At 39.6% G+C, this 261,960-nt stretch overlaps 24 protein-coding genes and 2 long non-coding RNA genes across 46 annotated transcripts; 9 read left to right on the top strand and 17 right to left on the bottom strand.

Annotated features, from left to right (window-relative positions):
* Positions 1-10,426: 10,426 nt before the first annotated feature.
* On the bottom strand, positions 10,427-59,570 carry LOC136116978 (uncharacterized). Its single transcript, XR_010654130.2, has 2 exons — positions 59,343-59,570; positions 10,427-11,359 (listed from the first exon to the last, which is right to left on the bottom strand). It is a non-coding gene; the product is annotated as an uncharacterized lncRNA (long non-coding RNA).
* On the top strand, positions 20,137-85,985 carry Pvf3 (PDGF- and VEGF-related factor 3). Of its 4 annotated transcripts, none has more exons than XM_065865035.2 (6): positions 20,137-21,614; positions 62,975-63,013; positions 75,455-75,587; positions 75,654-75,865; positions 83,547-83,824; positions 83,902-85,985. In XM_065865035.2, the coding sequence occupies exons 1-6, from the start codon at positions 20,388-20,390 to the stop codon at positions 84,014-84,016; spliced, it is 2,004 nt and encodes a 667-aa protein (XP_065721107.2). In that variant the 5' UTR covers positions 20,137-20,387; the 3' UTR covers positions 84,017-85,985. The 4 variants fall into 4 exon arrangements, with proteins under 4 accessions (XP_065721107.2, XP_016945258.3, XP_016945259.3 ...); XM_017089770.4 differs by lacking the exon at positions 20,137-21,614 and adding an exon at positions 47,127-48,501; XM_017089769.4 differs by lacking the exon at positions 62,975-63,013 and having other exon boundaries at positions 20,143-21,614.
* A 17,068-nt stretch (positions 85,986-103,053) lies between these two features.
* Positions 103,054-120,207, top strand: Pvf2 (PDGF- and VEGF-related factor 2). Its single transcript, XM_017071212.4, has 5 exons — positions 103,054-103,212; positions 104,030-104,520; positions 114,449-114,554; positions 118,883-119,405; positions 119,520-120,207. Exons 2-5 carry the CDS (start codon positions 104,134-104,136, stop codon positions 119,668-119,670), a joined length of 1,167 nt encoding a protein of 388 aa, XP_016926701.1. The 5' UTR covers positions 103,054-103,212; positions 104,030-104,133; the 3' UTR covers positions 119,671-120,207.
* Positions 120,193-121,810, bottom strand: Ugt307A1 (UDP-glycosyltransferase family 307 member A1). The gene is made up of 2 exons (XM_017071201.4): positions 121,120-121,810; positions 120,193-121,051 (listed from the first exon to the last, which is right to left on the bottom strand). Exons 1-2 carry the CDS (start codon positions 121,782-121,784, stop codon positions 120,199-120,201), a joined length of 1,518 nt encoding a protein of 505 aa, XP_016926690.3. The 5' UTR covers positions 121,785-121,810; the 3' UTR covers positions 120,193-120,198.
* Positions 121,811-122,422: 612 nt separating this feature from the next.
* On the bottom strand, positions 122,423-127,640 carry LOC108012831 (uncharacterized). The gene is made up of 6 exons (XM_017078295.4): positions 127,095-127,640; positions 126,343-127,041; positions 125,727-126,066; positions 124,153-125,671; positions 123,185-123,866; positions 122,423-122,830 (listed from the first exon to the last, which is right to left on the bottom strand). The coding sequence occupies exons 1-6, from the start codon at positions 127,156-127,158 to the stop codon at positions 122,451-122,453; spliced, it is 3,684 nt and encodes a 1,227-aa protein (XP_016933784.3). The 5' UTR covers positions 127,159-127,640; the 3' UTR covers positions 122,423-122,450.
* Positions 127,639-129,637, top strand: Nuf2. The gene is made up of 3 exons (XM_017071457.4): positions 127,639-127,996; positions 128,256-128,628; positions 128,689-129,637. The coding sequence occupies exons 1-3, from the start codon at positions 127,696-127,698 to the stop codon at positions 129,200-129,202; spliced, it is 1,188 nt and encodes a 395-aa protein (XP_016926946.3). The 5' UTR covers positions 127,639-127,695; the 3' UTR covers positions 129,203-129,637.
* Sem1 (Suppressor of exocyst mutations 1) lies at positions 129,193-129,647 on the bottom strand. Its single transcript, XM_017071469.4, has 2 exons — positions 129,462-129,647; positions 129,193-129,408 (listed from the first exon to the last, which is right to left on the bottom strand). The coding sequence occupies exons 1-2, from the start codon at positions 129,571-129,573 to the stop codon at positions 129,281-129,283; spliced, it is 240 nt and encodes a 79-aa protein (XP_016926958.1). The 5' UTR covers positions 129,574-129,647; the 3' UTR covers positions 129,193-129,280.
* Positions 129,648-130,088: 441 nt separating this feature from the next.
* Mnn1 (menin 1) lies at positions 130,089-137,446 on the bottom strand. Its single transcript, XM_070997106.1, has 5 exons — positions 137,337-137,446; positions 136,773-137,100; positions 135,933-136,391; positions 135,065-135,870; positions 130,089-132,664 (listed from the first exon to the last, which is right to left on the bottom strand). The coding sequence occupies exons 2-5, from the start codon at positions 137,038-137,040 to the stop codon at positions 131,906-131,908; spliced, it is 2,292 nt and encodes a 763-aa protein (XP_070853207.1). The 5' UTR covers positions 137,041-137,100; positions 137,337-137,446; the 3' UTR covers positions 130,089-131,905.
* Positions 132,741-135,053, top strand: Mst27D (Male specific transcript 27D). 2 transcript variants are annotated; one of them, XM_017088362.4, is made up of 2 exons: positions 132,741-132,877; positions 132,975-135,053. In XM_017088362.4, exon 2 carries the CDS (start codon positions 133,025-133,027, stop codon positions 134,798-134,800), a length of 1,776 nt encoding a protein of 591 aa, XP_016943851.3. In that variant the 5' UTR covers positions 132,741-132,877; positions 132,975-133,024; the 3' UTR covers positions 134,801-135,053. The 2 variants fall into 2 exon arrangements, with proteins under 2 accessions (XP_016943851.3, XP_016943860.3); XM_017088371.4 differs by having other exon boundaries at positions 132,825-132,877; positions 132,964-135,053.
* A 697-nt stretch (positions 137,447-138,143) lies between the features above and the next one.
* LOC108015328 (zinc finger protein Paris) lies at positions 138,144-140,814 on the bottom strand. Of its 2 annotated transcripts, XM_036822804.3 has the most exons (6): positions 140,670-140,813; positions 139,913-140,433; positions 139,822-139,857; positions 139,403-139,614; positions 139,153-139,306; positions 138,144-139,092 (listed from the first exon to the last, which is right to left on the bottom strand). In XM_036822804.3, the coding sequence occupies exons 2-6, from the start codon at positions 140,427-140,429 to the stop codon at positions 138,965-138,967; spliced, it is 1,047 nt and encodes a 348-aa protein (XP_036678699.3). In that variant the 5' UTR covers positions 140,430-140,433; positions 140,670-140,813; the 3' UTR covers positions 138,144-138,964. The 2 variants fall into 2 exon arrangements, with proteins under 2 accessions (XP_036678699.3, XP_036678701.3); XM_036822806.3 differs by lacking the exons at positions 138,144-139,092; positions 139,403-139,614 and having other exon boundaries at positions 139,181-139,306; positions 140,670-140,814.
* A 304-nt stretch (positions 140,815-141,118) lies between these two features.
* Positions 141,119-163,587, bottom strand: milt (trafficking kinesin-binding protein milt). Of its 5 annotated transcripts, XM_017084263.4 has the most exons (6): positions 163,327-163,587; positions 158,889-159,191; positions 158,117-158,326; positions 145,638-145,916; positions 143,888-145,493; positions 141,119-143,642 (listed from the first exon to the last, which is right to left on the bottom strand). In XM_017084263.4, the coding sequence occupies exons 2-6, from the start codon at positions 159,061-159,063 to the stop codon at positions 142,559-142,561; spliced, it is 3,354 nt and encodes a 1,117-aa protein (XP_016939752.2). In that variant the 5' UTR covers positions 159,064-159,191; positions 163,327-163,587; the 3' UTR covers positions 141,119-142,558. The 5 variants fall into 5 exon arrangements, with proteins under 5 accessions (XP_016939752.2, XP_016939735.3, XP_016939777.2 ...); XM_017084246.4 differs by lacking the exons at positions 158,117-158,326; positions 158,889-159,191; positions 163,327-163,587 and adding exons at positions 151,185-152,174; positions 156,104-156,248; XM_017084288.4 differs by lacking the exons at positions 158,117-158,326; positions 158,889-159,191; positions 163,327-163,587 and adding an exon at positions 148,105-148,246.
* On the top strand, positions 145,822-148,281 carry LOC139353307 (uncharacterized). Its single transcript, XR_011604510.1, has 2 exons — positions 145,822-145,946; positions 147,519-148,281. It is a non-coding gene; the product is annotated as an uncharacterized lncRNA (long non-coding RNA).
* An 875-nt stretch (positions 163,588-164,462) lies between the features above and the next one.
* On the bottom strand, positions 164,463-170,065 carry Caper (RNA-binding protein 39-like protein Caper). 3 transcript variants are annotated; one of them, XM_017089373.4, is made up of 6 exons: positions 169,907-170,065; positions 169,728-169,842; positions 167,137-167,279; positions 166,335-166,760; positions 165,361-165,898; positions 164,463-165,256 (listed from the first exon to the last, which is right to left on the bottom strand). In XM_017089373.4, exons 2-6 carry the CDS (start codon positions 169,779-169,781, stop codon positions 164,618-164,620), a joined length of 1,800 nt encoding a protein of 599 aa, XP_016944862.3. In that variant the 5' UTR covers positions 169,782-169,842; positions 169,907-170,065; the 3' UTR covers positions 164,463-164,617. The 3 variants fall into 3 exon arrangements, with proteins under 3 accessions (XP_016944862.3, XP_016944861.3, XP_065719402.2); XM_017089372.4 differs by having other exon boundaries at positions 165,361-165,901; positions 169,907-170,064; XM_065863330.2 differs by having other exon boundaries at positions 165,361-165,901; positions 169,728-170,016.
* Positions 170,066-170,683: 618 nt separating this feature from the next.
* Rab30 (RAS oncogene family member Rab30) lies at positions 170,684-172,954 on the top strand. Of its 4 annotated transcripts, none has more exons than XM_065864352.2 (2): positions 170,684-170,983; positions 171,153-172,954. In XM_065864352.2, the coding sequence occupies exon 2, from the start codon at positions 171,228-171,230 to the stop codon at positions 171,906-171,908; it is 681 nt and encodes a 226-aa protein (XP_065720424.1). In that variant the 5' UTR covers positions 170,684-170,983; positions 171,153-171,227; the 3' UTR covers positions 171,909-172,954. The 4 variants fall into 4 exon arrangements, with proteins under 4 accessions (XP_065720424.1, XP_016945880.2, XP_016945881.2 ...); XM_017090391.4 differs by having other exon boundaries at positions 170,684-171,007; XM_017090392.4 differs by having other exon boundaries at positions 170,684-171,018.
* LOC118877915 (uncharacterized) lies at positions 172,946-175,672 on the bottom strand. Its single transcript, XM_070997101.1, has 2 exons — positions 174,471-175,672; positions 172,946-174,411 (listed from the first exon to the last, which is right to left on the bottom strand). The coding sequence occupies exons 1-2, from the start codon at positions 175,311-175,313 to the stop codon at positions 174,346-174,348; spliced, it is 909 nt and encodes a 302-aa protein (XP_070853202.1). The 5' UTR covers positions 175,314-175,672; the 3' UTR covers positions 172,946-174,345.
* Positions 175,673-176,677: 1,005 nt separating this feature from the next.
* On the bottom strand, positions 176,678-178,097 carry MME1 (Mitochondrial Magnesium Exporter 1). The gene is made up of 4 exons (XM_017072127.4): positions 177,723-178,097; positions 177,214-177,646; positions 176,976-177,152; positions 176,678-176,919 (listed from the first exon to the last, which is right to left on the bottom strand). Exons 1-4 carry the CDS (start codon positions 177,837-177,839, stop codon positions 176,747-176,749), a joined length of 900 nt encoding a protein of 299 aa, XP_016927616.3. The 5' UTR covers positions 177,840-178,097; the 3' UTR covers positions 176,678-176,746.
* Positions 178,098-178,478: 381 nt separating this feature from the next.
* Positions 178,479-180,855, top strand: LOC108021643 (nuclear transcription factor Y subunit beta). The gene is made up of 3 exons (XM_017090457.4): positions 178,479-179,031; positions 179,099-179,559; positions 179,921-180,855. The coding sequence occupies exons 1-3, from the start codon at positions 178,978-178,980 to the stop codon at positions 180,522-180,524; spliced, it is 1,119 nt and encodes a 372-aa protein (XP_016945946.3). The 5' UTR covers positions 178,479-178,977; the 3' UTR covers positions 180,525-180,855.
* Positions 180,856-181,956: 1,101 nt separating this feature from the next.
* Gart (trifunctional purine biosynthetic protein adenosine-3 Gart) lies at positions 181,957-191,780 on the top strand. The gene is made up of 7 exons (XM_017089366.4): positions 181,957-182,338; positions 186,829-187,076; positions 187,136-187,785; positions 187,842-188,067; positions 188,647-189,068; positions 189,127-190,176; positions 190,267-191,780. The coding sequence occupies exons 1-7, from the start codon at positions 182,162-182,164 to the stop codon at positions 191,550-191,552; spliced, it is 4,059 nt and encodes a 1,352-aa protein (XP_016944855.3). The 5' UTR covers positions 181,957-182,161; the 3' UTR covers positions 191,553-191,780.
* Pcp (Pupal cuticle protein) lies at positions 183,541-184,538 on the bottom strand. The gene is made up of 2 exons (XM_017089368.4): positions 184,390-184,538; positions 183,541-184,312 (listed from the first exon to the last, which is right to left on the bottom strand). The coding sequence occupies exons 1-2, from the start codon at positions 184,399-184,401 to the stop codon at positions 183,770-183,772; spliced, it is 555 nt and encodes a 184-aa protein (XP_016944857.3). The 5' UTR covers positions 184,402-184,538; the 3' UTR covers positions 183,541-183,769.
* Positions 190,266-193,290, bottom strand: LOC108009092 (dnaJ homolog subfamily C member 28). Its single transcript, XM_017073155.4, has 2 exons — positions 193,103-193,290; positions 190,266-193,032 (listed from the first exon to the last, which is right to left on the bottom strand). The coding sequence occupies exons 1-2, from the start codon at positions 193,187-193,189 to the stop codon at positions 192,040-192,042; spliced, it is 1,080 nt and encodes a 359-aa protein (XP_016928644.3). The 5' UTR covers positions 193,190-193,290; the 3' UTR covers positions 190,266-192,039.
* A 961-nt stretch (positions 193,291-194,251) lies between these two features.
* LOC108012789 (essential MCU regulator, mitochondrial) lies at positions 194,252-194,782 on the bottom strand. Its single transcript, XM_017078226.3, has one exon. It carries the CDS (start codon positions 194,696-194,698, stop codon positions 194,498-194,500), a length of 201 nt encoding a protein of 66 aa, XP_016933715.3. The 5' UTR covers positions 194,699-194,782; the 3' UTR covers positions 194,252-194,497.
* Positions 194,783-196,886: 2,104 nt separating this feature from the next.
* uif (sushi, von Willebrand factor type A, EGF and pentraxin domain-containing protein uif) lies at positions 196,887-231,068 on the top strand. 4 transcript variants are annotated; one of them, XM_065864029.2, is made up of 14 exons: positions 196,899-197,036; positions 198,639-198,890; positions 208,211-208,372; positions 214,939-215,020; positions 218,054-219,484; positions 219,571-219,773; positions 219,843-221,333; positions 221,718-227,036; positions 227,101-227,476; positions 227,544-227,669; positions 227,795-227,890; positions 228,444-229,831; positions 230,193-230,303; positions 230,367-231,068. In XM_065864029.2, the coding sequence occupies exons 3-14, from the start codon at positions 208,258-208,260 to the stop codon at positions 230,396-230,398; spliced, it is 10,770 nt and encodes a 3,589-aa protein (XP_065720101.2). In that variant the 5' UTR covers positions 196,899-197,036; positions 198,639-198,890; positions 208,211-208,257; the 3' UTR covers positions 230,399-231,068. The 4 variants fall into 4 exon arrangements, with proteins under 4 accessions (XP_016941842.3, XP_065720101.2, XP_016941834.3 ...); XM_017086345.4 differs by lacking the exon at positions 196,899-197,036 and adding an exon at positions 197,281-197,432; XM_017086353.4 differs by lacking the exon at positions 198,639-198,890 and having other exon boundaries at positions 196,887-197,036.
* Positions 230,963-231,851, bottom strand: LOC108018784 (uncharacterized). The gene has a single exon (XM_017086372.4). The coding sequence runs from the start codon at positions 231,723-231,725 to the stop codon at positions 231,087-231,089; it is 639 nt and encodes a 212-aa protein (XP_016941861.3). The 5' UTR covers positions 231,726-231,851; the 3' UTR covers positions 230,963-231,086.
* Positions 231,852-232,336: 485 nt separating this feature from the next.
* LOC108008722 (probable inactive protein kinase DDB_G0270444) lies at positions 232,337-234,244 on the bottom strand. 2 transcript variants are annotated; one of them, XM_065864681.2, is made up of 2 exons: positions 234,080-234,244; positions 232,337-234,003 (listed from the first exon to the last, which is right to left on the bottom strand). In XM_065864681.2, exon 2 carries the CDS (start codon positions 233,996-233,998, stop codon positions 232,538-232,540), a length of 1,461 nt encoding a protein of 486 aa, XP_065720753.2. In that variant the 5' UTR covers positions 233,999-234,003; positions 234,080-234,244; the 3' UTR covers positions 232,337-232,537. The 2 variants fall into 2 exon arrangements, with proteins under 2 accessions (XP_065720753.2, XP_016928112.3); XM_017072623.4 differs by having other exon boundaries at positions 232,339-234,007; positions 234,080-234,243.
* A 69-nt stretch (positions 234,245-234,313) lies between these two features.
* Tsp (Thrombospondin) lies at positions 234,314-252,591 on the bottom strand. Of its 2 annotated transcripts, XM_036819981.3 has the most exons (12): positions 252,429-252,591; positions 250,690-250,756; positions 250,308-250,623; positions 250,113-250,242; positions 249,235-249,372; positions 246,450-246,641; positions 245,703-245,820; positions 238,894-239,015; positions 236,758-237,080; positions 234,763-236,246; positions 234,573-234,706; positions 234,314-234,503 (listed from the first exon to the last, which is right to left on the bottom strand). In XM_036819981.3, exons 1-12 carry the CDS (start codon positions 252,511-252,513, stop codon positions 234,433-234,435), a joined length of 3,180 nt encoding a protein of 1,059 aa, XP_036675876.3. In that variant the 5' UTR covers positions 252,514-252,591; the 3' UTR covers positions 234,314-234,432. The 2 variants fall into 2 exon arrangements, with proteins under 2 accessions (XP_036675876.3, XP_016945562.2); XM_017090073.4 differs by lacking the exons at positions 234,314-234,503; positions 234,573-234,706; positions 234,763-236,246; positions 236,758-237,080 and adding an exon at positions 237,545-238,056.
* Positions 252,592-259,269: 6,678 nt separating this feature from the next.
* LOC139352316 (uncharacterized) lies at positions 259,270-260,262 on the bottom strand. 2 transcript variants are annotated; one of them, XR_011603643.1, is made up of 2 exons: positions 259,937-260,048; positions 259,270-259,548 (listed from the first exon to the last, which is right to left on the bottom strand). XR_011603643.1 is itself a non-coding variant. In XM_070994418.1 (2 exons), exons 1-2 carry the CDS (start codon positions 260,245-260,247, stop codon positions 259,444-259,446), a joined length of 318 nt encoding a protein of 105 aa, XP_070850519.1. In that variant the 5' UTR covers positions 260,248-260,262; the 3' UTR covers positions 259,270-259,443. The 2 variants fall into 2 exon arrangements, 1 of the variants encoding a protein (XP_070850519.1); XM_070994418.1 differs by having other exon boundaries at positions 260,035-260,262.
* Between the last annotated feature and the right edge of the window lie 1,698 nt (positions 260,263-261,960).

The raw sequence follows: 261,960 nt of genomic DNA, 5'->3' as shown, positions 1-261,960 counted from the left end.
GTTTTAAATTAAAACGAATTTATTTATATCTACTGTTTAAATTTGTCAAAACTAAGTGGAAAATGTAGCTTATGGGTCATAACTATATTCGAGTTTATAAGCAACCAGAGTACTGTTCTTTTTCCAGTTAAATATTTAAATTTGTTCATTTAAAACGCTGCAAAGTTCTCAAAAGATTTAAAAAGCTCAGCAATTCGGTTTTTCTAAGTACCCAAAGTTCTACTACAAATAGTTTTTGGGAATCATAAAGTAGAAAGTATTTACAAATTTGTTTGTGGGAGAACATTCAGCATTCCTCATTAACTCGGTGCTTGACCACAATGAACTCAACAACTATTTGCACAACTCTCATTGAAGGCAAATTGAGTGACCTTCTTGCCCAAAACAATTCAATTCAATCTGTGAACATTGTGGTGAAAAAGTCAACTTAGTCCATAACTATTATACAAATGATTAGTTTTTCTGGTCGAGAGCAGGATCCTCCGCCCACTGAAAATATTTCGACTAAATGAGTGAAACTAAAAATCTATTATAACTTTTGCGCACACAAAACGTCAAAGTTTTCGCCCCCGTTTTTAGGGCTCATCCCCGGCGAGGCTGGGTGGAAAAGTTGGCTGGATTTTCCATGGGCCAACGCGGCGTATGCGGAATGTGCTGCCAATTAGAAGTTTATGTGCGAGTTAGAGCGGCGGGAAAAAGGGGCGCCAAATTAATTTTCCACCGACCCTTATCCCCTCGGCCAAAACAAAAAAGTTTTAACTCAATTTTTTGGGCATGTCTGTGTGTGCGTGTTAATTAAATAGACAGACCAGCGGGTTTTCAGCCTGTGCTCCAAAAATTTGTTACCTTAGCAGTTTTGTCAGTTTATAATAATTGACTGCGTGACCTGCTCTTCGCCGAAGGGACCGTAAAGGGTTGGGTCAAGAGGTTAAACAAGCTAAAGTAAATCTCAGACACGACCGTAGAAATGCTGCATACTTTGGGGCGCCTTGAGGGCAAATAACTCTCGCGTTGGAATTAAGGGGAATTCCGTTAAGATTTATGAGTATTTACAGAAAAGCTTAAGTAATTAAACCAGCAAGACAAATTAGAGTTATTGTATATCAAAATATATTTTTAAATACTCATATTTGAATAAAAAAGGTTGTTTACTTGGAAAAAGTTTTGAATATATAAATCAAAATTTGTTTTCTATGTAAAAATATTCTACAAAAATATCCTTTTATACGACATATCTTAAGTTTGCTCGGGCTTAAAAAAGTTTGTTTCAAAGAAGCTCGACCTTGTTATATTGTCTAACTTGTCCAGATTTGTAGCTTCCTGTTTTCTTCCCTATTTTCTCTAACCCATAACAAGTTTCCAGCGCAACCAAAGTTGGCAATGAATTATGCGACTGCATTTCCATCCATGAGTAAGCCCCATTAAATGCCACTTACCATCCTTAATAGTTTGCTTAGGCAACAATACGTTGCCCGCTGCTGGTAACTCCTTTTTAGCCCCCATTTTACACCCCGCCTCCCATGAATCAGATGTCTAGCCGGCTTTTACCACATTAACCTCGTGTTTTACGACATGCCCAGCCGCATGAGAAATTTATTTACATTTCATGGCAGTGGCAACATGTTGGACTGACTTGTGTTCATATTGCAGTTACACAGATACAACACATCGCTGGGGCTATATGTATTTCGGATTGTGTAGGTATATATGTTTGACACGAGGCCAAAGGGCCAAATCGGTCGACAATGCATAACTCAAAGTGCAGGCAAACAGCTGCTGGATGATGGCAAACACCAGGAGACCAAGTCGGAGGATGAAAGACGGCGGCTGGGTTTCGAAATCGGAGGAGGAGTCGACAAGCTCAAGTGAAGCGAGGGGAGCTATGGTTGTTGCTTAGTAAGTGTTACTCCTTGCTAATGTAAAATGTATTGTTGAGGATCTTAAATTGTTCTGAAATGTGAAGCCAATAACACATTACTAAAATATGGATTTATACAGGGGTATCACAGAAACCATAGACGGTTTTGGGGACGGTTGATTTAGAAACCAACCAACCAAATTCGTCGGTGTCTCCGATTCTATAAAGCTTCGGAGTATGATTGGTCTGATTATAGGTTTTGGTTGGTATAAATTCATCTAATTACCGGATTCTGTGATACCGAGAATAACTTTTCGTGAGAAATTATACATTTTAAAAAGACATATGTATATTTATCTCTTTTTTATAAGTTGAAATCATACGGTCATAGGATTAAGTCTGACTTATAAGATATTTCTCTGATCGCCACTTGACAGGACACATGATAAATTAAAACATAATTGGTAATGTGATTTCTAATCAATTACAAATAAATCCCTTTAATATTAAGCATCTGAATGATATATCTAAGTAAATAAAAATAATTTGATAACGTTTAATACTTTCTTTAGTCATAGCAAATACCTTAATTATCCCTCTTCTTTGAAAATAATCGCTACAACAAATGTATTTAATATTTTTATTTATTTTACCAAAATATTTTTATGACCTTGAGTAACTTTGAAGTAATATCTCAAGATCCCCTCGCCCCAAAAAAAACTGCAAAACCATTTTGACGGTCTAGCTTAGTGGGATTTAGCATCTCGGTTCTCTTTTCCGCTTTGCTCCTTACCGTTTGTCACTTTTAAGCAAGCGGAAATTCTATTTAAATTTTCGTGTTTCCCCTTTTTTGATCGCTACTTTTAGCCAATAAATTTGTTGCCATAAATTTGGCTTCGCTTCGATGCTGCCGCTGGCAAGGATTGGGGAAAGAAGGACGTGTGAGCCGGCCACGCCTTAAATGTTCATCCTTTCACCCCGAAAAACACCCGCCCACTTTTCATCTGGGGCAGTTTTTAATTGCGCCATAAATCAAATCTACGATAAATGGAGAGCAGTTAAAGGGCTGCTAACCAAATGGGAGCCATAAGCTGATAACAGACTGTGTGAAGAGGGGGTGGCCAGAAGGGGGTAGATGGGTGGGTGGAAAACGGGCGGTGCTTTGTAGGTGCTGCGATAAGAGCCACGCCGTCTGGCGGCGGCTTTAAAATGTCAAAGGTCTGCCACCGTATCCGGATTCTGTCTCCGGATATCCGCCTCCGTCTCCGGTCCTCCTTTTGGCCCTTTTCCCATTCCCAGCGCGCTTCATTTTAATGCCCGTGGAGATGGACGACAGTCATCGTAATCAAGCCTCTAATTAAGTTGATAAACTTTGTGCCGCCCAGTGGCAAAAAAGCAGCGTGGGCTTTACAGCAAATCCATGGCTTAGTTCCAGGTTTCAATTAGTACTTTTTCGATTTTAAATTAAATTAAAATCGAACAACTTAAATGGCTTGAAAAAAGTTAAAAACACAAAATAACTTGAACAAAGTTTTACAATATAAAATCATTCGAATTTTAACTATTAAAATTAAGTACATTTAATAGGCTTAACATTATAACTAACCTAGTGGTTTAAATAATTTTAATTTGTACATTTATATTTATATCTTGTTTTCATTGGGTTTAAAAAAAACCGTTACATATTATATACATAAATTATATAATGTATTTAGCTTAGTAAAAAGTTTATAATTGTAACTTTTTTTTTAGATCTTAAAATAAAGCTTAAAATTTAATACTTTTAATAGGTTTCAAATTAAAATAAATTTTTTAAATATATAATTTTTTTTCATTAGGACTTAAATTAGAAGAGACAAATCTTATATTTTAAGAAATAAGAGAATAAGAGATATGATAAATATAAGTTGATTTTGAAAATGAACCTATTCTTTTAAAGCAATCTTAAAAATTAAAAAAAAATTTAAGTTAAATATTTAGTTCCATACATTTAATTGATAACATTTTAATCAGATTATTTAAAAAAGCTACAACTTACAGTCAAAATAAATCGAAAACATAAAGTCTCCGGAAGTGAAAACCAGAACTGATCCCACGAACTAAATTCCGCTTGGCAGATGAAAGTTGTCGGCCATTTCACGGCACAGTGAGTTTGGTGACGCGCCACGCCCACTCGACTTGCACGCCCACCGAAGGCAGCCGTCGCCCACTGAACACCCACAACCCAACGCCCACTTACCCACCCACCTCCCTTCTACGGGGAAAACCTTTTACTCATTCCCGAAAAAAACTTTCCGCATTAGTTTTGCTGATTTCCCGCGACTGTCGCCGTCTGTTTGGCGTTCATTTTCCTCAATTTTCCCCTTGTTCCCTGGTTTGTTATTGTTGACTTTTCGCATCGTTTTGGTGCCACTGTGCGGCGAGCAGGGAAAACTCCTTCTAATTTAATTAAGTGCGGCGACGCGACGCCTGTTTGCTTTTTTTTTTTGTTTTTGGCTTAGTAAAAAGTTTGCCAAGGCAGCTGAAAAAATTTGCGCTGAAAATAGAATTTGGAAAAAATAAAAAAAACTTGGTCCAACAGTTGGCGCATTTAATTTGCTGGTCTTATACTTTTTTAATTGCTAGACAAATAGATGAGAGGAGTCAAAGTCAAAGTGTCTACGCTTTTTTTATTTTTTTGGTAAATTGTTTGTGGATTGTGGTAAATACTTCGGACAAAGCCTTCCTGATAATGGATGGGCTAAAGACGGTTAAATTGCAGATGATTAGGGTTAGCTTTGAGGGACTTTGGCTAAGAGGCTTAACCAAGTTGTTTGGCAAGTTATTTAATTGTTCAATTGGAACTTTTTCGAGGAAAAGACTGTTTAAGTTTGTCAAAAGGTCAAGGAAGTAATTTGTCGAGATTTTCTTTGGAATTGTAATCGTTTTTAAAGAATACCATAAAGTTTTAAATGATAAATAAATATATATATAAAAAGGATGAATGTTTTAGTGACAGTAATACTTTTTGTTTGCATGCACTGATAAAAACAAACGTAGTAAGTTCAAAGATTTTGAATTCAATTTAATTTTATTTGCTTGCCTTTCATTTATTTCGCTTTTTTCTTACTTTAATTATTTAATTTAACAATTGTAGCTAATTTATAGCTTTTATAAATGGAATTTAATATAAAATTATTGTTTTTAATGTGTAACATATTTAAAGAAAATATGACTAACATTAAAACTAATATTTTCTACCTTAATATAAATATTTTCAAATTAAGTCATACAATTTACTATGATCTGTATAGAACATTATGTTTTTGTATTTAGTTTAAATATTTAAAACTTTTTTATCAGTGTAAGTACAAAAAAATATGTTTTTAGTGTTAAAAAAAATTGTAAAATCGGTGGTGTTAGTAAAAGTAATAAAAATTGGTTACTTACAATTGGTTGACCTGCATTACATTATTACAAATAAACTATAAATAAACTGTTTTGAAAATGTCATAAATAATTCCATCGCCTTTAATGGCACAAACACAACAAAACCATTTCACTTCCGTTCTTCTTTGTTTAACTTGAAGTTAAGCAATTACAGGTTGCAATTGTGAAATTAAACTTCTATTTTATTTGGCAAGTCCATCATCAGCGTTTTCTTTTCCTCTTTTAGCCACCTATTGCATTTTGAAATTACACCTCCATCGACAACTGAAATTGAAGTTTTTACGATGGGAAATTAGTGAGTTTCCCCAGGGTTGTCAGGGTCATCTGTACGAACTCCCCCTCATGAAATGAGGTTGCTGCCAAGGAGAGACGAGAATTTCTATTCGATTTGTGTAACGAGTTTTCTATAAACATTTTTAGCTTTTAAAGTTAGCAGCTGACAGTTTGCAGCAGTTGTTGGCAATTTCAAACATACACAGTAAGAAAAAAAATCTATTTAATTCTGAATTATAAGGAATTATTAGATAAAATAAAATCACAGTTTAAAATCTTATTTGTAAAAAATATATTCGCTTAAAAATCAATTATAAATAATTTGAAACTTATTATTTAAAAATCAACATTTCATTAGATCCAATAAAATCTTTTGCGAGCAAAATTATTTGTATATAATTTGCCTTAAACACTTATTTTTTGTCTGATTAACATTTCGAATATTTTCTCTGTGTGTATATACATTTTGGTGTACATGTATAAAGACACTTGTACATGTTCCATTTACTTTTATGGCAGTGCAGGGCTGGGAAAGTTCCTTTGGTCTGGCCCATAGTGGGTTGTTTTTTTTGGGATTTTCTTACTTGCTTTGGACATGTCGAAATGCATTTCACAGTTGTTTGTCGGCTGGCTTGGTCTTGGCCCGGTCAAATCGGTTTGGGCCGCCATGTGTCGTGACCCTGCCCGCAATCCTGCCGGTTCATTCCGACAAATGGCCACCGGATGTGCCTCTGTGCCTCTGTGCCTCTCTGTCTGCCTCTCTGTGAGTGCGTGTGGAAAAGTGCAGTTCCCATTTCGCCATTTTGCCATCACCACAAGTTGACATTTAGCGACTTTAAAAGCCTGCTTAAAGTCAAGCTAATATGTGCTTGGCTGCTCATGGTTCCTTTTCGGTCTGGTTTGAAGTCTGTTGCCTGCATTTCACAGCACTAACTTATCAAAAAATATTTTATTTCTTCCTTAGAAATGGCAACGTTCATATATTATTTTTTGCACGGTTAACCACATGGATTGCTAAAAACTCCAATAATAATATAACTGGTAATTCTTATCCTGACAGAATTGAAACTCTTTTCCTAAAATATGTATATTTATTATATTGAATTTCAAAGGACTTACAGATTTTATTGTATGTGGAAATTAAATGAGAATTTCAATATATTTATATTTATTTTATATTTTTTAAGTTCTTCAAGGTAAATAGGAAATAAAATCAAAAGAACTGCTAAAAACTAAAAAGTTTTAGCTATTTAATTTTAAAGTATTTACTTGATAATTGATATGAGAAAAAAAAAATGTGTAGAAATGTTGTAGATTCGAAAGTTCCAATAAATTTTCACTGTTTCATCAGGTCACGTAGTCGAGGGAAAGAAAAAATAGATCAACTTGGGCGATATTTGTTTGCCTTCGAAAATTGTTTATTATGATTTGGCCACAATTGATTGAGTTGGAGTTGATTCGTTCAGCTTTTTGCCCTGTTGACACTTTCATTGAATTATGGCCAAGATATGTGTGCGCAGGCATGTGGAATCAGTCTGGGCCAGAGAAGTCGGCTCTTGGCCACATCCAGATCCCCGTTTGGGTCAAGTGTGGCTGACCGCGCATAAATCAACCGAAAAAGAGAACCAAACCAATTCCGAGACACATTGATCTGCCCCCACACGACCGACTCAAATATTTACAGGCAATTTTCAAGCAAATATTTTCCTTTTTACTAGACACTGTCGATGTCCATTTGCACCTCCCCAACCCTGCAGTACAGTGTGCACTCTGCAGGCAGACAGTATGCCACATAGACGCGGAAGCGTGACCCAAATATTTGCTTGATTTATTAGCATTCAATGTTTTTTATGTGCTGTCGATAAAGAAAAATACTTGGATTTGTAGGAGTTGGTTTTCCGTTTGGGTAACGTGAATTGATGATTTAGTTCGTAATTATTGGGTGGTTGTTGGTCTGGGAAAATATAACTGGTAATATTTAGTAATAGGGTATTAAAATTACAGAAGGATATTTATGAGTTAATTTATTGTTTAATAACAGATAGAAAAATACTTACAAAATAAATAAAACACATTTTATATTAAATAAATGTTTTTCGTTTCAGACAACCTGTCAAAAATTTCATAATCTTTTAACATTAAAGAAAAATTGTTTAAGTATTTGTAAAGTTGGCAAGTTCTATTTTTTTTGGGTAATATCTTAATTTTATAAATTGGCTTTTTTATAAATTGGAATTTTTGGAAAGGGTAGATCGAGTGCGGCTCATATCTTTATCCGATGGATTCAACATCGATGTGCTGCAATGGGAAATGATGTGCGACAGTTCGCACAACTTGGAAGATGCAACTGGCAGATAGAAAGCAAAGTTTTGATCTGGAATTATTTTGTGGCTATACAAAGTTCTCACCTTATTTTTGGCAGGCAGTCGGGAGGGTATTTAAAGTTACCTTAGATAAGCAAACAAGTGGAAGTGCCGGGCGATGAGGAAGCGAATGGTATCTGTGGGATGCGCTTCTGCTGCATCTTTTGGATACTTGTAGGTTGTTTGTTTTGCACCTGCCTCTTGTTTATTTTCCTTGTTAGGGCCGCCGTGAAAAGCTGCTGCTGAAACTTTTCTCCAAAGAATGGAAAAAAGTCAAAAAATTGCGTAAGTTTGAGTTTCAATTTCCTATCGGAATTTTTTTTATGTTTCTAGCCTTGTTGTTGGTCAATGGTATTGCTTTTTTCGGCAAAATAAGTGGGGATAAAATCAATTGGCCAGGCTAAGCCTGATAAATTTCTTGCCTCTAGAATTTATGACTCCTGTTGAATTTTCCAGCTCTACTTTCCTTGCGGTCTCCTTTTTCCTTCCCTTTCGAAAAACACAAACAATTTGTCACGCTTTTCCATGGGCTGGCAATGTCAAAGCCATTGACAATTGGCAATTCTCCAAACAAGAGGGAAAACTTGTTGAGTATCTGCAAAAGTATCTTTGTGTCTTCTGGGCTCTTTGTGCTATGCCCAACACTTCAATTATTCAAATGCCTACCGATTTCGATAGGCCACCGCCTCCCAGATAGAGAATCTCAATCGTATTTTCCCTTTATTTTTTCATTTTCATTTTCATTTCCATTTTCAATTTCATCTCCTTTTTATATCTTCCATCCTTTGTGGTTTCATTTGCATTTCACTTGAGCACCGCATTGGGGCAGGTTCAGGTTGGTTTTTACTTTTTTTCTATTTCGTTCAGATTGAAATGCTTTTAGCTCTGAACTGGTAACATAAAACTCTTTTCTAATGGTAGCTAATGGGGTTTCTTCTAGCAAATAGCCTTGGTGATTCCTTGGCTGTTTTGTTTGACGAGTCAATCCGGTTAAATGCGGTACCTGACCTAAGATATCTGTCGTTCAGAGCAAATTTAAGTATGATATATGGCTTTTATATGGAAAAAATATACTTAGCGAGATTAAAGATATAAAAGACGGAAAAAATCTAGGTTTATGTACATTCTTAAATGATTAGTAATTTATGACAACGCTCTAACACAATTAGGAATGTATATATTTTTAAGAAAACATTTATATGTAAATAGAAATAACTGCGGACTTGATTTTATGTATGTTTTTGAACATCACAAACAAAAACAATTTCTTACGCTTAATGAGAAGATGAAAAATCGTACCTTCAATATAAACAATTTCAGATATCAAATTTGGAGTCAAAAAATGCTGAATCTTCTGAATCTTTCCACATCATGTACATATACAGGTGCTTTTGCTTGACACAATAACATTTAACATTTCTTTAATGTATGACCATTTTCATAAGATCATTTTGACATATCAATTGACAAGTTTAAGTCCATTCGCAGAGAAATTCATCAATTTTGTGGCAGCAGAATCTGCATACCTCCCTGCTCTTTAAAGACTCCTTGACGAGTTCTTTGCTCTGGGACTCGACAGCCAGCTGTCCGGTATTTCTGGGTAATAGAAAGGGGGAAAAGTGACAGAATCGCCATGCCAACGACTGGCAGTTGGACATTTCAATCAAGGCAGTTGCTCTGGTTCTGAATCTTACCTGTTACCTGCTGGCCAATGATGATTGCTAATCACTTCACTGCCCCATTTGCCAAGGCTTCTGAGCGGTGGCTGCAATCTGGCAGATTCGGCGTCGAGTGAAAACAGTTGGCAAATGAATTTGATTTATGCAACGGCAACTCTTTGGACTACTTTGGACTACTTCTTCTAATAACTGGAACCCAATCGTAGGCCATAAATCTTGTCCACGTTGGCGGTCTGTATCTCGGTTTTCCGGGGGAAACGTGCCTGGGGTCTAATCACAGGCATCAGTTGCCCCGCAGGGCAACACCTTCCTATGGGTTTGCCTTCCTTGCCACATGCTGTCATGTCCCGTCCAGGAATTTCGTTTTTGTACTCCCCATTTTCCGGTTCGAAACTTTTTCAATTTTCCAGCAAAAAGTTGAAAAGTTCTCGCCCGCAAAATTTAAGCCAACATTTTAAGAAACAAGATGTATGACGTTGCCATCTACATAATGCTGGCTCTATATGTATCTCTGAATGTATCGCAATGTGGACACGAAAAATGGGGATGCATCTTTGCGGCAGCGTCTCCAACCTCTTCCTGTTTCCTCCGGCGCTGTTGCATGCAAATTTCATGCAAAAATATGTGAAATTTTCGATTTTAAATGACGCCGCTGCAGCGCTCCCTTGCTCTTGCCGCTACACTTAAAGAAAAAAGTATAGAAGCTCCCAAGCTAATATCAATACAAACTATTTCTATTTATCAAAAGATTTTAAGCATTTATTTTGTATTTTGTATTATTTTTATTGTGTAATACAACTGTAAGTTATTGAAAAAGTACTAGATGGTTTTTAGTTATACATTTATTATAATGAATAACCCACAGGTTAAACGTTATATGTGCAGACTTTACTGTCTATCGATAATTCTGACGAGCTTAAAAAATAATAAATGTAATATATATGTAGATTTAGTGCTTTTAAAACTTAGCAAGCTTTCTTTTTCATTTTATAATAAAAAATTTAGCACGAAAAAAAAGAAAATTTAAATTGTGTTTTTACGATTTTCTTTATAATTATTCTAAAAGTAATTTTATCTATATATCTTCTTAATAGGTTTTTGGTAAATGTGTTTGGGAAATATTTTGTGACTTCACTAATTTATTAAATTATGTTTAAAATAATTTTTGTATTGTAGATGCATTAAATTTGTAATCTATCTGGATATATTTAGATTTCTTAGAGCACTATATTCCACCGCTTTAGTGTGTTACTGCTACTGTGCTACTACTGCTACTCGGTGCTGCTCGCCTCCCAGAAATTTATGGCGTTTGCATGTCTGAATTTATCTGCTTGTTTCACATGCAAATGCAGTCAAAGGGCGGGGTGGGCGGTGAAATGGGGAGGGGCGATGGGGAAAAGATCAAGCTGGGAAATCGGCGCTGGGAGTGGGGGCTTGAGGGGTGTCTTCCATCTCGTAATGGTGATAAAAATAGAAACATTTTACTGGCAAAACGCGAGCACCGAGAGAACATGCCAACTTGTACAAGTATTTGCAATATAGTCCTTTTACCCCTTTTTCAATTTTTTTTCTGCTTTCGTTTCGCTGGGTTTCAGTTTCAGTTTCGGCTTGGTTTGGTTTTGGCCGTTACCTTTAACAGATTTTCTGTTTTGGCCCGGTTAAACGAAACCATGTCAGTACTGGGGTGCCCTCCAGGGAGGTAGTTGGGCAGCCAAAAAGGGGTGGTCTTGGGCTTTCCTGTAAATCCGAATCACGCACTGTGGAGTTCAATCGGAGAAAAATCAGAAATTAATTAAAAGCATGTATCTTTTATTGTGTTAATACTAGGTGTGTTTCGGTATATACCACAAATACCGGATAATTAAAAAATTGTATGACTTTGTAAGTAAGTTCCTAATCGGTACATGATAAAGGAAAATAACAAATTCCTTCTTATAACTATAATTCGAAATTATTTGAAAAATCTTAAAATAAATGAATAAAAAGTTTAAAACGAATCTAAATCCGATTATTGAAAAATTAGACAAGGGCTCTTAAGCTTAGGGCTCTTAAATATTTTGTGGAACTTCGAAAATATTTCTCTGGCTTCATAAAAATAGCTTCCTACTACCAGTTGCCACTGTTTGTTATTCCCATTGTAGGTCGAGTGTGTTGGGTCCATGGGCATTGCTCTTTCATCATACGTGTTCATTCATAAAAATTTTATATTTATTTGCATGCACAAACAAGCGAAAATGCCCCGAAAAGCCGAACCGGCTTACTTTTATTCACCTTATTTTTTTGGTCCCACCTTTCACTCCCCTTTCCCCGCCCATTGGGAGTGTGTATTTTGACCTTGAGCTATGGCACACAGCTGAGCCATCCTGACTTTTTGGAGCTCATTCCTCAGCCCTTTCTGTTTTAATATTCCTTTAAGATGAGAGAAGTCTTGGATTCTATGTGTGCCCATTTGAGCGATTTCTTCGGTTGTATTATGTTTTTTTTTGGGTCGTTTATCGCTTGCGGTTATTTGTTCCCACCTACGTGTCTAGGCTTTCTCTCTTTCTTCCTGAAACTCCCCCAAAAGTTCTACAATCTTTGACTACTTTACTGTGGCAACAAGTGTGTCCAATTTTAACTTCAAAGTTGCCATGGGTAGACTCAAGCGTTTACGTCACGGCTCAGTTTTCCGCCCTCGCTAAGTTTTTGGCTTAAAAGCTTACAAAGTCTGATTTAACACAAATTTGTCATTGATGAGTTTCTTAAGAGAAGTAAAGTTATTCAATAAAGTTTTAAATTATTCCATTCATATGGCTACTTATATGTGGTATTATTAGGACGACGTTTTCATCTGTTTGCTCACTTTACAAACAATAGTTTAAGTGTAAATAGTTGCTTAGATTTAAAAAGCTGTTCAGGTATTTATTGGTATTTTTTGTTTATTTTTTATATTGCCTTTTATTTCGAAACACATTTGATAACCATTTTTATGACTGTCTTTCCTTGTGACTCATCGCCAGAGGCCAACCGATAATATTGGAGAGGTTTCCAGGTTTCCCAGGCCCGTTACTTGGCCCTTGTGAAGACCTGCCTAAAGAGTGCAGAATTGTTTGCCTTGGTGGCCAGCACTTCCGTTTAGTGGGGGCCACCTTCCTCATCTCCATTCATCTGCTCCATCATCATCATCAATGGCTGCATATTGTACGGTCTATTCTCTATGCCAACCGCCTCCACTAGCGCTAAACATTTCATCTTAAGCCAGGGGATAAAAAAGAGAAAAACATTTTAGCAGACACAAAGCGGCGCCTTCTTTTCTGGGCAAACAAAAGGGGCCTATAACCCAGAAAGTAACGCAAAAAAAAAAGAATGGTAATAGAACACGGGAAAGGAGAGGATAGGGCCAAAACCCGCGACAAGACAATGGGGAAAAGAAACGCGGTAAATGTACGCTGGGAAAAAATACTAATAATATCCAGAGTCGCTAGGGCAGAAGAAATAATTTTCAATTCATTTCGTATCAATCAGTTTGTTACAATATGTTGGTAAATCATTTATAACGAATTAAAATATTTTTTAGTATTCAGTCTTAACCCTTTTTTGAATATTTTGAAGTTAAATGCAAAAATGGCCAAGTCCACTGGGGATATGAGGGTTAGATCCCTCTGCAAGGTCTAAAAAGTATATGTATTTTATTCCATATTTTTTATTTCAACGCAAGACATTTTTTTTTTATTTCTTCCCCCCTAACCGAATTGTAAATCTCCTGCTGAATGCAATAAATACCACTTTTTTATTATATACTGAATACTTTATTCTGTTCAGATCAAATTATTAGTAAAGATGTTTTGTTAGTTGTATGGAATTCCTAATGATTTAAGATATGAAAAAATACTTATAATTTTAAAGCGATTGTGGTTTGTTAATAATAAGGTAGTTAACCTTTTAAGGGTTAAAACATGAACTACAACTTGTTGTAAAGGTATCTTAACTATTCAGACTAATGATCGATGTTGAATATTTAAAGTCTTAAATAATTGTTCTAGGTATAATTTTTTTAAGTGCTTCAGAAGGAGCTGCGGAAGCTGAAGGAAGTGTCTGCCTCCTGGTGTTGTTAACAAGCCAACAACAAGAACAACAACTACAGGCGCTGCAGCAGCACCACTAAAAAAAGAAAGGAAATTGTAACCCTACAGATATCGCCCTGTATAACGGAAAGCCAGACATATTTTTTCACAGATTTTAACGAGGCAAAAGAGACAAGGGGGACACCGCCAGCGTCGATGAGATGATGGCAGCTCGTCTTCAATGGCAAAGGCATTTGTCCCTGGCTATCTTCTAGGAGGACTATCAAACATATATATACACCGTACAAATATGTGTATATCCCGAGTTCCTTGTCGCATGTGGGTGGTGTAAAGAGGGCGTGGCAGCTGGGCGTTTGAGGCAACTTTGTGCGCTTTGTTATTCTTTTGGGGTTATATTTGTCATAAAAGTGGCTACAAAGTGTGCCAGGTGAAGACTGATAGGCGACTAAAGGTGGAAGGAAAAAGAGGGTGGGTGAAAAAGAAATGGGGTTTCCTTTAAATCGCGATACAGTATATTATTAAAGGAAGAGTTTACTTTGTCTTTTCCAATGTCTCACAGCCTTTATAAAAATATGAAACTTTATTAAATTCTGGGATAATCATTGGTATGTTCATATATAGCTTTTAACAATAAGAACTTATTGCTGACAAAATGCAATATAATAATAAATTGAATATGCATACCCATAACGAATTGATTACTACAACGAATACTAATTATCATGTAGTCCTAATATCCCCTAACTTTTGTTATTTTATTTGTTTTCTTTAAAACCAGTTGCTTCTTTTCTCAGGAGATCTAACGAAACAAAGAAACAAATTGATGCTATTAAGGTAGCAGCTCTAACTTACAAATTCCTTTTTAGTTTACCCAGTTAGTTGAAGCACAAAGTATTTTGTTACCCCTTGCCATCCAGCTTTTTCCCCAATTCAGTTGCGTTTAGTTTCTTGGCCATTTTATTCCCCTGGCAATCGCTTACTTAGTCTGTTTGTTCATGACTCTCCTTTTGCCGGATTCCTGCACACATTGGCCCACTTGGTGAAGATATCAACTTGAAAATTGTCGGAGACACGCCCCCAAAACACGACGCCCCCAAGAAAATAACTCCATGTTCCTTGGCCTGGCTCACAGGTTTGTATCTGTATCTTATAGATTGCCCAGCAGCTAAGCCAAGGAAAATTCATCCATTACAATCACAGCAACGTCGGGGAAAACAATTTGAGCCAAAAAGTTGCCACACCCACTCACTGCCTCCCCCTGAACTTTTCGCCCCCCCTTGTCCACTTTTTGCTTTTTGGATTTGCTCCACTTTGTTTATCGCTCTTGACTTTGCTGTATTTTTTTTTTGCTCTGTTATTGTTTTCCCTGAAAGTTTATTGGCATTTAACCTGCAGCCCCGCCCCTTTTCCGCCCGCGCTGCCTGATTGATTAGGTCGATCGGGAAATGCTAATTACTGTCTGGCCCCCAGAGGGCAATGAATTTTCCCCTTTGGGAAAATGCGATTAAATTTTTCTAATTTGTCGCTGGCGAAATTCACAATTGAAAAGTTACCGCAATACAAATTTAATTATTAGTTTAACGTGATTGATTTATTAGTATTTTTTTTTTTGCATAAATTATTTAATTATATGTGTTTTTAAATAATTAATTTTATTAAGTAGTAGTATATTATACCACATGATAATAAAAAGTGAAATTTATTATTTTAATTGTAGTTCTTAGCTTTATTTATTTATTTACATTCTTGATGTGGCTCAATTAAATTTTAAAAGATATTTTTATTCTCTTCTTGGCTTGAAAAACTTTTCAAGCAGCAATTAAAAGAAGTTCAAAAGTAAAGCTGGGAAACGCTGCTGAGATAGAAAAGTTTAGCATGGGTTAAAGTGTTGGGGGTTTTCCTTATTTCTGGTGGCTTTTAATGCCTTAACCCACCAAAAAGTTTGTGTCGCGTTCGCTGAAGCATTTTAGTCAACCTAATTAGCAACTTGATGATTTTTTAACGCTTTATCGAGCACTGGCAATGATTTCATTAGCTCGGCGAGAAGGGTTGGAAAATGGTTGAAACTCGGGGCGGGCTGAACTGAAGTGAAGTGCAGTGTAAATTGCCTCATGATTATTAAATTGCCTCTTACTGCTGCAGAGTGGATTTAGTTTTCGGGGAGTCGTCGTTGAAAACTTGTTGAGAAGTTGCAAATTAGTTGGCTTAACTCGGCTTAGGGGCTTAACCCAAGGAAGGGGCTGTGGGCGCTTACGTGTTGTGTTGCCCGAGAATATTTCAGCAAATCTTGGTCATAATTGGATATGAGCCACTAATTGCGTGGCCAAAGTTGAATAAAGTTGGGTAAGGTACGTAACAATTTTGAAGAATGAAGAATCTTGAGGATCTGATTTTAAGACCATAACCAGTACAAATTGCTTAAGCTAAAAATGTTTCCCAGCCTATTTGACTAAAATGTTTTAAACCAAATGAAAACTCAAATTGAGCGTAAAATTCAACACATAATATAGGTTTTTATGAGCCAAGCGCACATCCAACTTTATAGCTTATCACCTACCGAAACTCACCCTAAAAACACACAATGCACACACCCAACAATAATATAACAATCTTTACAATCTTCAAACGAAAGAAAACGAAACTTGTTTGCCTTGGAGCTTAGAAAAATCAAACAAGAAAGGTCATAATAAAATGGTGTGAGGGAAATGTATATAGAGATCAAAAAAGGAGAGAATTATCATAGGAAACTTTAAAGAAATTAAAGAACTAATTTTCTACGACTATCTATCAACCATAATTCGCTATAATCAGCTATCTTAGCCACTGTGATTTAATGAGAAACTCACAAATCTTTTATTGATCGCCTGATAAATCCTATTTGCACGCCCAGCGAGAAAAATCAATTTTCCGAAAAGAAAAAATGGTTAAGAGAACAATAAAATGTTCTTAAGGTCTTTATTTCAGACCTCAACCCTTCCTTTTCTGTTCTTTTATCATCGATCAGTCTTAGAATGGGGCCCTCTTTTATGATCATGCTAAGAAGTTGTCTTCCTCTAAAACCGGTGACTCACGGATGAAAACCTTTTTCGTTTTTTTTAAACATTTCAGTTAATGGCAATTAGTAGGAAAATTTGTACTTGATTGTTACTTGCCGGTGCTCAAGGATATTAAAGTATGGAATTCCTGGAAATCACACATTTCGTGGTTCGGTAAAACAAACAGAAGATGCGTGCTGGAGTTGGAAATAAAACACCATCTCATTATTATTATTATGTAATGAATGTCTGTGCCACTGCCCACACAAAGAGCAAAAAATCAGCAGCCAACGCACAAAAGTCTTGAGAATTAGAGAACTTGAGTATAAGTTCTCAGGCGGTAGAAGGAAAGTTAAAGACATGGGCGTACAGCCAAAGCTGTTGATGTGGTTTCAGATGAAGATGATTGCTACACTACGGAAAAATATCTTTCTCATTCAATTAGTAGAACCTATTCAAAAGTACAAAATCAAAACCATTTTTCATATACCTCTAAAAAAGAAATGCTAAATAAACGTGTTTTAAAAAATAGGTTAATTTTTTTTTTCATATTTAGAAAAAAATTGGTACTTATTTATTAAGAAATAAGGCTATGTTCTTATTTTAAAAAAACAATCGAATTAATTATAGTAGCACTTTTAAATTTACTATATTTATTCCGCGTGTACAATTTCCAGAAGTTTCAGACTGAGAAGATTGTGTGGGAGATTGCTGACATTTTATTTTATGATGCTACATGCACAATGTCCAACTGAAATTAAATTCTGCTCCTTAAACTGGTTAAGCTAACGAATTTCCAGGCTGATCAGCCAGATTGGCAATAGATTTCGTGGTAATTTTTCTTTTTTAGACCCCAAATGTTGCTGGCCTCATGTTGCGCCTTGTGGATCGCAACATTGTGTTGTGTTGCCAATGTAAGTGCTCTCAAAAATCCCTCTCATTACTCTGAAAGCAACAATTCCTTTTTCTGTTAAGCAATTTTGAAGTTTTTATTTTATAAGTTTTATTTCCTTCGTTAAAAAATAATTTTTCTCTTCTCATTGCTAATAAAATAGATTTTTTACGACGATGATCGTTTTTTATGGTGTACTAGCAAGGGGTTTCATAGTTCCACCTGTGGAAACTATGCCTATATCCTATACCTTGTACTGTCTTTATCTGTACTACGTAAATTAAACTTAAATTATTTCTCGCGCCACCATAGAGATAGATGGAGAGTTTTTGTTGTTTCACCAAGAGTGCATGTACTTTGTTAATCTCTATTCTTTTATTTTTTTTTTAATTTGGTTTTAACTGGTTTGAAATTTCTATAAACGATTTTTATGGATTTTCCCTCTGGTTTGAGAATAATTAAAGAGTCAGAAAAGCAAACTCTTGATGATGCATATAACTGACCATTAAGTAAGAATTATACATAAGAATATTCCCTGAAATCAGCTTGAGACGGTTTCTGTAGTTCCATTGGTACTTTAAAAATTTTATCGTTCAGGTATATAATCGCATTTCTAACCTCTTCATTTTTAAACGGAGATTTTGGTTTAAGTATGCTTGTTTTTATTAGTTTGCCACATTGATTATTAATTAAAACGCCTTTTTAAATGTTCCGTGAAATATATAAATTTAAATAAGAAGCAACCATTACCAGTATTGTAAAATGGTTAAATATGGAAATACCATTCTAATAGAAAATGTGTATTTTGTTAGTATGCGGTCACATTTAACGGCGTTCGCTTTTTTCATGTGCCAGTGTGTCCCTGCTAAAAGAGATGAGGAAGAAACCGTTTCTGCTGGGGTGGATAGCTGACCAAAACTCCATCCATAACGTCATCAGAACCCTGTTGGATATGGAACACTGGATGGCTAGCCTGAAAGCCGAAATCCTATGACGTTACTTTTTGGGCAAAAGTGCACAGCGACAAGAGTCGGTTGGAAAAACAAACAACAAGACCATGCCAACCTTCTGGTTACGTACCTAAATAGTTTCGGAATAACAAATCGAGTCAAAACGAATAGACTTATTTTTTCATTGTAAAGGCGACAGAATAATAAATGAGGTAGAAAGGGAGCAATACATGACAAGAAGCGTGCTTCCCATATAGTTTAAAGAAAAAAAAAATTATTTGTAACATAAAACTTTACAAAGGCCGAGGATGGCTGAAATTTTTGAAGATTTAATTTGAGTAAAGTGAAATTTATTTTCACTGATGAAAAATGTTATTCAGGAGAGTAAGATCCTCACCCGACCAGGTCCAAAATGAAAGACGTAGAATAATCGATATGCCTATGGAAAGAGTGTCGGACCAGAGTTACTCTGGAAACTATCGAACACAAATTTCCAGTGTTGGAAAGGTGGAAATCGTTTAAATTTTCAACCGTTTTAAATTATGGCGGCCAATTTAAAATTTGTCTATGAAAAACTGATTCAAAAAGAGTTCTACACAGGCTTCTTGTTATGGTTCTAGTATTAAACCATCTTTTTTTTCCTCGGTCGAATCGAACCGATTTCCCCTTAAATTTTCTCTTGTGTGGATTGCAACATTGTGGATTGTGGACGCATCTGCATCTTCTGCCAACGAATGAAACCCATTCGAGATCCCGTGTGTCAGTCGTTATCTGAACGTCGGGAACTGAGGATTTGTCCGCCCCTCCGTGGAGCATCGCGACCTGAACTTACCATTTACCGGAGCAAATTACCATCTATGGAACTCCGCCATCTGGCCGAGGAAATCAAAACAAACAAATCATTGCACAAACAAGCCGACACAAATCATCGCATATAAAGATAGATATATACACCGGAGATATATACTCGGATGTGCGTGAGTGGATTGGTGGGTGTGTTTTTCTTGCCTCCTGGCACCGTGTCAAAAGTGGCGCGGGTTCTGCCGCAGATTTATGTCCGCGGTAATTTGTTGAAGCCAAAAATCTAATCACCATTTATCAAATCGGAAGAACAAATCGCCAAAAATACAAAAGGAAATAGAATATTATAGAATATTACAAAATAAATAAATTAAGTGGTATACAAAAATAAAGTGCTCGTTTAAAAAGTAATAGTAATACATAGATACGAAAAAAAAAGACAGTGCTATTGTTAAAATTGAAAATTAATATTGAGCGATGATGAAAACAATAGTTTGAGATCATATATTCCAGTTCATTATTAATCCCATGCCAAATTAATTGTTAAGCAGACATCGACATTTAAGATCCTCAGTAAATAAAAACAATTTTAAACTCAAAGCTAATATAGACTAATACAAAAATTGAGATTTTTAAAATAAAAATTATTTAAACAAAAATCATACTAAAAAAAAAGTTGTCAATATTATAAAATCACATTTTCTTAAAAGTACGAAATTTTGAAAAACAACAGGTCAAGATTTCTTGAAAAATATTTTAATGTAATGAAAAAAGTTTAAACAAGTAGCCCCTTTTTTTCGAAAACAATTAATGATCCATTTACAAAATCTTTAATGAACAATTAAAATTCCATTTAAATAAAAAATTCGAGATATTTAAGTTGTCAACAAGTGTCAAAGCATTAAGCAATATTAATTGCAAATTGTCGGACAAAAGAAATGCTTTAAACAAAACAAATGACAAAGAAAAGTGCACAATAAACGCGTGTGAAAAAAAGCAAAACAAAGAAAAAAATTTTTCTAGAAAAGCGCCAATAAAAAACAATGAACTCCCCCAGGGGAAACCGAATGATCTTCAAAATGTATTGGCTAATACTGATACTAATGCCCCTCACTTGGGCCAGCAGCAGTGATTTGAAGGGAGCACCTGTGATGACCACAGAGGGCCCCACTTCAGGCCATCGAAATGCCCATCAGAAGCAGCGATTGCAGCAATTGCAGGAGGCGCAGCAACTGGAGGCCCATCAGCAACATCATCATCATTTGCGGCACGAGCAGCATTTGCGGGCCGAGCTGGAGGGGAATCATCAGCCGCCGATCGAGAACTTCGAAATGGGTGGGTCCAAGAAGGCCTTCATCGATCCCCAATTGCCCATGCAGCAGCACCACTTGCGTCACCACAATCGTCATCATTTGAGCTGGGAACAGAGGGTCTTTCCCTCGTTGCGTCATCAGCAGCATCGCTTGGCGATTGGAACCAGTACGGCCGGAAATATTATAACCACTGAGGCACCCACTACCACTCATCATGGTCTGATCACAAATCACTCGCGCTACTTTGATAGGGATGGCATCTTTCCCTCCTGGGCTGAGCCCCGATCCACTAGGGGTCCAAACTGGCGACAGGAAGTGGATTCTAGTGACTCTGATGAGGATAGCGATGAGGATGACGATGATGATGATGATTATGAGTACGATGAAGACGCCGATTCCAATGGGGTCGATGAAGAACTGGCCCGACAAATGCCCAGATACTCTTTGTTCAACCAGAAGTTACCGCACATTGACTTGAAAGAACCCGATTACAATGGCTACGATCAGTCTGATGAATTGGATATAGTTTCGAATAAAAATAATAATCACAATAATAACAAACATCCCAGTGTGGCCAATCCGCACGATAAGCCAGCTGGCAAGCGCAACATATTTGATTGGTTCTTCAAACAAGATAGGGAAAAGGAAGTTGTTAAAAAACCGCACACCACAGCCACTACAACGACCACCACTTCGACGACCACAACCGTAAAGCCCATAGTACGTACTGAAAGGCCAAAACTGCAATTAATAGATGCCAATCTGAGGAACAACGGTGGCGAGGAGGAGTACTCAAATGAGGATTCGGACTCCGAATCGGAGGAGGGATTCTCCAACGAACAGTGGAACAAAATCGAGCATGAACATCATCTCAAACAGCAGAAGCATCAGAAGGAACTAGTGGCGTTGCGTGAGAAGAGCAGGAACACCCCACTCATAAGAAACATTGAGAATGAGGTGAGTCTGGCATTGCGCCCATTGTTCCGACTTTACTGATAAGTCTGCGGCATCCCACCGATTTCATGATGTCATTAGCCATTGTTGTTGCTCTGACATTGCTCCATTATGTGAGAATGTTGGCGAGGGGGTTGCGGACAGTCCCTGATAAGAGATTCTGTTTATAAACAGCTAGAAATAGTGACTGTGGCCACAAATGACCAACAGATTTTTGGGGCCAGTCTGTGTTTCGGGTTTCGGTTTCGGTTTCACGTTCGATTTTCATTTGATATTGGGCAGTTAGTCACACCGAAAATCCATCAGTAAACATATAGATGTTGTAGTGCACTGAGGGAAATGGGTGGTGAGTTCTGGTTGTTAAGCATGTGCTGTACAAATTATAGTTATATTTTTAACCTTTAAATTGCAGCCCTTTAAAACAGTAGGGTTTCTAGATGCGTTATTCTAAAATTTAAAATGAAATCGTCTGATTTTAAGATTAAGTTTTATCTCGTATTTTATATTTAAACTCTTTTGAGTTCTTAGGATACAAGTTATCATTTGAGTTGAAAATATTCTTAAAAATAGAACGACATTTTTAAGTTGAAAATGTTTTCATTTTGCTCGAATCAAGTTGGCAATATTTAAGTACATTGTATATACAAATAAACTATTAGTTCAGTCCTTAAGGTATACTTATCAAAAAGTTGTTAAATAAACTCAATTTAACTGTTCTCTTCTCACCATTTCGTTCTTATATTGATACCAAAATGTACTTACACGGTTTTAAGAACGAATGTTCTCAATTCAAGAACGAATGTTCTCAATTCAAGAACAATGTTCTCAATTTAAGAACAATTTTTTTTGATACTTCTCTCTGTGTACTTTTTAACATTGTTAACAAAGTTGAATTGGAATATATCTTTATGTACTCCTCCGATTTATAGTTAGGCCTCTAGCACATTATAAGATTGAATTATACATTATACAATAATATTGAGTTATGTCTCTTATTTCTTTTACTAGAAGTTTTTGTCAGTGCATGGGCATTATTCACCCCGACATAACGCACTGACCATGGCTAATGCCGTTTGCATTCTGGCTTACAACAAAGCAGACATGTTTTGGTGCTCATGTCAAATATTTACACATGGTGGAAAAGGTCGAGGGGGTGTACGTTCGGGGGGTGGTGCTGCAGGAGGGGAAGGGATAGGATAGCAGCTGCCTTTTGCAAATTCGGCACTTTTTGGCCGACCATTCGCCATTCACCATTGCGGCTTGGCTAATTGAAACCAGCTAGCACAACAACAAAAATCAACAAAATCCACAATAACAATTAAATCGTTGCATTTGATTTGCACTTTTTGAATGCCATTGCATTCTGTTTGCTTTGAGTTGGTTGTTGACAGAGGTTCTACATTTTTTGCATTCCCCTAATTGCATTTCCATGCGTCTCTTTGATCGGCCGACCCTGAGGTCACTGGAATTACCACCCAACTTGGTGTAATTACCTTTTAAAAAAAGTGCCAATTAAATTAGCCCCAAAGCAAATAATGTTCGTCGGTTCTGGCGGGTAAATGAAAATACCCGGAGTAACCTGCTTTAGTTTGTTTTTATAGTCCTCTGTTTATTTTTATTGGTCCAGCATTTTGACTTTACTGCGGGTAAATTGAGTTTAGTTGTCAATGAGATGAGCTTTTATGTTGATGTCCTTGAGCCATCGATGTCGTTAAATTGAACTGAGTGGAGGTGAAATTAAAACGAACTAGGGGTCCCTTAATGATGTTGAGGCAGAAAAGAAATAATGTGCATTAAACTGAAAGCTAAATAAAAAAATAAAAAAAATTAAAAGTAACATGTAGGGTGTTAGGTAAAGTCAAGTATAATTAAAACTTATATTCAATTCTGCCTTTGGCTTTTTAAATGGTTTGCATTTATAACTAATAAATCACATTGAATTGTTTGTTACAATTACCCTAACTAAACAATAGTCGATTATTTTAATGCAGAATAAAGTGAAAAGTAAATTACACATTACACAAATTATAAATATATCATTTCACAGTACATAATAATCCTAATCCTGTGTAATTTATTTTTTTTTCGCTTGAATTCATATATGTAATTTCCCATTTAATTTCATATTAAATATTGTACAACTCAACCAAAATTAATTCCCATGAAAAAATGTAATTGAAAACATAATCAAAAATTTAAATATGTATTAAGTGGGCAACAAGCGTTGACAATTGTGTGTGCTGAAAATGTAAATTGTGAAATGCACTCGAAATATTGTTAACAGCTAAATAAACACTCGGCTAAAACAAGGCGCTTAATAAGAGCAACAATAATTACCAAAACCAACAACAAAGAGCAGCTGCGTGTAAAACAACACGAAAAACAAAAGTTAACCAACAAAAGAGGAGGTTTTTTTTCGGGAGGGAAGGTGAAAGGTGGGGCGACAGGTGGATTGGCGCTGAGCCATCAACATAACAAGGCGCCACCACCCCACTTTCCCCAACCAATTTTCCTGCTCTCCCTAGAACAATACAATTAACACATGTCTGTGGATGACGACGGTTCCTCTATGGGCTGTGTTTTTCCTGAACCTTTTCCTCATCCGGACGTTCTGCATCCTTCCCTCCTTCCTTCCTATTTATTTTTTTTATTTTTTTCGCCCTATGCCATGTTAAATGGAAGTGTTCTGCCACGTTTACTCCCATAAAACCCTCAATGCAATTTACTCAACTTACCATCCATTTAATTGGCATCGCTTTTACTCGTTTATTCATTTTATTTGGTTTGGAAATACATTTTATAGTTGGTCTGGCTGTTCGTTAATGAGCTCTTCACTGAGATCATTTTGAATGATTTTTAATTAACCTTTTAATTAATGAAGTGGCATCTTTTCTTATTAAATAAATAATAATAAAAACTACTGAGTAGTATATGTTTTAAAGAAAACTAAAAGCAAATTTTCTTTGTAATCCCACAAGTCACTAAATAATACTTCAAAAATGTAAAAGCATATCTCCGTAATGACTTTTCTCACTTGTTCAAACGAATTAAATATTCAAGAAATCGCAAGAGAACCAAATCCTTTCTCTCCGTGCCTGATGGAAAATGTTTAACCTAAAGTCCTTGTAATCCCTTAAACCAGTTCCGGTTCAATTGTATGCAAACTGAAAAAAGAGAAGGGCGAATTTCCAATTTAACTAAAATGTTTTATTTGTAGTTTCGGTTTTGTAGTTTACACCTTTCGGGTTCGTTAAAAGTGGAAAAAGGCGTGTGCCAAACAAATTGTATTTTGCAATGTACTATTTGCAATGCAATTTGTTTAGGCTTTTCGGTGATGTTGCTGAAAGGTTGGTGTGTTACAGAGGCCTTGAAAGGTTTTCCCTTAATTCTTTTTCCCATGGTTTTTTCTTATGAACTTTTTTGAAACTCAAATGCACATCGCTCATTTGCACAGCCCTGAATTTTCCCTGGTATTTTCCGAAAAGCTGTCACAGCCACAAATGCTGTCACTTTTTCTCCAGTTTTTCCATTTGCTGTTGTAGCAGTTTCTGTTCGTAAGCTTTTAGCCGCCTTTTGTGGGTGTGTTTTCCCATATTGCCGGCTTGCTTGTTTTTCTTCCTGTTACAGTTGCTTCCGTTCTTTTCTCTATCATTTCTTTGCACTTACCAGATCTTCGGAAAAGCCAAGAAGAAGCGAACCCACACAGTGTGCTTAGCCTTTGTGCGGCGGAATGCCAGAAGCGGTTAAGGAATGACAACTGAAACCACACACGCACGTACAGTGGAGCCCATCATCGACCACCCGCGGATGTGGCTATACAGTGGGGCCCATTATTTACCACCCGCCGATTTGGCTGAAGGTTGTCACTGCGGTTGCAACGACCTTGAAGCTCAAAAGCAGCGGGTGCCATCGTGGCCCATAAAAGTGGTAACAATTATGGAGGTTTGTTGATAAAAAGATGGGGGGGGGGGGGGGGGGGGGGGGGGGGGGGCTTTTGAAAAGTACTCAACGAAGGCAGTTGTAGAACTTGTGTTGTGGCGAAAAGTTATACATGATAGAAAATGTGGTTCAGGAAATAAGAAAAGTTTTCTCCTACTGCTTAATTCAACACAAATGAACAATCCATAAAGTAATATGGATAATTATAATATTCATCCCTTAGTAAATTACAACTTTCAAAGTAGAAATCTCAAACCTAAGAATTAATTGAAGTAGTTGTTGTTATTTATCATTAGTAAAATTATCTACAATTGTGAACTCTGATAAGTAATATTCAATATTAATACGGACTTCACCAGGCTAAAGGGAGTCATTATTACAATACCAATACAATTTGCAATAGCAAAATTTACATAAGTTAAAAGGATTTCCGTTATTACTGGGCTAACCACAAACTTGGTAACTGAAAAAAGATTTGGATAGAAAATTCAATATGTTGTTCTCTTGCAAGAACTGTCTGCTTCAGCTTCCTAAAACAATAATGAAGGTTTTTCCCTTATTTTTCAGCTTTTATTGGTTGTTTTCCTTTGGTAATTACTTTCTCAGATGTATTAGAAATTTCAGGATTATTTCTTTTTAGTTATTTCCCCTGGCTGTTGCTGTTGATGACATTTTTCAGCTAATTTCCACTCACATTTTGTACATTTTTCTTTTTTTTTTGGCCTGTTATTGGCAGTGCAATTTTCTTCCACCTCTCTCCCATTTTGCAGTGTTATATATTTTCCTTCTGCTGCTGCTGCTGTTTTTGCTCATGCCAGGGGCATTCATTAGTTGTTTTCGACCCCCGAGGAACTGTGAGTATATCATTTGGAAGGAATTTTCCGCTTTTCCCATACAAAAATACTTGACTTCCCCGCTCTCGGCCATTGAAGTCTCATTCATTTGCCGCTGCCTTCTTGGGACATTTTCCATTGCACAACTTTAGCTTATTGTCTCCAGATTGCTTCGTATTCGGTTTTCTTTTTTGGTTTTGGCTGCCTTCTTAAGCCGGCGATGTTCTTGGCCTGTTCTGCTTTTCTACATAATTTATAGCAGCTTCTAATATAAATTTTAAGAAATTATTTTCCCACTCTCTTCGGAAACCGAAAAAGCAATATAAATTCTCGCAACTAATTGGCAATGGTGCTGTTGTCTTTTTGCCGGGTGGTTTATGGGGAGTTGGGAGTTTCAATGACTTTATTAGACTGTCAAGATTACATACATATATGAAGCGGGCCTTTTCCTTTTCTTTTTCACCCCCATCTTTTTTTTTTTAATGTTTCTTTTGTACCACACATGCTGCGTTGTAAATTCTTGGAATGCCGCGAAATCTGTAAGCGGCTCCGTCACTTTATAAATCATGCGGCACACACTTACAGCCGAGGTCAAAAGATTAGTAGCCTAACCTTTACACAGTTTAATAATAATATTGTCAGTAAACCAATTAACTTAACCTACAATATGTTTTCTGTGAAATCTTTTTATTTATTTAAGAAAGCGCGCAACAAATTATTTCTTAGAAGTTTATTTTTATTTTCTCTAAATAATAAAGATACCAATTTAATACATTCAATATCTCATATATATTATATAAATACACAAATAAATTAAAAAAAGTACTTCTCATTGAATATTTTAGAAACAAGCTTTAAGTACAAGTCAAAAATGTAGAATTTTTTTTAAATACCCTTTATTGAATTGGTTTTTACAACAATAAGACTGCTATAAATCTTTCTTCAATTGTAAATATACATATAGAATAGGGCAGAAGGGCAAATTAGGGAGCGACGAAAGCAGTTTGTTAGTTAATCTGACAGAAAACGGTTTGTCAGTGGCAGAATGATATGTATCTTTGTATCTGTTGAATGCATTCGCAGTTTGCCTTTGTTGCTTCTACCAAACCAAAGCACTGTGTTACTGTCTCTTTCTCTTTGTATCAGGCCATCTCTTTCAGTGTGTCAGTGGGCTTTTTAGTAACTAACCGAAGACACATGTGACGAGATGCCGACTTTGTGATTGATTTCGATGATGAGCTTGACGAAGAATTCATTGTAATTCATTGAAATGCAAGGCTGATCCGCCGTCTTAACCCATCGTTTTTTTTTTTGGGGTCAAGGTGGATGGATTCGCTTGGTGCGTTTACAGTTAGAACTCTATTACGATCCGCGATCACGTTTGGAATGATTCAAGCTGCGAACGAAGGCATAAATATTTTATTACGTGACAAGGAATTCTCGAATGGAGTAGAGCGGGACTTTTAGTTTATGGTTAATGCTTATTTGGATGGAGCTGTGCCAGCTGCAATTGTCATATAAATTTATAATTCTGACCCAAATCGAAGTGTCAAAAATAGACTTTATTGAAGTGGTATATTGAGAGAACTTCGTTGAACCCTTAGAATATGTGGATTATGCACATATTTGATTGCGTGACCTGTAACCAAAGGAATTCAAAAAGCATATTAGTACAAACTTGACTAATCGATTGCAATAAGAGTGTGAACGAGAAAATAGATTACACAATAGAATGGTTTATATTTTATAATTGTATATTTAACCCTTGTTATAAACTGTACAGTGAAACATAACAGTGATTTATGTTTGAATTTAATTAAGGCCTAGATATTTAACAAAATTTACTTTAACTGATTACCACCCTCATAAAATTTAATTAAAATTCATTATCATGCTTAAACTAATAAATTTTAAATTGCTTAAATGAATCAGTGCACTGCACTGTCGCATATATTTATTTTCTGTATAAATCTGACTAAAAATACATGGCATGTCGAATAATCCGAATCCCATAGCTCATTTTCCAAGTCATGACCACTCCTTACATTCATAATTCGTAAGTTTTTCTAACTTTTGTTATAATGCTAACTGTATTTTATTTCAACTTTTTTAAGTTGTTATACTTTATGACCAGCAGTACCTTTTATATCACACAACAATTGTCGAGTAATTCTGGTAATCTAATAGGCATGAAACACCCCACCCGAATGTGAAATTAGATTTTATTTCACGCAACACTTGCAAGTGACAAAATAAAAAATGCTGAAAATAACACGCTTGTCAAAGAGTCGAGTTGACGATAAATCATGACCAGCAAACGAAAATATTTTTGTTGACGCGTTTGTTGCAAGTCCATTGCGAAATGCTTGCCCTACAATTTCCGCCCTCCACGTAACCGCCCCTTTTCCCATTTTTTCTTTTTTTTTTTGAAAAAGCCGCAAAAGACAAATTGAAAGTCGTGTTAGCCGTTTCATGAAAATAGGGTTAACAGAGAGAGGAAAGAGTCACGGTCACGCCTGTTATTTAAATCCACATAGGAATACAAAAAACGGTAACTTAACTGAACTATTGAACTCCAAATAGATCTGTAAAACACACACAAAAATAGCAGCCCGAAAAACTGACTAGAAATTGAAAAACTAACATTTGTGTGCAAGTACTGTCGACCTTCAATGGTTGAAATTGGAAAAAAAAATTTTAACCAACAAACTTTTGGGCACAAAACAGTAGAGATTCTTTTCATAAAACTGGAAAAATATAAAAGTCACATGAAAGTAATCATTTGAAGTTCAAATTTGTATTTAAAGTTTGAATTTTAAGCTTGTTAGATTTAAGTTTAAATTATTTACAGATAACCAAACATATAATCTTTAAATTCAAGAATTACATTAAACTTTAAGAAAACCCTATTATATTTTTTATATCAACCAAAGTTTCTTAAAAGAAATACGTTTCCTTAAAAAATATTTAAAAACCAAACTAATAAATTTATTTATTCTATATCTACTGTAGTACTGAACGTACTAGGAAGGTTTGACTGTACTATACGATAGAATGTATCTGAGACCCATTTTTGTGTGTGTCGGCATGAGCTCTGCATTCGAATTCATCAAGCGCAAGCAAATAAATCAAAACGGACTCTAAAAGGGATATAAAGTTCTGTTTTTGATGATCTGGAACCCCCTTTGGTGCCACCTGCTGTGCTGTATTGTCCCAGCTGATATTATGTACCTGGTGTAAGTGCTTCAGGTGCTTGATGTTATCTCTCCCACGCACACACACACACACTCGAAAATCGAGTCCGCAAAGGTCAAAGGTGGCCTGGCAAATGTCTTCATTCAAAGTATATATTGAAGTTGATGCACTGCCCGGCTGGTCATTAAAAATTAATCGTAAATCTTTTGAGTCAGTCATGCCACTCTGGGGACCCTTCATCCGTTTGAGGGTGTGTGTTAGTTCAAACATGGGTACATATGTATGTGTGCGACTAGGCCCTGGTATGTGTGACAAAAAGTCGCTGCAAATTGCAAACCCATTACCCACATGTATAAAGTATAAGAGCCGCGATTACAGAGCCAAGTCAAGCAGGGAAAATCTCCGCCGAACGAGAACACACCCACCCGAATGTGCTCGAGGTGTGTGTGTGTGCCACTGACAAGTGTCACACAATTTTCATGGGTTGCACAGTGGTAAAGAATCTAAGAAACCAGACAATTTTCCAAGAATTTGGCAAAAAGATGAATATTCCATTGCTACATTTTTCGGACTAGTGACTTTTCTTCTTTTTTACTTTCTATTTTAAAATGAAGTTTTCAATCTATTTCAAAAAAGACTTTAACAAGGTTTCAAACGATTAGATGTACATTTCAGAATAACTAAAAAAAAAAAATCTGAATAAGTAGTATAAATTTAAGTTTTACTTATTCCATAAAGGGTTCCATAAATTAAATGACTAAAACTTAATTTTATCTAAAGGGCCCAAAATACATTTGCATTTTTAACTCTCTTTGATAAACGAACTGTCTAAGTACAGTGCTTACATATCAGCTAAGCTGTCAGCTTATAAATGACAGATTTATGCAGTGACTTGCAAATCCGCGAGATTAATGGCCGACCATTGTATTCAAAATGCATTCGATTCCACTGTACATCTCAACTCATTTGGCATTACAAAAGTTGTCTGTTCGCCGGCGAGTGGCGCATGAAAAACGACCAAAGTTTCAAAAAAGAAACCGAAAATTGTCATGCACTTTTTGACAGCTAAATCAATAAGCATAATTTTGGGCCACGACAAGAGTGGAATCCACGGCACTCACATGCGGCATTACTGAATATGGGATATCAAATAATGTGTCTAAAAAATTCATGATGGGGGGTCTCTGTTTCTGGCATTTGGCAGGCTGACAAAAATCTGCATTTGAATGCGATTTAATTAATGTCCGCGGTCAGTAATGATGATGACTCAATTTCTGGTTGAATTCGGCATTCGATAGATAGCTGGGGTCACGATTTTTGGCTGGACATTAACTTTAACCCATTGTGAGCGGTTGACACCACATAAATCTCTTTTGCAGGCGCGTCACAATTTATGACATTCGAAATTGTTGGGAGACATCGAAGACATCGGCAAATTGAATGCCAATGTCGGGCCAACGTCAATAAATCGAATCTAATTGATTCGATTGGCACATGGAAAAGTCCAGTAGCAGACCCCCCCCCCCATATCCCCAATATGATTAATTTCTTCTCTTTTTTTTTGTTTCTGTTAATTTGTTAGAAATTTCCAACGTCTCCGGTTGCACTCCGTTTGCATTATGCATGAGAGACGAGTTTCAGTGTCGGTTTCTTCAGTTCGATCGGTTTGTTTGTTTGCTTGACATGCGGACAGTGCTTCAGTGCGTTTCATCAATATTTCATTTTCAGCATTTATAAGCGATTTCCTTTTATTACACAATTTTATTTCAATTTTATTGGATTCCGTTTGGGAACAATGCACTCGTGAGGTCTTAAAACGAGACTCACGAACATTAACTTCGCACTCGGAAGGTGTTTTATATATCAGGGCTTATAACTGCTTTTCCATACGGGTGGGGCTTTTTTTTATTTACTGACAGACACTTTAACACTTTCGCTTTTCAATGAAATAAAAACCGAATTCGATTTGTTTTGGGAGACCCAAAGAGGCTTTGGAGATTTGTGATACCATAAAGAACATTTGAGCATTTCCAAACATCTCTTCCCATCAAATCCAACTTGAATTTATTGCCTTTGATTTCATTAAGAAATTTCCAAACTTTTATTTCTGGCAGAGAAGGCTAATCGGCGGAACAAAGTCAAGGCTATCGCCGGGTCTAAAAATAATTAAACGCATTTTTAATCGGCGGTGAAATGAGATTTTTGTATGTGTTGTGAAAGATAATAAATATTATTAGTTTTTCATAAATTATATTGTGTAACTACTAAAACTCTGAATCTATTAGTTGAATATTTGTATGGTATTTACATGCCTTAAAATTTGAATAATATTTATAGTCAAGAAATGCTTTAAAAATTTGTTAATTCAATTTTTATTTTGAATAATTAATGTCTATTTTATTATCTTGGGTATTGACTTATATTGATAAATACTTTGCTTTTAAAAAAGCTTTAATTTTACGTATTAACGTTTATAAGAAACGATTTTGTAATTGATTTTTTAAATATATAAAGGCAACTTCTTCTTTAAATTATTTAAAAAGTTAGTCAAATGTTTGTTCAGGAGTAATAAATCTGTTCTGGAATTAGAAGCTTGAGCTTTAACTTGAGGAAGACCTATGGGTTTCGCCTCAAGTTGAGTTAGTTCCCAGAATAGCTGTGCATAAATCAATGGGGGTTTCATCAGTCATTAAATCTGCTCTTCGCGATGCCACAATTTGCATACTGCCTCCGTATCTAACCAGCTACCTTTGTTGTTCCCCGCCCCAATTTCCCATCTCACCTGTGCTGCTCTGCACCTGCTGCTCGCCGGTGTGCGCTTCATCAACCGCAAATCGCCAATAGCTGGAACATTGTGCGGAGACCCTCGAGGTCAGCTCATAAACTAAACGCTATCAGAAAGTCAAATGCTTGCTGGCTTGGTTAATCACTTCATCAACGTCCAAATCGCCAGCAAATCAACCCGAAATGGGCGGCTTGCAGCGGGAGGTGGGTAAATGGATTCTAGAGTCGATGGCAAACAAATCTCGGAGTCATCAAAACCAATTTTTTAAATACTCTAACTTGGGGTGGCTTAAACCTGTTTACGTTTTTGGAATTTTAATAGAGTTTCCCACTTTATATTATAATACTAAAAAAAGTTATGAATAATATTTCCGATATTGTATTTATTAGACAACTAAGCAGATACTTTAAAATAAAAACTCAAAAATTATCTATTTATCTTTTAATTAGTTTATGCATATTCCTAAAACAGAATTCACTAGAGTTTTAAAATCCATCAGAAATGTGTTCAAAAGTATGCAACAAAATATTTTTAATGGTGAGGTCGCAGTGTGCTTTTAGACACCTTTGTACATGGTTTTGAATACTAGTGATCAAAAAGGAGGTTCCTAAATCTGATTTAAAGTTTAAAAATTTTCCTAGTCCTATTTTGATGGTTTTTTTTGTTGAAAGGGTATCTGATATTCCACCTTCCTAGATTACTCTTCTCTTCATTTCTTACTCATTGGTCGTGGCCTTCGTGTCCACCGCGGGGCAGTTGCAACTGCCTGACAGTCTGTAGTCTGCACTCCGTGGTCTCTGGTCTCTAGTCTCTGTCTATGGGTTTCCAACTTCTTCACGGTCTTCGTCTTCTAGTTAAAACCTCAGCTCTACGTGGCTCGAGTTTGGTTCGTGGTTGCCAGACAGACGGCGGTTGCCAACTAATAATTGCCAAAGGCCGGGGGAAAATCCGTACGACTGGCAAGCGAATTTGCACAAAGTTGCAAATCATTTGACAGGCGGGTTGGTGGCTGCTGGTACAAGATTTTCGCTCTGGCTCCGCTTTTGTTGGCTTTTGCATTCCGCTTGCGCGCTTGTTTGTTTTGCACAAATCTTTGGCTGCTGTTGCCACTTTGATGATGTCATATGCAAATAAAAAATAGATAAAGAAAATCCACAGACAGATGCCAAATTTTCATAGCTAATCTCGGCCGGGGCATGGAAATGACAAAGGTGATGCTAATGGTGATGGATATGTCTGTTGATTAGGTCCCCTCGATCGGAATGCTGTTGCAAATTGTTTGTTGTCTGCCCCACCAAGTGTTTGCCGGTGATTTATGCCAAATATTTGACTAATTCTTATCGCATTTTTCAAATCTCTTTGCAGGTGAGTTCTGGCAGTGACATTTTCGAGATTGATTTTGGGGAATGCCTAATGATTAAGTGGTGCATACGGTAAGTCAAAGAGTATATCAGATAGTTATCGGCTTGCTTCCTAACCTGGCAGATATAAGAATGAGTTGCAGTTGGGCCTTATTTTTATGAATTTAGTTAGATCAGAAAAGGCAGTAAAATCAATAATGTTTTCAGTGATCTAACTGTCTATCTAGAACCGGGAATTTCAAGAAAATATTACATTTAAAATATTTTGGGGTCAATAACTCTTAGTTATAATTTTGAAATCAAGTTTGATGTTATATTTGAAAAAAAGATTAATTTTATACATATATATTTAATAAATAATATTTGTATAAATTAAACAAAGTTGTTAACGTTCTTTTTAGATTCGTTTCAAGAAGTTTAAATGATTATCATAGTTGCCCAATATGTGATTGATGTATATTAAACATTTATTTAATATTCTGTTGACTGTTCAAGTTATTGTGGACTTGTTACATTATCATCATTATAAATCATATAACTTTAATTCCATTGCTGGAAACAGATTAAAAAACAAAAAACAAAGTTTCCGAGTTCTTCAACACCTGCCTTTGTGAGGATTCTTTTCAACATCCTTGACCTCCCTCAAGGTTTGCATTGTAATCAACGTGAGTTTTGCACCATTGCTATTTACCAGCGAAGCGAGCTACGCAATTTGTAACTTGTTAAGGAGCGGAAAAGGGGAAAACGCCAGTTCAAGCATGAATTTTTCCGGCTCCTTTCGTCCCATCCACCTGTTTGCTCCTTCAGCTGAGTGGACATATGCCTAACGACCCATTAGTCACGTCAAATCAGCAACACGAACAGCCGCAAGTGCAAAAAAAAAAAAACAAAGGAGAGACATCGCCCGGGAAAAAAACCAATAAAAAGTGGAGGGACAGAGGAATAGTAACGAAAACAATAAAGGCAAAGTGATCGTGACCAATTGTTGGCTTTTGGTCACTCGACCAACAATCAACATCCACTGCAGCAGCAAAGGCAGCAAAAGCAGCAACAGAAGTTGCAGCAGCAGCAGCGGTAACAGACGTGCGACATCGTTTGGATATCTGCAAATATTTGCCCATGTTGACGAACTTGCGGCCATTTTCGCAGCCCCATCCCCCATCCTCGCCCACCCACTTAACCCTCGGCTGCCCCATCGTTCATTTCAGACACTTTTGCGACGGGTGGCAAAAAGCAGACCAAATGTGCATAGACTGTCCATCAAGTGACCGCAAATGCTGCCAACACTATGCCACTGACCAGAAATTTGACCAGACCAGAAATATCCTTCCGGTTTTCCGGTTACTCGCTGTCCGTCCGATTACACTCTGAAAAAGAGGATTGCCTTTCCTATAAAGATCGGACAGACTTAGTAATTTAATATCTTTTTTTGTGTTAGAACTCAAATTATTAACTTTACTTTAAAAATATTTTAGGTTGTATTTATGATATAGGGGATAGATCTTCCCCACTCGGGTTAAAAAGTATATGAAATATGTATTATATATATATATAACATGTATTTTATTTTTTATATTATTTTATTTTATGTATTATATGTATTTTATTCCAAATTTTTGATTTCTAATCGATGTAATCATTTTATACGCCCCTTCAACCAAATTCTGGATCCGCCGCTGGTTGCCTTACTTTGTTTTTAATGCTACTATTTATTTGGTACATATAATTCTAAACATTCAATCAATTCTATATAAATCTTAATATTATTTTCCCACTTTAAAGATTTATTATTTGAATAAATTATACATTTGTTTTTCAGTGTTCTGTGTGCTTTTGTGCCCACTTTCAGGCCACGTCGTTGGCTTCTGTCTGCGTTCCGACACCTTGAATCGAATATATGTAGCTACAATATAATGGGACGTGACAGGTCGTATTTTATGTGCCTCTGATTCATCAGAACGGTTCTTCATTGTCAGCTGTGGCGTTAAGCGAATTAAATTTATATGCCATTTGCCATTGATTTGACAATTGAATTTGCGAATTAACACCAGTTTTGGTAGAGCGTTTTTATTGCATTTCATGCACACACAGCTCCGGGACACATGTGGCACATGCAAATGAACACATTTCCCATTTTTGGCGTCGCAACAAAAATAAACCACGAGCGAAATTTTGAGATCGGGACAAGCTAAATCCATTTAGGGCTCCCCACCAGGCAGCAGCAGCCCGACCAAAAACTCGGAACTGCAATCCCTTTCCTGGTTTCAGGACCTATCCCAATGCAGAAAAGCGTGTTCAGAGTGCAGAAAAACGAATTTCAGGCAAATATTCCGCCAGTAGCGTCAGAATTGGGGGGTGAGACATTCTGGTTGGGAAATTCGTCTTTTTTTCGGGCAATTTTCGCCCCCCAAACTCTTAGAAATTCAGAATCGCAGCTCCCTCACGTAGTGTGCGTTATTTTTTGTGGCCTTGTCGGACAAGGGTATGATGACTTTATCAAGGGGATTGAGTTCTGATGGATACTGGTCTGCAGAAACTAAATATTTTTGGCATTCCTTTTTTGCCAGCGACCCATAAAGTTTGATGTTCTTTTAAGTTAGGGAAGTGATTAACCTGTTGAAAGTTGTGCCTATCAACATAGGTTTGAAAGGTTATGAAAGGGGTTTTTCGGTAGATCTAAGTATAATACTACGTTTAAGTAACTATTTTGTTTTAAATATATTTTTTGACAGTTGGAAAAATAGATTTTGGATTTTTGAAAGTATTATAGCTTTATAAATAAGACAGATATGGAAGAGGTTTTTTTTTAATCTAACAAATATACCATTTTTTGCTTGCCGCACTTGTTTTTAAGTTTCATATAGGTCTCCAAAACTTATTCAATTTAGTTCAAGCGTATTTCTTTTTTCGTCTTGCTTTTCAAAACACCATTTTCATGGCTCGGATTTTGTTTTTGCTCAAGTGCAATTCAGCCCTTGTGCCGATGCCCTTCCACTTCCATTTCCATTTCCAATCCCGCAAACTGCCATACATCCACGAAATGGGTCTAGTGCATGCTCAGCAGCCTTCGTCCTTCTCGTCCTTTGTCCTTGGTGTTGGGCTTCACTCGGTTCCTCTTCAGTTCTGTTCAGTTCGCTTTTCTCTGCGTGTTTGCAGGCAAACAAATAGAAACCGGTGGCCGCTGTTTGTCGCCATGTGTTCTGCATGGTGGGGGATTGACATACCCGAAAAAAGGGGGTTAGAAAGGGGGGACAGTAAAAGGGGTTACCAGTCCCCCCCCGTGCGAGTAGCATCTGCTGCACTAGCTGCTCGAAATTGAGTTTTTGGCCACGACTTGGATTTATTTGCATAGACGGCACAAACATTTTAAAGCTTCCACAGGAATGTTGAGTGTGAGTAGGGTCAGTCTAGTTTTGTCTAGAGAGTGTGGGCACTGAGGAAAAGGGGAATCCTTACCTTTTTCCTAAAATAACTTTCTTTAAATATCTGTCGAATATCTGTAATGTCTTTATGAATTACATGGATATTTAAGATGTTCGTATATTGTACTTTACTTTTTGACAATGTGTGATTGGAAATGAGATTGGAAAAATAAAGAGACTGATTTTAATTTTTACAAACAATTATTTAAATAATATTTTTTTAATATTTTATCCTAAAAAATTAAAACAAGATAAAAGATTTCATTAAGTTCGCATTAGGCAGTAGTTTATATAACTAAAACCGTAATTTTCTAGCCGTGGATGAGTGAATACGGAGCCGTTTGCTGCGGCTTATAAGCTCAGGACTCCTGAGTCCTTAGACCTACGAGTGCGTGTTCCCAGTCCCTGGCCCCTGGTGCTCCAGCTAATCCTAGAATGCTGACCATCCGGGGCTGGAGCTGATGTGTAAATGCTCGTACCGACGTCAGCTTGACAGCTTTTCCCAGCCCCAAATTTGTGGGCGTGGCACGTGTCCGACCAAAGGATCAGGAGGCTGGAAAAAGGAGGGAAAGGGGAGTAGCGGCAGGTGAGGCTGAGGGCAAAACACACACGAGTCCTCCCTCATATCAGCTTATTAGTATGCAGCTGTGCTCGCCTTTCGGGTCCAAAGAGTGGGATTTTCCAACCTCTCCATAGACAAGGGCGTGTGTGTGTTGGTGCATTTCCCCGCGTGGAAATTCGTGTGCGTGTCTTGATTCAGTTTGCCTTAATTAATTTCGTACACCATTTGCTGGGGAAATCCCGAAACAGTGCTTCAAATTAACCTTTACATGTGTTGCCTGCCATAGATGTTAATCTTCGATTGTTGGTAGCTTAGGAATTCACTTAATCTCGGTATTATAATATGGTATTTGCAAGTTAATACGTTTCTTTCGGAGTATACCATAAAAAATAAGTAAAAGCAATTTAATTTTTGGTTTTTCCCACACCTATGTTATATTCTGCACTTTAAAGCATTCACATGTTTTTCAACATTTATAAATGCATTATATGCATGGGACAAAAAACCCTCAGACCCATTTGCCAGATGCATTCGTGAAAAAACAGGAAAGGGCGCAAGAAAAACCCGCAGGTCGCACTTTGCAGTTTCGATTTCGCTGAATTCGCAATTTTTGATTACATTTCAATCCCATCCAGCCACGAAAACCGAGGCGAAATTTCAGTAAAACATAGAACATGCTCTCGAAAAGCATGTTCAAATGCAGCGATTTGTGCGTAAAGCGTTTTCCAAGGGGGCGGGCTGCAATGGGCGTGGCCCGAGGTCGAGGGCGAAAGGCCACGCGGAAAAATGCAGCTAGAAAATATCTATCAAAATTAAATTACAATCGAAATCGTATTCGCATTCGCAGAGGGAATTGAAAATTGAGATGAAATGTTGTTATTTCGCAAGTGATATTAATGCAGTGACTGTGACTGCAGTTGTGATTGCGAGTTGATTTGTAACTTGATTTATGCAATTTGCTGCCCTAGAGTGAAAAAATATTTCCCAGCTTTCGTTTTCGGGCACTCGGTTATCATTTCAATTTGTTATTCAGTAGGGAGCAGCTTAATCTCATATAGGGACATATAGGGTGGAAAAATACCACCCACACACGCAACATTTTGTGGAAACTGAATTTCCTGACTTGATTGGGTTGCCATTCGATTGAGGGGTGATATCTGATATGTGATTGATGTCTATGGGCATGTGTGTATGTGATGTGTGGGTATGTTTGCCTTCGAAATGATGCTACTTTCAGGCTCAAATTCTGGGAATTTTTAAACAAGATGTTGGCTTCACCGAGAGTCACTTTAATTTGGAAGCAATTAATGAAATCAAAGTCATTTGAAGGAATTTAAGATATACAAATTGTAGAAAACTTGTTTGCGGTTGAAGGTAAATATAATTTTAACATTTTTTTTGTAATTGAAATGAAATGTTGAACTTGTTACCCCATTTGGAAAACATTTTCATTAGTTCAGATACCTGAATGCCGTTACTATCTCCCTTAAGCAAATCTTATGGATGCGCTTTTCCTCCGCACTTTCCGCCCCCTTTCTGTCATTTCCCAGCTCAGCTGAGCTCACGTAATCAAGCCGCTCATTTCCCCAGTCACCAGTAACAAATCCTTCAGCTGACATTTCCCTTTTAAAACTGCTTAACTTACTGCTTTGGTTACGGAGTGTAGTTGCACTGCCCCCGCCCCATTTTCCGCCCGATTTTCCCATTTTCCCACTGGTGGGTCCCCTAGCATCACAGCTCATTAATCAACTGGCGGTGAAGTTGTTTGCTGCCGTTTTTGCTCGCCCATCGTGTTGACGTGCACTTCGAAAATGTCACACTCTTGGGCACGGAATTTTCCAACACCCCCGCCCATTTGGTGAAACTTTGGTTTCTGGTTGATTAATTGTTTAGTTAGCGATTAGGGAGAAATGGTGGTCGCAGTTGGTCCGAAGTAAGGAGACTTTAAGGTTGAGTCCAATTAAAAACGCTCACGAAACGCGGCAAAAACGCGCGCTCGCTAGATAAGGCACACGCGATTTTAGTCGCGCTCGTCTTATTGGTTTTTGTGGTGTCGTTGAAAACCGCCAAGCTTTATTGCCACTCCAGTTATGGGTTTTTTGTGTCACTTCCGATCATCTTTTATTTTTTGTTATTTTTTAAACATTGTTATGCCCCGGCAAACACTTGAGCACACACATTTTTCGACTCTTGGGTAAAATGCAGCTTGCAGTTTTCGTCGTGCCATGCATTTTAACCTCCTTTCTCCTGCTTTCGCCCCATCGAGTCCTTTTTCAAGAACAATTCCTTTCACGTATGAAAGTGTGGGTGTTTTTTTTTGAGAATTTTTCTGCATGCGACTGCTGTGCAAGTTTTCATCATCATCACCATCGTCAAAATGGAAAGCGTCATCATAAAAGTCCGTTGTCTCATGGATGAGCCTTAACATTCTCAATTCCCGCACTATAGTCCCCCTTTTCACCAAGAAAATTCTATTGTCAAAGTTTTCAGTTGGTTTTACTTAATTTTCAAATGAGATTTTTCCGCATTTCCTTAAATACATCAAGCTTAACTACTTTGTGCATTGCTTAATAAATTTAAGTGGTTTGAATCCTAAGAGTTTGCATAATAAAATCTTATCTTTGTTTTTATATTTTCAGCATTTAAAAACATTTAAAAAGTACATGAAAAACTTAATTCCGAAAAACAATTCTTTTCATTTTCGTTATTTGAATTTTCTCACACTCCCGATTTAGTTGCCAAACTTTGTTTTTATTCTCCTCTTAAGTCCCATCTTATGAAATAATTTTTACTTTCATTTTTTTGGGGCTGTCGTACACTTTCCCCAGAAGAGGGAAAATGTGGAAAACACTTTCCCGACATTCATGTTTGTTCACGTTGAGCGTAAGAAAAGTTTTCACACAATTAAGTTGAGCAAAATGATGCTGCGGCAGACCCGAAATTGAAAGAAGTCGTCACCAGGACCTCAAAATTTAGTTACAGCTGCTGTTCCAGACGGTTGTGGTTCCTCAGAAACAGAAAATGGAAATAAAACTTGTCTGCCAGAAACCCATGTCCATACTTTGTATTGCGTAAGTTTTTATTTTGTTTATATAGCCCGAACTAAAGTTGAGCAAAGGCTCGCAAAATGTATTATAACAATAATTTTGAAAATGTTTTCAACAATTTACCTGCATATACAACCAACTTTTTTAGAGTGTTTAAGATAACTTAAAAAATTTTGTTTTTAATTTGTGGTAAATTTTTTCTAGCACTTGATCAAATTCCTTTTTTTAGCCTACTCTTCATTTTAAAATAACAATGTATAAAGCAAATCTTTAAACTTCCAAGAAATCAAAACAACACAGCTAACTACAATTAGAAATAATTTGAAGAGGGTAAAATCTGTGCCACTTTAAAAACTACTCCGATTGTTAACCATTCTGTTCTTCATTTAATTTCATTTTAAATGCACTTGAAACGATTAGGAAAGTATTCAACCTTTGCTCAAACACTCGAGCGTTCTCTTATCGACGACGTAAAATCATCGTAAAAGTACAAAATGGTAACCCAAAGGTACGGAAACAAGTGAAAACCAAAATGACTTGGCCGAAATGGCATTGTTATTTGTGGGTTTGGCTGTTTACATTGATTGCTGGACAAGATACAAAAGCGAGAACGAACGAGTTTCAGTTGCACAGCACATAATGCATATATTTGTGGCCTTTGTTGTTTTGTATCCTGTTTGGGATGAAAGATAAATGTATATAGGGACGAGATCCTACCTGAGAACCGGACTCGACAGCCCGCCGAGAGGACCATTGTGTCAGGTCAGGCATCAACGTTAATCCAATTAGTTAGACAATGCCCGATGGACCTCGGTTTTAGGCATTGGCATTTGGGATCTCTTTGGGTCTCGTGCGGATCGAATTTTGTGAATACGCCCACGTCAGCCCTCTAATCTCGCCCGCCATTTGTTTATGCACTTAATTAGATGGGCGGAGGAACTGGCCGGCTGGAACTAAGAGTATTTGGTTGGCAGCCTTTCAATTGCTGCTGCTTTGGCACGTCTGCAGCCCGATGATTATAGAAATATGTCGAGAATATTCTTGAAAATAAGCTTTGACTAAACTAACAAGGCGCACGTTGGCATCGTTAGGACCAGCCATTAACTGGAATTGGCTCAAATTGTTTATGGACAATACACACAAAGGACTCGCAACACAAACGCATTGCAACGGGCCAGCAGATTATAATGTTTATGGCATACGGAGATAGTCGGATCCACAGCATTATTGGCTTCTGTTGGTGCAAAGGGGCAGTGAAATTCCGAAGATGGCATCTCCGGCTGGTGGAAGCTTGGGAAAATGCATTATTTCTGGTGTTTGATTTCAATGGAAGCGAGCTACTTAATGACTTAATAGAAAATTGGAATTTGACTTCCCTCATAAAGCTGGCAGCTCAGTTGCAAAAGCCTTCAAATTGATGTTGCCAAAGTCTATTATCAATACTCAATTGAATTTATAGGAATTTATAACATTTAATTCCGAATTAAGGTACCTGAAGTACAATAATTATTTTCGGAAATAATTCAAAGTATTTTAGATAAATACTGGGAGGATATTGAATCAATTTCTATGCTAAGTTATTTAATGTCTATAAATAGTACTGTCTTTGCCTTTAGAAAATAATGGCACTTTTAAACGAATTTCAGCCTCAACACACCTCAAATTCCTAAGGAAATTTGAAAAACTATCAGTATTCTTTGGGAAGCCTTTTTATGGCTGATGGAGTAATCCCAGCTTTTCCAAAAATCATTAAGGAGTTATCTCATTTCGCTTCATCAATGGCAATTGCTAACTTCTTATGTCAGAGCTATAAAAAAGAGGAGCGGCATTACATCAACTTCTCCCAGTTCTATTACCCTGTAGACAACATAAAATGAACCCCTCGCTGTTTTTCCAACAGCTTCCTTTCTCCATCTCTGTTTTCCTAAAGATAGATGCATTTCTATTTCTGTGCTCCACACGCAACCTGCTCCCCAACTACTTGCTTTCCCCACCCCACCCACTGGAAAATCTCCTCGGCTAATTGCAGCTTCAACGCCTTTCAACACGCTGCAAATGCCGCTTTAATAGCCTCCCCCCTCTGGGATTTCCCCCTTTTTCATCGGTTTTCCCCTTAAACGCTTCCTGCTTCTTGGAGTATGCAAACTATGTCATTGGGTCTTCTGGTATTTTTTTTTTGGGTATCGGGAAATCTTAAATTGCTGCTGCATTTTCAGCTCGGTTTTGCTTTTATTGTATTTTCTTGTTAGCTATTTACATTTTCCGCCGTTGCATTTTCCATTGAAAATTCGATGCAGCTTCTTGGGAACTTGGCAACTCGTTAAAAATACCCACTTTTGAAAATACATCACCCCATCTCCATTTTATCTCCGCACACCTTTCACCTTTCTAACTTCTAGTCCCAGAATGGAGAAAGGGGCGTGGCTGTTCAACCGTGAGATTTATGCAAATTCTTCGTTGCGCTGGCAATCAATTGACTTTTTTGTTAATGCATGAACGATCTATGCGAGGCAATCTCTACTAAATGTTGCAAGTCATAGAAAAGGTTCAATGATAAGGGGAGACCTTGAAAAAAAAGTTCTTTGAAATATCATCACCGAAAATTATATAATATAAAACAAATAAATTGTTGTGGTTCTTAATGCCCTAGTTCCAAAAATATTAGAAATCTAAGTATTCGTAAGATAATAATATGTGTAATGAAGGATTCTTGTGCTTAACTTCATTTAACTGAACAATTAGCTTAATAATTGTTGGTTTCCTAAGGTATATGCTTAGCCACCCCTACACTGCTGAAACGCACTGTCCCCATATGTCAGGCACTGACCTTTGACTACACGGAACTTTTGGATGGCCTTCAAAACAAAAGCCAACGACAAACAGATGTCATTTGATGATGACAAATATTTGAATGCTGGCTAGATGTAGATGTTGCCCCTCCCTTTCTATGTCTAGCAATCTGTCTCATTCTGTTGCTATCTCTGTCTTTGACCCCGGGGGGCAAACAGGAAATTGCGTTGCTCTTTAACTGGGGTTAGATACCCTTTTTTTTTGCTTTTTGGTTTGGGTTTTTGGCCTTGGGCCCTGGCAGTTTTATCTTGAGTCAATTTGCTCTTCCTCTCGTCATTTTCAGGCTAAGCGGTTTAGGGCTATGAAAAGTTTCCCCCTCGGCAAAACGCTGGGAAAAGTGTCATAGATCAGCATTGTTGGTGGACAAACTATTTTCAATAATTACCAGGAAGTGGCTGTCAGATAGCGAGAATGAGAATACCATCCCATATGAATCCAGAGGAGCCCATCTCAATTAGGGGATGACTTTGTTCTCGATGTGGTTTCGATTTCAAATTGAGTTATCCCTCCTCCCTTATGGATTCCTTTTTCCCTATCAATTTCAAATTTGGTTTTTATGATTTCGGTGGCGTCTCATTTCTCATGCCACTCCTCGTTTGCGGTTCCCTTTGCCTCATTTACATTTTGTATTGAATTCGATTTCATTTCTTTTGGCAGCTGCTGCCCCTGCAATTCCCCGCGAAATCCGAATGGCAACTTAGGCAAATTGAATGCGGTAAATGTGAATTGGAATGAAAAAGGGAGGAAAAAGTGTAGCAAAGTAAAACAAAAGCTAATGCCAAGGGCAATGTGGAAAAGCCATCCTTCGATGGAAAATGATTCTGCCAGCGATTTCATTTGGCCATAAATATAGCTCCCCGATCCATTACACAATGGGAGCCGCAGCTAATGGAACCAACTCCCCTTTTACCTGTGGGTTTTCCCTTTCTGCCGGCCTGTCTACGTGGATTCATTTTAATTAGCGGCTACAGAAAACATTAAATGAAAATGCAGTTGGCGCCTCATCGTGAGAAAAACGGCAACACGGCCGAGGCAAAAATAAAAGGCAAGGAACGTTTATGGAGAAAGTAAGATCCAAGCATCGAAGCGAAAAATACTCTTCAAAATCGTCTTTAAGAAAACTAAAAACTTATTAAAATAAATAAATAATAATATTAGTAGGTGCTGATAAATATACTTAATTTTTGCAAATCAATAACATTTTTAAAAAATTCAAAACTAATTATTAAAGTTGTTAGGAATATATTATTGTAAGAAAAAATTTAAAAATGGTTTAGTTTACAAGACATTTTATTAATTTTAATTATATCGTAAGGTTTGGAATTTCAAGGCTACCTAGAAATCCTTGCTTAGGGTACTAAAAAGTAATACCGAGTAAAAAATTTTACCCTGCTTTCACCAACTCCCGGAGCACAACAAAATCACCACACGAGGTTCGCTGTGTAAAGGGGATTGGGTGGGGCATCCTCGCCTGGGTGGGCTCCATGGTGTTTTTGTTGCTGCCGCTAGCACCACTGCTGTATGTGCAACATAATAATTTGTAAACATTTATCAATTATGCAGCAACAGCAGGAGCGGAGCAATAACATGGATGGTATTGCCATCATCCAGTCCCCCGATACGCTTCCCCTCGCCCACAAAGCTCTTCTAGCCGTGGCCAACTGGCCACATAAATTTCCACGCCGGCCGCCATCGCCACTCAGCGGGGTTCCCCCTTTCAGAGAAATTGCACTGGGCGAAAAAAATTTCGGAAATTGGCTCAAGAATAGGGACTAAAGATATTCCATTGAATTATTTCAAAGAGTAATATAGGTATATGTTTTGCGACTTTTGGAAACTATACTTATTTGTAAAGATTAGGATTTTAATCATCATTTCTTTTTCATTTAGTTGATGTTAGAGTTGTTTTTAAATCGGAAACAAATAAAGGTGCATATAGGGCTAGGTCACAGGCCATGAACTATGGTTTTTAAAAGAAAATTCCAAGTTCTAGAAATGATTTTAAAGTTTAATCATATTTATAAACAAATAATAAGTTTAACTTATAAAAAATCTTATAAATATAAAAACAACCATTAACTAAAAAATATATATCTTCATTTCGAAACACCTTATATAGAACATGCGTAAAAATACTTTTCCCCAGTGCAGATGAGCGGAAAGTTATCTGAAGAGGCAATAGTGGGCTGCGCATTCCAGGGGCGTTTTTTGGCTTCGGCTTTGGCGGTTTTCTGGCCTGGGCGTTGATTCGCCTGACCAAACATGCAATTAAGTGCAAGTGGGCAACACCTCTGCCACGTCCCAAATGGTCATCATCATGATATTCCTGGGGGGTGGGCAGTTGGACAGGTGGATTCTGAGGATTATAATGCGTGCCCGCAGCTCGCCAGCTGGAATGCCCTTGCGGAGACCATCAATCATCCAGCAGGCCCACTTGCTGACAACAACCACTGCGAAAAGTGCATCGCACAATGGGTGGGTCATCATCAACGTGACCGAGACCTAATCCCGGGCATCTGCCAAAGCGGCAGGTGCCAAAATCCCAGTGAGCCAAGGTGCCAACTGACAAGTGCCCAGATCCAAGTCCCCAGGGTGTTCCAAGGACCCTAAGAAGAGCCATCACCCTGGGTGACAATGGCATGTCTGAGCTAATTCCTGTGAATTACGGTGCGTGCTAAGCACATGAAATATCTCAGGGAATTGAGGGAGTTTTTGGGTCCCTATTAAACATATTTTGCACAAAATTTTCTACGAGGGATTCTTTGTATTTTAATTCTACCTATAAAAAACTACGATATTTTGTTATTTTTAGGGCATTGAAAAAATTAATTATAATCAAAAGACATTTTTTTATAAACTTGTTAGTATTATATATGGATCATTTTAATATCCAGTATTATTTCTTTAACCTTTTTATAGTACTTTAAATTTTTTTCAAAAACAATATTCTGAAACTCGAATTCAATTTTTATTATATAAAAAATATTCTCTTCCAAGAAAAAATACAAGATTATTTTCTAAATCTGTATGCAGGTCTTGAACTTATTAATAATTGATTTAGATTTTTTGTACTTCAAGTTGAGTTGGTTGCACTTTAATGGATGCACCTACTTAGCTAAAGATTTCACTATTCTAGGAACATCAAAGACTTCTCAAAGAAGCATTATTTCCCGCTGATCAAATATGTTAATCTCTTCCAAGAGAACTAGTTTGGTGCACTAGAATGAGTTGAACAAACAATCAAAAAGTGCAATTTTAATGCCCACTGTGCCAGCATGTTGCTGATGCAGATGCAGCAACCTGCAACATGTTGCCGCTGCACCCACATGTGCGCACCCGCAATGCTCTCTCTCTCTTTTGGCTTCGGAGCTCTTTGTTTATGTTTCTGGCAGCCGGTCAGCTGTTTTCTGTTTACCATCCACAGAAATGAGGGGAAATGTTGCCAGTGTAACGACCGGCGCAACAAATGTTGCGGGCATTTTCTCGTTTTTCGAAAATTTTCAGCATTCAACGGTCTATCACTCTGGCCGTCGGTTCGTTCGCTATCTCAAGTGTCGTTCGCGTGGCTGTGTGTATCTGTGTCTGTTGCGCACTTGTATCCGAGTATTCGAGTATCCGAGCATCTGAGTATCTTTGTGGATTGTGAAATGGCCAACAGGCAAGCACGCGTGTTTTTCAATTTTCCCCCCTCAACAACACATCTTGAACTTGCTCCAAAAAACTAAATAAAAAAAATACTTGGCATTTGGCAATCAATTGTTTGTCTAGCCGATTTCCTCTGCGTCTGTGTGCCAGTATAAGTATTCTCTTGGCCTCCAGTTAAAGCCAAATGATTCACAAAGCGGCTTTTTTCATTCACAAAGAATGCGTGACACACTTTTCGGTTAGCTTATGATTTATGCCACGCTTGTCACATTAACAACAAGCGCCAAATGTTTTAAACAAGCCACGAAAATCTCCGAGATTCTGTGGAAGTATTTCAACATTTTTCAAAAGAATCGGTCAAGCAAGCACAAAAAAATTACAGAAAAATGTAAACAATTAATTTGGAAACCCGTAATTAATTAAAGCAGTCGCAATTAATTTAAAGAAAAGAAAAAAACACGGTACTGGTTCAAAGTTTGTGAAGTGGAGTATAGAAAACAATTGGAAAAGGGAGAGAAGTGCAAGGCAATTAATTAAAAAAAACCCAGGGAAAAGTGCTGAGCGAAAATGCAGCTAAAAACCCTGCAGCTTGCCTTGATTTTCCTAAACTTTCTGCGGCTGGAGGCCCAGGCTAATGTTCAGAATAACGGCTGGCAGAAGGTGTTGTCTGATGACTTCAGACGAGAACGTGATAAAAGTTCAGCCAGAACGCGCAAGAATCCGCAGGAGGAACTGCGGCTGAGACACGAGCAACATCATCTGCGGCAGCAGCAACATCAGATGGCGTGGGAGCAGCAATTGCAACTGCAACTGCAGCAACATCTGCAGCAGCAGCAGCAGGAGCAGGAGCAGCAACAACAGCAACCACAAGCCCGGCCAGTGCGTCATCATCAGCATAAATCTCAGCCAAGGGAACTGGCCAAGAAGCCCATTAGACAAGCACAAAGTTTTGCCGATGACAAGGCCAAGATTTTGGACTCCATGCGAAGACTCTTCTACAACGAATACGATAACGAAGATCTCGAGTTGCACACCATCCAAACCGATGAAGATGGGGTTACGGGTATGGGAATGGGAATGGGAAGGGGCACCTTCTCCCCGCGGCAATGGCAGCAAATCGAAATTGCACATCGGCGGCAGAAGGAGCAACATCAATTGCAGTTGCTGGCGGAGCGACAACAGCAGCGACAACTGCTGACAACGACAACGACAACAACGAAACCCAATGACGCCAAATCGGAGGATAATGATGTGAGTTAATCCGGGGGGATTCTATTTAATGGGTTGGGCACAAAACCAGGAAGTTATTTGGGCACAGAAAGACGGATTCTGGGGAATCGGTGGTGAGATTACTGTTTTTAAGATTTGAGAAACTTTTTGCGGTTCCAATAACCAAAATCCCATTCTCAGAACTGGATACTTTTTGTATACTTGTGCATGAAATCAGTTCTTACACTCTTACGTTTAAAGCTAGCACCATATTATATAGAATTTATTTCAATAAATGACTGGTTTACATCAAGACAAAGCTAATTAATAGCAACAAACATTCCTGTTAAGATAATATGTAAAGTCAACATTTGAGATCAATCAACTATACTATGTGTACTTTAATTGGACAGCGGAAAACCATTGGTTTATTCATCTGATTGAATTTTCCATTCATGTCTAACAACAATATTTGTATAATTTGATTACTGCTAAATGCAATAAATCGCTTTGCTGACAGCTCGAGACAGGTTGACATTATTCAACTTGGCCCAGACTTTTTTATGTTCGTATGTACATTTTTGTTAGTTTAGAATTTGCCAAGCAATTTGCACTTTTCATTTCAATTAGAGAACCTCGATTCGGATTCCTCACCCTCATTTCATTTCTTTTTTTGTCTCAGTACCCGCAGAATTTGCCACTTGGCATACAAATTAATTTGTTTTAATTGTGACTGCTTGGCACGTTCCTTTCTGATCGCATCGAGTCGATTAGGCGCTTTTTTGTGATTATTAATTGCTCTGGGTAATTGTTCAGATTCAATTGAGATTTATGCGATCGAAAGTTGCGGCAATGCAAAGTGTTTACCAATTAAATGCGTATTAATTGCTAAATTCCCATGATCTGGGTATCATCTTCCCCGCATTCCTTTGAATTTCCCTGGAATACTTCACCAGTTAGCAATTGAGTTAAAGCGATGACTGTCGAAAGGATCATTGAGTTGGAATTCTTCATTTGGTAATAGTTTCTATGAATTGAGGCGGTGAACTTGGTCGTATCTATGCTATTTAGAAGATTCTTGAATATTTGCTATCTAACAAATATGTTTTGTATTTTAAGAACCGTAATTTCTAACAGAATAGCACATCTCCATAAAGCATATTTCAAGCTCTACTAGCCAAAAGCGTATAATTTTATCATTTATGGAAATAAATACATAAAACGTGTATACTACTTATTTGAAAATAAGACACAAATCTGTAAATCTGTTTTACAGAATATTTTCTTCAATAAACTACCATTTATGTATACATAAATTTCACCCAAATAAATTTTCTAATCTGAACTGTAATTCATGACTAGTCCATTATCTGCATGAACAACAAATGTATCAAATGCATTCCCATAATTTGGTGTTTTCATTTAGATACAAAATTATGAACAAATTGTTGTTGAATTATGGTTCGCTTAGGGCTAACATACTAAATTCCCTTTTTCTGTATTTCCTCTGCTGATTTAATGATGTGCTAACTCACATTTAGGGCATAAACAATTATTGCATCTAATTATAAAAGCGAGTGTGGGACTTCTTTTATCTTGGACTTCCCAATTTCTTTGCCTCTCCAGAGTGCTTATATTAACTGTTCCCTACTTCACTCCCTCTTCAATGCATTTTCCCAATTTTCTTCAGTATTCCCACCCACTTTTATTTGGCGCCTTTGGCTTTAACATCCAGCAGTCAGTTTTATTTGCTTTTCAAATCGATTCCCAACACTTTCACTTCTCCAACGTATTCCCCATTTCCCTGGCACTTTTCCCCTGGCATACCCCTCGCTTTTCCTGTGTGGTTGGTGCAACTTTGGCAATCAGTCTATTAGCTCGAATTCGTTCTGCTTCACTGGCGGCACCCATCCCACCACCCACGGACCTCCCCCCGGATTTTCCCCCCCTCCGCCGGATTTTCCTCGGGAGCCACTTCAAACATTTTGGCGGGCGTAAACAAACGCAGCTGCAGCTTCTGTGGGGCAAATTGGAGGCACTGCCTCTTGCACATTCAATTAATTCAAAGCATTAAAACAATTAAACGTTTGTGGCTTCATTGACTTGGCCGCCCCCCTTTGCCACGCCCCTGTTTGCCAAATGGAGGCCCCGCCAACGCCCCCTTTTCCCGCACTTAGTGACCCAATTTTCACACAAATTAGTGCAGCTAATTTTTAATGATGATTTTCTTTTTCTGGCTCAGCCACTTTACTTGGCATTTTTCATAATTTCCACTACCATGGTAATATTTTATTTTTAGGAAATTTATTTTCTGGCCACCCCTCTTCAGAGCAACACTTTTTTGGGCCGACAAGTGCAATTGAAATAAACATGGAAAAGCAAGGAAAATCTGCTCTATTTTTTGAGGAAAGCTAGAACCGTTTTTAGAGTGAGTGGTGTTGGAAATGAAAAAGGGAGTTGGTATTAGTTTTTTGGTTGGAGTAGCTGGGATTTCACAGATTCCCTTGCGCCATGCGTTTTAACTCATTTGCACCTAATTGTCATGCAAGGGAGAGAAAAAAGCAATGAAATGAAAAAGAAGAAAGAAAGGAAAATGGAAAGCGACCAAAAGAGTTCCACCCAATTTAAAAAAAAATACTTTCTGTAACCTCTCTTCTCCGGCAGCTGTGGTTTCTATCTTGGAGATTCTATCCATTGTGCTTAAAACCAAAGAAAATCCAACCCCTAAAATCCACTTCAACGTCCACCCAATTTTTTCAACACCAAATTTGTTGACTTAATCTGCATTTTGTTAGCATTGCACGCTTTTCACATTTTTATTCAGCTGGTCAGCGAAAAGCGTTGGAAACGAAATAAATGGAAATTTTGCATGGCTCCACTCCTGTATCAAGATTTTTCCCCCCGGGAAAAGAAATGTGAGAGCGAAATGCAATGTCCAAAAGTATTTAAATGTAAAATATACTTGGGTTTTTCCAACAATTTGTGGAGATATGCTCAACGACATAAGGGGTCTTAAATAGATTTCCAGAAAGTCGTGGTATACGCATTAAAATATATTTGGTTGTGGTTACATATTATTAAAGAACAATATTTTAAATATGTAACCATATTTTTGGGAAACAGATATATACAATGATTTCTTTAAACATTTTTTAGTTAGTTAGGAAATGAATTAAGGAAAATATATAAAACTGTAACAGTATGTAAAATATGTTGTTGTATTTTGTATCTAAAAATTAAATTCATTTTTTTTATTTTTATTTGTTTTTTTTTTATTAAAAAAAATAAAATTTTCTACATACACAGTCAGCCCCCATTTAAGAACGTATCTTCTATCATCTTTTAACTGGAAAAGTTGTAGTATCCCCAATCCCTTCTTTTTGAAAAAATGCATCCTATTGTATTCCTGCTAATTCTTTGTCACCTTAAATACAACAGAAAGAACCCCCTTCTTGTGGGGATTCCTCCGTTTTTTGCCTGCATTCTGCCTTTTGTTAAATAGTCGGCTTGTTTTTTTTTTGTGGCGCCTCATTTCGCACATTTTCCCTGTTTTTCCGACTTTTCCCCGCCATTGTATTGTGCCCAGCTGTCCAGCTTTTCAGCGACTAAACAAAGCGAAAAGCCCCCATCCCCTATATACGCATTTTTCCAGCTTTTTTTTTTAGTTTTCCCACAGGTTTTCCTCTGCAGCTTCTTCAGCTTCCTCATTTATGCATTCCGTTTTTCAGTCCAAAAAATATTTCTTCTTATTTCGTAGCCGCTTTTTTCTTAATTTTTTTACACAGTTCTTCACCCAATTTTTGTGTTAGCATTGTAAATTGCATTTGTTTTTCGTTATCGTTCTTTTGTCCAGTTTTTTTTAAGTTTTTTTTTTCTGTAGACAGAAGCCTGCATATTTTCCTATTTATTTCACTAGATGGAGGTTCTCTTTTTGCACTGAAAGTTTCTGCGGATATTTTAGAAATTATAAGTAGCTAATTCCAGCTGTTTAACTAAGATGAAATTCAGAGCTTGGTCATAAAACGGTGTGGTTTCAAAATTAATTTTAAATATTTAAAAAATGTATATTGTAGCAGGGTTATTATTTATTCTGTTACACAATTTCAGTGGTTTTAATATTTTTCCTTTTTTCTTTCGGTTGTATATCATTATTTGCACTTTGTCATCACTGCCCGCTTCTTTTCGCCCCCACTCATTTTCCCTTTTTGCCCTCTGGTGTCCCTTGTGTCGCTTTAAGCGCTTTTATTACCCGCAATTTGCGCATTTTCACTTTTAGTTTTAATTAACTAAAAATTTGTGCGACGGCCACGCCCACCGTCCGCCCCCTGGTTTTCGCACAGAAATTTGCCCGCGGCCTTAGCAACACACCAACGGCCCTCCGACTCCGCTTTTCTTTTTTGATTTTCCATTTTTCTTATTTCGTGCTTGGCATGAGCAGAATTAATTTTTTGTTTTTTTTTTGTTCGCTATTTTATTTGCTGTCCTCGTTTTTTATTTTTACCATTTCGCCCATTGCGCTCGCTTTGCATTTAATTTGTGTTTATGTTTTCCACACAATTTTCATGCCATATTCTGTTGGTTTATTTTCTGGCAGGCTTTTGTGTATTTTTTAGGTTTTGCTTACAATTTTAATTATTTGCCAGTTGAGAAGGGGAAGTCCTGTGCATTTGAGTTGCTTGTTGGAAGGGCTTCAAACGGTCTGGCCTAAAGGAGTCTGGCCCCGTTCCACCCACTTTGCATTTCTCCATTCATTTTTCTTCATTTTATATCAACGTTCAGAGGCCAAAATGTTTGCACTGCTTTTGGCCAGAATGCAAAGGCTTTGGGGTTTAATACAAGGCAAAGTGCATCCTTGGATATTTGGATAGTACAAATTGAAAATTTTAAATTATAGTACATAGAATTCACAGATGGTCTTGTATTATTAGCAGAAGAAATATCAAAAAATTGTTAAATTAATCTTTTTTTATTTATTTTGTTGTCCAAATAAAATATGCATATTTACACAAAACAATTTCATATTAAAAATGCATTTATCGAGTGCCTGCTGTACCTCTTAGCTGCCTTATCACTTTCTGCTCTGGCTTGTACACATTGTATCTGTTGGCTTGTGGCTTTAATTAAACTGAACTTTCAGACACTTTGCCAAGACAACAACACCCAGGCGGAGTTATATATCACCCCGCCCCTGGCTTTTGTTCTGCAAACTAATTAAACATTGGAACTGCCACAACCCCATCGCAATTCCCCCCTTTTAAGTTCTCACCACTATTAATTTATTTTAAATCGTTTTACTTTGTTCTCGATTTTTACACTGCTTTCTTTTACTCCAATTACTGGGTGACCCGTCTTCTTTTTTGTTCGACTCTTGGTGATTGATGACTCCTCCGAATTGGAGGTAACTTCATTTTGATTGCCTTGTCGAATTTGAGCGGCACCACTGACACATCATTTGTTTGGAGCTGCTTTGTTTTGCCGGCAATATCAATACGAGCCCCGAAAAATTCCCTCAATGCGATTGGTTTTTCAATTTTCCCCCAAAGCATATAATACCCACTTTTCCTTACCCTCTTTTGCTGGATTGGGCCATTAATCAAGTTGGAGTCGCCTCAAACTGTTGTGTGGTCCCGACGTTTGCAACTCGCTTTTTAGGCCTTTCTTGGCTCTCTTTGGCAACAAACACACACAAATTTGTTATGGTCCCCGCACCAATTGATTTGTGTTTACACATCTAAAACATCATCAAAATGTTGTTCAACAGCAAAGGATGGGGTGGTAATAATTGTACAATTTTTTGTTTAAATAATGTCATTGTTCGACCTCAAAAGCGGTGACATCAGATAATGGTATTCAAAAATGAAGAAGATTAATTTGGGTGGCCCCTTATGTAGGGTTTGGAAATTGAGTGAAAGAAAAATGAAGAAATGGGGATTGTAGATCTTAACAAATAATTATTTATTGCTTAGGAATATTATTCATAATTTATTGTTAGGATATTGTTTTTAATATTTTATTAAATATAATTTACATGTAGGTTTTAAATATTATTGCAATTTATTTGCAATTTATTTTAATAAATCACATGAACATCTGCATTGCTTAATCCATTTATTAATTATCCCACTGCTGCCTTTATAAACGTGTCAATACATATATCACTTATAATTTAATAATGATAAATAAATGAATTGTTATTGATATTGATCGGTTCATGATTTTAACAGATTTTCGCCGTACTAAAAATAGTATTTGTTTGTACGTAAAGGAGTATTGATATTGTATCTGTGATGAGTGTTATTTTTCTTTTGTTTATCTTAGCCTGTGATTTCCACCTTGAAACAAATACTTTCCATCGGACTGGAGTTCAACGCCCCAAGGTCCCCCTCTTTTATTTCCCGATGCATTTACTTTCCAGAAGCAGTTGTTTCCAAGTGCAAGTGCCACTTTTTACTTGCAATAAACACTTGGGGTAAAAAAGCAATTTTACTTCCCTTATAAACAAAGCTAAATAACAGAAGCGAGAAATCCAAACAAGTAATCGAAGAAACCGAAACCAGAATCCGTGCTTTTCCCCACCCACCAAAAAAAAAAAAGAACAAAAAGGTCGGAAAAACCAAACTTCACCCAGAAATGGTTAGAAAAATCTTTTGGCAAGTCAGTAAATATGCCTAGCTGGCGATTGCTCTTCGAATGTTTCAATTGAGTGCAAATGTCTCAGTCGTCGAGCAAAAGTTAATGAAGCCCAACAATGCGCATGTTAAGCAACCAAATGAAGCCAATCGAGAATCGAGACATCATTCATCGCCCAGGGTTCTCCAATTCTTCTGGTTAAAGGGACAATTTCCAGGGAAAAATTCAAAGAATTTCCTGGGTCAACCCTCATGCAAATTGGATCAAGGCAGTGAGTTGGAAAGTATTATTATTAATGAGATTGGGCGAAAAAGTTTCCGATTATGGGACAAAAATTGAAAGGGAATAGAACAAAGTTTTCACACAACTAAACATAGGCTGAAATGGCACTCAAACATTTAATAGAACTTATCCTATTGGGGTTTATTTGTAAAAGATTTTATAGAGCTAAAATTTTTAATAAAAAAACCTTAATGTCTATAAAAAATTAAAAGGAATACTTTTCAAATAAGACCATTTTACTTATTACTTTATTATTGTTTTATTCACTGTTTTTCTCAAACAAACTTACGTTATGCATACGCTAAGAAGTACTTATTAGGCTTAGTTTTGATTTAATTAAATACCATTAATCAACAGTATTGTTTGGTATTCCGATAGTTTCCAGGAATTCGTTGAGTTCACAAACTGAGGTCAGTTTTCCCCGACCTTCTGCCCTGACTAAACCAAACAGCGCGGTGACAAGTTGCCCTTTTCTTAATGCCATTGGATTTGGTTATTAAATTTCTGGGAAAATTGAATTGACTACCGAAGAGCGACATAAACGAAAAATGAAAATCGAAGCCCTCGTCAAATCTTTCGACTGACATAAACTGATTGAATATGCGGGCGGTCGAAAGAGAAAGGGAGAGAGTGGGAGACAATGTTTGAGTTGCCAATGGCGATTCACAGATTGCATCCGAGAGATACACAGATACTGGGATGGTCGGATGAATGGGAATGGGGAGCGAGGGCCCCTACAGAGGCAATTGCCAAGTGCACACGCATCGAGTCATTCAGCCAGGCATTCCAACAGTCAGTCGTTCCATCAGTCGGTCATTCCGGCTGTCGGGCGTTTAGTCAACCGCACAATGTTGCCTTCTAACGAATCAACTAAGAAAGATACTATCTGCAAGATACTTTCGTATGCAGTGCAGCTAACTGAATTTATGTCTGGTGCAAAAAGCGAAACAGAGCCAGATAGTGATGATGATGATGATGATCCAGAAGATGACTAACTGACAGTCCGTTGATGGGTGGCCTGCTCTGAACCCTCCACCACATGTTGACTTCTTGTCTTGTATCTGTCAGATAAACTTGTTATTTTTGCCTTATGGATTTTTCTTTACTTTTGCTCTTGGCGCCTAGGTCGTGTTTTTAATTCTCAGCTTAATTAAATCATCTGGAGAAGCCGCCCCTCGACCCCCCCTAATAAATTATCATCCGCCTCGCAGCAAATTGTGGGTCATATTTTGGCAAAATTTATGACAGCTTCGTTTCTGACTCTTGGTAAGTAGAACCAACCATAAATTCCAAACAGACTTCAGAGTGCCACTAGCAGGTTGAGTTCAAGTCTGAGTTTTCAACTCGAATCGCCAAAGTGGCTGAGTGGATTTCGTTGAGGGGGTTAAGTAACCCATAAATGTCAGAGAAATCTCGTAAAGTTTGGAATGTATGGGGTGCAAATTCAATGGATTGGAAGCATGAGATATCTACAAACAAAAGAAGTACAAAAAGTAATAAATAATATATTAGAAACTGAGTTTTCTTAAAATTTATAGAGTTTATTTTCCTAATCTTAATCTGACTAAAGAATAAACTTTTCCCATTAAAACCTATTTTGTATACCCATAAATCTATAATAATTTAATTACCAATAACTTTCTCTTTAACAGGCCAGCTCAATTTATTAATCCACTTTTATCAATAATTATTCCAACCAAAAATCGGTTTACAGCTCTATCAAATTTCATATCTTTGGAGATATTTGACCCATTTTCCCACCCCATTATAAGCTCCATAAAAATGAATTTTATCCACAACTATTACTTATCTAATAAACGGTCATAAAAACCCTCACTTTCATGCTTAGCCACAGAAGTCAAACGATGCCATAAAAAAATGTCAACTAATAGAAAATGTCAACTAGTGTTGTGACCCAAAGTGAAAATTGTTTTTATTATCGCTAGTAAAATTGGAATATAATTTTTCCTGGCCATTAATGGCATATAAAAAGCTGGCCAAGATTAGAGGTTTTTGTCTTTTGAATGCCAATGGTCAGCGTGCGTGTTTCATGTGATGGTCGACCACAAATTGCTTAATTGGGCCCGAAAAGGGGGGAAATTCGAGGGGGAATGGAAATGGGAATGGGAGTGGCTACGAGTGGCCAGCGTGAGCCATCAAATGCTGACAGCTTTTAAGTGTGTCACACACAGTGTCTTCAAACAAATTATAGACGGCGCTCGTACCTCTCCTCCCTTTTTCAGCTCTGGCAAAGAGTTTTCCCGCTTTTCCCCATTGCGTGTCTGTAATGGATGTCCCCTCCGCCTCTGTCCCCTTTCTAGAATTCCCTTTCTGTTTTCAAGGCGCCACTTGTTTCACACTCAAAAAAAAGGAAATTATAATTTTCTTATTAATTAAGACAACTTTACAACTTAATTTAGAGAAGCCAAACACATTTAATGTATTTTGAATGTGGTTGGTTACAAAAATGTTTAAATTTTTTTCAGGAATAATATGATGCAATCAAAATTTTATTTTAAAGTTAATAAACCTAATTTTTTAAGGCTATAAGTTTACTTTAAATTATATTTATTTAGTTTATGTTGTTAAATAATTTTAGAGAAAATCCTTAATTAAAATTAAAGGAATTGATGCCTTCAAAAACAATATTATAATATCAAATAATATTTTTAATTGCATTCAATGCACTAAAGAAATATTCCTTTATTGTTTTAAAATAATAAACCTTTTGAAAACATTTCTCTGAGTGCACAGAATGCATTTGACATGAGCCAAGTGCAGGTCTCAAGCCCTGTAATTGATCAAAGGAGTGGAACGGAGCGAACGAGAGTTCAGAGTTCGTGCTTCGGTTTATGGTGATGAGATGAGTGTCGATATGTAAAGGTCAGCAGCTCCCATGAAGATGAATTCCAGGGTCTAAGTAGCTGTGGGACATGAACATCATTCGAGTGGAGTATCATTGACTTTTGATATGATAATAATAGGGTAGGGAATGAAAAAGAACAAGATCGGGGCTTATAGCGTGCAACTGTCATCGAAGTGATCTTTTTGGAGAAGGTTAGGGAACGTGATTAAGGGGAGGAGCTCTATAATTATTCTAACGTAAAGTAAAGAAAAATTTGTATTATCACCACGCAATATTTTTTTAATTTTAACTTTATAAACCAAATGAAGGCCATTAAAAAATCCCAACAACTTTAACAGATCTTAAAAACCACTGCCTGTGAGTGTTATATATTTGTTACGCTGGGAGATTTTACGACATTGAAGGGGATTTCCCCTTGAAGGCTTTACAAGATGAACGAAAATAAACAAAAAACAAAAACACAAGTGCCACATACAGCACTTGTCATAAATCCAAGTTGAACACAAGTATTTTCAATCAATAGGAGGGGAAACGAAAATTAAATCAAACAGTGAGTGGGCACTGGAAAAGCTAGGCACTCGTCCGATAAATTTTGAAATAGATCCGATCCAATCCAAAAGTGGGCATTGCTAATTAGTCTTTTTCCGCTTGACCTTTCATTTTTGGAGGGAATTGAAGCCAGATTTATTGTCAACCATTGGAAATGATCCATAAATTATGCGGTGGTTCTCAAAGCAAAACAAAGATCTTGCGCTTTCCCCTGGTTTAAAAGCGGCATTGTTTGTTAATTTATATTTAAATTGATTTGATTAGTGAATAGGAATGTAAAATGCTTTTTTCCATTTAGTCAGGGGAAAGACTGTCAAAGGAAATCATTTATAATTAATTTAAATTTGATAATTACTTCTGGTAAAATTGAGACACCAATTGTAATTAAATTGCACATAACGACAGCTCTGCTCTCAATTTTATGATACTTACAATTACGACTTCCTCTTGACAAATGTGTACACAACTTTTTATAAAACTTTCAGATTTGTTTACAAACTATCTACAATTTCACACTCACCCTCAACTCGACTTCAACACCTCTTGCAATTTTTACCTCATTTCTGCTCGACTTCATTGGGACTTCAACATTGATTTAGTTGGATTTCCGCCCGGCTGCCATCCTGATTCACTTTTCCTTTTCGCAAGTTCGAGTATCTCGAGTGCATCAACAATTCCCAACATGATTCCTGTTTGTTGTACAGTTGTGCACACACCGACTAAGTCAAGTTCGCAAAAAAATCGAATAATGGATAAAAAATGCTGGGCAGAGGAAAAAACTTGTTCAAGCTCTGCCATTGACAAGCGGAGAGTGCAACGCGCAATGACAACGAGAACATAAAAGTACTCCGTCGTACCGTTGAACTTTCGCCACGCCTACCGCCCAACGCCTACCGCCCACCGCCCCCACTCGATTGCCTACCGAAGTGAAAAAGGCGGCCTTCATTGATGGCTAAAACAGAGCGAGAAAGAGACGGGGGCACTTTGAGTAAGAACCGGCGAAAGAGACGGACAATCGGTGCCCAGAAAGAGACGGAGTGCACAGGCCAACTGCTATTAAAGTGATCTATGAGCTTGTTGAAGTTGCCAATATTGAGAGCGTAAATAAAGATTTCTGGCCAGCACAACATAAATTACAGGCAGACAGTGCGTTGCAAAATATCTCAACAGCCGACAGTCCAGTTGCAGTTGCAGCAATCTATAATTTGTATTCACATTTAAAGATAGAGTTTTTAAAGCTTTTCTTAGCATAGTACTCAGGAAATAGGCCCAGCTATAAAATACGTTTTAAAACTTTTTAAATTATATATAATGTTTGGCAAAAAGGTTTATTACTACTTTTGCAATAAAAATATGGCATATAACTATCCATAAGTGTAAAAAACCTTCCTTGGCAACACCTCTTTTAATCTTTAAAGATTATTTTTTAAAATTGTTGTTCCCATTGAAAATATTCCCATTCCAATTGACATGTTCTGAACTATATTTTAGTTGAACAAAAATTAGTTCGTCACTTGAGAATTCATTTAAATCACACTGATCTTTAATGACTTTAATGACTTGGCACTTTCAATTAGCTGAGAGCTGAGAGCGCTCATTTGCATCCATTTCCCACCACGAAACACTTTTCCCTTGCTCTTATCAAAATCGATTATAAAATTGTCACGCTTCTGACGCCGCACAAAAATAATAAAGGAAAAAGAAAAAAAACGCTTTCAAAAATGATGCCATAAATTCACAAAATTATGACATGAAAAATAAAAGGCACACCAAACAAAAAACAACGAAGGAAAAAAGTCATTATCAATTACGCCACTTAATTATTTTTATTGGAGCATAAAATGCTCCATTTCTCGGTAAGCGACAAGCGCACATAGTGTCATTTTCTCCCCATCTCTCCCTCCCTTTCTCTCCGATTCTCCCTGGTCTCCCCTCCCTCTCTTTCTTCTCCCCAATTCTCTGCTTTTGTCGCACATGTGTCAATGAAGTGCTAATTGTCGCGTGCCCACGTCTCCCTGGGAGAAAGAGTGGGTTGGGGCATTTCTCTGTCTGGGATTTGAATCCTGTTCTGGTTTCTCTAGAGAAAAATTGGGAGGGGGGTTTGGTCGAAGAGAAGTAGGGTGTCTGTAATAGCTCTGACACTTTTGCATAATTCGTTTGGTGTGAAGGGAATAATTGAATGTGATTTCGGGGCTTGGCACCCGGTTAAAAAAAACTGGAGGCGTTTCCAGGCACGCACTTTCTAAACGAATTTGGAATATTTTATACAGGCATTATTCAACAGCAGTTGACACCAATGACTCCTTAATTGTAGGAGTTATTTGCTAAATAAACAAAGACTGGGAAAACACGATGGAGTCATTCAATTTAAAATGATGAAGGCAAAGTGTTGGAAAACCCAGCTTAAAGAGCCATAAAATTTAAGAAGCAATTGACACAAATTGGTTTTGCATAATATTAAAGTGTCGGGTTATAACATTTTACTAGTCTTTGAACCATACAAAATCGTATTATTCACCGTAAAATATTTATTTGTTTTTGTTAATTTTAATAACAAAAGACTACATAACTCTACAGCTATATCTTAACAAATATAAATAAAGTTGGAAAAAATCTGCTGTGCAATTAGCGCACTTAACTATTTTTGTTCATTTGATGGTTGCCCAATTGTCTAGGATTTTTTTTGCCAGCTGCTTCGCGATTGTCCGAGCAATTAAAAATCATTTAGCGAGAAAAACCGAGCGAAAATTGGAGCGACATGTGTTGGTGGCGTTTATAGCGTATTAATTGACTTTTTGTCCATTGAAAACTATTTCAATTGTGCACTGTGGCAATCTTTTCCTTCCACTAATTAAATTAAGGCAAGGCTGCGGACCACCCACGATTGATTTTTTAGTGTTTGCCAAAAGGAGATTAAATGCTTGTCGGCAAAATGGCTTGCGTGAAAGTTGCACCGCAGCAACATGCAACATGCAACTAAAAAATATATACATTTGGCCTGATGGCCATGGGAAGGCTTTTACCAATTTAATATTATACATTACATTGACTTTAGCCGGCTGAGCGGGAGGCCTTTTCACTTGTCATAAGACTGGAATCCATAGATTATAGCTGGCACAGCAACGATACTATCGCTGGTAAAACCAACTATCCCAGTTGTTTATGATTTACAATCCATTCAAATCTTTTTAAGTAAAATCAATAAATTTAAAAAATAATTTAATTACTTGTGATGATCTTAAAATAAGTGTAAAGTGAATGAAACAAGAGTAAATTCGATATTTCTTATTGAAGTGTAATTTGTTTTACGATGCTTCCAGCAACATGGTTGCTGCCCATCGGCTTGATTTTGTTAGATGGTTTGCTTTGGCTGGTAGTTCGTCCGATGATTGATGGCTCGTTATCCATTGGGGGCCGACACTTGAATACTAAACACCCAAGTGACTCAACAAGTTGCAGGTTGCAGAAACAACGCAAACGCACAAGTAGAAAGAGACAGCCTAACCGGAGGAGAAAGAGACGGGTAGCAGGGCACACCCACTGGATTTGATGTTTGGTTTCTGCAATGTTTGCATATGAGCTGATTATGATTATAGGGGGATTTTTAAGGCATAAAACCATCAGTGGCAGACAATACTTCCCAGTTTTGTAAAAATGAGTATCCTCAAGTTGAAGAGTTGAGTTGTCATGGAAATAAATGATATGAGAATTCCTTTTACAAAATATGCGGAGATTTATTCAACGAACAAAAATTTAAACGACTGTAGTATAGAGAACTGATTTTAAGCCATTTTATTTGCAAACCACATCCGATTTCCCTTAGTTTTGAGAGCTGTAAATTGCCTAATCTCGAATAGAGTTCTCCAAGTATTCTTCGCACTCACACCATCCGCTTCCCATTTGAAGTTCATGTAAAACACTCCCTGTGTCTGGTTGAGCAACACTAGTTTTTCTGCGGGCTTAACTACTGGCAGTAACTATTTTTATACCCTCCTATAAAAATGAGCGGAAACTTTGGCCTGCCCCCGAATGGCTGAATGGCTGCCTCACATTAGCAAGTGGCAGAAATGTTACAGAACTCCGACTTAGACAATCGCAACTTTGTTTCGATCCGCCCACGGGCGAAAACTTCTGAACCCAACTCGACTGCAACTGCAATAATTTTTCTCCTTCCTCTTTTCGTTGCAGGTAAGTGCTGCAAAGACATTAGAAGACAACGATGGCCATGTAAGTACCGCCACCAACATAAAACCCACCCACATGTCGCTGTTCTCGGTAAACAGTTGTGGTCAAAATAATAGCGGATGCACTTGCCGGTTTTTAAGTAGAAAACATAATGATTAAGGCAAACAAACATACGGGATATCTCTAAAAGTGATTTAATTTATGCTTTTTAAACAATTTTAAAAATAATTGTACTATTATTAAGTTACGTTATTGGGAGCTTAAATATTGTGTAAAACATATCGAAACTCGTTAAAATATTGTTTAATAATCGAAAAGTGTTTCGGAACTGCTATTAACCTGTTCGGTTTTATACCAGTACTTAGTCTCTGTCTGTCGATCTGTCTATATGTGTCATGCAAAATATAGACACGCAAATTAAACCGAAACCACACTGCAACCACTCCTGACAATTGCCGGCACTTCCGTTGCATTGAACTTGCCATATACGCCCCCATCATCGTGATCGCGGCGATCGTCTGTTTAAACAGAGTCGTAAATGCATCTGTTGAGCCCGGGTGGATGACCTGCAAACAATTCCGATTCCGAACTATTACAATAGGCGTCTTGCTTAACGATCGTGACCAATTTGTTGGTCAACCATCAACAGCAGCGATCAACAACAAGATCCCAGTCCCCGATCCCCAATCTCCGATCCCCAATCCCCGATCCCCATCTCCGGCTGCATCTGCAATCGTTTCGCAAATATTTACACTCTGAATAGAGAACGGATCTCTATTTGTTCTCCGGTGCCCACTCGAAACCCCCGGCTGTCATCGAGAGTATCGCACCCACCAGAGACCTGTCCATCAGTTCGATATGCGCCATGCCGATGCAAAGTCTGTGCACTGAATATTCAATTAAAAAGTGGCGTCGACGGCCGGCGACTGCCATGCAAAATCGTGGGGAAATGGGGGGAAAATCGATGTTGAAGATGTGGATGCCCTAGGTCAATTTTATACAAGTATTGAATTTATTAAAAATATTAAAGAGGCAGTACTTGAAAACACCCGAGACTCGGTTTGAACATGACACCAAACTATGGAAGTAACAATTAGAGTGGGAATATTAGAAAAAAGTATTTTAAATCTTTTAATAAAAGTTTAAAAATACATTTAAACGCCAATATTGTTTGAGTTTTCTACTCTAACCTTCTTAAATTATATATTTAAACTCCAATAAATACAGATAAACTTAAAGATCATTTTTAGATTATTTAATTCTTTTAAAAAATTAAATTCATTCAAATAATTCCAATTTGCTTGTAATAACCTCTATGAATAATACTAAGCAAATATGAAAATAGGAAATAGGAAACAATGATAATAACCCTCCGAAAATTAAAAAATTATTAGACAAAGTACATATATTTATTATTTTAATTTTAAAAAACGAGGACCTTATGTTTTAAAGTATGGTAAATAAACTCCTTAGCTTTGTTCCCAAACCCACTCCATACCACTTCCGCTCTTTATCGCCGAACCAAAGCCAATGAAAAACTCACGTTCAACCCACTTCCATGTAGGGTATATATCCCCGGCCGATTCGATTCATTTCCATATATAGCGCTTGGCGCTGGAAAACAAAACGTGACTTGTCTGGCTCCCGTCTGCCGACAGTCTTACAGTCTGAATCATTTGCCGCGAACTTAGTTTAATTGAAACGTTGGCTCGCGAACTTGACGCTGATTTGACTGGCGAATGTCTTTGGGCCCGGGCCCTGGCCTCCATGACCGTATCCTACGATTACTTACATTACTTACCCTGTGACCCACATCTATTTGGAGGAAATAGTTGGAAAATGTATGAAGGGAAATGGGAAACGGACCAGCCCCTGCCATGTTGTGCGGATATTTATGACTTTCATTTGTGTTTTTCTCGCACAAATCACGAATGCGCCACAACGACACCCGCAGCAAATAAAATAAATTGAAATGTGGGTCAATGTGTGTGTTGTTGTGGCTTGTTTTTCCTAAAGGGAGTGACCCAAATGACCCGTCAACAAACCACACTGAACCTAAATACGCATAGATAGCAGTAAATACCATTTATTTGTCCCGCAAAAAAGCCAAAGTACATCGAAACAATCGGATTTTATTGGTTCTATGCAAATATGTATGAACGACAATGAAAGCGCTGCAAAAAAAAAATATTTAAATATCAGCGAAAATATTCCAAACAAACATTTAAATGTCCACCGAACATCCAAACATCCTAGCAGCAAATTCAATTTGCGATCCGCAAAAACCTCGTAACGGCTTTCAATTGTTTGGATTTGCTTGTATAAATTTTATGCATTCGCCTGCCATTTTAATTTAATGCAAACATTTGTGCAACAAAGATTAATTATTAAATGCTTATGGATGTGTGCAGATTTTATTGCTGCCAGCATGGAATTTTAATTGCTTTATTATATTTTCCTGCCTGCTTGATGCAATTTAGCTGAGGTGAACAGTTGTTAAAGACTGCAATTATAAATATGGGAAAATTTAAGCGGTTCTATGTTTTGTTAATTTAATAGTAAAATTATGTTTTAGTATAATTTCATTTATTTTTGAGATATTTTAAGCTGCTTATTAGATTTTAGAATGAATTTTACCGAATACAATTTTAAATTTATATTTTATTCCTTTTATAATTACCTCCCTCCCTGATTTATTTTATACATATATCTCTAGAATACAGCCGCAATTAAATTGGATGTATCATCATCACTCTACTAATTAGATTTGTGTACACACACCTACCTGCTCTGGGTTCCGCCCCCTACATAGAATTTCCCCACCCCATTCCGCAACCACAGTTCATTAGCCCCCATTAGAGTGGGAAAAGCGGCAACTACAAGGGGAAAAGTGAGAATGTAAACCCATCGGGGGAAGGGGGATTCGAGTTGCATTCACCGAGAAGCAGATAATTGTAAAACTGCTGGCAAACACATCTGAATGGAAGGAAGAAAGGGTAACAGCATCACCAGAGTGGAAAACTCAAAGAAAATTCCGTGGGGCAAACCTCAGACTGAGTTCAAAGTGCTGGCGCTGGGAAAAAAAAGATAGGAAAACAGACATTGCACTTGTTCACGGGGTTTAATGTACGATAAACCGGGAATATATTACCAACTCGGAAAACATCCCACAGATAAGCTGCGGAAGAAGCTTGGTCTTCTGAAAATGTTGACAATAATAACAAAAAAAGGGATGACAGTTTGTCAAATAATATTCCTTTATCAGTCATCAATTGAAAGTTTTCCGCTGCTAATGACATTACTTAACCAAAATTTATCAAAAACCCCAAAGAAGATCCAGAGAGAGTCAAGTAGGAAACAATAAATTTAAAATCCAGAATATGAGCTTAAAACCAAGCCAATGAACCCTAAATACAAAACCAAAGTCAATTGATTTTGACTTCAGCCTACCCCGCCCATTCAGAATTCCCAAAGTGCCCGCAAAATTCTTGGGAAACTTTCAAAATGTTAATGCTCCCTCAGTCGTGAATTTTAAGCCCTTCAACATCGGCAGCATCATCATTTATTCAAGCCAAAGGCCTGTCAGGGCCCGATAAAATGATGAAAAAGTAAGAAATTAAATAAGACACGACCAAAATCAATAAATTGCAACGTCTCAAAGGCAAACTGATAACTTCGATAAACTGGCATTAAATATGCATACCAAACACTTAAGAGTTGAGAGTGTCGAAGTGTGAGTGATTTTATAGCATTTATTTTGGGGAAGAAATGAAATGAGTTTGAAACTGGTCAAATGGAAAACAGTGTATCAAAAATAAATGAGAAATTCAAAAAATATGTCGGACTTTAAAAATTGGAGGGGGCTTGCGGCTTCAATTCTTCATTTGAGGATATAACTTTCCTGGAATTACACAAACACAGAAGAAGCACTTCGCTTGAATTTTCAACAGTTCTGAAACTAATGAATACTGTTATTTAATGGTTAAATTTGGGGTTTATTTTAATAATATATATATATATACTGTGGTGAGATACATTCCACTCCATGTCATACTCGTATATTTTCTCTAAAGAAAAGAAATCTGTAAGAACTATCTTGTATTGTATAAACCATTTGCATTCCTCACTAACTTTAGACGCTTCACAAGGGTTTCTACTTAATTTCATTCAAAGTATTCCATTCATGCTGATTTCCCTGCTGTAAATACAAACAACTCATTGAAATTATTTCTCGAGAACGATTGCGTTGCATTCTCTGCTCCTCAGCTTGGTCCTCGGAAACTTATTCAAGATTTTATTTTTTATTTTCCTCCGATGACCATCAGCTGAACGAATTTATTTATTTTCAATCAGTGCAACAGATTCTGCAGTTGTGCAGTCGTCTTCTTATATTTTACCCGCTCCTTTTCAATCCGACATATCGATGCTGAGCAACTTTGTCGCCTCGTTTTGCCACTTTTTTTGAGGAGGATCGAAAGGGGGGCAGGGGCGCCGGCAGGGGGGTTGTCAGGGGGGTTACGGGAAGGTTGTTTGGCGAGGAGCGCGTGCCGCTTGGAATATTTATGAGCTGCGTCCATCGTCTTTGGCCATCAACTGACGGAAATCAATGTTGACCCACTTGGGGTCCAGGAAAAAAAGACGGACTTGGAAATGGGATCGGGAAACTGAAGAAGCCAGGCCATCATCCCAACATTCCGCCATCCCCTCCCTCGACGAGTGAAAGTCAAGTGAAGAAATTAATTTCCCAGCAAGTCATTAATATTAAGTTTTGCCGGCAACCCAAAAAAGGTCATAATGAGACTGGGTCTCGAACTGGAATTCGCAATTTAAATTGGACACAACTGTCGCACCTTCAATTGTATATTTTTCTTTTCGCTGGCATTTAATTGCTGTCACATTTATTATAAACGAGGAATTTTAAACGAGCTTCCCGCCACCTTGCCACCACCTCTTGCCTTATCAAATGGTCTCTTGTTTCCGTTTCCGCTTGAATTTATGCTTTTTTGTGCACCTGGTTTTGTTTATGACCTTTTTAGCCATGTTTTATGTTTTGTCCAAACGGGGGAAAACCTAGTTTGGTTTCGTCCAATTGGCAGCCAAAACATAAATATGATTTATTGCGTAAAATAACTATACGGGAAAAATTCGAAAAGAATTGGATATAGCAGATAAAAATAAGACAGCAAAATAACTTGATATTTATATGTATTAAAAATATTTGGAAACACAATTTAATAATAAACCAAGCAAATTTTCTCGAAACGAGTTTAATATGTTAAATTTGTGTTAAAACAAAAATCAATCAAAAAAGTTTTTCTTTAATGATGGAAGATACTGGAAATATTTGTCAAATAGAGCAATTGATTGATGTTACAAAGTTAAATGGGAAATTAAAGGAATTTATTGCCAGAAACACTTATGTATCTATAAAATGGGTTAAATATTATTTATAAAAAAGAATATGTATACATGTGGTTAAAAAAGTAAAGGAACTTTGACGAAATGCTGAATTTTTTACTTTGTAACATTTTAGTCCGATGTAGAACTACATTTTCATGTATATTTCTTCACAGGGTTTGCACTCAAGCGCCAACACTTCCTTTTCCACAGATATGCCCCACGAAAAACATAAGCAGCGAACATAAACTATTTTATCGCCTTTGGCATTTGGCTTTAGTTGCCTTTGCAGCTTGTTCTTTTTTCCCAACTTTTTACACTCCCCTCGCCACTTGGATTTCCGCTGCAATCGATAGCCTCGAAATTTATGGCCAATGTTGCCTTACTAAATGAATTTATTGCGAGCGTTTAGCGCCAGCGTTCGGTTTACGAGTTCCACAGTTGCGTTGCACAAATAATATGCGTAACTCTGCCACGCCCACCTACCATTCCCCGCCCACACGGTGCCTTCCCGCAGAAAGTTGGCAACACTGAAAATTCATTTTTGGTTTTGGCTCAACTCCGTTCCCTCGCAGTTTGCGGTTTTTCCGGGTTCTGCTGACCAGGCCGAAACTTTTTGCGGTTCCGTTCTTTTTTTGCGCCCAGAAGCAGGCTTTAAACTTTGGCCCCGATTTCAGTTCCTCCCATTTTTTCGTAGTCCATCCTGGCATCCTTGGCGTTGCAGTTTCAAATTTGTTTAGCAAGCCGTTCATAAATTTGACACTTTTTGGTTGCATGTGAGTTTCCCTCGGCTCCGCTCATGTGTCCTGGAAAAGCCCCAAGCCCTTTTGGACAGGTCCAGGTCGAAATTTTCCAGGGGATAAGGGGGGCAACAGTTGCTGGCAAGTATTTCTGTGGTTTTATCTCCATGCTAAGTAAACTTTTGGCGCTCGCTGTGGTTTTTTGCAGCTTTGAATTGCAAAATAGTTGGGTTAACTCAGAGGGACATTGTGGGGTTAAGGCTCTTTGTGGTTGGCTTGAGCATTAATGTTGTGCCAGATTGTTGGGGTTTTCTTGCCAACAGGAATGCCGGCTAATTAATGAGAGTTTCAAGAGTAGTCTGCTCAAGTAGGCTGCAGTTTTTTCCATAAAGTTTTTTCTTTGAGTTTAAATAAAATATAATTTTCACTAGAAATTGTTTGCTTTAATTTCAGGGAAAATCCTTTAAACTCTCCAAGAAATATTTATTCAATTTATAAGTATTAATTTAATAACCTTCCTTTTGATTTCCATATAAATGCTAATGAATCGACATGTTTTGCATAACTGACGTATCTTTAGTTTGCTTCGAACGAATCCATCGACTGACAGCTGTCAGAAGCCTGTAATTCGGTATCCCTGTGCGGATTCTCTTCAGATATCTTCTTTCAGTCTCCTCTTTGACCACCCATGTTACCAATTTCCCTAGCCCAAAACAAACATTCCTGTCAGTCAAACGGACAGATAGACATTCAGAGCAAGTGAAAGTCCGCAAATGGACGAAACTCTCAATACCCCTCACCAAAATAAATGCCTTAAACCTTAAATCCACCGCCCACAATGGCGCATTAAATTGTGGGCGTGGTGCGGAACTGATGGGCAGTGTGTCCATTGTTGGATGAGGTGAGGTCAGCATGTGGATGCCCTGTCTATGGGTCAGTTACAACCCAATGGCAGCAAGGTGCGGCAAACTTCATTTGAACAGGGGGAAAATGTGGGCGGGGGGCGTTGATAATGAAGGGAGGGGCAAGGGCGCCCAGCAGGTGCATTGTAATGCAGGCTTCGATGTTCAACAAAGGGGCCCCTTGTTGTTGCTTCCTGGTACTGCAACTGACAAGCAAACATACCCCCCTCAGGTCGTGCAGCCCACCCTTCTTTACTGACCTTCCGCCCATTTCATGTGTGTGTGGGCGTGGTCAGCATTAACCTGCTTAATGACAGCGGTGCAGCGAAAAAGCATGAGCAATTCAGGGAAAAGAAACGAGAGCAGGCCAGTATTAAATAATTTACAATGGTAATTACCAATTAAGAGAGAAGAATTGTAAAAACCCATCCCATTTTCTGACAAAAAATTAATTTTCCGAAATTAGTTATAAAAGAACTGGTTGTTTTATTTAGTATTTACAATACTTAATGAAGCAACTTTAAATTATTAATGATTCCTGAATTTTTTTTGTAATAAAAAGGCATACAAAAACAAATTCTTGAGTAATGTATCGAACTCTTTAGTACAGGGTGTTTTTGCGTAGTGACGAAGGTCACTAAGATATAAAGATCCGCAGATCTTAAAATCTTCTAAGATAAGATAACCAGTGAAATACCTATTGATAGGTACTGTTATGTTCTCAAAACTTGCAGTCCAGTATAGATATCTGATTTTTTTTTGACGCAGCAAGCAATTTTAAACCATTTTTATAGCAAAATAAAACATAATACATTTTTTTTCATTGAAAGTGCGATATTATTTTTATTTATTTTAATTTTTTCTTGATCAACAATTATGGCTTAAAACAGCACGACTGTCTGCAACCGTAAAAGAATAAACGAATATACATATGTAAAGCATATATTTCCCCCAAAGGACGGATCCGTTGTTCAACTGCTAAAGGTTGCCACCGTTCATTCGGTTTATCATTTATAATTCATTCTCTGTTGGCCTTAAAGGACTTTAAGCTGCCTTTTTCGCAGCACACTCGGCTTGTTGGATTTTACGAGTACGGCTGTTGCTGTTGAATGAAAAATAAGGCACCTGGGAAATTTGCGTAAATGCTGAGCCAGGCACAACATAAATAAGGTTAAAATCATGTATAAAGCAAATAAGAAGTGGTCGTGTGTGCTGACGAAAGTGTGGGAATTGTTTTAATTAAATTATAAATGCCGCAAGTTATTGTTAAGAAAAAGGAAGCAATATTATATTGTGCGTAAGAAATTTAATAGAAATGTGTGCTTAAAGCCAACGCTATTTGGCCATTTAATTTATGGCACACAAGTTATCATTTTCGGGGGCAATATTTATGGTGGAAGGCCATAATAGCTGCCAAATGCATATTAACCGCAGCAAACTCGGCCACCAAGTGAGCCACATATTTGCACCACAGACGCCACAACGCGAAAGAGACGGCAATAGCCGGTTAGAGAGAGACCAGAACACAGAGATAGAGAGAGATTGCAACTGATGCCGGGAAAAATATGTGCATTCATAATAAAAATTTATGAGCCCAGCCTCAAAAGAAAACTTGGCAGAAGTTGTGTGTGAAAAGCGGAGCAATAAGAAAAGAGATAGAGGGAGAAGGAAAACAGCAAATAGAAAGAGGCAGACAGACAGAAGTTGTTGCAAATTGCTTCGTGAAAACATCAACTTCATTGCCATTATAAAGTTCAACAAATACAATTTATATGCAACAGAACGCATCAAGGCAAATACAGGTAACAATCCGCAGAAAGAGACGGCTAGTTGGCGAGAGAAAGAGAGGGCGAGCTGTGGGCGATGAGTAAACAACAATTACCCAAGTGAACCAAAACATTTTTGCGAGTGCCTTCCGTATGTGCATTTTCCAGAACAAAAACTTTTCAATGCAAAACTTTTCTTTCCACTTTTGAGGTTGAATCGCTTTTATCTGGCTTTTTATTCGGATTTTCTATGAAATTTTGAAATATTTCTGCTTGTCACACGCGGCGTATGCGCAATTTGACATGAACACCCCGAAAGTATGCAGCGCGAAATGGAGAAGAAAATTCAATTCAAACAATTTTCAAATCACTCCAAACTGGAATTTTCATTTTTCTTACCCGTTTATCCCCTGTTCTCCGCCGAGTCAATTTTGCATACGGCTAATAAATAAAAGCATTCTGCTTTGATTTGATATCTAGGATACTTGTTATGCTCCAATTTGCGATACTACACTGGGAGAAATTATTAATGTAGCTTACATTTTCTTCGCCGGCCTTAAAATATTTGAAAACCTCAGATTAGAATTTTATTTTTACGTGCGAAAAAACGGTATCGTACTTCAAATAGTCTTTTTATGTAACATAGGTTAGAATAACACATGAATTTCATAATTTTTATTATAAATTGAGTTTTAGAATAATTTAAACTATTTCGGCCTTAGACTAAGGAACATTTTAAACATTTTACTAAGGAAGTTTTGAGCTATAAAAGTCCATACAAATTCTTTCTGTCTTGATAGATTAAATTGAAAATATTTTTCTGGATAAGCTGTCATATGGTTCAAACTACAGATTTCTTTGGGCTTTAAAATAACTTAAAAGATTTCTGTTTCTGACTAGGAAATACTAAATATATTCCAATAAAAAAGTTGAGAGTTCTTCTCTTAGCTTTTTGGGGATTTCATTTTCACACAATTTCCTGTATTAACGTTTAATGGTTAAAACTTTAGACTTCCTTGATGTTTAGAATTTTCTCCGTGCACCCATCTCGCCTCCGCTCCGTCCATCAAACTGCCACTCGGCTGTGGAATGGAATATGACAAACAGCAGCAGACGGAGCAAACCAGACAGGAATGGCCTGGGAATCGGGGGGATCCCCCACAGAGGCTGCAATATTTCAGCACTCAACTCGACAGCAAAGTGTCTGCTGGCGGGGTGGAAAACAGGGGGAGGGGGTGCCATAGAAGAGCAGAAGCTCTCCTCGAGGGGCGTTTGAGTTTTTAATAAGCAGCCAGCGCGGCGTCAAATGCCAGAAGTTTGATGAAAGTGAAGGCTGCTTGGCGGGCATATCCCCTTTCTCCATATCTCCTTTCTGGCTGCCAGTGCAGTTTTCAAAATTGAATAAAGTTGACAAACGAGGAGAGACCCGAAAGGTGATAAATTCTCAGCCAACGTCACAGACTGAAGTGTCGTCCACAGTTGGGCGGAAAAACGGGAAAATCTGTGGAAAAGGGAGCTGGAAAAACACAAATTTAATTGCAATGCACCCGGCTTGGAAGAAGGGGAAAACGAAAGTATGCGGGTCAAGCGAAATCATTTTTGCAAGTGCAATTTGTCAAATGAGATATAAAATCGGACTCTACCAGGGTGTTTGGTGCCCCATGCTAAAGCATTTGGAAAGAGGTTTTCTTAAGTGTGTATATTTTATACGGATGCTTATATATTATATATATTTTTTAATATTATTATTATTTAAAAACGGCATGTATATAAATGTGAAAAGGGCAAACATTAAAGATTTTCCGGTATGTAATATCCGTAATTCCTTTAAGCAGAAACTTCCTTTTCGGAGGAATTCACCAGAAACACTTCAATCAAGTTGCATTATCGTTTAATGCTGCCCATTGGGCAAATGCGAGTTTGAATCCACCTGGTCGTTAAGCAAAGGTCAAGTGGCCATAATATTAGGCATTAGCGCCACATTCTTGACAGGCTTTTCACCGCCCCTCCTGAAGCCCATCTCGCCATCCTTGAGCCATCGGAGAACAACAATGGGGACCCATTCATAAGCCTCAAGGTTAAACCGCTAAAAATCATTGACCAACATCAAAGAGCCATTGTTTTCGGCCAAAAGCAAATGGACCAGAAATGCTAAGCCCCCAAATGAAAATGAGAATGGACCTGGGACTGGGACAATACAATACAACGCACAAATGCCAAAGACGAAGATTTATGCCAATTGCTCTTGAGCACCTTGTACCATACAAACATATAATACATATATATATATGCTCAATGTGTGACTAATGAACAGACCCTCAAACCCCAGAACGTTGGTCTTTTATTTAGCCATTTGGCCCACCCACATTTGGACAATTTACGATTTTTCGCTCCTACCAACACCGCCTATATATCTTTGCACTTTAATACATATATTTCTTTGTATGTGCAAGAGCTATGGCCGCAGCCAGCTCATTAATTTCGCTTAACTTCACAAATTGCCAATTGTGCGCATTGGTCAACATTTTTACTTCATTCCGTCTCGCTTCCAATTCGTGGTTGACTGGGCCTGGTTTTTTGGTTCTGGTTCTGGTTCTGGTTCCTGTGCTGCCTTCCGACCAGGTTGACTTCCTTTTTTCCCTGAGCATCGCTATATGTCCATGTCCGACAATTTCTTCTCTATTGTTCTCGCAGTCGTATTTATTGCCTTGAATGCCAATTTGTTTCATGTGCCCATTGTTCTGCCTCTATGGGTCAAGGTAGAGCGATTCGGTAACGCCGTTTGTGAAGATCAAGTACTGAAAACATAGAACCATAAGACTAAATCCTTTCAAAAAAAACATAATTAATCCAAAATTCGAAATAATAATAAACATCTATGTATTTTTCATCAAAAAAGGATGTTGCCTATTTAGAGTTCTTAGAAACTGTATAATTTCAATTTTGTCTTGAGAGAAAGAGCTCTAAGTGCGAACAATTTTTAAAGATCATATTTCGTCCTGTCCAACACATAAATCAGTTAAAAAGTTTTGAGTATAGATAAGTAGTTGTCTAAAAGTTTATCTTTTCCAAAGAAGTCTTAAAATTAGAATATCTTATATATAAAATTCAAGTTAACAGAAGAAATTATTGTTGTTTTAAAGTGAAAATTATGCTTAAAAGTAAAAAAATATATTTTAAAAAAATATAAATAAATATTTAAATATAAATACTGATCTAAGCAAGGGTATTTAACAGTCATCCTGCAATCCATTTAATGTTTTTGTTACTCCTGTTGCTATTGTACATATTACTGTAGCTTTCTGTGCCGTCTGCGTGCACATGAATTCTTAGTTTATGAACTTCAGCTGGCCCAACATTTTGTTTACGGTACCAACTTCTCGTTAACGTTACACTGGCATGTTACCTCAATCTGTGTTTGCCTCCCCTTCCACAACTTTCTGCCTTCTATGGACAATAAAAATGGTGACAAATTGTCATCACACGGCACAAATGGGGGCTTTATTAATGTGAGCGACTTTTATGGCTGCGGCACCGGTGGCGTATGCGTAATGTGAGTGATGATATGGGGGGAGCGCTAGACAAAACGGGGAATGGGCATGAAAATGAAAATGAACATAAAACAAAACCATCAATTAGCATAACTAAAGCCGAGCCCAACCCTATTTTCCTTTCCAGGATGTGGAGAACATTTATGCACGCAACTATATAGCTGGAGGGGTGGCCCAGAAGAAGGAGGTCCAGTTGGGGACCCCCGAAGCGGCGATGAAAGCGAGACGCCTGCACGCCCAAAAGCTGAAAAGTGAGAGAGGTGAGATAATCCCAGGGGATAAAAAACTTCGAAAGCTAACTAACTGGGCTACTTTCCCCCATTCAGCCCTTGCCCACGCCCACATGAACCAGGTGCTGAAGGAGGCCACCTGCCGGATTCCCCAGAAACGATGCCAGCTGGTCCAGCAGGACCCCTCGAAGATCTACACGCCCCACTGTACCATTCTGCATCGCTGCAGCGAGGACAGTGGGTGTTGTCCGAGCAGAAGCCAAATCTGTGCCGCCAAGAGCACCCACAACGTTGAGCTGCATTTCTTCGTGAGTACAACTGAAAAATTTGTAATTATTTTTGGGCTTATAAAGACTATAAAACATTGGAAAAAATGTTTCCATTTTGACTTATTTAAAGAAGAAAGTTGAAAAATATGATATTTTAAGTTTTGACATCTAAATCTTAAGCTAAGCCTAGAGTCGTATCTAAAGACTTTCTTAATAGCTGATACATTTTAATTCAAATACAATTTTTTAAATAGTTTAGCAAAACTAGAAACAAATATTTCTGTAAATTTAAAAATTAATTACATAGTATAGATTTAAATATTATAACCTCTTAATTTTTTATTTCCTTACAAAAATTAGTGTGATTTTTCAATATTCATCAATTTTCTCATATTGTAGAAGTGTATCAGAAGGATATTAGGTACTATTATCATCATATTATGTCACTACCTACTGCTGCATATATTTTCCTGTATTTTTTCACTTTACATTTTTAAGTACCAGGTACTTATTGTATGATTCTTTTTATTGACTCCCTTTAATGGGGCACGCCCTTGCCTGTCTGAAAATAATTCTCATTCAAATGTTGCGCTTGGGTGCAGCAAAAGCAACAACAAAATAACGAATGAAAAGCGATTTTCATTCTGACATGAACGCATTCATTGTGTTTTGGGCTTAAGGTTTTTGAAAGCGAGCGTGTGCGCTTTGCTCGCGTTTTGTGACTTTTAAGTACCGATGCTCTGTCTCTTTCATTTCGAATGTTTCCGTCTCTTTCACTTGCGATCCTACCTTCGACGGTAATTGACGTTGTTGTTGTTTTTATTTGTGTTGTTGTGGGCGTAGGTCATGCTTGAGGGCGCCATATTGCAACATAATTATATCGTTTCACCTTTATTTTCATTTTATTTTTTGTGTGCTGTTGTAGTACTTCTTTACCACCGTGGGCTTTCGGCTGAAATGACTTTTTAATGACGCAATGATAATTCAATTTGTTTGGTGATTTATGCCTCATGATATGATTATTGCTGCTCGTTGTTGCTGCCATTGCCGCTGCCGTCATTGTTCTGGCTGTCTTTTTGTTACGTAACGAGCTTTCAATACATGTTGAAATCGAGAATGTAATTAAGCATTTGTTCTTTGCTCTGGGGCAGGAAACGCATTTTGCTTAATTTTAATATGCTACAGATTGGATTGCTGGCGCCGTGATGGATGGTATCCAATTCGAGGAAACGAGTTGTGGATTCATTTAATATAAATGAGTAAAGCTTGTAGCATTATTTAAAGATTGTTTTTGGCCCAGGTAACGAAATTATTGTACAATTTTAAGTAATCCATTAAACATGATTAATAAAATGCAAAGAAAAAATTGTTTATCAGTAGGATCAAAACAAAATAAAACAACTCCTAAGACATCTAACATTTTAAAGAAAATTCCAATGCTGTTAGAGGGTTTTAGAATGTTCTAAAAGTAATTTATTTTTGCCGGTCCTGTAAGTTCCGCCACTATGTGCTTAGTTTTCCATTATAAGTGACTTTGTAGGGTGCTGATTTTCCTCCTTCTTATTTTCTTTTCTTACACAACTTTCATAAATTTCACTCCCACAGTGTCGTTTTTGCAGCTGCAACTTTTTTATTAGGGGCCTTCGAGGCAGTAACTCCGAGCTCCTAGGATGGCTTTTAATTTTCAAATATTTATGCTGCGCTTGCCGCAAAAAGTTTCCACTTGCTAGATTTATGCTCACACACACTCTAAGACAGAAGAGGTCCCAAAGTCTGGGGCAGACAGAACCGCAAAATTCTTGAGAACATGGCAAACACGCCCACACATGGACCCACATCATATAGAAAAAGGGCGTCGCAGGAGTCAAGTTAACTCGCCCCTCTTAATTATCCAATAAAACTTGGAAGCAAAACCACACAAATTATTGTACGGCAATTTAACATTTTCGCCACTCGAGCAAAAAACCCATGAGATACACTTGATAGATAAGCGGAACGGAGGAGGCATTTAAAATTTATGGGAAAGTTACGAGGGACAAGATTAGCCCGAAAATATCTTGAGATAACCCTGGACAATAGAGTAGTATAAGATATATGGTTTCATATATTCAATAGATAAATGAGCTTGTTATAAAACTGGGTATATTTAATATGTGGATATTTGAAATAAAGTTAACTCCATTTTTAATGGGTTTGTCTCGAAATCTTTAAAGAAATCTACTTAAGAATTGCAAGGGCAATTGATTGGAAATGATTTGGGTGGTCACCAGAACCAAGGATACCACCACCTTTTACCCGTCTTTGGAACATTCATTTGCCTAAATTGTGGACGTAGTAAGCCGGCCTTAAAGCCAGTTTTAGTATGCAAATAGTTTCTGGGAAATCCCCAAAATAAACTTGTTCCTTTTGGCATGAGCAAACTTCATGACAAGCTCAGTGGAATCAGCCGGCAGCAGAGTGTATGGCCCCAAGGAACTCTTGGTGTCCATCGTTGTTGGCTTTTTCCTCCCCTTATCCCAATTTTCGTCCTATTTTCGCACACTTTTCCCTTTCCCCCTGACTCGGGCCATCATTCAAAAAAGGTATAAAAAATATTTCTGCCCAAGGAAAAAGCAGGAAACTGAGGCTGAAGCTATGTGTCCAAAGCTGTTGGTAGTACTAAAGCTTAAAAACACACATACGCAAAAAAAAATATCAGCCTCTAAAGAAGAAGAAGAAGAAGCTGTACAGGATGAAGGAACAGGGCAGTCCGGAGGAAAAGGAAGCTGGAGGAGAATCTGCCAGAAGGGAGCAACTCAGCGGTTTGTCATTGAGAGGTGTCAAGTGGCAGGCAAACATACGCCGACACACAGCTGGAGAGCTGAAAAGGAGGAGCTGCACTGAGAGAAATCCCGACAATGTCTAAAAATATGACACAATTTATTTCAATTGAACCCTTTTTTTTAATAATTTTGTTGTATTTATTTAAACGATAGTTTAACATTCACAGATATGATTGTTTTTAAATACTTAAAAACAACATTTTATAAAGGATAAATAATGGGATCTTTGTGAAATATTAAAAGAAGAAGACTTATAATACATGTAGTTGTGATAACTAAGTTTTTTTCTTGGACCTTTGTGTAATAAAAAAAAAACCTATAATAATTGTAGTTGTGATACCTACGCTATTTTCTTTGGATAAAATTTAGAATTTCAGCTTACTTAATATCAAAAATACCCATTTTTTAAAAAGTAAGGAACCTTTTAAAACATGTGAACCCTTTTTTCTCTGTGTAGAAAAAGGTTAAAGTGGGTGGGGGTGTAGGAGGGCTAAGGAGCGATAACCAGGCTGAGGATGCAACCAACAACGGCAGCACGATAAAAAGCGTAAACATTTTAACAAAACATAATTTATGTTGCGCAAATTTTTGCATTTGGTGGAAGGTTTCTGGCAGGAAGGGAATGCTAACGAGGATCGGGGGAGTGGGTTATTCTGCATTGTGGCAGTCTGCAAAGGGCAATGGCCTCTCCCTGTGTCCCTGCCCCCAAAACACACACCATAACCAACTCCAGCACATGTTGTAAGAGCTGTGAGATTTATGAGGCGGTCTTCTCTCCTTTCTTCGCCTCCTGAATTCTCTTTTTCGGGTTCAATGCCCTCCACTTTCACCCAAGTAAAAAAGGAGCGTATAGAGACAGGGGGTGGCAGAAGAGTCGGGGGGCTAGAAAAGCCAAGGCAGAAATCAAAGGCCTCCTAAACGTGAAAGCCAACGCCCACGAGCAGCAATAATAAAAACACACACACACCCGGCAAAACTTTTGCTTGTTTAGCAAGCCGAAGCCAAAGTAAAAGTCAATTGGCTGACAGGCAAATGGCCAACTCCCTGGCCAACTCCTCATCTAAATACCCAGCATCTAGGTTTACACACAAAAAAATGTTGTACCCTAAATGTGACTAGGTCTGCAACAAACAGTAATGATAAGCATTATTATTATGATGCTGGAATTAAGATTAATATTGAAGTAGATTCTATAGGAGTGTCTTAACAATGACATAGGTTTTTATAAGTATTATTATTTTTGCACTAATTTAAGGTTGAAAATCGGTAGATACCGAAGATGTATTAAAATTCGATAACATCTTATGACCGCTAAGATAAGCAATAATTCTTTGAAGTCATTTATTCCTGCTTTAAATGTATTATTAGAGTTCCCGTCTTTGAAAAAAAACTTACTTTTTAATTTCATTAAAACTAATAAAAACATACGTACATTTTTAAAAAAATGTACATTATTTTTTTTCTGTGCACAGACATTTATATACCAAACCGTACTGAACTTCGGTGATTTAATTAATTTGCCACAAAGTGTGGTCAGCCCAAGGCGTTTGCATAATAAGCTTGGGATGAGTTAAGAGGTGGCTTTCGAAAAGTATGCAAGTTTTAAAGGGAAAAGAGTTAAATCCCCCCCTTTTGTGACACTTCCTTTGCTAGTTTTCGAACTACGTAATGGAATTCTGCCAAGCTCAAATCCCCCAACCAGACTACGAGACATCCACGTGTGTTTTTAGGGGATTCGTGGGGAAATGCAAATTGTGAGCACGTAAACAGGTGGAAACAGGTGCAAGAGGTAAGCGCCAGTATCCCCCACTGCAGTTTAGGAAAAGCGTCTCTAATACCACGCTGATGTGAACGTCATGGATGAGAAATGGTTCTAGCCATACCTCTCTCAGAAACCCACTTCATTAGGTCTTTAACTAAAACAAATTCTTAAAAGATGTATCCTATGCTCAGGTTTCCTGAAATTGCTTTGTTATTAAATTCATTATTTTTAAAAAAAAAGTTTCACTAACTATTTAAATAACATTATTATAGTGTGACCAGCTTTGTATTTTTATTAGATAGAGTAATCGAAGTGTCATATTTTGTTAAGGTTCTTTTACCTTATTTTTAATTCACTTGATTTTTATAATACATATATTAAGAAAAGGTATACTTCTTTGCCCAACTGTCCCTACATCCTTTGTTCCACTAAACTCCCTCCGCATCCGCAATCTAACTCCCCTTGGCTGTTTCCTTAGTTGCTAAAACTTTATCGACAAAGTTGATGACAGTTGCAAGTTCTGCATTCTTTGGATTTATGCAAAACTAACGTTATGGGAAGAAGTGAAGCTGATGCAGGAAATGCCATGGGTTTGCCAAAGTACATAAATTCGTTAGAAATTTCATAAAGTTCATATTTCATATGCAAAAGTTCAGATAGAATGGACTTTGTTTTGATAATAATTTAATGCAAGGTAAAACGATTTTCACTGCGATTTTAAACATTTATTTTGAAAACTTACAAGTCCTTAAAAATGTATTGAGAACACATGGTTCAAGAAGCTTGAATTGTGCTAAATCAAAAATTCCAGTTCATAGAGTAATTGGATAGGCACTCAGCAATTTGGCTGCACAAAAATATTAGTAACTCAGGTGAATATTCAAAATAATTTTTAGACAAACACTGCTTTTAAATTCCTCCCTAAAAGTAGGCAAACACAAGGTCCCAGGAAATACTCTGCCTCACCATCTTTTCGTCTCAATTAAGCCTATTGCATTGTATCGAGGCCAAACAGCAGCTCAGGAAGCATCTAGAAAAAGCTTGAAAATTTAGGAAAAACATTTTATGCTTACACGCCACTGAGCTGGTTTAATCGTTTGCCTTTGTACCACCCACACCCACCCTACAACTCGGAAAATCCCTGGCAAACCGGGCCATAACTGACTAATTGCTCGGGTCACACACATGGACACTAACGGACACACACGCACACTCTCGAGGGAAATGGAGAGCAGTGAAAAAGAGGTTTATGAATGCATTTTCATGCATAAAGACCCAACCTCAATTGGGGAGGCCATCTTGGAAAGTAAACCACCCAACTACCAACCCCACCTCAAGGTACTCATAAACAATATTGTTATACATCGCAATGCACTTGAATAAAAATTGTCAAACGATTTTACATATTTGTAAGATCCAGCAAACTATAATCAATATTGCTTCATAATTTTTTAAAAAGTATAAGGACATTTTATGTTAAGATATGTCAATTAAGTCTAAATAACAACAACAACATATATTTTTAGAAGGTTAATGACTGATAATTTAGGAAAATATTGTTTTTTAGTTTATTTTTTCGAGTGCTTAGGCTGAGATTTGCATATTTACTGAGCCAGAGAAACAGCAGAAGCACTTTAGTGCAATTTTTTGCACAATTGTGGTTTGGGCAAAAGTAAAGTAACAACACCAGCACTTGCCACTTCCGTTTCCGGCAATTATTGTTGCTCTTTGTGAGGAAAAACGCCCATTTCTCAAGGAATTTCGTGCCTCTCTGAATACGAAAGCAGCACACAAAATTTTGGGTGTTGGTTGGGGGAAAAACTTTTTCAATTCGTTGCAAGTTTCAGGTTACATTTTCATAAGCATTTTGAAAAAACCATGCCGTAAACCGAAAAAACCACACAACACAAAACGCAGCGAACTGTGCTAAAAACTCAATTTGCAGCAATTTCATAAATACCTAAAACGACCGGTTGAATTTTCCCTTTTTTTTTGTGTTTGTCAACTTATTGGGTCTGTTAGTATTTTCTGCCTTGATGCGTCCAATCAAAATTGAACTGCTTCACAGGACTCCCAATTTCTGACACAGGTTTTTGGCACATTTCAGACATTTTCCCTGTTATTTGTTCGCTTTTCTCTTTTTCTTCTTACGCACTAAGATCTCTGCACTGGATGAGTGGCCAGGGCTTGATTAATGGCCAACTTGTTATTTTAATTAAACGAATTCAACTTAATTTATGCAATTCATACGCATTTCATCATTTTGCACTTGTCATGCAACAAGACCCACAGTTTCGGGGGGATCAGGGGAACCAGAGTGAGATGTAAACTACAGACCGGCCACCAAACTGGCAACACGAGACCAATCCAATCCCAAGCCTCAGCAGCTGTAGAAGTTTTGTGGTCTGTTAATGGCTCTCAGCCAGTGGCGTTACACCATTTGTAAAGGGGGTTCAGCGGAAAAAAGTGAATTTAAATTAAATATAAGCATTAAACATAAAAAAACATGCTCAGTAACTCAGATAATAACTCTTATAAAAACTATAAGTTAAAAATAAAATATATAGTACAATTAAGTAAGGTTTAAGATAAAAACAATTTCATTCCTTATCAAGAATTCAATTGTTTAAATGGTAAAGCAGATTTTCACTTTTACTGAAGAATTCGCGTTTTACAATTGGTTTTTAAAGAGATAAAGCGTAGAGTACCGTATAATATACACTTTGGTATAGTTTATAATTGGAAAGCGCGAACATAAGCAAATACTTGACATGAAAATGCCCTTAAAATACATTTCTACAATCACCTAAGCCCCTGGCTGACAACTGACAACTCATTTTAGAATAACAAGAGCTATAGCAATAACCGACTTACAACGAGCCAAGGCAACAATGACAACAAGTTTGATGAGCAGTCAGCTTAGGAAACTGTCAACTCCCTTCTGCCAGTTCAGTTACGATGATATATATGTGTTATATGACAGCACATCATGGAGTTCGGGGGTCAATTATGCAAGCTCCGTATGCAAATAGTTGGACGGCATAATAAAGCCGTTGGGAATGGGGATGGGCAATGTGTATGATGATATGCTTGTGGCATTTAATTAATGATTTATCCATTTTCCGATTTCCCGCAGGTGAAAAGCACCAAACATCGGAGTGTCATCGAGAAGCGAACCTTTGTGAATCACACGGAGTGCCATTGCATCGAGCGATCAACATATAACGAGGACACAGCTATGGCCAACTACGGGCAGTCGGTTGTGCGGGCCACCATACTGAGTTGCACCTGTCCGAAGAGCTTTGAGAAGATCCTGCAGGATGACGGGCAATGTCGATGCGACTGCAGTTCCGGAAACTATGACTGCGATTGGTTGAAGCGGGGCAACGAGCACTTCGCCATGAATGATCGCAAGTGAGTGGCCCACAAAAATCTCCAACCCATGAAAATCCCAATCCTGACTTTCTCCTATCCCCCAAAAAAAAAAACAGGTGCATACAACAAGGTCGCTGCAAGCCGCCCACCTGTGAATTCGGCCCCTACATGGACAAACACGGTCGCTGTCCCAAACAACACGAACAACCCGCCTATAATGCCATGTCATAAGCGATGCATCTCCCCAGGGAAGAGCATGCTGAGGAAAAAGCCAGGAAAAGTATTATTCAGTCTGAGGCAAACTCAAAAGCAGGCGAGAAGGGAAACTAGACACATTTTCCTTTCCTGACAAGAGTAAAAGCAAAAAGTGAGACGTGAATTTAGTTGCATATCCTATACAAAACAATACGAAAGTAAAACGAATGGAAATCTATTTCTACACTAGGATGGGTCGATTTGTTAGAGAGCTAAATTTTACTAATTACCCAACAAAATATTCAAAAACTGTTAAGTTCAACAAAGACAAGTCTGCTCTTATATAACCAAAACCAAGGAAAAATGTCCTTGCATTTTTAAATCAAAACTAAATTTTAAAAGAAAAGTCTCGAATCGTTGAAAATTTATTACTCATTTCTTACTTTTAAAAAAATCGATCCATCCTCAGATACACATACTACTTACGTATTTGTATATCAGCTGATTGTGTATTAGATGTATTAAGACCACAACACAGTTTGTCCTCAATCCGATAAGCCATTTAGAATAACTGCAAGCAAAAAACCGTCATTAAAAAAATTCTATATATTTAGCAAAAGGAAATAAGACTTTTTTGCGCATGTTTTACTCAATATGGAACTGTAGCATTGTTCATAAGTGTTTCAATATTCAAAATCCACTAATAAACCAGAATGAATTATGTGTATTTTATGCGTATGCTAAATGAAATTCCAAATATATAAATTGACTGCGTTTTTAGTTTTAATTGACTAATGTTATGTTATTTAATTATAATAAACACACGAAAACGAAAACAAATGTTTACAATTACAAATGAAATATATTAACTACCTATGAACGATGAAATATATTATTCATGTTACTTAAGCTAAGTTTTAACACAAATCAAACGAAGCCAATCCTTGAAAAATCGCAACAAAAACAAAATTAAATTTTCATATTTAATTTCTAGTCAAATTTTAATTTTGTTTTTCTACGACCACGAATGTTTAATCGAAAGTAAATTCCGCCATTGAACTCACTAAACGAAAGGCATTTAAAGCGGATACCACAAAATATAGGAATTAATCCAGTAAAATATAGCGAGATAAATGTATAAACCATATGAACGTAAACTAGCCCACAACCTCTCTTGCTTTTTTTCTGCATTTGATAGAGACAACTAAAATATACCTAGGATATCTTCAATATCGCATAAGTTCATCTTGAGGAAGAACCATCTTAAACTAAATTTCATTTTCATTTGCTTCGTGCACAACCCTTAGTTAAGTTACATTCATACATAGTTCCGACACCAAGCACTGTATATATATTTTAGATAAAACCTACATTTAAGGGGCACCCAAAATGAATCCACTTGGCACGAATTATGGCACACAATCATTTTCAACGGGAGAGAAATAATTCCTGGATTGCATAACGCATTTGCATATTGATGACATTCGCATGGTGGCAATCGATGAGCTCAATTATTAATTTCAAGCGGAATTTGGGGCTTTAATTATTGTGAATTTATTTACCATTAAGCCAGACACCAAATGCCGTTTAATGGCCTGTGCCTCATTTCTGTTTACCCTATATTATTGCATGTTGGCCATAATTTACGGGCGATCTATTTGCTCAAGGTAAACTATTATATTTATTTAAATTCGCACCCCACTTTCAAGTAAGCATACGCATATAGAAAACGCAATCTCAATGCGACGTTGAATGTGACGTGAATATTTCAATAAATCTGTGTAATTGTTAATAGAAGCTACCACAAGATACCAAGCAGAATATACGAAAGATTACATTTCAAAATGATTTTATTTACAACTTTTAGCATAAATTTTAATGTATAAAAAAACAAATGTAAGCGTTAAGCTGAAAAACAAACCAATACTAATAAAAGAAACATATTATTACTATGCAAAAATCCAAATAAATATGAAAGTGAACAAAAAACATCCCAACAATGAAATATTAATGATTTTCACTATCGAAGGGGGCTTTGACATGGACGAGATGGTGTTAATTACCAGGCAGGAGCTAAAGGAGTCGGTCTAATGAGTTCCAGCTAGCGAAAGTCAAGTGGGGAAAATACAAATTGCAACTAAAAGGCTGCTGGAAATAACTCTTAAATGTTGTTTTTTAAAATGATTTACAATTTCTCTGAACACATTTAAAGTAATAAAAAAAAGTAATAATATAATAATAAGAAATATTAAAAAGAAACAGAAAACAGGTTTAAAAAGCTCTGTCAATAGCTTTTTTTATATACCCCTTTTTACCTAGCCTCCTGATAACTCCCTATGAACTTTCTGATTGCAACCTGCGGACCCATTTTGGGAGCCAATTTTGTGCTAATGACAGCGTCTAAGCTGAAAATTTTGTACTAATGAAAATGCATAACAAATACTACCTTGCTGTTGGACCCACTTATCACCCACTCGCCACCCACCTGCACCGTAACACAGATGTAATTTCCCCACACACACACCGACGCACAACGGGATGGGTGCTGGTCACATTATGATCTAAAATTTATAGAATTTATAAGTGGAGTGCACCCAGAGGGGCTAACGAGGATGATAGCGCCACCTACCGACGGACGACGCTACCGCAGCGGAGATAAGCTCATTTAGTTCCTACCTTTCAGCTCTGTCGTTTCGGCGAATTCTTTTGTTATTCATATTTTTACGAATTCTTAATAATAAGTATACAAATTACATTTCATATTGTTTTGTTTTTATAATAATTTTCAATTCATCAGAATATTCAAATTTTTATATCCTTTTTTTTGATTATTTTGATTTGTTTGGTTTAATGTCGACTTTTAAATATTGAGTAGTATACACTTCTAAGTAATATAAGTATTCTTCTGCCTTTAGTGTTTCGCTATTTTATTATTTTTTTCAATTCTTCAGAAATTTAAGCTTATTTGTGGCTTAGTTCCACCTTTAAATTATCTAATTTGTTGAATGTACGATACCAAAACACCGTTGAAGCATTTATTCTTATTTTAAAATCGGTTGCCGAGATGTTTTCAGCAGTTGCTAAGGCACGAAACCTTGCCACCGACGGAATTTCTGGATCAAGCCACAGACGACCCGTCATTAAACGGTATGTCTTTTATCATATCCCTTGTCGATAGAAAGTTTTGGATGTTTGACTATTTTTGGCTTTGAGAATAGTTCGAGGAAATCTCTTATCGTGATGTTCCATAACGGATGAACTACCCCCAGAGCAGGAAATACCGATAGGCTTGGAGAGCTAATACGACGAAAAACATTTGATCATCGTTTAATAAAACCTTAGCTAAAATAATAACCAAAAGGAATATGTAATATGATTTTTAATAAAACATGGTAAACATTAAGAAATGAGCTATTGCTAATATTTCATATTAACACTAAATTAACTTGGAAATAATATTAATTTCTTATTGTTCATCCATTTTATTGAAATATTATTTACGAGAAACTTGTAACCCCAACTTGGTTAGCAATAGAAATTTTAATGTAGAATTCGGCAGGAAAACACAAAAAACATTTTTATTTTACGTCATAAATTCTAATTGGAATATAAAACTTAGAATTGTGGTCTTAAACTTTGTATGGTCTTATTAGATTTAATTATAGATGCTTTTAGTTGGGCTTGTAAAAGGTTTTGGTTGAATAGTCGATGAATACGAATATACTCCTTTATTAAAAATATTAAGGAATTTTTTAGTGGGAAAACCAACACATTGCATAGGGTTTTTAGCCAAAGTGGCAGCACTAAGCGTGAGTGGCAATGGGTGATAAAGCAAGGAACAGCTAAATGAAATCAATTAAAACTGCAATGAATGCCGGCTCCCGGATAATTCCGCCCAATGGGTTCGGGACCTTAAAGTGCTTTTCTCGAGGAGTCGCTCTCCCAAAGGGCGCCATTCATCGATTTCTGCCAGTCAAGTGAAATCACACGGAAATGCAAACAACGCAGGGGCAGCTGAAACAACAAAAAAAACAAGGAAATTTCCCAACTGGCAACAAGCGATGGGCGGCGGCCGGTGGGCGTGGCAAAGGGGCCGCTGCAAGTGGGCGTGGCTGGGGGAAATTGCAATGGCAAACAGCGGAAAGGAAAAGGATCAGGCAAAATGCACGGGCACGGGCTCACAAATTAAAACCGCACACGGAAAGGATGCTACTGTTTGAGTGTGTGGGTGCGTGGGGGGGGTGAAAGTGGATGGGAAAGAGAAAGGAGTAGCCATGATATGCCTGCATAATTAATTCCCACCTCATATACACACACCCTCGCACACACACTGAAAATTTTAAGTGGGTGACATCCCTCCTTTTTCCCAACCAGGAAATGCCTGCAAACGGAAAATGCCGCAGCGCTTAAATTGAAACTCCCTTTCACCCGCACACAAATACACCTCTGCCCTCACATAGATACAGCCTGATACACACACAGATACACCTGAAGTTAGCACGAAAAGCCGTCCGGCGTTTAAGTCCTCGCTAAATTGCATTTAATTTCCTGCTGAAAACTTCCAACGTGATATGATCTGACATAATAATTATATGCCAAATAGGTGAGCAAAATTTTAGCAAGGTGTATGTATATGTACAAAATAAATAGATCCCGTAGATACATTTACATTTACAGCACAATATATTTTAATCGATTATATTACAGATTGTTTAAACATTACCACGTGCGGCTAGAGTAAAATAAAATATTATTATTCTTTATAAATCCCATCGTAACCAAAATTCTTGTAAATTATGCTTTGAAATATTTCACCAGCGATTTTATTTATTAAACCTAAAGCACTTATTTGTTCTCAGAATTAAGAAACTATTAAACTTGAAAAACATAATAATATTTTTCATCTGAACATACCCATTAAATTAAATGCCTAATTATTGCAGTTGCTTTATTACCAACTTTAATCGACTTTAATATTTTTTATAGTTATTAATAAATGATTAATAACAAAATTGCTTAAGAAATTAATTAAAGTAGATCAACTAAGTTAATATTTTACGTGCATTCCTCCACTAAGCGTTGCTTATTTAATATGTTTACTCACATTATAAAGAATTTAAGCGTTACTTTCACGAACTTAGTTATACCGTCATTCTATTAATTTTTTTTTTTTTTGCCGAAAGATTTGTAAAACCATTCAGACTTTGAACACATGCGCCACAGTAGCCCAAACCTACTTATTCCTGAATGCGCAAATTTGTTATGCGTTTTCAGTTTTTATTACTTTTTGTTTCTCTTCCGCTAACGAAAAACTGCAAACATTTACAAAGAATTAAGCATTAATGCAATTTAAAAATTTGCATTTATGCGCAGCTTTTAATTGCTTGGAAAAAGCGTCTATGCGTAAATTGCCATTAGTCGAAACTAATTTCAATTTGTTTTTAGCCAGCAGTTTTAATGGTACTTAATTGTTGTTGTAACCGCCGTTGATTGGCGAAACTTCATTTTTTGGATAATTTAAATGGATTCATAAATAATTATGCACAATTACCCATTTCTTTCGTTTTGCGTTTCAATGGAATGTCACGTAGGGATCTCATTGAATTTTTATTGTACTATATTTTATTATTGTTTTTAAAACCACTATTTTGGTTGAAATAAAAGCACATAGCCTAACCTGGTTTAAAGATACCAAATAAAGTACATCAATAACTAATGAAAATAAAAAAATCCGGTATCTGCGGGACCCAAAAATCTCTACCCCTGCTTTCGCATTCAAGTGATGAACTCTGGCACCCTCGACCTTGACTCATAGGCCCAAGTGCTTGCGGAGTGTGTGGGACTTGAGATCGTGCCGGGTTATTCAGCATTGACCTTAGGCCCATAAATACCATCGACCCCAGTGCCCAGGCACGCTTCACACATCAAAAGGCGCATTTAAAGCACCCGCACAAACACAAAAGAAGAAAAGCCTGGTTCGCGATTATCCTCGCAACTCCTCGAAAGCCATTGATACAAAATGGGATGGGGAAAAGGGCTCGTAAAAAATATTTACACATGCGCCAGAGCTCTAGCAGATACAAATGTATCTTGATGTGCGGCATTATGATGGGTTACGCATGTGGGGCACGAACGAATATAAAGAACGAGGTAAATTTCAGAGGATGAACCTGACTCAACGGGAAAAAAAGGAAAACCGAAACGAGTCAGAGATAAAAACGCAGCAGAACATTGAACGAATTTCATTAAAATGAGCAGTCAGCTACAGCCAAGGAAAATGGGGAGTGCAGACAAATAAGATGTGCGGGTATAAACAACACTAATTAGTCAGCTTTTAAGAAGGCATGTTTTTCGTGATTTTCTGAATTGTTATGTATGCAAATTCCATTGACTTGCGGTGCACTAACATTTTGGCCGCTGTCTGGAATCCGAAAACAAAGAAATCGAAGTCCAACTCCCGAGATGCCGACAACAGCTGCGAACGTTGCGAATCGTGTGCTAATCTTATCTTTATGGTCCCGACGCTCTTGGACTTATTCTCCCTACTTCTCTCACTTCATATGCCCTCGCTGGGGGTATGGGATGTTTTTGGTCCAGTTTCCAGATATGTATAAATATAATACGTAAGTTTAATTGTCAGTAATATATCAGATATATACATCTAAGTAAGAGGTTGAGATTATGATATATCTGCGTTTGATGTTCCAAAAATATCTACAGGTATTATTACTATAATATCCCTTGATGCATCATCAGTTTTTAGGACAAACCAACTATACGAATATATTGTATAATTCTGGACAGGTATTATTATTATAATATTCCTCTATGCATCATCAGTTCTTAGGAAAAACCTACATTACGAATATATTGTACAGTTCTGGACATGTTAGCTTTACTACTTTAAGAACTACCTTTATTTTTTCATTTTAAAGACATTTTTTTATATAAGTAGTATTAGGAGAGAGGTACATTAAAATGTATATTGTATCCAGACTGCTTAAGCAGAGAACCTTAAAATAATGCGATGGCTTACTATACTCGCTTAAAGTCTCAATGATAACTATTTAATCTCAAATTTCTTTGCCCTTTCGACTTTTTTAAATTTTTTTAAAATGTTTTTTAATTTGCTTTTGATCTAATCGATAACCACTTAAGGTAGCATTCCATTTTTGTATATTAAAGTGTATTCAATATTTCTATCTACCAAATGAGCTTTTATTTCTCCTTTTTGGACAGTGCGTAAATGTTGCCCCAGCCTGCTTATGACATGTTAGAGTGTGTGCGTGTGTAAAAGGGGCGTCGGGCGGAGGGGGGAGGGGCAGGTGGCAGGAGGCAGCATTTGAGCCAAGTTAAGTTATTGGCCAAGTTTGTGCTGCTGTTGCTGCTCTGCTCGCTTGTTTGCATATTAGTCACAGAACAGAAACGCAAACAACTTGACGCCTTGTAAGGGAGCGAGTGAGAGGGGTAGCGTGGCGAGAAAGAGACAGCTGGGTGTGAGCGGGAGGGGTGATGAGGGAGAGAACAACACCAAATTGAGTATTAAACGAAAGAAATGATGTCGAGCCTGAACATCTGAGGCTATTAGAATTAATCAAAGGGATTTGTTGGCACCGCAGGCGATAAACAGGGAAGAGGTGTGAGAGAGAGGCAAGATAGCAGCCGAAAGAGATGTTAGATACCAAGAGAAAGAGACAGCCACAATGATGAAGTTCGTTGGCAGAAGAAGCACAGAAGCCTTTGCAGATTCTGCGGTTAGTTGGTAATAAATTTTTGGCTTATTGATATTTATTATTAGCCCCGGAAATTGTTCGGCTCGTTTGGCTCATATATCGCCTCTATAATGTTCCACTTGGGAATCGTTGCAACGCGCCTTTCCTCTTCTTCTTCTCCACGAAAAGAGGCCCTGGGCGTAAAGGGGGCGTGGCAGCATTTATGTTTGGACTGGGGCCTTTCGCCTGATCATAATTGATTAGCTGCTTAGGGAGTTTCTCCATGTTCAATGTTTGTTCGGCTCAATTACACTTAAGCGGTGGTTAAGTATGTTGACCAAATATGCAAGGCGATAAATGTCAAATTTATATTGATTGCAAAATGGCAAGGGAAAGTGATTTGCGAAAGTGGAACATTTTTATTGCCGATATGGCAATACAAACTGTGGATGCACGGATATAATATATAACTCTTTACAACAAAGAGGTGTTAGAAGAGGTGTTAAAAAAAGGTCTTGAAAATATTTATATATATGTATATTACAATTCTCTTTCTTCTTGGATCTCCGAAAAAATAACTTAAGGATCTATAACCTTGAAGTAATTTTATCACATATTTCTCCCACTAAACAAGCTAACATAAAAGCTCCCATCTTACCTTATACAGTAGTCTGCGGCACATTTTGATATTTTTAATTAAGCTAATCATATGTATGAATAGGCCAGTAGAGCACTTTCTTAGCTATGCCATTTCTTTAATAGCTTTTCCGTTCTCGAAGTGAACCAAGCCCACATTTCTCACGAGTTTACGCCCACACTCACCAGTAGAGTAGAACATATGGAAATAAAAGTTTTTGGTTCTTCTTGCGAAATGGTTCAAGATTTTCCACCTTTTCAAGGCGCGTTTTTCACAGTTGACATAACCAAAAGTGGAAAATGAAGAAGGGAAAAGGAAAAGGGAGAAAGGAAAGAAATGTGGAAAGCCGGGTGAGGAATGCAAGGAAATTGCCATTGACGCATAGCTTCAATTAACATAAAATGTGCATATGCAAACACACCAAATACACAGGAAAAAATTGTATATTAAAAAGAAAATTTTTTTTAAAGAAAATAAACAGAGGTGGTGTACAATTTTCCAAAATGTTTTATTAGGTGTGTAAGCGTTTCTTTTTTGTTAACCATTTCTTGTTTTTAATAGATGGCTATTTACTTAAAAAAAGGTTTACATAACAATAAATAAATTTTTTAATTAAATATTCCTTGTACCGAGTTCTCCCCTCAGTGCACATGTTTGTGTGTTAGTATGTATATTAGCGCTTTTCATTACCACCTTTTAAGTTTTGCATACATGCACTAGTGTTCAGTTTACTTCCTTTATGAAAACCATTTCACACTGACTGCGAAAACTTTTAGCCAAAGCCAGACGACATTTTCAGCCCCCCCATTTCCTCCTTTTCACTCCTTTTTTCCAGCATTTTCCCACCTCTCCCTCCCCTTTTCTCTGGGTCGGCAACCACTTGAAAAGACTTCCCACGAACTTTCTAATGCACCGTCGTCTATGTCGTCTGACACCCAAGAAAAAGGAGGCGGGAAATCGGGGGGCTTAAGGATTGTTGCTAATGCAACGCCTCTTAATCATTTAACAACCTTTCGCCCCATTTTCATTTTCAAGACACCCACACACTGGCAGAAAAGGGGGAGGGGGCCGAGGATCTGTGGGTCATTGAACGATCTTGGTTCAGTTTTATAGGCAGATTTCTTACGCTTAACGGCTAGATGGGAAAGCCATTGGCCAATTATTAAGATCTACCCACAGCATCGACACCGAACTCGTACGACCCAATCGCCCCCGCAAAAGCGTCAAAAGTCGGATCAATTAACATGGCATCTTGGCCTATCCTTTAGATACCCTAGCTTAAGCTGTGGTAATTTTGGCAACCTGCTATGCAAGCAAATATCTTTAAAGTTATTAATAATTTATAAACAATTTGAGTGGATATGAGGTAAGCATACCGCAAATGATGATTACCTTACAAAAATGTTATGTAGTTCTATATGGTGGATATATTTCTGATGACAAAAATGATATGTCAGCTTGTTTTTCTATATGGTATATTTAGGATGGGGCTTTCCGAGCTCCTATACAAATTAGATCCTTAAAATCATTTTATTTGTTTTTTTTCCAAAGGTATGTAAAGGATCCAGTTAAACATTTACTAGTTACTCATGGGTATCCCAGTATTCGATCTGGGCTCTATCACACCTTTCTTGTCTCTTTCTGGGCAATTGATTTCCATTTCATTTGAGGCCGCAGACCGAGTCGCAGATGGGGAGTCTTCCACCGCAGTCGTCGCCGTCAAGTTGGTAATAAAAATTATTATTTTGCAATTTAATTGCCAGCCGCACAACGCCCCAAAGGCCAAGACTCGCTGCTTCGAACAGACTTCGACATCGATTTGGTCTTGAATGTGAGTACCCATAATCTCGGGCCCCCGACTTAAACCCCCTTCCCACAATTCCCCTCTAACCAAGTGATCTGTGGCTGTCTGATGCAATCTCTTGGCCATTGGCGCTGGTTTCTGGCTCTGCGATCTGCAATCCGTGCGCTCTGCGCTTGTGGCCCCTTGTCATTTATCGCATTTGAATTGAAAGCTTGTAAATAACACGACGAAAAACCAAAAATCGAAATTGAAATTCGACATCGTTGCCGATTTAATTGAATTTCATCGCATATGTGAGCCCAAAGGTAGAGCGTGTGTCTTATGATATCGCAGGTCAAAACCTTTTGTCTGGCCCACATTTTTGGTTAATGGTCCAACCAAAAAGCTGCATGGGAAAGCAAAAGTATTTGCGCTAAAATAATAATAATTTTAATCAATTTTTTAATAATAATAATATTTTTGAAATGTCGTTGATCGCAGATTGTTTAAATTTCTTAAGAATGCGTTTGTAGAAAGGCTTTATATTTCTCAGAAAACGTTCTAAATATAATGACATGTTTCTGCGAAAAAGATGATTGCTTTACGAAAGTTCAAAGCCCAATGGTGTTTTTTTATCACACAAAAACACATTCATTAATATTCATAAAAGTGTTATTGTTATTAACCATTCATAAACGTGCAAATGCGGTGACAAGCAGTAGGGTAATTCCCAAGATCAATTGAATCACAATGAACGTAAATTGGAACATGGGTGGCTATGAGTCATGGCAAGGGGCACTTGACAAACCTGGGAAAAGGAAGTCCAACGAGATGACTCAACACACGGAAGTCAATGAAAGTGATCCCCTTTTAAAAAATTATTCCCTGCTCTTTCTTATATTCACGGTTAAGTTCAAATAAATAGTGATGACAATAAAAAATTATCCTTATATCACCTTTACATGGAATAAATTCCGCATTTAATTATGACAATATTTTTTTAAACTTAACATTTTTTTCTAATCTGCTTAAAATTTTTTTGGAAGAATTTAAAAATTAAACAAAAACATCTCTTTTCGAGGTAAAAATCTAGTGACGATCGCACCTTCAACAAACCAAAGTTTTGATATCAACTTTTGTGACGAAAATGTATTTTACGATCTACTAAATAAATACAATTTCTTAACTTTTTTACATTCGGCACGCTTTTCAAAACTGTACAGCAAACTGCGTGCCGAATGTAAAACAATTAATAAATTGTATTTATTTAGTAGATCGTATAATAAATTTTCGTCACAAAAGTGGATATCAGAACTTTTGTTTGTTGAAGGTGCGATCGTCACTAGATTTTTACCTCTTTAAGAGGTGTTTTTGTTTGATTATTATTACTAAACTTGAACACCTAATTCGATTTGGGTACATAATGTATGCCGTCGCTGTGCCTCCAAAAGCCGCAAAAATCGCAACAGGAAAAGCAGAAGATGACATGAGGTAAGGTTCCCCACAATTCTGTCAAATGTCAGGGTCTGTACCCCACACCTTCCTATAGGCAACACATCACGCTGGGGCCATTAAACACCTTCCCCGCCCCATTTGCCCACCCCTTTTTTCGCCTTCCCCACAAACCCACAACCCAAAGGGGTAATAAAGATTGAGAGAGAAGGGAGTGAGGGGAAAAACCTTCTGTGGAAAAGACAAATCACATAAGCAAATTGGTTTACAATAACCACAAACGGAAAAATACAAGCGGTTGCAGGAGGTTAAAAGGGGTTTTAAAGGGGATTTAGAGGGGGTTCAGATGGGGTGTCTGGAGAAAGAGAAAAATGTGTAGGATAGGACAAAAGGAAAACCGCTCGAAGACACAAATATCACAAATTTACCAAGCAATTTGCATAAAACTCATATTTTGGCGCTGCTACTTCCAGCTATTTTTTTAACCTACCTTCTAGTTGCCCATTTTTTCCACAGATTTTTTTTCATATTTTTTAAAGGGGCTTTGGGCCACAAAAAGACTAAACAATTTGTATGCAAAAAACAAAGGATAAATTCATAAAAAGATTAGAAAAATTGTATGCAAAAATCCGTTGGCTGAGATTGTGTAATCGCGGAAGGGGGCCACATATGCAGATGAGGTAACCGAGTGTTAACCGCTAAGGTCAACCGGTAATAATCCCAACACCTTTTTGGCCACTTGCAATTAAGCTTAAAAACTTTGACAATTTTTCTACACCCCAATATCCGGTTGGGAAAGCGGAAAATTGTGGTTCGCATCGCAGGTGGATCCATCAAGTTGCACTAATTGGGGAGGCGGCGTAGGTCATCAACTGTCGGGCGTCTGTTTAATCAATCAAAATGCAGTTGGTCTCGGCTCTCGGTTACGGGTTTACTAACTCAATGTGCGCTCCGAATTATTTTCGAACGTGCCGAGCGACACGTTGGCCGCAAACAAAATAGCCATCCGAGCCACTGGTTTGCCCCACGTTTGCCTCTATTTATCCACCGGAAAACTGTCCACGTGCTCGTCGGCATGGTCGGCAAACAAGAGGAACAGCTACCAACTCGGGGAAATTCAACAGACAATGGAAACGCAGACGCACTCAAATAGGGTCATCCCACATTTTTCGGAGGCCGACGCATGACATCATTGTTTGAATCACGTGCACAGCTTCAGGAATTAAAATTTTAACTCACAGAACGCATTGTAAGTACCTAAGATCTAAAGAGATCTTAAAAGAATTGATAAGGAGTGGTAAGGTACACTCTTTCGTAATTAAAATTAAAAAAAAATATATTAAAAGATTGGTCTTAAATTTTCAACACAATTTTTAAAATACCTTTGCCTTGATCTATAAATAGAAAATAAAATATCTGTATAATCACAGTCAATTAAACATATTGCTTATTATGACAAACTGTCCATTAAGCCACATATACCTTTTCAAATATAGGGAACTTTCCACTCTCCTCTGAAGACCCCACGCAATGATGCGTTGAACTTGAACTCTGTGGATGAGGAAAAAGGCAAAAAGGGAGATTACCCTCCTCAGATAAGAAAACAGTCGGTCAAAATCAAAGCATATCTTGAGGCGTTCGCCGGCGAAAAAAAGGCAATTACTGGATCCCACTTCTTAAAGAAACTTAACCCGCGGCATGTTGAGCAAACAAACAAACAATCACAAACATATCTGGACAAACAAAGGGCATATACCTCACACTACACTTTATTATTCCAGAATGGGAGAACATTTTAGAGGCATATGCAAAAGGCAAGAAACTAAACGAGAATTACAATGGGAAAACAAACAAAGATATTTATACGTATATGATATGTAGATTGTTTTTTTTATGTCGTCTTATTGTTAGTTATCTATTTATATATATACATATATTTATTTATCTTTATTATACATATTTATCTTTATTGTGTTTATTTATATTTATCTTTATTCTGTTTGCAACGATTACTTCTCAAAAAGTAAACTTTTTTTTTGACTCATATTTTTTTTACAATCAGCATAAGTGCGCTTAAAGATCGGCCAAAGATTTAAGCAAAAAATACATTATGGGATCGTTAGTAAAATAAAGAATCTAATGTGAAGGCAGAGGCACAGAAGTGCTTAGAGAAATTATAGGGCGCGCTTTTGATTCGGATCTGTTTTTGAGTCTGGGTCAAGAATTTGAGCAGACCCACATCTGTTGATGTATTTGCATTCGGGTCGCTAGAGAACTTTGAACTTGCAACTGAGAAACAGAGAAATGGAGACCAAGAAAATCAGAAAAATCTCGCCAAAGTGACCCAATTGAAAACCGCAAACTCTGTTGGCCAAGTAGACTAAAATAAACAGCATTAATCATCTACTGCAAAGCAGCCAAGAAAAAAGGAAAATCGATAAGCCCGTTGCAGACACTTGTTGCCTCCCCCAAAAAGAGGATGCTGATGGGAAAATTGCCAAAGGGGGAAGGAAAATGGGAAAACTGACATCAGGCAACTGTCGCCAAATTAGCTTTGGCTTGGCGCCCCCGAAGAAAAGGAAATATATATGCATGAATATGAGAAAATAAAAACATTAGCACAGTTTGGGTTTTTTATGTCCCCAGCATATGCCGCAAAACCGAAAGACACCAAAGTGCCCGCAAAATGTGGCAGAAAACATCTAGTTTATGTCGCTTTTTATTTTTCGCTGGAGATAGAACTTTGGGTGCCCTATCCTTATGGAAACAAGAAATAGTCGAGTGAAATCATTCGCCATAAAAACGGATTAGTACCAAACTAACTTCAAGATGACTTGCACTTTACAATCCACTAGTTTATACAAATGTAGATTTTGAGCGAAATTAACAATTTCAGTTTGTGTATAACAATGCAAAACAAGATCTAAGAGCCAATTCTGCAACCCAAAATCCTTATGTTCGAAACAAGAAAGAACTAATTATTTTACAAAATTATACTAGTCAACTAATAGACCATAAGTCCCCAAAATCCCATAAAATCCGTTCTAACCACTTCGCCATACTCTCCCATTTTGGCCGGAAGACATAAGCCAAATAAACACTTGCGCTGGTTGCCAAAAAGACAGCCGAGCAATTAATATCAATGAGAGCCCACGCACAGAAAGCCGCAGAAATGTCATAAAAAATAGCCACAAGAACGGCCGGCAAATAATATTGTCGTAAAAAAATAAAGCCACAAAGAGTTGGGCCGCCTTGCATCATCGCCAATTGCCAGACGCTATAAAAAAATAACTTGGCAACTTGTGGCGCGATGCCTGCTGCCACGCCCCCTTCCCGCTATATATGGTGGATATAGCCATTTAGTATATGCAAAGCATATACACATGTCTCATCAGACCGTCGACTCCGTCATGGCATTTATTTTTAGGTTGCCGCTTGCCGCCGTCTTGTCTCGTTTTTCGATTGGTTTCGCTGCCAAATTATTCGTACACTGCGTTTGATTTACTTGCAAATTCGTTTGGCACAGTTTCGAGTCAGTAGGCCAACAGTCAACAGCCAACAGCCAGCTGGCCGAAACGGCTGCGATTTTCCCCTCTTTATCGCTACCTTTTGGGCCGCATACAATAAAACACCCAGGCAATTTGTCGTGGCCACAATCTATTAAGCCCTGTCGTGGAACATAAATCTCGGCCCTCTCCTGGAGCTCTGATAATTTGTTTATTGTTTATACATAGAAATTATCAATGGGTTTGGGAAGGAAACACGGTACACAGAAAAATATTACGAACTAAGGGAAGAAGAGAACTACTTATAAAGCCATAAAAGTAAGCTTAAGATTTCAAAGTCTCATACAATAAATTAACTCATAAATTGAATCCCCATACTTGAGCTACTAAAATTTTCTAAGATCTCAACTTTATGATCCTAATAAAAAATCCAATATAAGTTCTCTATAAGGTTACTTGACGAGTAAATGGTAAGCCATTAGTTATTTTTTCAGAGTGCAGCGAGCAAAGTGCAAATCATGGGGATTAGTTTTCTCAAATATTCACACGTCCCAGGGCGACAGATCTCAATGGAGCCATAAAAGGCATTTACAGATATTTGGTCTAGGCAAACAACACCACCCAGAGCCACAAAAACAGACCAGACACATTTTCCACTTTCACTAATTGTCAATTCTGTTGCTCGATCGGAAGAAAACAAAAACCGCAGACTGAAAACTGGAACGACTCGACTTGCCCGGGGGGAATAAGGGGACTGGGTGATAAGTAAACGATCGCTTTTCTCAGCGCCCTCGCAAGATGAAAAATAGATTATAGAGTAATGCATTTGCTCGCTCTTCATTTGTGTTTGACCCATTCAAGGTTTTGAGTTCTCGAGCTCCGGCTACATATTCCCGAGAATTGTGAGTGACTCATGCAAGTCAAGGCTTACCAAAAAATACAAACAATGCTGAAAGAGCTGCTTGATTTTCTTTGTTCTCAATAGCAAATCAACGCAATTTCATGAATTAAAGAAATAATATTTGGCAAAATGTAATGTTTCTTTAATTGAATTTTATGGGTGCAGGTATAACGCTCAAAGAAATAAATCCCATGTTAAGTTTAATCATATTTCTTTCTTCAATATGTACTTAGTAGGTAAGTTTTCTAAACTATTCGATTCATCTGTGACAACAAAAACGAAACATTATTGAGATATATACAATAGCTTAATAATTTCACAAGTTTGCATTATTCGATGACCCACTTAAAAAGACAAAAAATATTTTTTGTACACTTGAGCAGGATGTAGATAAAAACGACAACTCGAAAAATTAAATGTACTATTCAAGCCTCAGTTACTAGGATGACTCACAATTATCGGAATTGAAGGTTGGATCTCTTTGTACATATCTCTCTCAAGGGTATTCAATGTCAAATGTTGCTATGATGTGCTAAGGTTTGATTTTACTTTCGAGATCGGAACGGAAAAACTATGGGAAGTAAAAATATCGCTGTAAAAATAAATACATATATCATCAAGAGTGTGCACAAATGACAAATAGATCAAGGGGCGAAAAGAGGTGGCGAACTAAAAATTCATATCAGGCGACACATATGCAAATTCCCGATCGTGGGTGTCGACAAGAAAACTCGAAAGTCAGACAGGGGCAGGGAATATTTTTTGAGGGGGGTCTTGGTTGGGAAGAGGGGGAGTGGGTGGACTGTCGCATATTTGCGCTTGGTGTTGACTGAAAAGAGAGTAGACAGCTAAGAAACAAATTCTTCAGACCTATTAAAGATTATTGGCCTGGTGCGAAGTCAGCTACGCCCACGGACCACGCCCCTTTCTGGCAAGGCGGGAGCATTCAAGTGTTGCACAACAAAGTGTGAAATAGGAATTCAAAACAATTGCATCGATCGCAGAATACTCTGCCAAATTTAGAAAATTCAATTATTAAATTCAATAGAGAATGGTATAATATTTCTCTTATTTTATTTCCTCTTTATTTCAAGAAAATGGTATTTTATCTATTTATTACCAGGCCATTTGTTCCTAAGAAAATTAATATTCCAAAATAAAATAATTTGTATATATAATAATTACTGATCTAAGATATTAACTATGTTTAAGGGCATTTAATGGTGTCGTATTGCGCCCACAGTTCCTTGGAAAAGGGTAGGAACTTTTTGTCAGCTCGACTGATTGACGGTAGCGCTGAAAGCTGTTGTCCATCATCAACACCACGAATTGAGAACCGCGCAGAGAGCCCAGTTCTCAACCGAGAATTCCCGACTTAGAACCGAGAAATGAAACGCAAATGCTTGGATGCAGATCTTGCGGGTTTTCTTCGCTCACTTGACAGAGATCATTAATAAGATTTATGTGCTATTAGCAGAACCAGCCACAGGCCATAAATAAGATGAAACCGCCGAGGATTCGAGCAGATCTTCAATAGCAAACCTGTTGACAGGCGAACCAACATCTGGAGCTGAATCACATCGTTCCCATAAGAATTTGCATAAGAAACCAAAAAAAAACCATCTAAAAGTGTGCTATCGATAAGCATACTTGTAATTGGCCTGTAAATGAGGCTTTTATAGTCGCCACCTCAGTATGTGGCTGATAACTGCGTGATTACTTCTATTTATAAAGTGTTACAAGATAAGAGCCTTCAAGAAAAAGGAGAATTCAATTAAAATAGTCGTTGAATTTCATTAATCCTTATTCTTACGCATCGGCTCTAAACTATGTAATTAAGTTTTCTCTTTTTCCTAGTAAACTTTATAAAAAATAAGTGTAAAGTAATTTAAATATTTTAGCCACTGTTACATTTCATTACGTATGAAATAATTTTATTAGAATTAGTCATGTGAATAACGTCATTGCTAGAAAACCGCATTCCGAAAATAAATATAATCATATGATCAAGAAAAATTTTGACTCACGAATTTTTGTATTTAAAATCGTAAGGAATATTAAAAAAATCAACCAATTACTGAGAATCTGCTTTGTTTTGGAGCTCTTTAAACCTTTCACTCCATTATGAGTAAAAATCTACATAATATTTTCACATTTTGACGTCCGCATTTGGGTATCCTGTTGCGATCTCCAATGAATCATTTGCACTGTAGTAAGGGTTAAGAAATTAAATTAAATTTATTTTTAATGTACAGGTACCCAAGAAAAAACCTGAGAACTAAGACTTGCTTTTTGTAAAGTGCAATTTGATTTCATCACAATTTGGCCAACAAATCCTTTCTACATTATCAAAAAAGGATCTCCCTGGTAATGATGAAAATTTCATCTAATATCACTCTGAAATGTAAATCATTTTCTTAGAAATTGATTCTAAACTCCAATCGGATCTTTAATAAAATATATATTGTTAAATTGAAAGCTTACACTTTAATGTTCTTTTTACAATCTACAAAAAATCAAGTTTTCATGTGAGTTTCCGAAGACATTCCAGGCTGAGACTTTTCTTTTACGAAAATGACTCACCATTTAAAGAGAGAGTGCTCTTAAAAGAAAGCACTCAAATCGCACCAATGTCAGAGTAAAATGAAGTCACGCAGAGAGAATGAGCTGAAATCAGTTCACACTGTTCAAAAATACAATCCATTTAGGAACATTTTATTACAATCTCCATTACAATTACTTCATTTCATGACCAAACCAAAAGAGATGATAATAGGAACTTGTTTTTGAACATAGCTTTCTTACTTCTCACTTATATGCCGAAATTTAGACATTTTACAAATTTTTTATAAATGTTTTAATATTTTTTACAATATAAGCGTTCTTGAGAATGAAAAATAAGAACTGAAAATTACGATATTTTGCTCTTAAAGTGAATAAGAGCATTTCGCCGGTCGTTTTCTGTTGACTCAGTTTAAGCGCAAAAGTGAGTGAAAAGAGCGACAATGAGAGAATGAGCTTTTCTCACGAGGGGTTTTGAGGCTGCTGTGGATCGCCGGCAAACGTCTTATTTGCAGTTCAAAATAGGCACTCAACGCGCGCGGTTCGCTTGCTCCGTTCAATTACAGATTTAAATAAGATCCTTCAACACCCAAAAAGGTCCTAAAAATTATTCGGGAACTTTGTAATAAAAAGTGCAAGAAGTGAACAAAATATGTCCTTAAAAGGATTGTGCAAAAAGGTATATCATTTAAGAAGTTTGGTTTTCCCAAAAAATACATCGACTATCTAAATGGATTTACATAAGTGCGCGTATTAATTGACAAATGTGTAGATACACGACATAATAAAATAATTTCACAACTAGTTGTAAAAAATATTATTGGACTTTAATAACAAATTAAAAACTTCGAATGAATGAAAAGAAAATGCAATCAAGTAAATTAAAACTGACTTGTTTATTAAATTATTAAAAGTTTCGTGTTTAGTTTTTATTATTTAAAGTAAAAAGATAGCTCTACCAGTGAAATTTTGTAACATTTTGACAGGCAGACAGCAAAAAAATTTATTGCAAATAAAAAACGATTAATTAAAAAGATTTTTTTTATAATTGCATCCGACAAATTTGCGAATATCTATGCAGCTGTGCGTTAAAAGCGAAGGCGTGTGCCAAAAATAAAAACATTTAGCTGCCAAAATTATTTAGCAACTTGTTAGACTCAAAAAATTCTCTCACAAATTGGGGGAAAAAATAAAAATCCTACAAAATGTAATTAACAGAACCGAAATAAATGACTCATTGTGTACAAACAAATAAAATAAAAGTGCCAGAACTTAAAAAAATGATATACGTTTTTAACTAAAACTAATAAATTTATCACGAGAAAAAAAAAATAGTTTGTTAACGTTTTATTCAAAAAACATATTCAGTTCTTCAAAATAAACATTTCAGCACCAAACGAGTTTAATTAAAGATAAAAATTGTGCAATAATAATAAATAATACAAGTGACCTAATAGCACAAAATGCTAAATAATTTTCTTTTTGCCTATTTTCAGAAAAGTGTATAACCAAGTATATTGTGAAACTTGCAAAATAAAATTATCGCTAAAACGAAATATATAAAATTAGCATTATTAAAACACAAAAACGTAGTATAAAAATGATTCTGAAAATCGTGCTGGCGGTCATGGCGATCTCCTTTATGAAGACGACACACGTGCATTCCAGTTTCCCAACTGACATAAATAAGAATTATTTAGACACGAGGAATTCGACCTTGCCCAGGACCACCTCTCATCCACATACCTATCGCACTCGCTCTCGTTACTTCCTACCTCTTCGCGAGATTCATAACGAGGAGGAGAAGCACTACGGGGGGTATTCCGAAGATCAGGAGATCCTGAGGTTTCCCCACAAGCGCGTGGCACGTGAGCAGGCCATCCAGGAGCTGCTCCACTATGGAGTGGAGATCCGCCGCAGTGTCAATGGCAACCTCGTGGGGCAGTTCGACGATAATCACCTACATTTTGATACCGCCGACAATGGGGTGAGTGCTTCATTTTTTATCTGGAGCCCAAGCGATGGCAAACACTTCGCGGAACCCATAAAAATATAGTCCTGTTGACTCGCTCCAATCTATTTTTCTTCTCAACCGTTTGAAGCCGAATAAATATTTGTGGATTTGTTTTGTTCGTGTAACACTGTAGAAAAGATGAAAAAAACCGATTTGTAAAGAAAAATCTTTTTAAAAGATCTTTAGTTCTTGTGATGAATACTTTATCAAGAAAAAACGTTATAGAAAATGGATTAATTTTATTTTTGGGTATGATGATGTATATTTAAAATTTTAACATACTATATATGATCCATTAAATTTAAAGCCCCATTAATACTTTAAGACTTATTTTGATTATGCCTGATAGCCCCTCGGAAAGTTCGGCTTTTAAAGTTTGCAAGATGATTTTTAGTTCAGTACTGTTTTAATTTATGAGCACTTTATTAGCAATCCATACAAAAGTTCAAAAATCGATCTATATGTTCCTAGAATTTGAAAATTGCGATTATTTTCGTGTTTTAAATAAATTGCTATGTCAAGGTTTTTTTACTTAGATGGCCAATTCTCAATGAACTTCCAAAGTATCTTTAGTAGCTGCTGCTACTTGTTGCGCATTAGAATCGGAATGGTAATCAGAATCGGATCGAAACGAGATGGCTCACCTTGAACCTCGGCGCGTAGTGAATCGGAGACGGGTGACTAACCCTGGGACGCGCAATCTCGCCGATCTCCCAGCCACTCACCCATTGCAAATCGAAGATCGAAAAGCCCACCCATATGGCTGGGCTGGGGATCGGAAAGAAGGAGTTACACAATGGCGGCAATTTTGAAACGTGTTGCGGCAGGTAGGAGCCACCAATTTGGTTAACAAGCCAATTTGGCGGTGTGCAAACGGGAGCCAACATAATGCCCCCAGTTCCAGATTCAGAAGAGAGATCCCTGCTCAACGATCGGTTTCGGTTTCACTTTCCGGCCTGTAATTGTGCCGGTCCGTTTAAAATCGACAAAGAGCGGGGATCTCGTGAAGAACCTGTAGCTCTGTTGTTTTATTATCTTTTTTTTCATTTTTTTCTGTTCCATGGTCGACAGCTGGTTGATGATAATAAAAAAGGGGAAAACGTAAACGGGTTGTTAAAGGGATATTTAAGACACGACTTTCCGTTATGGTGGTCCCTCGTCAATTGGCCTAATTGACTTGACAACTTGTAACTGTTGCCGCCCTTAAAGGGAAATCAATCGTGCCTAAATATGTATGGGATTTACTGGGGGGAAATTGTCCCTCTGATTTACTTTGATTACCCATAATTGAGATGGAACATCTGATATAAGAATTAATCAATGCCTCGGGTGCTCAAAATACTTCATTTATGAATATGACAAGTAAATTGAACAGCGTGACGAGATAATGATTTTTCAAAGCTAGGCGAAGAACTTTTTAAATAGAACTAATTGAATTTTTAAGTATAAGCGAATTAAAGATCGGATATATATAGTGTTTCAGCAAAATAAATAGTATTGCCAAATTATGGAACTGATTAAACAATCGTTCTGCTAATAGGCATTTCCAGGCAAATTGTTCGATAAACCCACTTTCATTTATTCTTAGAACTTGGTTCACATGCTGATATTATCACATAATTTTATTTATATATTCTGAGATATATGCCGAATATCGAGATTAATAAACATTTATTACGTAAGTGAGCAAGAACACAAACATTTCTGTGGAATTCCCCGAAGCTGACGACAATCACAGCCTGATTCTACTATTCATTCGCTTATCAACCAACAGCTCCCGATTATTTCCCGCCCCAAAGTCTGAGTTTGATTCGCCTCTTATCGCCCACACTTTTGCTTGAAACTATAAGTGATCCAATCGCATACATAGGTACCTTAATAAGCTTTCCTGAAAAGTTAAGGGGGAGATTGGATGTGGTAATGGGGATGGGGATGGAAATGAGAGTGGGTGGCTGATGCACTCGGGCGGCATAAAAAGCTTATGGTCTGTGGGCATGATTTTACTTTAATACCCTCCCCTCCCAGCGACCCTTCCCTTTGGACTCGCAAAAAAGAGGAATTTAATATCTGCACTCCACACCAATTTCCCAACCTTCCAAGGCTTTTCGCCTTGGGAAACCGCTGCACTTGCTTCTGAACTCCCCACATACCATTCCATTTCCCTCGGTGTGTTTACCTTTGCCTGTTTATTTGCCATCACATTCCGTGCGCATAACTGCACTGAGATTGGTAACTGGGAATGGGTCTCATATCTTGGCTATGAGCTCAGGAATTCCTATTCCAAAAGTTCCTATCAATTCGCCACTTTTATATAGGTATACATATTTTGACATCACTGTGAGATGATGCAATTGTTATTAAAACACACTTCTTTTAAAATTTAAGGTGTTGTAAAAAGAAGTATCTTTAACACAAATCGAAACTAGACTCAAATAGGTCACAATACACAATCTTGCATTGCAACCAGCCAGAACATGAAAACAAATTGATTTAGTCTATTAATCATCAAGAACTTAGTTGCTCCGCGACAAGGTCAATAAAATCAAAATCTGCATATGTATTTATAGGCAAATGTGCGATTAATATTACTTGATCTGGTCGTTCGCATCGCGACTCACAATTGTATAATTGCAATAGTTGAATGACTAGAAAATGCCTTTATCAACAGGGGGATTGGAAGAAAAGGAGGTTATCTACGGCAAATAGTTGACGAAGATTCACTGAGAAGCGGGGAAAAAGAAAGAACTTGAACTCTATGAGCAAGACTTTGACTTTTAAAGAGAGCACTCCCCTCTTACTGAAAATAAATCATATAAATTATGCCATTAATAAAAAAATTAGTTATGAACTTAAAAAAAAGTTTGTACAAACCCACTTATTAAAAGTTTGTGCATAATACATAACTAGACTTTACACATGCTCCTACAAATCGTATTGTCTATTTTTGGAAAACCATAGCTGTCAATATTTAATCATCTGTTTATAAACAATGCAAATATTTTCCAGTAAACTGGAAAAGCACTTCGCAACTGCAATCATTTCACTTTCGATTCGACGGCGAATAAAGAAATAAACACAAAGTTCTCCGCGCCCTATAAAATTTCTTTCCGCACCCCATTTGCGTTGACTCCCTCTATTGCCACATAGAGTTGAACGATGAAATCTGTTGCCACGCACCAAAGTATATATTCGGGGATAAAGTAAATGTCGGCAAGATTTCTGATTTATTAGCAATCTAAATGTGGCGGGTTTTTCCCAAAAAAGAAAACTAATGACGGGCAAATCGGCTTATGACATAATAGCGAACAAACTGCTTTCGGGCGGTCTACATAGTACTCATATGCCAGTGATTTGGCTATGACTAATAGTCCAGCCGACTTCAGTCACTTAAGGCGGAAGCTCTGAATATTTATGGCAAATCTATAAAATTTTATATTATTAATTTCTAGTCTGCGACACATCGTCTAATGAACGTGGAAAACTAGTCGTGAACACACAAAAAAAAAAGTGCGTGTGGAAAGTGTGGGGGAACTCGTCGCCAGACCAATAAATTAAGTGCAGAGAGTTCACGCTTTTCGGCTGCTGGCCATAATTAACTGGCCCCGACTGTGCGAACTGGCTGATTGATCGCCGGCGACTTGCTGGCCATTAAACGGGGCATGCGCCAAGAGTCACGCAATTAAGGCCCACCAGCAAATATAAATCATGGCCAAGACGAGGCCCTAATACACTCCTCGCCAGCATAAATCATATAAATTCCTTTGTTCTAAATTTAATGGCAATTTCTCCCTTTGTGTGATCTATGTTTTCCGGGAAGATTTCGCGGAATCAAGCAGTCTTCTTCGGGGGAGATGAAAGAGGTTGTCAGGAATTTATACTTTATAAATCATTTTTATGTTGTGAAAGCTAAATCCCAAGGGTTTATCAATTTCGAAATTGCTAACTCGAGAATATATTTTAAAAAGAAAACAGTCATTAAATCGATAGGAACAATAATCCTAACCTTATACATAGGCTAGTTCTATTAATTCCCATAAAACTAACGAAGATAGGTACACCTGTATACATTTAGCATTCCAAAATCCATGATTTCCGTATTCCCCTTGGTTTATTTGCGTTCGAGTCTCGCAACAAAGTCAATATTTCCTGTCTGCCAGTCAGTGTATTGCCTTTGATAAATTCAAACAAATTGCAGATTGAAAAGTCAATCTAGAGCAGGCCAGACAAGTCGGTAGATCGGCGGATCGGTGGATCGGTGGATTGGTGGATTGGTGGATTGTTGGAGCAGCTACGTTTCAATCTCTTGGGCAATCTAGCGGCTATCGATCGGTGCGTGTGGGCGTTGCAATTAGAAGAGTCTGACAACCCCGACACTCCCAGTCCCCCTCGAGGTCCCATTCGATTCCCCCACATCTTTCCATTTTCCCAGACATGTTCTTCAATTCGACGTCTCGACTGGCAATCAGTTTCTCGATCGATCCCTCCGACGATGAGGATGATGATGCATCAGTTCACATTTCCGGCATTTGCCGAGCTGCGCCAACAGCAACTTGCAACATGTTGCAGCCAGTTTCGGTTGCGAATGGGCGATCTAATTGGTAGGCGCCTCTTCGACTCGATGATTCAACCTCTGACAGGGAAAACCCAATGCATTTCTGGTCGATTAGATTGGCGGGATTTTTGAATATATTTTTTTTTACGAGTCAATATCTCATTCAATGTTGATAAGCTTTAACGTATTTTTAAATTAAACAACAGATTTTAGTGTTTTAATTTTCAAATAATTTGTCTGCCACGTTTATTGATTAACTCGAATGGCTTTATTGTGAAAGAAAAATACTTTTAGGTAGGTAGATTATTTCTGTTTTTAGTCGATAGTACTAATTTAAATTTATTCTAAAATCTACAAAAATTAACAAAGTCTAAATTCTATTAAAATATGTATTATTATCCATCCCTGAAAGCCGACAGCCTGTTCTCTGGCCAGAAACATCACCTCTCTGTCATTGACATTGGCTGGCAACTATGGCCATTTATGGTCCCAAAGGCGGCGCCTTTGCTTTCTGATTTCTGATTTCTGCTTTCAGCCTTGATGCTTTCCTTTTGGCCGCTTTCGTTTTCGCAGTTGGCCGAAAGCAAACAAATATAAAATTGTCATAATAAACGAACCAAGCAGTCGCGGCAGATTTCGCGGCTACATTCGCTCGTTAAAAATTAAAAAGCATTTTATACAGCCAGTCCTTTTGCGCATTTCTTTTTTGTTTCTTTTAAATACTGGCCCCGCTAAAAAGTATAAAATTGTATGGGCTTTTAATGCGAGTAGTTTCAATTAAGATGCAAAAAAGGAAAAAAAAAAAAACGCCGAGTAAATATGCAAAGTGTGGACAATTTTAATTACTTAAGTTAATGGTCAAATTGAAAAGAGGGGGTGCGGTGAGTGCCCGCCTAATTGGTACTTTTATGCCAAAAACTGTAAAAGGGGGAACTGGGAATACAATCAGAAAGAGGAAAAAAATGACATATTAACCATACGCCACATGGTCCATCCATAGCTTCCACTTTTCATAGCTGTGCGTGTCTGGGCCATGTTTATAGTTCTAAAAAAAAACGAAAATAAATGGAGGCAGATATTTTCCCAAACGTTGCTCGCTGCGCTTTTTCATACATTTTCCCATTTTCCCTGCTTAGCTTTTAGCCAAATTGCAATTGCTACATTTGCGTTTCGCGGCATCGCATTCAACACAAATTAAGAAAACACAAACTGAAAAGCCTTAAAAGCCCACTGTCAACGAACTTCGGATGCCCTAGAGAAGAGAATATTGCATTTCAAAGGAAAAATAAATGGAACGTTCCATTTTTTTAGTTTTTTTTAAGTTGTCAAATCAATGAGTCGGGTTTATTATTTTCAATGAAAGAAATTCAGTGTAGTCATGCAAAGACTTTGCTGACAGGGATCTTAAAAAATATATATTAAATCTTATCATTTTATTTATAAACTTTCTGACTCATTTGATTGATTTTATAAATTAAAAAAAAAATTTTAATAAAATAATTTTGAAATCTTATCAAAAAAATATACATAAATTCAATAATTATGAAATATATAAGTACAAACTTTAAAAAAAAGCTTAAATACAAAATTAATACAATAAATATTAAGTGTTTTATACCTACTTTATGGGTCCAAAGACTTAAATAAAATGTTTCCCTATACTTTGGACACAGTGGCCTATCGAGTATTCGTCATACTCTTCTGGGTAAAAATTCTAATTTAGCTAAAGCGATTCATTGTGAATGTACTTGCCCATTTAAAGTGTGGATTCCAAGGGGGATTCCGGGGAAATTAAAAGATGTAGGCGAGGAAGGCAGTGCACATTTAGTTGGCCCTGTTTGTTGTACTCTCTTTGGCGTAAACAAATATTGGATTGTACTATTTGCAACTTTGGCCCCCACGCCCAACCATCCCGCCCTTTCTGGCCCATTATCAACCCCCCTCACACCCTACGCCCCTTGAATGTTTGCACAGTTGTCGGCGAATTTGTTGGCCAGACTTTTTGTGCCGCCTCTGCCACTGTTGATGATGTTCCCCTGTTTCTTTTTCATTTTTTTGTTCATTCACGCATTTTGTAAGGCAAAAAGAAGTTCGGGGAAGGGGGGTATTTAATCTTGACCAGGGACAACCCAAAAGAAACACGTTTAAGTCCTAAGACCCGCTGTGAGAGTATTAGTTCTGGAACACCCGAGAAGTACACTAATATTTATTTTAAAGGTTCTTAATAAACCAATTTTGTTTACGTTTCCTGTACAATATATCTGTCTCAATGTCTGGCCTCAATATCCGAAGAAATAAATAAAAAAGGCAATTACATTTTATTTTAGTCGTGCATTATAGATTTTCTTTTAGAGTGTAAGGGCTTGAGGATCATAAAACAGGGTACTGGGTGCGCTATTTGCATTTGGCTCATAACTCTTTTGATTGCAAATAAACCCACGACAGGCTCTTTATTATTGTTGTCGCTGCTGTTGTTGCAACCTTCTGGCTCGTAAAATACCAAACACAAGTCACACCCACGCCAGGAATCCCAATTGAGGCTAAACAAAAAAGGTGTGGAAAAAAAAAACAAGAGTGAAAAATAAGAAAGAAACTGCTCCTCCGACCAAAACATCCTTCAAAAGCTCAAAACAGAACGGGGGGCAAATGCAAATGAAGTTTGGTCTTGTTTTATTATTTTGTATAAGAGAGAATGGCTGGAGTGGGCCTAACAAAAAAACCAACTGTTTTCGAATACTGTCAACCCGGCAGACACTTAATGGGTTTTTTTCTGTTCATTCATGTGTCCCTGCTTAAACTTCGGTACTACAGTGAAAGAACAATAGACCTAAATTCTGAAAAAAACAATTTTGAATGCAGTTTTAAATATTTTTCAAAGGTTTCTAGCGAAATTGTTGTTAAGTATATTAAAATGTAGTTTTAAATATTTTTACAATATATAATAATTATTTCGTATTAGATAAGGGTACAAATGGTCCATTGGAACAGTATATTCTGATAACCTAAATGCAAACAAATGATCCAAAACCTCTTGTGAATTTAAAAACAACTTGTGGTGTATAGTGTAATTTTTCCCCTGTGTAGCTTTAGCTCCGGTTCCTGCTCCTGGGATTGGCACTCCAGATTGATGGTAATTCTAGGGGGCAGTGGCGGAGGGTTACGGGAGGTTTTTGGGGTCGGGGGAGTCGCCAACTGCCAGCCTGGATGAAATGGCCGTGTCATGGCTGAGCATGCGTAATGAAGCTTAAGTAGAACTGGTTATAAGAAAAGAGAGCTGAGGTGTTGCCTGCAACGCCCGAAGAAATATCAGATAGGGGGTATGGAAAGGAAATAGGACGTAGAGATTCCAGATCCGATTCGAATGACTTTGATTCATGTAGGCAAAACGATCGTTTTAAACAATTGAAGCTATTGAGCGAGTAATAAAAGATGGAATAGGGATGACAAAAAATTAATAAAACATTGTACAAAAACAACAATGCTTGCGGCAAAATGAACTATATTTCTAAAATATAAATACAGACGTTATGTAAAATCAAGAAAAATACAAGATATTTCATCGATTCACTTAAATCATACAAATTAATGGATACAAATTGTACTTTTTGGATTTACCTTTAGATTTATTAAAAGAAAACTAACTAGAGAAATAACAAATTTGATGAATAGTTAAACAAAAAAAGTAGATAAATTAAAATCTTTGAGAATAACTAATTTAAGAAAAGATCCAAAAAATGTTTATAAAGGTGAATAAATGATATTATTATAAAAAATTATTAAAGAATGCTTAAACATACATAAATGAATTAAAGCATTCTTTAAAAGGTTTCTTAGATATACATGCATTAAAACATTTTCCAATAGAAATATTGAGAACTTAATTACCTTAAAAAACTCCGATAAATGGGACCCCCGATTTCGTAAGGTCAAAAAATTCTTCAAGTCATGCAGGGTTATCATTAAACCCCCGAATAAATGTATAGTTTATGCATCCGAACCATTAGCTGCTTTTGCATGCATGGGACATGACTTGGCGTAAAACCCTTCAATTTCAATTTACAAACGAGGGATCCCCCACCGCCCACCGAACACCGCCCAACCCCGCAGCCTTTCTCCCATTTCGCCGGCCATTTCACTTAACGCTTTGGCAACTCTGCTGGGAATGCGAATGGAGTTGTATCCTGGCTGCTTTATCCTTTCTGCTCCTGCTGGTGTCATTTTTCTTACATGCACACTTCATTTATTACACCCAGAAGGCAGCCACTCCCGCTTTTCCTCCTCGTCGCATTATGTATCACTTATATGCATGTCGTTAGTTTTCATGACATTCGGGGGCCCCTTTTTGGGGCTGGGAAAACGTGGGAAAAGCGAGTGCATCCCTTTGTTGAAAATCGATATACGTGTGTGGCAATGCAAATTGTAAAAGTTTTCCCCAACATCCGCTGCTGTTGCTCTTTGAGCTGTAAGTGATAGCTTTTCAGGTGCTCTCAGGTGTGGCACGCAGTTTTCCCCTTGCACCTGCACTTGTTATTCCCCCGCTTGCTGCGGCTCTCGTGTTAAAAATCTGTTAAATAAATCAAAATCGCTGCGTGAGCACAACTGGCCACCATAAATCAAAAGGCATAAATCGAATTTAATTTTTATTCGCCCTTTGTGAACAAATTGGAGGGAAAACACTGAAATCAAGAACAATGACTAGGAAATTTAAATACTTCACAATAAAGTGAAAATAAAGTGAAAATTACCAATGCGATTTTAAAATTTTGCAAACAAAACAACTCTGTTTTATCATCAGCTTCCGGCACTTGATACATGAAAATGTACTTTTATAAAAAAAAACAAAGGTCAATAGTATCTTAATACATTTCGCTCTAAGCTGGAATTCTTATTGCACAATAATGACAAATAATATTGCAAAGCAATATGTTTAAAATATATACCAAATATAATTTATCTTATATAATTCTTGATTGACTAAAAATTGGAAAAACATTTTTATATGCTGCCTGGCACATTGCACCATCCAATTTATTATCTGGTCAGTATGTTTTTACTCTTATAAAAAATGTCATAAAACTGTGAACATTTAATAGATGAAAAATATCTGGAAAAGGAATATTGAACCACTGCATTGTGCAATAATAATGAAAGCCGCAGAAGTTCGTTATGCAAATCGAAAATAGAGTTACATGGTCGCCGCACAACCAAAAAATAAATAAAAGATAAAACCGACTATGCCTATAAATAAAGTGTATGCTCACATATGCTAAAATATTTCTGCATTGGCCTATCTGTTTGCAATTTACTAATATCGTATATTTTTCCTTCTTTTTTGTTTCATGAAAACAGAACGAGGAATTTCCAACAAATCAGCCTGTCGTGGGGACAGCCAAAAGGGAAATCCAGTCGGGAACCTCAAATGCCGTCGAGGATGCTAGAATACGGAAAGTCAACAGTGAGTAAACTTTACCCTTTTTAAAGATTTCCCTCGGTCGGAGTTCATTGGGGCCATTAATGGTGTCTTCCCCCGCCTCCCCCATGCCCATGTAATTGTGCTGCAAATAGATGTCCGAGGCGCCCGCCCATGATCATCACGTTCTGGCCATAAAAAATGTGCTAAGCAAATGTGCTAAGCGAACTCTATGCAATTCGCTATGAAAAAGGGCGAAACAAGCCAAACAAAACGCCATCAAATGGCCTTTGATGTGGGAAAAGGAGGGCTAGGCAAACAGTTGAGGTCAAATTAATATGAGCGGAATAAATGCAGCGACTGCTTACACTTTTAAGAATTTTTGCCGAGTGTCCCAGGGGTTTTCTTAGTAAATTGGTAATATACTAGTATTTAATTTATGCAAAAAACCATAGGTAATGAGTAATAAAGCCAATAAAATATAAAGATAAATGTGTAAGATATAACTACTACCTGTTAAATTTTGTCCAAACCTCTTATTATTTATTTAAAAACTTTAAGACAACATTTTTTCAATTAACAGTAATATTTGGAATAAATAAAACTATATAACTTTTTTCATTTTCTAACATTTCATTTCATTTTATATAGTTACTTTGCTTACTTTTAAAAAATTAGAATACTTAATTTTGTATATACAAGAATGCTATGAAATGCCAAGGCTTCATTTGCAATTCCGCAACTGTAGCTGAGGTCCGGGCCAATCCCAGTTGCTTTTCCTGTTATTTATGACAATGGAAATGAAAATGACTGTTTTATCCTTTGGCACGTGACTCTCCTTGTGAATGATGGCAAACCAGAGCACAAGTGTCAACAACAGGATGGGTGAAAAGTCAGGCACGAGCTTAACTCACGCACTTAACTTTCTAACCGTAGAAAAGAGAGTGAAAACTCCGCCTTAAGGAGTTGAAAAATTACCCAAAAGATACTTTTCCCCAGCGTTTCTTCCTTTTTCACCGTTTTTGGTCTCTTGGGCGATGCATCTGCACTTTCATTGCAATTAAAAGAAGAGTTTTCTTGTTAAACAAATACACACATCCCCCTTCTGCTAGTTAAATCTGTTGGTGCTTTTTTTTTTGGGGGCGGGAATTGGAGACTTGCATAGATATAGCCAATTACTTCATTACAAGCCTAGTGCCACTAGGCTTTAGCAAATTCACTTTAGAGGTACAGTGAGAAATATTCATGTGCTATGAGGACATTATGTATTAGAGCTTCAAAAAGAATTATTCTAAAAATCCCCATTAAATTGTATATTTTTTGTGTTATATATGAAATGTATTTAGAACAGTTTTAATAAAAAAAAATAATTTAAAAAAAATTAAAAAAATAAGTTTAAAAGATATGTAAAAGACATATATTTTGAAACATGTTTCATATAAAAAAGATAGTTAAGATCAATTAAAATATAGACAATATACTATGACATTCTTGACCAAACCTTAATATTTATTTTTAATATATGTATACCCATTGTTTCTCCAGTGTATTGACAATTACGAGACAACCACAAACTCAACCGAGACCTCTGACAATGAAATGTGAGCTCGGTCTGTCTCAATACTTTTTTTTGTATCTCCACCCCCTTTCTGCATTTTCTCTGTCTTTTGCATTTGAGTGGAAAATTGTTGTCGCTTAATGGGCGCGAAAATTGTTTTTGGGAAAACCGTTAAGAGCGTGTGGACAGAGTCGGCGCAAAAGTCAACGAAAGTGTGTCACTCAGCCTGGGAAATTGTCAATGGAAATGCCTGGCGATGGTTGCCTTTAATGTCTAATGATGCAATTTTCGAATCTCATTTAATTTGACCAGCTGCAGTTGTTCTGGTTGATTCTTCGCTTTTGTTTATCATCTAAGATTGTTTGACGCTCATTTTCTCATATCTGATAGTTAAGGTTGCTTGATCTTACGCAGAAAACACCGGAAATTAGCTTACTCTAGATTGTTCTACGTTTTTATAGCAATTTGCACGACAGCTAAATCTTATTTAAATACCTCTTAGCATACCACTTAAATACCTTGTAGCTTACAAAAAAATGAAAGGATAAACTTTCATACAGCATCAAATTAAGAACTTTAAAGAAACTTTACAAAAATATATTTTAAATATTATATGTATACATAATAAGGGGGTGGGGGTACCAACAAATATTACAATAACATTATTTTTAAGACTTTGAATGCAATTCTTTGCGTAATATTGGTAAAACTTAATTAAAAGTTTCCAGAGCTGTGCTATGATTTATCATATATTTATATGTGCATGTTCCCCAAGCCTTGGACAAACTTTTCCTCAATTAAATGATGTGTAACATTTGGCAGCAGTCAAAATGACTTTATTGGCCAAGCTCAAATGCTGGCCATGGTAAACCCTGGCAATTTGAGGGGCTCTTCCCCTCACCTCATCATGTTTGAAGTCCGTCAGTTTGGCCCACATTTTCATGGGCAGTCCCGTCAAGTTCAAAGGCAGCAAAGCAGACTTTCCTTAACCCAGGCAACAAGAACATTGCAAATTCCCCCTTTCTTTGCAGATCCCTCCCCCTATTTTCCGCCCTCCATCCCCCTCAAAGGCCCTGGGTTTCCAGTACTCCTGGCTTGTTCAGCTAGAACCTCTTGAATTATTCATGTGGCTGTTGTGGCTGAAGCAGCTTCGCAAACTCTGAGTATAGAACACCTCCACCACCCTTGCCATCACATCCTGCAGCTACCTTAAATACACTAAGACAAAATTTAAATTATAAAAACATTATTTCGTTCCTAATAAATGAAGAGACCTCTTAAGCAATCACATATGATTATGCCCAGAAGGCCAAGTTTATGGGATCTTAATGTATTTGTTATTAATAAAAAGTCTAAAAAGCTGGTTACTTAAATTAACAAAACAAGTAATAACACTTAAACATAAAGCATTCAGCTTTATTAGCTTTAAAGTTTGGGGGACTGTAATAAATCTTCAGGAGGTTATCGTATGATTGTTAAAATTGGCTGAGGATCAGTAAAGATATTTAAAAAAAAATCATTTTTGCCAACCAATTCACGTGTTTTGTAATACTCCTCGTTAAATAAAATAACCTTTTCTTCCAATTTCTATAAAATATGTATTGCACTTTAACTCTCTTTTTATTTTGGTATATTGAATCTTTAATGGATTTTTCAACAGTGTACAAATAACCATCTGCCCCCTCCCAGCGCGCTCGTTAAGTTGATGATTCAATCATGGGGCATTTATGAAAATTACATATGGAGCCAACAGTTGAATCTTCCTTGGAGATTCGCCCGGAAAGTTGATCTCCCAGTAGGTGAATGAATGCAGACTGGGACTAGGACCTGGGATTAGCTCGGTTAAATGCACATTGGGTGGTCTTTGAAGACACTTTCCCCCCGCTGGCCAATCCGCTTGCTTCCTGCGACTTTACGACCGCCAGACAGACGAGAAAAAATTAATTCCGCATGCAAAGATCGCTTCTGAACGTTTTATTTTTTTTATGGCCGCGACAAAAGACCATAAATAAAACTCGCCTGCAACGGTAAACTTAAGCCAGGCGAAAAGGCCTTAAAGGGGCAATCTACAGCAGCCGATCAATAAAAAAAGTCGGATCGCACAAATGATCTTAAGCCGATGGCCTGGCAAAAAGCCAGTGGGCGATCGAAAACGCTACCGAAACGCACGAAAAGGCATTGAAAACGAGGGAAAAAGGGGGAAAATTTCTGGCAGTTTACTGAACCGACCGATCGAAAAGGCGAATGAACCGCACTTTAGTGGGCTATTAAGTAATGAGCCTGCTAACTGGTTATCCCAATGACACACATAAGCGAAAAAGTGTGTTTATGTCAATAGGTTGCGTGTAAAAATGTAACATTTCAGGGGATTATTCAAAGCAGCAGGATGCATTTTATTGCTTTTATTCATAGCTTGTATATTAGAAATTTACCATTATAGTAGCTTTACTTGGTTAATGGTTCTTAGTATTAGTTGGTCGTAAAAAGTAATCACAATTTCTTTTATTTAGTCAGTGCCTAACCAGTGTATACTTTATTGAGCGAGGTATAAAAGCAATCTTAACTACATTGTAAACATAATTTTAGACTCTTACTCAACAACATTTATTAAACTATACATAATAATAGTAATCTATAAAATATATAGAAAATGTTCCTCAACCTAGTTTCTTGTTAGTTAAAAGGTATTTATAATTGAAAAACTCTTCATGAATATGATTATACCATGTATAGCTTTAAATAATAATATTAATTTAAATATTTAAGACTTTAAATTTAAATTGTAACCCTTAATTTTTGTTTTATTTTTCCGCAGTTGCTCGAAACAAGGCACTCAAAAATAGGGTCGAAGCTCACCGATTGTTCATGTTAGAGTATGGGGCCTGTAGATGGCCAAGGCCGGAGATTGTCCACATCCCAACGAAAACTGACACGGTCTACTCCCCGCGGGCCACGATCCTTCACCGGTGCAGCGATCTGATCGGATGCTGCGAACCACAGAAAACCTGCACGGTGAAGACAAATGAGACGGTGGAACGGGAGTTCACCATGCAGCGGGGTCATTACTCGGAGTCCATAATTCTTTCCATGCAGAATCACACGGAGTGCGAGTGCGTGTTTGTGGAAACTCGTCGCAAACGCAGTCCCATCTGCCAATGTCCGAAGCACTTCATCGATTTTAGCTGGGCGAGATCGCCTCCGTCGGCGGAGGAGGAGGATCTGGAGGTGCTTCTGCTGGAGCGGCAGGAGCCGCGCTGTCGATGCGACTGCCACCTCAGCGACAACACGTGCCAGAGGCTGAAGAATGGAGTCGAGGGATTTTCGGTGATGGAGAGAAGGTGGGTTATGATTTCAAATCATATTCTTTAAAATCAACTAACTAAAGTCATAATAATAAAAGCTAAATAGATCTGAATCGTTAAAACATTTTATATTATCCTTTTCTTTCACAGACGCATTCAAAATGGAGAAGTCAGTCCGCCCTTCTGCAATTTCGGCCTATATGACATCAGAAACGGTCGTTGTCCGCGCCCGGGAATTCAAAATCCAAATCTAAATGTGCCACAATACATCCAGTCGAGGCGCCACGATGGCAAGAGCTAAACCAAAACCCCCATTAAAAACAATCAATCCAGAACTGTCCATAAACTAAAAACTACTTATACAATACTACTATTTAAAATTACGAGTGAGCCATTGAACAACAAAAAATCCAGAACTGATTCATTGGATTGACGGATAGACTCTCCCAATGATAGTGTTTTGGTGAACTAATTCACTAAATGCATTTTATGGGAACTTCCATATGTTTAGTCGTTAGTATAATGAGCTATAATACTTAAAGATTGCCTTTTCCACATGGTGAAGATCAAACTTTTCAAAAACAAAAACCATTTTAAATAATAATTCTACAGTACATACACATTAAAAAAAACGATTATAGTAATAAATGCTGAAAGTAAGATGCCAGTAAAAGAAAAATAGCAAGAAACAAAAATACATCACATAGACCCAAGTTCCGATCAGAAGTATTGTAAAACAACATTCGAGTTACTTAAGTTATCGTCGATTAAGTTCACCTCCTAAGCTACTTATGTAATATATTTGTATACAATTAAACGATACTTCTAGTCACAACAAGCGATTTATTTTTCTGAGTGTGGTTATGGTTAGAATTAAGACCCCATAGATGATCACATAAACATCGATGGAATAATATTCGATGACATTAAGTTGCCTGGCGGGATTGTATAAATTTCTGGCTCCTTTGTGACGAATGATGTACTCGATCCAATAGGTGGTCAAATGGCTGGACTTCATTGGACGATCTCGATATATTTGGGAGGCTAAGGATATGGATTCAGCATAACTTGGAGATCTAAGTATTCTATCCATTGTTTTGGTTAGTTCGAAATATGTGAGATTGTGAGTAGACAATGTAAGGCCCCAATTTTTAGATTGCATCCTCTGAAGATTTCCTCGTTGATCGCCTATCAAAGGTAGTCCCAGCATGGGCACTCCATAATACAGAGCCTCCGATAGACTGCCTTTGCCACCATGAGTGATAAACAATCGAACTTTTCCACTGGCCAATAACTGACTTTGGGGCCACCATTTGGCCACTTTTAAATGAGGATAATCCATACTGATGGCACTCCGATTTGGTCCATCGTAAGTCCAGTAAACGTTATAGTCCGGAAAGTGAGCAAAAGCTTTCGTGAAAGTCTCCAGCAGTTTCTGAGAAGATTTTCGCCAAGTGAAACGAGTTCCCAAACTAAAAATAATGATCGATCGATTGCTTGTTGATATTTCCAATGAGGTGTCAATTGGTTTCTGTTCCAAGACAATACCTCCTATATCCACCATATTTGGTAATAGTGGAGCTATAGGACCCTCGCTGATCATGTGATGATTGCTTAAGGCCAAAACAACCGATCGCCGCATAGTTTCAAAGCTAGGATAACGGGGTTCCGGAAAGTGTACGCTAAAAATAAATAATAAAATTAAATTATTAAATCAAACGCGCCTAATATAATTATTTACAATACATACCTGTAAATCCTTGCTAGAACTCTCCTCGCCAGAACTTCCATAAGCTTCTCCCAAACTCCAAAGATCCAGGCTGAGATTCCACTCCTCTGGTGACCATCATACGGTTGTGGGACATACCATCGCTCCTCGGGATTGCCCATGAGGCTGTTCACAAATCCAGTAGGCTGTTGGGTGGAAATGATGGCCACTGGGCAGTTAAAATGAGCAGCCACTCCCAACAGATGATCGTTGAAATGATAGCCCAATAGTAGGAGATCATAAGGTGTTTTGGGAGCACTTTTTAGGAATTTCTTCCACTCTGGCAGATCGAGAAAGTCTCCAGAATGTTCCAAGCGCCTAAACATCCGTTCCAAGCGCCAAATTAGGTCCGAGGAAGACCCCTCATGATGCTTCTCTTGTGGCTGCTTCCATGGAATTAGAATGTGTGACACATTCCCCCGCAAATCCTGCTCCTCCAACGGCAATGTAGTGACCAAAGTTAAGTGGTGACCCTTCTGTGACAGAGCTCGACATACTGCCAAATGGACCATTAACTGGGACCGATGAACATTGACGAATAGACCCAAAATATGATGGGATTCCACTGGCGCTATGTTATCAGACAGCAGGAAAAATGCTGTGAAAGCGAACCACAAATGTGACCGACTGACCGGCGAACCTTTCATGACTGAGGCGCGCGACTCAATTTCACATTAACAGCTAATTAGCTGAGTCTCAACGAACGCACAATTAATCAATCAAAATGATAACAGGCAATTTGGTTACCCAACGAGACCAAAAACCGTGATGTCATGGGACTGACAGCTTTGGATCCACTATCAAATTTAAAAATTGAGAGAGTAAAATAAATATAAGAGTGGGAAATGTAGAATATATACACATTTCATTGGATGGATCTCACCAAACTCAGCTCAATATGTTTATGGCTTGTGTATTATATTCCTATATCCGATGTCAAGTTTGTACAGTACCATTTAGCACCGCAATCGCCACTCCGTAGTCGTTAAACACAGCGATTAATTAACCTAAACCACACTTCATGCCCAATGAACAACAAACTTAATTACACTGGGATTTAAGCTTATTTGCGGCTTTTTACTTTAACAGCTTTGCATTCTAATTGAAAGTGAGAAAAAACGGCGCAGTCGTGTGGAAGAATTGCTTACATCTAATTTGCATTTTTTAGATGAAATGGCATGAGTAACACCTAAACCAGAAAAAGCATATTATTTATAAAAGGTGTGGAAAAAGGAGTTTATACTTTGAAAACATTCACATTACAAGAACACAGAGATTATTCTTTAAAAATCCATATTAAATACATTATTTCATTACTTCTTAGACAATTTGGAGTAGAAATCTTCGAGAAATTCCTTCAATATTAACTTGAACTTCTCCCCATGTTTGGCCAACTCCAATTTTGTGTCAGTCCCCTCATTGTCTAGCATTTCATCCGCCTCTTCCAAGACTTGGAGGTAGTGCAGCCAAGCCGACTCCAATCCCATCACCTGCTGATGTGTCTTTTCGGTTAATTGAACCTGATATTTGTGCAGGAGGACAAAGAGTTCCAACATCGGTGTAAAGGCGGATTGTTTCACGGGAACTTCTTTGAGGAGTTGCTCAAAAAGCTGTTTGGCGGCAACGGTTTCACGGATTGTTCGAGGTACCTTCATCACATTCCTCTCATTACGTCGCATATATCGGTAGGTGGCTGGAAGGGATGTAAAATAAGTATTTAATGATATTTAAATAACAATTATTAATACATTTGATATTTTTTAAATATTTATTGTTATTACTTATCAAAGTAAGGAAAGATTTCTTGATATCATGTTAACTTTTGTCATAAAATTATATAACTGTTTTAGAAAAATGTAGTTTCTCAATATAATCTTAGGTTTTATTTGACTAAAAACTCTTTATAGGTCGACATTTAGATCGAGTTTTCAGTAAAAAGTAAAAGTAAGACTACGTGCAGAAAAATGATTTCTCTTTCCTGACAATATAACTTCCTGTTAACCTTAACATAACATTAAGAAATCGGCTATATGTAAGTAAACCGTACCTCTCATCAAATTGCTGGCATGATCCAGCAACATTTTAATATTGAGAGCTTGCCACTTTTCGATCCAATCAAGGATCGTGCTCTTCAGAGCATTTTGATTGATCAGTACAAAGTACACGTTCGTAATGGCATCCTCGAAGATGACATCATCCGCCAGAGCACTGTAGTGTTCGATGCCACCTTCAAAAACCCCGGCTGTCCGTGAACTGGACATCAATCGCTGCCGGAACCCCTCCTCCGTGGTCTCCCAGAGCACTCGTTTTTGATTCCATTGGGCTTCATATTTTGCCATCGCCTCTCGCTGAACTACGATCTCCGCCTGAATGCTTCTCATTAATTCCGAGCATTCCTGATCCTCCCGAAAAACGCAAGCGAATCCCTGTCGCAGCTGCTTCTTGGGAAGCTTCAGTTTGTATCCCAGTCGCGGAAATTGATCTAACATGGTGCGAATGCTATCTACGATCCCGTTTATCATATCGCCAATTGCATCCATGTTGGGAGTAAAGACAATTCGACCATCTTTCACATCCGACTCAACGACTATTATGGGAGCGGATGCCATATCCTCATCGCAGTGGAGGGCCTCGTACAGTTTGGTTAAGGATCCGCGGGCACTGGTCATCAAAGAACTAGCTAGCATGTCATCCATATCGTTCACATAAGCTATCCACTCAGTAGACATCTGGTATATAACAAAAACGAAAATATCAAATTTCGATCGTGAGGAATTTATATAAATTGCCAAAATAGGGATGAATCATGAAATCAAATCATCATTATTCCACTTTTGCTAAATTTCTTTTTTGGAAACATTACAACATTTTTCATTGGAATATGATTTTCTTGAAATTGACTATCCTCAGAAATAATCATAATTTACTTTTCATTGGAATACGATTTTCTTGAAATTTGCAATCTTGAAAAATAATAATAATTTTCGTATGCGTGTTCTAATACGAACCCCTTACCTCATCGTCCACTGACTGAAACTGCCGACTAAAGGCGGACAAAAGCTCCACGATGTTGCCGTAGTAGCTCCTCAAGATGTCACCGGAGGAGGTTAGTCTGCTGGACAACTGCTGCTGGAACACCGATATATCCACGGAGCCAGAAAATGCAAAATGCAGCAGACACGTACCGCAGATCTTCTCACAACTTCTGGCCACACCCCGATTCGCCCTTTTGAATATATGAACCAACTCCTGGAACTCACCGATGAACCCTTTGCCATCTTCGAAAAATTCCTCATTAAATTCGGAGCCATAGGTTATCTTGAAAACTCCAGGAGCCAGTTGGCGATCGCAGGCTTGTATCAGTGGACGGAATAATTTTCGTTCTCTCCCACTCAAATCGGTCAAAATACGATTATGACTAAGAGCAAGTTGGATTATACCGTTGTACAGGGATCTTATAACATCGTATCTTTCGTAAAGTTTTTTGAGAGCGTTGGGGATGGCAAAACCCATCCTTTCAAAGTGCTGAGCCTGCTCACAGAGCTCCAGTACAGAAGCATCAATATTGCACTCCAAAAGGCCTTTGAATTTCTTACTCCTAACAATCAGATAGCGATCCAAACGCTGGGAAAGATCTCCTGAAAACCCGCAGCACTTGGCTACCCAATCTTCGTAGGCCTCTCGGATTTCCTTCTGGAACTCATGACGCAGTGAATCAAATTTTGCCAAAGCTTGAGAGGATTCCTTAACAGGAGGCAGCCACTCGGCATTCTTTAAACGGTCCCTCAGCCAAGTCAAGCGTTCCAGATTGATGCGATAGCTAAGAGCTATGGACGTATGTTTGGATAACCACGATTCCTGCCGTCGCTCCTCAAGCAGCTTTCTCGATGTAGAGTCCATTTCCTTGGAGAACATCCTCCATAATTGGCTCGTTTCTTTTAGGTAGGTTTTTCTTAGGGTTCCCCTCTGGCGGTAGGAGTAGAATAGCAAGGATTGCAGAGCCTCCAGTGTCTCCTCCACATTGGACACCTGCTGGAACACATTGAAGATCAGCCTCTGGACAGTCTCCTCCAGTTTCTGCATGCCTTTGCGGAAATGGCCCACATCCTTGTACCAGTCCGATCGATGTACATTTAAAATATATGCCTGGGAGCTGTCTTGTAGTTGATTTAAGGCGCCCAGAAACTGCTGCTCCACGTTTTCGGCTATCTTCTCCAGCTCCTCACCACTGGTGCCCCCAAATGCTGGCTTAGGTATGCTCCCGCTTTCATCCATGCGACCAAACACAATCATGGACTCGCAAATGTCAATCACATCATTCAGACGCTCCACAAAGGCGTCTATATGGTTGAAGATTAGTCCCTCGTCCAGCTCCCAAGGCAGTTGGCTCTGTTTCTGGGCCAATTCTTTCGATATTTTATCATAGATTCCCTTGTAGGTCAGGCAGCAGTCGATGGCGACGTTGCATATATTAATACCAAAACGCGGCTTTCCCGAGAGAATCTCCTCGACTTTTGTTTGCTCTGTGCAGAATCTGTTTAAGAAACAATATTAAGTAATCTTTTTAAATTTTTATAAATCATTTTTACCTTATGATCTGATTGCTCAAGTTCCGGAATAATCCAGCAATAAGTCTAGTCGTATTGTAGTAATCCGAGTTCAACCAAATAAAACGTATAAGGTGGATAATACGTGGTAGAAGCTTTGTCAATTCCGCCGGGCCTGTAGCCACATCAATTTTAGAACAGGGCTCGATCAGCAGGCGAAGAAACTTGATGTTGGACAGGGACTTAAGAAGCTCCTCCTTAGCCCTTTCTATTAGACCATCCATCTGGGGAGTGTGCACGGAATGGGAGTTATGTAACAACAATAATACCTTCTGAACATCCGATTGAGCCAATTGATCGTTGATTCCCTGAAGAACTTCATCTAAAAGGAGAGAAATTAGTATTTGAGAAATTGGAAAACCGTTACATTTTTCAATGGTAAACTAAAAATAGACTTAAAGTCTAGAAAACCAATGAAAATTGGGATTTAAAAACTCATCTCAGCTCTCAGCGATATTCCCAAAACTCAAACTCAGAAAGAAATTAACATTTTAGAAATTGGAAATCCACTAAAAATAGACTTAAAATCTAGAAAACCAAAGAAAACATGTGATATAAAAACTATAGTTTTTTAATATCATAATCCATCATAACTCACAGCGATATTCCCAAAACTCAAACTCATCCCGCACGGTGGCGAGATCATGGGGAACCGTCAAAGTATCATCTCCCAGCAAAGTGCGAATCTGTGTGGTCCAGTATAGAGCAATACCTTCCAAGCTCCTTACCATTTGCCTATCAACAGATCCAGCCGTCAGTTCCTTAATGACATAGGGCACATACAGCACGGCCACCCCCGAGATTTGATGGTGCATCCCTGTGAGGAAGGCCAGGAACCTGTCCATGCTGGAGCAAAAGCGATGTCTCACAGTGGCATTCCATTCGAGATAGTTCCTGAAAAAGGGGGCGTACAAGCGATCCAGTAGCTCCATCAAACACCCATCCACATCGCTTGTCAAGGTGCCAAAGTTGATCTCATCGTGGAAGCCCTCCACGCTAAAGATCTCGTTCGGTTCCCGACGAAAGTAACTCAGATCCGAGACACAAGTGTTGGGCATGCCCAGACAGGCAGATAGGGCATCTCTATCGTAGTATATGGTCAGCAGGGGCTCATGCACCTCGAGCAGCCAACGTCGGATGATGTCCAGAGTTCCTTCATGCCAGTCCCTGTGATCCAGGCAGCTTAACACACTCATCCGCTGTATGTAGCCAACCAAGTGATGCAGTTCCTCGTCGGTATAGGACGGTTTTGGGGTCTCGGGGCGGAGTTCTTCCTGACGGGGTTCCGCGCTGCGTTCTGGGATTTAAGACTTGTAAGACTATGGAACGGAAGTACAGGCCAGAATTTACCTTCATCATCAGTTAAGTCAGAGTCTGTAAGGTGTTCATCTTCCACAGCGCTGGAGGAGGCCATTTCACGGCGTCATAGACCAAAGAAGAAAAAAGACTTGATAAGTAAACAAAGCCATGGCAACCGGAAGCCGGTTGTACCGATTTTTTAATAGTTCAGGGTAAAAAATAACTATATTTAGAAACTCTATGTATTTTTGTCTTTCAGTTCTAAATATCTCCTAATTTTAAACAATATATTTAAATGTTTCTTGCATATCTAAGATAGATTTTTTAAAAAGACTACACTATATTTTAAATCCATTCAAAAAGTAACGATAAAGTGAAAGTGTTGGAAATCACTAAAAATATGAAATATATATATATGAAATCTTTAAAAACAGTGTGGGATTTATAATCTCATAACTCCTTTTAATTTAGCATTTTAAAAAGATTTTTTAAAAATAGTGTTGTTAAGATTCCAAACGTCATGTCCGTTATTTTTAAATTACTTTGGCGGAATCGCCTTACCAACAGGCAATTTCTGCCCAACCAACTTTGGTCACACCAAGCTGATCAAAATTTGAAAACGCTCTATTGAAAACGTAAAGTCGCGCATATAATGGCTGTTTCGGCAGAAATCGAAAGGGTGATTGACCAGGGCAACTATCTGATGCCCGACATCAACATGTCCCAGAGCGATTTGGCCAATCCCACCGAGCCCATTGTCACCAAGATCATGGTGCACTATCTGCGCTGTTTTGGATTCCGCGTCGAGCCGCCCTATAAGATTGGCTCTGAACTAGCCCATTCGTCGCGGGAGGCGCGCGTCTTCCTCATCCGGGTGTGCCGCCAAGTGGAGCGCATCATTCAGATCTGCTTTCCCAACAAGACCTACACCTATCTGGACATTATTAAACCAGGTGAGCCGCAGAATCTGAAGGCTTTCTTACTGCCCTCTTTATTTTCATGCTACAGCCTACTATAAGCATAATTTGCTACTATACCCACCGTCCACAAGATCTGTTTTTTCCTGTATTTAAAGTAAAGAATCATTACATTTCAAATTCGTTTTCCTGACTATGTCTTCCTGAACTATGAACTATTTTAAGGACATCTTTGACTAACCTTCTGAAGTTAAGTGAAAATAATAATGGCTTATCGATTCCCTTTGCCTGACAGCTGTTAAGAAGACACTAACCACCCTGAGCTACCTTTTCAATTACCTGGCCTACTACAAAGTGTTCAAGAAAAGCGTGCTTGGACCCGTGGAGGAAGCCATCAAGCTAAAGGATTCGCTGACAGCCGAGCTGAAAGCCAAGAGCCAGCAGTTGGAGCAGCGCAAGCAGAAGACGAAGGAGTGCGAGGTGGCCATTAGCCAGCTCAAGAAAGATCTGCAGGATACTCAAGCAAAGCTTCTTCCGCTTAAAAAGTCCTGCAGCGAGCAGACCAATGCCCTGGAACTCATCGAGCAGCAGCAGACCGAGTTGGACATGCGCATCTCTCACTGGGAGCAGCTGGTGGTAAAGGATGGTCAAGTGAACGAGCTGCAAAAGTAAGTGGTGCTAGTGAGCCACGGGTTTCCCTTTGCTTATGATAATTTCCTTTGCCACAGAAACATCAAGAGCGCCAACTTGCACGTCGAGAGCTGCAAAGCGGAGCTTGCCATTAAGAAGCAGGTGACCAACGAACATCGCCGGGTGATCGAGGCCAGCCAGCAGACAGTCACGGCGCTGGAGGAGGCCACGGCTGTGTTGCCCCTCGGTAAACTGGAGGAGTACAAGGAGAGCTCCAAGCATCTCGAGGCGGTGGAGGAGCAATTGGCCTCCCTGGAGGTCAATTACCGGAAGCGTCGCCAGGACTTGGAGGCCAGGAAGCAAGAACTCTCCCTCAGCGAACAGCAGTGCGAGGCCATGAAGCAGATCAACGAAGCGGAGCATCACAAGCTGCAGAAGGAACTCGAAAAGCTTAAGGCCGATCTTGAGCACAGGAGGAACCAGATAGAGGTCCTGGACAACACCATCATCGATCTGGAGCAACAGCGTTTGGAAAAAGAGCAGCTCCATGCCATCTTGATCGAGCAGCTCACTGAGATTTTCGGTGAAAACTGGCAGTTAAATTCCACTTAATATACTGATTTTATTCTATAAACTGCAAAACAGCTCAGCTCGTTTTTATGGTTAGGATTGAACAAAGGGGCCACCGGTTTACGTCTCCATTTTCTTGCTCTCCAGATGGGCCTTCAGCTGCTGGCTGAAGTCATCCTCCACATTGTCGTCGTCCCAGTTATCCTCCCACACATTGAGCTCCTCCTCGTCGTCGCCAACGCGGAAATCTGCAATGGAAGCCATTAGAAACTCCCAATTTTCGCAATTTATGGTGTCCCACCTTCGGCGGGAAACTCCTCGAACTCATCGTCCTCCTCCAGGAGACCCAAGTCCTCGCCCTTGTTGTTGGTCTCCTCCTTCTCTTTCTCCTTTTCCTTATCGGGTGCAGACATTATAGGTTTTGTTATTAATTAAACAGAGAAACAATGTTTTTGACGATATTTTTTGTTGCCAAAATGATGCCTAGTCACTTGAAGTGTGACCGCGGAACTATACATAAATAATACCTTCCGGCTGTAAGAAAAATACTTCTTATACCAGTTTCATTTTTAAATACGAAAACACGGTCTCACTAAAACGGCGGTGTGTGTCCTCGCTAATTAAGCGGTGTCACCCTCCGCGTTTGATTGAATTGAAACACAGTTGAACGAAGTTGAATTGGTACACATTCAATTTTTTTTTCCATTGTAGAAATCTAAATAATTTAAACAATTTCAACCTATTTAGGAACCGGATAAAGTTGAAAATTAACAAACACTTATGTATTTTTAAAGATTTGTTTAAAAAAAGAAAACATCAAAATATTTGAACCAACATCGTTTTAAAATGATTTATCAGACATTTTAAACGTATTTAAGAATTTTTATCTTTCAACTTCAATCGGGTTAATAAAACACTTTAAACATAGTTACTTTTTTATGCATTTAATGATTTGTATAACATTTTTACTGCTGGCTATTTGACATTCAAGCTAAAAGGATTATTGAGCATTTGGGTTTTAAGCTACATTTAATTTAACTGTTGCTGCTGGTTGGCTATTTTAAACAATTAGAGCAAAAATGTACATACGTTAGTTTAACATTAATAAATATATTTGTTATATGCTTATAGGTTTTCATATTGTTTCTGTTCTTGAGTTGCTGCCTTTTGATTTATTGCATAGCGAACTTTCGGTTTTGTCTATTTCTGGGTTGGATTTCGTGGCGTCCAAAATATGTAATGAAAATAAAAAATATTTCTCGATTCGTATTCTCCCATTCTCTTCACTTAATCTTAAAAATTTTGTATGCCAAAATATATACTTCTTTTTTTTTTGTTCTGTTAGTTTCAGTGTCTAGTTTACATTTTCATATAACTGTAGTTTAACATTTAACATTTAGTTGTTGCGGTCTGCAAATCTACATAATTAAATAGTTTGTTTTGATTTCATTTGTGTTTGCTTTTAGTCTGCTAATGTAATATACGAGGAATAAAACACCTTACATTTGATTAGTAATATTGTTGATCAGTTTTGTGTGTTGTCTCGGGCTCCGCTCCCCACTCTTCTATTCTCCTCTCTCTCCTCTAAACATTATTATTAATCACAGATGCTCTACGCACAAATCAAATTAAATTCAATGCAATTATTATCATCATTTAACAATTTGTTACAAGCTCCGATTTTGTCCATAATTTCTGTGGCTAATGGGGTTGACATCTTTTTAGGGACATTTGTGGGATCGGGACTTCAAGGTCCCCAAACAATAGCCTGTCCTGCTGCTGCCAGCCCACTTGAGTAGTGTTCGCTTTAAGTGTGTGGAGAGTGGTTAATTCTATTTAGTTTTTTAAGATAATATGAAAGCTTTTCTAGAAAAAGTGTTGTATCACATATAGAGGAAGTGTTAAATATGTATTCTTGTGTTTACCATTTGGGTTTGCCAACTGTTTGGTTGCTTCAAGTCAACAGTTCGTAACAAAGTTTTGAATTCTTAAATGTACAGGGTATATATTAAAGAGTCAAATTAAACAGCTTAGCCTCAATAAAATGCTTTAAAGTAAATACATCATGATGAGCAGTCCGGTATCCGCTTCTGATTTTGATCATTTTAATTCCCTTAACAAGTTTCTCATCAAAATGTGATCAAAATCAAACGCAGAACCGATTTGTCTGCTTTCGATTTCGAAGAAGAGCACCAATTTAAGTTACGCTTAAACAATAATAATAAAAAAAAGGGTTCGAACATGCTGGAGGGCAAAAAATAGTAATAAATACGTAAGAGAAAAAGTATAACAGCTAAAAATACATTATAAATACTTAGCATAGCTTAGCGTTTCGTGTGCCTGTTTTTGTTATTGGGACATGTCTGTGTGTGAGTTTCACTTCTTATATTTGTTTTTAAAACGCTAGGCGTTCTATAACGGCTTAGTTTTTTGTTTTGTCACGCGCTTACGAACTACATAAATACACATCGAACATCAAAAATATGATAGCATATATGTTATATGCACGGTTACAGGGGTGGCTCGATTTTCTCAAAATTTATAATGTCAAAAAAATATAAATTGTCTTTTCAAATTTTTAAAAAATATTCCATTTGATTTTAGTTTAACTTTAACTTAAATGGATCTTATAGTTTTAAATGGTTTTAGTAAAGGAAAGATAATTCACAAAACAAAAATCGAACCACCTTAACTTGCACATGATTAATAAAAGTTTTTCCAATACGTAATACACAACAATGAGAATTACTCGCGACGCGTTCTCTTTGGACGTGAGGCGGCTATTGAATCTCCTCCTGGGGACGATGATGCCAAAGACGCTGCTCCGGTGGCTCCTGAACCACTGCCACCGCCACCGGCGACTCCACTCAGGACACTGTCTGCGGAGCTCGACGAAATTGCTGTGATGGTGGCTGAAATCGTGGCCGATTGCTTCTCCACTCCGCGAACCTTTCGCGAGGCCACCGACTGGGCGGTGACTTGGAGGGAAATAGCATGGGTGTTGAGCTTCTCGGCCAGCAGGAGATCCTTCAAGCCCTTCATCTTCTGGCTATACAAAGTGATCACTGGCCTCTTGAGCATTATCTCGTAGGGATCGTAGTCGTCGCTTGTCTCCTCCTTTTTAGCTTCTTTGTGCTGTAGTTTTCCCTGTTGTTGGGTGTTTGTTTGATTTTGGGATTGCAATTGAGCTTGGCCGGTGGCATTGCTAGCCTCATTGGAACCGGGCAACTGGACAGAGGTGCCACTGCCATTGCTTGTGGTTGTTGTTCCGGTAGTTGATGGAGCCTCCTTTTTGTCTGCATTATGGTTGTTGTTATTGCTGTTGCTATTGTTGTTGTTATTGTGGAGCTCTGTAACTTCGGATTCCCCGCCAGGAGGTTGTTGCTTCTGGTCGGCAAAGGGTTGACCTCCGCCCTGGAGCAGGAAGTCCGGATTGAGAATCTTCTCGCCGCAGGCAGCCGTTAAATCGGCCAAAGTAGTCGGCATCTCCGAATGTTTTGTTTTCTGTTTAAAAAAGAATACAGAAAGTTATTTATCAAATTAAATGGTTATATTTATATTTAATATTGAAAATGCTGTTGTTTTTAAATATGTAAAACCCTTCCAAAAACACAATCTTGGTATGTTGTGACCCTGCTATCATCTATCTGTAGGAGTTCTCTGATATATAACTCAGTATCAAAACAACCAGCAACCAAAATAGACCTCCTCTAATAGGTAAGGAAAAAGTTGTAAAATTTTTGTAATTGAATAATATTTTAACAAAACTCAACAAATACGAAGTACCTAAGATCCTAATTCAGTCTTATTACAGACCAAGGCACTTGAAATACGCAGTTATAACCGAAACTTTTATTCGGAACAATGGCAACTGTGTCAAAAAAAACCAATGCAACTCCGATTCGAATGGCGAAAAATGTGGTACTAAATAAAAGCGATAAAGAATCTGTAAGGAATCTTCTGGTGTTCTTGAACAACACACTGGATTGCGAATTGCGGGGCATGGAAGACCTGAAAACTGGAGCAGTGTACTGCCAAATAATGCACAGACTCTTTCCCACGACAATTCCAATTAACAAAGTTAAGTTTTATACGCACAACAAAAGCGAATTTGATGTGAACTACCGTCTGCTTCACAACTGCTTCGAAAAACTGAAAGTGTCGCAGCCTCTGCCGGTAGAAGAATTAATTGTGGGACACAATCAAATTGACTTTTGCAGATGGATCCACAAGTTCTTCAAATTCAACGACCATGGGCGCGAATACGATGCGAAAAAGGTGCGTAAAGACTCGCCAATCGGACTTAGTAAAAGTCCCCAGCTCGCCGCATTTTCAACTGGGAACTTGAATGCCATGTACAAATGTCAATCGATGACCTTTAACTACGCTAAGGATCCGTTTAGAGTCAACAGGAGAGGTAGTTTGGATAGTCGCAGATACAAAAACAATGAGCCGGAAAAGCAAACAAAACCCCCGATCCGGAAACCTCCTCCACCAAAGAAGACGACAAAGCCTTGTGATTTTCTCGTCGAGAGCAGGCACGTTTCGCTGCCATCGGATAGCGACGGCGAGCTGGAAATAGGTGCAAGTCCATCCCATCTGCAGAATCAGCTCATCGATAAGCTAAATTTTGAGAAGGAACATTTGGCCGGAGTAACATACACAATTGAGCCCTCTAACTGCGCGAATAGATGTCTCAAGCCTCGCGAATTTACTTCTTGGAAGGCTCTTAGCGAAAAGTGCGCACTGCTCACAAATGATCTGCAGACCAAGGATAAGTTGATCGGAAGTCTAAACTGCGAGATACGTGCTTTAAGCGCAGAACAGAAAATGATGGCCGGAAAGCTGCAAAGTGCGGAGCTTACATTGAGGTTGTATGGCAAAAGTCCTACGTTTGCTGTTCAGCAACTAAAGGAGATCCTACTCAATTCATCGCAAGTGGCTGCAGTTCGTCCGCGTACACGCCCTGATTACGCAGATTCCACAGCAACTAACCACGATGATAAGCCGAGCTGTTCTAATATGCAGGTAACCAGGGAAAGAGATCAACATACACACTTGGCAAGACCAGGAAAGCGAACAATGCCACCACGTCACAGCAAAGAATTCAAGACATGCATTGAATTTTCATCAAAAGACGGCAGGGTCACAGAACTAAAGGAGCAAAACTCATTGGAGTCTTTGTATGAATATCCAGTCGAATGTCATAGACGCCATTCCAGAAGCCCTGATAATTATTGCACCTGTCCTCGCTGCCAGCCCAGGGAAAGATGTGGGCACAGGGATATGATTTGTTGCCGCAGGCACTGGCAAAGTTCCGTTGAATCTTTGAACAGAGATCAGGATCACAGGCACAGACACCATTCTAGAACAAGAAGTCCGGAGTGCAAGCATAGGCACAATTCTAGGGAAGGCCATCACCGACATAGGCATCATTCGGAGGACTCAGATCAAGACAGAAGGCACAGAGGCTATAAACAACAATGTCCAATGCACTGCAAGCATACGAAAGCCATGCGAGTTTGCATTTCAAATTGGAAGAAAAACGATGACTCTGATTCCTCAAGTTCCACCATGGGAGGTACACATTGTTCCAAGTCGCTTAATCAAAATAACGCAACAAAAAAAGATAAAAAATAAGATACTTTTAAATGAATCGGATAAAGTTTGTGGATTGCAAGCCATGAATTATTCCTTCTGAGATTTTTTTTATTTTACGTGTTCCTCAGTTAGAAAGATGTTAAACGGATCGTCATGTATAAAAAGTATAAAATCTGTTACACAAAAAAGTTGCTCCAAATTTTTGTTCCCGATTTTACAATCTCAACAATTTTGCATTAGCTAATTCCAAATTAATATTCCAATTCCAATAAAATGTTTCGGTAAACTAATAAGTCTGCTTACCTCTTCCTTTTTCACCAAAGTATTGTTGTTTCCCTCCAAAGCCTCTGATCCTGCAGCTTCCTTCGACTCCTTAGCTTCCTTAGCCTCCTGTTCTGCCCTCGCCTGCTCCGCCTTGGCGTGCTCCGCCTCCAGATCCTCGGGCAGCTTGATGACCACCTGGGACCTAATGTCATAATCGAACTTGGTGATGTTATTCACCAGCGGCTTGGCCCAACCAATGTGCAGTATGGGCGTCAAGCTATCCTCCTCCCACTGACAAATGCCGTCGTAGAATCGCAGTAAGTTTGCAAACACCTCCGAATCTCTTAGGATACTTCTCGCTGAATGACCGGAACTCTCCGTTTTCATCACATAGGGTATTAGCTCGTTAGCAATGTCCAGCAGTTCTTTGTAGATCTCCTCGTCATCCCGGCACTGGTACGTATACAAACGGATAACATCCGCCGCATTTGCCCATGCGGCAAAGGCGTCTCGGTACTTGAGCAATCGGTTGAAGTAGTTTCCCTGGTAGGTGTACGGATATACATGATGGTTGCGGTAGTAGGTCCTGGCCGACTCTATAGCCTCGCGGTACAGCTGCTCGCAACTAATGCTCGGATGTGTCCGATGGATCTCCTCCAGCTCACCGAGAGTGCCCAGGGCCATGGGATATCGTTTGAGGTGGCCGAGATCATAGAGTAGCCACAGGAGCTGCTGCTGGAGTTCTGCCACCTCTACGCAGTCACTGTTTGAGGTCAACGAGATATTCAGAGCGGCACAGATAGCCGCCACCTCCATGCCGCGCTCACAAACCACCGCCAGACCACCTAATCAAAAAAAAGATATAATAATAATTAAAAATTCCATTCATTTTATAATCAAAGCTTACCCAAATAAAGCCACGATCCTGATTCGATGCCGGGGCGAATGTCCTGTCCCCGCTTATCCTCGCTGCCCTTTCCGTGCCATGTCACCTCGATGGTCTCCACGCGCTTCTGGCCAAATACCACCCATGCATGATCCTCGGAGATGACCAGTCGCACGTCTTTGTAGCCGAGCAACTGGCATCCCGCCACCACGGCCAAGGCCACTCCAAAGCAGTCCAACTTGTTGCCGGACAGGTAGCTGTAGAGGTTCTGCAGATGCGCCCGATCCTTGTAGCTGCTGCGGATCAGCGAGTTCCAGATCACGTCCGACACCTTCTTGATCACCTCTCGGGTAGCCTGGCGATGGGGCTTTGGCTTCTCGACCACAGACAGAATCGTCTGGAACTTTTTGTAGAGTCCAGCGATCAGTTCGTGGGTCACCACCGGAAAGGGAACGCTGTTTCCCATTATGATGTCGTTTCCTGTATTTACAAATGGGAAAACCATTAATTGTTTTTTATTTAACAAACATTTAGTTACATGATATTAAATTACGGTGGTCATCGCAAAGAAGTGTCAGTTATAATTAATTAAAATGTTTGTTTTCTTTACTTCTTGTTACTTAATTAATGCACCTCCTGCATTTTTAACTTGCACTAATTAAGAACTTCATGCCGGCAAGCAGCCCTTAACTACTGAAGTAGCTACTTAATTTGTGCTTATTAACCACAACAAGGGCCTGAAACTTTGCCAATTTGTCTGGAATCGCTTCCGTTCTAACTGGTTTCCCTTTGCTAAAAGGTTAACGGTGAACGCGGGCAGTAAAAGACGAGTGTGACTGATGAGCGGGGGGCAATACACACCTGTCGCCGCCTGACCGATGTCACCTGCTGCGGCAGCGGCGGCGGCGGCTTGAGCGGCCTGAGCAGCAGCCTCTCCAGTCGTCAGAGACAGCTCAATGTAGCCGACCACAATCGAGAGCAGGGTGAGATCGGGCTCGATGCCAGAGGTCAAGGCGCGACGAAACAGATTGACCACATCGGCCGTGGACTTCAGGGGGAACAGGCTGGCATCGATGACGCCGTTGAGCGCCATGGGACTCGCACTGGCGCTTCTGGTAACCGTGGACATAATTGCGGGCGGGGGTACTTTTAATAACCGAAATAACTTGCAGGAACTTAGGACCTCTGACTGCAAGGATAAGAAGAAAGAGCATTAATATAGAGTATAATTTTAATTGTAAGGTAGTTCTCAAAATCAAAAATTAGTTGGAAAACAACTATTAGAACGGGGTAGTTCATAATATACTTTAAAGTAACTTTTTTTCCCAAAAAACTAATTTTTAGTAAGATTAGCCAGAGGTCTTCACATTCGATCTTACTATTTAGAAAAATCTAACACATTTAGCAGATCTACTATAGTCTTACCAAAATTCGATGGCCTAGTCCTTATAAAGGTGTAGAAGAATCCTTTCCAATTTGGTTGTAGTTCTTGACGTGTTCGTTTTTTTACGCTTTTATTAGCCTGTTCTTATATTCTTCAAAATAAAGAACGAAACAATTAAATTTTTAACAACATGGAAAATACTATAAGCTTACCCAAATCATTTCCAAAGTGCAGAGAACCAATCCTTCTCTTACAATTTTTCGAAATCGGGTTTCTTCCGTTTCTATTGCTTATAAATCCAGTAACCCTCAGAAGAATGTTATGTTACCCAATGAGCATTGCTTTATTTTCCACCTGTTTGCAGATGGTATTTGTGGTTTTTATAGAGGTTCCCTCTTTTGAGCTGCCGCAAAAAAGAAGAAATATATTTTTAGAATACTCAAACAAACATTTTCAGCTAGCACACTCACCCAAACAACAGGATATCCCTTTACTTTCTTCTAAACTTGTTATGCTGCGTCTTGGAAGCGCCTTATTATCCTGCGGAGGACCTGGGACTTTCGCCTGGATTCGCCCGATGCAGAATGCTGGGTTTTTGTTGCTGCTGCTTGTACAGCCAGCCACTTTGTGGCTGCAACATTGGCAACAAGTTGACAAACAACTTTTGTCGTTGTCGCACCTTTTCTTCTCGGCCCTTTTTTCCGCTTATTTATTTTCTCCTTTTCCTCGCTTTGTACTTTTGAGAGCAGGATTTCTGTTGCTGCTTCACTTGCACTTCTCATTTGCAGCAACAACAACAAAGGCAACAACTAAACAACTGGTTTTCTGCATGAATGTTGGTTTGTTTGTGTGCGCGAGTGCGTGTGTGTGTGTGCAGCATGCATGTGCATGAGGTGCTGCACTGGAAAATATGTATATATCCTGTGGCCCGCGTCCTTCGTCCGCCTTCCACGTCATCAATTAATCGGCTCACGGGGACAGGTGAATTTCTCGCACCTTTCTTTCACTCGCCCTTCCCTTGTTGTTGTTGTTGTTGCCCGTTTACTTTTCGATTTCGCGTTTTGTTTTTGTTTTTTTAGTCAACCCGCCACCCCCTCTTCCCGTTCACTTATTTTCCACTTGACACGCAGTTACCCGTTTGCCGCCCGAATCGCCCGATTATCTCATCGCACTTTATTCCATTTGATTCGAGCATTATCATTAGCTGTGCCGCACTTTGGGCACTAATTGGGCGGGTTTATTGCGCGGTAGACCAGGTGAAAACCAGGTGAAATTCCGACGAAATATTGCGTTGTGTTTACCTCGCTGCGCCAGTGTGTCCACACCCAGCACGTGCCCATCCAGTGTTGCAAAGCGACGATCTCTGGGTTGCGGTATTTTTGGTATTTTCTGGGAATACCAGAGAACGGTAAACATAATTTAAATTTAAGCGGGTTACCCCGTTTCAAGACCACCAATTTTGGAATAGTTTGGTTTATTCTCATTAGTACCATAGATTGAAAGTGTTACTTATTTAATAATTTTCTTTCTTATTTCTTAACAGGAGTTTTTTTTTTAATTTTATGATTACACTCAGTGTAAAACATTTTATCTTATACAATTTTAAAATGTTATATTTTGTAGAACATTATTAATCTAGAACACTATTAGTACATTAACATGCATATATTTATATATGCGACTGCAATCCTTTCCTAGATCTCGACTTTCTTTTAACTATTTTGTTTTTTATGGTTCCTAAAGCCTTTCGAATCACATTTTTGACCGGCTCGTTTGGGTGGACTATTTTTGTCGCAGCTGAAATTAGTTTAAAAACATTGATATATAAATAAACCTTTTAGTATCGAGTAGGCTTACCTTCCAAGACGTCATAAAAAGACTTGTAGGACCCTAAAGACAGTTTACCGGCACTTCCTTTCAAATTAAATTTGTTTACGAGGTCCTCGTCCAGAATATTATTCAGTTTCCTGGAAAGGGGACCGCGGGCCAAGTGGTCGCAAATTCTACTGATCTGTAAAAAAATAAATTTATATTAATATATACAAAATTTTAATATTTTTTGTATGTAAAACTGATTTATATTTAAAAACTTATATAGTATGCTTACATAAAAGTCCCTAAAATCTGGGGAAAATTGTCTTTCAAAATGGTCCAATTCGGCCAAAGATGTAATGGGGAATCTTATGACCTTGGAGGGTTCAGGCGCATCATCTTTTTTGTGTGTGACTTTTGGTTTGTGCTTTTGCTGACCCTTTTTTCCTGCGAGCTCAGCAAACTCCTTTGAAACTAGGTCAAGCTTAACTCTGAGGAGTTCGTTTTCTACAGAAAGGTTAATTGTTTAAATGATATATAACAGCAAACATTGAAAGAATAAAAAGGTTTCGGTAATTTTCTTTATGTAAATGCGCCAATAAAGCCACTTGGCTTTTTATCATGAATGTCTCAAAATGATTAAGATTTTTAAGAAGAAGATAATTAAGATGTAAAGAGAAAAACTGTTCATAATAAAATATAATTAGTATTCACCTTTCAATATAGCAATAATCTGGTTTTCAACTGATTCTAAAAGAAAATTTCATTAGACAAGGATTATATTTTGTAAATTGAATAAACTAACTCAATATCGATGAGGCTGTGCTATGATGATTTTGTTTTATATAATGGTCGATATTAACATCTGGAATTTGGCACGATTCTTCCTCAATTACATCATCATTAATTGCTTCGTTCTTTACTAGGCATTCATCTTCGTAGGGCTCCTCCATCTCCAGAAAATTATCATCGATTTCTTCTAGCTTTATCTGCAAGTTAAACTCTTGGCTTTTGTCACCACTATTAGATCTGGTTCTCTGAAGGTCTGGAATCACAAATTCCTCCTCATGCAAGATTTGCTCTTTATACTGGGAGTAAATCTGCTGGTTCTTCTCGTATCTTTGTTTGATCTGATATGCGATTTTAGCATCCTGAAGGCAGGGAGGGCAAATGGTCTCTGGAAAAGGATCTTCTCTAGAAACGTGCGAACCGGTAAATTGCGATATCATATCAGCAATTGAAATGCCCAGTTCTATCGTGTTGTCAAATACATTGACCATGTCTCCGGATTTATCCAGGCAAATTCGGCAGATTTTCTTCATTGTCCTTAAATTAAATATTTAGAATTAACGTTTTAACAGATGGAATAACAAAGACTTATGTTTAAGCACCCGAGTTGTCTATGGAGTCACCCCTGGCTTTTGTTATCAACAAAAACCAAATATATGCACTTGTCATTTGCTGCGTCACGCGTGACAAATGGTCAGCACTTTATGTAAGCTAATCCAACCTGCTGAAGCAGATATTTTTGTGTTCCTATAACATATAACAAACATATGTACCTTTGCACTCTAGATTTTAGAATTAAAAAACTTATTCGCGCCTATCATTTATATTTTAGACTCAGTAATGTTATAAGACAATAATCACGGAACCAAAACTGTAGGCTGTTTTAGGAGCACCAAAAAATACCAAGATATTTATGCCACTATGCTGGTTTAGGCCACGTTGCCACTATGTTGCTTCTTTGCGTCTTTAGTTGGAAAGGTTATTTTCATAAAAAAGAAGGACCAAATTAGATTATCTTTTCAGGGGGACTTGTTCCAGAAGCCATTTCTGCAAATTTTATTTAAACGGCTTTTATTTAAAATCTGTAGTACGTTGTATACATATTCATAGTGATAAAAGGTAAGCAAGTGTCATATGACCATTTGCAATACCGAATAACTCGTAATTTCTCTGAATTCGCATACTCAGACTTAGTATCCCAATGCCAAAGAAAACTCTTAAGTTCGATTTGTATTTAACGATGTTCTCTTTATTTGCAGATATAAATAAATATATTGGTAATTAAAACTAATAACTTTTACAATCTGTTCTGTATTCCAAATTTTTGTATAATTTACGTTTTTGGGCACGCACTCGATTAGCTTGTAATGCCAACTCCTCAGTTGAAATGCTATTAAACACAAATCCTCGAAAAACGCGTACAACTCCAATTAACATATGTTACTTCTTGATCTTAATCGATATTTGCTTAATCCATGATATTTTCGTTCTTTAAATTAAAACCGTTCAAAGTCAAATAACAAAAGTATGTGTCTTCAATTTTACACTTCAGATTTTGAGAATCCTGTTAATAGACTATGACTGCGAGCTAGAGTGGTGTTCGCAAGTGTTTGGATAACATGTGTCCGTGTTATGCTACTGCTTGATTGGCCATCAGTGTGCTTTGCTAATAAACAGCCATCGTATTACTGGTTCTTGGATGCCGTTTCTCATAAACGATTCTATTAATACGCATAATTTCAAACATTTGTTCAGTGATCTTAAGTTCTTGTGTTTCGAGTTGTGGGCGCTCTGCCTTGAAGCTATGCTCACAGTTCCCGCATAGCCAAGGGAGCACCGACCCAGGATAGGACTAGAAAAATAATCGTTTCTCGCTATAGTTTATGTATTTTCGTTTGGTAGTGCGCCAAGCACCGAAATAAGAATTAAGTCAAAGCAATAGCATTTTGAGTTATGATCTTTGTGATACAGTATTGGGAGGGTCTACGGAGCACGTCTCTTGTGTGGAAAGCAAAAAACGCAAACTATATACGCGTGTAAAAAAATATATATATATGTACCTCCTTACTTAACCACATTCAAGTTACAGATTGATCTCTCTCTTATGTTTGTTCTTTCTATATACAACTTTGCACCAGCTTTGACCCTATACACAGGGAAATCATAAAAAATAAATGTATACATGGTTTCGTTTTCGTTTACGTGGTAATAAACACAGGAAAAATAAATACAAAATTGGCAAAATGTAGTTTAAACTAAAAATAGCTGCTTTGGAACTCGGTGTTCAACGAACTGGCCATCGTTTGGTTCTTAAATTGCCGCCGTCAGTTGAAGCAAAATAATAATAATATGCGAAGTACTCGATTAATAACTACTAAATTTAAACATTTCTCTATATGTATTTACAAATCACAGCTACAAACACTAAAACCTTCTTCCAGTGTTGCTTAAGGTGGCGCTGACAGGCATTATGCGGGGCATTAAACAAAAAAATGAAACTGAACGTTCCCACGATTACATTGCGTTTCGTCAATCAACTCGTTCCCGCGTTGTGCTTAAAAAAATATTATTTAACTCGCAAAAGGCATCCTTTCATTCCTTTAAAAGTAAACTATAGTCCAGCAAGCGTTAGAATAAGATTGTGAATGATTGGCTATCTGCTTTACAGCCAACCGCCCTTGCGGCCGAAAAGCAAGGAACTAACTGAACCCACAAACGCCTGTGTGATGCTCTGTGGTGCCGCCTCCTCCTCCTCCGCTGCCTTTGCCTCATGTCGCTTGGTGCTCAGCTTGCTGCTGCCGCTGTCGGCAACTTTTCCCAGATCGGGGCGCACCCGACCGCCGCCTCCAGAAATTGTGCCCAGATCGGGTCTCTGGCTGGCCATGCCGTTCTTCAGCTGCCTCCGCGATTTCTGGCGCTGCATCTGCTTCAACCGCGTTTCGCTGGCCGTGCCGTTGGACGTTGTCGTCGTCGGTGCACTCGATCCAGAAGTTGGCTGACTTTGTTGTGCTGCTGTTGTGGTTTTGGGTGTCGCGCCCTTTGATGGCTTGCTTTTCATCACTAAACCCTGGTCGTCGCTATCATCGCTGTTGTAAGCGCTGGTGCTGCTGCTCGTCGACAAAGCTACGGCGGCTGCTGCCGAAGTTGATGCTCCAGCGGGCGTGGGCGACTTTAAGCCTCGATGCAGCACACCCTTGATTTGAGCCCGATCAAAGTGTATGTCGTCCACAATGCTGTTGGTGCTGGTGTGCAGACTCTGCAGGCTGCCACTGCTCAGCGGCGAACTACTGCGGTTCGCAATACCCGAGCCAAGGCCTCTCTGTGCGCTTATTATATTCTCCAGTCCAATGCTCTCCACCTTCTCGATTAGGTTCAACGATCGCAGTGCCCGTCTCTCCAGGTGCGACAGCATGATCTTTTGCTGCTGCTGCTTGCTGAGGCTGCTCCGTTGCTTATGTTGCTGCTGCTGGTGCTGATCGCCGACGATCTTACGACGAATTAGATCCGCACCCGACGAGAGCAGTCCAAAGAGCGGCTCAGGCGACTGGGCGCGAGGAGGCGATCCCTCCGGGCTGTTGCATGGCGTCACCGTGGGCGAGAAGTTTGGACCGGCGGGCGTGTTGAGGGCACTGGGCGTAACCGCCTTGATACCCCTCTCATTCAGCATCCCGGCGAGTCCGAGGTTCACCGAAAATGTGGAGCAGGAGTTTTTGCGCGAGAGTCCAGCGCGGGGCGTGGCGGGACAACTAAAGGGGCAGAAAACAAAGTATTATTAAATTGTGATTCAACAAATTTTAAAAAGCAAGTAATTGAAAGCAAAAAGAAAAGGAATGAAGTTAAATTCGTAAAGTATTTTTATCAAAAGATTACTTTTGAATGTGTTAAACTAGTTCCAGGAATGTCCACAATATAGTCGAAAAACTTTGTGACAAGGAAAATGGTTGCGTAATCTGTCAGATAGAATATATATAAGAATATATTTGTCAATTACCTGGGTTGTCTCGATGTCGATGTGGAGGCCATTCGCGAGGACATCTGCGACTGCGACAGGAACGACAGATCGTTAACAAAGCCATCGTCCGGATGCATAACCATGCTGTTGGTGTAGGTGAACGTGCAGCCCGGCGCTTCGAACTGTTTGCCGGGCAGCTCATCGCTAACGTCCTCCTCGACGTCCGAGAGCGTGTAGATCTGCATGCCGAGGTCGTCTAGCCCACGTCCACCGCGAATCGTAACGCCGGGACGCTCGTCCAGCAGTCCACTGAGTGTGGGCGTGGCCAGACGCGACCAATGGTGCAACGTCTGTGATCCCTCCATCGGTTTGATGATCTGCAGTTTCTCGGGCAAGCGCCATTGGTGCGTCATCGAGGCGGACATGTGATTCGTAGAGCCCGACATTCCAGAGGAGCCGGTGGACATGATACTGTCCGGCGTGCGCACACCCAATGGGAGGTCAGAGTTGCGGTCTTTTCCTGCTCCATGAGTCATGGGTTCATCATAGTTATAGGTTCCAGCCGGCGCATAAGACAGCATAGCACGGCGGGCCAATACCTCCGCCGGCGTCAGCCTCTTGAGTGCCGCCTCCAGCTCCTTGGCGCCGGGCGCTCCTGGCACACCAGAGGGCTGGGCTGGATAACCGTCATCTGACTGGGAGTTGAGACTCTCGCTGGACAGAGTTTTAACGCCCAGCGATTGACTGCTACCGCCACGATAGTATGAGCCCGCTGGATACGCCATCGAAGCCATGCGCGGCCCCGAGGTGCTGCTCATCGACATGGCGCCCAGTTGGGTCATCGACACGTTGCCGCTGTCCATGTAGTTGCCGCTCTTGCCGGCACATCGCACCGTGTCGAACACCCGCTTGTACGGAGGCACGTTGCCAGCTCCTGCGTAGATGCTGCCGCCCATGGCCGATGTACTCATGCCGCCGGACGGCATGTTCATCATCATGCGATTAATGCGGTCCGCAGATCGTTGGCTGTCGCCGGATATGCCAGAGTCCAGGCTATTCTCTGAGTACTGCGACGACTCCATCAGCTCGAAGTGCAGCGAATCCGGCTGGAAGAGACCACCTCCAACGCCTGCACCACTTGTGCCCAGGCCACCGAGGAAGGAGCTTCTAGCCATCGGTTGAGACCGCTTACGCTGCTGCTTAAGCTGATCCTGGGCCGAGTGCAGCAGGGCGAGCACCTCTTCGTAGCGTTGTTTGAACTCCACCAGCTCCAGAGCCAAGGCATTTTGGTTCTCCTTGGTCACGTGCAGCAGGGACAGGTGCTCGTCGTTGTCTTGCGTCAGTTGGTGCAGCCGCATCTCCGCCTCCGCCAGGCGAGCTGTCAGGCTCACGATCTGCTCGTGCTGCAGTCGGTTCTCCTCCCGTTGCCGCTCCAACTCCAGACTGAGGTTGTCGTACTGCGAATTGGCATCGTTCAACTGGGCACTGATATCGGCCATCAGCTGGCGCTCATGCTCCTCCACCTCGTCCGTCTGGTGGGCCAATTGGGTGGCCTCGCACTTGAGTGACTTATTCTCGTCGATCAGAGTGTTTACCTTGCGCTGCAGCAGGTCCAGGGTTATGGACTTCGACATGGTGGGAGTGTCTGTGAAAATACAAATTAAACAATGGTTAGCACTAATATGCTAACAGCTATCTGCCTATTAGAAAGTAAGGAAACCAATCTAAAACCTACAATACATTCTTAGCACTTAGGTTGATATCATCTTAAATTAAAAAAATAACTCACCAGTATCTGTGCCATCGTCTGCATCGTTGGTAAGCACCGAGATAAGCTCGTTCTTCTTGTGCAGTTCGTGGACAAGCTGGGCGCGATCGTCGTTGGAGGCCTTGAGATCGGTCTCCAAATCAGCGACCCGGGCCTCGAGGGCATTGTTCTGGGTGAGCAGCTCCTTTCCGATCTGCACAGTCAGCTCCAGGTCCTTCTCCTTCTCCTCCAGCAGTCGCGTCACGGCCTCAATGTCATCGTACGCCCGAGTCATCTGGCTAACGCGGTTGCCGCATAGAACTATAAAATATATGAAAAGCAAATATTTGTGTAAGTCTTAACGCAGCTTAGTTGATGTTATAAATGTGGAAAAGTATGTAATTTGATTAATTTTCGTAACAAAAACAAAACTTGAATTTGTTTGGCAGGTTCAGTTTGACTGTGTTTCAAAAGGAGAACGGTTTAAGAACTAAATTCGTCGATTTAAAAGTTTTAACTTAACAATTTAGAATAGTACTGATATGAAATGTAAGGTATTAAGTGTTCAAACCCACTGGTGCCCAAAATAAGTATTTCTTAGTAGGAGCACAAAATACCTCATGGAAACTTTCTAAAATCTTTTAAATACAAGATTTCTAAGTTTTTTCCAATTTAAAACCGGAAAATTTATGAAAATTATATTGCTTTCTATAAGTACCAGCTATTTAAACATTTTACAGTGTATGAAATGTAGTATAATTTTTTTTATATAGTTTAGAGTAACTGTCAGGATTTGACTTTAAGATAGTGTTGGAAAATGCTCCATAGGCTCCAAGGACTGGACTTGTCGATTTAACAGTTAACATTTTTAAGCACCTTCCATTAGCAGCTGCTCGTTCTGTTGCTCTCCCGTTATCAAACCCTCTGCTGCAGTTGCCGCTGCTGCAATGTGGCAAATGTTGCCAATGCTGCTGCTGCTCCCCAACGAGAGGAGTTCGTCATCGTACTCAAGTTCATCGTCCGTGATGAAGAAGTCTTGGTGCAACTCCGACCAATTTTGGCATGCCTCAAAGGCCAAGTCTTCCAAGTTGGTGGTTATCGTTGTGGTTGTTGTTGGTGCAACAGCAGAAGAAGTAGAAGCCGCTGCAGCTTCCAATGCATAATCCCTATTGCCGTCTCGCTCTGATGCACTGGCTAAAAATCGATGATGGACCCCGCTGCCGGCAGCAGTCTCCCTCTCCCTCTCTCGCTCTCTCACTGGCTCCACTTCCACTTCCATCTCCTTTTCCTTTTCCCCATTGTTTACGTGCGTCATCTTGCCTTTGTTGTCTTCTCTTCCTTCCTTTTTTTCTATGGCAAATTCTTTTCTTAGTCACTCGGCATTCTTGAATTACATTTAAATTTAAATTGCTTTGGCTTGAGCTATTTCCTCTTCGATTTGTATTATGTAATTTTTAAAGCATTTTACAAATTCCGTCTGTCGTCTAGGCACTTTTGGTTTGTTTGGGGTGTTTTCGTTTTCGTTTTTTTTTGTTTCTCTGTGTATTTCTACCCCTTCTTTTTGGGAGGTCGTCACATGATTTTGTTGTTTTTTTGTGTTTTTCAATTGCCTTGATGGTCGGTGAATGTAAACATTAAAACTAATTGCTAAATTAATGCGAATTGTCCAGAGTCACAAGAGAAAATGAATAACTGTCATCGTGGTGGCCCTCTCTCCTCTCTCACGTTTTTTGCTCTCTTTTTTTTACCACCCACAGAACGCGGAGCATGCGCAAAATCACTTGGCGCTCGTTAATTTATTTCAAAGATTTCGCTTAGTCAAAAAAAACCGTTTATATATATATATATATATATATATATATAAAACCTCGCTTGACTGCTCAATGTTATCTTTTCGGTTTTTGTTTTTATTTTTATTTTTAGCCCATGAGCGCAGCTTGGAAACTGGAAGTGGAACTTCTTGCTCGGCCAAACGCTCACACTCAAATGACAGCTGAGACGTCGGCGTCGACTGAGGAGGACCGGCAGCGCAGGCAGCAGCAACAACAATAGAAACGACAACAACAACTGCAGCATCACTTAAAGTAAAAGGCGTTTTCCCAGGCAGCATTTCCAGTGAAAGGGAATTGGAAATGGCAATATTTACAGCCACAGCTGGGAATTCTAAAAGGGAAATTGCTATGCTAAAACACAACTCGAAAAACTCACATGTTTCCAAAGATTTCTGCGTTTCACTTCACTTCACTTTGCAATATATGTACAACAATATAATGGCAGTTCAAAAGTCCAAAGGTTAGAGACATTAACCACACACAATGAAAAGAAATCAACAAAAACTATATAACGCGAAAACTTCAAATCTAGATGGCAAGAAGAAGACGAAAAACTGCGCTCCAAACTCGTGACGGTACAGACACACACACAAATACAGTTTCTTCTTCTTACGCCTTTTGCGTGTTGTTTTTTCTTTTATTCTTTTTGCATTTTGCAAACGTTTCGAATTGCTCACTTCATCTTTAACTGCATACGAACTATTTGGGATCCCGACTCCTTGACTTTGGCAAATTGTTTGGCACAATTTTCTTCACTTTGCCGTTTGAATTTTGCACAAATTGTGTAATTTACAGATTGCAGATACTCGAGAGAATGACAAAACGCGAGGCGTGGAAGCCAAGAGTGAATGAAATTCGTTTGTTGTATAGGAATTGGAGTCCACTCATCCACCACCATGAAATCCACATTGGGGAGAGCAAGTAAAAGAGAGCGAGAGAGAGAGGGACAGCATTGCCAGCCCAATAAAAGGTAAAGGTGAGTGCTGTAAGGGGGTCGTCTATTTGATACTGTGTAACAGTACTCATAAAATATTCACTATTTATATAGTTTTGAAGTTCTAAATTACCTTCAAACATTTTAAAAATAGACATTACAAAAACAATTTTAATTTATTTTAAAAATGTATGCTGTAGCTTATAAGAACGAGAAACATTTTGGCAGTGTTAGGAAAAGCGTGTCCTCAGTTTCACTATTTTTTTCTTAATTAGGACTCTTTATGGTTCCTTCAATAAGGAATATAAAATTGAACAAAAATAAAATTTACACAAATAATTATACGTCTTATAAAATAATTAGAAAAAAATATTTTTTAATGTATACCCTGTAAAATATGAAGACATTACTACTCAGGTGACACTCGAAACTTTGGATGCAAATGAAGCGGATAAACGAAGGCGAAGCCGTTTGCCAATTGTTTGTTTTTACTCGCAATATATCATATTTACTATTTCGCAGGTAAACAGCAAGACACCAGAAAACTCCAACTAAAACCGGAACCATTTTCCGGATAATCCTAATCCCATTCATGGTTAGGGCGCGAAAAACTACACGGGTAATTTTCCGCGTACCTCGCAGACGAAATTCCACGAATTACAAAATGCTTTGGCACAGAATGAAATGCGATAGGATCAGCGATAGGTAGCGCTCTAAAAATTAAGCATCTAGTTAGAGAGTTTGTGAACCAACTAATGGCCCACTCAAAGATTTACAACACATGCCAGTCGGTCATAAAAATTTTAAGAAAACTCATTACCATATGTACGTCTGTTGTTACTAGATTATTTTATATACCCTATAAAATAATAAATAATATATGTAACCCGTTAATAGTACTATTTTTCTTATAATGTAATATAAAGTATTGTTGTTATTATTTATTATTTAAATTAATAACAAATCAAGCTTTACTTTTGGAAACATGATCTGTTATCAGATTATTTTATATGCACTATAAAATAATGATTAATATATGCAAACTGTTAAGTACTTGTATCCCTAAAATAGTACTAATATCCGTATAATGAAATTTAAAATACTACCTGTAACTATTTTAAATTATCTTTATTTCAATTGATAACATATCAACCTTTACTTTTGGAATCGTGATTCATTTTCGTACATTAAATTTCTTATAAGGGCATCAGTAGTTTATAATACTTCTCGGTGACTTTTTAAGATCCAGAGAAACTGTATTACGTGCAAGTCATAAAACGTTTCTTAATGGGTTTTTGGCAGCTTTACGCTAATAGAACTTCAGTGATGATTTCAAGACAATAATGTCATGTGGTTGTGCCTGCATTAATGGCAATAAATGACTAGAGCTTTTTCCGCAATCAATTGGCCAAGATAGTGTGTGTCTGGCAAACAAATGATAAGCGCAGAACGAAAGCTACTCTCTACATTCAAAAAATATAATTAATACAAACTTGCGTAGATAAGTGGCGGCCCTAGCAATAAAGTACCCGAAACCCAGGCACAAGATGAGATCATGTGCTTTTCGCATTCTTCCCGTACGTCCCTCAAACTTAATAGTTTTTTTTCCTAATGAACCTGCTAAAATCGTCTATAGACGATTATAGGCGGGTACAAAAAGCCATCATAAGTTGTGCAAATATCAACATGGCAGTCAGGGCTCTAATAACAAGTCGGCACGATCAATATAGTATATGGTATCGAAAACAAATACAAAGTCTAAATAACGCCAAGTGAAAATAGAAGAAAATAAATAAGTAAAAAAAGAATTTGCTCAAGCCTATATGTGTAAAAATGGCTGTCGTGTTTGCCCCCACGTCGTCCATAACAAAAGAACTCAAATAGGCAGGGAAACAGCACTCATTAATTGGAAAAATATAAAGGCCTTTCGATAAGATAAGCCCAAAATAAGGCCTGCACTTCGGCGAAAGGTAAGGAAAGTACAGAAATATAAGGCCATAAAGCCAAAACGCTTTAATAACAATGGCTATCTCTTTAATACCATGTTTAGCTGTAAGTACATTGATAATGCTTTATTGATATCATTGCTAAGAGTTTAAAGCGATGACCTTAAGATAAACATGATAAACATGATAAGACTACAATTTTTATTCAGATAAAAAGTTTATTATGATTTCTAATAAAACAATACTAGCAAATAGTAATCAATTACCTATGTATAAGGCACACTTTCAATTGAATTTTAAGCACTTTAACTCATATTTTCACTGAATTATCCACTAGAGATCTTTTTTATCTCTTTTGCAATTAAGAGTAATGGATTATAGTTTTATTGATGTTACATAAACGTATTGCAACAGTGAAGACCGATTGACAATTTAAATCGAAGATTTTGATTATAATAACTAGCTTCATAAATTTCATGTTTCAATTTAAATATTTTCGCATTGATGAAAATCGATTTCAAATATTTTTTGATTTTTTTCATTAATTAGAACATTTTATTAATTAAAAAAATGGTTAAATGCCCAAATAAACAAGACGGTCATCTTATCCAACATTTTCCACCCTTTTTCCAAAGTATTTTCCAACTAAATTAATAATTTTAAAGCGTTTTCTATAGAATGTTTTTGTATTTTTTCACCTACCATAATAAATACGATTATAAAAGTATTTTCCAACTAAATCAATCAATTTAAAATGTTTTCTAATAAATATTTGGATACTTTTGTTTATAATACACATACTAAATCCGATTTATTTATCAGTGAAGGACCCAACCCAATCCAATATGACATGATCTAGTCAAGACCTCATTCTTACCCTTGTTCGTCAGCAGACTGCGCACCACCTTCAGGCAGTTCTTGCCATCGACATTCTTGGAGGCGTAGTACATGAGTTCCCAGCTGCTGGCTGCCTGCAGTAGCTCCGGGGGCAACTCGAAGTGCGGTGCCTCCAGGGGACCGGTGATTGGACTTGGGACCGGAGTACCAGGAACACTGCCGCCCATCATCTCGCCCGCCTTTCGCTGTCCCTTGGAGGCGAAATCGTGAAGCAGGGCCAAAAGAGGAGCCGAACCGCCCAGCAGTTGCGGTGCATCCATGGACTTTGGCCCTGACTTCATCTGCTGCACAATGCACCGCATCCGATCCACCGCCTCCAGTTCGAGTTCCAGACGCGTGGGCGGCGGTTCTATCCCGTTGACAATCGCCGACATCGAGGAACAGCTGGAGGATATGCTGTCGAAGTCGAAATCACTGCCAGATTCATTTAGCTGCTGCAATTTATCCGCCGATCGCTGGCAATTGGTATCCAAGTGCTGACCCAGCAGCTTGTAGGTGTTCTCAAAGTGTTTGCTCGAGTTGGAAGGCTTGCAGGTGATCAGAGTGGTAGTATTCAGGGAATCATCCGAAGCATTGGAGCACAGGGAACTGCTCGACTTGCTCAAGATCAGCGAGGTTTCTCCATCCACATCACGAGTAAAGGTGCTATTAAGCTGGCTGCCATTCTCGAAGGTTTGCCCATAATCATCCGCCTCATGCTCCACTATTATGGGCAGGGCCTCCAGCTTTCTGATGGGATAATGTGCCTCTGCAGATTCTTGTTGATTGGGTTTACTTCGCGTTGCACTGTTAAAAACTGGCATTTTGCTGTACGAACATTGTTTCGTTGCTTTAACGCGAATTCTTTAGTTTACGATTTTAACAATTTTTTCTTTATTAACACTCAAACATTTAACTTATAACAGGAAATTTGTAAGTTTTATTTATGCAACTGCCTTTCAGGAATTTGGCTGGGGTTTAGTTATAGTGCCTATAAAGATTGTGAATTTATGTATATTTCGTTAGAATACTGCGCAGCACATTTCCCCACGATTCTTTATCTTTACGACCGGAATTGCAATTATTGATGGGCTATTTTGGCCTGCCTTTCGAACTAACGGTGGCCTTTTTGTATTATTATTAAGCAAGTTGGCAATCTGCGGAAGGTGTTTGCCTCATTTCCAAAAAAAATTAACAATGGCAAATTTTAGTGTGCGCATATAAATCCCAACATTTACATACAATGCTAGACGAAAAAAATAAATCACAAATATTTCAAAACTGCGACGACTTCACACTGCAGCGCCCAGGAGAAGAGTGGACAGATTGTGGGCATCGTGGAAATTTAGTGGCTACCACTAGCCAAGGAAAGTTGGGCGCAAACAAGTTTTACAAATTAGTTATGTATAGCCTTGCTCGTCGGAATGAGATGGGAGCTGCTCTGTAGGCAGTTTGCAGCATGTAGCATGGTCAAGATCACGTAGGTCTCTGCTGCTGGGAAAACTCATAAAGTCCAGAACCCGTAACTCCAGAATCAGGTAGTAAAAAGCGTGGGTTACTTCAGAATGCATCCGCCGCCTGCTGGAGCGGAAAAAAGGTGCACACATCCCAAGAAGAAGCTGGTCCATTCATTCACGCTCTCAATAGCCGTTCGATCATAATTTATATGGCCGCCCAGGCAAAGTGAAAGAAAATTGAGCTGAACCCAACTGAGATAATAACTGGCGAGCTAGATACAAGATACTAACGGTTGTGCCAAATGAACGGCTAGGCCAACATAAGATGACCAACATAAAGCTGGCTAGTCGAACAAACAAACAAAAAATCTTGAAACCCAAGATGATCAGATGATTCAACCGATCCGAGTCACCGTTTTTCAGTTTTTAATCAGTATTTTTTATCCCTTGCAGTTGAAAGCGGCAATGTGCTTTGCGTAAAAACCTCATTTCAGTCGCGGTTTATTTTGCAAGTTCATCGACATGCAAAAAGCGTATGCACTTATGAGTCACGTTTCCCAACTTTATTATAATACTCTATACGATCGAACAGAGCCCACAAATAAATCACATTAATAGACCCCATGGCATATGACAAAACGAGCTTAAAGAATCCACAATATGATTGGTTGATTGAATAAAAATATGAAATGAAATGGGAAAAAATCAAAAAGCAAATGATCGGTGGGGCATTCAAGTGCCGCAGGGTAATTACGTAAAGACACCTGAATAAATAGCTGAGGGAAAAGCAGGCAAAACATCCGAAAAAGGCCAATCAATTCGTACACGCGAAAATGAAACGAAAACGGCAGCAGTAACATTAGACAAACTCTGTTGTTATTTGGCATGTTTTATTTTGCAGTTTTTATGATGTATTTGGTTCACATCAACTTTCACAAATGCTGTTCGTAATTAATTATTGGCAAAAGTTTGGTGCATTTAAGCATATTTTTATGGTCACTACAAGATGAGCCACGTCCCATACTTTACACTTGGAAACTAAAAGCTTAGCTGGTTTATACGACCTTAAAACTCAGGATCAAGAAAATCTACTATAAATATGAGAAATGCATTCATATAATAACAAATATTTACATGTAGCTCTGTAAAATGAAATCTGAGAAAATGTGTAATTGATTCATCTCACATTAACCGACACCCGAGCGGTCTTTTTGAGCTTTTAGTGTACTTAAATCTGAATTATGAGTATCCAAATTCCAATTAGTCTTCGTACAACCCATGATCAGTAAATGTAGGTAACAGCAAAGTCAAGGAAGTTCGATGTCCGCTGCAATTGATATGCGAGTGATTGATAGCCAAGCTAATTATTGTATCATATGGTTATTACGGCGGAAAATGCTTTGAGCCACATTTTCTTGCACCAATTAATGCCGGCCATGTGAATGTCCTACTCAATAGGCCAGTGACACAGGGGGAAAAATGAAAAAGAGCCGGAGGTAGAGGAAAAACAGACGGATTTGACGAATGCCTGCAGGTGCAGTGTTTGCGAAATGACGCAATGAAAGTATGTCACAAAATGTAAACCATCTCAGGCAATTGTTTGCTAAAATAGATACATAGAAAAAAAAAGGCAGCATGGTCAGTCGGACATAAGCCGCTTTTTTCGGTGGCCCAGTTGGTAAGACCCACGAACATGACACCATTTGGTTCGGCAGAAGCTTAGCACCAATAAAAGTACAATTGCCAAAGAGATTATGGCCGTCCACTTAACGTGCCCCATAGCTCAAATGCCATTTGTACCACATATAATAATACATATAGTTTGCGGTTAGTTTTCAGCGGAAAGCACTTGATGAGTTAACGGAACGCGTTCTTTAGCTAGACAGATAAACCGTTGATTGATGCGGAAGAGCCACGGGGAAATGATAATGGTAATCGATCAAGAAGCCAAGCCAATAAAGTACAGTTCTAGCTGGCTTTATAAGAACAGTTAAATTCCATTGGTTTATGATTCATATTTATTAATCACTTACTTTATAAAAGGCGAGGTGAAGATTGGGAAATTAAAAAGTGTGACTAATTCAAGATTTGTTAGACTGCATATATATGTATGTATATACCTATCTAAACAATCACAACTCTGATTTTAGGTGGTCTAAATAAATGTAAGTTCTCATATCCAAAAACTGCAAAATGGTAAGTATGTGCTTTATTAACCAATAGGCAATTCTTGTTTATTTTGAGATAATTTTCATTAACATTTTAGGAAATTTTTTTTTAAGATTCCAAAATTCAGATGATTATATTAATGTTAATATGATTGTATTTTATTTAATAGATCAAACAAAGTTTTTTGCAAAAAAAAAAAAAATATTTGTAGCCCCATAGAGAAATGTCGGTCAAAAACGACAATTATTTCCATTGACGTGACATGACAGAAGTATTACTGTACTTAAAACAAAATTCCCATCGTGTCAAAGAAAGAGATTACGCATTAAATTGATCACTTCCATATGGATGGTTTGTCCATTCTGACCTTTGATTTGTTTATCATATTTTTTAGGAGGGAATTAAAAACTAGCATGAGAGGAAGAAAGGAATATCTGTTTGCCCAGGGATCACTGTAAACCGGCTGCACTCAAAGAACTGGAAGACGGGAATTCGTGTAGCGGTAAATGGTAAATTACCCACCAATACGCACATATGTATATAAACATATATAAGCACACCCAAGGCAAACAAACATGGACAAACAGCTGGCTGGATTGGAATGAGCGAGACGGACTGTCGATCCGAGACAGAGATAGCGGATAGAGAGGAAATTCCGATAGAGAGCCCATATAGAATTAAAAGCGCTCCTTATCAGCGGAACAAAACCGACAGACGGCATGGAAAAACGATTATGTAAAGAGAGGGAATGTGACAGAAACGAAAGCAGAAACAACAACTGCAAGTTGAGAAGCCCATGAACAAATTAAGCCGACAGAAAACAAGCATTGCCCATGGCCTACACCCAATAATACACATATAGCTATACCATCATTCATTAAACAAGCGCGCTCCCTTTAAATGTTTACAACAGCCAGCGTTTTGCTCTTCATAATTCACAAAAAAGAAGAAAAAGTTTAGCACTCGCACACACACACACTCACAATAGTTGTCCTAAAAATAAATTCAATTCGTAATGACGGCACGAACAAGAAGCACTTGGAGAAATTCCAAATACTTTTTGGCACAAGAACACACACACAGCCCGTCTATGGGGATTATTAATAATTTTGCGTTAATGATTTTTTCGCCAGTGCGCTTGGCTTTTTGCTTTTATTTGGCACACTCATAGCACACACATTTCTCGAGTATTTTTGGCATAAATATGCCAGCACGCACAATTTCACTGCCAATTTTTCGTTATATTTTTTTTTTGCTTTGCACTTATTACAAATAAGAGCGGACACCGCCTTACAATTTTCGTTTTGGCACACACGGTTTGCTTTAGTTTACGTATTTATTTCGCGGCGGCGACGGCGCTAAGACATTTGAAATAATGCACAGCACACACAAGCACGCGGAGCAGCATTACTTTTCCCTTTCCCCACCGATTTCAAACGGCCAACAAAATCGAAAAGCAAAATGACAAAAGCACGCACAGTGTTGCCAGATCGCCAGCCGGGCCCCAATCAGCTGTTTCGTTTTGTGGGGCTGTCATGTGGCAGCCGTCCTGTGTGAGTGGCAGAAACAGGCATTGTGACGGCTTACAACACTGTTTGAAGCAACAAGTGTTGGAATTCGGGCGGGAAGTCGATAAATCTATGTTTGATTAGTTGGCGCGCTTTTTTTTGTGAAATCAAAATTGAACTCTTACTTCAAATGAACTCGTAACTATGATAATTCATTCTATTATATGTTGGCCTATTGTGTATTTAACGAGCAACAGTCTATTAAATATAACACTGTTGAGGTAATTAAATTTACATGAAGTTGAGAGTTTTTTTTTAAATACAATGGGGCCTTGTTTATATACATATAACCCATTGTTTACTGGTTGAAAAAAGTTAGAGGTTTTAGGCGATTTTTTAACAATACTTGAAGTTTTCCAATTTCGTAATTCGACAACACTCAAAATAGTTGTCTATTTCAACATTTCATAAAATGCTGAAAATTCTGTTAAATTTTTTTAAAATACATTTCAAAATGATCAACATTGTCACACAAATGGTATTGCAGTTGTGCTATTATTATTACCCAATGAAGTTGCTTTAAAAAATCATTTAAATGGTATAATGTTAAAAGGATTAAACAACAAAGTATTTATATTAAAAAAAAAAAGAATAGTCATAGTATATATAGATTATGCTATGGGCAAAATAAAAGCGATACAAATGACACCTCCATAATATACATTATTTAAACACCTAAATCATCACCCAAACCGCGCCAACTCATAGATCATAAATAAACATGAACTTAAGCATTTGAAAAAAGAGCTTTTGAAATATTGACCATAGTATTCGCACAAATGTCGGAGACAAAAAACATTGGCATGTGATACAAAACGTATTTCGCACATAGTATATTTTTCAATTTATTTTTAATCTTTTTTTCTTGCGTAGATAAAAGAAAATTGCGTTCTGCCTCCAAGTGAAAGTGGATAAACAACTTGAAAAATGCTTAAAAACGCATAAAAAGACATGAAAATTTCTAACAACAAGAGAATGACAAGTTCAAACAAACTGTTGAAGTGTTCAAAAGATGAATGTACATATAATAAAATTGACCATCTATACTTTACAGATACCATTTCATATAGAATATAGTATACAGAGATTGTATAACTCACACAAAATATGATTCAAAGGCTGACGGCACAAGTTCCGCTGATAAATTCGTATTAATTGGGCAATTGTATGCCGAGGCAGAGCCGACCAATGTCATAAAAACAAATATATTAGGAAATTCATATTTGGCTTTGGTCTTCCCCCATTAAAGGCCTACGTACATTGTAAATACAAAGAGCGTAGAATGTTTTGGTTTTGCTGTTTGGTTTTGGAATTGCATTGAGATAAATACTTTTGTAACTTGAGTATTACTCATGAGATTATTCAAATTGTTCTTTTAAGGGCTTAAAAAACTTTACTTTTCGGTGAATTGAGCAGGACACAATAACGAAGGCCTTACTTTTTCTGAGAATAGAATAAATAATATACAGAGGACCACAGAGGACCTATAAACAATTGCTCATAAGGTTTTTGTTGTTTGTTTTTCTACAAATGTTTACCATGCAACAATTGATTTTAACCTTAGACAGCCATAACAAACACTGCCTGGAAATGTCTTCTTTTACATTTTTCAAGGCCATTTGCATGATCTCAGTCATATTCGCAAAATGATTGAGTCACTTATAAGTATTCCTCGAAAAACACAACGATTTTCCACAGACCTCTTCTTAATCTTAGATATTCAAGAAATGCACACTCACGGAAATAATTGAGGCACTCTCTTGTCTGCTCCTTGCTCAGGCCCAGACCTTCCGGCGGAATAGGTAGCGCTGGGGCCGGAACGAACCAGTCCTCATTCGCATAGCCGGAGAAGTTTGTGAGGAAATCGTTGCGCACCTTGTACTTGGGTATCTGCTCCTCCAGCAGCGAAAAGATCTCCACCTCGGGCAGGTTCTCGCTGCTGCACAGTTCTGCGTTGAAAAACAAATGAATAGATTAGCATGGTGGTGTGAGAATTAATTTAGAATGCACATACAGCCCAACTTCCATTACTAGGATTTTTACAAAAAAAAATTAAAACACGCTATTTAAATAAAAATGTTGCGGTTCACAAGTGTGGTAATGCACATTGTGTGTAACCGCTAATAATTTAGATGAATTACACATTACAAATTTAAAAAATAGTTTTATTATAAACGAGATAGACTATGTTGTCGATCATTCAGTTCGCTTTTTCAATACTATATCCTGGTTAAACAATATCTATTTCGCGAATTCCTTAGTTTGATTCGAATAGTGTGTTAACCACTGACCGGTTAAGCCTAGCTTATGAAAGACGGACAGTAGTCCAGAACGAAGTGTATGATAGAAAATAACTACATTATCGATCATTCAGATACATCGATTTTACAATATGTTATCCATTACAAAATTAATTTCGCGAATTCTTAAGGCACATTTAAACAGTGGCTTGACCACTGAGCCTAGCTTATGGAAGGCGGACTGTAGTCGAGAACGAAGTGATTGGCTCACCGGTTAGGCAACTGGCATCGCAGGTCTGTGGTCTCGGGATAGCCGCCGACTGCGACTGCGTCTGCTGGAGGAGACGCTTCGACTGGAGGCGCGGCAGGTGCTTGCTGAGCGTCGCCTGGGCGGAGGGACTGAGCGGCTGTGAGCCGCCATTGGCCCCCAGAGTTGCGGATAGCATTAAATGGTGATCGCCTCTGGGTTGCAGTATTGTCTTGGATTAGTTTCTTTTTGATTTTGGGGTTTCGGGGGTGGGCACTTCGTAGGTTGGGGGTTCCTCCTCTGCTGCGCGTCTGGTTAGTTGCTCAACTGAAAGTGGAGAAGGAGAGGTGGGCTTGTGTTAATTGTCTAGCCATCACATGAAACTAATAAGCCAGCTGCCAAGCGACTTTTTTCCGCTCTATTTTCGCTATTTACCGTCGGTATGAGTTCATTGCTAACAAACGAACAAGCGTATGTGTTCGCGACTTTTGCTATCTTTGTACTGGCTGATAAAGTCGGCGGGTGAATGTGAATGATTATTAATACTATAAATATTAGCAAAACGTCAAAGGATTTTCGACTAATATTTATCAACTACTAAATTGGCAGTCGCAAAATCCCACACTCACTCACACACCTGTTTGAAATGCTAGGCCTTCTTTATGAAATGCGCGATTCGGCCTCCTTCACACGGTACAATTTTAACTTTTTAATGAGTTCTTTGTATTCAAGATTAGTTTTTGAGCTCATTCATAGTTTCCAACTATTGGTTTTTCCGAAATAAACCCGATCTCGGAACAAATGACCAACATCAGGGTGTAGAAATAGTGTACTGTGTGCTATGGATATGTATTTTTAAATGTCACAAATATTATTTTTACTCTTGTCCGAAACGTGTATCCAAATCAGCCAACTGGGAAAAAAATAAGTAAAAATTCCAGCAAGTCTTTCAAAATATACAGTGGCTCGCAGCTTATTTCGTGCAGCAACCTAAAAAAAGTTATAGTCGTTATTTCTGCTAAACTAAGAAAGATATCAGAAAAATTTAAATGCAGTATATTAATAGGGAGTATTAACATGTTTATTGAACGAAAGCGATTTTCTTCATCATAAAAACAAAAAAGTAATTTAATAAAAACAAAATGTACAGGCTTTTTCCATGCCGCAGCTTATTTCGTGCAGTATGTTTGAAGTAAAAAAATTTAACATTTAGTCCTAAAAATCGCAGATTTTATTATTATTTGATCGTTTAAATACTAACAAATACATATTTTATGAGTTTCCGAGCTGGGTTATACTTATATAAAGAGATCCAGGGGAGTTACCGAAATGGCACCACGCCCAACTATTGAGCAGCGAGAACTTGTGCTTAAACATTTTAAAAGTGGAAAAAGTCAGCGGATCATTGCAGAAATGGTATCCCTAAGCCCTAGTACAGTACAGTACATCATCCAACGGTTTGTCCGAGAGAACCGCATTGCAGATGAAGGCCGAAAAGCTCCAAATAAAATTTTCAACGATCATGAAGAGCGCCGTAATGTCCGGAAAATTAAGGAAAACCCCAAGCTATCGGCTCCAAAAATAGCTGCAGAGGTCGAGGACGAAATGGGCAATAAGTGTAGTCCTGATACGGTGCGTCGTGTACTTCACGATAATAACTTTAATGGTCGAGTAGCACGAAGGAATCCATTTATTTGTAAGACAAATATTGCTGCTCGGCTAAAGTTTACAAAGGAGCACATACTTTTACCAATTTCGTTCTGGGATGACGGTATCTTTGCTGACGAGTCAAAATTTAACATTTTTGGTTCAGAAGGACGACAATTTGTGTGGCGGCGACCAAATACAGAGTTGGAGAATAAGCACCTGAAACCTACGGTCAAACATGGCGGGGGTCACGTCATGGTTTCGACCTGTATGGCAGCCTGTCGCGTGAACAACCTCATTTTCATTGATGGCATCATGGACACCAACATGTACCTCAACATTTTAAAGGAGAACTTACTGTAATCTGCTGAAAAACTGGGCATACGCGATCGTTTTCGATTTTACCAGGATAATGATCCGAGGCATTCAGCAGGAAATGTGAAGTTTTCGCTTATCTGGAACTGCCCTCGTGTCTTCATAACGCCAGCACAGTCTCCAGATTTGATTGTAATCGAAAATTTATGGAAAATATTGGACATCGCTATAAGGAAGAGGAAAATTTCGAACAAAAACGATCTGAAAACTGCTCCTATGGAAGATTGGCCAAAAATTCCAGTGGAAACCACTCAAAAGTTAGTTTCCTCCATGGGAAATCGTCTCAAAGCTGTCCTGAACCAGAAAGGAGGACATACAAAATATTAGCTCTTAAATTAAAATTATTAAGTTAAGTAGAATCGACTGCACGAAATAAGCTGCGGCATGGAAAAAGCCTGTACATTTTGTTTTTATTAAATAACTTTTTTGTTTTTATGATTAAGAAAATCGCTTTCGTTCAATAAACATGTTAATATTCCCTATTAATATACTGCATTTAAATTTTTCTGATATCTGTCTTAGTTTAGCAGAAATAACGACTATAACTTTTTTTAGGTAGCTGCACGAAATAAGCTGCGAGCCACTGTAGGTCTCGAATAACACGTTCTCTTTCGGTTCCCGGTAAAAAATGTTTTATCTACGATGAGCGTTGAGCGTCGCGCAGGCGTTACTGATTTTCTTTTTGGCCTCAACTGATTTGAGTGGAGTCTGGAGCTTTGTCGAGTCATAATGATGTTTTCGAGGTCGGAAATGTGGAGTACTCGAAGAGCAGGCTCGAAAGCCCAAGAGATGGCCAAAACCATTTGGAACAGATAGACTACGTGCTCAGAGGCGCGTCGCCTGCACTCAGAAACACGAAAAACCGCGGTGATAATAACGAACGGAGCGAACAAGTGGTAAAAGGTGTAATTAGTCAATAAACACTGCACGGAAAAAAAATGTATAATGATAGCCATATATCATTTGCAGGATCAGATACCAGCACTCGAATTACATATAAAAATAAGAAAATTTATTCGGGTTTTTTGAATTTATTATGGAAACTAATAATATAGTTGGGATATTCTATAAAAAAAATAAAATTGTCGAATTTTACTAAAAAACCATGCATACGTTTTTCTTGCTCATAATGGATTGTTAAGATTTTTTTATTGAACTATTTTCTAAAGAAAAAATTTTGAAAACCTCTGTTGTTCAATTTTTATAAAACAAATATTAAAACCTGAATTTTTTTTAGTGCCCAAAACCAAAAAATGTATTTGGAAATGCATTAATTTTTTAGGAAAAAGATGAACAACTCTGTTGTTGAATTTTTACAGACCAAAAATTAAAAATGAAATTACTAGCAGACATACAAATGTGAAAAATTTAAATATCGACCTGAATTTTTTTCAGTGGCCAAAAAAATCATAAGCGCGAATTGGAGTTTTTGATTTGCAACTGGCACCAAGCTTTAAACGATGACGCACAAAGAGCAGAGATTTTAGCATGTGACGCCAAAATCGGAGGTGTTTCCCTGCAAAATAGCGATACGGCCGCTTGATGATAACACCAGAAAATCAATGGCGCTGTTTTTCTATTCTTGTTTCGTTCGTTTGGCTGCAGTTTGCATTGCATAACAAGTGGAAAATCGAAGAACCGAGAGGAATTCGCATTTAGCCAGAAATAACAACAAAACTGAAAATCGTGAATGGAAACCGGCGGCTAACGGTAATAGTTTGGCAGCGCAGTGACTGCGCTGCTCTCAAACATACACACACACACACGCACGCATTCTATTACTCACACACAGGAAGACATTTTTCAAATTTTCATTTCTTCTACTTTTTATTTAGACGTAAAGAGCGCGCAATTGTCAGGCCAAAACACAAGCGTTTGGATGGCATAATGCTCTAAAATTAATTTCCAAGCGACGACGAACCTCAAACGCTTGCCAAAAAGCCAAGCAATTTGTTAAACTTGCGTTGTTTTGGCACTCAGACGCACACACACACTTTTGGTTCTTCTTCTTCACTTATATAAGTAGCGCGTCGCTTGTTGTTGTTGCTTAATGGGGCAGGGTCATTAGACGACACCGTTAAATGTTGCAAGCGGTTCTTTTATACATTTTTATGATTCTTAAACCATTGATTTATCACCAGAAGCATGAATCAGCTGGTTGATGGGGGCAGTGGGTGGGGGGATGCTACTTGGGGGAGGTCAAAAACGAACACACACGCACGCATACGCACACAAATTTTGCGGGGGCGCAGCTGTGCGCTGGTGTGTGTGAGGGAATTATAAAACACACACAAACGCAAACGCACTTCTCACATTTCATAATAATTTTCACAGCTTTCACAGGGAAAAACTAACCCTATCGTCAAGGCGTCCAATTATTGATATTTCATTTTTGGCCCTACAAATGGCCCTTCTATTAGTTGTTGTTGGTGCTACCTACATTTGTTGTAGTTGCTGGCTTGTGTTTGCCATTTTTTCCGTCGCGCTGCTTTCACAGCACACACACGCACACGAAATTCAGGGGTCACATGGAATTTTCCTCAATTCCGCACTTAACATCGCGCTCGTCAGTAATTGGAAAATGTTTGCTATTGGTTTGGTGTCTTAAAAAGTGCAGCGCGCACCGTCTGTGTGCGATGATGGGCAAAGAATTTAACTTATTTTATTTAGCCTGATTTCGATTGGCTGCTGCCCAACACATGCAAGAACCAGGGCTGGGGGAGAAACATCGATAGTGATATCGATAGTATCGATGGTGGCTGTTATGTTGCTAATATCGCTACTTTGTTTAGTTTTTAATAATTATTTTTAAATAAAAATCCAATGTAGATAAAAATAAGATTATGTTTTTCTTTTTAAATGCTTAAAAATGTATATTTACCATATATTTCTTTTTATTTTCTCATTTACTTACTTATTAGTTATATTTGTTTCACGTATTTTAAAGTATTGCCTTTAAAAATATGAAAAAAGAAGACTGTAAGTTGCTATCAAACTAGTTTTTGTTTTGGTTTTTCTTGAACTAACATGCTTTAATTTCTGACGCAACTAAACTGTAGGCTATTTAATATAAAATATTTAAGCAAAATAAAGTAACAAAGCAATAAAAACTTTCTTTTTTCAATTGATAAAATCGAAAAGTTCATAGAGTAGGGGTCTTATCGAGGTTATTACAGCTCTACAGGGCTGCACTGGAAGCCTATTGGAGGGAACTTACTACCACGCCAATCGTTATCGCCGCTTGAAACCCAATACTTTTCCGATTTTGTGTTTTATTTTTGATTAGCATTGTTTTTCTACAAAATATTTGTTTAGTAAAACTAGGCTGTCTTAATAAAATGTGGGGAATTTTACAATATCCAATGTTTTAAAATCAAGGTACGAGCAAGCCAAATATCGATAGGCCAATCAGTGTCCTCACATATTTGGCGGTCAAACTAGCGAACTACAAATTAAGCACTAAAAACTAGGTTACATTCCATCAATAACTCGATCTTGCAGCATTTCAGGCGGTCTACAACATAATATTAGTTCACGGAAATATTTAGTTCAAGGCGAAGAGTGTAAACTTTAAAGTAATTTTTCAATCCATATATATTTATAAATGTATTTTAATATGTGCCCCTAATTTTCAGCTTGCGTCGAAAGTCTTTTAAAAAAATTGAAAATGTTTTGACCAAAAATTAGTTATCATAACGAATATTAACAATATTTGTGTCCGCAGATCCTCCCTAATCATCGGTGTTCTTGCGCGTGAGCGCCACCAGATCGACGGCGTTGATGGAGTCCGGAAACATGGAGTGGTAGTTGATCACGGGCACATAGGCCGCCGTGATCACTCGTCCGGCAAACCAGCGTCCGTGCAGGGCGTTCACCGCCAGCACAGCAGTCGTTGTTCCCGGACACTTCACGTAGACGGTGCCCGTGGGCGAGGCGGTGTCCACGTGGATGTGCAGCACCCCGCCGTGCTTGGCGCACTCCTCGAGCACATCGTCGCGGATCTCCACGTCCCAGGTGGGGTTCGTTTCCGTGCGTGGATCAAACATATTCGACAGTACGAAGCACTGCGTGGCTATCGACGGAGCCGCCTCCTGTTGCTGCAACGGCGCCGGTTGAGGAGCAGTGGCCAGCAGAGCATTGGCCGCCGCCTGGGGCACAGCCAGACCGGCTCCCTCCGCCAGCTTGAACATCAGTTGCAGGCGGCCTGTGGCGCCCAGATCGATGCCTGTGCGATCCATCTCGTCCGTGTCCAGCGAGGTGGTGTTCATGTCCAGTCGCTCCGTCACATTGCCCACTTTCATGAGGCGGCCGGCCAGTTCGAAGCCGTTCAATTGTTCCAAAGCCTTTTTGGCATCGTCAGCATTGTGGTACTGTGGAAAAGATAATTCCCATTAATTCGGTACAAATTAATCTTAAAAGCATAAAGGACACCCAAAATGCCTAAGTGCGTAGCGAAAAAGAACCAGAAACCCACCGTTATAAACCCGTATCCCTTGGAACGACCCGTCTCCGTGTCCATGATCAATTGAATGGCATCAATCTTTCCGAAAGGCTCAAATATGCCCCTCAGCATGTCTTCGGTAATGTTGAAGTGCAGTGATCCCACGTAGAGGCGCATGGGACCCGTGTGACTCTTCGGCTGGAATGCGGGGGCCGCATTCTGGAGTCGATTCTTTTCAGCCTGCGTGTGCTGCACCATAATGGGCACGCCGAGCAACCGCTGGCCGGAAAGGCCCAGAGCCAGGGCCACGGACTCCGGATCCTCGAACTCGATGTATGCGATGCCCTTGAAGCGCTTTGTCTTGTTGCACGTGATCAGGCGCACGTCGCGCACCTTTCCCACGCTGGAGAAGAACTCCTCCAAATCACGAGCACGCACTCGTTGCGACAGCTGGATGCAGAAGACGGTGCGGGCGTCCCGCTCCTCGGGACTCAGCTCGGTGGGCGGGGTTCGGTCGCTAGCTCCATTCGCTGGCGAGCGACGACGGGGCGAGTGGGTTCCTCGACGACGGCTGCTATAGTTAGCAAAAGAAAACATTAATTAATTAAAAATAGAACCAGGAAAGGCGAAGACTTCATCTTATCTAAACAGCTTTTTAAATCCAAATAAAATCTCTATCGACAGAATGTTTAAATTAATTCTACGTATCCTTATGTTTATCACTTTAAATGGGTATTTAAATTTATGCGCTTTAAAGGGATTAAGATAATGAAAACCAAATTTCTCTTTATATAAGTATATATAAGGGGGTGAAATTTACGAAGTTAATCGAGAACATTTTACTATTTAAATAGTATGAAGTGCTTAAAATCACTTAATAGTTAAAATGACTTTCTTTAAATACCATTAATTTTAAGCTGATTGTTAATGACGGAATTACAATTATTAAGAGAGGGTAATAAATAAATAGAAAGACCAGAACTTTGTTGCATATGATCTCAACTCACTTCCTGTCCTTTGAGCGGGAATGACTGCGCTTGCGTTCACGGATCGGACTCAGCCGTTTGCGCTGCTGTTCGCGGGAGCGACTGCGACGGCGTTTATCCCGGGATCGATCCGGCAGCATGGGCTTGGTGCTGCTGCCGCCACGTCGATCCCGTGAGCGTCGGTCCCTGTCACGATCGCCGCCACCATGGCGAATGCGACGATCATCGACTCCTCCGCCACGCTCTTCCCTCGATCGACTGCGACGAGTCCTGTCGCGTTCACGTTCGCGATCCCGCTCCCGATCTCGATCACCACCGCCTTCTCTGCGTCGATCCCGGTCGGCTCCTTCGCGGTGTCGGTCGCGTTCTTTATCCTTGTCCCTTTGATTGCTGCGTTCACTGCCGCGATCTCGACGGGATTTGGCATCCCGTGAGCCGCTTCTGCTTCTGCGAAAGTGAAAAAGTGGGTGTGAGTTAGATGGAGTATCAGTACGAACACTATAAGCCAGATAGAAATATAAGTAGTAGAATAGTAATTATGTATTTTGTTAATACATTTATATACCTTATTTAGTGGTTTAAAAAATCTAGTCTTCTGTGGCAACCTGATAATGATTAAAATGGTTTTAGGAAGAATAGAAATTCGACTCTAAATATGGTAGTCTATGTTGTGGACAAACCACTCAGTTCGGAAATCAACTAGCCAAGAATATATTAATCTATGTTTACATTTCTTTCTAGTTGTGGTTAGTACAGATTGTTCCTAGTTTGCCATATCTTAGGGGTAAAATGTTAGGATCCTTAAATAGTTGTTTTCACTTACCGGGACCGTTTGCTTTTTTTATTGTGTGAGCTTCCTCCATTCCTTGGACCATTCTCGGTGAAGTCGTCGTCGTGACCTCCGCCGCCGGGACTGCTGCCGCTGCGCCTGCGTCCACCACGTCCACCGCTGCCCGCACTGACATTCTACACAGATAGGTGTTTTGTTTGTTTTTGTGGATTGGGTGTGGGAGTGGACAGGGAGGATGGGTTGGGTCGGGCGCAAGCAATAATGTAGATACAGATAAGTGGATTATTTTTTTGTCGATCGGTTTCAGTTTTTTGTTTTTTGGTGGGTGGGAACACATAACGGGTGTTGATAGTTCGTTACGTTGTTGTCGTTGTTGAGATGTTGGTTGATTTTCGATTATATCATTTGAGTTTGTTATGATATATTATTTTTCAGTTTCGTAAATATTTTTTTTTTTTGAATAAGAGAAAGCAAATCAAAGTAAATTAGTTAAATTTTTGGCATCTGCAAGTATATAAAGTAGAAATGCTTAAGTCAACAATGATCATTTGGGGATCATTGCCAATTTTTAGCAAGGTAGTAATAAGGATAATAGGTATAGATATTGCTTATACGTAGTTTCGGTAAATATATCATATATGGCACACACACAGATGGTTCACGACGGCGAGAAATGTTGTCTCCACATGGGCAAATTTCTCATGCTCATTCTCATTCTCAATCAGTTCAGTTTTGGGGGAATGTTTAGCGCTGGCTAGTGGAGTGGACTGGTTGATTGGTTCTCAAAAAGACGTCGTCTATATATATATAGGACATAGACATTATATAAGTAAGATTGTAGTGCTATAGTTTAAGAATTGCTTATTACTTTTTGTTTGTTCAAATAGATTTGGTTTTGGCTTAGCTTTTTGGGCTTTTGTGTTGGTCATTATTGCTTATTTTTTCGATTACTGTTTATGGTAAATCTGTAATTTGTAATTTGAGCGATACTTTCTTTCTTGTCTGACTGTGAGTGAGAGTAGTAGTAGTGCTGCCTGCTGCCCCAGACAAGTTAGGAGGAGTATATCTGAAATTTAGTGCACGTTCAGTTTCATTGGTTTACATAGAGCAGTAAGGTAACGAATTTCAATTGGATTGTGTTCAAAAAAACTCAAACATAAACAAATCATATTGAATACAAAATGCCTAGATATGTTTTGGTTTTTTTTTTTATTGTTTTGTAATTTTGTAATTGGTTTTTTCGCAGCTTCTGGCACATTCAAAACTTACCAAATGGTCTCCAGCTTTTTGTGTTTAGAATGACCAAAACAATCTCTAGCAACAATATTGAGCTTATTCGATTCTCTGCAAAGACATTTCACCCTTAAGAATTATTCTAGCATTTTGGTTCGGTTTGTAATTTTTTAATGGTGATTGTGTGTGGGTAATTTTTGGTTGTTCTTAGTGAGACAGCAGATAGGAAGAAATAAGAGCATTAAACTCAAGATTTGTTGGTTCGGGGCGAGAGGGACTTCAGTAATGTAATTCCATACTTTTGAGATTGCATTCAAGATGGATTCAAGTGTGTTTGATAAACTGTACAAAACTAAGTTAATTTTCTTTATGGAAGAGCTGGACACTATCGGACGAAAAATATAAGTTATTTCTGGAGATTATTAATTGCATTTTTATAGAGAATGTATGACTTAAATTCACACACTACTGCAGTAATAACTAAGAAAACTGTTTAACCAAATAAAAGTAGACATATATTTACAGATTTAATTATGATAACAGATGAGCAACTTCATCTAGGTTTACAAAGATCCTAAATAAGATTGACAAGGTTTTTAAACGACCTTTCTAGATCAGATAAGAAAATGACGAGCCATAGTAAGTACTAAAAGTACGTTTCAATCAGTCAAAAAAATAAAAGTCCAAGTTAATGAGAAATATGGTATAGAAAGGTAGTAAATAGTAGACGTAATATCGTTGATTTTCGTTTTTGCATTAAATGGGTTAAACAAGATATTTTTTTGCAAATGATATAACTTTAGAGAGCCATGACTTGGTTAAAATTAAATGTGTACTGTTTCCAGACACTTGTTACGTCGTTTTTAGTTGCCCTTGCAGCCCTGCCAAATATTTTGCACCCCACTGTACCCACTGCAATGGACACGACTGTTTCAAATGCCGAGGCGGAAGATGAACAACACAAACCCACACACAGACAGATTCTCGTTGGCGAAATTATTTTCTGTATGCACGGGCAGTCATGTATGAAGTCTATAGAAAACAAAAAAAAATTACGAAAATCAGCACGCAGTGCACTGTTTCGTGTGCCGGTTTTTATTTATCAACAAAATTAGGTTAAAAATCGATTTAAGACCACTTAGTATGCATCGAGTGCACATGTGTGTGTGTGTGTGCCCGAGACGACGACTTACATACAAACACAAAAATGCACGTTCGTACACAGCGCGCCTGTGGGTGTCTATGTGGGGAAAAGAAGTATACAAACATACATGTGAAGTAACTGTTTTTCATTTTGTTTTCGCAGCAAAATAATCGCATTTGGTTGGCACTTAAACCAGTGGGGCTTAATTTAAACGACTAACGCCTGATATGCGGCAGTCGAAACTTACGTTTTTCTGATACGGCGCCTCGAGCATCGCCTCCACATCAAAGTCCTCGGCCATGTTAGAAAATTTCTGTGGTTCTATCCGGGGTGCTCCGTGAAAAAAGTCCCCTGCTCGGTGTCTGGCACGTTTGGAGAAATCAAAATGTGGTGGTGACGCACAGCGCAATTCGCAGAACCACTTACGAACTCCTTTTCTGACTTTTGCGCTTGTTAGTGTACGATTTTATGAATTTTCCACCAGATTTTCCTCTATAGCGTGGCTGCTTGTTTTCGGCTTCGATGTCAGTTTATCGATATTTTTGGAATAAAAGTAAATATTTAAATCGTGATATATTTTTTCACCAGATATATCGCTATTATCGCTACTTCTTGATATTTTTCTCCATATATATCGCTATTATCGATATTTCTTGCGCCGCTGTCACGTAAGAGCCACATAGCCACTTATCGATAGGGTGCCAGCGACATAAGTCTCCAATCCACCCTACAGCGACATTGTTATCGATAAAGTAACAAGGTCTGTTCAGACCGGATACTTTATTTCTTTGTTGAAAGAAAATAAATATATGTATAAAAGAAATGGAAGAGGGCTTGAGGATCGTCAGGCGAAAAATGTTAATCACATGAGTATGAGTTTTTAACATATCTCTCAAAATGCATGTACCTTGATCCTGCGTTTGGTGACAATAGAAAAGTTTGATAACGTTTTATTATTGATGACTTTTGGTTAGCATTTTGTAGAGATTTGAGGTGTTTGCTATTTTTTTTAAGAAACAGATAGTAACGTTATGTATAAAATATTTATAAATCTAAATGCTGAACAATAGACGATTACAAATCTGATTACAAATTTAAAATATTTAAATTAATAAATTTAAAAGCTGAACAATGGTCGATTACTAATTCAAAAAAGCCAGAAATCAAGCTGACTGAAACAGAGCTGAATATGGCGGGAAAAGTGCTGATCGGGCAACACAGATACCATCACATCGAAAAGCAGCAAAATTCTGTTGGTAAACATACGCAAGAAGAAGTCGAAGTCTGGCAAATTAATGCGCCAGCATGCAAGCGCAACCAGTTGATTGCAATTCCCTGGATACAGTGAACCTGGCGCAAACCTTCTGAATGGATTCACAGCCGACTCGCAGTGAGAAGCGAGAAATAAGCACCTGCAGTTGCTGTTGAGTCATCAGCTTTTAGCCAAATACCCAAAAAAAAACAAGGCCAGCCGTCGTTAGAACCACCCAACCTGCTGACCAGGTAGAACGACAAAGGTAGCCCCAGGTGAGCCACAGGTGAGAGGCGTAGTCTTCGACGAGGATGGCGTAAGCCGATCCAACGAGCCACCACCACCCCATCGCCAAATAATCGTTACGCGTCGCTGACTAGGTGTGTCTAAACTCCGACTAACTTTCGTCTACGTTTGCAGAGCGCGCACATACACACACGCACACCACCCCAACCCAGTAACCCCAAAAACCAACCCATTGCGGCACTAGCCCCAATGGAGGACTACAAGTTCCTGTTCAAAATCGTCCTGGTGGGCAATGCGGGCGTGGGCAAGACCTGCCTGGTGCGCCGCTTCACCCAGGGCCTGTTTCCGCCTGGGCAGGGAGCCACCATCGGCGTGGACTTCATGATCAAGACGGTGGAGGTGGAGGGCGAGAAGATCAAGCTGCAGATCTGGGACACTGCCGGCCAGGAGCGTTTCCGCTCCATCACGCAGAGCTACTATCGATCAGCCCACGCTCTGATCCTCGTCTACGACATTAGCTGCCAACCCACGTTCGACTGCCTGCCCGATTGGCTGCGCGAGATTCAGGAGTATGCGAACTCCAAGGTGCTCAAGATTCTGGTGGGGAACAAGACGGACCGGGATGACCGCGAGATACCCACCCAGATTGGAGAGGAGTTTGCCAAACAGCACGATATGTACTTCCTGGAGACGTCCGCCAAGGAGGCGGAGAACGTGGAGCGGCTGTTCTACGAGATAGCCGCCGAATTGATTGGACAGGCCAGGAGCAAGGATGGCAGTGGTTCGGCTGCGGCGGCGGCCGCCCAGCGCCAGTCGGAGGGCAGCTCCATCGGGCTGGGGAGCTTCAGTGCCAAGGCAGCGCAGAGCAATTGTTGCGGCGGACTCGCCAGTGGCGGCGGCAGCGGCTCCAACTCTAGTCAAGTGGGTTGAGCTGCAAACTGGACTGGAAACTGAGCAGCTACTCTATAAATAGTTAAGGACTAATCGTGATATTTCATTGATTTTTTACCATCAAGCTCCTCTATTCTAACACTTATTTTTCATTTGTCAAACGACCTTGATTACCGATTATCACGATTAAGATTACATCTGAGGTGAATATACCTCATGTTGATGATTTAATACCTTATCTTGATAAATAACTTTATTTCCGATTACTTTTACAGAAAAAGTATTTAAAACTATATCTAAAAGAATTTAACTAATAACAAATAGCCCAAATTATTTAAGTTAACCAAAAATCAACGTTAAGATTCACTTCTAACCTGTGCAATCGAAACTGGAAACTGGGCAGCTAATCTATAAATAGATAAACACTAATCGTGATATTCGTTTGATCTTTTACAACGTATTGTTTTCTTATAGTCAAACAAAAAGCTCTCCCAATTCAAAGTATTTTGTTTCCTAATATTTATAAAGCCAAACTAAAATGATACTAACAATTTATTGATATACCTACAATTCTTTTAGTTAACCCCAATTGTTTAGTGTCCCAATTATCACGATTAATATCTACTCCAAAACTAGCTGTCAATGACTAAGGATGCTAAATATTTGTGTTACAAGAACTCCGTTGGAGGTGTTTTTAAGCGCCTAATTTTATTGATTAGTATTATATTACCGTATTGATCCAATTGTGGATCGTTTACCAAGTGAGCATCACAATCACAGCCAATGCTGCGAGAATTTATGATATCAATAATGCTATGCACAGAATTCTGTTTATTTTAATTGTTTCCTAAGAAGTATTGCATATTTTATACATTGAATTTTTTGTATACATATACAAATTATGCATATTTATTAGCAATTATTTTTAAATATTTTTATGATTAATGTGCAATCATTTGTAATGCAATTTTTAAACGGTACTCGTAATAGTGTTTAAGGTAATTTCATGACATTCCAAAAATTAAGAAGTAGAAAGTGTATGGATAGACCAGAAAACTAAATAATAAATAAATAAATAAACTAATTATCAAGTGTTCTTTAATTAATAATATCACCACATAGGAAGATCCAAATGTTATAATATAAAAAGTAAAAAAATATTAACATGTAAAATTAAAAACAATGTTGAAAAGCTCCATTTTTAAATTCGTTGTGACCGTGTCCTTTCGATATTCAGGGGTTTTCAAGGCGACTGAGTAGATTTAAGCAAAAATCGCTCCACTCCAGTTCAGAGTTCAGACAACTCCTCCACTTCAATTTTAAAGGGCCACAAATTTCATTCAGCTGTTCTGCCCACAAAATATTTTTCTCCATTACCTTGCGAGTTAGAAATGCCGCCAGGGAATTTTCGTTGTGGGAAAAATAAAGCTTTCCAATGTAACTTAGATGAAGACCGAGGGCGAGAGAATTAAGGTTAGTACAATTGCTTTTTGTTTTCCTCAAAAAAGACGCTTGCAGATTGTCGATCTCCTTAAATTTCTTACATCCCCAAACTTCAGCCATATAAAGTTCCATTAACCGTGTCCAAGGTTCTGATTTGCTACTGAAATCCTCAAGGCGACTTTTGGCGTTTGAAATCATATTTCTTACTTGTTGTGTGCTTGAGAGCAACGGGGTAAATTCGAAATCCAGAAATAAAGCATTAGACGTCGTTTTGATCTCCTGTCCTTTAATATTCCATTTCTCAACTGCAGATAATCGGGCGCCTCGCCTAAAAACCATCACTTCAGACTTCTTCATGTCCACCACAAAGCCCCATTTGTTGCAGTAGTTTTCCAGCTGGTTGATCATATCTTGAAGACCGGAAACACTATCAGAAAGAATTGCCATTTTATCAGCATACATTAGGGTGCTTATTTGGCGATCATCGATATGGATTCCATCTTTTAACTCATCGGGAAGATCGTTTAGATATAGGGAAAATATTAATGCTGATAGGTCCCCACGGCCCCATTGAAAATAACCAAGGAGTTGGTCTCGGTACTCCCTCTGTTCGTATATAAATCTTAAGAATCTGATTATTTTTGACGATACTCCAAGTTTTTGAAGTTTGGGCCATAAAAGTGTTCTAAGCATTTCTGAAGATATTGATTCAAAATGAACGAAATACGAGTAAACTTTCGTTCCCTTTTCAGCTAACTTCATGTTGGCCATGGTACTTAAATTATAAACAAAATCTTTCTTAGAGGATTTTCCTGAAAAACGAATCTGAGAGTTACTCAAGATTTTGTTTTTTTTGCACCATTTTGTCAGCCTTATCTTTAGTATATTGATTAAAAGTTCTGATGTTGATAAGAGATTCAAGACCACGATTTGTTTTTCTTTTAATTCGTTGAAAAGATCATTGCAGCGTAGGGTTATTGTCCCAATAATATCTTTTAAGGCGTATTTTGAAAACTTTGGCCAAGAGCCGTGCCTAAGAGCAATAATTACTTCCTCTGCCTTTATTTCCGAGTCCAATGTCGAATCGCTTAGTACAATGCTGGAATCAAATGGTACAACATTACTGGCTTTCCGTCGTATTGGTGAAACCCTGGTTACTTGAGAGTTTCGCAGGAAACTAAGGTCCATTTGCAGGCATATGGGTAGATGATCGGATCCATGTCGCGTTTGCCCCTCTTCTGGCTTATCCACTTTGAAGTCTATCACGGATGCCATTAGATTGTGGCTTACTGCTGCTAAATCGATGGTAGAATTGCCTATCGCACTGAAGTAGGTATAACTTCCCTCCGAGTCCCCATGGGTCAAACCATTAAGAATTTGAAGCTTGTTATCGGCGCAAAAGGAAAGAAACTTGCTTCCGTTTTTTCTCTTTTTATCATGAGATAGGCGACCGTTTGTATTAGCCACACAGGGATTGGGTTCCACAGGCTGTTTTATTTCACCTATCCGAATATTTACATCGCCCATAACAATGACATTATCAATGGGGGTTTCCTTATTTTCAAAAGCTTTCTTCACCGGCTCGAATTCTTCATCCCATCCTATAGTATGGATGTAAAGTGGAACTATATTTAGTTTTTTATCACCCATGCGCAGTTGTAGCAGCTTAAAACCATTAGGTTCTACAGTTGAGTGGCTAATCCCAAACTCCTTAAGCGATTTCCGAATGCCTATTATACACCCACCGATTCCTCTGCCACGACGAAAAACTTTCGTGGCATCCTTCCAATGCAAAAAGTCAAAATCGGGCTGCTGTTTCTCGAAATCCTCGATGACTGGGGCATTCGGAAGGGTATGTGTTTCGAGTAAGATATAAACATCAAAGTTGCGTAGATATTTGATAAACTCTTTGTTGTTCTGTTTACCTTCTAGACCTCTAATATTATATGAAGTGATGTTTAACGACTGGATTGGGGCACTAACTTCTCTTTTCGCGCTCATACTTAAGCAGTTTTAACAATATAATTTTATAAACGAAGATTTTTCTGTCTTCAAACTGCGCTTATATAGTGAATAAACCAGTAAATACACAGAATTAAATGCAGTTACTTGCTTCCGGACATACCACTGATAAGCCAAGTAATTATAAACAAGCTTGTGAAATTAGTATGATTCATTTATCTCTCACTTGGGTTTTCCAAATTTCTCTTCTTTTATAGTATGTATAATATAATATATATATTCAGAGTTCACTATCGTTCACTTTATTATTATCTTAGTTATTTTTCCCTTATATAGTGTTCTGATTGGAAATAATTGCAATAACAATACTTTGCTTGTGAATTCCCCTCTAGTCTTTCGATCGGTTCTGCCTTCAAACCTATCGATGTAACTACATATCGAAACCCAGCTAACGCATAAAGATACTTTAAAATGTAGAGTTATATATAACTATACATATTATCTACATTGTTCAGATTATAATATTTTGAAAAAAATATGATATGAATAAATGATATATTAAATATTTTGTTTCATTGTTGTTTTGGTTTTAAAGATAACTTACTTTTAACTTCTTTGCTTTAATTGTATTTAAATGAAGCATGATAGAAGTTTAATTTAAATAAAGACTCTCTTAAATGTGAATCCTTCTGATAAATTAATTGATTACCATATCATTGGTTAGCTTAACGCTAAAGAAAAATGCGCTGCTGGTGGAAAACGCACATATTAAAATATAATAAACGCTTCGAAAATAATGAAACATAATTTGGCAATCTATAAAGACCCCTACCTTTTTTAGATCACCTTTATTGTGTCCAAAGGATGCCCGACGAGCACATTGCACATACCACCCACGCGATCACGGGATTCGATTTATGTCCCGTGGCGATCTCCACCTCCTCTATGACGTTATTTAAACTATCTTTTGTTTCGCCAGCTTCCCAAAAAACGCGGATCGGTGGTTCACAAAATAACCTCGTGCATGGGTTATCTGCTGACTATTTGGTTCTTGAGTCATGATTACGCTTTATGATCCCAAACAGCCGGGGAGTACGACTTTCATGATAGACGGTGCTCTAATTTGATTCAACAATTTTTACTAAAAATAAATATTACCTCCTCGGCCTTTATTCCCGAGTCCAATAAGAATTAGTTCAGTACAATTCTGTAGTCAAACGCGATAAGTCAAAAAGACTTGAGAATTTCTATTGTCTAAAGTATGGTATGGATATTAAGTGGAACTATGTATATTCAGATTATTTGGCACACAGGCGTTGTTGTAGAATCTTTGAGCTCTTGGTTTCAAGAGTTCAGCGAGTTATTCCAAACAATTTTGGTTCAGTGTTCAATTATAACAAAGATTATCACTTTAATAACAATATTTAATTAAATAAACAGCCTCATCTAAACACAAATACTTAGGCCTAACTCTAAGCCTTCAACAAATCGTTGGTTAGCTCCACGCCGAAGAAAACTGCGGCTGTGGAGGGAAAGGCACGTAGTAAAATTGGGAGAATTCCGCGAAATAGAGCTTTGGGACCTTCTGTTGCCATTAGCTTTCTGAAAACGCTTCTGATGCCGTGCTTGTAAGTGCCCTCAGGTGCTGCAATTAAGGCATTTATAGATCATTGCCCATAGAGCCGCTTTTGAATGACTCACCTGACTGTAGACGGCTTTTAAGTACATCGAAGGGCACGGCCAAAGTCCAAAAAACAATACCTGCCGTTCCGCCAGACAGAATCGTTGATGCTGTGCTTATTTGTCCTGTTTTGGACTTATTTCTGGCCAGTTCCTGCAGGAACTCATAGGTTACAAAATAAAATCCGGTGGGCGAATCTGTGGGTATAAGTGATCAGTAACCATTCAGGAGTCTTTAGATATGTAGGTAGTTACCAACCTCTTAAAATGCAGGCACAGGTTCCTTTGAAGAGGCTTCTAATCCCACCCTGCCTATAAAGCTTCGCGGCTGTGTCCATGGTGCCATTATAAAGTAGTGGTCCACTGGACACGGTTTGCGTCTGAAGGAGGACCTTTATCCGATCGCTGGGCACCGTGACGAGGGCGGAACAAACTCCGGCCAAGGCTCCGGCGACGAAGATCTGCGGATAGGTGAGCTTTATGTGGTCGTCCGTTTGGAACAATCTTTTGCCCGCCGCATAGACGGCAAAGTCCACGGCGTAGATGGGAGTCACTCCTACCAGGGGAGCAGATATTCCTCTGTAGAATCCGCGTATTCCCTCTTGCCGAAAGATTCGGGCAGTACAATCTATAACTCCCTTGTAGCGGGGGGGTTGTCCGGGAAAGGGGGTGGGCATGGTTTGAAGGCGAACCTAGTAAAAGGAGGAAACATACATATGTATAACATGATTCTGAAGTCCAGGAAGAGCCTATAACTTTATAGCTCACCTTTATTGTGTCCAAGGGATAACCGACGAGCACATTGCACATACCACCCACTCCACCTGCGATGAAGGACTTCACGGGGTTGGATTTATCTCCGGGGGTGATCTCCACCTCCTCCATGGCGGGGTTTTCAGCTGTTTACGTAAACAATGTGAGAATTCCGTCAGCCTCCGTAAGAGCGCACGTGTTTGCAAATCGCTGGTTTACATGGGAGCGCTATCGATGGCTTATCTGCTGGCAGAGCAGTTGTTGACATATGATAATGATGTGTGCTTCCAAATAACGCGGGAATACAACTTCCATGATCAATCGATGCTCTTATCTATTCTATTTCTAAATATTTCATTTGCATTCCCCAAATTACAGCAGCAACAGCTGATTCACATATAATGTTAACATAGCATAAAATCGGATTAACATAGAGTTATCGATGGCATTCTTTAGTATGTTGAAATTTATACAACGAATTTAATACAAATTGAATAAAAAAAATGAATGTTTATTATCTTTGAGGGCTAAAACTTGAATTTTTGTTGTTACTAAGTTATCATTGATTGATAAAGAATATTTTTTAAATTACAAAGCTTTACCGTAGCTGTTATTTCATAGTTTAATTGTACCCTATTGAAAACTAACATTTTTATTCCAACAAACATTTATAAATGAATTTGTAAATGAATTAAAGGCAGAAAAGAAATAAGCGCATTTTAAATTTTCCGTTCGATGACACCAGTTATCGGTACTACCTCGATATCCAGTACCATCGACAATCGCAGCGAAACGCGGGCAGCGACCACACACTTTTTTAATACAAAAAAGGAAGAGAAGAGCCATGTTTGAGCGTTAAAAGAAATTAGTTAACTATAGTTAGCAGAAGTGGGTGGCCAAGTGCAGGGTGGCCAAAAAACGCGTAAACATTTTCCCCAGCTGCTGTGGAAAGAAAACCTCGGACGCAGTAGAAGAAGAAGAGACAGGGAGAACAACAACAACAACAGCAACAAGAAGAAGAACGACATTCAGCAGGCCAAATTGTTGCGTATTGTTTTTTTTTGTTTTTTCAGTAGGTTTTTGGGTGCGAATTTCGTGAAAATAGTGTGGTTGCCAACATACGCATAACTTATGTCTGATAAAAGTGCGAAGGAATCATGTATTAGTAAGAGTGCGAGCTGCAGCAGCAGGCGCAAGAGAAGAAAGTGAGCGAAAAAGCAACCCGAAGTACATATTCTAGCACCAGGCAAGCAACGTGCTTTGTTGAACGATGTCCCATGGCGAGGATGTGCTAGACAACTGGGAGGAAATTGACGAGGCGGGGGTGAGTGCCATCTGATGTCCTTTAACCTTTCCAGATAACTTATCGAACACCCCCTCCCTTTTCGCAGCTCTCCATGACTCTGCAAACGAAGCTGCAGGCGAGCGACCCACCCGTCCACAAGATGAAGTTGCTCCAACGGCCACAGAGCCTCCAGGAGTCCCCACAAATCCTCAGCAGCGGTGGTGGCGGTGGCGGCGGGAGCGGGAATCCCCTGCCCCGGCAGATCACCATTGCCCGAAAGCCCCAACCACCGCCAGCAGAGGTTGATCCGTCTGCCCAGCAGCAGCTGCCCGTCATGATGGTGCTGCACAAGTCCTCCAATGAGTACGATGCGGCCAGCTATGCCACGCCCACCAGCAACCAGACCGTCAAGATCCTGCGACGGCCCGCCCAGGCGGAGGAGCGACGGGACATGAACGGGATGCGGCCCAAGCAGCCCATCAAAACGCTCAAGCAGCGCGAACAGGAGTACGCCGAGGCCAGACTCCGCATCCTGGGCGCGGCCAAGAACCCCGAGGACGACAAGCCGTTAGTATTTAGCACATAAAGACTGTGACTTAAACCAAATCCTTTCAGTTGTAATGTTAATAATTCAGTATGTGCATAGGGCAGATAAAATAGGGTGTTTCTACATCTTTCATCTTTGTTTGCGATAGTAACATGTAGTATATATGACTATATTAATTTGCAATTGGTGAATCACTCTTCATTATTATTTACTTTACTAGCTTGTCTGGAAAATTATTTGTCATAACATATACATATAATATCATCTATTTTTAAAAGCATTTTTAAGAACTCTAAAAGCTTAAAGAATTTGGCTATGTTGTACAAGCAGTAACTTATCTGTTACAAAACATCTAAGTGGCGTTTATTTATTTATTTTCAGGGCGGCTCCCAGCTCGCCAGCTGTAAACAGTAGCAGTGCGGGTGCAGCTGCACCGTCATCGGCGCCGCCTGCCACTCCCCCTGCTGCCAGCAGCAACAACAACGTCGTTAACAACAACGGTAGCCATCCAGCAGCGGGAATGCATCGCTCCAGTTCGGCACCGAAGATGTCCCAGGTGTCGCCGATGTATAACAACTACAACAGCTACTTCCAGGGGCCGCACAATCAGCCGGGCCTGAACTATTACTATCCGCATAATCCGCAACAGCAGCAGCAACAGCAGCCGTCGCCCTCGATCCAGCCGCATTACAACCAACGTCTGCCGCCGTACGGTGGCGGAGGATCGGGTATGGGAGGAGTTGGGATGCAGGCTCAGGCGCCGCCTCAGTCGTCGCCCAATCCCCAGCAGAGCTGGTCACCTGTTGTGGGCGGATCGGTATCCGCTGCCCTACTGCGTCAACAGTCGCTGCAATCGCCGCAGCAACAACAACAGAATCAGCAGCAGCTTGGCCAGCCACATCCACATCCGTTCAACGACCTAGTCCTGCGTTTGCCCAAGGGTCCTTGTCCGAATGGCTCCATTGGCTTTCAAATGCGCCGGTAACAGACTGCAGCGATGGAGCGCCTGTCTATTTCAATAACTTCTTATTTTCATCTTGGTACATTGATTCCAAATGCATGTTTCTATATATAAAAGAAAAAAACAACCGAAAACAACAACCCACGACTCATTCTGAGATTCTTTGTGGCCAAACATTGAGTTCAGGTTCAATGTGGCGCATATTCGTTGCTATATCCACTGGCTAGACCCAAGCATCAACAACTATGTAAAACAAATTTTATGACGGACTATGGTAGATATTTTGTAAATTTACAACTCACACCACACAATTTTGTATAATGCATACTAATAAAACAAAACCGTAATTTTAAAAGGTGATGCAGGCAAAGAAATTAGCTAAATTGGGGCTAAATACTTAAACATACTTTTATACAATTTTATTCTAATTCTGATTATGTAGATTTTAAGAATCTGATGAAAACATATTCACGGTGACTCGTTCTGCTTATTTTTCTGCCTTCAATGATTATGGCTTATGGAGTACAATGATCCCTCAAATTACCGAGCTCCAGATCCGATCTTATTTATTGCCTGCTGCTGTTCAATACCCAATTAATCAGCGGATGTTGATTCGGACTCGTTTTCGACCTCGATCGCAATGGTGCGTTTCTGATCACAATACCTTGTTGACAATTTAAAAATATTTCGTAGGGGTAACATCTTCGCTCGTCCGTAATTAGGAACATCCTTTCTTTTCAATCTTAAAGTCTGAGATCCTTTTCCAATTTGTATCAATTTATAGAACTACATATGTATATTCCAACATTAAATATCTGAGGGGTGACAAAAAGCTTTAAGCTTTTTATTTACATACATATATGTAAATAGGCTTAAGCTGGGCTTGTCGCGTAAAAGACAAAAATAACTTAAGAGGAAAAATTCCAGATCTTTCTGATGATCATTTGCAAAAAAAAGTAATCGTGATAAGCGGTGCAATTTGAGTTACAGTTGCATTTACCCCCAGCGATCGTTGATTCTTGGGGTCCTGAAAGGCTATCATCGTGTTTTTGTTATTTATTCATAACTTAAAAAATTGGCCTGCTGGAAAACAACAAACAAAAAGGTGCACAGAAAGAAAAAAAGTTAGAAATTGAAGGTTCATATTGACAATTCTGAATTTTAAATACATTTTTAATAAAAAAATTGAAAGTTCTTTAAAAGAGATTTTATGGATTTTACTTTAAAAATTAAACATATCATTCATATCATCTAAATGCGTATATATGTATAGTAAAGAACCCGATTACAACCCAGTATTTTCTGTCTGTACACAAAAAAATACAAACATCCCACTGGAACCGCTCTTATCAGCCCCTAGAACCTGAACACAAACATAATCGCACATCGGGAGGCTATGACAAACCGACACACATGTGTGTTTCTACCTAGGCCTAGTATTTCCAACTTCGATTCCAGACTTTAGTTGAAAAAGAGGCGTCGAACCGAGCGGTTTGAGATCCGAAAGTTGCTTGAAGAGCGGAAACATATTATCGCGTGTGCTCGTTCCTACTCTCTTGGTCGCCAAGCGAGCTCAACACGTGGGCGAGAATTAATAAAGTGATATTATTTCGTTGAAAACGTGATTGGTTTAGTTCTTGTTGCTTGAGAGTCCCAAAAATATGTCGCAGAGCGTTCTAATAATCGGTAGTGGCGGTCGGGAGCACGCGATTTGCTGGAAATTGTCGCAATCCCCGAAAGTGTCTAAAATTTACGCGTTGCCAGGCAGCCATGGCATTCAACAGGTGGAAAAGTGCCAGAATCTGGAGGCCCAGACCTTGGATCCTAAGGATTTCGAGGTAGGTTCGCTATCCCGACCTTGGATTGCCCTTCGTGAGGGGCTTAAAATTACCTAAAAGTGCGAGTGTGTGTGTGTTAATTGGATGCTGCGGGTGAAGATTTAGCAAAACAGCTGCGGATTTTTGGCATTTAATTCGTTTGGTTTCGTTTTATTGCCACAGTGATACGCTTTTATGGCTTCTGATCATGGTAAAATATGCACTGCATGCGGGTCGAGAACTTTTATGCTGAGCGGCAGCCATAAATCCGTAATCGAGACTCTGGGAAAGCGTTTTATTGCATCCAATCTCTGATCGTCGGTGTGCCTTAACCCTTCGGCGGGCCTTGGGGTCTGCGATTGCAAGTGCTGCTGATAAGTTGTGCGCGTAGTGCAAATCTCAGTTGTAATCTATCCAACGAGTGTTTATTATAAATTATTGAGTGCCATATACATTGTATATATATATATATATTTATATATTTATTATATATATATATATAAATTATATTCATATTTTACAGTCACTTCAAAATTAGGCTCACGTGGTTTAATTTATTTTTAAGGCCTTAAATGGTTTTTGTTAGTTTGTTGGCGTTTTATTAAACATTTAATGAACTTACCATAACCGTTAATTGTATAAATACCTCTACAAGATTTCATAAAGAAAATATTTGTTTCTGGGATAGGGAGATTTTTTTGGCTTTTACTTGATTTTCAAATTTTGTTTAGTTTCAAACAATCTTAAATTCGTATCTAGTGAAAATTGCCAAACGTAAAAAATAGAGTGGAAAAATACTTAATTTGTTCAAAGGCTTAAAAGTTGTTTATGAAATATAAACTTACGTTTTCAATGCTTAAAAGTATGCAGGTGCCACTGAAACTCGAAAACGTTTTTTGTTACCCTTGCAATCAAAAATAAAAACACTTTAAATGGCTTATTAATGGAATAGCAGAACCATTACCGCACCTGAAAGTGATCTTTCCTTAGAAACCAGTTTTAAAGCTTAATCTACTTCATTTGGGTTAATTAATTTTGGAAAGTAGCCTCGGCAATTAGAATGACTGCTGAATTTGTTCTTTATCATTTCGTTAAAGCATTCAAAATTTCCCCATTTTTAAGTAATTAAGACTAAGTGAAATATATGTCTTCGATTTGTGAACGTTCAGTAACGTACAATTCCACTCAAATAAATCCATCGCCATTCCATAAACATAATCAAATATGAAAAGAGATTTATGTCGTGAATACGATTTCACTGATCGAATAACAATTTGTTATTAACAATAGAAATCTTTTGTTGTCGTTTTAAATTTAAGCTTACGTTTGCTTAGCACCTCTATTTATTGCTTGTGGCTTAATTAATTGTTTAGATCAAAATTCACAGATTCGCCTGATTGACTCCTAAGAGACCAGCCCCTTCCCCCGCCACAAGTTCTCGACCATCGATCATCAGTGCGTCGAAGCGCCTCGTCTTTGTCGCAGAGGTCGTAGCGTTGTCGTGGGCGGATGGGTGAGGTATATGGTCTTTGGAGTGGTGCTCGGTCGGGATCTTGGGGTCGTTGGTTCCTGGATGTTGCGGGTGTACACATTGAAGGCGGCCGCATCATGCTCCACGGTCTTGAGTTCGCCGGTGTAGTAATCCTTTATCTGGTAGGGATGCGTTCTAATGTACTCCAGGGAGCGCAGTATATAGTCGGGAACCTGGGGAATATGCGAGCCCTCAGGATGATAGCCAAACTCATCGGCCACATAGTTGACACTGATGACATTGCCCTCGGGTGAGGTGTAACTGTTGCCACCCTGGATGGAAACGCCACCCAATCCCGCTTGGGATGCGGAAATTCCATTGGAGGTCTCGTAGGCGTACCGGTAATTGCCATCCCGTTCCACCTGCAGTTCGTTCTGGAGTGTCCGTGTGTTACGATCCGAATCCGGAATGTAGGAGGAGCCGGCCTGCACCTGCATCACGGCCAGGGCAACGATGAAATTCACCTGTGGCGGTGGACAAGAGTCAATTAATTATAATCCATTTTCGGGGAAATCCCAGTTCGGGGGCAGACTGTGCTTACAAGCAAATACATGATGTCGCGTTCAAGTTTGGTTCTAAACTGCTTGTCTGCTTCTCGGACGCTTTCGTTTTTATATCCATCCGCTCACCAGCGGATTTTTGGCAATATTTCGCCTCGGAAACCCAGTTCCGACGTCTCCATCTCCGCTCGTCAACATCACCATCTTCATCTACATCATCGCTGTGGGGCTGCCTTAGTCAGTCATAAATAAAATGATTTTATTTCTTATAAGTATTTTATTTTATATAGGTATCAACGACGTTATTTGTCGTTGTCGCCGTTGCAATTCCTATAGTGTGGGATGGTAAAATCCAGCAAAACGGAAAGAAGAGTAAAAATTTAATGAAACATTCGTGAATGGTTATGCCCTACTCGAAGGTTGGGGCACTTACAATTTGATATGTATTGTGGCTGATCTTGAAAATCCCATATTGCCTTGCTTGACTTACATTCCCAAGAAACTCTAAATACCATGACGATCGTTGAACTGCAATGTCGTAAAAATATTATTGTAGATGTAGTTAAGATCTGTAAATGGAATTTCAGTCTTCTACTGATTGATAGGTCTGAGTTTCGCATATCTAGTAAAATCAGCTTCTACAGTTAGCTGAAAATAAACCAAGAAATTATTTTAAAAATAGTTTTCAGATTTTAAAGCTAGGGCTGAGAATTCCGCTTTATCTGACAGTTATTTGTAGTTCTTCTTTTGGATTTAAATGTAAAATGACTCTAAAGGAAATGACTTTCCAATTAAAGGAACATTTTCATTACTTTACAGCTTAAATGCCAAATTTGGGATATTGGTTTGGCTATAATGAAGCTTAATTACTTCTTCAACTTACTTGATCTGCTACCTTCTTCGTTCTTTTCATTTGCATAGTTATTCTTAGAAATTGCATAGTCTGATCATTAAGCTCAGCATAGTTATTCTGATAAATGATCTTTGGACGTTTATCATCAAACATATAATTCAATCACTTGGCTGACACTTAGACGAAATTTCCTGCTTCATCCCAGCTATCACCCGTCTGATGATACTTTTTTTTTGGCCGATTCCGAAAAACCCGTCCAACCAATTCAGCAAAGCGTATCTAATTCCTTTCTTATCCGCAAACGAATGTGGCAGCATTCTTTTTCAACCTCACCGCCCCCTCCAGATCTCGAGGCCCCATTCTCCCGCACTTAATTTGCATATAATACAGTAAATCATGAGCGCACTCTGTAAAGCATAAAGACGAAAACGTTCTAACCAAATTTGGTAAGAGCCAGTCGGAGAATGCGAGTTTTACTTAAAATATATATATAATAAAAAAAAGTTGTTGATCTTTCTTCGTTCCATCTGTCATAAGATCTTCTCAACCCTCGCTACGGGAAATTAAAACCTTGGCCGGGTTTGCCAAATCGCTCTTAATTTGGAAAACCAAATAGCTCAATAAAAACGTCATTTTGTGTGAACGTTCTTGAACCCTGGGAAGCACAAACGAACCGGATGGGGATGATGGGGGTCAGGAAATCGGGATGAGTTCCCCAGGTGCTAAATGGTCTGGAACGCAGCAGAGTGGCATCTCGACACGTTCCACCAGAGCGGGGTAATCCGACTCTGCGTTGGCGCCAATTCGAATTAGAGTTGAGTAACGATATCATCGAGAACTTGGAAACCGGACCAGCGATCGAGCTGGGATTAACTTGGTTTGTTGACATGGCCGACATAGCCGGCGCCTGAGTCAGTTCATCTTCCATCCGCCGAATGTGAAGACAATGCACCCCCAGTCCCAGTTTAATGGCAAAACAATTAGGAAGGCATTTAGTATTTTGGCGACAAATTGACGATGGAACCGGTTGAGTACTTAGAGGAGTGTTATCTCCCACTTGGAATGTGGTTACAAAAAAGCCAAAACAGCCCAAAACAATGGGGAGCCCAAGAAGTGGCGGAGGATCGTGACCCGGTTTGAGTGGAAAAACCAATTATGATCTCAAAATTTATGATTGTTTTGGTGCACAGAGGTATTTCAATGCAATTTTCAAGATTCTGTATGTATCACGAATTTGAAATAATAAAAAATTTCATCAGTGTATCAATTGTAATTAAGATTCCAATGTCAATTAAGCAATTTGAATTTAGCACTCCAAATTTGAACAACGGTTTTTTGATTATATATTTCATCACAACAGGCTGGTCGAGATTTTTATTGTTATGGATCCTAATGAATATGTTTATATTTGTCATGGAGTTAAAAATCACTTAACGAATTATATTTTGGTATTTCTTAACAACTTTCATTTTTTAGATTACCTATTGAAATGATTTTGCTTATATTTGTTATGGGGTTATTAATACCCTAATAAAAATTTTTTTAAGAACTTTAATTTTATTAGATTGCCTTCCCTATATGGAAACACTTTACTTAATTTAATCTACTTGTTTCATATATTTTTCAGGCCATTGCCAAATGGAGCAAAGCAAACCAGATAAACCTAGTGGTTGTGGGACCCGAAGATCCCCTGGCCTTGGGATTGGGGGATGTGCTGCAGAAGGCGGGAATACCGTGCTTTGGACCCGGCAAGCAAGGTGCCCAAATCGAGGCGGACAAAAAGTGGGCCAAGGACTTTATGCTGCGCCATGGCATTCCAACGGCTCGTTACGAGAGCTTCACGGACACGGAAAAGGCCAAATCCTTTATCAGAAGGTATAGTTTACAATTTAATGAATATTTATGGGGTAAATAATGTAAAATCTATCCCATAGCGCTCCATATCCAGCTCTGGTGGTGAAGGCTGCTGGACTGGCGGCAGGAAAAGGCGTGGTGGTGGCCGCCAATGTGGAGGAGGCCTGCCAGGCGGTGGACGAGATCCTGGGACAGTTGAAGTATGGTCAGGCGGGAGCCACTCTGGTGGTGGAGGAGCTGCTGGAGGGCGAGGAGGTATCCGTGTTGGCCTTCACCGATGGCAAGAGTGTGCGCGCCATGCTTCCCGCCCAGGATCACAAGCGTTTGGGCAACGGCGACACTGGTCCAAATACTGGGGGCATGGGCGCCTACTGCCCGTGCCCGCTGATCAGCCAGCCAGCCCTGGAACTAGTCCAAAAGGCCGTGCTGGAGAGGGCAGTGCAGGGTTTGATCAAGGAGCATATCACCTACCAGGGTGTGCTCTATGCGGGACTCATGCTGACACGCGATGGTCCTCGTGTATTGGAGTTCAACTGCCGGTTCGGAGATCCAGAGACCCAGGTGATACTGCCGCTGCTCGAAACCGATCTCTTCGAGGTTATGCAGGCATGTTGCAGTGGACAGCTGGACAAGATTCCCCTGCAGTGGCGCAATGGAGTTAGCGCCGTGGGTGTGATCCTGGCCAGTGCTGGTTATCCAGAGACCTCCACAAAGGGATGCCTTATAACGGGTAAGGTTTTCGTAGCTCTTGTGTTAAAGTTAAATGTTAAAGACCTATTTTTTTAGGACTTCCGGCTGCCAATTCCCCCACCCAATTGGTTTTCCACAGCGGTCTTGCCGTGAATCCACAAAAGGAGGCCTTAACCAACGGCGGTCGCGTCCTTATCGCCATTGCTCTGGACGGAAGCTTGAAGGAGGCTGCCGCTAAGGCCACCAAATTGGCTGGAAGTATCACTTTTTCGGGCTCGGGAGCTCAGTACAGAACGGACATTGCCCAGAAGGCATTCAAAATGTAATTATACAATTGTGCATCATCTATCAAGACTCATTTCAAATAAAGCATGAATAGTTTGGAAAACAGAAAATATGCGGATTGCAATCAAATTTATTCATTTGTCAATTCAAATACATATAGAAAATAGGAATCCAAATTCAATAGATTGTGGCTTTAGTTCGGACCGTAGAGATCTTATGTTTTTAATTATCGCCCTGGAAAAAAATTAAAAGTGTTCTCCGAGTTTAGAAAAACCTTTATATAAACTCTTTTGGTCACTTCATTCTCATTTTTTAAAATATAATAAATGACAAAATAAAAAAAATGTAGGGAAAAATCTCCATTTTAGATATAAAGGGGTAATATTTAATATCTATAAACACAGTCGACATGTCCTAACTTTGATTTTAGTTTATCTTTAAATGTTAAAAGGTTGATCTAGTTGAATTGACATAAAGCGCTAATTGGTTAGAATTGTGGAAGGTCGACTCCAATACTAAATACATATCATAGTTGAAGACATATTCAATTTAAATTCATCTACCATTTGACCCACTGATAAACTTGTATCTTCTCTATTGAATTTCCTTTACCTAGAGCTACTGCCAGCTCCCCGGGGCTGAGTTACAAGGACAGCGGAGTGGATATCGATGCTGGAGATGCACTGGTGCAGCGCATCAAGCCCTTGTCCCGCGGCACCCAGCGACCTGGCGTCCTTGGCGGTTTGGGCGGTTTTGGAGGACTGTTCCGCTTGAAGGAACTCAGCTACAAGGAGCCAGTCATTGCGGAGGCCACCCAGGGAGTGGGGGCCAAGATCCATCTCGCCCTGGAGCACGAGCTGTACGAGAACGTAGGCTACGATCTTTTCGCCCTGGCCGCCAACGATCTTTTGGAACTGGGCGCCGAACCAGTGGCCTTTCTGGACTACATTGCCTGTGGCAAGTTGCACGTTCCATTGGCCGCCCAGTTGGTCAAGGGTATGGCCGATGGTTGCCGGGATGCGCGGTGCGCCTTAGTGGGTAAGATTATTACCAATTTTTATTTAAGTCCATTAACTTAATTTCTCACTTTTCTTAGGTGGAGAAACTGCCGAGATGCCTTCTCTTTATGAACCCGGTCAACATGACATGGCTGGTTATTGCGTTGGAGTCGTGGAGCAGTCTCGAGTCCTTCCCCGTTTCGATCTTTACCAGCCTGGGGACCTGCTCGTTGGTCTTCCATCCTCTGGACTTCATTGCGCCGGCTTCAATGAGATACTCACCCAGTTGGCGGCAGCCAAAGTGAATCTCAGGGAGTGTTCTCCCGTTGATGGTAGCGAAGATGGCCTGACTCTTGCCCATGTCCTGGCCACGCCCACCCAACTGTATGTCCAGCAGTTGCTGCCCCATCTTCAGAAAGGCGATGAGATCAAGTCGGTGGCCCATGTGACCCATGGTCTGCTGAACGATGTCCTTCGCCTTTTGCCCGAAGGATTCGAGACAACGCTGGATTTCGGGGCCGTGCCAGTGCCCAAAATCTTTGGCTGGCTGGCAGGAAAGTTAAAGTTGAGTGCACAGACCCTCCTGGAGAGGCACAACTGCGGCATTGGCATGGTGCTGGTCCTGCCCCAGTCGAGTCAGCTGTGGCGCAAATCTCTGCCTGGAGCCAAAGTCCTAGGTGTCCTGCAGCGGCGGTCGAAGACCAGTGGTTCGCCAGTCCTGGTGCGAAACTTTGTGGAGCAACTGCAGAAGATTGCCTCCCCGTACGGTGGACTTGGTGAACGGGAGTTGCCCGAGGAGCTCAAAGAACTGCCTGCCAATAACAGTCTATCAGCTCCTCGCGAAGATTGCTTCGAAAACGCTGCTGGACGTCGACTCACACGCATCCCCAGCCACTACAAGGACCCCATTCTCATCCTGGGCACCGATGGCGTGGGAACCAAGCTAAAAATAGCGCAGCAAACGAAGAGAAACGCGAGCGTCGGTATCGATCTGGTGGCCATGTGCGTCAATGACATCCTTTGCAATGGAGCCGAACCCCTTAGCTTCTCCAGCTACTATGCCTGCGGCCAATGGCAAGAGAAGTTGGCCAAGGAGGTTCATTCTGGGGTGCAGGAGGGTGCCCGGCAGGCCAACAGCAGTTTCATTGGTAAGTTGATTAAATTTTCGGAAAGTTAGTCTTAAACTTACATGAGAAATTTACTTCATGCAAACTAATCCTTTGTGTGATTCTTTCCAGCTTCTCATAGTGCTGCTCTTCCACTGCTGTACGGTCCACAGGTCTATGACCTGGCTGGTTTTGCCTTGGGCATAGCTGAACGCTCCGGAATCCTGCCCCTTTTGGAGGAAATTCAGCCAGGAGATGTGCTCATTGGATTACCCTCGTCCGGTGTCCACAGCAATGGATTCAGCTTGGTTCACGCCGTCCTCAAGCGAGTGGGTTTGGGTCTGCAGGACAAGGCGCCCTTCAGCGAGAAGACGCTGGGCGAGGAGCTGCTGGTGCCCACCAAGATCTATGTGCAGGCATTGTCCAACCTGCTGGCCCGAGGAAATCACGGCATCAAGGCGCTGGCTCACATCACCGGAGGAGGTCTCAGCGAGAATATACCGCGGGTATTGCGAAAGGACCTGGCGGTTCGGTTGGACGCCAACAAATTCCAACTTCCGCCCGTTTTCGCTTGGTTGGCGTCAGCCGGGAACATCAGTTCCACTGAGCTGCAGCGCACCTACAACTGTGGATTGGGAATGGTGCTGGTGGTGGCCCCCACTGAAGTCGAGGGTGTCCTCAAGGAGTTGCGTTATCCACAAAGAGCTGCTGTTGTCGGCGAGGTGATTGCCCGCAAGGACCCGAAGAAACACCAAGTGGTGGTCCAGAACTTTGAGGCGTCATTGGCCAGAACGCAGAAGATTCTATCCCTGCCTCGGAAGCGAGTTGCTGTCCTCATCTCAGGAACCGGCAGCAACCTGCAGGCTTTAATAGATGCCACGCGGGACTCGGCACAGGGTATTCATGCCGACATAGTGCTGGTCATTAGCAACAAGCCTGGTGTTCTGGGTCTGGAACGTGCCAGCCGAGCTGGCGTACCATCGTTGGTCATCTCCCACAAGGATTTCGCCAGCCGGGAGGTCTACGATGCGGAACTGACGCGAAATCTGAAGGCGGCTCGCGTGGATTTGATTTGCCTTGCCGGCTTCATGCGAGTCCTGAGTGCTCCGTTCGTTAGGGAGTGGCGTGGACGTCTCATCAACATCCATCCCTCGCTGCTGCCCAAGTATCCGGGTCTGCATGTTCAGCGGCAGGCCTTGGAGGCGGGCGAAAAGGAGTCCGGCTGCACGGTTCACTTCGTCGACGAGGGCGTGGACACGGGAGCGATCATAGTTCAGGCCGCCGTACCCATTTTTCCCGACGACGATGAGGATTCCCTGACGCAACGTATCCACAAGGCAGAGCATTGGGCTTTCCCACGGGCATTGGCTCTTTTGGCCAATGGAGCCGTTCGACTTGGTCCCGAGGCAAGCCAGTAAATGACTCATAAATGAAAATTTTAAAATGCCTGCTAATCGACACCGACATCTTTAATGGAAATCACACGGATGAATTTAATTCTCCTACTTTTACTTTTCAAGTCGAATTAGTTTTAACAACCTCGAACTTTTATAGATATTCGACTGTAATAAGATTAACAATAGTTTTTTTTAGGTTAAGACTGCATTTGTTTTATAAAAATAATAACTATTATTTACACAAACAGATTTGCCTTTTGTTTTTAATGTATTCGAAGAGCCTGATATCTTTTATAAGATAATTCTCATTAAATCTGGCTTGGAACCTTGAGATATAATAAGAATAATTTGATCGGGTACTTGACCTTATACGTTATATTCAACATTCATTATATTTTTAAAACATAAATCAGATAGCATAACAAATTGCAAAATATTTTTGTACCATTCTTTTTTTTACACACTTATCTACTTCTAATATCACAATTCGACGATCACACATTTTCCTTTACAATAGTTTGCTAATTAGGGAAAAGAGACTGGTACTAGAACTCCCCTGATCCTCGATATTACTTTTGGCTTTAGCACGCACTTCGGGTCTGATTACGTTACGCTGCAATTCCGAATCCTTAAATATGGGTTCCGCCATCCTGTCGAGGTTCAGGCGAAAGAATTGATTCTCCAGGATGGGTACTATCAGGTTGTACTTGTCAATGAGCTTGTTTAGTTGCTTGATATCCTCCTGTTGCTGCTGGGTGAAGGTTTGCCAGGCGGCCAAATCTTCGGGGCGCTGAAGTGGCCATTCACCGTAGTATATGCGTTCCTTCCGCAACTTCATCTTTAGTTGAGCGACCGCATCGCGGATATCCTTTCCAAGGCTGATCCACTCCGGCGTGAAGCCATTGTCCAACATGATCTTGTTCAGCTTATGAGTGGTAAAGTCCAGATAGGGATTCTGCGACTGAGCCCCGGACAGTGGCTTTCCTGACCCGTTGAGGTTGTTGAAATCACCCTGGGACATTGCCTCCTGGATGAGATCCTCGACAACCCGATCGATGCCGTACTTGGTCTTGATGGCATGTCTGCGAAAGTGATTGCCGCCCTTGGACATCAAAGTTTTCTCTCCGGCAGCGGCCTTGTCGATCCGGTGCTCCAGGACGCGCTCCTGAGCCTTCATAGCGCGAACCTGCTGGTACTGTTTCTGGCGCTGGAAGGGATTGCCCATGCCGATGCCTTCGTTGGATAGATATTGCCGATGCTGCGGCGCCGTGTGCTTGATATCGAACTCCATGGCCTCCTCCTCGTCCTCCTGAATGTTGCGCCTTCCTTTGGCGAACTTCTCCTGCAGGACCCGAAAGGCCTGGTCCACCTGCTGGAAGCGCTCGGCACTGGCCTCCTCGGTACCCGAATCGGGATGCACCCGCTTGACCAGATCCAAGTAGGCGTGGCGCACGGTATTCTGGTCGGCCGACTCGTGCACTCCCAGGATGCGGAAGCATTCCTAGTGATAAGAGGTGGGATATTGCATAATGGCCATGGGAACCAAGAGATATTGCAAGATTTGGACTCACCATATACACTTCCTTACGTTTGAGGTGCAAGAAACGAGCGAATCGGAAGGTTGTGGATCCAACCAACAGACGTCCTGCCAGCCACATTTTTTACTGCCCTTATTTAAATTAATTTTCAAAAGGCTGTGGAATTTGTAAGCCTGACGTTCAATGCAATTCTACTACAATAAACATTTGTTTATGTTTTCGGGCCGATCAGCTGTTGGGAATGTATGTGTGTGCGCGGTAGTATTAATATACTGCGCTCGTAACAAATTTTCTCTTTTTTTAGTATTTTTCACATATAGTTTTAGTGAGACCGTCTCACTCAGGGATCCGTAAAATTATTTAGCCGTTGAAATTTAAATTCAAAACATTAAAAAGTATATTTATTTAAAGGGAGCTGTAAAATAAATTTAATAACAAATTTGTAAAATATATAAAGATTTTTTGTTTTGATTTTTTCTCATGTGTGTAAACATATTTAATCGAGTTTTATAATTTTTGTTTTTAATGTAATAATTAATAGTAATAATTACAGTTAGTAAAGACTTCCTTTTTTACTACTATTTTTAAGCAAAGGGAGTTCTTTGTATTAAAATTATATTATTTATCTTCTTTTTAAAAGATTTTAGTTTTTGTAACCGGCAAAAAAAAAATTAAGCGATGCAATCCATTTTTAAAACAGTTACCGTCATCCCAACTTTCTAACGCGAGAATGAGAACGATTATTTATTTAAACGAAATGTTCAGGTAATAATGAATCTGTGCTTAGGTAAATGTTGAAGCGTGATTATTTTAGTTCGTTTTTATTTGCGTTAGTTTATGCGTGTTTGCTCTCAGTGAATGCCTAACCTAAATCCAAAACAGAAAATTTCCACACTTACTAGAATTTCTTACTGCAATTAAAGTCTGGCGATGACCAAATCTGAGAGTAAGCAAAACTCATTTGCAATTCAAAAAACCATTCATGCTCTACATAGACTGCACATTAAAGTTTGTTCTATGTGGGTTACATAGTCATAATTAAAAATTATTTAAGTGGCTGACCTACACTTATAGAGATTTACAAGATAAAAACCAAATTGAGATTGATTATTTAAATTGGGAAAATAAATGATCTCTTAATTTCACATCTCTTAACTTATAAAAACCATAATTATATCTGAAAATATATTTATTGTCATACACTTGTTTGATTTTGAACACGTTGGAATAATTATGATTCAATTGATCTGGTTTTGATTTTGGTTACCGGTCTGGTCTGTTGCTTGCGATATGTTTTCTTTTCGTAGCTTCCCGTTTGGCCTGTTTGATGTGGCCCATTAGCATATTTACGAACAGGATGTGCACAGGTTTGCTCCAAATTCTTAACCAGGTTTTCCATGTCGTAGATCAATCTGTGCCATGGTTATTCTATTCATCATCTTCCGAAATATCGGGCGCATACAAATCGAATACCTCAAGGAATTGAGCCAGCTTTTTGCCAATATAGCCGCCTAATAAAATGCCTGGTATGACAGTGACCGCAATACCAACATAAATGTACTTTTTGCTACGCTTCGGTATCTTTTTTAGTTCTTTAAAGTCTTTGAAGTCGTCTCCATCAAATGGCATTCTTCTTATTTAAATTTAGGTAGCTGCTAAAGTGTGTATGTTGGGGAATCGAAAACAACATTATTCTGATGTAAATGTCAAGACTTTCTCCTGCCAAATAGGGCAGGCACGCCCCAGAACCTAAACTCAGACCCAAAACCCTCATCGGAATATTCGAGTGTGCGGCCCTACATGGCACTTCCGTTCTGCTGGCTCAAACGACTAATTTTGTCAACCGTCTGATTGTCCCTCTTCAATTGGCTTGTCTACATTTCCGTCTAAGGAAGGGTATTGTCTTTCATTTTAATATTTGACCTGCAGAAGTGTTGTGTACTCATTTGCTGATTAACGGAGCGTAGAAAGGATGGTCTAAGGTGAAAATAATTGTGTTTTCTAAAAACATAATTAGAGTACTCGCTTCTTACAATATTATCTAACTTTTGAACATCAGCAATCAAGAATCCCTTTTTCTACCACTACCCATAAATTAAAAAAAGTTATAATTGCACCTCACAAAATCATGATTTGTTTGTTTTGAAAAAGGAAGTAAAAATTGACCCTTTGAAGATGGATTAATGGAAGGTTATACCTTACAATTACCTCGTTTTGGTTTGTATACATTTGTGCTAATTGCATCGTTGCATCTATAAGAATCAGTAAAATGCTTTCGAAAGAATGGAAGTGAAAAATGTAATTTATCATCCTTGTTGATTGGATAAAAAGATCTGATAAGCTGGCCTCAGAGCGCTCGATCAATAATATTGGGTGATTTAGATTCCGGAAATCCAACATTACCTAGGTACCTAGCTCACTTTGGTTTTTGTTCCTGGAGAAAATTAAAGGAAATAAACAATATTCACAAAATATCTTAACCATTAAATTTAACTCGTGTTACAAAAAAGAATAAAAGAATTTTAAGCAGATTTTTCTGAGAAACCATAATTGTAAGGTTCCTTCTATTTTCACGGGCAGATCAGGATTGTTATCAAAGACCTTTTTAAGCCCATTTCGCTTGCCATTTTCTACCATGCCCATAGATAGAAAACCTCGGTGGTAAAACCCACCATAAACTGCACATGTTCTGTGCAATTCGGTATCATTTCTTCAAAAACAAGTATACTGTTCCGTGAAATGTGACGTAAGGTTTTAAGCAAAAAATAATAATGTAAGAAAAAGTACAAGTTTTCTTTTATTACCAATATTGAAAGAAGCCATGACCTTACAAGGATGCAAAGGATAGCCAAAAATAGCAAAAAATTGGATGAGAAGGATTTCAAAAAGTACGTGCAAAAACCTTGCGTTTATGAATACTTCTAAGAGTTTATTTTCTTCGTTTTTCGGTTACCCATTGCTGAACTCCATTTCCGTTTGGCATTTCGCACGTCTTACACGGTTTACGGCTCAGTCAGGATAGTAAGGCTAATTTAGAAAAATAATGAGCAAAGAAAGGCTAGTAAACAACCATAAAAGAACAGAATCAGGCAAAGAGTGAAAAAGGATTCCAAGGGGTAAGTGTAACAATCCCACTTTTATGACCCATTTTATTTTGTAGGCTAAACCTTTTAGCAAGTTTGTTGCCTGAGCCATTCGATAGGGTTCGGTAGAATAGTAAAGATAAGAAAGACCAGTTCAATTTATTTAATAGTTTCAAGTTTTCCAAAACCAAGGTATTTTTGTTACATTTTATATTTTTTATTAAAACGTTGAAAGGAATCTGAAATTAAAAAGGATGTAGAAGGCTAAATATAACCTAGATGGCTTAACATCTAAATGGAATGTGTAGCAAACCACTTTTATGGCCCACTCTATTTCGTTTGTAAGCCCTTTTAGCAAGTTCGTTTCTTAAGTCTTTCGTTCATTTTCCCGCTTCCGTTATGCGCGAATGTTTGAAAACAGTTAGCAACCCCGAATTGAGGGGAGGGTAAAACCCACCCAACCGACGGTTGCACATGCCCTGGGCAATAACAAAAAATTCCCAGGAATCAAGGATGGCTAATCCTGTCGTGACGCTGCAGCCCACGAATTTGGCCAAAATGGTTCGATTTTAGGTAGCATTTCTGCGGCGAATTCGCAGTACGGGCTGAGATTATCGAGCCGTCTTTTCGGCCGAATTCAACGGCGGCGATTAACGATCGGTATGCCGGCTCGTTACCGACCGATAAACTCAAATAGAGACCCAAGAAATCGGAAGCTTTGGGGGCTTCAGTATGCCTTCGACTGTGGCGCTCTCCGGAGAGCAGATCTTGTATCTCCCTTCTTAACTGACACTTACGGTGGCTTACGTTTTGCTGACACTTACGTCTTACGTCGCGCGCTCAAGACGTTAAGAGGCTGCGGCGAACCCGAACTCTACACAAGTGTATATATCGAATCGACTGGGTTTTATTGAGTTAGTGAGTGAGAAAGCCGTTAAGAAGTCTGCAAAGAGAAGAGAAGGCCTGAGACTCGCATAAGCCATAGGAAAACCTGTAAAACGGGCACGTTGAGCTGTTTCAATTCCCTCGCCAGTCTTACGTTTCTACCTATTGCCGATCGGCTATATCTCTCTACTTACCTCTACCTTCTTTTCGGTCTTCTGTTTTTCTGGCCAGCTCTTCGCCTTTTTCTTACCTTTTTTGCTGTCGTGTCTTGTGGTCTTTTGGTCTTTCGTGCCCGAGTGTGTGTGCGTTGACTGGGACTTCAGGTGCAGTAAGCCGCGTTGATTTTGCTGAACAAGTTTCAGTCTGAGTTTGGCCTTCGTGTGTTACAGTACATGGTACAGTAAACGCTCCCCGGATCTTGAGATCGCATTCAGATCTCTTTGTGTCCTATAACAATAAGTGCTGTGAATGTATTTGCCTCGAAACTGGATTTTATTCGATTGTTTTGTGTTTGATGTGGTGCCTATGTGTTTGTTTGTTGGCTAGCGAAAAAAGGATTGCTGTGCATTTTAATGGAGGCGCGTGCTTGGATCGTGTGTGCCTCATGAGGAAACTGACCATTAAATAAAAGGAATTTTAAATTAAAAAAAAGTGGAATGGATTAACAGCAACATTGGGGACTAATCTACAAAACATGTGCAAAAATAAATAACAATGAACGCAAGAGTGGAGGAAATATCACCATTTAATTCATGCATTTCTCAAGCAGTTTTATAAAATCATAAAAATATATATTTTTAAAAAAAGAAAGGGTCTAATGCTTTTATGTTGTTTTTAACCAACAAAGTTAGTTGAACTTCTGGTATAATTTGTTCTTGGCATTTTCTTTGCCTCTTTTTATTGTGAGCCGTTCGGTTTTTACCAGTCCATTAACTTGTCTGTGCCTTTTGCACTTTACTTGGTTAACTGACATTAGACTGCCTGTGTGAGTAAGTAGTCCATCTATAGGGAGTAATATACTCGGGTACTCACTTCACATGCCAGCTGCGCATTTACGCTCCCATTAACCGGGTAGAAATAACAAACATACGGGAAAATGTAGCAACAAGTAGTGGCAGAAACTGGCCAACAAGTGTTTTGCGCAATGGCCAAAAGAAATTACCAAAAAAATGAAAATAGTTCGGGCTAAGGGTTAAAACTGGACCAGAACTTCTTGCCAGCTGGAGTTCGGTTACTTACAAAAAGTTTGTTTCCAAAGTCATTTGTTTGCATTTTCAATCTCAGAACAAGAATTCTTTTAGGCCTGTTCTCACCCGGTTTTCACCTAATTATCATAAATATTTCTTCGAACATTTTGGTGAGCTCAAAACCAAAATGTTCCCAACGCATTTCGAAGACGTGATCCGACTTGTGACGAGAATTCTTGGGTTAACTTTTTTCGAATCTCTTTCACGGCATGCATAATTAAGCAGACCCAACCCCATTAGACAAACTATAGATAGTCTAGCCGACCAGAACATAAATTACATTTATGTGACGCGTTTTCATTTTTATTAGCTTTTATTTTTAAACTTTTATTCAACTTGAATATCTCCCTGCAGTGCAACACTGGCCTTGTGCATTAAAAAGTATAAATAACTATAAAAAAAATAAGAGCACCAAAGAGTTGCCATAAAAAAAACCGACACCGCCGTTGTCGGGAAAGGGAAAAAACCGTCGTTGTTGTCGCTTTTGTTGACCTCAAGGATAACCAGCTGACATGCCACATAAATTGGAATACTAAACATTCGCGAACGATAAATATCGAACCCATATAGTGGTTATATACACGACAACAGCTGCATTTATAAGAGGTGAGTTGCATATTGAAATGGCTGCGAATAAGCCGGAAAAGAGTGGAACAGTACAAAAGTAGTCATCGGTTGATTAGAGATTATACAAAGTCTATGAGAGCATATTATAGGTGACGTTATATTCTTCTGCTTTTAAGCTGACATCATTACATTCCGTCACAAAAAAATACCTTCCAACTATCAATCAATGCGCAATAATGAAGTAAAAACCAATTTCCAGACACGCCTCATTTTGACATCAGTCATTGCGCAAATATTCGATTATATATTTTGTATATCCACATTTATAGACATAAACAATGCCATGCTTTCGTTTTATCCAACGATTTACAATTAAACTTCGCTTTAATTGTGTTTAAATAATTGATTGACTCCACTGATTGAGCAAGCAATTGCTGTATCGATTGTGGTTGTGGTACAGGCCATATAAAGACTTCGATATAGATTCCCACTTAGCCATAAAAAGTAGCACACACCAACAATAAGAACAATTTCTTTTACTTTCTATTAAACAAAACCCTAAAAAGCTTCGATTGTCTGTCGGTCGTGTCTGACTCGCCTTTGTTTGTCACATTCATTCAATAAAGGCCAAGTCGAGTTCCCCAATACCCGTATCCCCCCCAATAACTCCATCGAAAAGACGAAAAGCGAGAGCTACCCAAACAGTTAACCTCAATTTCAAGACGCACTCGGCGTGCTGTTGTTGTTGCTTAATAACAGAAACCGAAACATACCATAGAAGTAGTAAAGAAATTTCACTAAGCTCAAAGTGAAAAGCAGAACAAATGACGTACAAGACTAGGGCCGCAAAAAAACCTCTCATCACATCTGTAAACAACCCACAAGAATGCCGTGTTTGCTCTTTATTTCGTGGCTTATTTCTTGCCAAAAAAAGCTATTTGCCAAATATAAATAAACTCGTTTCTTTATGGAAATTTGTGCCATGATTAAGGAATCTCTTCAGAGATGAGTTCTACTTAAGTCATTTCCATAACTTGGCAAAAAGTATCGAAACGGGTAAAACTTGTTTTAGCGCGTGCTTTGTGGCTCAAGTCGCTATGGCTTAGTCATAATTGGTATATTGGTATTTTGTATAGGGCATCTAAACGGAAGTTGTGGCTAAAAATGTTTGTTAACAGTTAAATAGTGATTGCGAATTGCAGAAGTGAATGCAAGTTTGTTGCCTAAGTCTTTTGATTTGTCGTGGTTTTAATAGAGAAAAATAATTTGAACATTTCAAAAGAAAATTAAGCAGATTAGGTAAAACCTCAGTACTTAAGTTTTTTTAACGCATAGTTCAAAGACTTCGGCTTAGATGATCTAATCCCACATTTCGCAGGAATTAAACCCTAAGAGAAACGTCGAAAAGTCATCTATTATTTGGGCTATGACGAGTATGGGATTAAATTCTTGGACCTTTTTCGAAGGTGGATAATTGCCAGCTGATGCCAAAGTATCGGCAGGTAGAAACATACCCTAAAAAACACAATAACAATAAGTATGTTCAGAATTAATTCACAGCAATCACAGGTAAAGAACCTTTCCAATACCTTACCAAAGGTGCAAGAAGTCAGATGAAACTAGAGGAAGAAAATGCATTATGGGTCTTGTTTATGGCTGATGGATCCTTGGCATGGTTCACATGAATGACAAATCTCCTGCTACATCTCAAGTGTCAGTTAGCCATTAAAAGAAAAGAGGAATTTCAGGGCGTAGTCTGCGTAAATCTCAAGAGAGATCCATCAGTAAGCTGATCCCTGGTTTGGTTTAAGATCTCTTCCGACATGCGAGTAACTTATTATAGAGAGAGATGGATATTCACTGCATGTCTGGCCACCATCAAATCATTAAATAATTATAACAATTTGATTTGGTCAATAATTTTCTAATCATCAACTCTTTCCCGGTAACGAAAGTTTTCGTTTTAGTGGATCTTGATTTTCAATTTTGTTTTTCTTTTTTTTTTAAATTCTCAACTTCCGTCTCGGTGGCAGTGAAAGTGCCCACGAATACCAAACTCATTCTAAAAGCGAATTAATGGTCATCTTGGAGCTCTCTATTTCTCTGCGGTAAAAAGCAGCTTAATCATGTTGAAAAGCAGTTGACAATTTCATAAGTTTTCCAAGGTGGGCGCTTTCACGGCGCCATCTGCCGCTGCTCGTCGATTAGTTACAATTTCCACAAATTTTCTTTATTTCTCCATCTCCAACTCCATGTTTGTGTGCGTTTTCTGTTTTCTTCTCTTATCTTTTTAATTGTGAGAATTGTGTGGAAAAGTGGAGCTCACTGGCCGGGAAAAAGCGAAGCAAAACAAAAAACATTTGACGCTGTCATTGTCGACAATTGTTAAAAATAGAAATAAAAGTGATCAAGCTTAGTCAGTTGAGCCGAACAGTGAAAATGCCCAGCAGAGCTCCGCATTTATAATCGAGCCAAGTTATCAAGTTTCATCTTCTAGCTTGCAATTCTCCCAGGCGTCCTCCTCCACTCACTTTCCGGCTATCTGGGCCTTTAAGCTGCCGAATCTTCAAAATATAATTCACATGACTGCCGCTCATCGCATACATACCCACAACACAATGATCCCCCAGACGGTCTGACTTTTGACTTCGGTGTGCATACTGCTCTTAACCTGTTTTTTGGCTCGGTTGCTCTTGCCTTTTTGGCTGCATTCTTGACGGCTGCTTTTCTTTGAGCCACGCAGCTTAGGTCTTCGGTTTCAAAAAGTCGCTAACCAAAACAGAAAATTAAGAAACTGATACTCGAGAACCGAGGGTTTTTTTGTGCGATAGTGATACTCTTGGTAAGGTATCTTTGAGATTCATTTGTCATGGCTTATTATAATAACATATTTTTTTAGAGTAGATGAATTTACAGATTTAGCATTTGTATTTTTATCAACGCAGAGAGTGACAATTTTTTAATTGTACCTAGCTTATTAAATTAAAATGTTATCATTAAAACATAGTAGTCAAAAGAATTTTCCGAATAAACACCTTTAAATTTTGTTTTAATACCAATTCATAACATTTTTTTACACTGAGAGAGAATGGGTTCCAAATAAAACATTGAAATTGAATTCATGAAAACGAGGTTTAAATCTTAAATATTATATGGAAACTATTGTTTTACATTAACTAGACGTACCAATCAAAATTGTAAGATAATATAATTCAAAAATTTGTAAAATTTAATGAAATATCATGAAAATATCATATTTTATTCGAAAATACCAAACTGTTGTCAGAGAAATCCGTGGTCGTTGTTTTGGATGATTCAATTTCCTTCTCGCTGTTTTGATAGCACTTCAAGATATCACGGGCGTGCCATCATTCCCCAGGTTGTTATTTTTGATGTTGAGTTCATTTTGGCATTTCGGTGGGTGTATTTGTGTTTCTGGCGAGGTGCGGCCCAGTGCACATTTCAGCATTTGGACTTCTTCGCTCAAGCAAGTCATTCGGTTTCAGTTACAAAACCATCAGCTTAAACCAGTGGAAAAACAAAACTTTTCCTTGTCTATTTACGAATTAAATATTAATTGCACTCATCACCCACTTCGGACCCCCGCAGCGCTTCTTGGCTACTTTTTCTTGTTTTTAGCTCGTGAAAGTGTTGGCCGTTGGAAATCACTTGACCATTTTGTGCTCAGCTTTCGACGGCTCTTTGGCTGTACATGAAAACAAATGAATGTTTTTGCTGCTTTGGCGGTAGCAAGTTACCCGAAAAAGATAAATACTAATATGAGTGTAGTGAAAAGTTTCAGTTGCCTGGCTTTGGTCGAGGAAAAGAGTTTCGATGGGAAAATGAAACAAGTTAATTCACTTTTTAACCAGGCAATTGGCTTGGCCATAAGATTAGGTTACCAATAGATTGACCACAAAGCAGCCCTTCATAGCTCATTAAACGACTTTATTTTCCTAAAGTCCCATTGCTTTGGCCACAAACATTTCGTGTAACCCAAATACCAAAGCATTCAAAACAACAAAATACAAAACAACTTACATGCCACAAAATCCGAAACTAGTTCATTGGGTCCCGCCACCGATCGGCCAGCTGCCCAGCTGGTTTTTCTCCCCGAGCTCTGGCTACCTGACCATCAAAATTAAACACAAATTTTTATGTTGCCCCAAAAGATCAATAGCAGCAAGAGGGAAAAGAAATCACGAAGTTCGAAAGAACAGAAATTTACATAAAAATCTGGTTTTATCAGAAGGGGTCTCTTTTTTCCCCATGATGTTTTTGGAGTTCCACAACGGTTGGCTGGAGTGAGAGTGAGTCTGATTGGAGAACAAAAAAAGAATGCCGCATGTTTATATATCATTTCAGAATTATAATACATATTATAATTTAATTTCCTGATACTAGTACTAAACATCACAAATAAAATTCACTTAATATCTATTATATCGATCACTATTGATATAATACTCCTATATAAAGTTTAAGAACCATTAGCTTAAATTATTTTAGTCATCAATTTGATTTAGTTTATTAAATGAGTTCCAGTCAACACCAATTGATCTGGAGAATAAAATTGCACAAATTACCTTAGTTTCTCAAGGAAAAGTATCAACCGAGTTAAAAGAAACCAATGCTGTATTTATTATACATTAAACTGTCTAGTCCAGATTGATCTAATCGGCTTGATTGCTGTCCGCATGATTAATGTTTCTCTAACTGATCTCGATTGATGCTCGAACACCCATCGATTTACAGCCTCTGAGGATCTCCATTTCATTTAACCACTTCACTTAAAAGCTTAGACTCTCTCTATAGGCATTTGATCCTCGTTTTCTGTCCCAGATTCTCTTTCTCTTCTCAATAGCTTCCTCTTCACTCCCAGCCGACTGACACCGAAAACCCAACTCAATTTGTGAAAAATGGTAAAAACCAATTGACCTTCAGGCCAAAAGAAATCAAAGTAAAATAATATTTGGTCATTAGTTTGGTAGGCGGCACAAAAACTGGAAACGTGTTTTTCTCCAACATCGATTTGTGAGGCCAATATTGGCATTAGCGAGGAAAACAAAAGGAAAACCAGCAACGAAAAACACTGAAAAACTACTCCCCAGGCAAGTGTGCAAGTGAAAGTCCCCAACTTTGTTGCATTGGTGGAAAACAGTGGGCTCGTGTGAAGAAGATGGTGGCCAATGCGAAATGGCAATGGAAAACTTAAACGCTGTCTCTCTAAAAAGGCAAACAAACCGGCAGCAGCAGCTGCATTTCCAATCGCCAAAATCGAAAATCAAAAACCAAAACCAGCGGCACAAAAAGTTCACCAGAAATTATATGTACACCGTTTGACTTTTACCATTTGCTCAACTTAGTCATCATTTTAAGGTTTTCGTTTTGATTTAGCTTGTGTGTGTTTGTTTTTTTGCTGGCTGGCTAAATGTCGAAGGTGTCATCAATAATGGCTGAATGCTGAGCCATCGGCAACCGGTTTGGTTACAGATCGTTCAGTTTTCTTGTTGATATTCGCTTTGCATACATGTGTGTGCCCAGAAGATATTTGAATTTTGATTGCGACTGACGCGCAGCCATGAGTCTTTTCCACACTTCTGGCTATAGAGTTTTCCCCCTCCATCTCCGTTCAATGGCTCTTCGATTGCGAAACTTACAGCTTCGATGCGGATGGAAAAGGTTTTTCATGTTTGGGGTTGCCCAAGTCTTTTGTTCTCTCCATGCGGGCGATGATGAGTGGTTCTTTTGTCCGGAGGCTGTCAAGTTCGTTGCCTAAGTCTTTCGTTTTGAAGCAGGTTGTTGCACTGCCATACCTTGCTGCCCCGAAAGTCTATTAGTATTCATGCTCATGCCAATCAACTTATCAAATAATTTTCAATTTGCCATCTCCAACTTAATCAACTTTTAAACGGTGTCAGTCATGGGAGTTACGAAAAATCCATACTAAACGACTTCCCATGCCACCCATTTTAATGCTAATTTGTTGGTGAATCTTTCGAAATGATTGTTAAACCACACGATGAGCTTAGGAAAGACACACCGATATCGAAGCCAAATCAATGGGCAATAAAACACGGACACTAAATCAAATATACCTTTCACTCTCATCGGGCTTTTTGCTTATTTACTTTACCAGTGAAATGGGTGGTAATTTTACTTTTTTTATTACCTATTAGCCAAGCCAACATTTGCATATGTGGAATGTAATCGGTTGCAGTTTGCAGTTTAAGCGAAGAATGCAAAACATTGTTTGCTAACGCTTCGTAAGCCTCTGGAATTCATTCCTCTTGCCATCATTAGCTGAGATTATATAAGCTTCTGGCTAAATATTTTCCAGAGTGTTGACTTCTGACGGTTTTTGGTTGCTTTTTGTTTTCCTGCGGGCTATCAATTAAGAAATAAGTTCCGTTGGTGAATATAATTTCTTACAGTTATATTCCCTTTGGACTGTTGAAAATAGCTTTTTTAAGACTTAAGCTATATAATTTAAGAAGTTATTCTAGATTTCAACAATATTTTACTTGAATTAGAAGAAGTTGAATTAATAAAAGAATTATACATATCGAAGTAGAATAAAAGTTGTAGATTCACGAAACAAAATTTTTAAAGTAAACGCATTTTACTTATTATATTTAAAAAATGTTTTAAGCCTGTTTTCCTTAATTTTATTTTTGTTAATTTAATTTAAAAAAATGGTTTAAATATTATTAAAAATTGTATTATATAAAAAAAGATATAACGTGAACTAAGAAATTCAAAATAATTACCTGTAAGTGCTTTTTTTGTGAATTAAATATTTTCCCACAGTTATTATTATTATCTCAGCTGTAAATTTAAATATTACATTTCCTTTGTGTTTAAAAATTATTAAAAATTGTATTATATAAAACAAAGTTTTAACTTGATATAAAAAATTGAAAATAATTACCTGTAACTGTTTTTTTTGTGAATCAAATATGTTCCCACTGTTATAATTATTATCTCAACTGAAAATTTAAATATTAAATTTTAATGAATCTTCGCCAAACATCTAATGTTAATAGTAATGTTGTTTAGCCTTCAATGGACTCACCGATTTCACAGTCAGCTTATGACAATGCTGTCTTTGGTTGGGTCAAAGCCTCCCGCCCACGCCCACGTCCCCGCCCCCTTTCCTGCTGTGTGTGTGTGTGTGAATGTGTGTGCGCTTCATTAAGCAGCAAAGTAAATAAATGTTGGGTAAAACTCTATAATTTTTGGCGCCTTTCCGTTGAATGCTACTGCTACCACAGCCTAGACCCGAGTTGACTTCAGTTTAAGTTGCCTTTATGCGACTTGGCTCACACCCACACACAAAATGTTTTTCGTGTTAGCCAAGTGGATAAAGAGTAACAACAACAATGGGCACAAATACAGTTAGCCATCGAACAAGTTAGCTGTTTGACGGCTGCAAGTTGCTTTCTGGGCCAAACCGCATAGCCAACTAATTGCACAAAAAATGCGGCATGCGGCTTGCTGCTTGCGGCTTTTCAGGCAGCAGCTGCAGCTGAAGTTTCAACTTTAAACTAAGAAAACCCCAGACTCCAGACTTCGGGGCAAAGGAAAACAACGCATTGCATAATTCATTGCCCTTTTGCTTATATTAGTATTGTAATTATTTTGATTTGTGAGCGCCAAGAGAAATAAACATAAACAAGAGTTGCCATTGCTATTTTTCTTAATTAGCGCTGAGAGGTGCGTGCAGTCTTAGCTTACTTGCAAATTGTTTTTTTCTGTATTTTTTTCTTGAATAAAAGCCGCCAAGACCTGTCTGGGGGTATAAGCCGCTTTTCAATGGCTTTTTATTCATCACTCTTTTTTTTGTTGCTGTTTTTTTTGGGGGGCTTCAAGCCTTTCATTCGCATGCAACAAAGTTATCTAATGTTTCGACGTTGTGTTGATGTTAGTGTATCTCATTGCAAATGAAACATGTGGCAGGGCGTTTGCCTTCGCGTTTGACTAAATTTTAAGCCGAGATTGAGATTTCCCTCAGAGACAATTTGCGGAAGTTGTTAATGGACTTGGTCTGCGACTGGTCTGAGTCCAGTGACTGCGGTTTCGTATTTCAAATGCAGTTTCTACACACTTTGTCAATCAGCATTACATATATGTGTCTCTAGACTAAAGCAAACAAAAGACTTGAGTAACAAACATGAAAGTTATGTTATGAAATATGAAAAATGCAGAGCCTATAAAAGATAGGAGACCTAATTCGCAGGTGGTTAAATTAAAAGGTTAACTCAAAGTTAGTAAAGTTTAAACTTTTCCAGACCTTAGACTTCACCCCCAAATTAAATGGCCTTAATCCAACAAGTTCAGTTAGCAGGTAAATACAAATAAAAACTGTATCAACATGCAACTGTACATCTTGGCGTTAGCTAGTCTATAATTACTTGACAATAACGGCAACCTTGCGCCTCGATCTCCGTTTACAAAGCCCCACCACACCCCAGAAACCCCAGACACCTCAAAACACCCCAGAGATACTTTACTTGGCTTTGGATATGAATGAAAAGTCACACACACAGATCACACGACTGCAAACAAGTTCAGACGCAATCGTGATAAATGGCAGTCAAATCGGAATAACCTTAAACTTTGGGTTGCTCTCTATATAATCATATCTAACCCAAATTTTGACTCTGGCTTACAATTATTGTTGAGTTCATCAAAGATGTAATAGAGATGAATTTATTATGAGGTTAAAAGTTAATTTTAGATCTATGACAAGGTATTGTATTATCTTTTTATGAGAAGTAATAAAGAAATATAAAATACTCAAATCCCCAGGCATTTAGACAGACATTCAATCTCTTAGTCAACATTAGGAATTCCCCCCTTTCAATGCTTTATAATTAATTTCGTCTTCGTGAAAGTCATCTTCCAAAAATTCCGTTCTCAAGTAGAAGCAACGCACTAAAACCAACATTAGCTATATTTATGGCTCAGCAAAACGACCTCGAGAGGAAAGAGGTGTTCGATAAGTAAGAATATGCAAATTCTTTTGCAAGCTGCGGTTTTGTGGACTTCTCGAGAAACTTTCTAAAACCGCATTCACTAAACGCGTTCCGCCGCAGAAACACGTGCTCAGATCGCAGTGTAGTCAAAGTTTCGGCCGGAGATTGAGTCAGCGTGGCATAAATTTGCTAATAATTACCTTTTATCGAAACCGAATCGAATATCGAGTATATGTGTGAGTTAGGTGTGAATGAGGCAACCAGTTTTTTTAATGATTTTTTTACTTTTCGGTGGCCAGGGCGAGGCCGTAAACTAATTTACTCCGGACTATGGGATTCCAATCGAAACTGATATTTATTTTCACTTTTTTCTGATTACAGATTGGTAACAACAGACTGCGCTTAACTGGGCATTAAATCGGGCCAAAATGAAACAATCGACGGCAGCCAATTCACATTGGCTGGCCGCTTTGCTGTCGTCGTTGCTGCTTTTCAATTTGCTACACCAAATCGGAGCCGACGAGGCGTTTTCGTGTCCAAATGGTAAGTTATAGGAATATACCGGCCATTCTTTCACCTCGAACAACCCAAAATTAAGTACAGATTTCGGAAATTGCATTTGAAACACGTGCGTTTTTCGTAGCGGACGCAGGTGTGGCCCAAAAACCAAAGCCAGACTGTTCGCATAAATCAAAAGCGAATATAATTGTGGCCAAGGCAATTGGAAACCGATTTGTTTGGGTGTCTCTTTATTGGGTGTGCTTCTAGCTGGCAATTATGTCTTTAAGAATGTCTTTGTCTTGACTGTTCTAAGCGCTGTTAATGGCGTAATTGATTGTCTTTGATCGAAGCGTGGTATGATGAACTATTTCCGGTTGTTTACTTGTCTGAAGATATTTTCTTTTACACACAAGACATTTCCAACTGACCCAAATTATCAAATCATTATTAGGAGACTTTAATTTCCCATCAAATTACTATTAATTTCACGCTGCTTTTGGTGTTTTTAATAATAAATTAAGCATGACTGGTATAGATCTTATGATTTCCACGAAAATAAAGCATAGGGACCACAATTTGCTCGATGATACGCAAATAAAAGGTTAATAACTAATCAATATGAAACTAATTTAACATACTACAAAAAAAATAGAAAATTGCCTTTTCATGTTCATTCCTTTTATAGTCTATCATGATTTCAGCTTATACTTTTAACCAATAAAAAATATACTTCTCAGTGTAGGCTTAGCCATATTTGTGTCATAAACATATCTCATACGTTTGTGCTATAAAAATTCTTGGGGTAATGACAAAATCCACTAAAGCCAATAAGCAACCTGCTAAACGAGTTAGAACTTAAAGAAACCTACAAAAAATGAAAAAAAAGTGACACTCTGACATGAAATACAATTCAGTAAGCTGAAGAGAGTGCAGAAAAATATGTACATGACGGAAGTTATGGCCGGGCTAATCAATCAATATGAAGGGGGAGTCGCAGGGTGGTGGCCAAGTAAGCCCCATAAGCCTTTCACTTGGCATTGCCACCTACAACACCTCACAAAAAAAAAAATAGTTGGACGCCTAGAGCCGATAACGGTTATTACATATGCCAAACTTGTTTCTCTCCTCGCCCATTACCATTTTTCCCTCCTTCGTAGAATGCCATGACAGCATATATAGAATATATATACTCCATATGAAGAATTTCCAACTCCAGACTTGGGGCCCCACACAAACGAGATTTCTTAACGGTTTTCCGCCGCTGCAGTAGTTGTTGCTGTTTATTTTTTCACTTGCCCGACTAACTCTGCACTGGGAAAAAAGCTATCAAAGAGGTGGAATTTGTTTTCCGTATGATTTATAAAAATTATAATTTATAATAATTATTATACCTCTATTATACCTCTGCTAATAAAATTTTAAAAAGTATTACAAACTAGTTATATAATTATTGATCTTTAAAATATGTTTTTTAATTTATTTCTTATGATAATACAAAATCGGACAATTTTAATTTTAGAATTACCATTTATTTTTTATTTTTAAATGACTCTTAACAAACAAAATAAATTCCTTCTCCAGTGCAGGGAAAAATCTTTTTAAAATCTTTAGTAAATTGAGACCTTCAGTTCATTTAATTAAGTAGAGATTTTTTCTCAGTGCACTTCTCCTCGATTCCTGCCTGTTCCCGCTGTGCCACTTGTTGCCGCCGATTCCGAGCCATCCAAGTCCATCTTTTAACTAGTTGCAGCTCGCTGTGCTGATTAACACTTGTGCACAGCCAAACAAGTTCGTTGCCTAAGTCTTTTATTTTTTAAATAATTTTTCTTCACCGCACTCAAGTTTTCCATATGCAGGTGTCTGGGTGTCGGTGACTTGTTTTAGGTGCAGTCGGCTAGATTGGATTTTGTTGCACACACGCTGGCTCGAAAATTAGGCCAACTCTTGCCAGTTATTGCAGTTTTTCCTACCATTTATCCGTTGCATATTGATCGATGTTAATACACCGATATCGACATGGATATGGGCGCAGAAGTGATGTTTTTGATTTTATGACTCAACTAATGGAACTAAGATGCTTGGCAATTAGTTGAGCTGTCAGATGTGAAAGAATTGTGTGTAGTGTCAATCACACGATGATGATGATGTGGGTAATCCCAAGTCAGATTTAGAAGCAGAAAAGTCTAGGAATTTATTAAATGTGAATTATTTAACAGAATTTTAGATTGTGGTGGATTAAAAGAAGATTGTTTCTTTAATAGTTTACTCGCTATATTTAGTTTTGGCATAATATTTTGGCTTTGGGAAAATCAACCTAGTCACAATGAAATGAATAAATACCAAAAAATGGAAAGTAACATTTTTTAAAGGAAATACCAAAAACTTTAATATAAAAAGTTAGATACTACTCTCCATGGACTTCTTTGATTTTTCTGAGTAGATAGAAATAGGGCTGGCAAATAAATAATTACCTTTTACTAAAATCATAATCTACCATTTAATTCTTTCCACCTTCAAACGGGGTCCAACCAACGGTCTATGAAAAAATCAATTTTCCCCATTTCCGTACTGATGGCCAGCTCCAAAACAGAAGTTGTACCGCCATCGGCCATCGGCGGCCACTTAGGAATCCTAAGGCCTAACGGTAAAAGCCTCAAATTGATGATGACCAAGCCGACGTAACTGACAGACTGACAAACATGGCTCACGGTATGGCGCAGAGTCGATCGTGAAGACTTAGAACAGCAACTTCCACATTTTTGGACACGCTTGAGTAAACGCAGCCGAGCTGCCAAGAGTTTCAGGCTAATTAAATGAGCATCTTTCTCTGTTGGTCGGTGTGTTCTTTGCGGCTTCTATTCACTTCATCCAAGCGTACACTGGCAGAAAATTATGGCGATTTGGTTTAGCTGATAAGAGTTTCTGGGTCGGCAAACACACACTTGAGATTAGAGCCACCAAAATGATTTATGAACGGGCGACAGTGTGTTACCACCCTGCTTGTAAAACCTTTATTTATTTTTCTGTTTTATTTATGATATCGAGGCATTTAGTAAATCATAAAGCGTGAAATAAGCGTGCGCTTAAGTCAAATTAAACAAATTTGTGTTCATATGTCGGTGGCTTTTGAGTTTGGTCAGGGGAAGTCAACACTTATTCACTTCACCGACTTCTGTGTGAATAAAACTGTAATGTGGAGGAAATCAAAGCTAATTGAAGAATTACCAAATAGAATTTCTTAGAACTGCCTAGACCTTTACTTTAACTGGTTTTAAGCTTTCTACGCACTCACTGAAATTGAGATCTCATTCTCTTCCTAAGCCTTTTTTTCCGTAGAGATTTAATGGCTAAGATTCCGAGCTACTCAGCAGGCAATGGGGTTAATGAAATGAGCACACTAAAGAAGATTTATTGCAAGCCGCAGCCAAGGTTTCACTTTTTCTTTTATTTTACTTTGCTCATTTTTTAAACCAAAAGAACTATAACGATTTCGAAAGAGCTGGATTGAAAACAGGGCATGGCATATTTATTTTTCGGAAAATGGGTAATAAGTACGTGCGGTTAAGCAAGCCAGATTAAATCAAAGTAATTGTACGCTTTTACCGATTACAAAATTACAGATAAAGGGAGGGAAACTGGTTTCCTGTTATTATATACAAATATTATATTACAAAACGATACATCCGTTAAAAAAAATATTTTGCACGATTTATAGGACCACTAAAATTAATTTCTCACATCTTGCAGTATAATTACCACACTTAACCCACAAAAAGTCAATTATTCAATAGTAATGAACCATGATTACTTTGACAAAGCGAAGAATTACAAGAAGCATATGTAGTAAGCCTAGATATTCGCATATATGTAGGCATGCAAAAATCTCACGTGCCTATATATAACTAGATGATTTTTACGTAAGAAATTCTCACATTATTAATTTGGTATTGTTTTCACAAGATCTTTTCGTATGCCGCAATCACTGGGCCTGCTCGGCAAATTATATATAGACACTGATCAGGCAATGTCGGCTTATATATTCAGCCAGCAGAAAGAGAAGGCCTGAGGTAATGAGAGAAAGACAGAGCGAATCACTTGGCCAAGTCACGCAGCAAACATTTGCATAGGTAATGGGGCAAAAAGCATTGGGGGAAAAAGCAAAACTTCCTGGCAAGAATTTCAAATATCTGGCACACAATTCAATAAAACTAAAGAAATAACAACCGACCAACCGAGCGAATGCAAAAGCAAAGAGCCAAGAGGATGGAGACTCAAACCGGCTAACCTTGTCCAGTTTTTTTTTTTCTGCGGCTGCACCCAAGTCGAAGACCAAAAGAATTTCCGAAGCCAATTGGCAGTTACGTGGCTTTAATTGCTCACGGCGAATCGAACTCTGAAGTTCTCGGCTGTCACGGTGACATGGCCACAAGGTGCAAGAATTTATCACAGTCGATGGAGAAGAAAGAAAAGTATCCATGTGGGGGAGAATTTATTTGCAGCCATTAAAAACAATTACATGGGGCTTCTGTGCTGATTTAGATTTCCATTGAAGCGTGTTAGGTAACCCAGAAAGTAGGATCGCCGAAAGAGCTCCAGAAATGTCCAAGACTCGCCACTATCCACTCTTCACTCGCCCACTCCATTTCTCCTGCTTTTAAGTGGAACACCTTACAGTTAGTTGTGTGGTTATTTTGGCATTCAAGCATGGCTAATACTAAATTGCGCTGCGGTAAATGGGCAGACAAATAAATAAATTCGAACAAATTGTATGGCATATAGCGGTTCTAGCAACCAGTTAGGCAAACAAATAAGCCGCAGAGGGAACGTTAACAATTTTACAGTTGGTAAATTGGGTGGGATTAATGGTAAAATAGGTAATGACCGCAAGGTTTGCGGCTAGCTGACTGATCGAAGATTCAACTATGAAGTGATTGAGTTTGGATTGAAAAAGATTTTCTGAGTATTAACTACGTTTAAGAAGGCTTCTTAGTCATTTTAACAAGACTTAGCAGTCGGATAAAATGTGAAATCTTTTTTAACTTCATATATTCAGTGATACATCTATTATTTCAAGATTGGTTTCAAAAAGTCAAAGTAATAATAATTTTAGAGGGGGTTTTCACATATTATATAATCCATATGTAAACATTTTTAAAAATTTGATTATTTATCTGAAACTTCAATTTGACTTTAAAATTGCATTATTTAATTATGAAAAATTGATATTATGAAAAAGTAACCTTTCTAAAAACGAATTTCAGAGTTTCGCCAGCTAATTTTCACTCTTTCAACACAATTCAATTAGAGATTAATAATAAATAGCCTAGGAATTGACGCCTTGGTTTCTTTAATTATTATTTGCTCAGAAATGCAATTTTCAATTGGCCATGCCTTATCGACAGGATGCTGATTTCCATCCAAAGCAATACCTGTTTCCTTCAAATCAAACTCGAAGTCAAGGAAATCGTGAAAGTCCGCATTGGACACCCAGCGAATCGGAAAATCTGGTAAATCTGTAACAACTTGCCGACCCGCTGAAAACACCAAAGACAACATTTGCCGACCACTTTTGTATGTGACTTTTAAACGGCAGCGCGTGCTTCTGTACATAAAAAACTAAAAAACAAATTGTTTAAATACTTTTTCTGCTTTTTGTTTTGGTTTCGCTCATTGCAAACAAACAAAGAGTGTGTGCATGTGCGCCTCGCAGCATATTTTAGTCGATTTGATTTTAAATGAAAGCTGTCAATCAAGCTGACTTTGAGGCGGGCCGTGTCCAAGTTTCGCGCGCAACTTTCCCATTTTACCAGGAAAACTCCATGGCATTCGGCGGAAAACGAAAGCGTCACAGCCCCATCTTAAATCTAATCTCCGTTGGCCCAACAGCTTAATTATCCGCTGATATGCTGTTTGAATTCTTGTTCTCATCGGCGAAACACGCGGAAAGTTGTCAGATGCTGAACTGGACATAACTTATGCAAAACGAGTTAAGATGCTGATTGGGGTCACCACACATCTCTCTTTCTTTCTTCGTTGGTGGTGATATTTAATGATTAAAAGCATACTGTTTAAATTCCATGAAATCTTTTTGGCGTTTTAAGCGGCTTACGTTGCGAAGAATTGTAGACATAGGGGGTCTAATGTTACACCTGTAGGTTAATTAATTAAAGAGAAAATGGTATTCAAAAATTGTTTAAATGCTTCTTTTCAAAACATACCATGAAAAAGGCTTAAATCATATCATGGAAATAAAACATGTAATGACGGAGTTAAATTTTACAGAAACCATATATTCGAAAGATTTGTTTTTAAATACCCCGATAGTTCCTCTAAAAGCTATATGACAAAAAATTTGTTTTGGTCTTAAGTGATTGACGCCAAAATAAAAGTACTAGCTCTCCAAACTACCTAAAAATGATTAAAAATATTAGTATGCTTAAGTATTTAGATACCTCCATATTATAAAACCAGTCAGAATTTTACCGGTAATAAAGTGCTTTCAAATAAAATTAGGGTATAAGCTAACTCAATAAACTACTGTAGAATATAAGCCAAATTTTAATGTTTAACCTTGTCTAATATACGATTTCCCCTTTTTTATTTTCCAGGCTGGGAACTGCGCGGCTTAAATTGTTATAAATATTTCAATATCAAGCATTCGTGGGATAAAAGCGCCGAACTGTGTCGAAGGTGAGTGGAGTCGCAACCATAACCATATGATAATAAGATTATGAGTATTTTGTGAGGAAGTGAGCGGGGGAAGTGCCGCCAACTAGTTCCGCCCGTTTTGTCAACGATCGAACTTAAGAGAAGGTGGCAAAAGCAATCAAGTTTTTTATATTTTTTTGTTTTAACCAGGCAGCTACGCTTGAACAATTGCGCTACCTGTTGTTCTTGACGGTTAGCTGGATGGATGGTTGGATTGATGGAGATACATAGATGGTTGGTTGGTTGGTCAGTCAGAGATATATATGTACTTGCTCCAGCAATTGCCGTTACAGCAGCACATTGCATTTCCGTTGCCGACAGCTAACTGTCAATGCCAAAGTGGTCAGCAGCCAGAGCCAAAAAAGCAAAAGAAGTTGGATTTGCTGACCAAGTTTGAAATCGCTTTTTTTTTCCAGCCCAACTGGGCGTGTTCATCAATATGCCGATCGATGCTCGGATGATTCATAATTTCTGTTTCTTCGCCAACTCTTTTTTTCCCGCCTTCTCCTTTCGAGCGAAAAGAAAGTCGCCACATGCTTCCGGCAAAGTTGTTCTTCCAGGCATTTTTATTTCTTTCTTTTTTTTTGGGTGTTAACCTGCACCAATGACCCAAATACCTGGGTAGCGATACACCTGCAGAAGAATTTCCCCCCCGCGTAGCGCCCCCCAAAAGAAAATTGAGAGTGTTTTGATAATAGAGCTGGGGATTTTCGGGGCCCGGCTTAATGAACGTGAGAATCGTGAGCTGACCCACAGGGCATCATCATCCATACATATTGGGGTGAAAGTTTCTCCGCTTTTTCGTTGGTTCGCCTTTGGCCCGGGTACATAATTTTGTGTGTGTGTGGTTTTCGTTAGCGGGTTAACTGAAAAAAATAAGTATTAATAAAGTTATTGGCTGCCGCTGAATGTCAATGCCCTACGCAATTTCTCCTCGTCAACGGCGTTAAATGGCACTTAAGTATGCCCGGCACATCGTGACTCTAAGACAACTGGCTACCCGAAGACCACTGCTCCTAATGTAATTTACATGCCGTAGACCTCGCCCCAGTCAAGTCCAGTGCTCATTTGAATGCCTCTAACGTGGCCGAGGAGTTCAACAAACGTTGGCCGACAATGGCCCATCCATCCATCCATCCATCCATCCATCTATGTGTGTTTCTTCAAATGGACGATTTGCCAAAAACATATTGTGTGTGGGGGTATTTTGTTTATATCAACACAGGGGGCAATTGCGTTGACAGGTGTCGTTACCAAGTCCAACATTCATTCAACTGTGAAATATTTCCGTAGTTTATTTAACTCTGGTTTCGGTGAAATTTCTTTTTGGCGTGCGTAGCATGCGAAATTGGGTAGAATGAAGGGGAGCCCCCGACAAGGCGTTAACACTTTGAGTTAACGGAGCTTTAACCAGAAAAACATTAAAATGGAAATTACTTGTGGAGGAAATTAAAGGGAGCCGACTATATATTTTAGAAATATAAAATTTGCACTAAAGGTTTTTGCTATTACAATAGGCGAAACCTTTTACATGGTACTTTAATACTTTAATGATTTCTTAAAACAATAAAAATGGAAAGCCAATAAACTGGTAATAATTTTACTTGGTAGATTTCGTTTTAATGCTATACCTTAATAAATTCAGTACATTTTTTCATAAATATTTTTACCATATACTAAGGAAATTTACAGAGTAAACTATACAACTCGCTAGCTAGTCTAGTCTTTTGCAAAAAAAACCCGCTAAGTGGAAGCCCAAAGAGATCGAATATTTTTTGCTACCTTAATACACGCCCAAGCCATATAAAAAATGCCAAACCCAACCAAAAAAAATGCGCGACTTACGGAGCCGCGTCTGAAGTTTTCACTCTGGTGTGGCACGCAGCAATTGTTGACGGCAGGGAGTGTCCCAGTCTCACATACATAATTTTGTATGCCTTTTCGATTTATTTTTTTTGGCATGCCACAGCTGCAGCCATTTGCCAAAGGCAGCCACGTCCCACGCGGCGAATGCGTAATGTCGCAATGGCTTTTGGCTTTTCGGCTTTTGGGGGAAACTTGTTTTTCTCGCGGGGCCCGCAGAACTCCAAGTTATGAGATTGAAATCAAAGTGAGTTTAGCGATTGGAAATGAAAGTTTTACGTGTAGTGAGCCCGATTTCCCCCCAATCCATATCCACATGCAGCAGCACAACATAATTGAGATAGAAACAGAAAATAGAAAGTAAAGCGCAGCTGCATAATTGAAGTTGCATTACGCCCGGCAACGGAAGCTTGGTCAAGAGCGGAATACTAATCGCCCATATCCTCCTTGGCCAACTTTTATTGGGGAAAATTAAATAATTATCGTGTTTATGCCGATAAGAATCGGCATTTTTTCATCGTTAGTGTAATTGATTTAATTGAACAATTTCTTTAGTAAGAAATGTCACTTATCAAACTATGAAAATTTTATTTGGTATTTTAAGTCATATTTTCTTGTATTTTTAATAGAAGCAATTGGATTATGGTATGGCATTATTTTCCATTGAATAAAAAAATGCTTGACGAAAATATAATCACCATATTATTATCTATATTAAACACAATATTTCCAAATTTAATTATGCAATAAAATATTTTTTTTTTAAGTATTGAACACGAAATTTAAAATTCAATTATTATTCATATATGTATCTGTAGATGTTTACTTTTAAAATTCTATTTATTTATGAGTATAGTAAAACTAAGGATCAAATTGACATGATGACACTTTTAGCAAATTAATTTGAAATGATTTAAGAACTTTGGTTCTTTGTAGGTATCTTTGTCAAACTGTTTTTGCTAACAGTTGGTCTCCCCACTTTTTAGAAAAGCTATTTTATTTACAAGATTAGATATAGGGGTTATAGTAATGTAAGCCTTCAATTTTTGATTTTTTTTCATTTTATTTAAAAAATTGTTTACGTTAGAGAACAATTAGATAATTTATTTCGAAAATAATAGAAAAGTATTAAAATGTTAATATTTTTTTCAGATATGGTGCCGAACTGGTGGCCATCGACAGTTATGCGGAGAACAACGAGACTCTCTCCATTGCCCGGGCGAGTGATCCCAACCAGAGGGCTTCTGATAAGTACTGGCTGGGATTGGCCTCCCTCGATGACCTGCGCACCAACACCTTGGAGTCCGCTTCCGGAGCTCTGATCTCCCAGTACTCCGGTTACTGGTCGCTGCATCAGCCGAATGCGGAATCCGGAGAGTGTGTGGCGGCTGGTTTCGCTGGAAAATCGCAGAGCTGGGATCTCGGGACCTGTGAGTCCCTGCTTCCCTTTATGTGCCGGGCCCAAGCCTGTCCACAGGGAGCACTCCACTGCGCCAACGGCAAATGTATCAACCAGGCCTTCAAGTGTGATGGTAGCGACGATTGTGGCGATGGAACCGATGAACTGGACTGTCCCGCTCAGTGTCACTACCATATGCAATCTGGTGGAGATGTGATCGAGACCCCCAACTACCCGCATAAATATGGAGCTCTGAGCAAGTGCAAGTGGACGCTTGAGGGTCCGCTGGGCAGCAACATCATCCTACAGTTCCAGGACTTCGAAACGGAGAAGACCTTTGATACCGTGCAGATCCTGGTGGGCGGTCGCACCGAAGACAAGTCCGTGTCGCTGGCCACGCTGAGTGGCAAACAGGACTTGACCACCCAGCCATTTGTGTCCGCCTCCAACTTTATGATCGTCAAGTTCACCACTGATGGGAGTGTGGAGCGCAAGGGTTTCCGGGCTACCTGGAAGACGGAGGCCAAGAACTGTGGGGGATTCCTGAAGGCTACGCTGCAGCGCCAGATCCTGACCAGCCCCAACTACCCGAAGCAATACCCCGGCGGCCTGGAGTGCCTGTATGTGATCAAGGCACAGCCGGGTCGCATCATCTCCATCGAGGTGGACGATCTGGATATCGCCGAGGGACGCGACTTCCTGATGATCCGCGATGGTGACTCGCCCATGAGTCGCACTATTGCCAAGCTGACGGGCAAGACGGCCCAGAACAATCGGGTTATTATCTCCACGGGCAACGCCCTGTACCTGTACTTCAAGTCCAGTTTGGGTGAGGCCGGCAAGGGATTCAGTCTGCGCTATATCCAGGGTTGCAAGGCCACGATCACCGCCAGAAATGGCACTGTCACCTCACCCGCCTTCGGATTGGCTGACTACCCCAAGAACCAGGAGTGCTACTTCACTATCCGCAACAATGCCCGTGCCCCGCTTTCCCTGAAGTTCGACAAGTTCACCGTCCACAAGAGCGACAATGTCCAGGTGTTTGATGGATCCTCCACCTCCGGTCTGCGTCTGCATTCTGGCAATGGATTTACGGGTCCTGCGGCACCCAAACTAACCCTGACTGCCTCATCCGGTGAAATGCTCATCAAGTTCACCTCGGATGCCCTTCACAATGCAGCTGGGTAAGTGGTTTAAATTGAAATGAACTCAAAAAATCTTCCGAAAATATATAGTTTCATAAACTAATGATCTTCTTTTTCCCTGTCAGATGGTCGGCCACCTTCTCGGCCGATTGCCCGGAACTGCAGCCCGGAATTGGAGCCTTGGCCTCCAGTCGCGACACCGCTTTCGGTACGCTGGTCAGCTTTACATGTCCCATTGGACAGGAGTTTGCCACCGGCAAGACGCGACTGGTTACTGAATGTCTGCGCGGTGGCAACTGGAGTGTCTCCTACATACCCAAGTGTCAGGGTGAGTCTTGAAAACATAATCCACATATAAATACCTTTGCTAATTGATGGGTCTCTAAATCCAATACAGAGGTCTACTGCGGTCCTGTGCCACAAATCGACAACGGTTTCTCCATTGGCTCCTCGAATGTGACATACCGGGGTATCGCCATGTACCAGTGCTATGCCGGCTTTGCCTTTGCCTCGGGTGCTCCGATCGAGAAGATCTCGTGTCTGCCAGATGGTCGCTGGGAGAGGCAGCCCCATTGCCTGGCCTCCCAGTGCGCCGCTCTGCAGGAAGTGGCCCATGCCAATGTAACCCTACTGAATGGAGGAGGTCGCAGCTATGGCACCATTGTCCAGTACGAATGTGAACCGGGTTACGAAAGGAATGGTCATCCTGTGTTGACCTGCATGTCCAATGGCACCTGGAGCGGAGATGTGCCCAGATGTACCCGCAAACGGTGCTATGAGTTCCCGGAGATTGCCAACGGCTTTGTTGTGGAATCCTCGAGAACCTATCTCTTTGGCGACGAGGCCAGGGTGCAGTGCTTCAAGGGATACAAGCTTATCGGCAGCAATATCATGCGATGCAGCGAGGCTCAGAAATTTGAACAGCCTCCAACCTGCGAAGACATCAACGAGTGCAGCTCCTCCCAGTGCGATCTGACCACCACCGAGTGCCAGAACACCAATGGCTCCTTCCACTGCCAATGCAGATCCGGATTCACGGCCACCACAGAGTGCAGACCAGTGGCGGATTTGGGCTTGGGTAATGGAGGCATTCCGGATGATAGCATCAGCACTTCGGTTAGTGAGCCTGGATACAGCAAGACGCAGCTGCGATTGAACACGAATGGCTGGTGCGGTGGCTCCTCGGAGCCGGGAGCCAACTGGATCCTCATCGACCTCAAGGCACCCACCATTCTCCGTGGATTCCGCACCATGTCCGTGCAACGGCCCGATGGCAATGTGGCCTTTAGTTCGGCCGTGCGTCTGCAGTACACCAATGATTTGACGGATGTGTTCAAGGATTATGCCAATCCCGATGGCACTGCCGTGGAATTCCGCATCTTGGAGCCCACTCTGTCCATCCTGAATCTCCCCCTGCCCATAGAGGCTCGCTACATCCGCTTCCGCATCCAGGACTACGTGGGTGCTCCTTGCCTGCGCATGGAACTGATGGGTTGCACACGTCTGGATTGCGTAGACATCAACGAGTGCAGCAAGAACAACGGCGGCTGTGACCAGAAGTGCATCAATTCCCCGGGAGGTTTTGCCTGTGGCTGCAACACTGGCTATCAGTTGTACACCTCCAACGGAACGGCTGGCTATCATATCGAACGCTCGGAGTCCGGAGAACGTGATGGGGACACCTACCAGCGAAACAAGACCTGTGTGCCATTGATGTGCCCCGAGCTTGAGGCTCCGGAGAATGGACAACTGTTGAGCGATAAGAATGAATACCACTTTGGGGATGTGGTCCGCTTCCAGTGCCACTTTGGCTACATCATGAGCGGCAGCGCGGCAGCCCTGTGCCTGTCCAGTGGTCAGTGGAATGCCAGCGTACCAGAGTGCAATTGTAAGTATATTCGCGATCTATTAAAAAATGTACCCAACTAGGTCTAGAACCATATAGTGGTAGCTCTTATAACTCAAACTATACTGACTTGTATATTCAATAACTCCTATGAAACTATGTGTGATATATCACCATTTAAAATACATTTAAATACATACAACTTCTATAATAAAAACTTTCCTAAATACATTGTATCTATCTCGACCTATTCAAAGTTATTTGAGGAAGTGCTAATCAATATAGGCATAATAATATCATATAATTTTTATGAGACTCAAAGTTTGTGAGAAATAGAGCTTTCCCTCCGAAATTATTTTCCAAAAGAATAAAGGATTACTTGAAAACTATGAAATTACATTAATATTTCTACATTTTCCTTTCTAGATGCCAAGTGCGTTTCCCTGCCCGATGATAAGCTGGAGGGTCTGACTGTGGCCCGCCCCGATCCCGAGTCCGTGCTAGTGCCCTTCCGTGATAATGTGACCATTACGTGTGGCTCGGCGGGACGCCAACTGAGAGCCACCGCTTCCTCCGGTTTCCGGCAGTGCGTGTACGACCCGAAGCCAGGTCTGCCCGACTACTGGCTATCCGGAATGCAGCCCTCCTGTCCCCGTGTGGACTGCTACTCGCCCATGCCTACGCCGGGAGCTGAGTACGGACAGTTTGTGGACACACGCTACCAGAGCAGCTTCTTCTTCGGCTGCCAGAACACCTTCAAGCTGGCTGGACAGACGGGTCGTCATGACAACGTGGTTCGCTGTGGAGCTGATGGCATCTGGGATTTCGGAGATCTGCGCTGCGAGGGACCAGTGTGCGAGGATCCGGGAAGACCCGCAGATGGTCGCCAGATTGCCCGCAGCTATGAGCAAAGTTCGGAGGTGTACTTCGGCTGCAATCGTCCTGGCTACATCCTGATCAACCCCAGGCCCATCACCTGCATCCGCGAGCCGGAGTGCAAGGTCATCAAGCCCTTGGGCTTGGGATCCGGAAGGATTCCCGATTCGGCCATCAATGCCACCTCGGAGAGACCCAACTACGAGGCTAAGAACATCCGTCTGAACTCCGCCACTGGATGGTGTGGAAAGCAGGAGGCATTCACCTATGTGAGCGTGGATTTGGGACAGATTTACCGCGTGAAGGCCATCCTGGTCAAGGGAGTGGTGACCAACGACATTGTGGGCAGGCCCACGGAGATTCGATTCTTCTACAAGCAGGCCGAGAGCGAGAACTACGTGGTGTACTTCCCCAACTTCAACCTGACCATGCGGGATCCGGGCAACTACGGTGAGCTGGCCATGATCACGCTGCCCAAGTTCGTTCAGGCGCGCTTCGTGATCCTGGGAATAGTAAGCTACATGGATAATGCCTGTCTGAAGTTCGAGCTGATGGGTTGTGAGGAACCGAAGCAGGAACCCCTGTTGGGCTATGACTACGGATACTCCCCTTGTGTAGACAATGAGCCACCTATCTTCCAGAACTGCCCCCAGCAACCGATTGTGGTGCGTCGCGATGAGAATGGCGGAGTTCTACCAGTGAACTTCACCGAACCCACGGCTGTGGATAACTCCGGATCGATAGCACGTCTAGAGATCAAGCCCCAGAACTTCCGTACTCCCAGCTACATCTTCAAGGATACGGTTGTAAAGTATGTGGCTTTCGACTACGATGGTAATGTAGCCATCTGTGAGATCAACATCACCGTTCCCGATGTCACACCACCACTGCTTCAGTGCCCTCAGAGTTATGTGATTGAGTTGGTGGATCGCCAGGATAGCTATACTGTGAACTTCAATGATACTCGCAAGAGGATCAAGACCTCTGATGATACGGGAGAGGTTAAACTTCAGTTTAGCCCCGAAAGTGCCACCATTAAAATTGGAAACTTTGAGAACGTAACGGTTACGGCTACAGATAAGTACAACAACAGGGCAGCCTGTCACTTCCAGGTCTCCGTGAAAGCCTCACCTTGTGTGGACTGGGAGCTGCAGCCGCCGGCCAATGGAGCTATTAACTGTCTGCCTGGAGACCGTGGAATCGAGTGTATAGCCACCTGCAAACCAGGATTCCGCTTTACGGACGGCGAACCCCTGAAGACCTTCTCCTGCGAGACTTCCCGTCTGTGGCGCCCCACATCCGTTGTTCCTGATTGTGTGTCCGAGAACACGGAGCAGGCTGCGTACCATGTGACCGCCTCCATCACCTATCGTGCCAATGGAGCTGTTGCCCAATCCTGCCTGGGTCAGTACCAAGAAGTTCTATCCCAGCATTACAGTGGATTGAACCAGTTGCTATCGCAACGCTGCTCGGCGGTCAATGTGCAGATGAACGTGACCTTTGTGAAGTCGGTGCCCTCGCTGCTGGAGGAGAACGTGGTCAAGATGGACTTCATACTCTCCATCCTGCCGGCTGTGCGTCAGCCGCAGTTGTATGACCTTTGTGGCTCCACCCTGAACCTGATCTTCGACTTGAGTGTTCCGTATGCCAGTGCCGTGATCGATGACCTTCTGAATATTGCCAGCATTGGGAACCAGTGTCCACCACTTAGGGCTCTCAAATCGAATATCTCGAGGGGCTTCAATTGCAATGTGGGTGAGGTGCTTAACATGGACACCAGCGATGTGCCGCGCTGTCTGCACTGTCCCGCCGGAACCTATGTGTCCGAGGGTCAGAACAGCTGCACTTACTGCCCGAGGGGCTACTACCAGAACCGCGATCGCCAAGGAACCTGCCTGCGCTGTCCCGCGGGAACCTACACTAAGGAGGAGGGCACCAAGACACAGGCGGACTGCATACCCGTCTGTGGTTATGGTACTTACTCACCCACTGGACTGGTTCCTTGTCTGGAGTGTCCACGCAACTCTTTCACCGCCGAGCCACCAACGGGTGGATTCAAGGACTGTCAGGCCTGTCCGGCTCAGAGCTTCACCTACCAGCCGGCTGCCTCGAACAAAGATTTGTGTCGCGCCAAGTGCGCTCCAGGAACGTATTCCGCCACCGGACTAGCCCCTTGCTCGCCCTGCCCACTGCATCACTACCAGGGTGCCGCCGGAGCACAGAGCTGCAACGAGTGCCCGAGTAACATGAGAACCGATGCCGCTGCCTCCAAGGGAAGGGAACAGTGCAAACCGGTGGTTTGTGGCGAGGGTGCTTGCCAGCATGGAGGACTCTGTGTGCCCATGGGTCACGACATCCAGTGCTTCTGTCCAGCCGGATTCTCCGGACGTCGTTGCGAACAAGACATCGATGAGTGCGCCTCGCAACCCTGCTATAATGGTGGTCAGTGCAAGGATCTTCCTCAGGGCTACCGCTGCGACTGTCCAGCTGGTTACTCCGGCATCAATTGCCAGGAGGAGACTAGTGACTGTGGAAACGATACCTGCCCCGCCAGAGCCATGTGCAAGAATGAGCCGGGCTATAAAAATGTGACCTGCCTGTGCCGCAGTGGCTACACTGGAGATCAGTGCGATGTGACCATTGACCCCTGCACGGCGAATGGTAATCCTTGCGGAAATGGAGCTAGTTGCCACGCCTTGGAGCAGGGTCGCTACAAGTGCGAGTGTGTTCCAGGATGGGAGGGCATCCATTGCGAGCAGAACATCAACGACTGCTCAGAGAATCCCTGCCTGTTGGGAGCCAATTGTACGGATCTAGTCAACGACTTCCAGTGTGCCTGTCCACCAGGATTCACTGGCAAGCGTTGCGAGCAGAAGATCGATCTGTGTCTCTCAGAACCCTGCAAACATGGCACCTGTGTGGACCGGCTGTTCGACCACGAGTGCGTCTGCCATCCGGGCTGGACGGGATCGGCCTGTGACCAGAACATCGACGACTGCGAGAACCGACCCTGCGCCAACGAGGGAACCTGTGTGGACCTGGTCGACGGATACAGTTGCAACTGTGAGCCTGGTTACACGGGCAAGAACTGCCAGCACACCATCGACGACTGTGCCTCCAGTCCCTGCCAGCATGGAGCCACCTGTGTGGATCAGCTAGACGGATTCAGCTGCAAGTGCCGACCTGGTTATGTGGGTCTCTCCTGCGAGGCTGAGATCGACGAGTGCCTGAGTGACCCCTGTAATCCTGTGGGCACGGAACGCTGCCTCGACCTGGACAACAAGTTTGAGTGCGTCTGCCGCGATGGATTCAAGGGACCGCTGTGCGCCACCGACATCGATGACTGCGAGGCACAGCCCTGCTTGAACAATGGACTCTGCCGTGATCGCGTCGGTGGCTTCGAGTGTGGCTGTGAACCTGGTTGGAGTGGAATGCGCTGCGAGCAGCAGGTTACCACTTGTGGAGCGCAGGCTCCTTGCCAGAACGACGCCAGTTGCATTGACCTGTTCCAGGACTACTTCTGCGTGTGTCCCAGTGGCACGGATGGCAAGAACTGCGAAACTGCCCCAGAACGCTGCATCGGAGATCCTTGTATGCATGGTGGCAAGTGCCAGGACTTCGGTTCCGGCCTGAACTGCAGTTGCCCTGCTGATTACTCTGGTATCGGTTGTCAGTATGAGTACGATGCTTGCGAAGAACAAGTCTGCCAGAATGGAGCTACCTGCGTGGACAATGGAGCTGGCTACAAATGCCAGTGCCCTCCTGGATTCACTGGACACAATTGCGAACAGGACATCGTGGACTGCAAGGACAATTCCTGTCCTCCAGGCGCCACCTGCGTGGATCTGACCAACGGCTTCTATTGCCAGTGTCCGTTTAATATGACCGGCGATGATTGCCGAAAGGCCATCCAGGTGGACTACGATTTGTACTTCAGCGATCCTTCGCGATCCACGGCTGCCCAGGTAGTGCCCTTCCCCACGGGAGAGGCCAACAGCTTGACAGTGGCCATGTGGGTGCAGTTTGCCCAGAAGGACGACCCCGGCATCTTCTTCACTCTATACGGCGTGGAATCCGCTCGAATGACTCAACGCCGCCGAATGCTCCTCCAGGCTCATTCCAGTGGAGTTCAAATTTCCCTGTTCGAGGACCAATCTGATGCCTTCCTAAGCTTCGGAGAGTACACCTCCGTTAACGACGGACAATGGCATCATGTGGCCGTGGTCTGGGATGGAATCTCCGGACAACTTCAATTGATTACCGAAGGTCTGATTGCTAGTAAGATGGAGTATGGAGCGGGTGGCACTCTGCCTGGGTACCTCTGGGCAGTGCTGGGACGTCCTCAGCCATATGGTCTTACCAACGAGCTTGCATACTCGGATTCTGGCTTCCAGGGCACCGTGACCAAGGCTCAAGTTTGGGCCCGAGCCCTCGACATCACCTCGGAGATCCAGAAACAGGTGCGCGACTGCCGATCTGAACCAGTTCTCTATCCTGGTCTCATCCTCAATTGGGCGGGATATGAAGTCACATCCGGCGGAGTGGAGCGCAATGTGCCTTCCCTTTGCGGACAGCGCAAGTGTCCGGTGGGTTACACTGGTCCCAATTGCCAACAATTGGTGGTGGACAAGGAACCACCAGTGGTAGAGCATTGCCCTGGAGATCTGTGGGTGATTGCCAAGAACGGATCCGCGGTGGTCACCTGGGATGAGCCGCACTTCAGCGACAACATTGGCGTGACAAAGATCTATGAGCGCAATGGACACCGATCAGGAACCACCTTACTTTGGGGCACCTATGACATCACGTACATTGCATCCGATGCAGCTGGAAATACTGCCTCCTGCAGCTTCAAGGTTTCCCTGCTTAGTAAGTATTGGGGTAGAGTCTTTTTTGAGATTATTTTATTAATTTCTTTAATACTTTTTTACAGCCGACTTCTGTCCAGCTTTGGCGGATCCTGTCGGAGGATCCCAGGTGTGCAAGGATTGGGGTGCTGGCGGTCAGTTCAAGGTCTGCGAGATTGCCTGTAATACCGGTCTGCGATTCTCGGAGCAGGTGCCCGAATTCTATACCTGCGGTGCCGAGGGCTTCTGGCGACCCACGCGGGAACCCTCCATGCCACTGGTCTACCCATCCTGTTCACCCTCGAAGCCCGCCCAGCGTGTGTTCCGCATCAAGATGCTCTTCCCCTCGGATGTGCTTTGCAACAAGGCTGGTCAGGCGGTGCTCCGTCAGAAGGTCACCAACTCGGTTAATGGTCTCAACAGGGACTGGAACTTCTGCTCCTACGCCATCGAAGGAACAAGGTTTGTATTGGTTTTGGTCCTTTCGGTAGGGTTCCATTTCTCATACAGGTTTCTTTTTACAACCCAGGGAGTGCAAGGATATCCAAATCGATGTGAAATGCGATCATTACCGAGCTGCCCAGAATAACCGAGTACGTCGCCAGTCTAAGGATGGTGGTGTCTATGTAATGGAGGCCGAACTTCCAGTGGTCAAGTAAGTAGTTGCATGATACCCTAAAAATCCAACATCTAGCATGTCCTGATATCCGCCGTTTATACCCGTGTACACTGTGTATATGCTATATGTGTTTTGTGTGTGTTTGTTAACCAAATTTGCAGCGAGGAGGATGACGATCTGACTTTGACGGGTCGCCAGGGACGCCAACAAACTGGCGGCGATACATACACCCTGGAGATAGCCTTCCCGGCTGTAAAGTATGTCTAGCACTCCTTTGTTGGTTCACCTTACGAATAACCAAATCCGACAAATTGCACCCGATCTGCCCAGCATCAAATCTGCACCCAGTACTACCAACAACCAGTCTCAGTCTCAGCCTAATCCAACATCCATCCAATCAAACCTAATGCTTGTCTAACCTCATGTTACATGTCTATGCGTTCTAACCCAATGTTAAGGCTTACTTATCAATGTCCAGAAGAAGTAGTGTTAGGTGTCGCAAAAGTTAAACCAAGGATAAACTTTAAAAACTTGATTTTAAAATTTATCAGAGATCAAAAGTTACTATATTTATTTTAAAACTGTTAAGAAAACATTCATATTTTTATCTTGCAAATTGATGCACTATAATCATTACAAACGAGTGGCCCTAACCAGTATAAATCTGAAGTGTTCATGATTATAAAACATCATTGTGATTCTTAACTAACAACTCTTAGTCTGGACATAACCTAATGTTTTTTAAATTAATTCGGTTTAGAACATGTCGTTTAAACCTAACTAATTAACCTTGTTTCTGTTCCCCTCCAGTGATCCTGTGGTGCACACATCAACCGGTGAACGATCTAGTGTCAAGCAATTGCTGGAGAAGCTCATCCTTGAAGACGATCAGTTCGCAGTGCAAGAGATTCTGCCCAACACAGTCCCGGATCCAGCTTCCTTGGAACTGGGCTCGGAGTACGCCTGTCCCGTGGGTCAGGTGGTGATGATTCCCGACTGTGTGCCCTGTGCCATTGGAACCTTCTACGACAGTGCGAATAAGACGTGTATAGCTTGCTCCCGCGGTACTTACCAGTCGGAGGCTGGGCAGCTGCAGTGCAGCAAGTGCCCGGTGATCGCCGGAAGACCAGGAGTGACCGCCGGACCAGGTGCCCGCTCAGCGGCTGACTGCAAGGAGCGCTGCCCAGCCGGCAAATACTTCGACGCGGAGACAGGTCTGTGCCGCTCCTGCGGCCATGGATTCTATCAGCCCAACGAAGGATCCTTCGGCTGTGAGCTGTGTGGCCTGGGACAGACCACTCGCTCCACGGAGGCCACGTCGCGCAAGGAGTGTCGCGATGAGTGCAGTTCAGGCCAGCAATTGGGAGCCGATGGACGCTGTGAACCCTGCCCACGTGGCACTTACCGCCTGCAGGGCGTCCAGCCATCCTGCGCCGCCTGTCCGCTGGGCAGGACGACGCCCAAGGTGGGCGCCAGTTCGGTGGAGGAGTGCACCCTGCCCGTCTGCTCGGCGGGAACGTACCTGAACGCCACCCAGAACATGTGCATCGAATGCCGCAAGGGCTTCTACCAGTCGGAGTCACAGCAGACCGCCTGTCTGCAATGTCCACCCAATCACAGCACCAAGATCACCGGAGCCACCTCGAAGAGTGAGTGCACCAATCCCTGCGAACACATTGCCGAAGGCAAGCCGCACTGTGATGTGAATGCCTACTGCATCATGGTGCCAGAGACATCGGACTTCAAGTGCGAGTGCAAGCCTGGCTTCAATGGAACGGGAATGGCCTGCACGGATGTTTGCGACGGCTACTGTGAAAACTCGGGTGCCTGTGTCAAGGATCTGAAGGGAACGCCCTCTTGCCGCTGTGTTGGCTCCTTCACGGGACCTCATTGCGCCGAACGATCCGAATTCGCCTACATTGCCGGCGGTATTGCCGGAGCGGTGATCTTCATCATTATCATCGTACTGCTCATCTGGATGATCTGCGTGCGCTCCACAAAGCGCAGGGATCCCAAGAAGATGCTGACGCCAGCGATTGACCAAACCGGATCGCAGGTGAACTTCTACTACGGCGCCCACACGCCCTACGCGGAGTCCATCGCGCCCTCGCACCACAGCACATATGCGCACTACTACGACGACGAGGAGGATGGCTGGGAGATGCCCAACTTCTATAATGAAACATACATGAAGGATGGTAAGTTAAAATAAGATAAATTTTAGTTATCCAAAATGAAGGAAGAAAAGATTACACGACCCCACTTTTGCTTCACACTTTTTGAAAAAGAAAGATTCTTGATATCAAGACAAATGTGCTCTCGATTTTATTTTGTGGGATAAAAACACTTGATCTCGATATTGAGAATTTAAGATGTAACAGATCCTGGCTCACCTGTTAAAAATTCTTCTTCTTACTTATTTGAGAAAAATCGTTCTTGAAATCAAGACGAAAGTTAACCTTGTTTTTTGAGTACCAGTGTTTTAGCCTATCAGAACACTTTACATTTTTTAAATCAATCAAAATATTAAATCCTTATTTATCTTTAATATCTAAACAGGTCTGCATGGCGGCAAGATGAGTACATTGGCCAGGTCCAATGCCTCGCTCTATGGAACTAAAGAAGACTTATACGATCGACTGAAACGGCACGCCTACACAGGCAAGAAGGGTAAGTCCTATTTATAACTTTAAAGTATTTCAAATGTTAATATATCCGATCTTTTGCTTGCAGAAAAGAGTGATAGTGATAGCGAAGTGCAGTAAAAAACAACGAGTCGCGATTTAGAAGAGATAAATTACAGATAACAAAGCTGCTTTAATGTAAAATGTGGTCATAAATAGAGAACGGGATGCAGCGGCAAACTCACTGTCAGAACAGTGATCCAACACTGCCCCCAAAAATACTCACTGGAGAGCCTTGCATTGAATCAACGTAATAACTGCGACATCGCTTTCGATCCAACTTCAGTTCCAATCTCAATCTCGGATATTACGTGGCTTAATGCAAGGCTTTGAGAGCTGCTTGAAAACGCGAGACGAGACGATAAATCTTAAATTAGTAATTCCCATATGTGCTCTTTAGGTATGCAAACTACATGAAATTAAGTCGAACTTATGCCTAATATAAAGAATGAAATATTGTTTTAATCTTAAGTATTATTTACCTATACAAGAAACTCGAAAATACCATGCTTGACGCGGTACCAAATTGCAATACATATATACTAATATATATATAAAGAAACGTAGATTTTTCCAACCATATAGATTGTCCAAGCTTGTTGAACAAATTCGCGAGTGCTGTAAAAAGCAAATCAAATATAGTCGTTATTTTGTAATTTAATAAAAGCAATTTAATTATTATGTATGACAATTAATTTTATAAATTTTCTTGTATAAAATAAAAGAAACAAACGAATCTAATTGAAGACGAGGTACCAGTTGTTCTAATTTATTGGCGAAAGAGTTCGACGTTGCGATTGATGTGACTCACGAATGTCCTTCCACGACGCTGCTTGCGAATGAGGTCCTTGTGCTTTTGAAGAGTCGGCACGATGTTGGTTAGCTTCTTCTTTACACCTCTTGGATTTTGGATGATATACTTCAGGGTCTCGTTTACTCGCAAATGTACCTTTGTCTGGACCTCAAAGAAGCAGTCGTGCAGCAAATGGAAGTGGTCGGTTGCATGTCCGGCAAATGCGAGGATCAGAAAGGACAGAGGCACAGTAACGCTGCCCACCCAGTAATTTTCGTACTTGTAATAATTATACTCAGACACGAGGCCCGTTCCGATCAGTACTATCTTGATCAGCAGAAAACAACCATTCTCCACTGCCTTCCAGATCACGTGTACGGCAATCTCCAATAAAAGAAAAGCCACTGCTATCTCGTAGACACGTTTGAGGACTCCCGGCATAATTTGAAGACGCCGGGGAATGAAGCAGTTGTCCCATATTAGATCCATCGCAGCAAGACCAACAACCAGAGAGGGTAGCTGTAACCTAGGAATATCCGATCTTTTGGAAGACCAAGCTAGGTAATGCATCACGTGGCACAGGCCAGCAACGAGAACACACTCCAAGGATGTCATTCTTGTACTTGACGCACTTCTATTCAACTTTGAATTTGCAATAAAAGATTTGGAAATGAATCCAAATTTTATAGATGTGTTTTTACTAAAATTGATTTTGTAAAAGTGAATGATAGTATTTCAAATGTTACTGCGATTATTTTATGTAATTTCAAGTAACGTTAGAAAAATTACACTTTTTTATTATGGATATCAGGAAAAACACATTTATGTTTTAATACTTTCTTTGATAAAATAAAATGCGAAAGACAATTCAGTCTTCGCAGAGATTTTCTGGAAATGCTACAAAGGAATATCTAATCAAATAAATATTCGTTGGGACTGTCCTATGACGTTTCGGGAATTAATTTTAAAGTCTTTAAATCTCTTACATCTCAAATGTCAGAGAATCCTAAATTCTTTTTAAATTAGGGCCTCTTTAAGGCCCTAAATAAAATGTAAAGTAAACCAAAACTAGGAATTTGAATTTACTTTAAGGCCCAGTCAGTCGATTAATATTTATCGATACTTTTTTTCCTTCCCAACACTTTTTTATCTGCCCATACGCAATCTGGCGCTCATTTTCAAAAGAAGATAAAGTAATAGGCGCTTTAATTCAAGTACATATATAAAACTTGGAAAATTGAAACGGTGCAAAATTGCTTTATATGAGCACATTTATTTGAAAAATAGATTTAATTTCAGGCACTCAGTGCCAATGCGTTGGGCGATTTTGAAGAGCGTTGCACGATACGCACATATCTGCCGGAGTCAAATCGGTTGTTTCTGCTCGTTTATGTTTAAATTCTAATTTCAATTTTCAATACGGTGGCCTACTCCTTGCGAGATAGGTAGATCAGGCTGATAGCCAGGCTGCAGAATAGTATGGGATAGCTGAGCTTCAGGAGTTTGCGACTGACAAGACGTCGGAAGTAACTGAACGACTTGCTAGTCTGCTTGTCGGCCAGATCGGTTTCCTCCTCAAACTCAGTCTCGGTTTCCACTTCCGCTTCCTCATCTGATTCCGCCGCCTCCGTCTCCTTCTCCTTCACAAGTTCACTATCCTCTAGGTCTGGCTCTGCCTCGGTGACGTTCTCTTGGGATCCAGACTGCAAAAGATGACGCAGTAGCTCCACATTGTGTTCGGGATCGAACAGTTCCTCCAAGGGAACCATCCGGCGATCACTCTCCACCGACCCATCCAACGAGGGACGGGAGGTAAGTCCTATCTCCGAAACAGTGGACATGTTATCATCCGCTGGGCGCGGAAACTTCAAGCCGATTGTTTCAGGGCTTCTCTCGAATTGTTCCCTGACAAGCCGATCCTCTTCGGTTTCGCAGCCTCCACCAATCGCCATTTCAAGCTCCTCCATTAGGGATTCGGGCACAGACTTCTCAGGCTCTTGGACCACTGATTCCTCGGTGGGCTCTTGGAGAACTATTTGTGGATCATCAGGGGCTGGCTCTTGGGCCAGTTTCTCAAAATGTTCCAGCTCTTCCCCCTTTGCAGCTTCCTCAGTCACAGATTCTTCTTTCGTCGCGAATTCTTCTTGCTTCATCTGCAGATTGTCCACTGATAGTTCTTCATTAGTCGGTGGTTCTGCAGAAAAACTGGGTTGTTTCTGCTGGGTTTCATTAGCAGAAAGCTGTTCCATACCCAGGCCAGACTTTTCGGGGATATTTTCGACCTCTGGGGCTATGTTGTGATTTTGTTCCTCCGGTTCGGTCTGGTATTGATCATTATCGAGCTGCAAATCCTGCATATCGAAATCATCTAGGGCCACATCGGCCTCCATTTCGGCAACGACACGTTGAAGTTCCTTGAGAGTCTGCTCCTCAGCCCGTCGAAGTTCTATTTCGCTGCTAGTTCCCGGTATCCTGTCGAGAATCGTTTGCAGAATGGGACTGGGTCTGACCGACAATGGGGTCTCGGGCAACTCGGTCATCGAGGACTCCATGTGGATGCCAGAGTCGTTGGTCAGCTGATGCTCCTCCAAGGAATTGCGTACTTTGGGATCTGGTGCCAGCACTGAGCTGTACGTTCGGCTGCTAATCTGATGATGGCTACCACTAGGACCCATATAAACGGGAGCCGGAATCCTGGTCATCTTGGTCACCGAACCGCGCGAAGAACGCAGATCAGTCTCCGACGAGGGAGTAGCCACCGCATCCATATCGTTATTAGATTTAAAATTTAATGGCCCCCGTTCCTCCGAATTCTTCACGTTTTTGGTGTTCTCAGTCTTCTTCAACTCGTCCTGGGATCGAGTCTCTTGGACTTCGCAGCTGGCCATCGTTGCTATCTGGATGCTCAAATGAATTCAACTCAATTTGGAACAACACAACACATTCCCAAGCTCTCTGCTCGTACTTACCCTTAACAAATTTTAGCAAGACTGAGTGAATTTAACCCGGTTAACTAGTTTCACTGCTCTGTGTGTTTTCACCGTTTGCGTTATGTATTTTCCCTTCTATCGCCAATGAAAATGTTCCCTAGCGTAAGTGTGTTCGCCTAACTGAGACAGGTCGACTAACTGAAATTGACAATGGTCTTTTTCTGATTTATCCAGAGTCATGACCAACTTGATGGGTGGCCTTTTTCGTGTTGGTTAATGTTTCTTAAATGGCCAACTCGGTTGGCAACTCTTTTATTAACTAAGTGGTAGCATTAATATTTAATTTGGTTAAAATTGATGGCAAAAAAGTATTTTCAGGGTAGGGGTTTTCTTCAGTCCTGCAACTCCACCTTCGTCTTAAGATAATCGGATAGATCATTGTAGATCAGGGGTTTTACGCGGTCTGTTTAATGGATAGATATATAAAAAGGTGAATTAAGAGTTGGAAAATTCCATGCTAAGTTTAACTCACTATTGCACTTGTATTGCAGGTTAGACCATATAATCATCCTTTGCGAGAAGCAGAACACGCCCAGCCGTCCGCCCTTCAGAGTGGAGTCGAAAACATTGCCCGAGTCGAAGATGAGGCGATGGCCCTCGTACATTCTGTGGGAAAAAGATATTAAAGACATGGGACATGGGAACTCTCAGCCATCACTCACTGCAGGCGGATGAGGCCAATGGCCGGTCGATGCACCAGGGACCAGCGGTAGGAGGTTCTCTCCTTCCAGGCAATGTTCTTCGGATCCTTCCACAACAGCCTGGCCTCCCCATCGGTATTGCCCTCATGCCACAAACTATTCCGCATTGTGGGCCCAGGACCCTCAGTGCTGTTGACCAGCTTGATCTGTATCCCGGGAGCCGCGGAGGCAGTGAAGGGTCTTGGCTCCCAGTAGGTCTGAGTGCCCTTCTTCCACTGCACCACATAGTATTTGTAGCTACTCTGGTAGCTAAAAACAAAGCCCGCATAGTCGTCATCCGTATCATCGTTGATATAGAAGGTACCATCGAAATCCACACCGCCAAAGGCATCTTTGCCCACCGCCAGACCCGGATCGGAGTTGAGGGTCTGGACAATCTCGGTGCCATTGGCATGCACCACCCAGTTGGGATCCGCTTGGGATAGGCCCTTCGGATCCAATGGAATGGTTTGCAGGGTGCGGAAGTCCGTGTGCTGAATCATCGAATTGTTTGGACAATTATCTATGGAATTGGGCACTCCATCCACGTCCTCATCCTCCTCGCAAAAGTCACCCTTGCCATTGCGATTGAAATCCTCCTGTTTCGGATTACTGGCCAGTGGACAGTTGTCCTTGTAGTTGGGTATGCCATCGCCATCCATGTCATCGTCGCACTCATCACCGGTACCATCCCCATCGGTGTCCAGCTGATCCGAGTTACTGACCATGGGGCAGTTGTCTAGGGAGTTTGGCACCCCATCGTCATCGCCATCAATGTCCCGATGGCAAGCGTCGCCTACAAAGTCCATGTCGCGATCCTTCTGATCGGGATTAGGAAGGTTCGGGCAGTTGTCACACACATTACCCACACCATCATTGTCCCCGTCCGACTGACTGGGGTTAGGCAGTAGTGGGCAGTTGTCCAACTCATTGGGTATGGAATCATTATCGATATCCCCATCGCATTCATCGCCCATACCATCCTCATCCGTGTCCAGCTGCCTGGGATTGTACTTCAGCACACAGTTGTCGCACACATCGCCCACCCTGTCGCCATCGGAGTCCACCTGCTCTGTGTTGAAGTTCAGGGGGCAATTATCCTGAGTGTTCTGGACATTGTCGCCATCGGCGTCTTCGTCGCACCCATCTCCATAACCATCCAGATCGACGTCCTCCTGACCCGAATTGGGCAGCCTCGGGCAGTTGTCCCGCTGGCAGTGCAGATCCGGGCATTCGAGCTTCTGGTCCGGCCATCCATCCATATCGGAGTCCCTTCCGCAAAGCAATCCATTGCCTGCCCATCCGACATTACAGTGGCACCTGTGGAGCAAGTTGTCCATCCGCAGGCACACGGCATTGCGGTCGCAAACAGTTCCATCTGGACACACGGACACCGAGGATCTGTCCAGGCAGCTGTAGGTGCTGTTCGTCACATAGCCTTCGTGGCACTGGCATCTGTAGGAGCCCTGGGGAAAAATACATATATTGAATCACTCAGAGAAAGTACATTTTATATTTATTTTAACTAATACTAAAAAGTAATAAAATAAAAAATAAAAGATAGTAGTAATAGTACATATGTTCCTCAATATGTTGATTTACTCATTTAAAATTAAATTTGTTGGATTAGGGATAATTTTCTCAAATGAAGCTATTATTTTAAAATGGTATACTTGTAAATGTATCCTATAGAAAAAAAAGGGAACTTGTCTTAGAGCTTATATATATTTTTTAGTCAAAATAAGTAGCATATAAAGGACAAATTGGATTGATTTCTTTAAAAAACGATAGTCAGTTATTTAACAACTTGTTTTAGAAAATACTGTTCGAATTCTTAACATTCCCATTGAAATTGTGAACAACTTTAAAAAAGCCTATTTCATAATATTTTTTAAACAGTCCCTGTTTTTTTAAACCATACAAAAAATTAGTATTTTACAAATTTTTGATGTATATTATTCAATATATTTTACTCACAATCTCATTTATGCAGGTGGAATGATCAGGACATCGGAAGAATCCAGTCCGGCACTCGTCGATGTCTAGGCACGTTTGCTTGCGATAATCCAGGGAGTAGTACTCGGCGTAATAGCCATGGGCGTGGGTTCCATCAAAGCCGACTGGACACGGACCGCATTGGAAGCCCGGACTGAGATTGGTGCAGCTCGTAAGATCGTCGCAGGGATAATACACCTCGCACTCATTTATATCCTGGCAGGTTGTGCCGTTCACCTCGTGACCCACCGGGCAAGAGAAGCAATGGAAATAGGGCGGATAACCCACCTGCAGGCATTGGGCACCTTATTCGATCAAAAAAATAATAGCAAACAAAGGTATGATATAAGATGAATGATTGGATTGTATTGAAACGAGTGATAGCAGGTGTAATATTGTAAACTGTAATATTTTTATCATTGATGATAATTTTAAGTCCCCCTCGTACTATTTATACACAGATCAAGTTATAAAATGTATCTAAAGGAAAATGTATTTATCAAAATCAAATCAAATCCAAAGTAAGCTTTCATAACTATTTATCTGAGCCCCAAAAGTGTATTCTTCTTAACGATTTGATCTTTTACACCTGTTATACCTAATTCTGTAGTATGATCTATGTTGAGATGTGACACAAAATTTATACGAACACTCACCGTTGATTTTTGGAACCATGACCAGAAAATGATAGTGTATAAACATGATGCGGTGTAAAGGCATATGGGTGGATTTGGGTGATGATTTCGGTAGGTAAATAAAAAATGATATAGCCAATGATAGAGTTTATTTATTAAATACCAAAATATTACAGCATACATTTTTTTTATTAATATTATTCATAGTTTATTACAATAAGTGGGAGATTTCAGGCGGGGTAAAGCAAATTTTGTTACACGTTTATAGACTCCACTTTCTGGGCATTTAATTGGGACATACAATATACTCTAGTCTAGCATAAGTTTTTCAAAAATATTATCTCATATTTTTGCTTCGTTGGAGCTGCGTTCTGCTTTTCAAAATGGATTGCTAATACTATGAATTCCGCTGTTTGCCAATCGTAGAGCTTACAACTTATGACTATTTTATATAGATAGTAATTCAATATGTGCACTTTCTACGTTCTGTATTTATGTAATTTAGGTGTGTTATCATAGCTTAGCCGAAACGTTGCGATAGTCCCTTCCGCTGCGAATTAGTTCGTTACGACCGAGTATTTGCGGGCCGTGTACTGGCTCTGCCTCTGATAGTGTTGCACATTATGCGAGGGCACTAGAATGTTGCCTAGTACAAATGAGAATTGTTTATTAGTAAGTTGGTGAGTAGTTGGTGCTGTGTCCCATTTAAATTTTTTGCTAATTAAGTTCACCTTTTTTTGTACTTTAGCCGCCTTTCAATTAGACAACATGTCTTATAAAGGGGAACCCAACATTCCAGCACGCCCAAAATGATGACCCTGCCATTTGGAACCCAGTAAAACTGAGCTCTGATTAGCCCTCTTGTTTCACACATTCGCGGGAAGCCCGTAATTACCCCAGGTACTATATAATTTTTGAGGGTTTTTTATTCAATCAAGGGTCGGCGAGTCCTCAGAGCCCGAATTAAGCCGAAGAGGGCATTAATAAATCAAATAATCGTGTGAATTGAGTTCTCTACACTCGAGTGGTTGAGGAATATGAATTTCTGTTAGACCGGTTAAGTTCTTATCCTCAAAATTATTTGTAAAAAACCCTATTAAAATCAAAACAAACGATTTATTAATTTATTATTGATTACATTCACCTTTACTAGGTTCTTATGCCAAATCATTCTTTTAAAATTGATCTTACATTGAAATTGATGGGCCCCAAAAATGTTTAATTTGTTATGTTCTTGCTAACTAGTCCCGAAACTTGTAATAAAATTAAACAGTTTAACAACTCAAGCGTTTCCCAGTTCCCCTTTCATCGAGAACTTCCATATGTCTTCTGTGATCCCATGTTTACCAATCAACCCACTCGCAACTGAGCTGATGGCCCGACAAACGCAAATTAGCCATAAAATCAACCAAATCCCCAAAAAGACAAAACTCCATTTAGGAGGGGCAAACAGTGGGTTAAGACCCATACCACTTCCACTTACCTGAGGGGCACGGTGTGTCCAGGCAAGGATTACGTAGCGAACATGTGCGTCCATCACCTTCATAGCCGGCTGGACAGGAGTCACACTGGGCCCCATTCACGGTATCGTGACACTGAACGCCTCTGCAAAGGGAGACACAGATTGTTGTTAATGCGATCGAGCAGGAGTATGAAATGGAATGGGTTGGGATGGGTTGTGTGTGTGCTATCCGTTCTGGGCATATTGTTTATTATTATTAATACCGACAGCCAGGAACAAACAGCAACAAAAGACTGTTAATGTTGGACACAGTCGAGCATACAAAGGCATACATATTTATTAATGATGTTTAGTGGAAACGGCTACACACAAAAGCCACTGAGCTGGGAAAAGAGAAAAGTATGGGGAAATAAAAAAAAAAAAAAGAAAAGGTTGCCCCGCAGAGGGATTTTGGAGGATCCGAGGGTCACAAAAGCACCGACAAAGCGCACTTCGACAAGCGACAAGACATGTGGATTTTTGGACGGCGTTTTTCTCCGCAGGAAGACAACGGATCCCGAAAAGAAAACAAATTACAATTACAAGAAAATCTTATTAAAAGCCAGCGAAACACAAATAAATAAAGGAACGGGGCATTCGGAGTGTGTGTAGGCTGCGATGCGGATGGCCCCCGGCCAAATCACAAAAAACATCCAAGTGCATTGCATGCATGTAAATTTCTCCGACCGTTTTCCTTATTTATGCTCCAGAGTGTGGGCTTGCTTATGGCTCTGCAAAATATTTACATATCATGACATGGTCATTAGTTCGCCTCGGTTCGGGGTTACAGTTACACGCCGTATTGGCCCATCGGCCAAAGTTCCAATGTTCCATCTTCATCTTCATCCATTTTCCTCTGCAACTACAGGCCGCTTTGCATCCCACTTTGTCAGGACATAACTCATGGCAGTCCAATTTCCTAGGAAAATCACCCATCAGCAAGAACTACCGTGCCCAACTGACCCAGAAGCCATAGTTTCAAATATTTTATGGCTGAGCTAAGCACACGGTGCGTTTTCGCCTGCCGGAAGTCTCAGGCTACGAGTTTGTTTTTATAGACCTAGAAGAGTAGAGACTTGGCCCTAGCTTCCCAACTTCCATTTGGCCTGAGGAGCAAATAATAATAATGACGAGGCAAACAAAAAAGGGCTTCCACTGACTAACCTAGTCCTCATACCCTTAAATAAGACAAAACCCTTTTAAATAGCTAACTAAATCACCATTACAAGTTCCATAAGAAATTTTCAAAATTACTACAATTTAATACTTGGATTAAATTAAATCGAAGTCCTACATATCAAAGCTATTCAATAATATAATATTAACTTTATAATATTGTATATGGATGTTTTATATTCTATGTAATGGTTATTTAATCAATTCTTTACATAAACAGTTATTTTGATATTTCCATAACAAATCTTTATCAAATATATACTTTAACTTCAAAAGACCATAGTAAATTAACCATTCTCATTTAAAACAGAGTATTATAACAACATTTGGTTGGCTAAAAAAATGGAGTCTTGAAAACTTGAAGTATTGCGTTTGTTATTTCTTAGCGCTGTCAGTTGATGAGATCCATCAGCTTGGGGCCCTCGAGTTTGGCATATCCATGGTGGGCAACAACACACTTGTCCCGATCCCCGGCAGAGTGCGTCAATTTGGTTCTTGGGTTCTTGGGTGGAAGCATTTCGGGGCTTGCCCCTGACTGGCTAGGCGCAATTAGCAAAAAGTGTTAAGTACTTAAGTGGCAAGCGGTCCAAGTCAAGTGAGTTAGGTCCCCATCCAAGTTGGATGCTGCGTGGGGGTTTTCGCTTTCCGGCTGCGTTCCCAGATGCCTCCTCCTCCGCCCCAATCTTTTGGGCCAGTCCCCCCTCTCTTCTGACCACCACTTTGCGCTTTTCTGCTTTGTTTCAGTTCATTCGACCATATTGTCTGGGTCCGCGGCTCTGCGGCATCGTTTGAGTGCTGGGAAAATATCCAGTCAAGCGCAACGAGGAACGCATTAGCATTTCAGTTTCAGCCGCCTCTTGGTTGGCATGACGGACCAAGACCCAATACCCAATCCTAAACCCAAACCCAAACCCAGAGCCACTTGCCTTGTCTTGACTGCCGTTCTTTCTGAACGTTCTTTTTATTAACCACGCAATCATAATTCATAATTCCAATTTGCTGGCTTGGACCCCGATTCCCAACGAGTTCGAGTCCAGTTCAAACACCGTCCCAAGGAGCCATAGAAGGAATAGAGGGCAGGTCCCTGAGAAGGAGCGGGGTCTGAGTAATGTGTGAACATGGCTCTGAAGCATGCAAAGGCTTTTAGCAATGGGATGGGGGATGGAGATGGGGATGGGGATGGGGCTTACAAAACTTTGGATCAACACGGATTACTGTGGTACAAGTCCGAAGTATTCAATATTATTATACTTAGGGTTTGTCAGGGCCCACCACCAATCACATATTTTAGATATCCCCTTTAATGGTCTATTAGCCACTCGGTTCGAACGCAAGGCCTATTCTTAGGGTTTACTTTACCGCTCAGCTATTAACCTCACCCAAATGGCTTCTAATGGTAGCGCATGCAAATGCTCTCTAACAACAAAAGAGCCAGCAAACACTTGGCTGCCACTCGAAGGAGGGCTCCCTTTTCTGGGGGAGAATCCAAGCATCCAAGCAGTGCCACCAAGCATCCTCAATCTTCAATACCATCCCATACCATCCCAGCCTCCAATCCCCAATCCTCGAATGTGGCGCACGCTTTGGACAAACTGCAGCTAACTGCCATAAAGCGGCGTTTATTTTGCCACAGGCCACTTATCTGCGAGGTTGACTGGGGCTCCAACTCCAACTCCATCTCCATCTGGGACTCCGGCTCCAGCTCCAGCTTTTCAGCTCTTTGGCTCGGGCCTGATCTCGACTTGGCCCGGGCTTGTTTTTGTTTTCATTGCTGCGCCTGCGCATTGCCAAGACGACCGGCGTCGTAAAATGTTTATGCGGCGATACGATATTGCAAACTCCTTACGTGGGATGTACATAAAAACCCTATTAGGGTATTAGCTTAACAGTCTGCCTTAACGTATATCAGAAGACTTGAAATAAAAGTTATTTAAAGTTTATAGTAAAAGTAAACACTAGTAAGTACCATAAAAGGCAATAAAATAGTATTGTAAAGTAGATAATATCAGCTATCGTTAAAGTCAAGGTATCCAAAATGAAAGGGATATGTTTAGACTTAATTCCAGCTCCAATTATTATTAATTAAAGATTTTACGAACCCTGTTCATTTTAATACGTGTATCCAATATCAAAATGATATGAATAGTTTAGACCCTGAGGTTCCTCATTTAAATAAAAACCAAACTATTTTCCATAAACCTTTGTATGATTACTATCTGAATGATATAACTTAAAGATTGACTTAAGGGACATAAGACAAATCATCGACTTCTTCTATTATATCTTATATCTTATTATATCTTAGCTAAAATTTAATTTTATTGCTGTTGATTACCTATTACCTTACTATAATCTTGTACCACCATGTTTCAAAGGGTTATTTGTAAGGAATAAAAGTTTCGTGCAATTTTGTCTGGATAAACTTTTCATACTAGCTGTTCTGATATGAGTATCATGAAATATCCATCTGTGTTGAGTGTTCTTCCTCATATCACTCCCAAATAATGATCTGTAATGGGTTTGAATTAATGTTTTCAAGTGCTAATCGTCGAATGAACTGATCATCTTGCAATTTCACTCGGTATAAACGAAGGCCGGGTGGGAACCGCTGCCAGTCGACTATTAATTTGAATTCAAGCAGTCAAACGCTGCCTGAGCCGCAGAGTCAACAGCCACGGCAACCCAGGCGGAGTAACAACAAAAACACAAACGACGACGACGACTTGGAATCAATGGATCCACTTTTTTCCGATGCGTAGGCGAACTTGATTCACACTGAGATATGCGTTCCACCGAACTTTGATGTTTCGAGCTGTGAACCAGCTAGCCGCTGCTTCCACTCTTCGCTTTTCCTGCTTTTACCTGTGGCTTTAAACGTTTTGTTGCTAGTTGGGCCCAACAGAGAGAGAGAGGGGACTGGAAAACTTAGATGTGTAGAGGAAAACTGAGAATCTGTGGGAAAGTTGCCTCAATCAAAATGGAATTCTGTCGCGGGAATTGTCTAACATGCTCGTACACATGTTGCAGCTGCCATCGAATCTGCCTAGGAATCACACTCCAAATCGGTATCTCCGATCTCTAGATGGTAATATTATCTCCCAAGGTTCGTGGACCTGAAGCTTGATTGCATTGCTGATTGTTTCGTCAAATGCATAATTTACATTGAACAACAGAAGTGTGCGCGGTGAAAACTTTCTGGGCTAAGGCGCCCGACTGTCATCGGCCTGGGGCTAAGTTATGATTGGCTTTTCAGGTGGTCAGCACTAACTCGGATTGTATCTTGAGAAATGGAAAGTGCTGGCCGAAGTCGAAATGGGCACTACAAAAAAGGTCTGGATACATCCACACGAGTAAAACAGAAAAGAGAACAAGATCCTTCTGTAATTATGGTATCATATGACCATACTTAAGTTCGGAATTACTGATGGGAAAAATATTAAAAAGTAATGACAACCTAAAAAACACATTAAAAGAACTTGCCTTTAAGATCCTAAGACTTAAATCGATAAAGTTAGTTAATCAACATCTAAGGAACTGTCATAAGCTTCTAACATTAGTTCCAGCTTCAATTAACATTTTTTAGTTCCAGGAAAAAATGTTCAATCAATTTAGAGCGCTACTATGACTCTTAAGAACCAAACCCTCCATTATGAAACCCATTATATAAACCGATTCAAAAGAGACCATCAACGGGACGCCACAGGGACAGGGATATTGGGACCTATATAAGGCCGCCATAAAACACACACGATAGCTGCCACAACAAAGGATCAACAGGTGTGCATGTCATTAGCGCAAGTTTTACGGCCTTTTAATAGAATCCGATAGTCTTCCAAAGACCCCGAAAGAATGGGAGTCGGAATCAAAGTGAAAATAAACAAAGCGATGACCAAGTTGAGATGACATTTGGTGGGTTCTAAATTAAAATCATTGGGTTTTGGGTCTTTCGGTTTTGGGCCTACCACACACATTGACCACATTTCATCGATAATGAAAGATGACAGTAACGAGTCGGCGTCGTGACAACATTTAAGGCAATTTTATGCAAATTAAAATACGGTCAGCCAGGGGCGCACCTCGCCCGCAACCCAGACAAACTAAAGTAAACAAACCGAGGCGATCCGTAGACACCTACAACACACAGTTCTTAGTGGGTCCCTCGAAGCCCGGTCTTTTTCCAATAATTTACTCAAATTTATGGCCCAATGGGAGTCTATGCGCGTGGCCAGTAGAGGATAGGCGCTCACTTCTCGCATTTCTTAGGGTTCTCGGTCAGGGTAAGAATAACAGAAATCACTTTGAGTGTCTTGACACAATGAAGTCAGTCGGTCCTCAGAATCTCAGAAACCAAACTCAACTGTGTGCGGGTTCTTTATTCCAGCTCACATTTAACTAATTTATGCGGCTGCTTCAAGTGCCATTTGTGGTCCAGACCTCACAGCTTTCGGGGTTCTGTACTGCCAAAGGTTTTGTTGCATTTTGTTCAACAATATCAACAAAATATTCCTCTTCAGTTCCAGCTCCGTTACAACGCATAACTTGTTATAGTTTTGTTTAACATATTTATGATGCAGGCATTCGAACTGCCCGAAATAATGTTTTTATTAGGATCACCAGCAGTGATGTGGGTCTTTTGCATAATTAGTTGGGTTTGACACAAATTTGGCAGCGACTTGATAACCAGCGCCAGAACAATATTTACCTTTATATTGATTTTCGATTGTGACAAGCTCTTCCGGTTGGAAAATGACAACTTCATATGGAGTGTGGGTGGTATAAGAAGAGAAAGGCTTCCCCCGTTTTGGTTATATGATTATGTCAGCAGGCGACTGAATTATAAATCTATATCCAGAAGACCAAATTTCTATTTCCAATCGCGCTGCCTGACCTCATTAATAATCTTAAACAGATCAAAGAGATCATTCGATAGATAAGTCCCCTCTTCAAAGACCATTTGATTATTTATGCATACCTGATAATGCGTAAGAAATGGAAAATCTCGCAGTGTAAGAGGGGATTAGGAAGTCTCCGCATTCGAATTGACATATCTACGATCTACAAAGCTTATCAGATGGGAAGAGGTGAGAATACAGGTTCCACAGTCCCTCCTCACATGACTCAGAACCATTAAGCCCAATCCACTTACTCTGTTCTGGGTAACCAGCTTATGTCCATGGTCTCCTGGCTCCCATTTATTCGTAGAATTCACAGAGTAAATAAAGGCCTAAATGTGTCTTCTTCTCAATGGCCATCACGTGCTTATCAATCGCAGATATATATGTAAATATGCCCGTGGATGGGGTCGGAGGAGCTTGTCAAGGAGGCGCTGGGTTGCTGTTTGACTAGATCATCAAACCATAAACAACATCAAATTGCCATTAAGGCCAAATGCAAATAATTGCACAGTCAGGGCAGGGATAAGCCTTTCGGATGGCGGTGCTTTTCAAGCCCTTGGAGCCGCGGCATGACAAATACAATTAACATGGATGCGATGGCCACGCCCCTGACGCCATTAAAAACTCCACAAGCCGCGTTACTTTGGTTCGCACAGGCGCACGAAGTGCACACGCACAGGAATATTTAGCTGACAAGGATGCAGGACGGTATGGACTTACGGATAGCACATGTGGTGGGCGCAGGTAACGCCCGGTTTACAGGTCTTGCCATCGCCAATGAAGCCAAGGGGACAATGGCCACATCTGGGACCGGCCGCTGAGTCTAGGCACTCCACTCCTGCAAAATATAAAGAAAATAAGAATGTAGTTTGGTTCTCAAAATATTTATGGATTTACTTTCATTATTTTACAAATATATGTTTCTACTGCAATATACCCATAAAACACAGGCATAATTTAGAATAATTTGGTATAAAGTAGTCCTTAGTTAATCAGTTAGTTATGACTCATAAGTCTTATAAGAAAGCAGGCTGATAAAACTCAAGGGCTGGTTTTAATAGAGTCACAGTATAATCCAATTACAATTATAGTACAACTATGTACTATATGCTTACAATATCAATTGAAAGGAATAACAAGTTAATTACAGGATGCATATAAAATTAGAATTTATTTTTTTGAGCTTTTAAATATTTTCCAAAACTGTATAAATAGGGTTTAAAGATGGAGAAATAATATCATGCTAATAAGAATATAAAAGTTGCCTAATTTCAAAACATTTTCAGATGAAAGGCCCCAAGTAAATTACCTATCAAACATATTACTTTTGATTGGATAATTAAACATTTTCAATCACATGGATATGTAAAATAAAATAAATATCATGTAACCTTGCAAGATAAGTATTCTGATTGTTATATTAGCTCAACACCATATCACTCAAAGATTTCGGGTAATCGCACTTACCAGGATAGCAAGGATTGGCGGTTCGGCAGTCGGGCTCGATGCGTAGTTGGTTATCGCTGAGGGGGTTCTTGCAGCCGGCACAGTTCTCCAAGAGCATCCGCAGGTAGGCAATCTCCTGCCGCTGGTGGGCGACGTCTTCGCGGAGCAGCTTCACCAAAGCCAGTAAATCGCTCAGCGAGCGTGCGAGGGCGTCTGTTTGGAACAATGAGTGTGGAGCACGGTTGAGATAAGTCGGGTTCGGTGGGGACTTTAAATAAAGCAACAATAATTCACCAACACCCTCCACACCCTGAACTAAAGTCGGCGAATGTGTGTGGGAAGCGTTCAAGCGTCTGACAAGATTAAGGTCTAACCGATGCAAAAATCGCACTCATTTCAATGGAGTTCGGAGTGGGGACCCTCTGATTGCAACCTAATCCGCTTTGTCGCTCCAATGGATCCAGGATTTCGAACAGCTGCTAATGCGTTTGGCGTTTTAGTGCAGCTTAATGCAATGGGACAACAAAGCCGAGCACCCAGTCCCTTTCTCTACACTCTCTATAAAGGGTCCCTATAGAGATGAGTCAGTGTGCTGATTAATTGGAGGTAATGGAATAATTCAGGTACTAAATTTATGCATATTCTGCGTGTAGGTTTATGTTGAATTCATTAAGTTTAACTTGTTTTGTTTTTTAAATTATTTTGGCATATGACTAAAGGTGTCATGAATTTGGGACCGGAAGTTTAGATGACCAATATATGACTGCCTACATTGGAACTGCATAGCATAGTCATCAACTGATCTACCTATCTATCAGATACTATAGAGATATCAAATGTTTTATGGTTATCCCGGTAAAATCGTACAAATTGCAATATATCGCTTATAGATCTGTCATCTCTAGGCCTCTTAGTTGTACAACATCGTGTAAGACACATGGCAACAACTAAACTAGTTCAACATAGTGGTCGGTACTACGGGCACATCTGTCTGACTTTGTCGGTTTATGTGGCCTGTGTGAGTGGCTCTGAGTGAGTTTTGAGTTTTGTCAACATTGAAAACGCCGCCGCCTTAACGCCCAAACGCATCCGTTCCAACTCGGATCGGGGGCCTCTCGTCCCGCTCGCTCCTCCATCTCGATCTCGGGTCCTCGCCCCAGCAATCTCGATCTCGTTTTGGTTACATTTGGCAACCTTCGCTTCTATCTGGTTCGGCGGCGGCGTGGCCACGTAATTCATTCATTACGATTTGCCGTTGTCGTTGCCTTTGCCTTTGCGATTTATATGCCGCCCCGTACTCATGTTGAGTGCACTTAGAAAACTAAGGCGCTCATATATTACATTATTACAAGAAAACGGAAATAAACCTATTCTTAAAAAAAATGTTGCTTCTAATTTGGACCAATCAAAAAAAGAATACTATCTAATAAGTTCACACAACTTTCCCAGGAAGATCAATCTGATTGATAAACAAAAAAGTGTTGGAAAAAACGAGATAAGTTTAAAAAGTCCAAAAAATATTTAAAAATTAATCACTAATTGATCTTCCTAAGATTACTTAACCTCACCTGAAATGACATTTGTTTTTCAAGTGTACAATCGAGTCCGCATGTCTAAGTGTAGATTGTGTGGGTACAGATCGTAGCTGGCTACCAATTTGGTGTCTTTGCTCTGAGCCAGATAAATAATAATTATGCCGGCTCGACACCAGGGAATTTACTACGTATATCGTATATGAGCCGAGTGCACAGCTTATGCATGGCTTTGTCATATCTCGGCGTTCATTAGTGTTTTCGCTCTGTGGGCGCCTCGTAGATCCCATCCTCTACCGATATTACCCTTTTCTTTGTGATCACTTAGCGGCGACTTATTGGCCAAGGCAGTGACATCGATGAGGGTACTTATGGCTATATTACACAGGCTTAGATATAGATAGTGCATGGGTCGTTATTAATTGCTAGCCAGATTTATAAGGCATTAGCGAGTTAAGCGAAGATAGTTTACGGCGTTGTGCTCAAGGACAAGCAAATTGGTAATGGAGAAGGGTTTACAAGGGTATTAACCTTAGTTGTTGAACCTTGCACATATAAAATCACTTAATACTTCCGTTTTATGTTGTTTGTATTTGTAGAGATAAACTATTTGCGTATCGATTTGGCATCCCACATATTGGTTGCCTTATAAAGTAGCCCTCTTAGGATAGGTTATCAATCAACGTCGTTTCTTTTATTTTGACGGATCCATTCTCTTCTCTTTCAAAACAATTAATTCTGTCAGTGACCAAATTTAATTATCTGTTTGCGATTTAAAGATTTGTATAATCTTAAGTATTTGCGAGTTTTATAGATTTTGTATTGTGTGACATACTATTATTGTTATTTTATAAATGTCTTGCTTTTCTGATATGATTGCAATTTGAGAATGTCACTACCGATTTTCAAGGCCTCGTTCATTCACTTGCACATGCCATTGAAATCTCAAGCCCCCACTCGATGCAACAATCCCCCGAATCGGTTCCCCAACCCACACACATACCCCATTTCAGGTTGCTCCACAACATTTGCTTAATTGAATTATGTTCCTCGAGTGACATAAACGCCAACTGACAAAAGCCAAATAATTTCATCAAAACGAGCATCTAAGCTAGCAGCAGCCCAACCCTCGGAGACGTAGGAAGCCCTCGTTTTGGAAGGGGACCACGCCTTTGGGGCCCAGATCCGTTGACTGCCTCGACTGACTACCGACTGACAGTTGATAACCGACTGCGAAGGTGCTGGGTGGTTCAGGTGAGTGCCGGGCAACCTACCTTCGCAATCGCCATTCAGAACGGGAATGTCGCCGCGCTCCACGTCCGTTGGAACCTCCTGGTGTCTGTGGTCCGCGACTCCTTCCCTGGCGATGGTAGGCTCATACCAGCCGCGCACATCTCGCTTCTTGTTCTTCTCTGCAAAGATTGAGACACGGGGAAAAAATATAAAAATATTAGTGATAAATATTAAATGATACAATGTTAGTCAAAACAATCCTTGTAACAATCAAATTAAAACGACATATTAGATTCAGTCAATGATAAATATCAAATGATCCAATATTATTCAAAACAATCGTTGTAACAATTAAAATAAAATGACCTATTAGATTTAGTAAGAGTATAACACACATTTTTAATCCATATATATAAAACTCTGGCTATTATTTTAAGAATCAAAAAAGTGTTTAAACCAATAAACATTTCTAACAAGTATTGTTTGTTTAATGTTGATTCGTGCTGAGAGTGGAGTTTTTGCTTATACAAACAGCTCCAAAGAAATCAAATTGTTCTTGTATCTATAATACTAAAACCAATGTTGGCTAGTTTCGTATGAAAGAACAATATAGGATGAACGTTAACTTGTTGGGTACCTTTTAAGGGAATGACCACTAAACAAACAAAAAAATTCTAATAACTAATCTTAGAGATACTGTTAGAGGTTATGGAATATGTTTGTTAATATATATCTTTTCCCAAATTTTTTGATTTTACGGAAATGTAGGTATTATAAACCAAAAAAAAGCATGTTAAATAAAAAAATTCGATTCCATTAGGAAGCAAATCTAGAACCGGGCAATTTAAATAATATTTTTTCCAATGCATGCAGAATTGGGTGGGTCGTAGGGAGCCAAAGATTGTCGGGGATAACTCACCTCGCTCGGTGATCTTGTTGCGCAGCATGCGACGATTGCCACGCCGATGCATTCCCTTCTGGCAGTTGGCCCTCTGCAGGGAGTGCTCCATGTCCCCGTCGAAGTGCAGGGGATACTTGCGCTCACGGAACTGTCAATGGAAATGATTCACTCACATTCAGTCCCACTTGAGTTGACTGAGTTGCATCCACTCACCAGCTTGATCACCGGATCATCCATCTGGGTGTACAACTTGGCCAGGTTCATGTCGATGTCGTGATGCGTGCTCGCCTTGCAGTCCACATAGAGCGTTATGCGATTCTTGGAGAATTGCAGCGCCAGTGATCGGATGGTGCTCGTCTCATTGATGTTGGGTATCTCGAAGTTCCTCGACTCGGTGGCTCCATTCGCACTGATGTCCAGGGTAACCCGCTGCTGTTTGCGGTCCAGGAAGAAGGACATCTTGTGCTTCAGCATGGGAAAGTCGATCATGAAGAGAGCTTCTATGGATATGTGTAGCTTTCGACGAGGTCTAGTTGATATTGATTTGAGGGGAAAAATCAGACATAATTTCCTGGAATCGTTGTTAATAACTAACCGTATGTGTCGCGTTGATATGACCACATCACCCTTCCTTATAAACTGTTCCAGTTCAGCAGAAGCAACTTTAAACGAAAAAGAAAAAGAATACATTAAAAATAATTCAGGAAAAAACTCATTAAAACTCATAACATTTTTACTTTTTCAGTTTATTTTAACGGAAATATAAACATAGTAGAGGTTCCTGCCTTATCTCGTTTAGATACCGGTGATCAGTTTCGAAACTGTTAAGAACAACTTCCGTTCTACCGTTACCACACATATTGATTACCAAATAAACATCTAAATATAAACAGAGATAATACGGCTTTGGGAACCTAAATCATCTTTGGGTCATGTTTGTTAATCTCCTCAAGCAAACCGAGTCTTGGCCACTGGCTCTATTTGCCCACAAACATTGGCAATCGGCTATTTCGCCTGCCACGGATTACGACACTTCAGACAGGGAACATGGAACTATTTATTTTGGTCACCCAGAGAGATTGCGTTTAATACTTCAGGCGGTGTTAACCCAAATAAAAACACGAGACACCGTATTTGCACAATCCGTGGGGCAAAAGAATCCATCAAGACGACTCTATATAGAATTTCACGCATTTGTGCGGTTATTTGTCATGCTGGCAGCGACCGACTTTTGACAGGCTCATGCCAGGTGACCTTCACGACGTGGACATGGATTTGGATATGGAAATGGACATGGACTTGGGCCGGGGTTCCTGGGCATAAGAGTCGCGATATGCAGTCGCAAGATGGCCTGCGGCTCGTGATCGGGCTGAAATATCTCCATCTACGGACCAGGGAGGTCACCAACTCAACAACCAGTGACCCGACTGTCATTTGGCGACGTTTGCATTGGGATTTGAGTTCGAGATTTACATAAATCGCCAAGTTGTTCACCAAATGTATGGCTTTCGGGCGTTTCTCGGCAAACATTGACAACGGTGCAGTCGTTTACCTAACCATAAAAACCGTACAATATGTACATACACTGCACATGTAAGAAATCATTTGGCTATATTTTTATTCATATAAATTCTTTGAAATTCTTTTATTGCTAATCAAAGTCGTATGTATGATTTTGGATCAATCTGAGCAAAAAATTCTAATTTAATGCAATTAAAATGTAATAAAATATAAAAATAAAATAGCAGATCGCTCCAAATTGTAATGTCTTTAAGATGTTTCAACGTACGGTCATTACAATAAGGTTTTATTGAAAAGTTTTAATAACACTCTACAAAATGTTGCAGGATCTTCCAATTATTTTATAGGTACCGAAAAATTTACAATATTATCTATAAATATCACTTGCACTTTTTTATTTAGAGAACCGGGAATTCTTCATTGATTCTTTGAGTCTTACATTAAAACTTTTCTCAGTACATTTGGACAGTTGGAAAAAGAGTTGGTAATTTAATGCAATTAAAATATACTAAAATATAAAAATGGAGTTGCAGATTGCTCGAGATCGTAATGTCTTAAAGATGTTTTAACGTGCCACCATTCCATTTTGTTTTTAAATAAAGTTTTATGAAAAAATTTCGATTTACAAAATATGTAGGGTCTTGCAATTATATAACAAGTTCCAAAAAATGTACAATACTATCTATAAATATCACTTGCACTTTTTTATTTAGAAAATCGGGAATTCTTCTTTTTGATTCATTGAGTCTTCCATCAAATCTTTTCTCAGTACATTTGGACAGTTGGTAAAAGAGTTGGTTGGAATGCAAATACCTGGATCGAGTGAGAGTGATGCAACCTCCACAAATGTCAGCGCCAAGGCGGTCAACCCGATTAGCAGCACGCGCGTCCAATTCATCGTGGTCGCTGTTGATGTAGTCTTCTGTGTTGTTTTTTGTTTGGGGTGTGGGGATGAAGGGCCGAGGGGGTACGGTACCTATATATAAATTTAAAGAAAGAAACGATAAAGCGAAGAAATTCAGATCTCGGTCCTCAGTCAGTGGTTGTTTATTTACGTTTAAAAATAAAACGCTGAGAAAACGCATTGCGTAGCGGGGCGTAAAATAAAATCGCATAAAATAATAAATAAAACTCAAATTAAATATGTTTAGCTAGAAAAGAATTAAACGAGACACTAACAGAGCGATTGGTAAATATTTTGCAGCATTTTTGAGATTTTTAACAGGAATCTTTGGGTTTCCCCTTCAATTTTGAGCTGCCCACTTTGCCGGAAGTACTTGGTCGGGTATCACCTAGATATATCAGCTCAAAATATATTTGTATAGTTCTCCCCCTTATATTTCTCATCTCCTTAGCCGTCTGTGGGCGTCATCATCATAAAGCATTTCGGAGCTTAAGTTTTATATTTCTTGTTGTAATTTTCTAGTGTGGATTCTTTGAGTTTCCTGAGATTTATGTTGGATATTTGCAATCATTCTTTCTTGCATGCCTCTTTTAACTTAGATAAATGTTTATTTAATGTGTGTTCTCCGATTTGTTTTCGCCTCTGTGTGTTTTCAGGTGCTTCCCCAGCGGAAGTTTCGAGGAAAAGTTGATGGGAGCCTAATGCTGAATTTTGGAACTTGAAACTATTTCTTAGAAGGGCTGAGATCAGATAGGGCAAAATAGCCTTGACGTAATTAAATTTATTATTTTAATAACTTGGTGAAGATATAATCGAGCAATATTACGCAACACTATAAACTGCTTTGATCTGCTTTCTTTTTATAACACCATTCATTAAGCGAGCTGAATTTATACCTTCTTTACTGATCATAAATTCAGCCTTTAACGATCAGTGAAATTGAATTGTATGTAGAAAGATCTGTAGAAAGAAGTACTGACTGATTGGTATTAACCAGCGGCAGTCGTAAAATTAATTGTAAAATATCCCCCAAAAATACCAAGTTGCAATTAGGCATTCGGCTCATCACTTGAGCGGCCACAAATGTCAAGAAGTGCTATAAACTGCATAACACACAAATCCGATTGATAGAGACTTTCAGGTTGATTTTCCAACTTCCCAGCTATTACACAACTTTCATGCTTAAATAAACACAAGAAATGTGGCCGAGATGTTGTTAGCTTTGGCCCGAAGGTGTCCCAGGAATGTGGTAACGGTCGACGATGCTCCCAGCCATCCACATCGAGATTCACAGTCATAGCCAGAGTCAGAGGCAGAATCAGAGCCGGGCCAAAAGCAAATGGCGTTCTGGCCATACAAGACACGACGACAACTTCTCCGATACTGGTCCAAAATGTTGACTGACAGTTATGGATTTATAGTGGCAGTTGTTATTGCTGTTGTTCACTTCTCGTTCTCTTGGCTACAATGTCACTGAGTCACAAGTGGATCTGTAGGCTGTAGGATCTGTTCCGTTTATGGGTGTAATCGCAATTACCAGAGCATGGGTCTCTCCAAGTAATAAAACTGGTGGAAACGGTGGCAGATCACAGCGAGTATATACTTGTGCTGAGAGCATTCGAAAGTATTTTAGGGTTTTTATTTTCCATTCGACAGATGGGAGATTAAGCTAGACAGTTAGCGCCATAAGGAAGTTAAAATAATGGTTCGAAACTTACGATATTCTTTGATAAATAACAAACATATATCATCAAAACCACTGCTTACTGAAAAATGCTTGCCTTAATCCTTTAAATAAATCTTCTATCAATTGAAAATGTAATTTATCTTCAGAAGATTTGACAAAAAATTCCAAAGATATCACCAAGTTTTTAATAGAACCCATTCTCATACAGAAGCAATTTCATCCAATCATTCTCATAAGTTCTAAAGACTTAAGTCGTCCTATTCATCCATTTCAAATTCCTTGAAAGGTTATCAAGAACTAAACCCAAACGTAATGCCCCCAGATCTATGCCAAGTGTTCATTGAAACGTTTATTAATATCCAGTTAAGTTGCCCGCTGGCTACCGATCGAAACTCAGAACATTTCCCACCAAATGTCAACCTGGTAATCCGCCTCGAACATAAAGACAAACCGAAACCAGAAGTGGAAACACCTCCGAACGTACACCTAAAAACACATAATCCCCAGGCCTGAAATTTATTAAATACTTTTTAATGCCATCGGTTTGGTATAGATCATGCATAGGCCAAGCATTTATTATTGTCCAGCACCCACGCAGTCGTCAACTCGAGGCCCCAAAAACAAAATCTCGCCATGGAGACGCCAAAGAGTCGACGGCAAAAACCACAGCAGCATCGTCCCCAACATTCACATCTTGAAGACGACGCCACATCGACTTAATAAAGCGGACAAATCAGAAACAAAGTCCGTCTCCATAAACCGACGAGTACATTGATTGACATTTAATTAAGCAAAGGCAAATGCACACGGAAGCCGCAAACCAAAACCGCAACTGAGTAGGGTTCGAGATCGGGATCTTCACCCACTAGTCGGGTTAGAGTCCCACTGATCTGGACCGATTGAACAAGTTTAGCGTCACTGTCAAAGGCAGTGACAAAGGCGTTTCTGGTCTATCATCAAAGGAAATTTGATGCTTATCGGAAAAGTCATTTTCATCAGATTAAATGGCAGGCCGGTGAGGCAGCGAAAGGGAACTAAGAACCCAGGGTAGCCAGTTGGCAGCGAGGGTTGTTCCAGAGGTAAAGGTTTTTACTATACGGTAAAAAAGATAAGGGGATTTGAGTTCGAATCAGGAATGCAGTTTATCTTATAGCCACTTTGATAAAGTAAATATTTGAAAAAATTTCAAATCCTCTTTCCTACCATTAAAAAGTCTGCAATGCAAACTAAGGACTTAAAATAACATTTTTGTATCCTTTAATAACAAAAATTATAATTGAAGTGGAAAAAGTAACATTCAAAGGAGAGGATAAAAAAAGGAAGGCCAATTATAAAAATTTGTTTATATATTCTAGGTAAGTATGCCATTTAAATACATATGTGTTTTACTTAGATTGCTATTTGCTTTGATACTCTACGTTTAATGAAAGTTAATAGTAGGTTAGTCCTTAAGAAAATAGTCTTAATTGCGTATTAGACTATGATTTCATATTGCTTTCTTTTTCATCCAAAGGAGAACTTAAAACTTTATTGCAAAATTACCCTCTTTAAAACGGGGCTTCAATCAGCAAGGCCAAACATCTCAATTGTCTTTAACCTATTGGATGACTTAATGATACACTCTTGAGTCGGCCCTCGTATAGCATTAGAAATTCAAATATTTTGACTCTTTTTTCCCGCTTGCGCCAGCATGCAACCGCGGTGTCCACGTCCCCCAGGGCGTTTAAAACGGCGCAAAAATTAAAACGAAAAGAAAATCGCACGCGAAGCTACTGCGCATGCGCGGCGGCTCAAACCGCGCAGCTCGGTTCGGCGCAGTCGCAGTCGCGTGTGGGCAGGACAAGTTTCGCTGCCGCCGCGGGCGTCGTGTCACTGAAATCAAATCAGCCGCGCTTAAATGCTCAGCCTCAGCCAAAAACTTCAGTTCGAGTTGGGGCTCCGAGTGGCTGGCAAACCTGCTGTCAGTGGCTGGCTTGACATGGAAAAAATCTATGCCGGCGCCTACGCATCACGAGAAAAGAGTGAAAAATCGAGAGAAAGAGCGGGCCCAAGCTAAGCCACTTAGGGAAATTCTTCGGCGGATTTTCATTTGCAGCTAACTTTCTTCAGGCTTTGTTTAATATTTTCCCCGCACTTTATAATTGGACGCAACAAAATATCGAAATGCGGTGCACTGAATTGATTTTGTGGAGCCTGATAAATTGGTTTCATCATAATAGACTTTGTATAACTTCCGGCGCGGGGCAACCATTTTTTCGATCGTTGTTTTCGAAGTGTCAAGATTAAGATTGGAGTCACAGTCGAGTTCAATAGTCTCGGGCGGCACTTGACGTCCTCATTTTATTGATTTCTGTATTTGTATCGATTTGAATTTCGGCCCGGTCTTTTTGTCGGATTTTTCCCATTCAATTTTACACTATTTATTTTCCACAAAAATGCAGTAGTTGACAGCTTGAAATGCTGCTTTTTCAGGTGTTATATGGAGTCCTATTTCAAAATATTGAAAGGTCTGTCAATTATAAACCGGGTGATGGAGATTTCTGGTATGGTAATTGACACCTGCCAAGTTGCTCAATCGGAACAACAGAGTATATCAAAATGATTTGAATTGTAGGTGTAAAAAAAGATTATTAAACCATTTTGAAAGGTAAGGTTTTGGCATTATTAATCTTCTGCCAGCAAACTTTAATCGTATGCTTTTATTCATTTTTAGATATACATGCGATAATGCAAACAAACATACATGATGAATAAATCACAAGTCATTAACTAACATTTTAAAATAAATATAGCCAGCAGCTAGAATCTATCCCAAATCGTATTTTATTGCCGTCGACTTTTCTAAACAACATGCTACGAATATTGCCGCTATATAATTAAAAGATTCTTGCCAGGTGTTTGTTGGATAGACACACCTCACAATCATTCGTCTTTAAAAATCTGCATATCTTCGCAAAATATTTATTTAAAATGAATCCATTACAAAAGGTCTGTCACCAGATTATAAATGATATTTTTCATGCCCGGATAAGTTTTTGGCTTATTTTATGTTGGCGATCTTGTCAAAACGTTTGAGAATGTGTTTAATCTGTCATTAGGCCAAAACCGAAAACCCATTAACTTATGTTGATGAACCATTAAAACGAAGTCGCGTCTCCATTCGGCTTAGATTAGTTTTGAAGCCTCTAGTCCAAATATCCAACACAAAGAGCCTTAGCTTCTTTTGTGACTGAGCTTTATTTGAATTGCAAATTTTTCAGCTGAAGTCAATACAAAGCATTAAAATTTGTTAGCCTGATTTGCCACATAAGGTCGTATATCGGCGTCTGAATGACTTTCCACTGACGATGCGCTAATTTGCTGGTGCAACAATTTTCCACTTAATTTGAATTTGTTTATGAACTCATAACTACCTGCCAGGCGGAAATTCCAATACCAACAATGGCAATATTATTTATGTTTTCATAATGTCAAACTCGAGCTCTAAATATGGTCAGAGAGGTATTGTTATGTCCGAGGAGTCTTCTGTGTGTAGTAGAGGGGTATCAATGTTTGGACAGGGCCAACAAAATACAAAACTCCATTTTCAAATTTATTATTAAAGATTTTTTTGTCACATCGTATTGCATAACTGAACAGATCGTTCCGACCACAATATTTCAGGGAAAGTAACTAACCTATTGTAACTAAAGCCTCATCACTCAAAGCTCTAACAAAAACTATACCCAAAATAGTGTTTACTACCTCTTAAAGACCAATACCCCTCCAGGTGACAACGTCACTGCCTTTGAATAATATATTCAAATAATAAAATAACCGCAAGTCTAAAATGTCTCTCGATCGGGCAGTTATAAATTGTTATGGGGATCTTTGCTGTGGGCGTCTTTAAATTGAATCACTTTGAATAAAGTAGCAGAGCAGATCGGAACACAGCAGAAATAGCAAAGTGATTGGGAAATCAAGACAAATAAAATTAAGTGTATAAACCGTTGTTGGGGATTGTGTCCAGCTTCATTTGGTCAACATCATTAACAATCTGGGGCTGCTGTTTCGGACAGCAATTCTTATTTGGTGGGAGCAAATATTCCTTACTCTGACCTTATATGATCACATAATTATAGTTCTCTCAAAGGCATAAACCTCAATCTGCTCGTTTAAATATGTGTGGAAAGTCTGGTAATTAATAAATTATGACTCGACTGCGGTATTTATGGCGCCAATGCAGATAAGATCTTAAGATCCCCCATAGATTAATGTCGCTCGCTCTCTGTGGATGCCACAGGCCGATTTAGCTGCTAGATTGCGGTTGACTTGGGTGTGGCTAATTAATATGTATCGATAGTATTTGAATTACAACAACAATTAGCATGATTTATCATCAGATATAAAATGTCGGTGAAATGAATCGAAATCTGGTGGGGCGCTTTAAAAAAGTATTCATTAATTGGCCTCTCAACAAGCTGGTGATTATCTACCAATAAAGATGGATGAAAAGGAGTTTCATCTCAATAGGTGTAGAAAAATTTATTTTTATTACCTCCAAAAGCATTTTTTTCTAGAAGTTTTTGGCAAAAGTAATGATATTATACTTTATTTTGCAAAAATATAATACCAAACATAAATATTACCCAGCTAAGCTCAATTTGTGATTCTTTTTGGAACACATTTGAATACATTTCTGAGTTTATATATTCAATTTTATAAAAATCATGCTGCCATCCCAGTAAAAACTTAAAAAAAGATTTAAACATTTTTTTATGCATATGGTTAAGTTTCCATTAAGTCTCAAATAAATTGCAAACTATTTGAGTGCCCGAAAAGTAGTATATTTGGTGGGTGTTATACCCAAACCTTTTTTTAAAAAATGTTATTCTAGATAATTCGCGATTTTCCATTCTTTTTCTTCGAGAACAACTTAACTTGGGTAAGTTATGCCACCATGGCCACTTCCCCGGGGGAAATGACCAAACTAACCCAGATTTTGGCCACACAAAAGGCACATTTATAGCACACTCTTGAGCGCCTGGAGCCCGGGGCTCTGGAGGTCTGGCCAACCTTCACACTCACCTCTTGGTCAAGGACGTTGCTCGTGCTCTAGAAGTGCCCCCACTGCCGACTAGCAGATCCAAGTCAATTTTACTCGGCGGGACGGAACTGACAGCTCCTTGTTGTTGGCTTGTTTGCGCCACTTGCGGCTGTCAACGCGCAATTTAGAATGGAAACGACTTGAGTTATTTTTACGAGTATTTCCACACTTCCGCCACTTCCTGGACGACCGCACAGACACTTTTATTAGGTATTTCTGATGACCGAAAGATCAAACAAATCTCAGGCTCTTCACACTAAAAGAATCGATAACGAAACGGATGCATTAGATAATTTAAACCCTTCTCAAAATCCCCCAGGTATAAAGGTGGAATGGGGACGTCTACGTCACACGCGAAGATTTCGTGGAGCTGATTTTTATGGGATCGGGAATTGAGGATCGAGGCAAACACGCGACGACGATCCTCCAGCAGCGACAACTGCTCCAAAACTGACTTGCTCCGTTCGTGCCAATAAAAATTAAAACACTTTTATGCTATTAACGGCGAGAAGGCGAACGCGACGCGATCTCGGACACCTTGGAAATTGAAGTGGAAATGGAGGATCGGTGCTTGAGGATCGGTGTTTCGTATATGGTATATGGTTAGAAGACTTGTATCCAGTCGGATGATTCGAAAAACACACTTCAAAACAGTAGAATAACGATCTATCGGTGGGTATGATTTATTCCGATTACTGATCACCAATCGTTGATCACTTATCGAAGGACCACGAACACGTACCGTCTTGTTCAACGTTCCAAAGCGAACTGAAACTGAAAATTTGAAAATGCAAAGGGAGTGATCGTCGCTCTGCGTCGCCGTCGACTGAGGCAGCGGCAGAGACGTCGACTGTGGCAGCAACAACTTGTTGTTGCCTTTCTGCAGTTTGTTTTTGTTCTCAGCTGTTGACTTGTTGTTGCTCTTGGGAGAAACGCGACGCCGCAGCAGCCGCATTTTGTCTTCGTTTGCGTTTCTTTTGATTTGACGCGTGAGTAAGCCGCGACGCCCACGTGCAAAATTTGCGTAAACATCGGCAGTGTGGCCAGAGTGCCGGCAAATAATTGAGGAAGTGAGTGGAAAGTGGTAATGGACTTTGCGATATGATAACTTCCTCGGATTTGGAATCAATTTACCAAGGCGTAATCTGGAAAATATTACCCACTTCGTAAGTATGGTAGGAAATTAAAAGTTAAGGCAAATTTACTAGCCTAAGGCTGTTTATTTTATAGTTATGACGCTTTTTGCAATCAAATAAGTATAAACACTAAAATGATACGAGCCGATACAAATTGCTTAATATAGTAACGGTTATCTGATAGCCGAGGCTTTTTATTTCGATATTTACTCCTAATAAGTGTGGCCAGAGTGCCGGCAAATAATTGGAGAAGTGAGTGGAAAGTGGTAATGGACTTTGCAATATGATAACCCGATTTGGAATTCCCCGGATTTGGAATCAACTTACCAAAGCGTAATCTTGAAATTATTACCTACTTTGTAAGTATGGCAGGAAATTAAAAGTTTAGACAAATTTATTAGCCCAATGCTGTTTATTTTATAGTTATGACGCTTTTAACAATCAAATAAGTGTAAACACTAAAATTAGTCGAACTGGTACAAATTGCTTAATATAGTAACGGCTATCTGATAGTTGACGCTTTTTGTTTCGATATTGGCAAATATAAAATATTTAAATAAGTACAAGTCTTAAACGTTGTATAACATGGGTTGATGATGAGTTTTTCTGTTTTCTTTTAAATTTTGTCTAAAAGTTGTCAAAAGCCACTTTGGATAATCGCACCTACGTTTGTAATTGTCTTATTGAAACGCTAACCATAATAATTAAATTATTTTTTTATTGACTCCTTAATTTGAGCTGCCCCAATTCTGAGGTGTTTGAGCCATTAAACTGAAATTCAATTCCAAAACATGCTTACATTGTAGTTTGTTTAAGGCCATTAAATTGTTTTCATGTGAACCCTTTTTCGATAATGCGTCCAGCCTTGTTTTCGACCTCCTCCATTAACCGTGCCATGTCGATCCTCAAGCCAGAAGGGAGACCCGGTGCCAGACTTTTTCTCCTTTGAAATGAAGATCGTAAATAAACGGCACGCTCTGCACAGGCATTTAAAAACAGCCGAACTACTCGTAAAAACTAGACCCCAAAATGATATGCATATGGCACCTATTAATGGCTACTTATGCACAGTACAAGTGTCCCCGATTCGTAGGTCCCCCGTCCCTTATTTCTGTTGACACGAGACTGATGCGTAACACGACAGTATCCCAAGTATCTCGAGTATCCAAAGTTCCCGAAGGGGGAGTGAGTTGGTGTCGTACTGCCGCGACCTGTTCGTCATTATGTCGCCGTCATGTCAGCGGACAGTTGGCCGGAGAGCATTATGCAGATGTGCATACATCATGGACATGCGGTGCGGACACACCCCGAGAGATCGAGATGGTATCCCACATCAACGCTGCATATTTTGCCGCTTTTCGGACAGCGGCGACCACTTGCTGAAATTTCATTATGCGCGTGATTTATAAATAAGCCTCCATCGTCCGAATCCCCTTCAAGTTGTTCGCCGGCTCGTTGTTCCCAGCATCTTCAGTGGTTACGAGGTAAGACGTCCCACGCACTTTTCGACGGCACAACAGCAACATCATTTC

This window comes from Drosophila suzukii, chromosome 2L (genome assembly GCF_043229965.1).
Source record: "Drosophila suzukii chromosome 2L, CBGP_Dsuzu_IsoJpt1.0, whole genome shotgun sequence".
In the NCBI taxonomy this organism is placed as follows: domain Eukaryota; kingdom Metazoa; phylum Arthropoda; class Insecta; order Diptera; family Drosophilidae; genus Drosophila; species Drosophila suzukii.
This window is presented reverse-complemented; position numbering and strand designations above follow the sequence as displayed.

Coding starts and splice junctions, on each gene's coding strand:
- Pvf3 (XM_065865035.2), top strand. CDS start 20,388: ATGAACTCCCCCAGGGGAAACCGAATGATCTTCAAAATGTATTGGCTA. Junction 63,014..75,454: donor TAGAAGACAACGATGGCCAT/GTAAGTACCGCC, acceptor TTTCCTTTCCAG/GATGTGGAGAACATTTATGC. Junction 75,866..83,546: donor ACGTTGAGCTGCATTTCTTC/GTGAGTACAACT, acceptor GATTTCCCGCAG/GTGAAAAGCACCAAACATCG.
- Pvf2 (XM_017071212.4), top strand. CDS start 104,134: ATGATTCTGAAAATCGTGCTGGCGGTCATGGCGATCTCCTTTATGAAG. Junction 104,521..114,448: donor TTGATACCGCCGACAATGGG/GTGAGTGCTTCA, acceptor TCATGAAAACAG/AACGAGGAATTTCCAACAAA. Junction 114,555..118,882: donor TAGAATACGGAAAGTCAACA/GTGAGTAAACTT, acceptor ATTTTTCCGCAG/TTGCTCGAAACAAGGCACTC.
- Ugt307A1 (XM_017071201.4), bottom strand. CDS start 121,784: ATGAAAGGTTCGCCGGTCAGTCGGTCACATTTGTGGTTCGCTTTCACA. Junction 121,052..121,119: donor GTTCTAGCAAGGATTTACAG/GTATGTATTGTA, acceptor ATTTATTTTTAG/CGTACACTTTCCGGAACCCC.
- LOC108012831 (XM_017078295.4), bottom strand. CDS start 127,158: ATGGCCTCCTCCAGCGCTGTGGAAGATGAACACCTTACAGACTCTGAC. Junction 125,672..125,726: donor TTGAGCAATCAGATCATAAG/GTAAAAATGATT, acceptor TTTCTTAAACAG/ATTCTGCACAGAGCAAACAA. Junction 123,867..124,152: donor TTCAGTCAGTGGACGATGAG/GTAAGGGGTTCG, acceptor GTTATATACCAG/ATGTCTACTGAGTGGATAGC.
- Nuf2 (XM_017071457.4), top strand. CDS start 127,696: ATGGCTGTTTCGGCAGAAATCGAAAGGGTGATTGACCAGGGCAACTAT. Junction 127,997..128,255: donor TCTGGACATTATTAAACCAG/GTGAGCCGCAGA, acceptor TTTGCCTGACAG/CTGTTAAGAAGACACTAACC. Junction 128,629..128,688: donor CAAGTGAACGAGCTGCAAAA/GTAAGTGGTGCT, acceptor CCTTTGCCACAG/AAACATCAAGAGCGCCAACT.
- Sem1 (XM_017071469.4), bottom strand. CDS start 129,573: ATGTCTGCACCCGATAAGGAAAAGGAGAAAGAGAAGGAGGAGACCAAC. Junction 129,409..129,461: donor CGAGGAGTTTCCCGCCGAAG/GTGGGACACCAT, acceptor CTTCCATTGCAG/ATTTCCGCGTTGGCGACGAC.
- Mst27D (XM_017088362.4), top strand. CDS start 133,025: ATGGCAACTGTGTCAAAAAAAACCAATGCAACTCCGATTCGAATGGCG.
- Mnn1 (XM_070997106.1), bottom strand. CDS start 137,040: ATGTCCACGGTTACCAGAAGCGCCAGTGCGAGTCCCATGGCGCTCAAC. Junction 136,392..136,772: donor CATCGGTCAGGCGGCGACAG/GTGTGTATTGCC, acceptor TTGTAAATACAG/GAAACGACATCATAATGGGA. Junction 132,665..135,064: donor CTTTGGTGAAAAAGGAAGAG/GTAAGCAGACTT, acceptor TTTTTTAAACAG/AAAACAAAACATTCGGAGAT.
- LOC108015328 (XM_036822804.3), bottom strand. CDS start 140,429: ATGAAGAAAATCTGCCGAATTTGCCTGGATAAATCCGGAGACATGGTC. Junction 139,615..139,821: donor GATTATTGCTATATTGAAAG/GTGAATACTAAT, acceptor ACCTTTCTGTAG/AAAACGAACTCCTCAGAGTT. Junction 139,307..139,402: donor CAGATTTTAGGGACTTTTAT/GTAAGCATACTA, acceptor ATTTTTTTACAG/ATCAGTAGAATTTGCGACCA.
- milt (XM_017084246.4), bottom strand. CDS start 152,007: ATGCCAGTTTTTAACAGTGCAACGCGAAGTAAACCCAATCAACAAGAA. Junction 145,494..145,637: donor AGACGATGGCACAGATACTG/GTGAGTTATTTT, acceptor GTATTTTCACAG/ACACTCCCACCATGTCGAAG. Junction 143,643..143,887: donor TCGACATCGAGACAACCCAG/GTAATTGACAAA, acceptor CTGCCCCTTTAG/TTGTCCCGCCACGCCCCGCG.
- Caper (XM_017089372.4), bottom strand. CDS start 169,781: ATGGCCGAGGACTTTGATGTGGAGGCGATGCTCGAGGCGCCGTATCAG. Junction 166,761..167,136: donor AAAAAAAGCAAACGGTCCCG/GTAAGTGAAAAC, acceptor TCACTTTCGCAG/AAGCAGAAGCGGCTCACGGG. Junction 165,257..165,360: donor AGGGATACGGGTTTATAACG/GTGGGTTTCTGG, acceptor TCTTTTCCACAG/TACCACAATGCTGACGATGC.
- Rab30 (XM_065864352.2), top strand. CDS start 171,228: ATGGAGGACTACAAGTTCCTGTTCAAAATCGTCCTGGTGGGCAATGCG.
- LOC118877915 (XM_070997101.1), bottom strand. CDS start 175,313: ATGAGCGCGAAAAGAGAAGTTAGTGCCCCAATCCAGTCGTTAAACATC. Junction 174,412..174,470: donor GTTTCCTGCGAAACTCTCAA/GTAACCAGGGTT, acceptor ATTTGATTCCAG/CATTGTACTAAGCGATTCGA.
- MME1 (XM_017072127.4), bottom strand. CDS start 177,839: ATGGAGGAGGTGGAGATCACCCCCGGAGATAAATCCAACCCCGTGAAG. Junction 177,647..177,722: donor ATCCCTTGGACACAATAAAG/GTGAGCTATAAA, acceptor TCCTTTTACTAG/GTTCGCCTTCAAACCATGCC. Junction 176,920..176,975: donor TAAAAGCCGTCTACAGTCAG/GTGAGTCATTCA, acceptor CCTTAATTGCAG/CACCTGAGGGCACTTACAAG.
- LOC108021643 (XM_017090457.4), top strand. CDS start 178,978: ATGTCCCATGGCGAGGATGTGCTAGACAACTGGGAGGAAATTGACGAG. Junction 179,032..179,098: donor AGGAAATTGACGAGGCGGGG/GTGAGTGCCATC, acceptor CCCTTTTCGCAG/CTCTCCATGACTCTGCAAAC. Junction 179,560..179,920: donor AACCCCGAGGACGACAAGCC/GTTAGTATTTAG, acceptor ATTTATTTTCAG/GGCGGCTCCCAGCTCGCCAG.
- Gart (XM_017089366.4), top strand. CDS start 182,162: ATGTCGCAGAGCGTTCTAATAATCGGTAGTGGCGGTCGGGAGCACGCG. Junction 187,786..187,841: donor AAAGGGATGCCTTATAACGG/GTAAGGTTTTCG, acceptor CTATTTTTTTAG/GACTTCCGGCTGCCAATTCC. Junction 190,177..190,266: donor GGCCAACAGCAGTTTCATTG/GTAAGTTGATTA, acceptor GATTCTTTCCAG/CTTCTCATAGTGCTGCTCTT.
- LOC108009092 (XM_017073155.4), bottom strand. CDS start 193,189: ATGTGGCTGGCAGGACGTCTGTTGGTTGGATCCACAACCTTCCGATTC. Junction 193,033..193,102: donor AACGTAAGGAAGTGTATATG/GTGAGTCCAAAT, acceptor TCTTATCACTAG/GAATGCTTCCGCATCCTGGG.
- LOC108012789 (XM_017078226.3), bottom strand. CDS start 194,698: ATGCCATTTGATGGAGACGACTTCAAAGACTTTAAAGAACTAAAAAAG.
- uif (XM_017086353.4), top strand. CDS start 208,258: ATGAAACAATCGACGGCAGCCAATTCACATTGGCTGGCCGCTTTGCTG. Junction 227,037..227,100: donor CTTCAAGGTTTCCCTGCTTA/GTAAGTATTGGG, acceptor ACTTTTTTACAG/CCGACTTCTGTCCAGCTTTG. Junction 230,304..230,366: donor CGCCTACACAGGCAAGAAGG/GTAAGTCCTATT, acceptor TTTTGCTTGCAG/AAAAGAGTGATAGTGATAGC.
- LOC108018784 (XM_017086372.4), bottom strand. CDS start 231,725: ATGACATCCTTGGAGTGTGTTCTCGTTGCTGGCCTGTGCCACGTGATG.
- LOC108008722 (XM_065864681.2), bottom strand. CDS start 233,998: ATGGCCAGCTGCGAAGTCCAAGAGACTCGATCCCAGGACGAGTTGAAG.
- Tsp (XM_036819981.3), bottom strand. CDS start 252,513: ATGAATTGGACGCGCGTGCTGCTAATCGGGTTGACCGCCTTGGCGCTG. Junction 239,016..245,702: donor GCCCACCACATGTGCTATCC/GTAAGTCCATAC, acceptor CTCCCTTTGCAG/AGGCGTTCAGTGTCACGATA. Junction 234,707..234,762: donor ATTGGCCTCATCCGCCTGCA/GTGAGTGATGGC, acceptor TTTTTCCCACAG/AATGTACGAGGGCCATCGCC.
- LOC139352316 (XM_070994418.1), bottom strand. CDS start 260,247: ATGCGGCTGCTGCGGCGTCGCGTTTCTCCCAAGAGCAACAACAAGTCA. Junction 259,549..260,034: donor TTGGAACGTTGAACAAGACG/GTACGTGTTCGT, acceptor CGATTCTTTTAG/TGTGAAGAGCCTGAGATTTG.